The sequence below is a fragment of the Mercurialis annua genome, linkage group LG4 (genome assembly GCF_937616625.2).
Source record: "Mercurialis annua linkage group LG4, ddMerAnnu1.2, whole genome shotgun sequence".
Classification (NCBI taxonomy): Eukaryota; Viridiplantae; Streptophyta; class Magnoliopsida; order Malpighiales; family Euphorbiaceae; genus Mercurialis; species Mercurialis annua.
Window position 1 is genome coordinate 26,892,774 of NC_065573.1, and position 274,463 is coordinate 27,167,236.

The following is a 274,463-nucleotide window of genomic DNA, read 5'->3' on the forward strand; positions in this document are numbered from 1 at the left end:
TCGGAATTTAAAATATATGATTTTATTCCGCGAAAAATTTATAGTGAATTTCGAAACAAATTTATATGAGAAAACTTTTTAAAGAAAAGTTAAATTGTTTTAATGAAAAAAATGGATTTTATTTTAAGGCTTGCTACGGGTTTCGGAGCAACCACTCCCATTCCCTAGCGCCGGTCTCGATCCGGGAATCGGGTCGTGACAAAGGTGGTATCAGAGCAATGGTTGATTAATTGGGCCATTGCGTGAAAAAGTGATTTTATTTTCGAGACGAGAATCGAAAATTTTTGTAAAACGAAAAGATTGTGATTTTATTTTCGATGTGCGAATCGAAATTTTTAATGATGTGGTGTGATATGAAAAGTTGAGTTGTTTATCGAGTTCCTAGGAAGGAATGAGTATCCCTAGGAAATCTACTACAGCAAAATAGGAAATCGATGTCATGTCTTGACTAAGTTATCGTTTTTCAAAATTCCATTCCGTAGTGTTCCCTAGGAATTGAATTTGTGATGTTGTGATTAAATGATAATGTGATTTTGTGATTGATTGCAATTATGTGATTTAATACTTGAGAATGTGATTTGGTGATTAATTGCAATTGTTTGATGTGATAATTGGGAATGTGATTTTGTGAATATTTGCAATTACGTGATTGATAATTGAGATTTGATTGGGTTATTGAAACCGAAAATTTGTGGTGTAATTGCTATGTGAAAAATGTGCAAAGTGAGTATGTGATTTAATTTTTGCATGGTATGTTGGTTGAACCGAAATGTGTTCGGTGATGATGTGAAAATTGTGATAATTGTGATTATTGTGTGTTTAAATGTGCACGGGATTCACATGGATTTTATTTTGTGACAGTATGTCTAGATTTTCGGATAACATGTCACAAGGGAATCGGTATGTTGCGGATGCCGGATCGGTCAACGTGAATGTAGAGCAGTTTTTAAGAAGTGTGACCCCGGAAACCGCAAATGCTGAAAATGGTAGTAATGCTATTGGAAATGGCTTTCAATCGGAATCGGTTGGGTTGCAACCACCGAACCCTAGCTTTAGAGCCGATTGGTTCACCAAGGGAATGGACAAGTTTAAGGAGGCTAAGATGAATGCTATTGAGGCTAAGGAAAGGGTTGCCGAAGCTTTAGATGATGTGGCTAGAACCGAGAGCCGTGAGAGGTATAGGTATGTGTTGTTGGGAGGTTATCTCGATACTTTGACTAGGGGAAGCAAATCGGTTCGAGAGTATATGGAGGAATTTATGAGGTTTAATTCGGCGGTACCGGATTTGATGATGAATACGGAGGATGTTCATTCCCGTTTCATTTACGGATTAGGTGATGAGTTTTACGGATTGTTGAATGAGAGGGCGAGGCCACTTCCGTACTTATACGGACGTGAGTTAGCATTAGAGGAGTATATGTTAGCCCGAGGAACACCACCGCAAGCTTATTTTTATCCCTATACCGAGAATCCTATTTTTGGAGCGATGATACCCGATGATGAGGAGCAAGAGGAGGATCCGGAAGAAGACCCGGAGGAGGATCCCGAGGAGTATGTTCCGTTGGATTAGGAGAGAGATTTAGATCTCGGGAGTAGCGACAGGTATTCTTTAAGATTAAGTTACGTTTTAAGTTTTAAGTTAGATAATTGGTAAATAGAATTAATAGTATGATAAAATGAGTAGAAAAAAAATGAAGCATGAATGAAAAGGTAAAATGGAATTAGTAAAATAAATTCACTCAATGAATTGGTAATTGGAGTAATATAGCGTAAAAAAAAAATAATATAATTCGGTTGTAGAGTGGAATGTGAATTTTACGGTAAATAAATAAAATAATGGAATAAGATAAAAAGAAAAGGGCAATAGAAATCATAAGAGAAATTTAGGATTAAGAAAATCTTAATCATTCTCGGAGTACAAATCCAAAAGTAACTTACGAAAAAATTTTAAAGTTGGTATTTTAAAACGGTATAGCAAGCTCGGACCCAACATAAAATATTTGGCATGCATGAAATTTTTTTGAAAATGCATAAAGATAATATTTACATTCATCATGAAAATAAATTTAAAAGGAGAAATGCAACTCTTTGATAGTGAGAGCCGTCATTATCCCGAGCTACGGTTATATTAGAAGTAATGAACGAAATTTTATGTTTTCAAGAAAAAGTTGTGTCGGCCAAAATTTTATAAAAAAATTTTTGTAAAATTTTAAAGTGAGTAAAAATGGGCAAGTACTCCCGAAGATAATGAAAATTTTGTATAGATAAAATTTTTATTTTGGTTAAGTATGTCAAATTCTAAAATCTTTAGAATAACGAGATTGGGTTATTCTAAAAGAGAAAAATATATGTATGATTTGGAAAGTCTATAGAAAAATTTAAATTAAATGAGAAAGTAATAGAAGATAAAGTGGTATAGACATTATGTGGTTATCCTAAGTGAATATAGGATAATTGTGTAGTTAAGTGATAACTAGAAGTTAGTTAAACTTGACCATAGAAATCCCATGAAAATATTAAGTTATGGAGTAGATTTATTTGGTGGCATGCTTAAGTTAAGATTAAGTATAGCCTTAGCAAGTGCGTTATAGTATGTGAGAATTTCCGTTAAGAAAATGTTGTGGTATGGAAGGTAGAATTACCTTTGAGTCGGAAAAAGTTCCGAGTTACGGAAATGGAAAGGAAAGGTATAAAGTTGAAAGGAAAAAAAAAAAGATTATGAAAATTCGAGGACGAATTTTTATAAGGGGGAGTGAATGTAATACCCCTAATTTTCAAAATATGGAATTTTTGAAAATGCGGTGAATCGGAAATTAGCGGCGGTAGAGTACCGGCTTAGAAATTAATTTTCGGTGTTTAAATGCATGTGATTGATTTATTTGCGATATGTGATTAATTATTTAAATGTTTACGTGTGCATGGCTACGAAAATTGATTTATTGTGCATGGGTGGCATTTTTGTAATTTTCGGCCATTAATTGATAAAACCGATTTAAATAATTAAAACGTTAAAAAAAATAAGTTATAAATATATTTGCTCAAGATTTGATCATGTAAGAGATTAATTTAGTTCGGAAACGTTTTTCGAGAAAGATTTTACGGAACTTCGAAAACCGTAAAAATAATTAAATAAGCTAAGATTATAACTTGGGGAGAAAGCAAGTGAGTAAGAAATGACACATATTGTACACTTGTCAACATGCATGTAGCCTAAGATATGACTAAGAGTGGAGCTAATGATTGAGATGAAAAAGGGCAACTTAGACCCCACAGTTTTTCAATGAAAAATGCTATAAGTGGAAATCTTTGTCTTTTCTCCATTTTCTTAGGAGCAAATAAGATTGTAGAGAAACCAAAAGTCACTCTCTTCTTTTTCTTGTCTTGGCCAAACCAAACCCTAGGAAAATAACAAACCCCATTAACTTTTTAACTCAAGCTTTTGAAAAGGTAAGATTAAAAGCTTTTAAATGGGTGTTATGTGATTATTTTTGTGGGTGACCATTCTTCTTCTTCTTCTTGGGTTTTATGCTTTAATGGAAGGTTTACTTAAAGTTTTAAAAATGTGATCTTTCTTTCAAAATGTGTTTTCTTAAGAGGATTAAATATTTGAGTGTTGTTTGTTTTTGAAAAATTTCGGTTTTAATAAAATTTTAGTTCAAGAGTTTAAAACCTACATGCAATCATGGATTGTGGTTTTTAAGAGTGAAATAAAACATGGGTAAAGATTGGTTTTAAAAGATTCAAAATTTTTAAGGTAGTTATGTGTTAAAATTTTATTTTCAACTTGAACAAGTGTTTTGAACTAAGCTTAAAAGCTGGAAATTTATATTTCTATTGTTAAAGCTTGATTCTTGAGGAAACTTAAAGGTTTTTAAAAGAAAAATTTAAAGGGTTAAGATTATGGTATAATGAGCCGAATATTTTCAAGATTTTTCATGAAATAGGGTTTGAAATCTTATGATCTAAAATGTTTTAAATTATTTAAGAAAATTTGGTGGTTTCAAAGTTCAAAGTGTAAAAATGTAACAATTTTTCCTTGAAACCGAAAACAATGAGATAAAAAAGAAATATTTATGAGATAAATTGTTTTGGGTTAAAAATTGTTAAATGGGTGAATGTGTGTGTTATATATTTAAGATTTTAAAATAAAGATTTGTGGGTAATTTATTTGTGATTGCCGAATAGTACTATGATTTTCTATTCATTGATAATTTGTTGTGTTTATTATGATTTTGCATGATTATTTAGATTGTTTAAAAGATCAATTTAAATGTGATGCATGATATAATTTTTGATAAAATGTGTAATGGAAAATTTATAAGGACCGAATAATATTTTTAAAATATGGGAATTTTTCCGAAAGGATAAAATGGTAAAATTTACCTAAGGTTTAGATGGACCAAATTATGAATTTAATTGGATTCCTAAGATTGAACCCGATACGTAGTGTATGTACGGGCCACGATGTCGATCGTGATGATTAGTGGGAAACGTTTTGATTAACAAACGTTTAGAGAATTGACGAAAGGTCAATCTCGGAATGCGAGACATTCACGGGGCAATGATTGAGTAATTGCCGAGGAGCTAATTGTGGATTAGCATGCGTATATAATTGTGGAACGACAGTCTGTGAGTTTGCATTATTACATGCATACATTAAAGTAATAAAATTACTATTATTACTTTAATGTGAAAAAAATTAATATCGTAAAGCATTTTAAATATATCGTATATTTATTTTGAGTAAATAAAATTATTATGGAATGAGTCTATGAAACGTGCCATCCTATTTGGGCTATAATAGGACTATGTGATCACTAGTTATTGCATGCATATTTATTTTTACGTTAAGTGGATGTGGAAATCTAGACGACGGTCTAGAAGTCTGAGACGACGATCCAGACATTGCGGGAGAGCTTCTAAGACGACGGTCTAGAACCCCGAACAAGTTAACGGTGACAGAACGATAGAGTTCGGCCGATTGATTTAAGAACTAACGGCGTCATGGAACACTTAATGTTATCGGTCGTTGAGTTCATGAGAAAAGTTGGGAACAGTCTAAAGAAAGGTTTAGAACTGTAAAGGATAGTGGAAAATAAACTAGAGTCGAGTGAATCTACGGGTTCAGCCGACTAGTTTATTAATCTAAGTCTGAAAGGAGACTTAGAGGAATATGGATTAGAAACTGCATTTCATTTCAAAAGCTTTACGTTTCAGTGATTGAACCGGTAGTAAATATTTAAATATATCTATTTTATGACGAGTTAAATTATTTAATGTGTGTTTGTAAGATGTCAACTCACCAGTAAATCTGACCCCGTTGTTGTACCAATTTTTCAGGTACGTAGACTGTCATTTTGGTGAGGCTTCATATTCTTGTTTCGTGAAGTCTCTATTTTGGGCGATGTGGTATTTTGTAAATATTTTTCCTATCTTAGCGCTGCAGTAGTAATGTCTAGATAGACGGAACTCTTTAGCATGCTTTAATTTATGATGAACTGCCACGATAATACTCTGTTTAATTATCATCGCTTTGTTATTATTATATTTATATATGCATGCTTATTATAATTATTTTGTGATGCCTCTCGGGTATTTGAGATACCGAGATAAATGTGGAAACAGTAATGAAACTGTTGGCATCGAGACAAAATGTATATGTGGGCCCGACGTGGCATAAATGAGATTTGCATGTCTCACCCTAAAAACGTTTTGAAAAAGGGTTATAAAAGTTGACATGTTGTGAAAATGGAAAAGAGGTCCCGTGTAATGGTTGACCTAGTATTTATGTTTCGGAATTTAAAATATATGATTTTATTCCGCGAAAAATTTATAGTGAATTTCGAAACAAATTTATATGAGAAAACTTTTTAAAGAAAAGTTAAATTGTTTTAATGAAAAAAATGGATTTTATTTTAAGGCTTGCTACGGGTTTCGGAGCAACCACTCCCATTCCCTAGCGCCGGTCTCGATCCGGGAATCGGGTCGTGACAAAGGTGGTATCAGAGCAATGGTTGATTAATTGGGCCATTGCGTGAAAAAGTGATTTTATTTTCGAGACGAGAATCGAAAATTTTTGTAAAACGAAAAGATTGTGATTTTATTTTCGATGTGCGAATCGAAATTTTTAATGATGTGGTGTGATATGAAAAGTTGAGTTGTTTATCGAGTTCCTAGGAAGGAATGAGTATCCCTAGGAAATCTACTGCAGCAAAATAGGAAATTGATGTCATGTCTTGACTAAGTTATCGTTTTTCAAAATTCCATTCCGTAGTGTTCCCTAGGAATTGAATTTGTGATGTTGTGATTAAACGATAATGTGATTTTGTGATTGATTGCAATTATGTGATTTAATACTTGAGAATGTGATTTGGTGATTAATTGCAATTGTTTGATGTGATAATTGGGAATGTGATTTTGTGAATATTTGCAATTACGTGATTGATAATTGAGATTTGATTGGGTTATTGAAACCGAAAATTTGTGGTGTAATTGCTATGTGAAAAATGTGCAAAGTGAGTATGTGATTTAATTTTTGCATGGTATGTTGGTTGAACCGAAATGTGTTCGGTGATGATGTGAAAATTGTGATAATTGTGATTATTGTGTGTTTAAATGTGCACGGGATTCACATGGATTTTATTTTGTGACAGTATGTCTATTCGGATAACATGTCACAAGGGAATCGGTATGTTGCGGATGCCGGATCGGTCAACGTGAATGTAGAGCAGTTTTTAAGAAGTGTGACCCCGGAAACCGCAAATGCTGAAAATGGTAGTAATGCTATTAGAAATGGCTTTCAATCGGAATAGGTTGGGTTGCAACCACCGAACCCTAGCTTTAGAGCCGATTGGTTCACCAAGGGAGTGGACAAGTTTAAGGAGGCTAAGATGAATGCTATTGAGGCTAAGGAAAGGGTTGCCGAAGCTTTAGATGATGTGGCTAGAACCGAGAGCCGTGAGAGGTATAGGTATGTGTTGTTGGGAGGTTATCTCGATACTTTGACTAGGGGAAGCAAATCGGTTCGAGAGTATATGGAGGAATTTATGAGGTTTAATTCGGCGGTACCGGATTTGATGATGAATACGGAGGATGTTCATTCCCGTTTCATTTACGGATTAGGTGATGAGTTTTACGGATTGTTGAATGAGAGGGCGAGGCCACTTCCGTACTTATACGGACGTGAGTTAGCATTAGAGGAGTATATGTTAGCCCGAGGAACACCACCGCAAGCTTATTTTTATCCCTATACCGAGAATCCTATTTTTGGAGCGATGATACCCGATGATGAGGAGCAAGAGGAGGATCCGGAAGAAGACCCGGAGGAGGATCCCGAGGAGTATGTTCCGTTGGATTAGGAGAGAGATTTAGATCTCGGGAGTAGCGACAGGTATTCTTTAAGATTAAGTTACGTTTTAAGTTTTAAGTTAGATAATTGGTAAATAGAATTAATAGTATGATAAAATGAGTAGAAAAAAAAAATGAAGCATGAATGAAAAGGTAAAATGGAATTAGTAAAATAAATTCACTCAATGAATTGGTAATTGGAGTAATATAGCGTAAAAAAAATAATATAATTCGGTTGTAGAGTGGAATGTGAATTTTACGGTAAATAAATAAAATAATGGAATAAGATAAAAAGAAAAGGGCAATAGAAATCATAAGAGAAATTTAGAATTAAGAAAATCTTAATCATTCTCGGAGTACAAATCCAAAAGTAACTTACGAAAAAATTTTAAAGTTGGTATTTTAAAACGGTATAGCAAGCTCGGACCCAACATAAAATATTTGGCATGCATGAAATTTTTTTGAAAATGCATAAAGATAATATTTACATTCATCATGAAAATAAATTTAAAAGGAGAAATGCAACTCTTTGATAGTGAGAGCCGTCATTATCCCGAGCTACGGTTATATTAGAAGTAATGAACGAAATTTTATGTTTTCAAGAAAAAGTTGTGTCGGCCAAAATTTTATAAAAAAAATTTTGTAAAATTTTAAAGTGAGTAAAAATGGGCAAGTACTCCCGAAGATAATGAAAATTTTGTATAGATAAAATTTTTATTTTGGTTAAGTATGTCAAATTCTAAAATCTTTAGAATAACGAGATTGGGTTATTCTAAAAGAGAAAAATATATGTATGATTTGGAAAGTCTATAGAAAAATTTAAATTAAATGAGAAAGTAATAGAAGATAAAGTGGTATAGACATTATGTGGTTATCCTAAGTGAATATAGGATAATTGTGTAGTTAAGTGATAACTAGAAGTTAGTTAAACTTGACCATAGAAATCCCATGAAAATATTAAGTTATGGAGTAGATTTATTTGGTGGCATGCTTAAGTTAAGATTAAGTATAGCCTTAGCAAGTGCGTTATAGTATGTGAGAATTTCCGTTAAGAAAATGTTGTGGTATGGAAGGTAGAATTACCTTTGAGTCGGAAAAAGTTCCGAGTTACGGAAATGGAAAGGAAAGGTATAAAGTTGAAAGGAAAAAAAAAAGATTATGAAAATTCGAGGACGAATTTTTATAAGGGGGAGTGAATGTAATACCCCTAATTTTCAAAATATGGAATTTTTGAAAATGCGGTGAATCGGAAATTAGCGGCGGTAGAGTACCGGCTTAGAAATTAATTTTCGGTGTTTAAATGCATGTGATTGATTTATTTGCGATATGTGATTAATTATTTAAATGTTTACGTGTGCATGGCTACGAAAATTGATTTATTGTGCATGGGTGGCATTTTTGTAATTTTCGGCCATTAATTGATAAAACCGATTTAAATAATTAAAACGTTAAAAAAAATAAGTTATAAATATATTTGCTCAAGATTTGATCATGTAAGAGATTAATTTAGTTCGGAAACGTTTTTCGAGAAAGATTTTACGGAACTTCGAAAACCGTAAAAATAATTAAATAAGCTAAGATTATAACTTGGGGAGAAAGCAAGTGAGTAAGAAATGACACATATTGGACACTTGTCAACATGCATGTAGCCTAAGATATGACTAAGAGTGGAGCTAATGATTGACATGAAAAAGGGCAACTTAGACCCCACAGTTTTTCAATGAAAAATGCTATAAGTGGAAATCTTTGTCTTTTCTCCATTTTCTTAGGAGCAAATAAGATTGTAGAGAAACCAAAAGTCACTCTCTTCTTTTTCTTGTCTTGGCCGAACCAAACCCTAGGAAAATAACAAACCCCATTAACTTTTTAACTCAAGCTTTTGAAAAGGTAAGATTAAAAGCTTTTAAATGGGTGTTATGTGATTATTTTTGTGGGTGACCATTCTTCTTCTTCTTCTTGGGTTTTATGCTTTAATGGAAGGTTTACTTAAAGTTTTAAAAATGTGATCTTTCTTTCAAAATGTGTTTTCTTAAGAGGATTAAATATTTGAGTGTTGTTTGTTTTTGAAAAATTTCGGTTTTAATAAAATTTTAGTTCAAGAGTTTAAAACCTACATGCAATCATGGATTGTGGTTTTTAAGAGTGAAATAAAACATGGGTAAAGATTGGTTTTAAAAGATTCAAAATTTTTAAGGTAGTTATGTGTTAAAATTTTATTTTCAACTTGAACAAGTGTTTTGAACTAAGCTTAAAAGCTGGAAATTTATATTTCTAGTGTTAAAGCTTGATTCTTGAGGAAACTTAAAGGTTTTTAAAAGAAAAATTTAAAGGGTTAAGATTATGGTATAATTAGCCGAATATTTTCAAGATTTTTCATGAAATAGGGTTTGAAATCTTATGATCTAAAATGTTTTAAATTATTTAAGAAAATTTGGTGGTTTCAAAGTTCAAAGTGTAAAAATGTAACAATTTTTCCTTGAAACCGAAAACAATGAGATAAAAAAGAAATATTTATGAGATAAATTGTTTTGGGTTAAAAATTGTTAAATGGGTGAATGTGTGTGTTATATATTTAAGATTTTAAAATAAAGATTTGTGGGTAATTTATTTGTGATTGCCGAATAGTACTATGATTTTCTATTCATTGATAATTTGTTGTGTTTATTATGATTTTGCATGATTATTTAGATTGTTTAAAAGATCAATTTAAATGTGATGCATGATATAATTTTTGATAAAATGTGTAATGGAAAATTTATAAGGACCGAATAATATTTTTAAAATATGGGAATTTTTCCGAAAGGATAAAATGGTAAAATTTACCTAAGGTTTAGATGGACCAAATTATGAATTTAATTGGATTCCTAAGATTGAACCCGATACGTAGTGTATGTACGGGCCACGATGTCGATCGTGATGATTAGTGGGAAACGTTTTGATTAACAAACATTTAGAGAATTGACGAAAGGTCAATCTCGGAATGCGAGACATTCACGGGGCAATGATTGAGTAATTGCCGAGGAGCTAATTGTGGATTAGCATGCGTATATAATTGTGGAACGACAGTCTGTGAGTTTGCATTATTACATGCATACATTAAAGTAATAAAATTACTATTATTACTTTAATGTGAAAAAAATTAATATCGTAAAGCATTTTAAATATATCGTATATTTATTTTGAGTAAATAAAATTATTATGGAATGAGTCTATGAAACGTGCCATCCTATTTGGGCTATAATAGGACTATGTGATCACTAGTTATTGCATGCATATTTATTTTTACGTTAAGTGGATGTGGAAATCTAGACGACGGTCTAGAAGTCTGAGACGACGATCCAGACATTGCGGGAGAGCTTCTAAGACGACGGTCTAGAACCCCGAACAAGTTAACGGTGACAGAACGATAGAGTTCGGCCGATTGATTTAAGAACTAACGGCGTCATGGAACACTTAATGTTATCGGTCGTTGAGTTCATGAGAAAAGTTGGGAACAGTCTAAAGAAAGGTTTAGAACTGTAAAGGATAGTGGAAAATAAACTAGAGTCGAGTGAATCTACGGGTTCAGCCGACTAGTTTATTAATCTAAGTCTGAAAGGAGACTTAGAGGAATATGGATTAGAAACTGCATTTCATTTCAAAAGCTTTACGTTTCTGTGATTGAACCGGTAGTAAATATTTAAATATATCTATTTTATGACGAGTTAAATTATTTAATGTGTGTTTGTAAGATGTCAACTCACCAGTAAATCTGACCCCGTTGTTGTACCAATTTTTCAGGTACGTAGACTGTCATTTTGGTGAGGCTTCATATTCTTGTTTCGTGAAGTCTCTATTTTGGGCGATGTGGTATTTTGTAAATATTTTTCCTATCTTAGCGCTGCAGTAGTAATGTCTAGATAGACGGAACTCTTTCGCATGCTTTAATTTACGATGAACTGCCACGATAATACTCTGTTTAATTATCATCGCTTTGTTATTATTATATTTATATATGCATGCTTATTATAATTATTTTGTGATGCCTCTCGGGTATTTGAGATACCGAGATAAATGTGGAAACAGTAATGAAACTGTTGGCATCGAGACAAAATGTATATGTGGGCCCGACGTGGCATAAATGAGATTTGCATGTCTCACCCTAAAAACGTTTTGAAAAAGGGTTATAAAAGTTGACATGTTGTGAAAATGGAAAAGAGGTCCCGTGTAATGGTTGACCTAGTATTTATGTTTCGGAATTTAAAATATATGATTTTATTCCGCGAAAAATTTATAGTGAATTTCGAAACAAATTTATATGAGAAAACTTTTTAAAGAAAAGTTAAATTGTTTTAATGAAAAAAATGGATTTTATTTTAAGGCTTGCTACGGGTTTCGGAGCAACCACTCCCATTCCCTAGCGCCGGTCTCGATCCGGGAATCGGGTCGTGACAGGTTTGGACTTGGTCTTTTCTCTGGATTTCTCTTTTGACTCTTTTCCTTTTGCTTCCTTTCCACGGATCGCCCTTCGCCCTTCGTCTAGCTCGAAGTATTTCTGGGCTATGCCCATTAAGTTCGAGAAAGTCGTGGGCTTATTGACTAGTAGCTTGTCCACCAATTTTTCGAATCGCGTCCCTTCTCGCAATGCTTCTGTCGCCATGTCGACGTTCAGGTTGTCAATCTTCATAGATTGCTTGTTGAATCGTTCGATGTAGCTTCGTAGGGTTTCTCCTTCTTCTTGGATGCAGGATCTTAGGATGCTAGTAGTGGTTTTTGCTGGGATGTTTGTGAGATATCTATTGAGGAACTCTGTTGAGAGCGAAGCGAAACTTTTGATTGAGCCTGGTTTTAATTTATCATACCATCTCTGGGCCGTGCCCGTGAGTGTGGTAGGGAAAACCCTGCAGAGAATGGCGTCTGACACGCTGAGTAGCCCCATGGTCGCTGTGAATCTAGACGTATGGTCTCGGGGGTCTCCTTCCCCATTGAAAGTTGGCAGGATCGGTAGCTTCATGCTGTGTGGGATGGTTTCCTCCATGATCTCGGGCGAGAGGGGGGATCCTTTCAACCTGAGATCGTCTATGTCCAACTCTTCAGATTTTAGTTTTTTGAGTGCTTTGACGATCTTTTCTTCCAAATCTTCTTCTACTACATACGTGGCCTTGCTTTTTTGGGGTGTTTCTGACGATTCACCCTCTCCTTCTTGGTGTTTTTTCTTAGTTTGCTCTTTCCCTGCATCTCTTTCCTGTCGCTTGCTCTTTGGCGGGGCGTTTTCTTTTTCCTTCTCTCTCCGTTCGTCTCTTTTTGAATTCAAACCACTCCGGGCGTCCTCCTGGTTGTGCTCGTTTCTGGGTGTCTCTGGTGATTCCTCGTTAGATTTGTCTCTATTCGGACTTTCCTCGTCGCTTGTTCTATTTTCTCATTGGTTTCTTGCTTCGTTTCTTTCTCCTTTCCCTCTGGTTCGGGGTTCCTTGCTCTTATTGTTTTCTGCTCTTGTCTCTCGACGGCTTGGGTTTGCGTTTTCTGTTCTTCCTCTTCTTCTGGGAGCTGTAGGGCTGAAATTTTCCCTTAGGATTTTCATGGTTTCTTCGTGCCTATCGTTCGTTCTTTTGGCTTCGCTGGCCAATCTGTCTAGATTTGCCTGTACTGATTCTAGTACCTTTTTCAGCATTTCGTTGTACGAATCTTGTGCTGCTACGCTTGGTGCTTGTTGTTCTTCAGTGCCCAGATTGAAAGCAATTGGGTTGCTTCCCCTCATCGGATTAGTTTGGTATTGAGGTGTTGAAAAAGAGGGCCCTCCAGTATTGCTTTTTTCCCCGGAGTTGTGAAGCCCGTCTTCCGTCACGTTGATTATCTCCGGAGTGTTTTTTGGGTCCATTGGTTGTTTGTCTTTCAGGTTCACTCTTTCAGAAGTCATCTTCTTCAATGAGATTTGTTTTTGAGTTCAGAAAAGCTCCTTCTTTTTGAAGTTTAGTTAAGTTTTTCCCACAGACGGCGCCAATTGATGGAGTCTGCTTTCTGAACCGGTGAGTAGACCTGCAAAACAAGGTAGAAGCTAACCGGACGGTGGTTGTCCGATTAACTCTCCGATGCTAAAGTCAGTTTAGAGCTTTGAGCAGCGTTTTGTGTATATGAATGTAATCGTGATTCTAGGCATACCTCGTGCTCCTTTTATAGTAGTCGAATATACCTAGTAGAGTCGTATTAGGCAGGTGAATCCTACTTTGTAGGGATTCGGCGATATCGTAGGGATTCTCCTGATTAGTCGTGATCTACCTTAATCTGATAAGAATCCTATTTAGGAACGTCTTCCTAAATAGTCTTATCTTCTTAAAGTAGAGCTTATCCTTCCATATATAGTGTTTGTGTCCGAATAGGACAATACTTCCATTCTTAGTCGATTAGCCGAATCCCGGACCTGACGCGCTTTGGGCAGGTCATTTGGGATTCGGTCTTTATTGGCATATCTCCGAATCTCTAAGGATTCGGTCTTTATTAGCATATCACCGAATCTTAAGGGATTCGGCGTATCCTTCATATCTTCGGATCTTTAGGGGGAGTCCGGTATCACCTGAGAGTGAATCTCCTGTGACTCGGCTCCATTATATTTAATATGGGATTCAGTATCCATCAATTATCGTTATCCTTCTAACTAGATTTAAAAAAAATGAAAAAATTTTAAACTTGAAGGGAACCAGCTCCAAATAATCGTGGCCCCGCGTGCTTTGACCGCTAATAACCAAAAAAATAAAAATCTTTCATCTTCCTTATTCGCTAATTCATTTCCTTTTATTGGTAATCAAACTTCACACACAAATCGCATTCGAAACCCCAACCAAACCATTCTCTCCCTGCTCTGCTCAACTCTCTCTCTAATCAGATAATGACAACTGACATGCAGAATCTCGACTCCACCACCGTCACTGGCGTCCCAGACACCAAACCCGCGCCTCCTTCTCCTGCTAAGCCGGATCCGCCGGAGGTCACCTCACCTACCTCCACTTCCGAGAACAAGGATGCCACTGATTCCAAGGCCTCCACTCAGGTCGTCAGCGCCGTCTCTGCTGTCTCCGATACGGAGAAAAAGATCCGCCGTGCTGAGCGCTTTGGAATTAATGTCCAGTTATCGGAGCAAGAGAAACGATCTTCTCGTGCTGAAAGGTATTTTTTTAGATTTCTTCCTCTCTTTTTTTCACTGCAAGAAATGCTGCGAATTAGAAGTTAGGGTTTTCAGGTTCTGTCTTACCACAGTATCTTTTGGTCTTATCCTATTGTACTTTGGTTAGATTGATTTATTTTTAGCGGCTGCAGTTAATATAGTGGCTTCCAATTAGGGTTCACAATTGCATTTAATTATTTATTTCTATTTTGTAATGAGGTGTTCATATTTGTTGAATATTACTGTTCTGGAATCATTACGCATTCACACAACTCAGCTTCTTGATTCACCATGAGTTTACTGTTAATTTTGTTAATTCTGTTCTAATAGAGCCTTAATTCATGTTCTTACTCACTGTCTAAACTTTTCTTTTATGCTAATGTCACCTATTGCAGGTTTGGAACTGCTTCTGCTGGAACTGCTTCTACTGGAGCTGCTTCTACCGGAACTGGTTCTTCTGGAAATGGTTCTGCTGTAAAGAGCGCAGAGGAGCTGAAGAGGAAGGCTCGAGCTGAGCGGTATTTTATATCATTTTAATGCTTTTCAAATTTAATTGCTGCATATGTACTTTATTAGTACAAAGGTGGATTGTTACTTGACTTTTTGCTGCTATATAGGTTCGGAATGCCTGTGACCACTGATGATGAGGCAAAGAAAAAAGCTCGACTTCAAAGATTTGCTTCAACTCCAAAAAAGGATGCAACAGAAGAAAAAACTGCAGGAATCGATATGAGGTGTCTTTGAACTTCTTACCCTGTTTCGCATTACTTTTTGATAGGTCTTATATAACTTATGCTTTGTTTATTTGTTTACTATCCAAAATGGTTGAGTCAGAGGTAATGTATCATTATTTGTACTGCAGGCCTTCACAGCCTTCATCGGACTCTCTATTGATGAATAGCAAAGGAAATATTGAACCAGTGAGGCTCTCTTTAAGCGATTACAATTCATTATCATATACATTACACCTTGCAGCCTGTTGACTATACTAATTTTACTTTTTGTTTCAATATCAGAAGGCAGCAATTGCGGGCAAAGCTGGTGGAGGTACCTAAAAACAGTTTGCTTTGAAATAAATTTTAGGTACAGTCAGTGATTTATTTTCCATTTTCAGTTGTAGAACCAACCATCTTTAGTTGTTATATTTTAACAATGGTTAGTCTAGATTGGAAAAAAGAATGTGGAAATGCTTTATCCAGTTATTTATTATTTAATTCTTTTGGTGTTTTTTTGGCAGGTCTAGGGTTCTAACTTTTGACAAGTCTGCGGCTTCTATCCATGTGTCTTGTTTACACCTTGACTTTCCAGATGCGTCTCAGGTAGATGGTAGTCTAAAGCCATTAAACAAGATTCTAGCAGTATTAAGAGGATCTCTTGGTTTTCTGTATGACTTCTAATATCAGTTTACTTTGTGAGGCCTAAAGGAATCAACAACTCCCATAGTTTGTTAACTCATTATATAATCTAGTAGAAATCAGATATTTTGTATTTGAAATCTAGGGTTTAGTGCTGTGCAGAAACTCTGTAATGATTGGCTCTTATTTGGTGAATTTTCTGTCACAAGGATGTGGTCTGTGCCTCACTATCTTGGCTGTACAGCTTTTCTCTCATGATCCTCCACAAAACAGCAATATTAAGTAGACATTCTGATTAGCATTATCTGATTCAAGAACTCGTTATTTCATTCCATCAGAAAATGGAAAAGCTTATAGTTAAGTTGCTGAAGGGGTAAAAATACAAATTGCTTTAAAAATAATATTTTGTTCTGATTGATAGAAGCATGCATCTAGGGCCATTTGTCGAAGGCATTATGTAAAATAGCGATGGTCATGCTTGAAGCCTACAACTGAAGCAAGTAGTATTTATAGTAGGAAGGTTTGTCACATTTACACTGGATGTTTGTTTATTTTAGCTGCAGCCTTTAAGGTCAACTTAACTATAGCTTTTCAATTTTTTTTCTTGTTTTCGTTTTGGTCTCGAACTGCATGTCATTTCTTTTAAGTCTTAGGTTCTCATGTTGATTTGGAAACTCGTAGTGTAGAAATGTTGTTTTAGATTGGGATTCGACAAAAGAATGTCTCGCTTAATGCTGCTGTTTTGAGTTTGATCATGAGGTGCTTGTCTGGAGTTAGCTTGGTCAAGATACATACATCTAAGGTAAGGTTGTCAGTATGCTTTTTTAATAGTAATCGATCATCAAAAGTGGAATTTAAAAAATAGTTTTAGTTTATTGCTTCAGAACTTCTAATAAGTCTTTCTGATTCGGAGTAGTTAACAATGCAAAAGGCGGTGTTGATTTCTTTTTGGCCTCACAGTAAATTGCTGGGCTGCAAGGTAGGGTTATGGGGATAGTACTATTTTGATAAATCTGGATATCAGTTTTTGTAATTTTGTTTGAATTGATTTTGGCTACCATTAAGAAACGCAAGATCTGGGAATCTCGATGTAATGTTTATCAAACTCCCTTTTACTATTTTTATATGGAATGAAGAACAGTGCTTTTATTTTGTGAAGATGCGTTTATTTTCATGGTTATTTATGCTGTGTGGCCTAGTCCACGTTGCCTGGTAATAACATTTGGAGGCTTGACATGTTTTTGCAAAATTAAACCTCTTTGTTTGTGTAGTTTAGAATTTATAATTAAATGTAGCAATCTGGACTGTCATGCAGCCTGTTGAATTAAATGCAGTTTAGCAGAGGTTTTATTGAATTTAGACAGTGCTGCCTGATAAACAATGCCAGGCAATGCTACTACATGTTGGTTGCAGGCGGCGTCAACCAAGACCAGTGGTACTATCACTGTCGTTGTAGTCGTCAATTTCACTTCATCTTTGACATTAAGTGGAGGAGTACATTAATCAGTTATGTGGATTGAATTAAACTTGCATAGCATTAATAATAATGTTGAAGGGCATTTGTAATAATAATGTTGAAGGGCATTTGTAATAATAATGTATACATAATTTTATGTGGGGTTTTGATTTGTACTGGAGTTTTAGAGCTTTAGCATCTCCCCATACATTAAACCCTTGTTGATACTTCACTGGTACAGTAGAATGTCTGAAAATGTTCATCATCTTGTATTGAGGCAACTGGTGCTTGATTTTTTGTCTAAATATGATGGATGAAAGCAGGATTTTACAATCCATAAACTGGGAATAATAGAAGTAATAAAGGGTTTAAATTACTGCTCCCTGCACGGAACTGGAAAGCTGAATGACAAGATATAGCAGGCAAACCATTTGACAGTGTACGGATATGTTCATGAGCAGCACAGATTCGGAATTAATGAAGATTTAAATTGTGTCAAGACAAAGATAAAATGTGATGGATGATTAGCTGTTTGAGCTGGAATAAGAGAAAAAGAAAATTGAATTACCTATCAACATTTGAGTAGATAATATTATACATGATGTTGTTGGGGACATCCTAACAACTCTGATACTGCTTCCGAATAAAACATCTTTCAATGAAATGATAATTCCTATCTCTTAACAACAAACTACACAGAATTATGTAGATGATAAACAATAAATTCTGCAAAACTATGAATTAGTTCTTCCTCGAATTGAAACCGGAAAACTACCGAATGGCCTTCCACTGATCACATGGGAATCAATGAACACAACCACTGCTGTGATATCATCATGAAAATGTCTTCTCACCCCTTGATCAATTTTTTGTAAATCAGCATACCTCATTTCTCGCTTTCGCGCTGCTTCCATAAGAGCAGCTTTAACAAGCCTCTTGGCGATTCCCTGCATTATGAGAGACGAAACACATGTAAGTTAATGACTTCAATTGTTTTCTAATATGGCAGAGAAAAAACTGAAGCTGTTTCAACTATTACAACAGTACAAGTCATAGCTTACATTGCGAGGGAAGTTCTGTACAATGTCGACGGCCTCTTGGTTACTAAGCTGCTCCCATAGACCATCAGAAGCAAATATGAGGAACTGATCTTCTGGTTGGAGTTTGTGTACCGAGACTGATGGTTCTGAACTGAGGATTGGCTTGTCGAAAGGCTCCTGCACCCTAAATTTAGACTGTAGAGGCTCTTTGTTGAACTGTGCCTTTTTAAGGTATGCATCCCCAATAGATCTCGAAACCTGAAATATTGTAACAGAACACATTTACAAGATTAATATGATCATTTTGGTACAAATACATCGATAAACAGTGTATATATGATATATCCATACCTGTATGATGCCTTTGACACGCCAAACTTTGTGCTTCATGACAACAATCTGAGGATCATCCGGATGCAAAGACCAGAGTTCATTTCTCACAATTTCTAGATTAGCATTATGCTCCTGAGACAACTGTATTGCTGTAACTCCTCGTCCGCCTCTTACTGTTCTTCCTAAGACTGCTCGTGAGTCGCCAGCATTTGCAACATACAACATGCCATCACATATAACTCCAACTAAACAGCAAGACCCTACTGATGCCATCTGTGGCTTACTGAGCCACTGTTTTTTCACAAGACACAAAAAGTCCTCGTCCGTCGCTGCAAATGCCTTCTTTATAACAGTTTCGGATACCTCTTGATGCTCAGACACAATTGCTGCATTACAATGGAGAATAATGACAATAAGTAAAGTAATCAGCCAACAGGTTTTGAGCATTATGATCTATCTGTTCCAACACGAGTTATGGAAACTTTTCGAGCTCTACGCTTTGGAGTTTACTTTTCAAACTTAAAAACTGAATATTTATAATCACTTCCTATAACATATATCATAGTTTTTTTTCCGTTTGAGCATTTCTGTTTCCATGCTACATAAGTGCATGAGGTGAATTTTCTCAGCAAGCATTATTATATTGGCTAAAGAAACAAATGCATCAAAAGCTGAAATAAATTGCAGTATACATACCCTTGAAATTTTGAAGAAGATTGTGATTGATGAACTTTGAAGCCTCATTTCCTCCATGTCCATCATAAACCCCAACAAAAGTTCCCAGAGGACCAGAATTGGTGGAACTCAAAGACCCTGATTCAAGCTGAGTTTGATCCTCTAATGAAGAATTAGCTTGAATCACAGCCATAGAAAACTCTCCATGAACATGGTGTCCCAACTCCTTATACCACAACAACCCATCAACTTTCCCACTACCATCATCATCAACACGGGCTCTCCAACAAGGCTTCACCATTTTCAACAATAACTGAACATATTCCACCACTAGGATATTAAAGAGAGAATTATAAGGAGAAATGAGAAGGAAGAGACCAAAAGGGTATGGGCAGAATGAAGTGAAAAGAGACAAGGAAGCACAAGTTATAAAGGAAGTAGAGAGAACATGGTGAGATGTACCTTGAATCTGGGTAGAGACTCAGTTTGCTTGAGCTGGAAAATGACACATGGATTCGGTCATGGCAGAGTTTGGTCTGAGATGAGACAGATGAAGAGGATAAGAGAAGAGTTTGGAGTTTATTGACACAAGATCTTCAGTTTTGTTGTCAGATGAGATCGGAGCATGGGAAATTTAACAAAGTTTTGAATTTACAATGACTGACATTGTTGTTCTCTTGTTGGTTTTTGTCTTTTTTTTCAACATTCATTTTTTCTATATATGGCTCATCTATTTCAGCAATAACTCCAGATTTTCAGCCTAATTTTCCTCATCTCATGCTCTTAATCTTCATCATTTTTTCACATCCTAATTCTGCACATAAAGCCAAGAACAGAAAGCTATTGCTAGCTAAGATTGAGATGGCCCTGTAATAGCTAGCCATTCTCAATAATCTCGCTATTAATGTTATAATAAAATTGTAAACAATTCAATCATAATAATTCATTTGTGACATGAGTTTCCTAGAACAAGGAACCGTTGCCCCCACAAATTTGTAGGGGTTGCATGGAGCAAATATGGGTACATTTTTTTTCTTCTGTAACATCATTATTACGGGGGAAGAAATAAAAAGTAAATAGAAGTGACATTGCTGGGTCCGGTAAGCTATAAATTGAGGAATTAGGTAAAAGTGGTACATGCATGCACTTTCAACATTTCTAATGAATATCCAAGTGCTCACTTACCACCTTGGTCTGCAACTTGATCCTTTAAATTTATAATATTCTTCAAAGATGCCCTTTAATATTACATAATCTTTCCCAGCTAAATAATAATATGGATTTCATTTGGAAATTATGCACAGTTATTCATGAATAAATTTGTAAAATTAAATTGGTTAGTTGCAGATCAAGTGGGTAAGCATTTGATGAATGTTCAATAACAATGTTTTGGATGTCGTATATATTCATTTCATTCAAAATGGGGTGTGTACACACACCACGGGCATGGTTCAGCCCGTGATGCGCGTCGTAAGCAGTAGGGATGACAATGAAAAGAAAACTTTCCGTTCTCTGTGGAGATCCACTTCTAGTGAGATGAATTTTTTTCATTATTTAGCTCCATGATACGGAAATGAAAAATTAAATGTACCATCGACGGAGATGGAGAGGGGACGGGCATTGTAGTCCCTACCTCATGGGATTTTTCATCCATGTTCCCATGAGGACCCAATATGTATATATGTATTGTTATTAATTTATATATCTACAATATGGCAAAGTTTTTTTCTGACCGATTTTTTTAGAAATAACTCTTTTTGGTATTTCGGGCCAACTTGAGAAGGTGAATTGATCCTTTATTCTAATAATAAGAATATTACAATTAATAATTAATAACATCAACTAATTAATGTTACATGCTTGGCCATATATTATGACTATTGTATAGCTTTTCTAGTAATTCATATGCAAGAAAACATTATTGATACAAAATGCCAATTATGTGCACAAGCAAGAGCAAGTAGTGTTCAAACCATACCCATTGGCTATAAGGGAGAAACTGTGAGTGTTATATAATCATTTGCTTGTTGATTGAACTCTTTGGCCAATAGTCTAAATTTGCAACATTCTGAAGTTCCACCTGACTTGTATTTGAGTTTATAAACTCATTTGCAACCAATTGGATGCTTTCTAACTGATAAGTTTATAATGATTCATGTTTTGTTCTGATCAAGGACATGCAACTCAGCCTGGATAACATCTTTCCAATATGATGTTTTCAATTAGTAATTAATTTTCAGCAATATTTTCTCTTGGTTCTTTTAGTGCATGAAACATAATATTCATCACATTGGTGAAGTTTACATTCTATTGCAGTCTGATTTCTATTAAAAAATAAAATTATCACCTCATTGTTCACCGTAATGAATGAGAAACGTACAGTTTTTATTCATGCATCTTTCAAAAAATTAATGATATATTTATGTATACAATTTTTTTTTTAAAAGATAAAACTTGTGTAACAGTAATACACGAACTACGGTATATATTTTTATTTCTGTAATGTGTTTATACTTGAAGAATGTTCAAAATATACCGCTTCTATTAAAAACAAATCAATTAACAAAAATATCTATTGGATACACACGGTTTAAATTTTTTATCAATAGTATTACCGTAAATATTACTACTGAAAACATAATTTTCGTCGCTATAATGATTTAAACAGGATTTCCGTCGCGAAAATCCTATTTTTATTGATGATTTATTATCTAAATTTCTTGTCTTCAAATAGAGAAAAATATTTTCATGATTACAATAGATAATTTAAAAAAGCTTTAATTAGGATAAATATCTAAAATAATCATATTCTAATTATAAAAAAATATACTATCACTAAATAAGAAATAAAAAACTACTTTATAAATAAGTCTGAGATTTATAATTATTTGTTAATTAGTAAGATAACAAAACATATGCCTTTATAATTATTTGCTAATTAGTAAGATAGACATTTATTACTGCACCTTATAGCTATCATAACATATGCCTTTAAAAAAACTACAAAACATTTAATTCTCTATAAGAAGTAAACCAAAATAGGTAACATTAATTTATATTTCTCATATCACACACATCCTCATTTCCGCTTATGCATATCAATGTTTGATCTACATTGTATATTTTGTTATTTTATTTCAATTTTAAAAGATGAATAAAGTAGGGTAATTACAGGGATAAATTCTCCTTTTAATATTAGGAGTACTAATTTTAATTGAATAATACTTCCTAATTGCCTAATAATAATAAAATTATTTTTCACCCAATTTTTTTTTTGATGAATACACCCAAATTCTTTACTGATAAAGTTCTAATACAAATAAATAGATTATTCCAACAACAAATTTAATTTGGAAATCTAATAAGTTTTATTTATACTTTAAAGCATCCATCTAAGTTATAAGATTTAAATTTTTCTTGTAGAGGAAAAAGAAAAAGGACAGACAATAGGCGAAAGAATAAGTTCATCGATCATTTCTCTTAGACAGTCAATTAGGGGCAAGTCTTCCGGATTGATCCTTTCTTGAAAAGTACTTGGGAATGACTAAATTAATCCGCAAAGCCATTGTAAAAACTGTGGAGTAAGTTGGTGGGGGGTGGGGGGTTCTGGCAAGTGTTCCGCGAACGAAGAGTAAACATGAGTGGTTTCGCTAATTACCTCAACTATAACTAAAAGAAAATGACCGACTAAAACAGTGAAAGATGGCCCTCTCTTAACCACTCCATGGAGACGGTCTACGAGATTCAGGAATCTTATTATTGAACATTTACCTAAACAACATTTAAATCCGCCTTTCTAAGCTTTTCTAATTAAACCGCAAATCACTAATTATCCTTAATTATTATAAAGAAACAAACCGCTCGTAAATTTGAAAGACTAATGCTTATTAAATTTTTGATAATTTGACACGAAACCGGTTAATGGTTTGATTGATTAATTTACTTAAGAAGATTGGCATATGAATACACTTTAAAAACTTAACTTGAGCTACCAATATAAATGCACAACAAAGTGTATTCAATATTGTGATGAGTTGGGGAAGGAAGCATACAAACAAAACAAACCAACTTCATAATAATACAAACGGTCCACCCGAGACTCCGTGACCACACAGATACATATGCACTGTAACATTATGACGATGATAAAGATTACACATCAAAATTACTATAATAACCCCGTAAACAATTTAGCAACGACTCCGCAGATTTCACACAGACCTTGCAAATCCTTATTCCGGCGGCCCAAAGGAAGAGGGGGCCGGAATCCTCTGAAAGCAGCTTCACAATCATAAGCAGCAGCGGAAGCATTGCCAGCCAAATCAGAAATCTCAAAGAACGTCTCCGAGTTCAAGTCGTTGTCGGCCATTCCGAGTAGTGTAATCGCATCCTTGTAGTTGCGCGCGCATCTCTCCAGTGGCTGCTTGTAATTACCGTTGTTCTTCCGAAGCAGCTGCGAGATGCGGCTTCGAGTGGAGGAGGCGTTCGCGTACGCTAATCCTACTGCAACATAGGCGAGGGTGTACTCATCGGCTTCTGAAGTGCGGGAGTCTGAGTAGAGAGAATGCACGCACGAGCTGTAACTCCGAGTTTGCTTGCAAACTTTGTTTACTAGATCTGTCGGTCTGCTGTAACTGTTCGGATCGGATGCCGATGAGCCGCTGTTACTGATTAGGATTAATGTGGTGAGAAGGGAGATTGAGATGGTGAAGATGGAGAAATTAGGATGAGTCGGGGACATTTTTTTGTCTGATTTTGACCATGAAGGAGCTATGTTTTTGTTTACTAGTAGTATTTTGTTGGGACCTGACACGTCACGTGCTGTCTTCTAATGATTAACTGTGGATGATGATTAGTCTTAATTTGATGATTATGAAATTTTCTTTTGGAGTCCACCACATAATTATGAAGTATTCTTAAACTATGTGTAGTAATATTTAATTTTAATTAGTGAGTATTTACTTTATATTTTATTGATTAATGTATTTGTTCATTGAATTATTTAATGTAAATCATGTCAAGTGATACATAATACATGCATAATCTTACATGATGAGAGAAGATCACTTTTCTAGTGAATATAGAATCTTTTAATGACCAATTAAATTAATTGTCTAAAATTAAGACAAATTGAATCAGCGTTGAGTCAAATAAAAATAAATATTTCTCTTTCTCTCTATTGAAATATTAATGAATCAAAAAATAGTAAACAACTCATTGTTTAAATCGTAAACTATTAATCCTATAGTTTATATAGTTCGATCAATGCGATTATATTAAATCTTTACTCATTTTTCCTATTTATGAAGCTTAAATTGCATTTTTAGCTTTTAATGAAGGATCAAATCAAACTAACTTTCAATTTATAATCAAACTAATTAATTAGTCAATTTGGTTCCATTCTTAAAACACTAAAATAGACTTGAACATGTTCTTTGTTCCATCTAAAGGTGTGTATTGACCGAACTAAATGAACCAAAATTAAATTTTTCTAATTTTTTTTATTGAACCGAAACTAAATTTCTCTAAATTTCTTAATTGAACCAGAACTAAATTCCTCTATTAATTGAACTCTAACTGAAATATATTAGAACTACATTATAACCTATTCAAAATAATTGTTTAGTTTAATCGATTATTTCAATTAACCAAAAAACTAAATTTCATCAACATTGTTTAAAAAGCAAAAACAAATCCAAATACTAATCTCTTATTAAATACAAATTCAGAAGAAAATATAATATTAGTTTATAAAAAATTGTAAAAATATATAAAATTTTAAAAGATTGGTATATACACACACACTTATAATTTGGTTGGTGTGGTTAATTCATTAATTTCACACCGAAATCAAATCAAATTGAATAAACCAAGCTATTCAAAATTCTTAACCAACCAAATTAAATTAACTAAAGATTAAATCAAATTGCAATTTCAGCTTAATTTGGTCAGTTAATTCATGTCATATCTAAATACTTTACATGCTAGTTTACCTATCCCCACCATCAAATAGCCGATGAATAAACATTCAACAAAGATTCATTTGGCCTTTTTAATTTCGCACAAAAGGTCAACTAAGTTCAAGCTTGTAACTTTTTAAAAAAATATCTTCAGATTTGACATTTTAATTTGTTTTACTTCTTCAAACGAGATGTCAAAAAACGATTGGAGTATTATTTATAAATTGAAGTTAAGGTAATAAAATATTATGGAATAATTTAAAACTAAAGGAATAAAACAAGATACAATACCATTTTTTGGGTTTTTGTTTTCTTCTAAAATCATAAATTTAACTTTAATTGATTTTTTGTACCAAATTGAGGGGGCAAAATGAACCTATACAAACTTAGTATAAAGATATGAGAACAAAGGATCAATTCATCCCCTCAACTTGGCACGAAATATCAAAAGAGTCCTTTTGGAGGTTTTGGGTCAAACAGGCCCGCAACTAATGTTAACGTATATCAAGTCAGTCCCTCCCTCATCCTCGCGCATTCTCAATACGCGTTTGAAACATACTCTCCTAACAAAAATCTAAAATAGTCCTTACCATTTAAAAAAAATACAAATTAATACCTAAAATTCGAAAAATATTTTTTTTAAATTTTGGAGGAGTAGCTCCTCAGGCAAGGAGCACTACTCCTCCAACAAAGATGTGCCTGCTCTTCAACTTGAAGATCTATCTGGACCTGCTCGATGAAGAAGAAGACCCATTTGGGTCTGCTCTAACGAGAGCAGACCTAAATGAGTCTGCTCTTCAACCGGAAATAGGATTGTTGTAGAAAAAAATTCCAATGTTTTTCAGTGGATGCGGCAATAGCTATGGAAAGGAGCGGTTTACGGTGAAAACAGAGGGGTGAATTGATCCCCTTTTACATAGTTTAGGGGAACGATACCCCCATTCTCTTTTGGTGTTTTTGATACGAAAACAAAAATTGTGAATTAATTTGTCTCAAAAGTTTTTAAAATAATTATTTTGATATTTCGTGCCAAGTTGAGGGGGTGAATTGATCCTTTGTTCAACAAATAATTAAAATGTGGATGTGGGTAACCCAAATTGTGGACGGGGATTTCTTGGTGGGACCAAAAAAGAAGATAATGCTAATAAATAATGATAGCACCACGTCCACGTGAAAGACAGAACTAAAGATAGAAAGAAAGCTTTAACGTAAACCTAACAGCAGCTGGTTTATATTAATACAACAGGCTGTCACCCAGCCAGGCCAACGCAAGACTAATAATCTAAATCAAAACGAAAGGACCACAACACACTCGTCGGCAGCTACATCTCGTATTCTCAAGTTTACCATAACATATGCAAAAAATACAGTAACCGCTGCAGATAGCAGTCATTTTATCTATAATTTTCATTCCAGAACAGACACCAACATGATGAGTATACTGAACTCCAGACTAGACAAGAATTAAGAATATAGACAGTGTGTTGACCAACTACAACTACAGATCAAAACAGATAAATGCTCGCATTCATTTACATATACAACTGCCATTTTGCTGACATGTTCCAAGAAGTGCCAAAATTAACTACATGCCGGCATGGGAGAAAGAATGGTATACATAAACAAGTAATCTAAGAAAGCTTCTAGCTAAACAGAGAGATGTGGACCTGGAAAAGTTTTTTCGGCCAAGTAGGATATGAGAAGGAGCTTAAATGACTGCAGATGCCCCTTCTATGGGTTAATGTTGCACTCTCGTAAATACACATGCTCGTAATCCACATATTTTGCCCAGTAGGTTCGGTACTTGGGTATCCCTATCTCAAGCCATGGTTTCATGTTGCCATTGAAGTGTATAACAGCTGCTCGTTCAATGTCTCTTTGGTTGACGTTAGGGTTATAGCCAAGACCCAACACATGCCAGGAGCGGTTTAGGGCATAAGTTCGCTTCCAAAAAGTAATGAGACCAGGTGGTAAGGTCCCTAACTTCCACAGCGACCTGTCATGATTCTGCACACAAAGTAAGCTAATTTCAGAATCACAACTGACCCAGAAAAACTAAGCTTGTATGAATTCCATTTTACGAATAACAAGTGCAAATCGATATGAACTGAAATTCTTAGTAAGTTGTAATGATAGTTAATAAGATTTTGGATTGCTCTCCGCCCAAAAGATAGACATGTTCAAGCACAATACTTACCAGCTTCTGCCATGAATGATAAACCTCAGTAATGTTTTGCCTCTTCCATTGATCCAAATCAAAAACGTTCATTCCATAAGCCCACCCACAAGCATGAGGATCAAAATTCTTCGAGATAAGGGGATTTGCGAAGTTGAGATATCTATCAAAACGATGAAAGTTTTCTCCACAAGTCTCAACAGCCCCATTAACATTACCCTTCAAATCAATGGACCAAAGGTCTGCAAGATCCTTCTGTACCACTATATCATCATCCAAGAACAATACTTTGTTGAGCTTTGGAAAGATCTCAGGCAGGTAAAAGCGTAGATGGTTCAAGATGGATAAGTACTTTGGGTTTCGATACTTCAAACTAGAATCAGAACCACCATGATGTGCCCTAAAGTAATAATCAATCATTGACGGAGAACCCAACTGCTTGAGAACGGGGCTGTAACTTGAATTCAACCAGGTAAAGTCCTCGATATTCTGAACCTGAATGGTAGCTTTGCTAGGTGGATTTGCTAGAAACCACATTCTCATTGCCGCATAGTTGAGTTTATCAGTAACAATGTGAAAAACATGTTTCGAAGGATCCTACAAATAATCAAAATCATCACATAAGTTTGGCAGCTTTGGCAACTAAAGGGAACATAAATAAGTCTTTAGAAGGATCCATCATGTACCTTAGCATGGGTGATGGTGGAGTTCACAACAACTGCTGCTGCCAGAACATTATCTGAGAACAATGCATAGTGATACAGCTGAGGGTCTTCCAATTTCGCTTGATTTGGAAATTCCTGTGCAGAAGAATTCAAGCTGTAGTACTCATTGGTCAAGCGTAACGGAAGACAATGCAGACCTTTAGGAAGTGTTTTGGCTGTTAACTGTGTCAGGAACATGGTTTGTTTCTTATGCACTCGGAGCTGCTCTTCACTTGAGTGGAGCATAGCCCGAAGCTTCTTTACCACAGTAGCACAATCATCCTGTATCTGCTTGCCTTTAACCAATGCTTGGTCCATTGCCTTCAATTTGTCATTGGCACTGCATTATTAACAGATAACATAATCATACATCAAAGAGATGCAAGATAGAAAGTCTAATAAGACACGAAACATTTAAGTAGTCGAATACCAATAAGAAACTCTGAAAGAAAATGAAATAACATTCAGAGAAAAGGGGAATATAACATTAGAAAATAAGCAAGTTGTGGAAGCTAGCAAATGTCTATTATTTAAATAGATAAGTACTTCTTTGGCAGATCAGAATCCTTAGCTGCATCTCCAAGTACACGTTGAACTTCCTTTATCCGCGACCGAAGCTCCCTTGTTAAATGGGGATTGTTTTTCGTAGATGGAAGAGACAGGTAAACCTTTGCCCTAATGAGTTGATCTCTAAGTTGCCGTACTCGAGCATCTGGCACAGGCGTTTGGGCTATCTGTTTGTCAGTTTTAAGAATGACTGGTTCTTCCACACTGACCTTTTCAGAAAATAGAGTAGATTGCTGCACATGATAGTAGAAAGAAAATTTCTTTTAAGATCAGCAATATATTTACATAAGTCTTCATTTTGAATGCAAAGAACATGGATGCCATCAATTGAGAAAGCATAACACTGTCAAAAGGTAATATGAGTGACCAAATAATCAGAAGGAGCTGCAGCACCACTTGATAGTAAAAATGAATTTTAAACACTCTCCATCGAAAAGCTCAATCCAAAATTTAAAATGGCTTCTTAAGCAAGAAAAAGTAAAAGATGTGTCATTCTAAGGGAAATGTTCAAACAGCATCTTCTAGCACAAGGAATGTGACCGAGGAAAGTACTAATAATATGTAATTATCTATTAGAGTTGAAAGGGTTACATCTGATGATGCACAAGAAGTATGACTATTGACTATTTCCAACAGCAGAGAGATACATGGTAGGTATACATGAAAATAAAATACTGAATATTCCTAGCAAACATCAAAATCAGAGGGGCGGGCTACGTCACATAACATTTTAGAAGCGTGAATTAAACTCTTAAATACTTTTCAAACCAAAAAACAGCCAATGGCTTCTGATGAGGATTCAAATTAAATTTAAGAAAGATAAAAATGTATTACCCTTTGAGAGGCAGTATCATCAGAGCCCAGATTGGTGGATGCAATTTTTTTGCGACGTTCAATGCCAGCATCAACATCAGTACGAAGCGGAGTGACTTGTCTTATGACAGGATGATCAGTTTGGGAGTGATCTTGATCATTGGTGGTGGCTGATAATACTCTTGCAGATTTATGCTCTTTAATTATATCTAGTCATCAATTGGAAAATTCAGTTTACATTACTAATAAATCAGTATAAAGACAGGGAAAATTGAGAAAACCTTGAGAGGAAGAATCTTGGACTTGAAGTTGAGGAGGAGAATCGACAGAGTTATCGGAGAATACGATTCCGACGGGTTCTTTAACAACAATGTCAGATGATTCCTGCAGACAACAAAAATCAAGCAAGTGAAGAGTGAGAGATCTACAACTAATATGTAAATATAAAGAAGGGGAAGAAGAAAATGACCTGCGGCAACACATTGAGATGGAGCCGGGATTCGCCCGAAAGAGTCTGCAAAATACATAAAAAAATTGCAAGGATCTGTTAAGCTAAGAAATTATAGAGGACAGTGACCGAAAATATAGTGAGAAAAAGAAGTTACCAGAGAGGCAACATCTTCCAGAAATTCAGTTGTAGCTGTTGAAACAAGAAAATTAGAACACATAAAACCAAAAATAACACAGAAAAAATAAAAGGAAACGGAGGTAAACGCACGAGAATAAGAAGCGGACTTGAAAGCGGAGAATCGATCGGTGTAGAGAAGAATTGGAGCAATTACAGTCACAAATAGCATGCCCGCCACCAAATTCCGGATCCTCATTCTTTAAGCGATTAGGATTAGGTATGCGAAAAAGATAGACAGTTACCGTTGAAGAAATACAGCAGCACCGACACCGACACCACCGCCGCCGCCGCGGCCTTTCATTCAACAAAGTGTATACACAGCAAAGCAATTTGCGTAGGAAAGAAGACAGCGCTCAAAAAGAAGAGAGAAAGAGGAGTGTGCGGCGGTGATGAATGAGCGACAGATAAGCCTTCGTCTCTGTTTTTATTTTTTATATTTTACAGTAATCTGTTGATTATAACAAAAAAAAATCAATCAAAAACTGTATTTATTTTAGTAAGCATAATAAATTATGTTTGTTTTCTGTTTCTGATTATATTAATAGAAAAGGAAATGGTAAAAGGACGAGATATGCTTCCTTATTATTTTTGTTTGTTACTATTATGGACAAAAAATTGACCTACGGAATAAGTATCACTCCCTCACTCATTTTAGGCGAAAGAAAAAAAAATATTAAAATTAGTAGTGATTAAAATATCGGACCGGACCGACCAGTTTGACCAGTTGAACTGAAATCGGCTTGGATTCAACTAATCCGACAATTGGACCGATAATTAAATCAGAAACCAGATCTTAAATTGATGTTTTTTATATAGTTTTATTTAACCGGTTCAGTTGGTGATTGAACCGAATGAATCTGAAACCGGCGGTCTAATCAATTTTGGGACTGATTTTTTAACAGATGAACAATTTATAAATTTATGACAAGTAATCTATAATTAAAGCATGTAAATCACTCCCCTAAACTATCAATCTCTATAATTTATAGAGAATCTAGGTTTTGTAATTTAACGATGTTGGGTTGTAACTAGACCTAATCATAGATCGAAATTGAGCTGGTTTGATTGACTCCAATGAATTTGATTTTTATTTGTAAATTCAAATTAAATCTACGTCTGACTTATGTATCTGCATGGGGTTGTATTTTCATGAATATGCATAATTTTTTTAACAATAAATAAATATTCAAATAATGTCGTAAACAAACAAATTTAATACAGATTTAGAGGCGAATCGAATTTTGACAGTAATATTAAGTCTCCAGGTAATACAAAAGAAATGGAATTGAAAGAAGAAAAAAAACTAGTAGAATTATATTACATAATGGCAGAATTGTTAAATCACCCAATAAATTATTATTTTCTTCAATTAATGAATGCTGCTATTATTATTTGTGATACGAAGCAAGTATCACTATCAATTCAAACCAGATTATTCTGTATTTCGTCGGCACAAGGGCCAAGAGCCAAGGGCCAAACCTATTATATTTAATTTCAATATATGCTTTTAAATAATAATTTGAATATCTTTTTCAATAATTAGAAAGAAAGAGTGTTTCTAAAAAGAAAAAAAAATCCATAATCTTAGCAGTTTTCTGTCCCGTGATTACACCGAATGAGTTATACCTCGTTGATTAAATATCATTTTCTAAATATATACATAACCAACAATACATATATCATTGAGCTAGATCAAATATATAAGCGTTTGGCAAAATTTTATCAAAATTATGGGTTCAGTTTCTCGGTTTCTCCCACAAACCAATACACAAAAAAAGTATCTTTAAAAATATCATAGTTAGATGAACAAATAAATATATTTTTATCCTAATTAATAATTATTATTTGAAATTATAAATATTTTATTATCGTTTATGTAACTAAATATTTTTCCATTCCATAACTATATAAAATATTTTTAATTTGAGTTGTCACAATATATAGAAAATTTATATTTTTAACTACTTCCTCCGTCCCAATAGAGTTGTCCACTTTGAGAAATCTTTTTGTCCCAAAATTCTTGTGCACTTTTAAAAATAACAATTTTAAAATTTAATCTTTCTATTCTACCCCTATTTAAATTCTACTAATAAAGTAAACTGAAATACATTAAACAAGATTTTACTAAAAATGAAGAATTTTTTATAAAATTCATGTATTTTTAAACTATGTGATAAAGGTAAAATGGAGAATTCTATTGCGACGGAGGGAGTATATTTTATATGCTCTTATTTATTTTTTTGGTAAAAGTTTATTTTTGAAAGGTATTTATAATTATTAAATAATATTGATAGTTCCAATTGATATCTTTATTATAGCCGATTAGAAATTACACTAAGTATTGGAGTTATTTTAAAAACTTTATAAAAATAGAATATTTCTTAATCTATATACAACTAATAAGTGTCAACAAAAATTCATAATTATAAAACGTGGGAATATCATATGTACATTTATTAATCATTAGACAAGTATAAAAAAATTATTTGAAGATACAAAATTATAATCGGAAATGAAAAGACCCAAGCCGTGAATCTCGCTAAGGTTTCCATCTTGGGACACAAACGATGAATAAAGTCCCATCGTATGCAAGGATATTCGAGTACGAAGCACTTCCAATTTACACCTTGAAACCGATAGATCCGTTGAAATTTAGTATTTCCGTTCATCTTTATCCATGGGATTTGACGAGATTATATAGAAAACTCTTCAAAATCTTAGATCTACAAGAAATTGACTATAAAACCTGAACAATCGCTATAGAATATTGATAGATCTAAGAAGACCAACCATAAATAACTATAAAACCAAACAAATTTCAATAAGAAAACATAAAATCCATGTTGAAGAACTACATAGCGAAAAGCTTTTATTAGAATAGAGAGTAAAATTATAAAATATTTAATATTTGTGAGGGGGGAGTAGGTGATTTCCGTTCGAAACCGGATAATCACCTTCTCCACTCTTCAAATGGTGAAGATAAGATGAAGTTTTTTGAAGAGAAGGAGGAGAGAATAGCTTTGACATTATATTTAAAAGCACACGATTACAATTAATTTATCAAAATCTAGTTTTCAAAGTTAAAACTAGATGGAAAGTATTTTCTAGTTCTAGTAACATTTCTAGGGCCATATTCTCATTATGAGCTTTTATTAGTTGATCTTTACGTCTTGTTTATCTATTCTTGATTATCTTCAGTCTCATTTTCTCATTATCATCTACTCCACCATCAATCTTTTCTTCAAATCCATCCCTCAATCATCTATTTTTTTTCAATTACATGAGGTGTTTTGGTATCAACTACTATGAGACGACACTTTTAAACCTTTCACATTTCAACTAATTTTCACTGGAGCCGGATAGGTCTCTTGCGGAAAGAAAAACTCTGGCTCCACTTCTTTTTGTCATTTTTGAAAGTTGAGAGAAGAATGCGATAAAAACGATCAGAATATGCTAAAACATCTACAAATAGAACAAAAAACATCATACTTGAAATTCGAAATAAACCACTTCTTCTATAATTGATTTTTTAATCAATATATAATTAAATAACTGCAATTCAAATTATTGTTATGCGTTTTCGTAAAACTACCTAGCTAATCAGGATTCGAGGTAAATGATCCTCACATGCTTTTATTCAAAATTAAGGATCATAATTTAATTATAGCTAAGTAAGAGATGGATCATAACAACAAAAATAATGGTACGTAAGAGTGAATATAATTTGATGTATGAGAAATGAAAGAAGAATTAAAAATGGGAGAGTCATTAATTGTGTTGAGCAAGCAACTCCGGCCACGCGTCGCAATCCACTTCCAGCGTCCATAGACTCTCCTCAAGCTTTTCGAGAGGCTGATGAAGATCGATGCACGACTGTGGAGTTTGAGGCAGGCAAAACTCGAAGGCTGACGAGGAGTCATGGAGGAGAGAAATGGAAAAGGAATCCTCGAAAACGCAGTCGTCTTGTGATTTGGAGAAGATCAAACTTTCTTTAAGCCAGGGGAAATCGAATACGCCGAAATACTTATGATTATCTGACGATGATGAAGAAGATGATGATTCAGCGGCATCCTGATGTTGCTTTTTACCAGATGAGTCGTCGTGATCATCTTCTTCTCCTAATTCTCTTCCCCGCTTACAATTATTGTTCTTCTCCATTTGGATGGTTGTTAATGGCGATTTGTGTGTGTAGTAAAGAAGAATGTGAGATTGAGGAGAGTAAGAGAAATGAAATGAAATGGGGATTTTGGAGGTAAATGAGGCGTTTCAACCACATACATTAGTGTTTCTTTTTTCTGCGACGTTGGAGTTTGTTTCCTATTTTTCCGTTGAGTTCATCCTTCCTTTTCATTTTCCTCTATTTTTACTTTCCTCTCTCTCATCTCTTTTTCTTAATTGGCATTACAGAGTATCTTTCCAAGAAATAATAAAAAATGGAGAGCTCCATTTGGTAGGGTATAAATGAGTTGGTCTACTTGTGAGTTATTTGATACTTGTTCGAAAAGTTGAACGGAGCTCGAGCTACGCCAATTTCAAATCGAACTGAATTTGAATACCAATTAAAAAGAGACTCCTAAGGCCCTTTTAACCTGAACAACAAGCAATGTTATTTATTGAACCTAAATAGAGTTTAGATGTCTGTTTCAGTTCGAATTTTAACTCACATTTAAAAAATTATGCTCATTCGAGTTTAGTATAATTTGAACTAAATCATCTCGTTCATACTCCTATTAGTTACTATTGTTTAATAATATAGGCCAGTTTCTACCAAAAATCCCTAGCTGTTTTGGCAGAACTAACATTAGGTCATAAAAAAGAAAACTATAAATAGTACACAATAATAGGCAAGTAAAATACAGTGTTTTCATGACTAAATAAACGATAAATGATGACAAAAAGAGAAGTAACAACAGCAATATCCTGAAGCTTCCTACATTAATTCCTCCTATACAAGCCAAAAGTCTATCTTACATATTTGCACAAACAAATAAAGAGGCTCATTTACAGCTCATTAGTACAGAGTTTATGACATGCATAAGAAGACGTATACTGGCCGCTTCTGCAGCGGACGTAGCAGGTAGATTTCTTTGATGGCTCAATATCTGATACACCTGATCAAATATCGGTCTCACGTGCACTGCGATCATTGGATCTGCCGGGTTTATAGCAACAGCCACGTCCGTCATCCATGCCAGCTTCTTAGATGTTTCCTTACTGATATCGCAAGCTAACTGCTGGAGAAGCGCTAGCACCACGCCTTGACTTAATGCTAGTGGCACCGTCGACAAAATCCCTTGTAGATCAACCTAGTCACAGAAAACAGTGAATTAGTCAACTTTGAGGCCAACAAATTTAACTTGATCCTCCATTATTTCATATTGATACATAACTTGGTACAATTTTAGCCTCCTAGTGGAACTGGTCAACTGATCTCTAGTTATAATTAGTAATAAATCGTTTGGTTCAAACAGACAAATGAGGATAGATATGGTCATACGAGCACAGATGAAAGGGCAAGGAAATAGCTCAACACTAGCAAGAGAACAAGGGACGTGTTTGAACAAAGTTAGATAGATGCGACTTGGTTTTATTCATCTGTCTAGCTTCCGCAGTAATTTATTTAGAACACATTAGACGCACATGTCAGTGTGGATATGTGGCTTTTAATTCAAAACGAAAAGGTTAACACTTCCCAGGAAGCAGCAATTTCATAAGAAATGACGCGCGGGAATAATTTTTTCACTTCAGCGGACTCCAGAATGGTGTAAATATTTCTTAAATTGTACATATTATCCACAAGTAATGGCAAATTTTACCTGACCACATAACCAGGAAACTATTGAGACATCACTTCTCTGCAGGGCTGCTGTGAATGCTTCCTCAAATTTGCGTTCGGATATCATTCTAGATAACTCTTTTGTTGGATCTAAAGGTGCCTCAGCCTGCCAATAACACAGCTGTACATGTTAGAAGCAATAAAAAAAATTCATTAAGTTGGGAAGCAAGAAAATTATCGCTGTTTGCAGGAATATAGCTACTCTTTACATCCTTAACATTTGATGATAAACAAAAGTGACATTATACCTCGTGTAAATTAGCTAATGGTCCATTACTTAAAGAGGGATTTCCCACTTTGGAGTTTGAACCAGCAGCTGCAAGAGCTAAGAGCTTGCGTTGTCCCTCAGCTAATTCTCCACTTAGGGTCTGAGCAACTGATGTTGCTGAATTTATAGCATCCTGCACTTGTCAAAAAATGGCAAGTTAAATTCAATAAGATAGATTGAAAAGGCAACATCGCAAAGCAACCTGCCGGGCTCATTTACAAAATACAGAAAATGTTCCAGAACTACAGAAAATATGAAAGCTACTTGGGTTGCATTGTTTGAAGACCATAAGACAATCTCATGGGAAACAAAGAATGTATTATTCATTGCAGTCTTAAGTCCGCAAAGGCAAAGAAAAAGTATATAAAGCAGCTTGTATAGAGTCAAGTTAAAGAGAATAGGCTAGAGCAAATAAAAAAGATAACAAAAATATACTCAACTGCTACCAACAGTAGGTATCATAATTTCACTTACCCTCAGAGCAATGGCCAAGTGAGAATTTGCTGAGTCAAACTGCTGCTGAGTGGAATTTAGATGATTAATGAGCCCCTTTTGGAATGTGGCATCAATTTGTTCAAACATAGACTTGCATGACATTTCGAATGCAGGAATAATTGCAGCTTCAAGGGTAGATCTTAGAGCATCCTGCATATAAATAACATAGGTTATTAGTGACAGATGTGCTAGTCTTATGCTTCTTAAAGAAAGCTTTTCGATGCAAGTAAAGAACAAAACCACAGTTCAGCAAGGGAAAACAAAATATCCATTTGTCTATACAACTTCCAAATCTAAACAAAAAAGTAATATAGACGAGTCGCAAAGAGTTCAGCTGAAATTTCAACAAGTAAAATAGCCGTTAAAGCCAATTAATTTCAGCATCTTTTTTAGAGAGCTCATAGACAACTCAAATAACCTGAAGAGCTTGCTTCCCAGAAGTTTGGAATTGTGACTGAATTTGCCTGGCCACTGTGCCTTCAAGTTTTGAGCTGACAGACTTTTCTAGTTGATTAACTGCCTTCTCCCCCACCCCTTTCTGCAATATAAACATAAAAAAGTCTCCATTATTCAAAGCGCGAGAAAAGGGAAATGTTGCAATATGGCATGGGACTTGAAACGGTTAAGTCTCATATCTTAAGCATGAAATGGATCAAGTCCTCAATGCAAACAACACAGCCATTGGTTGGAAACTTAAACAGCACTAAACATGCTGGACCCATCACTGATTATGACTAATGAAAATGTTAATAAATGGAGCATAGTTATCACCACAACCCAAAATATGAAGCATTTTGATTCATAAGGTAATTAAAAACAAACAAGGTCATAGATGTTGACAGATGAAAAAAATTAACAATAAACCTGGAATGACTCTGTAATAGCAGATGATATGCTTTTCTCGAGGATGGGAGTTACTGCACGAGCTACAGCAGGTCCAACTGCAGCTATCTCCTTCTTTAAAATTTTCTCTAAAGTGCTTGGCAAATCCTTGTTTAGAAAGTTTGTAATCAAATTTGTTAACTGCTGCATACGATCTCGCTCTAATTTCTCATGCTTAGCATTTTCTTCTTGAAAACGGGCCCATAGAGCATCAGTGTTAGCTTTAACAACTTTCTCGACACTACGACCTAAGGATGCTTCCAACCTTTTACCTTCTTTAGAAACTGGAACAGAGATCATCATGTTCATCTGCTTTTGCATCTCTTTCTGCATGTTAAATAACTAGAGAACAAGAAGAAATAGTTAGTCATTTTCAGGTTAACATGCGACAATGAATGTACAAGTCAAGCTAGTTTACACATGCAAAAGATAATCATGACATATTCAAGCAAATTTGGGCTTAATTGACTGGATTTGTCTGTTTAGTTATTTTTGCATGGCTAAGCAATATTCTCAAGTCCAACACATACTGAAATTAACGCAAAGCAAAAGTTTTAAAAGAAAAAAGAAATTGATGTACCAGACAAGTTACAAGTTGGATCATGACAATAAAAAGATGTTTGATAATGCTTATTAGAACTATTAAAAAGTATCCGCATGGTTGCATTTAGGATAATTCAAAATTAAAATATTAATCACCTGATCAAGTGTATCTTGCATAGCTGATAATTGAGATAAAGCAGCATCAGACTGAGCACCAGAGCTGCTACTCGGTTCATTGGACGAATCTGTTGAGTCGAAAGGACTTTGAGAAGGGGAAGATAGACCAGACAGTTGCGAACCTTTCCCCTTCTGTTTTTTTCCTTTTGTAGATGGGACCGCTGACTGTGAGACTACCATGGGAGTTTCTGATTCACCAACTGTTGCATGCATGTCTCTTGTCATATCTTGTTCTTCATATCCACCAGCATTAAGAGGCCTATCTGGTGCTTCAGCGACACTACTACATTCAGGAGACTTCCGAGTTCCTCCAACATTATAATCTTCTACACAACTATCTCTAGTCATCTGGATACTGAGATCTGAGGCCTGAGAGTAGAAGGATTTTTCCTTTTTCTCAGGCACAGTGATATGGGATTCTCTAGGCAAGTCAAAGTTGTTACTTTGATTGTTTCCTGCCTCTCCAACAACCTTAACCTCTACTTCACCATCTTCCATATCATTGTTGACAACCACATCCTGAGCCTTTGCCTCCCCTGCATTCATGCCCTGATTAATCTGATGATTCTCAGAGGATGAGGGAGACCTGGACAGTATCTCTGAAGGGGTTATAAGATGTGTCGGATGTTTAAACATCACATGAGGTTCAGGAACCACTGAGATGTCAGTTTGTGCTATGTTTTTCTCACTGTTCCCCAAGGCCTCAATCGAGGAAGTGGCAACAGCTATGTTTTTTTCTTCTATAGTGTCCTTTCTGTGTTCTACCAAATAATCTGGAACAGGCTGGTCAGCACCATGATCATTGAGTTGCATATTAGGCTCCATGCTATTTGGTGAACCTTGAAAACCTGATAACTTTCGAGATAACTGAGGACTCAAAAGAAGTGGAGGAGACACATTTTTTATAGATTCACTACCATGTACAGTAACCTTCAATTCTACAACGGAAGTTGCACTATCTGGTAATGTAGTAACCTCATAAGAACCCAATCTTTCAGGACGGCTTGTTGTGAGAGCAAAAGCATTTTCAGAACTGCTTGAAACCATAGATGGTGTCTTTGCCTCTTTACCTATGGGCCCCTCAGTTGTTCTATTTCCATTAGATGATTCCAGGGTAGTCAAATTGTCAGAAGTAGAAGCATCAAGAGCACGAGAAACATTGGTTTCTGTTTTCTCCAACTCCATGTTCTCCAAAGGTGGTGGTAGGCACTGTGACAAATCCAGTGCATACTGCTGAATAGCTTGAGTTTGAACACAATAAACCTGAACAATATGTTCTCCGCTTGGTAAAGTATCACTAGTTCCAGTAAGACTCAAAATAGGCATTGTAACTGTAAATCCAGCTATGTAATCCATGCGTGTTGCAGCTGGATAAGGTCCATATTCTATGTGTATTGCATAGATAGCGTTCTTCTTGGCATTTGCTAGCAAAAATAAACCAGCACGGGGCAGTGCTACAACTTGATTGAAGAATGCACCCTCAACACTAGATTCAGCAGAGCTCTTTAAGGTCAAAGTCTGACTACATTGCCATAATTCAGCATCACTAGGCAACAGCCAGCCTTCCTCGCTTGTGGAGACCCATATCTTCACTTCCTGATTTAATGAGCCCTATGAATAAGACAAATTTCACCGAGGTTTAGTCTGAAGTGCAAGATGAAATGTACTTAATGAAAGCTCTGATTAACGTCCAAATGCAAGCAGTATGGTCAGGAGAGGAGACCATGTTATCATACTATTTCAATAATTCAAAGGAAAAAAGATTGAAGACTTGCACATAGAACTAATCTGTGTGCTCACTGAAGGGGAAAAAGAATAGGATTTACCCCAGTTATAAGAACGATATGATTAGGGCGTTCAGGTGCAGTCAAGAATGCCACACAATTCACCGGGTTACCATCATGTGGTCTTAAAATTGCAAGTGGTGCTGCCTTACGATCTTCCCAAATCTTGACCTGAAGAGGATAATGGGTGATCGTGAATATCAGACAAAAAAAGGGAAAAATAAATAGACTATGTAATGAGCACACAACAAACTCATGCCTGCCAAATAATAAATGTGAGTTATGCACACAATTGCAACAAAATTCCAATTTCTATTACTTTTGTTGTATTTGCATTTGATGGGAAGGAGGGGGAATCTGGGATTGAAAACTATAAAATCCTTAACTATAACATAAGGATAAACTGGAACATTACCAAGCAAACAAGGTAAAGAAAAAGAAATAAAAAAAGGAAGAAAAACCAAACAAACCGTGCCATCTGCTGAGGCTGAAGCCAAACGCGTGGTCATCCATTGACACATAGATAACTCGGTTACTTCACCATCATGCTTACCAACAAGTTGGACGCCATCAATCAGCTTATCAATAGGACAATTAAGAGGCTTCTCCGCAGAAAACACTTCACCTTTTCCAACTTTAATGGTATCTATTTTTAAGATATGTTTTCCAATTGCAACCATCAAAATTTCCTGTAATGCGATAAAGAAGTGGAATATTAACAACAGGTGCTTTAACCAAGAAATCAGTGAAGAGAAGAAAATAAAAAAGTGCTAAGAAATATTGTTACGATAACATTATCATTACTTGTTTGTGAGGATGCCAACACACTCGTGGATGGACCGACTCTTCGTTTGATATAACCTGAAGAGCAAGAACAACCCTTTCAAAGATTTGAGGTTTTTCTTCTTCATCTGGCCCCTCATTGATCTTCCGTACGAAGACACGCCCATCAATACACGTACTACAGATAATTAAAGTTAGCATATTTTACTTATTTTATGTGCTTATGTGTTGCAATCCAGAAAGGTTACCTGGCAAGAAGGTGAACATCCTCAGCAAAGAATGCCATATCTGCTACTTTCTACAAATAGAAAAGAAAATTGAAAAGGGTACATGTAAATGACTAAAAAAGTGACATAGAAGGTTTGAGTACGCCTTATAATATTAGTGAGACGAGAAGAGAAAAACATTTTTAGGGGAAGCATGGTTATAGAAGTAAAGTGTAGTTATTGAAGAGGTAACCAACAAACTTTCAGAAAATAAAGATAATATGTTCCATGCAAGATTAAAAGCAAATATAGCTTAAAGAAACAACCTATCAGTTATTTTTATAAAAAGTACTCAATGATGACAACCTCTGCAAGTCTTTCCAACAGCTATGTACATCATCCATAAGTTGAACTATAATGCCAACTAAAATCCTATCTATGCACACAGAATTAATCTATCTAGAGTTGAAAGGTACCTGATCGACTAGAATTGCATGTTAAATTGAATCTAAAAGCAAAAAAATACATTAATGCATTAAAAAGATTGTGTAGCTCTGTAGACTGAGCATATGTGGCATTAGCTTTAGCTATTATGTGAGAACTTAAAAATATCATTTCCAATGAGTTAAACTGAATGCCGGACCCAAATTGTTTTTTGAGGCAGCTAGCACGCCAAGATTAGGACTATCTTTGCAATTATGAGTTAAAAGGTGATCGAAATGAATTGAAAAATCATTAACAGCATTAGAAAATGATAAATATAAATATAAAGTGGCGGATGAAAGAAAGAGAGAGGAACAAACTTGGTTATGGCCACGGAGCAAGGATCGCAAAGCAGTATTAATATTAAGGATGCGGATAGCACCAGGCTTGAGACCATAGCAAATGTAACTACGATTGACAGCAATCTGACGGCCGAGAAGAAGACCAGGGTCAGAGACATACTTGGTGATGGGAGTCACTTCGAGCTGGGGTTGGACCTCGCCTTGCAATTGAACATCAATATCATAAACAAGATGGTTGCCAATCAAATGACGACCCTTGGGGAGCTTGGTGCTGAGCATCCTGATGGGAGAAGGGATGTAGGAGTGAGTCGGGGAGGCCACACTAACAGGAGGAGCAGACGGGACCGGAGAAGCTGGACCTCCGTTAGGTTGTTGGTGGTACTGCTGATTTTGATTGGTGAGCATATCCATTATAACACCGCTGCTACCGGAACCCGGAATAGGATTAGGATTAGGATTGGGGAGTTGTTGCTGAGGAGGTCTAATGTTATTATGGAGCTGTTGGTGCTGATGAAGATTAGGGAGGAACTGATGAGGATGGGGATGGAATTGCTGAGGCGGAGGATAAGGGGAGAGATAGTGAGGAGGCGGCGGAGGATGGTAAGGATGGTGGTGATAAGGACCGGAGGGTGGCGGATAAGAGGAAGACGGCGTTAAATAAGGCGGAGAAGATGAAGAAGGGAGTGTAGACGGCAGTGGGAAGGAGGGTGAAGTAGCGAGAGGGTGGGCGGCGGTGGGACTCATAGGAGGAGGTTGAAGTTGGGAAGGTGGTGCTGATGGTTGAATTAAATTATTCATAACATTAGGGCTTGACGACGGCGGCGGTGGTTTGAAGAGTTTATTCATATCAAAACCCCCGCTTCCGCCTCCTTGGTTACTACCGCCACCAGCAGCTGACGATGCCATTCGATTCTGTTAACTGGCACCACCACCACGACTGATCTAATATCAGTCCTTTTATTGTAATTGAGAGATTGGGTATAGAGAGAAGCGAAGTGGATCCGATTGGGTTTCCCAGATCAGAAAATCGAAATGGATTTGATTATTGTATTCTAGAAATGAACGAATCGATCTTGCTCACTTTAATATTATTATTATTTTCCATGTATGTCTGTGTCTGCGAAGAGTGAAAAAGATTATAGAATTATGGTTCTCGTAAATTCATTTGACACTTAGCCAGTCGCCGTAGGTCCAAAATAGTATAATTAGGCCAAATGTACAATTTTATATTAATATTTTTCTTATTTAAACGATATCAATTTTAATAAAAAATTAAAATAGATCCTTTTTAATTTCTTTTTATGAATGATTATTTTTAATTTTATGGATATAGACCGTATATGAAAAATACACGAGTATATAATATAATTTAAACATGATACATTATTTTAATTTGGAAAATATATATTGAAAATATAAATTGAATACCAACGATTGAAATGGTCTAAGCATGTCAACTTCCGGCTGCCACCTAAGTATTTTTGGCCGGAAATACCAAAATAAAAAAAATGAAAGTTTAATGATCAACAAGAAAAAAAATAGTTTAATAACTTAAATAAAAAAAACTGGAAAGTTTATTGATTGATACCCCTAAAAAATGATTTTCATAAAGTTTCGCGGTCTTTATTTTTTTAATTTTACAAAAAAAAAGTTAATATTTCACGAAGCTATTTGATGAGAACTTTTTAAATTTTAATTTCAGCTAGTTCTCCAATATTTTACAAAATTAAAAAAAAAATAAGAAAAAGAGCCCAAAAATTCAAATTTTACATGATTTCACAAAATTTCATAAAAGTCTCCAAATGTTGACTTTATTTTCAAATTTCAGCTGATTTTATAAAGTTTCAGCAAGTTTTATTCCATAAAACCCCACTTCTTTCTGAAAAACACAAATCAAAAATCATAGTTTTAAGGAGGTAGTTTGGTCTTCTGACCGGAAAACCTCCTCCTCCATCATTTAAAATTTACTCTTTTTTTAATAAATCCTATCTAATTTTTATTCAGTAAAATTTCTTTTCTTCAAATAGTGATTTGGTGGCTGAAAGACCCTTTGGGTTATAAGGTAAACCGGTTTTTGATTTGTAAATCGGAAATTTAAATTCTTTAAAGCGGAAAAGAAAATTTAAAGACACAAGAGATTTAGAGTGGTTCGGATCAACTCACGATCCTACTCCACTACTCAATCTAAGATTGAGATTTTAGAATCCACTAAATGGGATTGTGCTTTATAGATAAGCACCAACTTTACAAAGAGATTTCTTAGAGATAATCTCAAACTCACAATTGATTTTTTAAGGATAATCAAGAACCTACAAGGGTTGAGTTTTTCCAAAGCTAAACTCTAACTCACAATGATTAGGAGTTTCCAAGATTACTCCAAAACTACAACAAAACTAAGTGATTTAAAAATGTATGTTTGTTGTTTCAAGGTGTGTAAATCATTAACCTTGAAACATTGCAAATGGGTTTATATTTATACCCAAAGCAATCTCCAAACAAAGCACTAACAAACAAGGCGAGATATTTGAATGAGACAAAAACCTTCAACGGCTAGAGCCACGTGTCAATGCTTCATTGGGTCTTCAAAAATGTATCCGTTGGATCTTCAACGGTCTCATTTATCGCGCCCGAGATGTGTTCGTCGCGCCCGTGATTCGTTCCAACGGTCGACTAGGGTTTTGTCAGCTCGAATATCGCCCCCGTGATACTTGCGTCGCCCCCGTGATATATATCGCCCCCGAGATGGAAATCCATCACGGGCGAGATATGCTACTGGACAGCTTTCTACTCAAAAACACGATTTTTGCTAGAGAGCTCCGAATTGACTTCCGATTGTTCCTATGAGTTCCTATACACTAATAAACATGATTAGATCACTCATAGTTGATTGTCAAAGTCAAAACAAAAGGAGTTTGAAAGGACAAAGGTCCAACAGTAGCCATAAAACAACCTTTTAGCTTTAAATAACGAATTTCTTCAAAAATCTATTTGTGAAGTTTTTTTCTTCTTTTTTTGAGTCGGTTTGATGGATATTTACTCCGATCAGGAAAGTTGAAAGCTCTTTTGATCAGATCCAGACATTCAATTTAGAAAAATTGAGTTTTTAAAGATATATGTGATTTTTTTCATGTCATTTCATAAATATTGTGCTTGTTTTTTATTATATCTAACTCTTGAATTCACGTTGAAGATGAAATTTGGAAAGTTCAAAGTATCAAGAATAAAGCAATTTTAAAATCGTATTTTTAATATTCAAACCATAAAAATATTGAATGACCTATTGATGATTAGATAAGTGTAAACTCTAATCAATGAATGTCTTGCAGTTCTCGTCATCTTTTGACTTTTATAGAATAGTTCACTCTAATCTATTGAGTAGCCGTTCATTTATATTCGTTTATCAATTTAGTGGAAAGTTTAACATGTGAAAAAGATTTTATATATTTTTTAAAAATGAGTCACAATATCAAATTTCAACTGAATCGCAATTTCAGATTTCAGCTAGTTATATTAAATTTTACGAAAATTTAATTTTTTTTATTGAAGGCGTCATACTTGCATATTTCAACTGATTAAAAAATTATTTTTTTATTGAAAATTTCAATTAGTTTCACAAATTTATTCTTGTTAAGAAAAAACAATTCAGATTGAAGTTAGTCTTATAATGTAGGTCAAACCCTTAAAAAATACCAAACTTTTGTGATTTTTGTCAGTTATGACCAACCTTTCAAAATTTGCAAATATAACCCGTTTTTATATAGTATGTTTCTTTTTATAGCCATTTTTGAACCGATTTGTTTTTTTTATTGTGATTAACACAAAATGCAAAAATTTGATATTTTGATGTGATTAAATCTTTTTTAATCTTATATACATGGTTATCATGTTGGCAAAAAAATTGGTTTGATTCTAATTTGTCTATAAAAGGAACATAATTTGGCAAAATGAGTTATATTTGCAAATTTTAAAAGGTTTGTTTATAACTGACAAAAATCACAAAAGTTAGGTATATGTTTTGAGAATTTGGCCTATAATGTATCATAAAATTTGAGCTAGAAATTTTAATTTTTTAAAAGGGAGAATATAAATACAAGAAAGAAGTGCGAATTGAAATCCGATTAGAAAAAAGAGAAATGGATATAATGAAGAAACACATGGAGAAAAAATAAACTATAATTAAAAGGAATATATAAATCAAATGAAAAATGATAAAAATAAAAAATATAAAAATGAAAAAGGTTATCCAATGAGTAAAAACTATAAATCAAATTATTAGGGTTTTATTTTTGTAATTATTATTTTGGCACACCATCAAAATTTTACCTTTATATTTTGTATATATACATTTTTAAAGTAGACCATTGTTTATATCATTACTTTATTTAAAAAAGAAAAGAGAAAAACTGACAGCCACGCGCTTTCCTTCAATGCAGCACATCAGGATCTACAAAATTTTAATTAAATAATTTAAGCAATTAGTAAATACTAGTAATATTTTTCCACATCTTCTATTGTTTATTGTCACCATGAGGGGCAGACAATCATCGCCACTCCAAGCTGTAATATTAAATATTAAAGTAATAATAATAGAGCTGCCTCTGCTGCTCCTCTTCCTCCGTCACCAATTACTAAACATTATAACATAATGGATTAGGTCAGGTGGCTGTGATAATTCAGCACACCACTCATTCACAATATTGAAAGGGAAAATTAATAAATAAAAATTGAAACATCAGATGCTAAACACAACCCACTTTTTGGCATTTCACAATTCACAATTCACAATTCAACCAGCAGCACCAAAAACAAATAGAAACTACAAAAGCAACTGACCAATTTACAATCAAATACCACAATCACGATTTTACATGTATGTATCCCATGCTTTATATCCGAATATATTCAAGACTAGTCACAATTTCCAGACCCACAAGACAAACAAATATAAAATCCACATATCAAGTATAACAAATGAGAATGCATTCAACTGCAGCACCCTCCTGCTTGAGAAGATGACCCGTCTCTGCCTCCCGATGGCCCTGGGATACCGCCGTATCCTACTTTTATTCCATAAGACTGCACGCAACAAAAATATAATAATATCAGCCACACCACCATCTTCGATTCTCATCCAACTATTAAGACACAAAATAATTATACAAAATAATTATATTCATTAAAGCTAGCTGATGTACTCACAACTTTTCACAAGAATACCAGCTAGATAGCTAATTATAGGTCGAAAATAAGTGAACTCGTGACAATACAGTTACCAGACAACATGAAGATTAATCACTAGACCTAATTAATTGAACATCTTCTGGTAGGCAACCAAACTAAACTCAAACAAACAAGAAAATCAAACAACCCTCAACACATTCTATCTTCTTAAAATCTTCAAGCCTTTCTATTCATCAATAATCATTTTGGTAGTCTCCAATCTGTGAATCACTATGCACATATGTTCATTCTGTTCTTTCTCTTACGATATACAGTTCTTCAGAACTTGCCAATTTTTCTACATTTTCTATTAATATTTCTCATGTAACCAAAAAGTTTACTGTGTCAAGAAATTAAGAATGGAGTTTGCAGGGATTTGAACATATAAGAGATCAACTACTTTATAAAAAATTTAAGTAGTTGATCATTTATTTATGTGAATCACTTTCTACCATGAAAATGTCCTGTGGAAATTATCAAAATATTGGCAAAATTTGAAACCAAGGAACCAACTACCAAAACCTTCTACTTCACTAAACTGGAACAAGCAATTTTTGACTAGCGTCGTCTTAGTGGGAAGAATTTTCAAACCAAACACTTTGGCTGTAAAAGGAACTTAGATAACTCTAACAAAGCCTATAAACACCCTCAGCAGTAACAAAAGTCGCCCAAATTTTTTCAAGAGAAGAACATATTGAATCCAAAACTGAAATAACTTTCTTTATGTGCTACTATGTAAATAAGATCTAAAACTGGAACCCCATAAATAAAATTTTGGATTACCGCCGTGCCAATTTTGATAGTGATACTTAGTAGCTATTAACTAACCTTCAACAAAAAAAATCAAAATTTTCCAAGAATTCACATGACATATATGATAATACGATAAAGATAACTGACCTCGTTTGATACATCAAAAACTCCATCCTGAATCTTCTTATATATTGTTGCAGCTGTTTTTATAAATGCCTGCATAGAGATTCTTTCCATTTATAACAGCTAAGAGCATCTCCACTCTAGTGCTAAAATACCTCACAATGCTATAATTTAGCATTTAGTATAAAAAGCACATCTCCATTGCACTTCTATTTCATGTGCTAAATTTAGCATATGCTAAACTTTGTGCCAAATTTGTTAGAAAGTTTAGCATATGCTAAATTTTATTATATCTAAATTATTTACAGATTTGCCATCAATAATGATAATCACTTATAAAACTATAAATTTAGCATTTAGTTTAGCATTTTGCAATGGAGCAAATTTTAATAATATGTGCTATATGTAGCATTTTATCTTATTTTATGCTAAAAATAGCATAAAAAATACAACATGCAATGGAGATGCTCTAATAAAAGAAAAATATGAGAAGTTTCCACTTTAAGTAGTATGTTATGTCACCTCCTCAACATTCTGAGCAGTTTTTGCTGAGGCCTCCATAAAAATTAATCCATGCTCCTTGGCAAACTGCTCCCCCTCCTCTGTGCTGACAGCCCTTCTATGAGCAAGATCACACTTATTACCAATGAGCATAATTGTCATGTTTGCATTGGCATGCTGTCTGGCATCCTCCAACCAGCTGGCTAAGTGATTGAATGTTTCCCTCCTGCAAAGTCAGTAACCAAACATCAATACTAAGTCAGAATAACAAAATAAGAAGTTTTCAAGAAATAAAAGCAAAAGTATAATTAATAAAACAATATGAAAAGGCCGTCTTTATTTCACGAAAGTATCTTCAAATTAATCAATAGCAGTAATCAGTTTAGACTGCCTAAACAACAAAAACCTATGATAGATGGCGGGTGTTGCTTACACTAACTTGAAGAGAAAATGACAAGAACCAATAAAGATTTCAGTTTCAGATGATCCAAGGGGCCAAAAGCACCACATTTTAATAGTTTTCCACAGAACGAAGGTCTTAACTTAATTTAAATCATCGAGTAACAAGCACTTTTACATCCCGGGCAAGGAGTAGATAAATAAATTAAACTGAAAACAAACAAGTGAATATGCAAGTAATATAATAAGTTCTAGCACATCAACAGCAGATCATAACAACAATTTACCTAGTAATATCATAGACAAGCAAAGCACCAGCAGCACCTCTATAGTAGGACCTGGTAATGGATCTGAAGGACTCTTGACCAGCCTATAATACAACAAACAACGTAAACATATAAGCAAATAAAAACACAACTAATTAAGTGAATACAAGCAGCGAAAATCTTTGTAATAAGAATTGACAATTCTGACCGTGTCCCAAATTTGGAGCTTGATGGGCTTGTTATCGATGGTGATCATACGAGCCCCAAATTCGACACCTATGGTAAGGTCGTGCACCGGTTGAAACCTTTTATCAGTGAATTGTAGCAGCAGACACGATTTCCCCACTCCTGCACACAAAAATTATTCAAAAACATTAATAATGTTACAAAACCCATCGGGATCAACTAATAAAAGAAGGAAAAAGATGAAGAGATTATTACCAGTGTCGCCGATGATGATGTACTTGAAAAGATACGCGTATGACATTTTTCTAAAAATTAGTTAGTGTTACAGTTACAATACTTGCGTGTTATAACGAAGAGATTGTGAGATAGGTATCAAATTTTGCAGGAAAAACAATTCTATGGACAGAATTGGTGAGTATGTGCAGAGATGGAAGAAGAGAACAATCAATCAAAGTATAACAGAATAAGAGAATTAATAGAATTGAAAAAACTGAAATTCAGAATTGGAAAACTAGAGATCAGAGAGGTGTTTGATCCAGCGAAGCCAAGTAAATAAGAAACGTTTCTCTATCACTTTGCTGTCATTCGCCGATTTCTTTTCTTTTGCTAATATCGCCTAATTGTTCACCCACAGTCCTTGACTTTTCTTCTTTTTACCTTTACAGTCCTTTTATTTTAGTTTATAACTAAAAGATCCCTGACTCTTTAATGGGTATAACCCAAAAGTTCTAATCATATATACCGTCGTTTTTTAGCTACCAAACTTTTTTTTTTCAGCGGACGATTTTCCGAACAAAAATATTTAGGTGGAAGTTTTCACCTAAAAACTTATCATTTATGCATAATTTGATTTAAAATTTTCTCTAAAAATAATTTTGTATATGTGACAAGTTTTTAAGATAAAATTAACAAAACTCAATTGTCGTGTGTTAAAATTTGGCTACCATGTATGCACTTTGACAAAAAAAAAACTCATTAAAAAATTAAAATTTAGTAATCAAAATGAAAAGAAACAAAGTTAAATCATCAAAATGAAAAAAAGGATAAGTTCCAGTGCGCTCATATCAATCATCCTATTTAGTATTTACCACATTCTATTTCTTTGTAAAACATTTGATTACAAGGCCACTGATATATCTATACTATTCTATAATTCTGAGCTCCACAAAATCTTTTAACATGATTCTGCCAAGTGTCTTTTTTAAATAATGACACGTGGACTATCAACCCATTAACTCTGCCAAAACAAACGTTGCAAATCTGCAATCAAACGTTGCAACACAGTGTCCTTCCGCCTTCTTCAACAACTTCAGCTTTCAGGCACTTGAACTTCCATCGCCCTCCACACCGTTACAAGACAGTGCAGGCGGCACCACTTAAATGGGATCAGCACTATATATATTCGAAAAAAACAAAGGCAATCGTCTTCATCACCCAGCAAAGCAAAACCTTTTCAATCGTCTTCGTCCCCCAGTAAAGCAAAACGTTTTCCTCCTCCATCTTCCAAATAACTCAGCTGCGCAGGCCGCAATTCGGGAGCCCAACAGTCTTTCGTTCTTTCTACATTTTTATCGATTACACAGGCATTAATCTTTACCCAGGTAATTTTTCGTTATTTGTACATTTTTATCGTTTACACAAGCATTAATCTTTGCCGAATATTGAAAAGCTGTTTATCTGCAAAGTACAATACAGTCACAACAACAAAGACAAACAATCAGCTGGACAATTGAGTGAGTAAAATCAACTATACATCTATCCTTTCAAACATATCAACGTCTGTTGCTGCAGAATTTAAGAAGCTGCAGTTATTCCCGCTTGAATAGATATATTCAGGTCAGATTACTTAATATTGAATCTCCAACACTTTGAATGTTTCATGTTTTGCACATAAGGTGTTTGATTAAATGAGGTTGAGAGGAATATCTTTTCCGACTCTTTCAATTCCAACCTCGCAAATATTTTTTATAGCATATGGATCGAAGATAAAAAAATCACTATTAGTGTTGTATTTGGTCCTTGAAGACATTCAAACCTCTATTCATATCTAAAGATCATTTTTTAACCATAGAGAAATTTTATTATTTGCTTAATAATAATTCCTGGCTTGGAAGTTCTGAAAGCATTATTTACAATTGTTTAAATTTGTTTACCAATGTGGTGTTTGCCAAAAGAGTATGTTGATATTGTAAATATGCATTTCCGGCTATAATGAATTAGACTTCGGTTTGTGTTGTATAAGAATTATTGAATTACAGTTGTTTAAATTTATTTAAAGACTAATTTTGTTTATGCTTGTATTCATTTCCTTCGAAGCTTTTTTATTTCCATATAACATAAAGCAACAACATTCATGTGCAATCAGTTGTTATTCTGATTTTAGAATTATGAAATTTATTTTCTGCTGATACATACTTAAGCTAGAAAATATTAATGTTCATAATCCACCATATATGTCCAGCAATTGACCAGGATTCTGTGTATTTTATCTTGTAATGCATTTAGTTACATTTGTCAAAGCATTATAATTTTGTTAAATCATAATCGTTGTTATGGACAAGCAGGTGACAAATATATTAGGTTTACATTCATTTTGAATTGAAAGGATAGACGTATAGTTGAGTGACCCTTTGGCAAAGGACACTACAAATAGTTTATGTTATATGTAGAGACAATAGAAGAAATATAATCTTTTCAAAAATATAACCCGTCTTGATACTGTTTTTTGGTATTCTTACTATCATGAAGTTTGTTACTCTTATATGTGATGTGTACTAGAAAGGTATTGGTTTTTTTTGGGTCTGTGATGATTGCTGCAACTCCAAAGGTATTAGGTGTAATCATCAAACATGCTATGTTATAGGCTTCATCTTATAAACTCATTTCAATTTAGAACCCCTTTTGAAGAGTATTGTGTTTAGTTAGTCTTTGATACATTTGATTTTTTAAAATGGATTTGAATTTGAACAACTATAAAGGAATATAAATCCCTCAAATTATTGATTCTTATAAGAATTTGAGGTATTAAAATCTCTCTCATTCTTTATTTACTGGTTTAATACTTTCTAATCTTGGAAATCAATATCTTGATGTTAATGGATATTTAAATAATAATTTGAATATTACTGGGTGGTTGTATAGTGGAACTTGTAATGGATTTTTAATTATCTTTTTTGAAGCATATTGATATGGATTTTATATAAATTAATAATAGCATGAATAGGTCTTGATTATATAAAACTATATGATGTGTGTGCAACAGAGCTCACTTTCTTCCTCTTATTGTTTCCAGAGTCTCGCCTCATAATGCAAATTGCAAACCTCTGCTCTGTCCATATAGTACTTAGTCCTAATTGTAAATTCATTTCTCCAAAGTTTTTAACTAACTATACAAATAGAACAATGTGATGTTCCTAATTAGCTACATAGCATATTCACTTCATCAATAATAAACAAACATAATATAATTTTCTTATATTAGGAAATTGGAAGAGTATATCAATGTTTGTAAGTCGTGAAGTGAAGAGTTCTGTTATTCTTATTTTTACAATTTAGAAAAGAAAATATTGTTTAAAATTAAATATATACAATAATGATTTAAAGTGTAAAAACTAATACTAAAATGTTAAAAGTTTTATGATTATTAAATTTGAAGAGTTTTAATTTAATAGTAATGTTAATAATTATTGAATATGAATTTTTTATACTAATAACTAATATTCCAAATAATCATTAAGTTGACATCTTATGGTTTTAATTTAATAAAGGTCATAAAAATAAAGTCATTTTCAAAACAACTTAAAAAAATTCATTTAATTTTATGTGTAATTTAATTAAAATCCATCTTATATTAACTATTAATAATTGAATAAAGGTTTCAAGGAAAAATTACTATAATTTTAAATAAACTGATTTTTTTAATAAAAATAAAAATTAAAAAATATTTTTTTTCTTAATTTCACCGCGCAACGCGCGGGCATCGACCTAGTTAATGATAATAAAAAAGAGTTACACAATCAGCATCAACTGCCACATCATCATCCTAACTTTTATTGTGTTACAACTTGCACTTTTACTGGAACTATATACTAAAATCAATCACTTACATACAATTGTATGATGACAAATCCTCAATAACAAATTTGAACATCCCAATTGATGGTTGTAGAGACAACTTTAACTGTGAGAAGATTGTCCTCTTGCCTGAATACAAAGGACTCTTCTTTTGAGTTTACAAAGCAGCATTTTGGCTTCCTACTGGAGTATGCTCCAAAGCTTCCTTCTCCTCTCCCTTTGATGCTTATAATTGTTGTGCCACCACTGCCCTCACACTCACATGCTACAGATTCTACAGCTCCCCCAGAGTTATACATGTTCACTAATCCAATGGCTCCGAACTCAATCTTCTCATCATAAACCTGCACATTCATTCCAGTTATATACATTTGTATCATCACCACAATTTAAACTATACATATGAAATAGAGACTAAGATACCTTGATAGGTGATATTGTGTAGACATCACATTCCAGAGTCTTTAATCTTACATCAAATGATTCATCCTTGTTTAGTCGACGCATTGATCCTGAAAAGTTTTATCCAACGTCAACCCGAATTGCATATATTTTTCCAGTGGTGAGGCTGATTGTGGGTTAGTAGTTAGTACCTTGATTGAAAGAATAAACTGCACAATCTCCGGTCCACAGGTTTTTAGTGCCGGAAACTTCTTCGAAATACTCGACATCAGCAGGAGAGACCTGTCCACTTACTGTCATTTCTGCACTTACCTGTTTCTGTTGTGTGCAAGGCCAGCTACCTGCTCCTTGGCAATTGAACACCCCAACTACTCCGGTACATTTGTTTAAGTTCCATATCTTCATCAGACTGAATGAAACCTCAACAGATTCACATTACATATGTACAACTTAAATTAAACAAAGGAGAAGGTGTCGAAGGAGATGGATAGATCAATACCTCTTCCCGTCCATTACTGGGTCGCTGAATAAGCAATCTCGCGATGGTCTTCCTGGATACTTAGCTCTAAGGATCGATCCATCACGAAGAACGAGCCTTTTTAGTACAGTAAAGTCATGATGCCCAGGTTTATCACTGTCTACATAATCTCTACTTAGTACTCACATCACATTATACCATACATTAAATAGGCCTTCTTGGTACTAATTTCATACCTAACATACACTCCGCACCCTCCTACAGCTCTAGCTATAGCATGGAATTCAGCTGCATCATGAAGGCTCTGCATGTTGCTCAATAAGAAACTTCACTACCTCTTATCTAGTACTAGTATATCTGCATTAAAGGAACAAATAAGATAAAGAGAGTGACCTACATAGAACATGTCCCAGTCAGGGACTACTACTTCCCCAAGGAATATGCTGTTATAAGCCAAAGCAGCTATATGCAGTGTCTGTGTCGCTGGATCTTTTGGATAGTAGTCGTCTGATGCTCGCGTTATAGCACTTTGCTTTGAACTGCGGCAGACGAGGAAAAAGATTATCAACTACTTATGGCAATCTTTCAAACAAGTGTATATATGTGTGTAGTGATGTTCAAGTTATTACTCAAAAGGCACAACTGAAAACTAAAAAAAAGAGTAAGAAACTGACTGGTAAATGGAGTCTGTGCTCTGACCCATGCAGCAGATGATGCTGTTGTCTTTGAAGTTAGCAGCAATGGAGTCCTCAAGAGCCTGTTGGAAGTGCCTGGTAAGAGAGACTCGACCTCCCAAACCGGCTGCAACGGTTTCGAGTATGTTCTGAACATCAACCTTAACCCCATCCACACCTTGAGAAACAAGATAACTGTGAAGATCATCATAAAATTGAGATATTCTTTCAGGGTCAATTGCTCCAACACCATACTTCTCCATGCAATCCAGAGAAATGTCCCTCATGTTTGCCAAATTCCCTGGTGACTGCACTGGATATATCAGTTTCGGATTGTATTTTTTAGTTCCATCTGCATTTGGAACAAGCCCTCCCCAATATCCCATTAAGGCATGCCATACATACACATACCTGAATGTTCAACAACAATCATAACATGAACACATTAAGATCATTTGCAGCAAATGAAGAGAGACCTACTTCAGGCCAAAACTGCTCTTAATATCCGAAACAAATTGCTTCAGATCCTTTGGAGCATCAGTACTCCGAGATTCTTTTGTTTTCCGAAATTTATGGTTTTCTTTAATGCTGACTAGTCTTCCACCAAACCTGTAAGTGAAAGGGAATTAGGAGTTCTTCTGTTCACTGGGGTATAAGAAACAAAATCAAAATGAACCAGACAGTCTGGTCCAGACTTACTGTGATCCTTCAATAAATGGCTCCCCTTCCTTTTGGAACTCATTACTTGTATCTTGCCAACCATCATCTATTATCAGAAATTTTGCTGGAGTGCCTCCGTCTGATAAACTATCAGAATAACACAGAAAGATAATTTAGAGCAGAATAAGCTCTAAGAATCACTCACGCACACAGAAATTGCAAACAACTGTATTCACCTTTTGAGACCGTCTTTTATTCCTTGAGGATTGACACCATGGTAGAAAGCATCCCAAGTGCACCAGCCAAAACAATCTAACATTCCAGGCATCTGCATCAGGGAGCATAAGAAGTCGCGTTAATGATTTTACTTTCTTTTCATAATTTATAAAGGTAAATGCAATCGCTTCAGTACAAGTAATTGATAGATAACTTGCTTGTTTTGATTCCCGAACTGCGAAGGTTCCAGTCTGCTCTTCCAATATCCTATACATGGTGCAGTTTAAGCTTATGTGAGAAAGGACCAAGAAATTAAGCACAAGCCTAGGTTGCTTAACTACAACTGGAAAAATGATAACTCAAGCAGCTACCTACGGTTCAAATGAATTCTATATTATTTTGCGGAATTCATCAATGAACGTAATTGTGTTTGGATTACTTAAAATTTCATCTGTAATATTCTTTATAGAATTGGTCAATGTCTATATCAATTTTCAAATAAATTACTAAAGAATTCTAGAGTAGAATTTGAACCAACAGAAGTATACAAGTGGTGATCTCATAAATTCATTAGAATGCATAAATTCTTACCAGCGACATGCTTGAATGACATCAGGACACTCCTTAATTATTTCTCTAAGATTAAAATTGAAATTTCTTTCTCAGAAAGCTGACCTACTTCATGGATTTCTTCATCAGATCAAATGGATGGTTTCCATAATTCACAAAAACAGCTTTTAGACATTCTGAAGTAACCACAGCAGGATCACCTATCAAAATACACAAGATTTGTTTTATATATATAGAATTGGCCATGTTGATGTTGAACAAATTACTATAAGAATACATCTGTAAATGGCATAATTCTAGAGTAGAATTGGACCATTCTTTTCTTAAGAAACAGGGTTTTGAAAGAACATGAATTTTTACCACTTTCGACACAGATTTCAAGTTCATCGGACGAATTTCCCTGCAAGCTTGTCCTGAAATCACCATCTAGCACAGGCAAGAACACAACATATGAAGGAGAAGCATCAGGTGATTCATCAGCCACTTCCATAAGCAGCATCTGAGTTTCAACAGGAATATCGCTTCCTGAATCACCTACTCTAGGTATCATCCACCACATTTTGAATCTAAACAGACATAACAACCTCAAATTCCTGCATTGGAAACAATCCTCATAAGTTCAGGGAAATTAGAAAGGAAAACAAAAGGAAGACATGTGTTATTACCTAACAAGTCCAAGCTTCAAAACATGTCGAGAACTGGTCTCTAAGGAAGAAACCCCAAGATAACAAGCAGATGAATCAGGCAATGGTGTGACAAGGACATTGTCAGGAACTTGAGTCAATATAGGTTTTCCATTAAAAGCAAGAGCCTCATTTTGGAGGACAGGTTTTGTGCTGACAAACATGGAATGCCTCCATGTATCGGCATTACGTTTACTCAGACGCAGCTGAGAGTTATACGAGAAAAAACTACAACTGCTGGTATTAAAAGAAAGGGAAGATGAAGATGAGGAGGGAACTGGAGGAGCAGGCCTAGAGAAGAGACCTGTATTCAAGTGGATAATGGTGAAGGCTGTGGCATGATGAGCCATGCTTGCTACTGGTTAAGAATTAAATGGCAACACAGAGTAATACATGAAATGGAAATAGCAAAAAGCTTGCTTATTATTGACCGCAATTTTACTTACTACCCATATCTGATTTTTTGCTCTGTACTGTCATTTTCAATCTACTTTGCTTTTTAAATATCCTCTCATTTTTTACAGGACATAACTGCCCTCTGCAACTATTATATAATTTTCTTTCATCCAAAACACAAATGAAACCAAGTAAAAAAAATCAAATATAGAACTGAACAAAGCTTCAGCTTTCAATCGAGTAGATTGAGAACTGATTTCCAATAGTTATAAAAAACAAAAACAAACAAAACTACCGGCTAAACTAAGATTTGTTTTTTAAGCACATCTAATATAATTTAAACTAAAAACAAAAAATGAAATTAAGCAGAACGAATGACAATTGGACTCCTCACATAATGGGAACCATCAGTCCATGTGAGACCTCCAAATTCATAATCTTTAGCAGCACCGTCCCACTTAGCTTTGAAGCTAACCTTGAAGCTTTTCTCTTCTCCGACCTTATCAAACACCAGAGCACTTGGTTCAACCGAAACCCAAACTCCATAGGGCGCCTTAATAACAACTTGATACTTCCCTGGTGAACCCACATTCTTCAACTTCCTAGTGGCGGTAACTGTACCGGACAACTTAGGAATGGTTATAGAAGGGTAGTTGAAATCAAGAAGACTGGCTGATTCTGGGCATTTGTAAGAATCATCATTCAAGGCCTTGATCAAGGTTTCGTTGTAGCCTTGGGCGCAGAGAAAGTCCAAGTAATCAGACTCCGTTAAGTCGTACACCAACCCTGGATCCATGGCACGGTTTGGCCTGATATGTCCTGAACCATGAGCGAACGGTGTTGCTGTTTTAAAGGTGGATCCGTCAAGCATTGGGTGCACTGTGTTGTCTCTTGTTCTCGCTGCAAAAGGTCATACATTTATCAAATGATTAGAAACTTTTAATTTCACAACATCAGAATTAGGTATAATAAGTAATGTTGATTAATTACCGGAAGTAGAGATTGCTGATCTGATTGCTGCAGGACTCCAATCAGGATAAAGCTTTCGGAGAAGACCCACAACTCCACCAACATGAGGGCAAGACATGGAAGTACCGGACATAATGTTGTAAGAAACATTACGCTTGTCGAAATCTAGACCAGTCGGGCTAACTGCTCCAGTGAAGCCGGCTAGGATATTTACTCCGGGGGCAGTAATATCAGGCTGAAACATAAACATAAACATACAATAAGTATCCAAATTTGGATATTTACTCCAGGGGCAGTAATATCAGGCTGGAAACATAAACATACAATAGGTATCCAAATTTGCAATCAAACCTTGAATTTAACATATATACTGTAATATGTGTTTTAAGCAAATAGCCGGCTAGGATATTTACTCTAGAAGTAGTAATATTAGGCTGAAACATAAACATACAATAAATATCCAAATTTGCAATGCAACCAAAAATTGCAATCAAAACTTGAATTTGACATATATACTGTAATATGTGTTTTAAGCAAATAACCGGATAGGATATTTACTCTAGGGGAAGTTAATACCAGGCTGAAACATAAACATACAATAAGTATCCAATTTGCAATGAAATTTGTACTATGTGTTTTAAGCAAATAAGTATCCAAATTTGCAATCAAACCTAATTTGAGGTATATGTAATATGTGTTTTAAGCAAATAAGTATCCAAATTTGCAATCAAACCTTGAATTTAACACATATGTAATATGTGTTTTAAGAAAATAACTATCCAAATTTGCAACAAACCTTGAGGATCTCGGGGGTGACGGTATTGGGACCAACAGAGGAAAATGCAGCCATGAATGGAGCAGGCACTACGTCAAACACTTGATTGGAAGCAGAAATAGATCCGGTGGGATTGCTATAAAAAATATACGAAGTAAAATTGAGATATGTATGTCTGATATATACAAGATAAAGAAAAACTAAAATTTGTTTTATATGTATAGACCTGGAATTGTTAATGTAGGAGACAACAGCAAGGCCATCAGTATAGCTGATATGTGTAGCTGGAAGAACATGAGGATCGGCAACAATATCATTCCCATTCATTTTATCATTGCAAAGGATCATCCCAACTGCACCAGCCTCAGCAGCATTTCTACCCTTATCAACTCTAGCATTTTCCCCTCTCAAGCAAGCCACTATCTTACCCTTCACCTTAGTCGGATCCAACGAACCCGGTTCGCATAGCTCACTGCATTATTCAAAACCATGTTAAACTCCAATAACACCTTCCACCAAATTGAATATGTTTATGTTTAGTTCTTCTTACGCATTGAGAGAAGATGCATTGGCAGCCTTAGCCATCAATCCAGTGATGAGTGGAAAAAGTTTGTTCTTAGGTGTACCCTCGGCAAGACTTGCACCCTGAAATGCAATTTGAAATCATATTATATATCCGAATGTAAATAAGTACATACATAATAGAACTTGTGACTGATGAAATTTTACCAATAGGCGCCGTCCATCTCCAAGATGAGCGAATGATTCAAAATTTCTATCCATGGTACTTGCTCCAACAGTTATAATCCAAGGGGCAATATTGGAGACAGATCCAGGTAATGGTCCAGAATTTCCTGCAGAGCAAACAACAACAATACCCTCCTTGACAGCATGAAACGAACCAATTGCAATACTATCGTAGAAATAATCAGTAGCAGGACCCCCGACAGACATGGAGATCACATCGACCCCATCGTGAATAGCTTGGTCGAAAGCTTCCAGCATATCAGAATCAAAGCACCCTCCTTCCCAGCACACCTTGTAAGAAGCCACTCTAGCCTTAGGGGAACCGCCTTTTAAAGTTACATTCGCCAATCCAAACACAGTGGCTCCACGAACAAAATCACCACCGGCTGTTGATAGCGTGTGACTTCCATGTCCTTCATAGTCACGACCATTGTATATAGACGCATTCACCACACCACCAACCGACAAGTAACCTTTGCCGTGGTATGTTGAACCAATAAGCTTCCTACAAAAGCACATCAATTAACATAGATTTACATATACATAAAAAGTTATCAACAAAATAACGTAAGTAGTGCCAACCTGTTGCAAGTTACTCCTTTCGTGCACAATCCTCTCCATCTTGCTGGCACAGGTCCATAACCTTCGTCGCTAAAGCTTTTCAATTCCGGCCATACACCTAATTCAATTATACACATGTGAATTTCACCACCAAATCTAATTTAAAAGATGTTGAGGTCTAAAACAGTCTATTAAAGGAATACCTGTGTCGAGGTTCGCAATAATGACATCTTTACCGAAATCGGCTTTCTCCCATAAGGATTCAGCCTTGACGATATCATTCTTTTCCTGCATCATAAACTCCCATGAATGTGTTGTGTGCAACTTTTTCGCCCCGTTGACGAAAACTGACACAACTTTTGGATTCTCTGCAGCATAAAGTTGGAAGTAATTAATATCAAATTGTAAAAAGCTCGAGGAATTAATTAATTAGTGTAACAATATATACTTACTTGCAATTTCAGCTGCCTCTTCCTCATCAAGGAATGCAGAAAACCCATTGATATTCTTTTGATACGAGTTAATGAGTGAACCTCTGGCCTTTTCATCACTGCATCAAATCAAATAAGTAAATCATCATAATCAAATATATATAATATAAATTAAGGTTTCAGATTATACCTTCCCAAAAAGGAGGCAAGAAACTCATAATGAGAATCGGTAACAGCACGAAAATCAGCTTCAGTAGCTTCGGGGCCATGATTATGGGAGCCCAGGTAAACTACATACGGCTGTTTAATAGCAGAAGTTGACACTGCATGAAACAAACACCATATGCTGCAAAACAAAAGTACTGACGAAAACTTTGAAAGCAACATTCTGATTGCTGCAGACGGAAGTAATTATTATTATCACGAGCGTGTTTATATGATTTGATTTGATCTGAGCTGAATATATATATATATATATATGTATGGAAGTTTTTGAAGTCAATTACATGAAAGAGTACGAGGAACAGAATACTACAAGGGTAAGAGTTCTAAACAACGTAAGATTGTTTCGTGTTATTTAAAGAAATTCCAGAATAGCAGAGATTGTGTTTCTATATGATACTGATAGCGTATCATTCTAAAATATAAGGAATCTTATCTTAGCCTGAAGATCAGACCAGATCATATCGGAGTATTATTAATTTCCATTTATGTATATGGAAACAAACTCCTGCTTTAACTGTCTGACTTAATTTGTTTATATATTTATTAGTTGTAGCGTTTTTTTGGATCTAATTTCACTCTCTGTGTTCGTTTATCATAGTGATTCATTGAACATAGAATTCCAAGGCACGTAAATTTCTTTTTTTTCCTCCGACAGGTTTGCATTCCTGTTTTCTTTATGTGTAAAAAAACGCTTACGTGGTCTCAAAATTATGAGTTCTATGCAGAATGTTAAAAATACATATTCCATGAGAACTAACAGATCAACGCGCAAATTGAAAGGACCTGCCATGGTGATTATTCGGAATTATAAGCGGGGTTTAGCATGAATCCATGTATTTATAAATAAATATAATTCTGATCCGTATAAACCACTGTCGACACAGATTTAAAGTTCATCAGATGAATTTCCCTGCAAGCTTGTCCTAAAATTAGATGTGGCCATGGGCCGGGTTGAACCAGCCCGGTCAAACCCGGCCTGAAACCGGTCAAAATCTGGACTATGTCAAAACTGCCTGGAAACGGAGGGAGGGCGGGTTAGGGCCGGTTCAACATTTGTTGAAACCGGATCCGTCAATTACAATTTCAAACCAACGGTTCCGGTTCTGAATCGTGTATTTTTTAAAATATATATTTTACATTTATATATATATATATATATATATATATATATATATATACATACAATTAATTATTAACATATCATGCTATATTTATGTATAACTAGTTTCGCATTACGTGCTATGCACGTGGCTCGTAACGTAACTCGTCAATGAACATATTAGTAAATTTATTAAAATTATATCAATTTTTTATTTATAATTAATATTAAATTAGTTATTAATTTTTGTAAAAGTAAATATAATATATTCGGTTATTAAATTTTTTTCCATACTGAATTTATTTTTCTTTTGATTTTATAATAAACATAATTAACTTAATTTTATTAATAATATCTTTAAAATAATAAGATAGAAATTTAAATAACAATATATTGACCAAATACAATATTTTAATTTTATAGTTCAATCAAACTAAAAGATAGGTATTCTTACTAATTTGGAGACAATTTAGTTATTTTTTACATACTAAAAACTAAATTGGAGATAATTTAGCTACCTATTCTAATTGGAACTTTAATTACAATAGTGATTAATTAAATAACTAATTAGTTAATGACTATAAAACCTTTATTTAGTAGTAAACTGAAAATGATTATTCAGTAAATTTGTCTGTCCCCCCCCCCCCTCCATCCGTGCTTTTATATATAGTATAGATGAATCAAACTAAAAGATAGGCATTCTTACTAATTTGGAGACAATTTAGTTATTTTTTACATACTAAAAACTAAATTGGAGATAATTTAGCTACCTATTCTAATTGGAACTTTAATTACAATATTGATTAATTACATAACTAATTAGTTAATGACTATAAAACCTTTATTTAGTAGTAAACTGAAAACGATTATTCAGTAAATTTGCATGTCCCCCCCCCCATCCGTGCTTTTATATATAGTATAGATATAGATATATACCGCTATAAATATATAAATATTATAAAAAAATTTAATATATTTTAATTTATTATTCCTTTTAAATACTAACTATTTATTTGATTTTATTTTTATAACAATATATAAATATATGGACCATATATAAATTAATAATTAATTATGAAATTTATGTTAAATTAAAATGGATTATTTTATTATAAGTACAATTAATCATTTAAATTAAGTTTAATTTCAACTCTAAATTAATTTAAAATATCTAAATTTGATTTTCAAGATATTTCTAGGGTAATAGATTATGGAGATTACTGAACTTTGCCCGAATTGTAATTTGATAACTCAACTTTAATTCGTTACAAAATGGTTACTGTACAATAAAAACTTGACTTCCTGCGATTTTTACATGAATTCCGGACAATTTCGGTCAATTTCTTAATGACTTCTGGCCATAAAAAGCCAAAATCCCAATGATTTTTTAATGACTTGCAAAATGACATGGTGAAAGAGGGAGGGATGGTTCGGATTCCGGCCGCCATATAGGAACAAATTGGTCGGAATTCATTTCGGAACCGCCGGAAATTGGTTTTTTATTATACAGTAACCATTTTGTAACGGATTAAAGTTGGGTCATCAATTTGCAACTAGGGCAAAGTTTAATAACCCTCAAAATCTGTTACTCGATATTTCTTTCTAAACTTTCCAATCCTGAACCGTGAACCATGAACATGTCAACCGGCCGGCTCCGAACTGACATAAAACCGCCTAAAGGGCGATTCAAAGCTAATTCAAGTGTTCTCTTGAACCGTAGTTAAAAACCGCCGGTTTATGGACCAGACCATTTAGTATAGGCAAGAACACAACATAATACATATGAAGGAGAATGTCAAAGTCTCAACGGGAATATCCACCACATTATGAATCTCAACAAGTAAACAGACATAAGAATTTCCTGCAATAATCATATTTACATCAATAGAGAAAGAAAAAAAACAATCCTCCTAAATTTAGAAAAGGCAAAAGATATAAAAAAATCCTTCAAGTTTCTTCAAAAGGACAATACAACCTTTTTACTTCTTTGGAGCACAAAAAAAACACTCTTATTATTTTTAAATCGAACAAAAAACCCTTCTGTCCATGACTTTGACTAAGGACGTTAAGTTGCTGATGTGGTGATAGGAAAAAGATTCAAACACACCCTTAATCTTAAAATACTTACCAATTTAATATTTATAATTTTTTTAGCATTATTTCGCACTCTTCTTCTTAATTAATTATAATTATTTTTTTATTAAAATAAAATTAAACAAATCAACCAATTAAACCTAATCATCAAAATCATATCAATATTATCAAAACTTTATTGACTCTTCTTTCAATTTAATTAAAAAAATTAAAAAAAAAAAACATTTTCACCTTTTTCATCTGTTTGCAACCCCTCTAACTCAGATACTCCACTTTCCCTGCTCCACGGTGTCCTTTCTCGGTCCCACAACAGTGGCTTTCTCAGATTCAAGAAACATACACCGTCTGATCGACAAACAAATTCACTCGGAAAATTCAGCGGCAATGTCCATCGTTTAGATTCAAAACGAGTTAAGTGGCAATATGCCCCCTCAACTTGTAAGCAATGGGCAGTTAACACATAAATAATTTTTGTGGACAAATTAATACACGAACTTGGTGATTATGGGCAATTTATCCCATTTCGACAATTTGCTCCTTTAATTTGTAAGTTAATTGTATCCTAAATTGGCTATTTGCTCCCTTAACTTGTAAATTAATTTGACAAAATGGGCTAATTGCCCATAATTACTAAGTTCGTGTATTGATTGTCAACAAATTTAATTTATATGTTAATTGCCCATTGCTTATAAGTTTAAAGGGACAAATTGCTAATTAAGTCTATTCAAAACCTTGGTGGTCTACTATGTGGGTAAAAAATTCAGGTTCTGATTTGCAAATGGAAACTTAATGGGTTCTCTTTAATGTTCCTGGAACAATTAAACCTTAATAATTCCAATCATAGAAGGCAAATTTAGGTATGTTTTAAACCTTGGGATTATTAGACATTGATGACAGACCGCTATTGCCGTCAGTGATGAACAGACCAACGAAGGGAAGAGCAGACAGACAAAGAGTGGTTGAGAGGAGGCGTTGGAGGCAGCAAATCTGACGTGTGGGTTGCATGAGATTGGGGGCGGAAGACTTCTTATACATTTAGGGATGTTAATTATCTTTTTTAGGGCTTTAGGAATATAGGAGAAATTCTTAGGTGAACCAAGTCCACCACGTAGGATTATGAACCATCCATTTAATACGTGACACGTGGCGTGATTAATTACATGAGCCAATTAATGAAAGGCACAATTATTAATGATTATTTAATGTGTTTTATTTAGAATTAATGTGTCTTTCATTAATTGGCTCATGTAATTAATCACGCAACGTGTCACGTATTAAATGGATGGTTCATAATCCTACGTGGTGGACTTGGTTCACCTAAGAATTTCTCGGAATATAGGGATTTTAATTTTTAATTTGCTTAATTATATTTTAATAAAAAAATTAATTATAGTTAATTAGAAAGAAGAGGATAAAATAACACATAAAAATTTATAAATATAAAATTGGTAAGTATTCAAACATTAAGGGTGTGTTTGATTCTTTTTTCTATCACCATGTTATTAATTTAATGTCCATTAGTTAAAGTCAGGGACATAAGGGTTTATTTTTCGATTTAAAAATAATAAGGGCTTTTTTATGTTAAAAGAAATAAAAGGGTTGTATTGTTCTTTTGGAAAAATTTGAAGAGTTTTTTTATACTTTTTACCTTTTGCGAAATTAAAAAGGAAAACAAAAGGAAAAAATTATTAGGCAAAACGCATTATTGGGTTTCTGTACTTTCAGTTTCTGTTCTAACATCCTTGTACATCATTTAGTATGTAAGCAGTTCCTGCACTAATAATTCTGTCCTCATCAGATCCTTGTATGGACAGAAGTTAACTAAAACATACTGGTTTGCCAAAAGAAAACCTTTGTGCCTCTCAACTTTTGAAGAAAACCTTCGTTTCTTTCTATACTTTGTCGGGGTAGGGACGGTGATCTCCGGTTTAACCGGCCAATCATCGTTTCTTCACCCATATATTTATGTTTTATCCGTTTTTTTGAATAAAATACTCGAGTTTCGAGGGTTTGGGTGTTTTGTGGTATGTTTTATCATTTCAATGTTTCTCTTTTTATTGAGAACTAGTTAGTTGTTTTTCGGGTTCGATCAAAATTTCATCGTTTTAGGCGATCACTTGTCTTGATACTTTTATTTTATACCGTTTTCTTGATTCATTCAATATTTTTGTTATGGTATACACTTGTTTGTTGCAGATCTATGCTGGTTTCAACAGTTTTTATGACGTTTCAAATTTACCAGATACGTATTTCTTAAAAATCAAGTTTGTATTTGACTCCAGCGCGGTTATTTGATTTCACCTTATAGGCTTGTAAGGCAGATCTGCGACTAAATCACGACTAAATCGTTTATGTATAAGCACCCTGCATCTTACACTGGCTTTTGTTCCGAGTTAATACAAAGATCCCTATGTTGATTAAAAAAAACCGGAGTGGCTCCCCTCAAGTTCAAAATCCCTTCATTTTCCTCAAGTCCATTTAGATGAATGACACATAAGCAAATTGATAAAGAAATTATCACATTAAATCAAAATATACTTATGTGTCATTCATCTAAGTGGACTTGAGAAAAATGGAGGGGATTTTGAACTTGAGGGGAAACCTTCCCAAAAAAAACATATTGGTTTGATTCTTTATATTGACAATTGTGTGAGTTATTAGCTAAAATGGTGCTCAACCTTTATACCCTGTACCAAAATGGTACCCAAATTTTAATTTGTATCTTTTTGATATCACAACTTCTATTATTTGTTTCATATCAGTTTTTTACAAAATCCGGCAAGTTTTAACGATGTGGCAGCCGGAAAAGTTTTTTTTTTTCATATCAAATTGACACATTAAATTGACCATAGCTTGCATCATTGGATTTGTACTTATTAGTTTATTTAATTTGTCATTAGATGTGAAAATGAATAAAAATAAATTTTTTATTCTGGATACCACGTCATTAAAAGTGGCCGGATTTTAGAAAAAAATTGGTCTGAAATAAATAATATAAGTTACGGTACCAAAAAAAAAATACAAATTAAAGGTTGGATAGCATTTTGATATAAGGTACAAATGTTGGGTGGCTAATTAATAACGGCTTAATACATAGTTTAACCCCTGAACTTGTACCATTTTACCCATCTAACCTCCAAACTTAACGTCTCACCTATCGAACCCTTGAACTTGTTAAATAACCCGATTTGACCCCCGAATTTGATAAATACGTAAACATTGAACCCCTCCGTACACAATTTCTTCTAGAATGTTTCATGTGACAGGTGGACACGAAGGGTTCAATATTTACATATTTATCAAATTCAGGGGTCAAATCGGATTATTTAACAAGTTCAGAGGTTCGATAGGTGAGATATTAAGTTTAGAGGTTAGATGGGTAAAAGGGTACAAGTTCAGGGGTCAAAACTATATATTAAGCCAATTAATAACCCCAATTGTGTTGTACAGTTGGCTTCTTTTCTTGTAATTCTCTCTGCATTTGAGATTGAATTATATGATGACTTTTTTTTTTTTCAACTTTAATATCTTTTCTAATGGAATACAAAGCTTTAACACTTATAATTTATAGAATGAACAAAAAAATTTTAAAAATGAGTTTGGTTAGTAGTTGATCAATTGAACAGAAAAATGGCAAAATGAATTTTTTTCTGAACATTTACATCATCAAGTGCATTCTACAGATTACAACTTCTACTGATCATCTATATAATAACAATCAAACATATATCATGATGAGCAAGGATTACGCAACTCCGATTTCATTATGCAGCTGTAATTTCTGAATGCAGCTACAATTTTCATTACGCAGCTTACGCAACTGCAATTTTTAGGGTTTCTGATTCAATAACCTCCAAATATCACTTGAAACTAATTTTCCGGTGAGCAGAATCAGTTCATTGCCTCTCCGGTATAGAAACCTCTTCTTTTTATCACTATGTATGCATTTCTTTAGGGTTCTGTCATTGAATTAATGTTTAAAACGGCTCCAATTTTGGCTTGCGAGGTGCTTTTTTTTTTTAATTGATTTGGATGGCTCTTGAGATGTTTTTTTTAAGCCATTTCACGATATTCGTTCAATTGTTTCAATAGATTTGCATGAATTGAAGATTATTATCTCTGAAATGATTTTGAAGGGTACAAAAGTTGCGCCATTCACAATTTCTATTGTGAAGCATTTCTTTGTTATTTAAATTATATTATATATGAATGTGCTGAACTTGATTTTTCTTTCTGCAGATACTTTCTGTGATTAAGTTAATGATTTAGAGCTTTCTTGGTTACTTGTTGTGATTCTTATTTCTTTTAAAACTAATTTGAGCAGAAAACGCTACAGGCTTTACTAGAATTGGACTTTTTTCTCATCAGACAACAAAAGCTTAAGTAGACTAGAGAGAGACTGAACTTTTGAAGGAATACATGAAGAACATGGACAACTAGAAAATACTTTGGATTGTAACGTTTGTAAGTGTTATTCTATAGAGATTTTGATGTTGATTGCAGTCTTTGGATGCTAATATCATGTCTATTAATGTCAGGTGCCAAACCAAATCGAATCTGTTGGTTCATTTCGGCTATTCGATTTTTATTGACTGTGTTTATACACTTTTTCAATATGGCTCAGCTGCTGTTACTTTTACTAGAATCTAACTAATATAGCAATCACTGTTTTTTTGTATTCAATGTTTTTGTTGTGTGCAGCCTAAAACATTATATTGATCTATTCAATCAAGTGAGTTGGATCTATATTGATGATTGATGTGAGAGTGGATCTTTTAGTTTGCATTTTAGATACTGAAAGTCTTCAACTTTGAGCTAAAATTAGTTTTAGCTCTCCCTTAAGTTCTAAATTTGTTTATTACAGTTGTATTTGAGATTTTTTTATTGGAAGGCTAAGCTTAGATACAGTTATTTGTTGTTTTCAGGACTTCAAGAATTGGAAGCCTGTAAGAGTTGGTGTGTTGTTTCTCTATATTTTTGTTACGAAGTTTTCTTTGTCAAAGAATTTATGTTGATGTTTGAGCTCCGTACCATAATCGGGAAAGAAGAGAGTTGACAGAGGCTTATATGGAGGCACTGATTCCTGAGCCCATCTTCTATCAATGTTAGAAAGTATTGAATATCTCATTTTCTTGCAAATAAACTTCATTTTAGATGATAATTATCAGGACTTAGTGATATCTATGTCTAATGTGGTTGCAGAAGTCAATTCTTCTTGTTTTTTGCTAATAAAGTGGCTGTTTTTTTTGGCTGATGTTTGCTATAACATAAACAATGGAAAAACTAAATGCCCTGTATATTAATTGGATTAGTATGACTTGCTTTTCTTAGAATAGCTTCTGAGTTAGTACTATTTAAGAAGAGATTTCTCGTAGTGAAGTTACTATTTCTTTTGTTTGTTTGCTTTAATTTTTGAGTGATTTGCTGATATGCAAAGCTGCTAAGATGATAGTGGTTAGAATTTAGAACTCAGAACGACACAACAATCGAAATAAAATTTATGTTACATTTCCTTTTTTGTATATTTTTCCTTTATTTAATTTAAAAGAGATCAAACCTGATATTCGATTGTCTTTTCTTCTGATAGAGGAAACAAGTAATTCGCATCACAACAAGAAGTTGATCACTCGATGAACTTTTAGGAGGTATCTTTTCTTATACTATTAAAATGCTCTCAAACTAGTCTCTGTTATTGTTAATGTGAGTGGAATTATTGTTGCTAGTTTCGATGAAATTGATATTTTCTTTTCTGATTACTTTAAAAGGGTGGTTTCGAAACTTGCTGTATTACAGAAGCTTTTGGGGAATTCTGGTGAGATATATTTGTTTCTCTTATGATTGTTAATTGTGTTGTTCGGTTCAATCTAATTTTAAATCTTGAAACTTCTGCCTGTCATTTCATTCTTTGTATACTTCAGATATGGGAAAACACAGCTTGCTCATACTCTCCGTCTCTACACATGTTCCTCTCTCACCCTCCTTAGAAGCCTGTTCAATATAGCATTACTTTGTATGTACCAATTCAGCATGGACCCAGGAGCTGTCATGTATAGTGCGAGGGTCAACTTCTGTTTTCATATTTTTAATACTGAAGGGACCAATTCTGACTTGCTTTGTTTTGGATGCGGAAGATCATTTTTGCTCGTGCTTATACATATCAGCATCAGTTCAACCTGCTTCTTGATCTAGCTGCCAAAATGTCTGAAGAGCCGTTCAGACTTCTGCTGAGTGTTTTGCTTACATTACATGTTATCCTCTCAACACCAGTCTTAGGAGTCCTAGGGAGATTGATGGATTTGTGTGCCTGTGGTTCAGATTGTGGATTCAGTGATTGCCCTGAATAGATTTCACAGGAAGAGAACTTGCAGACCGCCATCTTATACACGTTTTCACAGACTTATCTTTCTACATTACTAAAATCTTTTGCTGTCTTGTCATTGCAATAACGCGATCCATTCCCCTCTCTCAGCAAAAGTTACGACAGATGGTGTCCTGAATGACACAGATAACTGAGGAGCTCAATGTAGCAGTCTACATGGCTAGTTTTGTGGAACATGCAGAATCTGAAATTGCATTTATTTCAGAAGAAGAAAAGCGGATAATGATTATGGTACAGATTACAACATATTATTTTCAGGGGAATGCTGAAAAGAATGAAGGCTTACGCTTGTTCACAACTGTACGAGATTTTTTGATAAGGGTAGAGAGGGCATGCAGAGATGTTAGACAGAGCAGCAAGGCCGAAGAGGACATCTAAGAAGGAGGCTCCAGATCCTTGCCAAAACTCAGACCATCGGCGGCATCAATTATTTCCTGCCATCGCAGGAAGACGCATTGATCCTTCAAGTTCAGATGATGAGAGCGTATCCCCTTAGCTTGTATTTAATAGGTATGACAACTTTTTTAGACATTGTTGCTACCTTTACATTTCTCTATGAACTTTTTACAAATCTTAAGATTGCAATTGAATAGAACTGTAAGGAGTTTATTTGAATCTATAAATTATTTATGTATCTATGATATGGTTTTGTATCATAGTGTTTCTGCTTTTCTATTGTATTATTGTTGTCCTGATTTGGTTTTAAAAGTTTAGGATAGAAAGATTTGATATTTACTACAATCTGCTATGTGTTTATGCTAGAAAATGGTTGGTACACCGTTGAATATAAGGAAACTGCCCCATTTGTTTTAAAAAAGTTCAACTGTAAACTGCCCCTATTTGGCCGCCCCTACAAAACTACATACCCCGGCTGTTGCTAAAACCGCCCCTTTAATGTAGTGGCACCGCCGTAGACGGCGGTTTTAGGGTGGGTGTAAAAACACAGGAGGCATTTGTAGGAACTTCAGATTAATAGCAACTAAATTAATCAAGAGACTTTTGTATAGCAACTAAAGTAATCAAGAAACTTTTTTATTTCTTTAATTAGTGATCATTCATTTGCAAATTTAACCTTTATTGTATGTGTGGTTCGAATGAAATCCATAAACTTTTGAGAACTTTATTAGTAAATAAATATAGTTGTATTTAGTTTACTTAAAAAATTATTTCGTAACTCTATTTGTCTATAGGATTGGTCATGTTGATGTTAAATAAATTACTATAACAATTTTCTTTGATCCAAAAGACAGAATCAGTCAGTAATTCAAAATACTAAATGAAACCATAGTAAAAGAAAAAAAAATCAAACATAGAATAGAACTAAACAAAGCTTCAGCTTTCAATCGAGTAGATTGAGAACTGATTTCCAATAGTTATAAAAAACAAAAACAAACAAAACTACCGGCTAAACTAAGATTTGTTTTTTAACCACATCTAATATAATTTAAACTAAAAACAAAAAACAAAATTAAGCAGAACGAATGACAATTGGACTCCTCACATAATGGGAACCATCAGTCCATGTGAGACCTCCAAATTCATAATCTTTAGCAGCACCGTCCCACTTAGCCTTGAAGCTAACCTTAAAGCTTTTCTCTTCTCCGACCTTATCAAACACCAGAGCACTTGGTTCAACCGAAACCCAAACTCCATAGGGCGCCTTAATAACAACTTGATACTTCCCTGGTGAACCCACATTCTTCAACTTCCTAGTGGCGGTAACTGTACCGGACAACTTAGGAATGGTTATAGAAGGGTAGTTGAAATCAAGAAGACTGGCTGATTCTGGGCATTTGTAAGAATCATTATTCAAGACCTTGATCAAGGTTTCGTTGTAGCCTTGGGCGCAGAGAAAGTCCAAGTAATCAGACTCCATTAAGTCGTAGACCAACCCTGGATCCATGGCACGGTTTGGCCTGATATGTCCTGAACCATGAGCAAACGGTGTTGCTGTTTTAAAGGTGGATCCGTCAAGCATTGGGTGCACTGTGTTGTCTCTTGTTCTCGCTGCAAAAGGTCATACATTAATCAAATGATTAGAAACGTTTAATTTCACAACATCGGAATTAGGTATAATAAGTAATGTTGATTAATTACCGGAAGTAGAGATTGCTGATCTGATTGCTGCAGGACTCCAATCAGGATAAAGCTTTCGGAGAAGACCCACAACTCCACCAACATGAGGGCAAGACATGGAAGTACCAGACATAATGTTGTAAGAAACATTACGCTTGTCGAAATCTAGACCAGTCGGACTAACTGCTCCAGTGAAGCCGGCTAGGATATTTACTCCAGGGGCAGTAATATCAGGCTGAAACATAAACATAAACATACAATAAGTATCCAAATTTGCAATCAAACCTTGAATTTAACATTTATACTGTAATATGTGTTTTAAGCAAATAGCCGGCTAGGATATTTACTCTAGAAGTAGTAATATCAGGCTGAAACATAAACATACAATAAGTATCCAAATTTGCAATGCAACCTAAAATTTGCAATCAAAACTTGAATTTAACATATATACTGTAATATGTGTTTTAAGCAAATAACCGGCTAGGATATTTACTCTAGGGGAAGTTAATATCAGGCTGAAACATAAACATACAATAAGTATCCAATTTGCAATAAAACCTTGAATTTAAGGTATATGTACTATGTGTTTTAAGCAAATAAGAATCCAAATTGGCAATCAAACCTTGAATTTAACACATATGTAATATGTGTTTTAAGAAAATAACTATCCAAATTTGCAACAAACCTTGAGGATCTCGGGGGTGACGGTATTGGGACCAACAGAGGAAAATGCAGCCATGAATGGAGCAGGCACTACGTCAAACACTTGATTGGAAGCAGAAATAGATCCGGTGGGATTGCTATAAAAAATATACGAAGTAAAATTGAGATATGTATGTCTGATATATACAAGATAAAGAAAAACTAAAATTTGTTTTATATGTATAGACCTGGAATTGTTAATGTAGGAGACAACAGCAAGGCCATCAGTATAGCTGATATGTGTAGCTGGAAGAACATGAGGATCGGCAACAATATCATTCCCATTCATTTTATCATTGCAAAGGATCATCCCAACTGCACCAGCCTCAGCAGCATTTCTACCCTTATCAACTCTAGCATTTTCCCCTCTCAAGCAAGCCACAATCTTACCCTTCACCTTAGTCGGATCCAACGAACCCGGTTCGCATAGCTCACTGCATTATTCAAAACCATGTTAAACTCCAATAACACCTTCCACCAAATTAAATATGTTTATGTTTAGTTCTTCTTACGCATTGAGAGAAGATGCATTGGCAGCCTTAGCCATCAATCCAGTGATGAGTGGAAAAAGTTTGTTCTTAGGTGTACCCTCGGCAAGACTTGCACCCTGAAATGCAATTTGAAATCATATTATATATCCGAATGTAAATAAGTACATACATAATAGAACTTGTGACTGATGAAATTTTACCAATAGGCGCCGTCCATCTCCAAGATGAGCGAATGATTCAAAATTTCTATCCATGGTACTTGCTCCAACAGTTATAATCCAAGGGGCAATATTGGAGACAGATCCAGGTAATGGTCCAGAATTTCCTGCAGAGCAAACAACAACAATACCCTCCTTGACAGCATGAAACGAACCAATTGCAATACTATCGTAGAAATAGTCAGTAGCAGGACCCCCGACAGACATGGAGATCACATCGACCCCATCGTGAATAGCTTGGTCGAAAGCTTCCAGCATATCAGAATCAAAGCACCCTCCTTCCCAGCACACCTTGTAAGAAGCCACTCTAGCCTTAGGGGAACCGCCTTTTAAAGTTACATTCGCCAATCCAAACACAGTGGCTCCACGAACAAAATCACCACCGGCTGTTGATAGCGTGTGACTTCCATGTCCTTCATAGTCACGACCATTGTATATAGACGCATTCACCACACCACCAACCGACAAGTAACCTTTGCCGTGGTATGTTGAACCAATAAGCTTCCTACAAAAGTACATCAATTAACATAGATTTACATATACATAAAAAGTTATCAACAAAATAACGTAAGTAGTGCCAACCTGTTGCAAGTTACTCCTTTCGTGCACAATCCTCTCCATCTTGCTGGCACAGGTCCATAACCTTCGTCGCTAAAGCTTTTCAATTCCGGCCATACACCTAATTCAATTATACACATGTGAATTTCACCGCCAAATCTAATTTAAAAGATGTTGAGGTCTAAAACAGTCTATTAAAGGAATACCTGTGTCGAGGTTCGCAATAATGACATCTTTACCGAAATCGGCTTTCTCCCATAAGGATTCAGCCTTGACGATATCATTCTTTTCCTGCATCATAAACTCCCATGAATGTGTTGTGTGCAACTTTTTCGCCCCGTTGACGAAAACTGACACAACTTTTGGATTCTCTGCAGCATAAAGTTGGAAGTAATTAATATCAAATTGTAAAAAGCTCGAGGAATTAAATTAATTAGTGTAACAATATATACTTACTTGCAATTTCAGCTGCCTCTTCCTCATCAAGGAATGCAGAAAACCCATTGATATTCTTTTGATACGAGTTAATGAGTGAACCTCTGGCCTTTTCATCACTGCATCAAATCAAATAAGTAAATCATCATAATTCAATATATATATCCATATTCATAATGTAAATTAAGGTTTCAGATTATATTGTACCTTCCCAAAAAGGAGGCAAGAAACTCATAATGAGAATCGGTAACAGCACGAAAATCAGCTTCAGTAGCTTCGGGGCCATGATTATGGGAGCCCAGGTAAACTACATACGGCTGTTTAATAGCAGAAGTTGACACTGCATGAAACAAACACCATATGCTGCAAAACAAAAGTACTGACGAAAACTTTGAAAGCAACATTCTGATTGCTGCAGACGGAAGTAATTATTATTATCACGAGCGTGTTTATATGATTTGATTTGATCTGAGCTGAATATATATATATATATGTATGGAAGTTTTTGAAGTCAATTACATGAAAGAGTACGAGGAACAGAATACTACAAGGGTAAGAGTTCTAAACAATGTAAGATTGTTTCGTGTTATTTAAAGAAATTCCAGAATAGCAGAGATTGTGTTTCTATATGATACTGATAGCGTATCATTCTAAAATATAAGGAGTCTTATCTTAGCCTGAAGATCAGACCAGATCATATCGGAGTATTATTAATTTCCATTTATGTATATGGAAACAGACTCCTGCTTTAACTGTCTGACTTAATTTGTGTATATATTTATTAGTTGTAGCGTTTTTTTTCGATCTAATTTCACTCTCCATGTTCGTTTATCATAGTGATTCATTGAACATAGAATTCCAAGGCACGCAAATTTCTTTTTTTTTCCTCCGACAGGTTTGCATTCCTGTTTTCTTTATATGTCAATGGTCTTAAAATTTAAAATTATGAGTTCCATGCAGAATGTTTAACAGATCAACGTGCAAATTGAAAGGACCTGCTATGGTAACCATTTGGAAATATAAACGGGATTTAGCATGAATCCATGCATATATAAAATTATAAATAGATGTATTTCTGATCCTTATACACCACTTTCGATACAGATTAAAAGTTCATCCCTGCAAGCTTGTCCTAAAATAGAGGTGGCCTTGGCCGGATTGAACCGGCCCGAAACCGGTCAAACCCTGAACTATGTCAAAACCGGTCCAGAACCAGAGGGAGGGCGGGTTCGGGCCGGTTCAACATTTGGAATCGGAACCGTCGTTTACGGTTTTGAAACCAACGGTTTCGGTTCTGAAACGTATATTTTCTAAAATATATATTTTAAATTATTTATTATATATACATATAATCAATTATTTATATATCATGATATATTTATTTATACTATATACCACTATAAATATATAAATGTTATTTATTTATTTTTTATATATTCTAATTTATTATTCCATTTAAATACTATATTTATATTTTATTTTATTTTTATAGCAATATATAACTATATCAACTATATATAAATAATTAATTATCAAATTTATGTTAAATTAAAGACTTATCCCCTTAAAAACCCCCCACCTTTTCCCCCCAATTCGTTTGCACCCTCACGTTGTAAAACCACCAAATATACCCAAATTACGACCTTTCACTTTCAATTGTACCCTAAAGCATCAAATTGACCTCTTTTCACTTGAAAAATGTTCAAATCAATACTTTAAATTTTAGCATATATTTTAAAATAGGACTTAATATTTTATTTAAAACAAAAATAAACCTATTTTTTCAAGTGAAAAGAGATCAATTTAATGCTTGAGGGTGCAATTGAAAGTGAAAGGTCGTAATTTGGGTATATTTGGTGGTTTTGCAACGTGAGGGTGCAAATGAATTGGGGATAAAAGGTGAGGGGTTTTTAAGGGGATAAGCCTAAATTAAATGGATTTTAAAAAAACAATTAAGTATAATTAATCATTTAAATTAAGTTTAATTTCAATTCTAACTTAATTTAAAATATTTAAATTTAACTTTCATAAGATATATCTTTTTAATTTTTCGAACCGTCTGTGAACCGGAAGAGGCCAGTTCCAAAACCGGCATGGAACCGCCTAAAGGGCTGTTGAGTGTTCCATGAACGGTAGTTCGGAACCGCCGGTTCACCCCTACCTAAAAGCACCATTGGTACAGGCAAAAACACAACATATGAAGGAGAAGCATCAGAGTCTCAACAGGAATATCGCTTCCTGAATTACCTACTCTAGGTATATATCATCCACCATAACATTCCTGCATTGATCATATTTACATCAGTTTCTGTTCTAAAACTTCCTTGTACATCATTTCGTCAGTAAGCAGTCCCTGCACTAATAATTCCGTCCTTATCAGATCCTTGTATGTATAGAAGTTAACTAAAAAATATTGGTTTGGTTCATTATATTGACAATTGTGTTGTACATTTGGCTCCTTTTCTTGTAATTCTCCCTGCAATTGAGATTGAATTATATGATGACTTTTTTTTTCAACTTTAATATCTTTTCTAATGGAATACAAAGCTTTAACACTTATAATTTATAGAATGAACTTTTTTCACTTGTTGTCAGGTCATGCACTAGATTAGCAAAAATTAGAAAAACAAAGTGAGTTTGGTTAGTAGCAGTCTAGCAGATCAATTGAACAGAACAATGCCAAAATTCATTTTTTTCTTTCTAAACATTTACATAATCAAGTGCATTATATAGATTAGAACTTCTACTAATCATCTATATAACGACAATCAAACATGTAACGAGCAAGGATTAAGACGCTTTTCTGAACGCAACTGTGATTTCATTATGCAGCTGTAATTTCTGAATGCAATTACAATTTCTAAATGCAGCTGGAATTCATTACACGGCTGCAATTTCTGAATACAGCTGCAATTTTCATTCCGCTGCTTATGCAACTGCAATTTTTGAATGCAATTGCAATCTCTAAATGCAGCTGGCATCTCATTTCTCAAATGCAATTTCATTTGTAGCTACTTCCTGAAGCTACTGATAGGAAAATAAACTGAATATTTAACGTGCCTGCATATATCCAACCTTCTTGCAATTACAATACAACAAATGCTCTCAACTGATAACAAGAAAATGCATATCAAATCAAATTTCTTATTTCAATTACTAAAAAGTTGTCGACAATAACATCGTCACCGTTTCATCAAAAGAAGTGGTTAAAGTGCAAACGCCAATCGTATATTAAAGCAAAAGACGTCAAAGATACAATAGATACATATCAATACAAAGTTTCAATTCTTCAATTACTGTGTTGTTCCAGCTTGTATTGCATTAGCTTGTGCTTGGAGTTGTCTTCTGGAGATTACTTTATTTCCTTTCCATTGTAAACCACTTGGTGGAAATCCAAGATTTTCAGCTAAACTTTTGCCTTGCTGAAAGCTAGCACACTCTTGAAACAGGGGCGTCGCACTCCTTATCACATGCTGTTTCACTAATGCAATAACCATATCAAAAACCAAATAACATGTCAATCGAGAATGGCAAAACAAGAACACTGTCAGGAACTTGAGTCACAATTGGTTTTTCAATGAAAGCGAGAGCCTCATTTTGGAGGACAATTTTTGTGCTGACAAACATGGAATGTCTCCATGTATGGGCATTACGTTTATTCAGACGCAGCAGACAGTTATGCGAGCAAAAACTCCAACTGTTGGGATTAAAAGAAAGAGAAGACGGGGAAGATGAAAATGAGGAGGTAACTGCACTACAACAAAACAGCTTTATGGGGGCGGTTTTGTTTGCTTGTAGGTAACTGCACTACAACTGTTGGGATTAATATCTTTTAGATCTGAGGTGGACAATAAGACATACAAATCTCCAAAATGGTTTGCTCCATTTATGGGGGCGGTTTTTTATATCTGATAATCAAATGAGAAAAAATGGGACAAAAAGACGAGTCACTGAAAACAAGTCATTCAAAAAAGTTTTCTGATAGAGAAAATGATATAAAAACTTTGATTATTGTACTTATTATACTTGTGCACACCGAATCATCTTGCCATCTTTGCAGTGTCATTTTATTTTGCAATTACACGCACTCTGTATGCTTATGGCTTCATGATGTTCATATTAAATGATATTTTATGATTGTAATTCTCTGAGTTTTGAAATTTGATTACTGCTGTAGGCTACACTCTCCAGTTTTGCCATGAGAAAACAAGAGCCTATTTTACTAACTAAGATTCATTTTGTCTGTTCCTACTTACTTTTGGCTACCTAAATCAGAGTTTTAGTACAGATTTCATATCTAAAGCAATTTGTTTATTTTAACAGCAGAAACATATCATTTGCTATTGTCATCAACATATCATTTGAAATAACAGACTAATTTCAAAAATAACGAAGCAATAGAAAGAAGTATGTACCATAAGCTCTTTGCTATTATCATCAACATATGTGCCATCCTTCTTTCTATGGGTCGTTTCAAAAAAAGTAAGTCGATCAGGGGCCACTCCACTTTGTATTTCCTAAAAATACAAAAAAATTGTTAGAGAATTAAATTAAAATTTTATCGGTGTAAATACATAATTACCATTTCTTTTCTAAGTCTTGCATAACTTTTTCTTCCAGTAGTTTGTTTGTTTTTCTTCTTATTTGCATTGGCAGTATTTATCCGGCTCAATCTCTACAAAAAGAAAAAAAAGTTATACAAATTATTATTTAGAATAAACAATCACATCACATATGGCTAAATACAAACCTGACTTCTCTCAGTGTACCATCCATTGACCAAAATACGCCATTGAGTTATTTCAACCCCTTTCGGAACATTTGTTTTGACTTGTTCCTTAGGTTTATCTCGGCTATAATACTGTAACTTCAGATCAGATTTGTAATCCCTCCATTTTTTACCCACTGATTCAAGAACCCAACCTTTTGTCTCGGGAGAAATCAAGAATTTCTCCTATCGCATCAAATAATATTCAGTTCAAAAGGAGGTCTGAACTACAAATCGTCATTGTTTACATCAACCCTAACCCAATCAGGTTGCATTTGTTCACATAAAATCTGCCTACTAACAGAAGTAAAAGAATGATCATCTCCTTCTTCGTGGCCCATATCAAATGCATCTCTGAGTTTAATTTTAATAACCACATGCCAATTCAGATTACTTGGATCTTCCACATAGAACACTTGATCAGCTTGAGAGGAAAAAATATACGGATCATCAGCTACATTGTCACCCGTATGAATTAACCGAGAGAAGTTAACTAATGTATACCCATATTCATCTTTTTTCATTCCAGCACTATGATGAACATCAATCCAACCACATATTAATAACACCACCTTGAAACTCCCATAGTAATTTAGTTCAATAATATCTCTTAGTTTTCCGAAGTACTCCACACCCCCTCCTTCAAATTTGTTAACTACACCGCTATTTTGGGTCAATCTTTGCTCTTCACGGGTCTTCGAGATATTCAAGTCACGCGCTAGACCTATAACCTATAAAATTGTGAAAAATATTGAGTGTAAACACTAAGAGTTAAAACTACAAACACAATGAACTATTATACCAACCTTGCTTTGGAGCCAGACATGAAATTTTTCATTTATCAATACTTCCAAGTCATTTGGATTTAGGCGAGTTTGTCAACGCCGTTTTCTTTTCTCGATATCAATAAACTCTCTACATTTATAAAAAAACAAATTGACGATATTAAGACTGAATTCATCAAACTGTAAATGCTTGAATCATAAGATAAAGAGAGAACAAAGAAAAGCTAGTATAGTACATAGAAAATGAATTAGTGAAGGAGAAATGAACAGTAATTTTGACGAAATATTAGGGGGTGATAGAAGCTATACTTTATTTAATTAAAAGCGTAAATATAAAATGTTGCATATATGTAAATTATGCAGCAAAACTCAAGCACTAAATTCAGCATCAAACAAAACTACATTCAGGAAAGACCACCTGAAATGCCGACAAAGATTGGATCAAATGAAATCAAATCGTGGAGGATTCATCGAAAAGTGAGTTAATTGTGGACCCGAATAACCCTTTGATCTAAAAACTTATATTAAGAATTAGAAACTGATATGAAAAATGGAAATCAGAAAATTTGTGTGGGAATGCAACTAAAACATAACTATCGAACATTATAAAGAGTTCTAGTCGAATTGAAACAATTTTTCAAATAAGAAATGAAAATTAGTTTTGATAAAGAAGAGAAGTTGATAAGCAACAATCCTTACAGTAGTAGCTGAGTATTTGTTTTGCAAAGTTGGAAATAGCTGCAAGAAGCAAAAACTGTTAAGGAAATGTAGGAGTCAGCAGCTCCAACCCAATGCTAACAGATGCCGAGAACCTAACTCTCTGTAGAGATAAAATAAAATAAATAAAGAAATGACTACAGCAAGCTATACATCAGCTTTAGAAAAGAACCATAACTCAACAAAATTAATTAATAAATTTAATCAGATTAAAACTAGCAAATCAACATATAATGATAATTCAACAAATTATTAGGACTAATTAGCAATCAAAACATGATGATACTTCTATCTGTAACTTGAAAATAGAAGAATGGACACACATTTACAAAGCACATATTCAAATAGAACTAAGATCAAGATAGAACCAATTACTTGTGAAATTAGTGGAAGAATGGTTCCTCCTGTAAATTAGTGGAAGAATATAACTAGTTGAAAACAATCTATGAACTAAAAATAAGTTTATGGACAATCTATGAACTGATCCTCACAATCTATGGGCAGTATACTAATTAACAGAGAACCAAACAAGTCCTAATTACAACTATATATGAACACATTCAACAAATTTGCATAACAATGCATAACAGAGAACTAAACAAGTCCTAATTAACAGAGAACCAAACAAGTTCTAATTACAACTATATATGAACAAACAAAATGTACAATTACAAGGTTGAAGAGAAGAAATCAAATCACATATCTGTTTTCATGAAAACTTATATCAAATCACCAAATTCACAATTTCATCTCTTAAATCATAATGTACCATGTGATTAATCTTAAATTGAATCAACGAAACTGAATCAGCACAAAAATAAAAAACAATTGCATTTAGTGATTAATCTTCTTCAACATTCTGTAAGAGTTCTTAAAACCCTCAATCACATTGACAACCTTATTTTTCTTAACCCTCTAATGGAAACAACAACAACAATTAACATACCCAAATCAGAAATGCACTAACCGGCGTAAAGAGAAGATAACAAAACCCTAGCAAAAACAAACACCGGTCACCTTCTTCACAGCAAATATTGCAGTGATAATAAACCAGCAATTAGCAACCAAACAGCAACAAACATCGATAATCAAGGTTCGCGAAGATGAGAGGCCGACGATTCCTAAGAGAGCGATTCAGCTGCTCGAGTGAAGTGAAATAATCAAAAATCTAAAAACCTAAGTGAAGTGAGAGATTCAGCTACTAGTTCTCAAAAATAAAGGATTATGAGATCATCGATAATCCAGGATCGCCATTGGAGTCAAGTGAATCAGCTTCTAGGTCACCCCATTGCTACTGTGTTTGAGTTGAGAGAATGAGAGGCCGACGAAAAAGAAGAGAGAGAAGAATTAAAATAAATTGTTTCTATTAGGGTTAGGTCTTTTTTTTAAATATCCGCCCCTATACTTATTCAACCGCCCCTACAACACAAAACAATGAACGGCTTAGTTTTTAAATGATAAAATATAGGGGCTTTTTATGGAACCGCGCCTACAAAACCGCCCTCATATATCTGTTATGTTGTAGTGTGGAGGAGCAGGCCTAGGGAAGACAGCGGCATGATGAGCCATGCTTGCTTCTTCTGGTTAAGAATTGAATGACAACACAAGGAGTACAAGAAAGGCCAAACGCATATATAGATCCCTGCATTATCACTTTTTTCAGAATGGGTCCCTGTACTAAAAAAGTGTAAAATTCTTCCCTGCACTTTCGAAAAGGTTATAAGTTAGTCCCTATTTAACAGCGAGTTAACAGACAACAAACAGCGTATAATTTTTGACGAATTTATATTTACACGTCATTTAAAAAAATAAAAAAAATAATATATATTAGCTTATGTGGCATCAGACCTATAATTCATCCACGTCATTAAGGGGAATTTTCTTCCTTATAGTCCTTATTCATTGTCGAGGCAAATTTCTGGGAAGATAATTCCTAACCACCATCACCACCAACCACCTGCACGTCCCTCTCGGACTATTCTCCGCCACTTCATCCTCCAACTACCAATCATTCACTTCAAAGCTAATTCTCCTCATTTGAAATCAGTTCCTTTTGTTACTAATTAACGACGACGATGGCCATGAATTATTGATACACCGCCGCCACTGCCATTACAGTTGCCTCTCATAACTTTCACTTACTTGCTATTCTTCTCTTCCTCATCTGCAACTATTTCTAAAAATTAGTAAAATTCTTTGATGATAACCCATTAGTTTGTTTGCTTCATATAATCATAAACCATTAGTAAGAAAAAAACCCAGTTCTTGAAATTTAAAAATTAAAATTGTTCATAACATGTAAGCTGAATCTGAAGAAGAAGAAGATGTGCGGTCCGTCGCTGATGGTGGATTACATAAATAAGAAGAAAACAACAGGTGGCTTTCTAATTTACACCAAGAAATGAGGCAAAAAAGTCTATGTGTAGACCCAATATCTTTATCTTTTGTTATTGAGTGTTGTTAGCATTAGCTCTTTAATGGGTGGTATACCAGTTTACGCTAGGATTTTAAGAAATGGGTTCCAATCATATAGTTCGTTACTTGCTAAATTGATGGATTGATAATCACTTTGCGAAAACCGTAATGAAGCATGTAAGGTGTTTGAGGAAATGCCTCATAGAGATACAGTTGCTTGGAATGTGTTGATTTCGTGTTTTATCTGAAATCATGGGACTAAAGATGTCTGGGTATATTTGATGGTGAGTTTGGGTGCAAACCTGATGATGTTACCTGCTTGCTTCTACTTCAGGATTACACCAACTTGGGTCCCCTTTAATTTGGTGAAAAGGTTAATCTTTATATTCAAGAACATATATATGAATTGATAAAATGAATTTGTGCAATCTCTTGGTACTCACGGTGATGTGATTTCTGATTTTTCAATGAATGGTTACGGGAAAAAACAGAGAAAAAAGGAGGAAGAAGATGAAATGACCTAATACTTGGATGATAAATAGAAAAAAGTAGTGTTTTGTCCTTAAAGTTATTTTTAATATTGTCCCAAATGCTGCTCAAGTGGCATGCTTTTAATAATTCACTAGACAATTAAAGGCCAGTCTCATAAGTAACTGCGTGTATTCCATTCTCCAACGGACATTAACAAAAGGACTTAAAATAAACGTTTCTGATAGTGCAGGGAAGAATTTTACAGTTTTTTAGTGCAGGGACCTATTTTGAAAAAAAGATATAGTGCAGGGACCCAAATATGGGTTTAGCCTACAAGAAATGGAAAAAGGGGGCTATTAGCCAAAATGGTACCTAACTTTTGCATTTTGTATTAAAATGGTATCCAACCTTTAATTTATATCAAAATGGTACCTAACCTTCTAATGTTTGTATCGAAATGGTTTTTTTAACATTTTCCGGTCACTTTTGATGAAGTGGCAACCGGAAAAATAATTTTTTTATTGATGTAAAATAAGAGTTCGTTTTAATTTTTAAAATTATATAAAATCTTATTTGTCATGGGATGTGGCAAAAATATAAAAAATTAATTTTTCGGTTGCCACGTCATCAAGAGTGACCGGAATTTGTTTAAAAGACCATTTTGATACAAATATTAAAAGGTTGAGTACCATTTTGATGGTTGGGTACCATTTTGATACAAGGTGTGAAGGTTGGGTATCATTTTAGCTAATAACCCGGAAAAAGGATTAAGCTTCGCTTATTATTGACCGTATTACTTATTGCACATATCTTCTTTTTCGCAATGTAATGTCATTTTCAATCTACTTTGCTTTTGAAATACCCTCTCATATCACATTTTTTTGAATAAGTCAAGCATGATATTAATGAAACTAAGTAGAACAAGCAAATATAGAAGCTGAACAAAACATAGCTTTCAATCGAGTTGATTGAGAAGTAAGAACTGATTTCCAATAATTATGAAAAAATAAAAAAGATAAATTAAGATAGATTTTTAACCATCTAGAACTAATCATTAGGTTTTTTGACTACCATCTAATCTAAACTAAACTAAAAAAACAAACTAAATTAAGCAGCACGGACTACAATCGGACTCCTGACATAATGGGAACCATCGGTCCATGTGAGACCTCCAAATGCATAGTCTTTAGCAGCACCGTCCCACTTAGCCTTGAAGCTAACCTTAAAACTCTTCTCTTCTCCGACATTCTCAAACACCAAAGCACTTGGTTCAACCGAAACCCAGATTCCATATGGCGCTTTAATAATAACTTGATACTTCCCTGGTGAACCCACATTCTTCAACTTCCTTGTGGTAGTAACGGTACCTGACAGCTTAGGAATGGTTATAGAAGGGTAGTTGAAATCAAGAAAACTAGCTGATTTTGGGCATTTGTAAGAATCATTGTTCAAGGCTTTGATGGAGGTTTCGTTGTAGCCCTGGGCACAGAGGAAGTCCAAGTAATCAGACTCCGTCAAGTCGTAGACCAACCCTGGATCCATGGCACGGTTTGGTCTGATATGTCCTGAACCATGACCCAACGGTGTTGATTTTTCTAAAGTGTATCCGATAAGCATTGGATGCATTGTGTTATCTCTTGTTCTCGCTGCCAAAGATCATACATTTATCAAAAACTTAGAAACATTTCATTTCAGCATTAGAATTAGTTGTAGTAAGCAATGTTGGTTAATTACCGGAAGTAGAGATTGCGGATCTGATTGCTGCAGGACTCCAGTCAGGGTGAAGCTTTCGAAGAAGACCAACAACTCCAGCAACATGAGGGCAAGCCATGGATGTTCCAGACATAATGGTGTAAGGAACCCTACGCTTGTCGTAATCTATACGACTCGGGCTAATTGCTCCGGTGTAGCCAGCTAGGATATACTCTCCAGGGGCAGTTATATCAGGCTGAAACATAAACATTCATTTTCTAATGTTAATATATATGTAATTCATAATTCAATCAACCAAGTATCCATTTGCAATGAGACCTTGAGGATCTCGGGGGTGATGGTATTAGGACCAATAGAGGAAAATCCAGCCACGTATGGAGCAGGCTCCACGCCAAATACTTGATTCGGAGCAGAAATAGATCCAGTGGGATTGCTACAAAAAAATGTACAAAATAAGCTTGAGATATGTATATATGATAAGATAAAAAAAGTTGTCTATATATTGTTGGTCCAAAGAGCAGAATGTATATGGAGAGTACATTCATAAGACTCATACAAGAATGGGAACCACATAACCGTGGGCCGAACACGGTATTCAATCCAAAATTCTAAGGCAATGAATTAGTCGGTCCATTTCCACTTATATGTTCCACAATATATATTTATATATACCTGGAATTGTTAATGTAGGAGAGGAGAGCAAGGCCATCAGTATAGTTGATATGTGTAGCTGGAAGAACATGAGGATCAACATAAGTAGCATTCCCAGCTATTATATCATTGTAAAGGATCATCCCAACTGCACCAGCCTCAGCAGCATATACACTCTTATATAGTCTAACATAGTCCACTATCTTGCAAGCCACGATCTTGCCCTTCGCTTTCATCGGATCTAATGAACCCTGTTTGCATTGCTCACTGCATTATTAAAAACCATGTCAAACTCCAATAATACCATACACCTAATTGAATATGTTTACATTTAGTTGTTCTTACGCGTCGACAGAAGATGCATTTGCAGCCTTAGCCATCGATCCAGAGATGAGTGGTAAAAGTTTGTTCTTAGGCGTACCCTCAGAAACACTTGCACCCTGATATGCAATTTGAAATATTATCATCCGAATGCAAATTAGTATATACAAAATAGCATTTGTGACTGATGAAATATTACCAGAAGGCGTCGTCCATCTCCGAGATAAACAAATGATTCGAAATTTCGATCCAAGGTACTTGCTCCGACAGTTATAATCCAAGGGGCAAGATTGGAAACGGATCCAGGAAATGGTCCATCATTTCCTGCAGAGCAAACAACAACAATACCCTTCTTGACAGCATGAAACGAACCAATTGCAATACTATCCGATAAATAATCGGAAGGAAGACCCCCAACAGACATGGAGATCACATCGACCCCATCGTGAATAGCATGGTCGAAAGCTTCCACCATATCACTATCATAGCACCCTCCTACCCAGCACACCTTGTAAGAAGCTACTCTAGATTTAGGAGAACCGCCTTTTAAAGTTAAATTCACCAATCCAAACACAGTGGCTCCATGAACAAAATCACCACCGGCTGTTGATAGCGTGTGAGTTCCATGTCCTTCATAGTCACGGGGATTGTTTATAGAAGAATTCAGCGCACCAGCACCAAAAGCCGCCATGTAACCTTTGCTGAAGTGTTTTCCTCCAATAAGTTTCCTACAAAAGTACATCAATTAACATAGATTTACATATATATAAAAACTTATCAACAAAAAAAATTAAGTAGTTCCAACTTGTTGCAAGATACTCCTTTCTCGCATAAGCCTTTCCATCTTGCTGGCACAGGTCCATAACCTTCCTCGCTGAAGCTTTTCAGTTCCGGCCATACACCTAATTCAATTATACACATGTGAATTTCACTACCAAATCTAATTTTAAAAATGTTGAGGTCTAAAACAGTCTATTAAAGGAATACCTGTGTCGAGGTTAGCAATAATGACATCTTTACCGAAATCGGCTTTCTCCCATAAGGAATCGGCCTTGACGATATCATTCTTTTCCTGCATCATAAACTCCCATGAATGTGATGTGTGCAATTTTTTCGCCTGGCTGACGAAAACTGACACAACTTTTGGATTCTCTGCAACATAAACAAGTGTAAGTAATATATATCAAATTGTAAAAAGCTCTATGAATTAATTAGATTAGTGTAGAATATATATTAACTTGCAATTTCAGCTGCCTCTTCCTCATCAAGCAATGCAGAAAATCCATTGATATTCCTTTGATACGAGTTAATGAGTGAATCTCTGGCTTTTTCATCACTGATTCAAAACAAATAATTAAATCATATAATCAAACACATATACATATTTATAACAAAATTTAATGAACCTAATTATCCATAATTTAGTGTTTTTGCCAATATACCATGATTTTTAAATTTTGTAAGCTCTCGGTCCATATCTTTTTTATTTTCACTAGATATGTTATTCGTCTGCATTTACAATATTTATCCTACTGGCGCATACAACCTTAAGGAACATATAGGTCCAAATGAGCCTGGCAAGATCATGGTATATTTGACAAAAATGTTGAAGTTGTGGATAGTAATGTGCATTTTGTCTATAAATTAAGGTTTCGGATTATACCTTCCCAAAAAGGAGGCAAGAAACTCATAATGAGAATCGGTAGCAGCATGAAAATCAGCCTCAGAAGCTTCAGGGCCATGATTATGGGATCCCAAGTAAACTACGTACGGCTGTTTAATAGCAGAAGCTGACAATGCATGAAACAAACACCATAAGCTGCAAAACAGAAGTACTGACGAAACCTTTGAAAGCAACATTGTGATTGTTGCAGAGAGAAATAATTATCACGAGAGTGTTTATATGATTTGAAGTGATCCGAGTTAATTTATTTATGGAGAAGTTTTTGAAGTCAACGTGAAATAACACAAATGTACGAGTAATAGAATACTGCAAGGGTAAGAGTTCTAAACAACGTAAAGATTGTTTCGTGGTGCGTGAGTATAAAGAAACTCCAAAGTAGCAGAGATCGTGTTTCTATATGATACCTACTGATATATAGCGTATTAGTAGACTTATCTTAGCCTGAAAATCAGATCAGATCATGTCGTAGTATTATTAATTTCAAATCTTAGCTAGTCCGACAATTTTTTTCAATCTTATTTCATCTAGGTAAGAATTTCCTATGGAAATAGTCTCATGTAGCGATTTTTTCAATCTTATTTCATCTTTTTGAGTTCGTTTACGATAGTGATTCATTGAATATAGAATTCCAAGGCACATCAATTTCTTTCTTTTCTCCGACAGTTTCATTCCGAGTCCTGTTTTCTTTATACGTGAAAAAACGCTGGTTTCAATTTTAGGGTTTTTGACATATTTGTGTCTGAAAGACACAAATATTCCGAATTTGTGCCTCCCACCCCCAGCCCGCTATCTGAGATAGCGGGCTGCTCATTTTTAGCACCAGCCCGCCATATGAGATGGCGGGCTGGTAGCTAATTAGGGTGATTAGCTTAATCACCCTAATTAGCACCAGCCCGCCATCTCATATGGCGGGCTGGTTCCTGATCCCCAATCATTGGGGATCAACTCAATGATTGGGGAGAGAGTAATTAACTCTCTCCCCAATCATTTAAAGCAAATAATGATTGGGCATTTTTTTTTAAAAAAAAATCTTATTTAACCAATGAATTTTAATTTACGTTAACTATTTTTGGGTTATTTTCGGACAATTCCGAGCTTTATTATTAGGAAAAAGGGTCATATATGATCCTAACGTTTGAGCTAGATCACCTATACCATTATGGTTATTCGGATAGGTACAAACATGCCATTAATATTTTAAAACGGACCCGTTTAGGCCCTTACACTTATTATCGTTTGGTGCATATATGACCCTTGAAAAAACGTTAGTGACCTAAAAAAAACCCTTTTAAAAATGTTAATGACAATGTTTGCACCTTTCCATACCATAAGGGTATAGGTGATCCTCGGCCCACACGTTTATGACAATTTTCCCTTATTAATATTAATAAATTGATTATATCCATTTATTTTTAATTGATAATTATAATATCCAATAAAATATTCTCAAATCCAAATTAGCCTGTATCTTGACTTTGTCTTGCACTGAAGGTTCATTCTTTATTAATGCAAATAGTGGTCTGGATTGGATTTCTAAATCCATTAGTTTAACTTTATTTTTTTATGCTTTGCAGATTTGATGTGGATCCCCTTTCCACTCAGTATCGCATGCATATCCTCATCAGGAAAAATAATAAAAATAAGAGTTAAAAGATAATTTGCTCCAAATCACATTAAAAGGTTTGATAAAGATATGCATATTGGCAAGTTGGCAACCCAAGTTGAATAGAATTGCCTCAAAAAGAATTCTCTTGTAAGGTATCACTCGTCCAATTGTGAGCACTTTCTACACCATATACCAAAAAGTTTACATATCTAATCTCTGTCGAAATTGTAGTTCTATATCATATTCCTATCGAGATTATCAGCACACTTTACCATAATCCGATAAACTTCCACCAAACTCCTCCAACTCCAAGCCAGATTAAAAGGTTGACAATAGATATGAGGAACCCGTAACCCCACCACTGGGCGAGAGGTACGTAGTTGGCACCGTAAAATACGGGTGCAGATCCAATGCCGTAGTGTGTTAGACCACTCATGAGGTTTGAAAGAAATGCCAGTACCATGGCACCAAAATATGGAGGAGTACCTAGAGCACTGGCGACAGACAAAAATGCTGTAAACATAGCACCTATGTGATAACTATTGCGTGAACTAAAGTAAATAATAATCATTTTATATATAATAATTATTTTATTATGCACCTATTATATATACCAAACATAACCGATATGTTTAAGCGTAAATTTTTTTAATTTGCTTTATTTAACCTAATTTATCATATTTTCTATTTTTCAAAAGTTGAGCTTCTATTATATTCTGCTGTTTTTGCTATTGCATCCTTGTGGTTGTGCTTATATGTCAAATACACCGCTTTAAAAAGTATTTATCATTTTTACATCATTTCTTTTACAATTTCTCACTTTATACTAATAACAAACATTTTTATAAAAATACCTTTAAATATTAAAAGTTTGAAAGGTTAACTACAATATTCTTTAAATTTTTTTTATAAAATAACGCTCGGAAGTGTTCGAAAATAACCCGAAAATAGTTAACGTAAATTAAAATTCATTGGTTAAATCAGATTTTTTTAAAAAAAAAAAAAAAAAACTGATTGGGCAGTTATTGCCCAATCATTATTTGCTTTAAATGATTGGGGAGAGAGTTAATTACTCTCTCCCCAATCATTGAGCTGATCCCCAATGATTGGGGATCAGGAACCAGCCCGCCATATGAGATGGCGGGCTGGTGCTAATTAGGGTGATTAAGCTAATCACCCTAATTAGCTACCAGCCCGCCATCTCATATGGCGGGCTGGTGCTAAAAACGAGCAGCCCGCTATCTCAGATAGCGGGCTGGGGGTGGGAGGCACAAATCCGGACAAAAACCCTCAATTTTAAGAGTTCCATTACAGAATGTTTAAAATACATGTTTCAGGAGAAACAACAGATCAACGTGCAATTCAAAAGGTCCGTTCATGGTAACCATCTGGAAATATAAACGGGATTGAGTTGTGTGTAATGGATCCATAATCACCATATAATAATATATAAATATTTCTGATCCTTATAAAGCCAGAATTTATGTTATGAATATGTTGCTCCTCATATAATCATATTCTTAGGAAAATTAATAAATACCAGCAAGATTATATATATTGCTGCTGCAACAAAAGGATTCACTTTAAGTTCCTTAAATTCCTTGTGTACCAAGGAATCAATTATGAAACTAATTGATTGAATGGTGAAGCTGGACTGAATCCTGAGGCTGTCATATGCAACTTAGCAGATGAGCAATTCTGGCAGGGTCCAATATTATTGTTTCTTGGAGGGTCAAATCAACTTTGTAATTGTGTTAAACGGAGCCAACATGATGAAGCAATTGCAGGAAAATTTGAGTGAGCCTTAAATTTTAATTTAGAAAGTGGTTCCCAGTGAAAGATTAGCGACATTTAAATTAAACAGAGGCGCATTTATTAGTACCATAATCAGAATTTGGCATGTTATATCCTCTTTTCATCCCATATTCTGCAAGTAGAAATCCCACCTACTTTCTTTTTACTAAAATGTAATGTGAAATGTGAAACAGTTTTGGTAAATTGAAAAGGAGAAGTGATTAAAAAACCGGACTAGCTGGTTGAGCCGAAAATTAGTCATTCCAATCTGGAAGAACTGAACTGAACCAGTGATTGAACCGGCGGTTAACGGTGTAACTGGCGGTTCTTATAAAATGAATAAAAAACCTGAACCGAACCGGCATGTTGTCTAGTCCAAATGAGCCTAAAAACCAAAAATATGGTCCGATCAGGTTGATCAGGATTGAACCGAATGACTCAGACTGGACTACCCATTGAAGCGGTCATTGAACCAGTTGAAACAAACCATGTCTAAAATCTTATTTTTTACAATATAATTTACTCATCCAGTTGAACCGGCGGTTAAACCGATTAAACCGGGAATTGGTGGCCTCACCGACTTGGCGACCAGTTCAGTCTTTTAAACACTGATCATGCACCATATCCAAAAACTAATATTTTTTATAAGTTTATTCAGCCAGTTAAGCTGAACTGTGAACCGGTGGCCTCCCGGTTTGGCCGATTCGGTTTTTTAAACACTGCTCTCAAGGACAACATGGCTGACCAAATCTACATTATCTGTATTTCATCATCAGTTTGACCAGGCCCTATTTCCTTATGAGTAAGAGTTTGATCTTAACTGGAAAGCTGAGGAGTCAATTAAGAATTACTAGGTTTTGCATTAAGAATTTTGGTGAGGAATAATTGATTTTGGATTATTCCAGTTGTACAGTGAAAATGAGGAATTTAGACATGGGAGTTGCATCATTTTGTAAGTGTGTTTGTCCTACTTAGGAACATTGTAACAACCATCATCAGCTAATGCTAATTTGTTTTTAATCTCTGTGCGTTAGATGCGTGTTAAAAGTGTTCAATTTAGAGTCTTATGTATTAGAAGAAAGGTTTAATCATCCAAAAACACTTCAATTTTTTATTTTTTATTTTTGTATCCTAAACTTTAAAAATTATTAATTTTATCCTTTTCTTAAATTTTAAATGTACCCATTTGTTTAAATTGAAATTTTTCACTTTAAAAAAATTCATATATATCCTCCAAATGAAACAAGAGATTTTTATTTGTAGGTTCATTAGAGACTAATTATTTATAGTTTTGTTAATCCCAACACTCTTTCACTTCATTACTAGGAACTTTTATCTTTCTTGTGGGGTTTAGCATAATTCATTAGTCTACAGCAGATGAACATCCTGAGACTTGAGTCCACAACTTCCATACCTACCACTGTTATTATATTATAGTTCTAAAATTATGGCTAATAATCACCCATGGCCCCTCAACTTTAGGGGTACGGGCGCTAAATCCCCTGATGTTTAAAAACGGGCGCTAAACCCCCTAAGCTTTGTGTCGGCGCTCACAAAACCCCTTTTGGACGAAATATGACCAAAATACCCCTGGCGCCGTTTTTTCAGTCAACTGACATTTTAAAAAAAAATTCTGACACTGTCATATCATCTGACACGTCAGAAATATATCTTAAAAATTTGAAAAACCCAAAATACCCCTAATTTAATTTAAAAAAAAATCAAACCAACCCAATTTAATATAAACCAATCTATCAACCCAAAAACCGACCCAACCACCACCCCACCCGCCACCCGACCACCGCCGGAAAATTTTCCGGTCATCTTCTCCGAGATGACCGGAAAATTTTCCGGTCATCGTGGAAGAACGACGGATCTGTTCTTCCACGAAGAACAGACCCATCTGGGTCTGTTCTTCGTGGAAGAACAGACCGGATCTGTTCTTCCACGAAGAACAGATCCAAGGTCTGTTCTTCGTGGAAGAACAGGCCTGGGATCTGTTCTTCCACGAAGAACAGACCGGCCGGAAAATGTTTCGTCCATGGCGGTGGTCGGACGTGGTGGCCGGAGAGCGGTGGGGTGGTGGTTCGGGTGAAAGTGGTTTGGTTGGATGTTATTGGGTTGATTTGATTGGGTTGGGTGTTTTAGGGGTATTTTAGGTGTTTTAATTTTTTAGGGTAGTTTGGTGACGTGGCAGCTGACGTGGCAGCACTATTTATTTATTTTTTTTTGAAAAAAAAAGTCAGTTGACCAGGAAGAACGGCGTCAGGGGTATTTTGGTCATATTTCGTCCAAAAGGGGTTTAGTGAGCGCCGCCACAAAGATCAGGGGGTTTAGCGCCCGTTTTTAAACATCAGGGGGTTTAGCGCCCGTACCCTTAAAGTTGAGGTGCCATGGGTGATTATTAGCCTAAAATTCTATTATAAAGTTCAACCAACAAAGAGTAGTTGCGGTCCTTATATTTGTATATCAATATCGATTAAGTCACATATGATTAGGGGTGAGCAACGGTCGGTTCGGTCATCGAACCGTCCAAAAATTCAAAACCGTTCGGTTTTTTAAAAATTTCGGTCACCGAACCGTATTAACCAAATTATATCAAAACCGTATTGACCAAACCGAAATATTACGGTTCGGTTCGGTTCGGTTCGGTCGAAAACCGTAATATTTTTTGTATGGTTTTTAGAAAGAAAAAAAAAACAGTTTTTTAAAAAATAAATAAAAAAATGGAAAAATTTAACCTAGAGAGTACATGTGCTTTAAATTAAATCTATATTTATCGTTTTTTATTATAAAATTATAAAATTAAACAAATTTAATATATAAATGTGTGTATATGAAAGTTTAAAACAACGTAATTTTTAAATACGGTCGGTTCGGTTATTACGGTTATTTTTTTGTAAAAACCGTAAACCGAACCGAATAGTCAAAATTTTAAAAATACGGACCGTAATCGAACCATATTTTCAAATTATATTTCGGTTTGATTAATTTGGTTCGGTTATTCGGTTTTGACCGTTTAATGCTCACCCCTACATATGATCATTTTAGTTAATGAAAGACAATACTCTATAATTTTAATTTTAGATCAATTAATTCTCAAATTGGATCATTGTTGCGCCGAAACGCGTTCACTTTATGTAATCATGGAATCAATTTACTTAAAACTATAGAATAATATCTCTAATAAATTATCATAACTAAATGTGAGTTAATTTATCTTGACGTGAGAGATACTAATCCTTATAAGTAGGGGTATAATTGATTCTAGTCAATTCAAAATACGTTCAAACTTGAACTCGATTCAATTCTAAAATATGAAACTCAAAACCCAGTTCAAACTAATTAATCGAGTTTCATTAAATGCGATCGATCTCAAACTCGGTAAAATAATTAAGATTTGAGTTTGACTCGACTCGATTATCTGTATAAATATCTTTAATTAAACCAATTTAAAAATAAAGGAATTTTATAAATATATATAATTATATAGTGTAAAGAAGTACATTACCTAAAACTAAAAAAAAATTAATGCTCGAACTCGACTCAATAATTAACTCGAGTAGCTCAAATTCGGACTCAGATTCGATATTAATTGAATCAATTTCAAAAATTTATCGACTTAATTTCTTTTTTTTAGTCAATCTCTAATTTGTGAGTTGGCTAGATTCGTTTATGCCCTTGCTTATAACCATATGGGAAAATGAGGGGTTTCGTAAGGAAAAGAAGGCGTGTGATGAAGAAAAGTTGGTTCACCACCGCTAAGAACGGGGCCTTAAAGTCCAACCATAGTATAACAAATGCATTTGCAAACATCACACGAAACAATTCCACATTAACTAGCTCTTCCTCTTTCAGACTATAATATTTTACAAGCCACAATAAAATCCTATTAAAAACTAAAACATGGGAGATTAACGTGAAGCACTAATGACTCAATAATTAAGAAGAGAGTGTAATTTATCCTTAATTTGATCCTGACAGCTCACCATAATCTTCAAGCTAAACGAGGATTTTATTCTATAAACATAACAGCCTTTTAAAGACTTGGTATTGCCAATACCAAAATGTGTAGAGCTAATTTATTACAACTTGTTTCACCTACTGCCCACATTACATGATATCACACAGTGGTTGAATGCTCAAAAATTTATAGATTTACCAAACTTACTTACTCTCTTTCTATAAATTGTTTGCAAACCAAAGTTCCAACTAAACATCAACCATAACGTTTGAGCATGTCACAGGAAAATACCTTCGGCGGTGGCAACCACCTGCCTCTCTTTAACTCTGCCCATCAAATGGAGCTCCAAAACTATCAGAGAACGTCCAAATCCACCCTTGCCGACCTGCTTAAACGCGTCGAAGATGCTCGGATCGACACGTCTCTTAGTCCCATCCATCATCAACCCTTGGAATTCGGCTATGCGTGCAGCTCCATGCCTCCATCACCGTACCCTTTTGTGCTCTCTTTTAGTAACTTATCTTACAGTGTCAAAGTTGGCCAGAAACTGTCGTTAAATAAGTCCTCTGATGACAATGGGATGAAACTTTTATTGAATGATATCTGCGGAGAAGCCAGAGAAGGGGAAATTATGGCTGTTCTTGGAGCAAGTGGATCAGGGAAATCCACATTGATTGATGCGCTTGCCGACCGCATTTCGAAAGACAGCTTGAAAGGGTCTGTCACTTTGAATGGCGAGGTTTTGGAGTCGAGGCTGTTGAAAGTGATATCTGCCTATGTGATGCAAGATGACCTCTTGTTCCCCATGTTGACTGTCGAAGAGACTCTCATGTTCTCTGCTGAATTCAGGCTTCCTCGATCCCTCTCCAAGTCGAAAAAAAAGGCTAGAGTTCAAGCCTTGATCGATCAATTAGGCCTACGCAGCGCGGCCAACACTGTGATCGGTGATGAAGGGCATAGAGGGGTTTCCGGAGGCGAAAGGAGGAGGGTTTCGATTGGAACTGACATAGTTCACGACCCGATTCTTCTGTTTCTCGATGAGCCAACCTCAGGACTCGATTCCACTAGCGCTTTTATGGTTGTTAAGGTTTTACAGAGAATTGCCCAAAGCGGAAGCATTGTCATCATGTCTGTGCATCAGCCTAGTTACAGAATCCTCGGCTTGCTGGACCGCTTGATCTTCCTTTCGCACGGTCAAACAGTCTACGGCGGCCATCCAAGTAGTCTCCCTGAATTCTTTGAACAATTCGGGCATCCAATTCCGGAGAATGAAAACCGAACAGAGTTTGCTCTGGATTTGATCCGAGAGCTAGAAGAAATTCCAGGCGGAACAAGAACGTTAGTCGAATTCAACAAGGCATGGCAAGCCATGAAAAATCCAACAAAACTCATCTGCGAATCGTCCAAGCTTTCCCTGAAAGACGCAATAAGTGCAAGCATCTCCAAGGGCAAACTGGTCTCCGGCGCCACAAATGATTCCAATTTCTCATCTTCAGTTCCAACATTTGCCAATCCATTTTGGGCTGAAATGTTAGTGATAGCCAAAAGATCACTCACAAACTCCAGAAGAACGCCTGAGTTGTTCGGAATTCGATTTGGTGCTGTTTTTGTTACCGGTGCGATCTTGGCTACCATGTTCTGGCATGTCGACAACTCTCCGAGAGGTGCGCAAGAGAGACTCGGCTTTTTCGCATTTGCCATGTCCACAACATACTACACATGTGCAGAATCAATCCCTGCGTTTCTCCAAGAACGTTACATATTTATGAGAGAAACTGCCTATAACGCTTATCGAAGATCGTCTTACGTTCTGGCTCACTCTCTAATCGACATCCCCTCTCTCATAATTCTGTCAATAGCCTTTGCCGCTACAACATACTGGACAGTAGGGCTGGCCGGCGGGGCATCAGGTTTCGTTTTCTACTTGCTAACAATCCTATCAGCATTCTGGGCCGGAAGCTCATTCGTGACATTCCTGTCAGGAATTGTATCCCATGTTATGCTAGGTTTCACAGTTGTAGTAGCCATCCTCGCTTACTTCCTTCTATTCAGCGGCTTCTTCATAACACGGGACAGAATTCCAGCCTACTGGATATGGTTTCACTATCTGTCGCTGGTGAAGTATCCGTTTGAAGGAGCATTACAGAATGAATTTGAGGATCCGACGAAATGCTTCGTCAGAGGAGTGCAGATGTTTGATAACACGCCGTTGAGTGCTGTTCCGGTGGCAATTAAACTGCGACTGCTGCAGAGCATAAGCGGAACTTTAGGAAGGAACATTACGAGTAGCACATGTATAGTGACCGGGCCTGACCTATTGAGGGAACATGGGATTACAGATTTGAGCAAATGGAGTTGCTTGTGGATCACCATTGCTTGGGGATTTTTCTTCAGAGTGTTGTTTTATTTTACTTTATTGTTGGGTAGCAAAAACAAAAGGACTTAAAATAATCCCCATGCTTAGGCTAGCTAGCTGTACCACTTTTATTATTGCTTCGAATTTCATATAGTGTACTATATTTTTTCAATTTGTTGGCAACAACAAGTGTTTTATGGATATCAAATCAAATAAATTCATCAAAAAATTCTAGTTTCAAATATGTAGATGCAATTTTTAAACCCTATTTTATATATTGTGTAATTTTGATGGAGTAGAAATTTATGGAAAATTTAGCCTACACAATGAAACAGGCAAAATCTGAATAGCTAATTCACTTCTGAAAAATTTGGATTACAGTTCTTTTTTGAAAAGGGGACGATTTTGAAAATTTTGGATTACAGTTTCCTTTTAATAATATGACAATTGACCATTGACTATTTTCAGTTAATAAAAAAGGATTTAAAACATTGTAGCACACATTTTATTATTTTGTAAATTAATTGTTGGGCTGTGAGCAATGAGTAGAACCAGAGCCCAAGTAGAGGGCGAACTAAACCGTTGGATTAAGAAAAAGGGATCCTAGCCGTACGAAGGGTATTTGATATGCAATAAAGTGCTGTCGGTTCCTTAGGTTTCTACTGTAACCCAATATCAGGAATTCAAATTTATTTCGTCTGTCGAAGAAAACCTAATAATCCAGCCATTCAATTTGGGGGATTTCACTTCTCTTCTTCTCAGGTTGGTGATTATTACTACATACGTCTCATTGCTTGCTCTTCCTCTTTCAATTTTAGTCTCAATTTCTAATTTTGTTTTGTATCAGATTTTTAGGGTTTAGCTATCTATCGCTTATTGGAAAAGCTTATCTTTTTTCTTGCTTTCAAATTGATTATTTGATAAGTAAAAGCCGCGCTTCTTTTACATGTTCTTGAACCCTCAGTTTTACAGATCTGCGTTTCCACCTCTGTAATTGTTCATTATTGGGGTTTGTTAGCTCCTCATTGGAATCTTATGATTGTAGTTTTTGTTTTCTTCAATTCATGTTGTCTAATTTACTACCTTTTGGGTATCCTTGAGGAATTTTATTCAAAGTCATTGTGGGTCATGTATATTTTGAAGTCATTTGAATTTTTAAATTGCTTGTATTAGAGACCTTATGTCTTGTATTATCTAATGGTAATGTTTTGTTCTTGCAGTTTGAAAATGCCGCGTTATGATGATCGATATGCTAATACACGTCTCTATGTGGGTCACTTGGCTTCTCGCACCCGATCACGAGACCTTGAATACTTATTCAGCAAATATGGAAGGTAATGTTTTGTACGTCTTTTATACTTTTTGGGACATTTGGTCTAAGGTAGTGTTTATTGTCTGTGCTTTGTTCTGACAGTTAGTTGATATTGTTCTTTTGGGTTAGAGTAGATTTTATTGTTTATTACTCTGTTGCAAGAATTAGTTGTAAGTGATATTTTTTTCTCCCGCCAATTACAAAAGTTTCTCAAGAAACACGTTTTTATTACTGTTCTCATCCCTTTGAATGACCTTGTTCAGTGGCATTTGATAGCAGACCGGTCATAATCACCGTGCTTATTTTGTCTAACTGGTATTTCCTGAGATTGTCACCTACTCGTAATAGCAATGCAGTTATCCTGCTGCAAATACTTTTAGGAAGAAATAAGCCTTTGGCAGCTTGATTTCTGTTAACTGTCAGTTATCTATATGGGAATCATGTCGCCCTAGGTGTCCATTTTTTAACTTGAATGATCTTGTTGAAGGTTTCTGGGCTTATTGCCTAACCTGGAGGCCTATGGTGAGAGGGTTGCCATGGTGGAATTGGTGGAAATTCTTGCCGGGTTATAGGAGACTTTGGCGATACTTTCTATTATGTTAATGCGTGTTTTTATGGATTTGGCAACAATCTCAAACTGGTGTTTAGTTCGTCTATGAGGGGTGAAGTATCATACACTTGCAGTTCTTAAGTAATGATGGCCTTACTGTTTGTGGCAACCGTTTCGCAGAGTGCGGGATGTGGATATGAAGCGTGACTATGCATTTGTTGTAAGTGACCTCTTTCTTCTCATATCATGGCATTAATTGTTGCAAAAGTTTGATTTAGACTTGTTTATTTCTGTATAGATAACCTTATGCTATACAAATTGTGGTTTCCTTTGTTTGGTTCTTTCTTATTCCTTTGACAGGAATTTAGCGATCCTCGAGATGCCGACGATGCTAGATATCATTTAGATGGCAAGGATTGTGATGGAAGCCGTATCATTGTGGAATTTGCAAAGGGAGTAAGTTTTCTGGCCTGATCTTTAAAGTAAAAGATTGTACCACAAAATGCTTGTTGTGAAATCATCGAACTCTGATCAACCAAAAATTTCTGTACTGCAACATTAAATTCACGTTGATATCTTATGGTCTCAATTTATATCTTCATTAGCACTCGTGGATTTGGAAAATTTGCCACCTTAAAAGTTTATAATTTAATTTAGCTGTTGATACTCATTGACCAATTGTTTTTTTATGTTGTCTTTTTGCTGGCCAGGTTCCACGTGGTTCCCGGGAGTATGTGGGAAGAGGTCCTCCTCCGGGTTCTGGGCGTTGCTTTAACTGTGGAATAGATGGCCATTGGGCTCGAGATTGCAAAGCTGGAGACTGGAAGAATAAGTGTTACCGTTGTGGCGAAAGAGGACATATAGAGAGAAACTGCAAGAACAGTCCCAAGAAACTGAAGTATTCCTCAGCTTTTTTCCTTTGTTACTGGATGCTGTAGCTTATTTTTATTATTTATGGTGAATTATTTGAAAGTTAGAAGTGGCCTTGATTTGTCATTTTTTATATCTTTTTTCTCAGACGAAGCCGTTACTCTCAGTCACCATCTCCTCGCAGAGGTAGAAGTCGTAGCCCAAGTTACAGCAGAGGTCGGAGCTACAGGTTTGTCTTGTTTTAGTAACTCATTACAACCATGGGTTCAATTATATTGCTTTCCACCTTATTTGATTTGTTAATCTTAGTTAACTGGATGTTACTGCTTTGTCAGTCGATCTAGGTCGCCGAAGAGAGAGCGAAGTATTGAGAATGAGAATAGGTCTCTCAGCCGTGAGCCAAAGAATGGTGTGCCCTCTAAGGGTAGAAAGCGCAGTCTAACACCTAATGGAGACAGCCCACGCCCATCTCCTAAATCCAGGAAAGTAGATGACCAACAAGATAGATCTGACTATAGTGGTAGCCCAAGGAGGAGTAGCCCAAGGAGGAGTAGGAGTAGGAGCCCCGACAGAAAGAGCCCTGGAGATGGGAGGTATGGCAGCCCAGCTCAGACAAATGGTCGTAGCCGCAGTCCTCCCAGTCCTAGGAATGACAGGAGCCCTGTTGATGACGACTATGAGGACAACCGCCGTTCCCGCTCTCGCTCCCGTTCCCGTCCGCACTCCCGCTCACGCACCCCAAGAGGCAGCGAATCACCGTAATTCCCGGAGGAATTAGAAGTGTTGCTGGATTGTGCATCCGTGCCCATGCAGGAGACCTTTAGTTTTTAATGCTGTTATTGAAACAATAACTTTTTATGCGATCTGGTAGTAGTAAAGTATAGTGGAGACTGGACTTTTGGATTGAGTAATCTTATTTTCAATTTTCTGCTACTTTGTGAATTGTTATTTAATTTGATAATGTTTTCTGTTGATGTATACTCTTAGTGCCGCCTTTAAAAAATGATGAATGAGATGGTATGCATATTTTCATGCTTGTGAGTACACTGCGTCAACATGTATTTAAGGATTGAAATGGTTCAACAATCTAATTAAATTAAAATATTCTCATATAAATTAAATGATAGTATAGGTTAAATAATTTAATGTAAAAATATTCACCCTTGGGCATCTTGCAAGTTGCAACTCATTTTTTTAAATTTTTGTTATTTAATTAAATTAGAACGGAAAACTTCACTTAGGGATGGAATAAGGGTGGTGTGGTTGTAGTGGCTGTGGCTTGATGAACCCCCAGCGGCTCATTATCCTCCAATTGGTGAATCAGAAATAAGCAGGATTAGATGTCCTCCCATATTTCTGCCATCCCTCTGCCCACCATATCGGCGGCCCACCGCCCACGTCACGGGGGAAGGAACACCAACTCCAAAATATCTCCTCCTCCTCAGCTTAAACTGAAGCAGACCAACGCTAAAAGATCTCCTCCTTCTGAGCGCTCCTCCGGGTTTGGCTCGAAGCGGCCGGAGCAGCTATGGCGGTGCGTGGAAGGCTGCGGTGCTTGTTGCAAGTTGGCCAAGGGCCCTTCCTTCGCCACTCCTGAAGAAATATTTACCGACCCTGCCGACATTGAGGTGCTTTGTATTTCTTTCTTTTCAGAAAACAGAATTGTTTTCTTCAATCTTGACTACTGACATAAGTACGCGGCAGCTGTACAAAAGCTTAATTGGAACAGATGGATGGTGTATACACTACGACAAAGGCACCCGCAAATGTTCTATTTACAATGGTGTGCTGCTTTATCTATCTAATTAGTTCCTGTTTTGTTTTAGTTAACAGTAGTTTAACAATTTTCTTTTCTGTGAAAGACCGGCCTTACTTCTGCCGAGTGGAGGAACAAGTATTTCTGTCGCTTTATGCCATTGCTAAGAAGAAATTCAACAATGTGGCTTGCAAGTATAACTAACTTTTTTAATCCTTAAACCTCCTTTGTATTGTTATTTTGTTTCAGACCCTTAATTGTATTTGTGTGCTGCAGTTCTTGCAGGGACACCATTAAGTCTGTCTACGGTCCTCATTCCAAGGAGTTGGATACTTTCAATGCTAACTCTACTTAGTTCAATGACGGGGTTGTCATATGAACTGCCAGCATTCTAAACTAACTCAAATGTAAGCTTGCTACTTTTGGTTGTATAATCACCATTTTTATCCTTGTTTTGATAATTAGAGAACAAAACGATAATTTGGTCCCAATAGAAATGTATGAAATGGTAAGTGCTCCAACATTTATGTATCTTCTGACACATGGAATATTACAGTAGAATAATAAAAAGGGAGGAACCAAATTGGAGCTGCCTTTTGGTGATCCTAAATGAAAAAGATGCTCTCTTTGGATTAAGTTGCCCCCGTCCTTTTTTATGTTCCTCTTTTTCTCCCAAAAGGGGTGCTGCAAAAGTTCCTCTATGCACCGAAAGAATTGATAGGTTAGAATGGAATCTCATCGAGCAAATGGGCGGTGCTACATTGAGAAACATCCAGATACAACTCCTAGACACCCAGTTCTTTTCTCTACTCCTTGACCTCTATTATATAATACTCATCTCCTCTCAATTCTGTCCTTGTAAGTGTCTGGCGATGACTTGTACCGCTATGTTTTCTCATAATCTTGATCTTGATGACACCAATGAAGACTTTCATCCATTTCTGGAGGCCATAGGTTACTTTTGTGATGCATCAGATGCTTTTTCTCTTAATCAAGAGAGTGCCATTCAGGACTCGCTGTATGCAAAATATGAAATCTGCTCTCTAGATAGCCCCTACCATCATGGCCATCACGGATTTAACAGCTGGAGGAATTGGGATGGGGAGTACGATTCTTGCTTTGCATTCACTCCCTACATGGACGATAGCTCTTTTTCCAGTCACACCGGAGGCCATGTTGATGAATCGCAGAAGACAGAAGATTGGTTCAAAAATGAAGAACATACAAACAACTATTATAGTGCAGAGAGCTCGGTCTCTACGGATGATTGCCTTTGGTCTGGCTATGAATCTTGGTTTAAATATGAGATGGAGGACGATTCCTATTACTGTGCCAGGCAAAGGCCCTCTACTAGCTGCAATATGGATGAACTGGGAGTTTGCGAAGGTATTTTGGGTTACTGGCCATGTTTGACCAGAAACTCAATGACTTGTGGTGAACAAAATGTCTGAAATCAGATATGCTAAAAAGGTGAAGAGATGATAAAGGCGGTCAGGCAGGCAATGCTTTAAGAGCCTTTTTCCTGCCTATAACCAGAAGCCTGAGAATTTAGTTAGCTTGTTTGAGTGCAAAATGTGTTCTAGACTCTTGTTCTGCAATGTACTGATTGTTATACTACTTGAGAAGTTAGTTTTACATATTTTCCTTTTGTTTTGCATATTTCTAGGAAGGTAGCCCACCATTTGCATAAAAAAGACCAAAATTTCCATGTAAAATATCAAGAAAGAAGGATATGGTTTGTTTTCCTGAAAACCTTTTACAAATATAGGCAGGTATTGTCACAAAAAAAATTCTTAGAACATTTGAATGCCCTGTGTAGAATTATGAAACTTTAGTCAATTCGCCAAACAGTGGATATTAGAGGACCAAAACACGAGTAAAAGCAAAAACCAAAAGGACAATTTATTTAAAAAGCTTAAACAAAACTCTCTGTTATAACCCCCATTTTGCATAGATATGTGCTCTGTTTCTTACAAAAAAAATCATCATTCTAATGGAAAGACATCTAGTATACGCGTTTATATTTAATTCTTTTTGTAAAAGCAAAATTTATGTAAAATTAGCATACTGTACAGACAATTTTAATACCATTTGTTATTATAACACATTGCCAAGTCCTAGTTCATCCTCCATTTCATCGCCATCTTCAAATAGCTTTAAAAACCGAGCTTGATCTTGCTCTCTTTTCTTCTTTTGCCAGTACTTGAAGGCTGCTAGTAGCCCGAATATGATTACAATTGACACGAAACCACCAATCAATATTGCCAAAACAACATGCATTCCTTTCCCTTTGGTATGTGAGCCTGAGGAAGAGTTGAAATCTACAAAAACATGAAACTGATCATGACTGTTCCACACCTTTGAAGAGAAATAATGGATACTATATACAAGTTTAAATAAAAGAAGACAGAATCCTCATACAAATAACTCTTATATGATTGACATGCATATGTAATGCTAAATACTGAGTGCTAAGAACTTCAAGGTGCTGTTCCAAGTCCAAGGGGCATGCAATAAGTTGTAAACCATAAACAACAGCCTGCTCACAGTAAGAATTCTGCAAAACTATCTAGCACACAGTTTGAAATGAAATATTTTTTGCTTCAGCATCAAGGAAAGCTGTGAAATTTTCAAGACCATGTGAGTTGAATCTCATGGCATCTTAGCTCTAAACCAGAGTAATCCTGGTCCTGATTCTCCTGAACCAGAGTGAGTTTTTATTTTCTATTTATCTTGGAATACCTAATCATTGTCCTTAAGAGTTACACACTTTGATTTAGATACTGTCAAAACAGTAGAAATATTTCAATATTGATTCTTAAATGGCAGGCATCATAATTAAACTTGAAGAGAACAGCCACTATGTATAACAGTTTGATGTGTAGTAGGCCAGAAATACCATGGCACTAAGATAAAATTTGAAGCTTAACTTTATGCCCTATTGAACAAAGAGATAATAAGAGCAAAAACAAAAGGAAATTATTAGTGACAATAACATGTCTTAGAAATAAGGACAAAACCTCTTTAAGAACATAAGGTTATTGTTACTGATAATATCACATCCTAGTAGTAAGGACAAAATCTCTTAAAGTCTATAAGGTCAAGCAGAACGTTATGTTCGAATGCCATTATCCGAATAATGTAGGTCTTGAACCAAGCTATAATTGCCTAAACCTTAGCGATAAATAACTACTTAAAGGAATAAGAGACTCACCAGCAACTAGAGATACACACTGGGGACACAAGAAGGTAGCATCAAACTGATTAAGCTTGGAACGGGTGTATCTACCGTCAGTGTCGAAATCAGAAGGACAAAATTCCCATTCTTCAAACACATCATCCGACTTGAATTCGTCCTTCTCATAAAATCCACACCTCTTGCATTTCTCAGTTGTGAGCTCCGTTAGCGGCTGAATTCAAGAAATTTCAAAGCTAAAAAAAACAATGCCGCCACACTAATAATAAAACAGTAAATTAGGGGGAAAATTAGAGGATTTAAGAGTACCTGCCAAGATTCCAGACCATTGAAAGTATAGGAGAGATTTAGAAGCTTGACATCAGGAAATTCAATCTTCTTCTCTCCTTTACACGAGAAATAAACAATCGGCTTAACGGTCTTAATCCATTCATGCGAATCGTATATTTTTATTGATTCAAGCGTCACTACGCCGCCTCCGATCACAATTCCTGCTAAACAACCGACTTTTAAAATTAAATTATCAAGGCTTAATCAACTACAAGAGAACAAATTAATTTATTACCTGAAAAACAGCTGGTGAATAATAGCAGAAACCAAACCGACATCTCCAGGTTTTCGATTGGATCAGCAGGGATTTGATATGAAGAATGAAGAAGAAGAAGTATGGCGAGGAGGTTAGGCTAATGGCGGTTTCGGTTCCGGTTTCGGTTTGGTTTCGATTTGCGTGTGAAGAAGGTAGCTGACCGGTTCTTGCTAGGTGCTTGTGGAGTTGCACTACAAGTCTTGTCCGCTATCCTGCGCACAATTGCGCACTTGCCCCCCCAAAGGCTCAAATGGGTGCCACGTCTGAAGCGGTGGTTGATGCTCCAGCCTGCAACACATATATTTCAAGGTCAAATGTCGTAAAAAGGCCAAACTTTTCATAAAAATTTCACAAAAGTCCTAACCTTTCAATTTTGTCGATTTTGGCCAAAAACAAATTATTTGGTTTCAGTTGTGGTCAACTCTCAATTTGATTTCAATTTGCCTATATAACGCCTATGTGACGCCTATGTGGCATGCCAAATATTGAAAGGTCAGGACTTTTGTGAAACCAAATAATCCATTTTTGGCCAAAATTGACAAAATTGAAAAGTCCGGACTTTTGTGAAACCAAATAATCAGTTTTCGGCCAAAATCGACAAAATTGAAAGGTCAGGACTTTTGTGAAATTTTTGTGAAAGGTTTGGCCTTTTTATAACATTTGGCCTATATTTCAACGCTGCATTTACAAGCTAAATAATTTGTTTAATTAGGAAAAAATTTACTAGTGCTATACATGTTTATTTTATTTTTTGAATATTGATTTTTTGTATTGGTATTATTTTATGTTTTAGCTCGGAATGTAATCGAGTCAATCTCGCTCGCGAAATGCTCGAAACTCGAATTTTCAAGGCTCGTTTAGTAAACAAGTCAATTTTAATTTTAGTGATACTCAACGATCAAAAGCCCGCGAGTAAATTCTTTTATATATCTATATATTAATCTGATACATTTTTATTTTAACTCTTACATATTTAATTCATATTTTTTTGTTTAAAATAAATAAAATGTAGATAATTTCAATTTATTTATATGTATAGAAAAGGTCTAAATGTACCAAAATCACCGATTTTTAGATATTTGCATATTTAATATAAATTTTTAATTTTGACAAACAAAACACATGAACTTGAACTTTACAATTTTTGCAATTAAGACACCGGCACATTTTGGATATAAAATGACACCATCTTTCAAAGGAAACATAAACCATGGTCTTAATTGCAAAATTTGGAAAATTTGTGTATTTTTTTGCCAAAATTAAAAATTTATGTTAAATACGCAAAACATGTGAAAGATGAAAATTTTTGATGCATTTAAACTTATAAAAAATTATAGTATTTAAACTTTTATAAAATTATTTAAAGTCACCATATAGCACAACCATTCATATTTTTTTTATTTAAACATATACTACAAACGTATCATCTAATAGCGCAACCTTTTCTTACATGACATATATAACCTGTTTAAAATGACGTTGTTTTGATCATCTACACTAGTAATGTAGCCATAAATCAAAATTAAAGGGGGCAAAATAGAATTTTTTTTCTATATAATTACAAAATTTGAAAATTTATTAAAATTAAGGGGGCCAATATGTAGTAATTGTCTGAATAACATGATAATTTTTAAAAAATTACTTAGAAAATCTGTCTTTTTGGAAAAATTAGAGGGGCAAATGCCCCTCTTACTCTCTATGTGGCTCCGCCACTGATCTACACTGTAAAAAACAAAGTCGTTTTTACAAAATAATAAAATATAAAATACATATTGTGTAATATAATGAAAAGTTTGAAAAAGTTATATTGAATGATGTAACATATTGTAGTTTGTTCTTAAAATAAAAAAAAATATGAAACGTTGTATTATATAGTAACATTAATCTTATTTTCTTATATTTTTTATTTTTATTTTTGAAAATAGCTATAGACAAATATGTAATTAATTTTACTCTGTTAATTCATATATCACACTCATTAATATTGAGGATAAAAGTAAACATGTGTTAATAATATAAAAATGATATTTATTTTTGGAATATCAAAAGTATAACAAAAGCTAAGATTAAATGGAGTGACTATTGTTTATGTTTGTTTTTTCAAGTAAAGTAGTTCCCTTTAGTTCTTTTATAATTACTTCCTTCATTTTAGAATAGAAGACAATAGAATATAGTGTTTTTCTCCGATGAAACAATAGAAATATAGTTAATTTCTGACAAATTGAAAAAAATTACTAATTTTACATTTAAAATGATGCTTTTTCCCGATAGCTCTAATCAACATTAAATGACTTATTTAAGAATCAAAACTATTAAATATTTAATAATGAAAATTAAATAATACGATAATGGACAACGAATAAATAAAGTATAGCATTACAAAATGATTTATATATAGAATCGAATAGAAAAAGTACATTTATTATTACTTTTGCAAGTTAAATATGGAATGATGGTTGTTTATTTTAGTATTGGTAAAATTAACAACCATAAATTCATGAATGGCTGACATAATGAGGGACACTAATTAATGGAAGTTAATTAAAAGATGAATTGTGAAGCTAATTTTAATTGTGATCCATCCAAAATGAACAAACATTTGAGAAAACAAACCATTACACTAAAGCAATTTATATGCACAAAATTCATATACTAGTAAGCATTCAGTTGAAAATTGACAGGGATTAATGCACCGAACATGATTATGAATCTAATTAATGTATGAGTCCAATTATAGAACTATAACAGAAGAAAACTATATTACATCTAATAATAGCTTCCTTTGATGCATGGTAGAAAACTCGCATCATATACAAATTGCATTCCATTCCCCACTCTCCATTCATAGCTCTCCCTTTCCGGGAGCTACACCCTACCCTCTAACCATTCATTCAATCATTCCAAATTCACCAGCAATGCCGACCGCTACATCGCAATGTCGAATCCTAATCGCAACCATCATTGTCTCCTCGGTTCTCGTGCTCTCGGCCTCCGCCACCTCGTTGGCGGAGCTCACGGCTACGCTCGACAGAATTCGCCCAAGAGTTTCTTCGGCTTACGGACACAGGCAGTATCATCATCATCGCGCGAAGAAGTTTTCTAGAGCGAAAATGGCGCGTCAATTCGTGACGGGCCACAACGCTGTCAGGTCAGTCTTCGGAGTGCAGCCCCTGAAATGGAATAAAAAGCTGGCTAGATATGCGCGGAGGTGGGCGAATCAGCGGGCAAACGACTGCGCATTGCAGCATTCTCCCGACAGCCCGTACGGGGAGAATTTGTTCTGGAGTTTGAAAGGGAACTGGGGACCTAAGGCAGTAGTGAAGATTTGGGCAGATGAATACATATTTTATGACCCGAAACAAAATGTATGCATCAACGGGGAAATGTGCGGACATTACACCCAGGTGGTGTGGAAGCAGACAACAGAGGTCGGGTGCGGAAGAGTTAAATGTCGGAACAACAAAGGGTTCCTGTATGTTTGCTCGTATGATCCTCCTGGTAATATTTACTTTCAGGGTCCTTTCGGGGGTCGTTTTAGCAAATGTATAGTCAATCCTCCTTCTGGGCCATAGCTTTTCTCAACTCTAATTCTTAGATTCTGATATATGTATGTAATCATCAATTATTGGCTTGGCTAGGCAACTTATATAATTCTGAGTCTTGAGTAAATAATTACGCAGAGTTCCAAATACATATATATACATACACTATATGATCTATTGCAGCATGTGATATATATAAATTCACTTTTCATTTATATTTACATTTGCAATGCTTTCATTATAAGACAATAGAAAATGCAAACATTTTGGATCGTTTGCAATTCTATTAAAACTTTGTAATTTTAGCTTAATTTCAAACGTTCATGACGCTTTTAGTCAATTTGTGAGATCAATTTAATAATTTGTGTCAAATCTCATATAGTCTCCATATCGCCTAAAAATCATATAACAATCTGGAATTCATTAGTTTGACCTTTTGGAATTCTAATTATTACTAATAATTTTCTTTCAATTAGAATGAATTGGCGAAACCAATGTGAATGTTTGAAATTGAACTAAACATGAAATTGAACTAAACATATAAAGTTCTAAAGTTTTGATACCAACCTCTCAATTCCGGATCTTCCAAGCGAGCTAGACGACCGAATCCCTAGCTCGTCATTCACCCAAAGTAAATGATCGCCTACGGAGACCATAATATCCATCGAGTTAACCCCAAGACGTAGGATCGATCATGGGTCACTCGCTCCGAGAAACACCTTGAATATATATAACCTACGATTAGACCTTTTACCTCACCTGAATGCTATAAATATCAAATAACTTCAACGGTGAAAGGTCAATTATTTTTTAAATACTAAATACTTTGTAGCTTTTAATCGAATTTACTTATATCTAGTAAATAATTACTGGGCAGAAATCTGCTAGATCGTAGGATCTATTTCTCCTACAAGCGCTCTATCTTTCCCTAATCAAAAACAAAATTTCATTTTATTATGGGTTGGTTTTCAGACAACACCAGTTTGGTTCCTTTTGAAGTTCCCGGTCAATATATCGTGTCTGCCACTATTTCTTCTTACATTAGGGCTACTCAAGAAGGATCATAGTGCCAAAATGACTCATTCATTGTGCAAAAACATAGTTGGTGAATTAGTATACATATATATCTATACAATTACAAAATCACAGAAACTATATATTTAATTTCAGTGAGCGAAGACGTTAGTTTGTAACTGAAAAGCAGGGGTGAAGAATGAAGGCCAAGAAAGGTAAGTGGACATAATGCTGCTAACGGTGGATGCACCAATAAGCATGTTCATCACCACTATTTGCAGCTGAACCGCCTCCAATGGCGACGCTCCTCCCATTATAAGTCCGGTCATTGCTCCGGGGAGCGATATCAGACCTACTGTTTTCGCATTGTCAAGAACAGGGGATAGAGCTATTACCAGAGCTCTCTTCACTTGCTCCGCCGTCGCTTGCCTTGGACTCGCCCCGAGAGCCAATGCTGTCTCCACCTGCACAAAACTAAAAGTTAAAACCACAAAATAATCAATATCAATGAATCGAATCTAAAATTCTAAACTTTTCATACCAGGCTAGTCTGGAGTTTGATATCGTCACGGAGGCGTTTCATGGTGACTCCGGTGACAGTCATCGCATTGCCGACCATCATTCCTGCAACGGGGATAATGTACCGTGGGGTGAAAGGAAAAACATTCAGCAAGACGAGCAGGAACATGGTCACTGATGTTCCGGCGAGAATGGAAGCGCCGGCCACGTACTTTCCTCGAGGAACATGCTTTGCTCTTTCACCGGCTGTATAACCCGCAACAGACACCTGTAAACAATTCAATTCAGTTCACGAGCTTCTATTCCGACACTAATGGGAAAAAAAACAAGACACGAACCATGAAAAGGTAAGCCAGAAGGATCCAAATTACACGGTCTTGACTGAAAATGAATTGCAGAACAAATCCAATTACAGAAAGCTGAAGAAAAGCTCTGAAAATGGAGTAAAGAATCTCAGCCTCGAGACCTAACTTCTGCATGAAGCAAAGAAGAACAGCCATGAGAACAACTGTTAGGGCAGCTACAGGCTTAATCATCCCTCTCAGAAACTCAAAAAACCACTCTGAATCCATTGTTGTCTGCAAATTTTAGTCACTGCACCAAAGCAATAAATATAGAAGAGAAGTAGTTGATGAAATGAATAAGACCTTCCCCTAATAGGACCTCTCTCTTTTTATTTTCCATAACCGGTTTAATACCTAAAGAATGAAAAGAAATAAATTCTAAAGTGAACCAAATCTTAAAATTCTAAAAATAAATAATTATAAAGTACTTCGTATTGTACTTTAAATGGACAAATCCTATACGGTGTAAATTTCAGAATTTCTCAGAAAGTAAAGCATGAACATATTATAATATCATATAATAATAAAGTATGTGTGCTGATAATGGTATTTACACAGTGGACACGTTATTGCCCACTAGCTACAAAAATAATATTTAAATTTATCTTACACGAAACTATGTCTTATTTGCATCATCTCCGACTTTCTATCTATCTATCTATAATCTATGCCAACGTGGGCCTAGCTTGAATGGCTAAGGCACCTCTAAGTGCATCAAGAGGTTGTGGGTTCGAACCACGCCTCGGTAACTAACAACTAACAAATGAGACTCGAAAGAGTCGATTCCCACCTTTGATAAAAAAAAAAAAAAAAAAAAAAAAAATCTATAATCTATAACTATTCTATAAGTGTGAAGGGGGGGACAGGCAAATTTACAGTATTAACCTTCAATAATTAAAAAATTTACGAAGTATTTAAAATAAGCATTATTTAATTTTTGAATAGGAGAATAACAACATATAAAACACTAGAGTTTAGTTTAGAATAAAAGAATAACACGGATATCAAATGACAATTGGACGAAATCTAGATAAGAAATTTAGATGTTAAAGGACTCAAACAATAACTTTCAAATATAGATATTGAGTAGGACTCTAACAAAGAGATTTTAATTTTCGTTAAATGCATTGATCGTATTACCGTTATAAAGGAGGTTTATTGCTTTATATTTTGTCTATGTAGAAGCACATTAGTTTGCATATGAAGTTTACATGCTCATATAGTTATAGATTAATTTCTTCATCGATATACCTAATTTTAGAGATTTTAATTTTATTTCTTCATGTTTCTAATCACTTTACAATTTTTGTAATCTTATTTAAATTTTTCTTGCTAAATAATTAGGAGGGGGGAGTGAGACTCAAACATAAAATCTCTTACCAAAATACTTGTGGCTATTACTATTATGCTATAAGAGCACTGACTATGATTTACTTTAAGATGAGGAGAGTGAGCAAATTGAAGACCATGCAATTGCTAATTGTCCATCTGCCAAAATTCTTGATCTTATTATAAAGATTGGTAGCAATAACATGAAGTTTCCAAGGGTACGCTACCTTGTGTTTGATAATTGGTAATTATATCCTAAAATTATTATATCGTGTATCTTTGTTATATTTTTTTACTAACTTCACCAGTTATAATTAGGCCATTGTTTACTCTGCATTTAGTTATAAGTAAGAAACATTCTATTTTTTTTTGTTAAAAAAAATTGTACTAAATTTCTTTCTACAATGGTGGAGTTTTCAAATTTCATCATAGTTATATTTTAATTTTATCATGTTATTATAATAAAAATAAATTTAAATATAATTTTAAAAAAGCTACCAATTATTTAATTAATTGGTAGTTGAACAAAACATGTCAGATAATGCATTCGAAGCAATATAAATTGAACATGGCAAGATAATTTGTATAATCCAAATTTATACATTAATTACAGAATTTAAAAACTAAAAAATATTCTATGCAATACTTTAATTATTATTAAACATAAGTATTACTAAAAGAATTTATAAATAATTAGATGATGATTTAAATTTTAATAGAAGGAAGTTTAATTTTAGATAATATATAATTAAATTAAAAATAATCATAAAAATTTAGTTTCGATAGAAATTTTAGTTTAAATAGAATTTTAACTTTAATAGAAGTAGTCAAATGAAAGAACAAAAAAAAAGATTACAGAATGAAGAAGTAAAAAAATGGAGGTAACAGATAAATAATGACAACAATTTATGGCTGTGCGGGGCACACGAAAAAAAGATTATAAAAGCTTTTACCCTATATAAACAAGTTGATATAGTCTATTAAGAAAACTGACCTTAATATAAATAATCCTGTATAAAATTTTAAATTAAATAATAAACACTTCATAATAGTTTATCAAAAATAAAATAAAATATTAAATAATTTTATAAGTGTGAAGGAGGATATGCAAAATTAAAATATCGGTCTTCAATTATTTAAAAAATTATAAAATTAAATACAAATCTAATTTTAAAAATAAGAAAAACAAATTGTTTATTATTTTAATTAGACTACGTATTATCTAATTGTATTATAATTAGAGTTTCAAATGGACACTGAATAAAAGTTTAATAAGGTAAAATAAAGATAATTCCAGATAATAATTTTAACTTTGAAGAGTTTGAGCTAAGCTTCAATTTCTAAGTGGATAGACTCTATAGGGACAATTGTAGTTTAGTTTAAACTCACATTCGAAAATACAAACTTAACTTTTACAAGTGGAAAAAGTCTAAACTCATATTTTCTTGCTTCTGTATAAAAAATTACTAAAACAACGGGTCATATTAAAATAACATAAAAATTAATAAAATAATTAAACTAAATCAATTAAAAAAATGTACTTTGAAAAATTAAAAATAATAATATATTACTAATATCAAAAAATCTAAAAATACAATTATCATTTTTAATAACGGGTCATATTAATACCGCTCACGTGCGTAGCACGTGGCGAAAACCTAGTATTATTATATATAAAAGCACGGATGGGGGGGACAAGCACTTTGACCTAATAACCCTTCCTAATTCATTAATCAAGTAGTGGTTTTATAGTAATTACTTAATTAGTTATATTATAAAGTTAAAATATAAATTTAAATGATACAAGTAGACTGTAATTAGGAAACGGAATTATGACTTTGATTTTAACGAGAAGTTTAAATTGAGTAAAATAAGTAACAAAAGTTTACTTTTCATAACACAAAATCCGATTATCAAACAAGAGTTTAATTAATAAGAGTTTATTTTTGATATGGAATAACAAATGTAAAAGTAGAATGTTGATGGAGGTGGTTCAAACTCAAACATGTATAGTACACAAGTACTAATTCGTGTGGATAAGTATTATTTTTACTAATTTATAGAAGAATTTGTAACATTCACCCCTTAACACATTAGATTTAATTTTACAAATTCACTATTATCAAATTAATTATAATTAATATTCATATATTAAAATATTAGTAATTGTTAGCTATATTAAAATTTTATATAAGGATAGCTCTACAATTTGTATTATATTTTTCAAAATTGAATTTATTTTAATTGAAGAAGACAAGTTAAATTGACCAGTCATATTACGAATCACGTGTGAAGCACGTAAAATGATATTAATATTTTTTTTAGTTATTAAATATTAAACTATTGCTACTAAACTACTATTACTATAATATAGATTAAATATAAATAAAATTTAGTTATTTTACTAATTTAGATAATGATTAGGCAATCAATCAATAATACATACTAAGATAAACTACATATAATAAACTATAAATTATAATTATAAACAAATCTCAATTTTTATGTTCCATATAAGAAGGCCAAATCATATTGTTTGTGCCATTTTATAAAAAATTATCTCTTATACCTCCTTTTCTCTTTGTATAATTAATGTCTATTACTCTACAAACAAACTAAAAGACTATAATAAATAAGAGTAAAGTAAAAAAAACCAATAGTAACTATTGACTTCTTAATCCATGTGTAAAAGGGATACGTCAATTAACTTTAAAAATTTACAAATCGAATGCTATATGTATTTTAATAAAAGTTTTAATTAATTTAGTATTAATTAGAAATAGAACAAATTAATAGTATAATTAAAATAGATTTAATTAATATTATTGAAGAGTCACATTACGAGCCACGTGCATAGCACGTAATGCGAAACTAGTATTTTAAAATAACCATACATGAAAAACAGAGTAAATTTTTATTCAACTACAAACTCTTTTTCTAGCTTTATAATAAAATAATAAAAAGAAAAACACATATACTTTACTATATAACTATAAAAATTTGAATATATTATTTAATTATAGAATGTAACTGTATAAATTAATATTAATGGACTAAATACATAATTTACAAACTTAAAAAAATACAAATCAGTCTTTATAAAAACGTAAACGATGAAATTCGCTATATAATTTTTTTTTTAAAATAGAATAAATTATAGAATTGGATTGAAGTTGATTTATTTTATACAATAAAGCCACATTGTATTTTAAAGTTAGTTTGAAGATGATATTATATATTATTAATCTTTCCTTTTAGTATTTCATATGAAATTTATTTATTTTTATAAAAAAATTCTTCGAGTAGAACTTTTTTCTTAGAGGACCTTTTCATCCATAATATTCTCTTCTCTGGTCTATCTCTTTGTATATATAAAATTATTAACAAGTCTAGTTTTACATATGAGTAAAAATCAAGATCTAATAATGAAAAAAATTTAAATTTTTACAACTTGTTATAATTTAAATTAAATTTTTAATTTTTATAATGATAGCCAAATTATATTTTTTTTGTTGCAAGGCAGAACTTGGTGGCCAAACTTGTAAAAAAATAATAATACAATTTTGGCTATTATTGCAACAAAAAAGTATAATTTAACTATTATTATAAAAATTAAAAAATTTAATTTAAATTATAATAAGTCATAATGATTGGTTTTTTTTATCATTAAGTCAAATATCAAACTGTTAGGCCATTTGATCCGTAAATCATATATAAATTTCATAGACAAATTGATAAAGCCAGCAACAAGAAAATAATAGAAATTAATTTTGACAAAATTAATTAATTTTATAATCGATTACTTATAAATTACTTAACTTAATTAACTCATCAATCTCTAATTATAAACTGCTTAACTTTTTTTAATTGACAGCCAACAAATCATTAACAAGATATGAAGTTAATGGCCTAGTAAAGGAAGAAGTTAAAAGTTAGATAATCATTGGTAGTAAAAATAATTATTAAAAACAATGTAATTTACAATTCAAATATACAATGAATTAATTAATTAAAATCAAGAGCATCAATAATGCTCATAACATCATCACAAATATGCTTCAAACTTTGTTATTTAAGTGCAATCACATGGGAAAAAGTCAAGGATGTCTTTTAAAAGAATTATGACAAGTATTGAAATAATCAACATGTATAATTTTAAATTAAACTATAAAAATACTTGTTGTGCATTTTATTCATTTTAATAAAATTTTAAATAACAGAAAGACTAAATGTAATTTTAAAATACGTGCTTTGTTTATTTGATTATAAAAAAAAGTAAAAAATGAGCAGAGCGCAAAAAAATAAAAGTCAAAGGACTAAAAAAAATTAAAATGAAAACACATGGATATTAAACTCCGTAAATCACTAAATCTTTTTAAATTATAAAAAGGTCATTAAATAAATTTGTCTTACGGTCACTACGCTATACCTTTTATTAAAAAAAAAATTGTAGCTACAAAAAGATCACTAAATTTTTTGTGAATTATAAAAAGGTCATTGGATTATACTTTTTATTACAAAAAGGTCATTGAACTATGTACCTTTTTGTAATTTTAACTTGCCACAGAAGTAAAAATATTGTACTTTTGTGTGAAAACAGTCTGTTTTTTTATGGATATACCCTTTTGTAATAAAAGCTATAGTGACTATTTTATAAAAAAAATTTGTTTAGTAACCTTTCTGTAATTTGAGAAAAATTTGATGACCTACAGAGTTTAATATCCGAAAACAGATATAGCACAAGAAGAATCCGAAGCCCGTCTTTTTGGGCCTTACGAATCTGGAACTTAGTACCCATTTTCCCGAAAAGAAACGACGTCGTTTAGAACCACTCGCCGTCGAGTTGATACAGTACAGTCTGCTTGTTGAGTTGCGCAGTTCAGGTGTTGTAAAGAAGAAGAAGAAGAGTAACAGGAGAAAGAATAATTAGTTGAACATCTAATTCAAATATGAGTTTTCTTCTTCAAAGAGTAAGATCTAACTCAACTACCTTACGTGTCCCATTTTCATGTCTCCGATCTCAGTCACCGTCGGTCAAATATTTCTCGGTCCAACCCGACCAACCTCTCCCTTCGTCAACAATCGATCCTTTTCTCCGAACTACCGGCGAAGGTACATTTATTTTCTTTGTTAATCAACTTACTGAGTTTAGGGTTTAATTAGGATTTTATGATTTTCGTTTGTAATTGATAGTGGGATTGGTGTTGCAGGTGTGGCGTATGGGAAGTTATTTGGCATCAACAAACACACATTGAAGACGGACATTGTTAATTTGCTTGAAGGCTGTAATTTACACACTGATGACATTAAAATCAGCTACAACAACAATTATAATCCTCTTGCTATGTATGTCTCACTCTCCTCTTCCTCATGATTCTTCAGTTTAGTACTAATGTTTTTGGTTTAGTTTAATTAGTGTGTTTTCTGGGCAGGACGATACAATTCTCTTCCGCTCAGTCGTTTGAAAATGCAATTAAGGTTATTGGGAGGAAGGGTCGTCTTTACAGACTCGAGAAGGTTTATGCTTTACCCCGTTAACTCTTCATCTAATTATTTTTGGGTTATTTGCATATTAAATCCCAATTTCACTTTTGTAGCGATTGAATCCCATTCTTTAAACCCAACCTTTCAAAAAAAATTGCATCGTGAAGCCTATAGGCGTTTTTCACCAAATATAAAGGTACAAAATGTGTACAAACAACGTCAAAAAATGGAAATATGCTACACAATGCTAAAAATTGAAAGGTTGGAGTGTGCAATGTAAATTTTGAAGATGGAGATTAAATCGCTACAAAAGTGAAACATGGAGATTTAATATGCAAAAATCCCTTATTTTTTTTCTTTTTATTTCTTACTAAATTTTATCTTGTTTGCATGTATATTACAGTCTGATCGTTCTCAGTGGGATCCTATTATGCCTTATGACGGAAAAACTGTGAGTTTTACTTCTTCCATACATTTACATACCTGCCAATCTTATCCACACATTTTATTGTTTACATCTTTTGCTTCTATTTCCCTTGTTATCACTCAACCAACTTAAAGCTTCATTCAGGCAATCAGTTAATACTGTAATAGACTTTACTTATTTTGCATTTAACATTATCTGCCTATTTGAAATCTTCATCTTCTGTTTATATGAAGGACGACTTGCATATATATATGATGACACCATTATTTAAGTTATTCTGAACTCACATTCACACATTGATTTGTAATATGCATTTCTATATTTTATGATTATCTTACCAGTAAATCTTGTGACAGTCCTACTTTTTCTAATATTTATTCCTAATGAGATGTTACGGAATCAGATGCGATTTACAACTTTTCTTACTACTTTTAGTAAACTGTAGAGCATAATGTTTGTGGTCCCATTTAGCTGTTATTTGCCCCTTCATAGGCAAATTGGGATGAATCCTTTTGGTTTGGATTTTATTATAGAGTATATCTAGTTCAGTTGTCCTTTATACAGGTGTGAAAATCAAAATATAATTGCAACTTGTTGTGTGTCGATTGATACTGTTAGGTCTACATGGTGCACAAGTAGAGATATGGTTTTGCTTCTATTCTATTTTAGAACTATCAAAATAAAGAAATTATATGAGATACTGTTAGCATACATTATTGTGAGCGATTTTGAAGACTTCTATTTGACTTATTCTATCTCTATCAGAATTAGTAGATTCTAATATTCTATATACTCAGTGAATGAGTAGTTTCTGTTTTATTGGTTTAAAATCCTCGTTAAGAACCTTGTCTTTCTCGAAGGTGGCTTGTGATATTTTGATGTCATCGGCCCAGTATAAGTAGAATCTTAGTCTGGGCCCTGTGTCTGTTTTGTTAATTGAAGACTGAGCGCGTGCACCCAAACTTACTTATCAAATGCACTTTGCTGTATCATTCTAAACTAATAGATTATGGTACTCGAATACGTTTGTCAGGCTGTACTTCATGGAATCCCTATTAATGCATTCCCAGAAGATGTTGAGCGCTTCCTGTCTGGCTGTGAATTCGATTCTTCTTCTATTCGGATGCTTATGAGGTTGGTGCCATGCAGGTTACACTTACTTTTAAGCTGCTATGCAGTTGTTTGTTGATGACTAGGGTTTTTACTTGAATTTGTATTGCAGGCCAGGACTAGGATTTACTAAACTGGCATCGGTACGTTTTCTTTCGAGGGGTGAGGCAATGAATGCATTAATCACAAAGAACCGAGGCTTCTGTTTAAATAATCAAATTTCAGTGCAAGTTCTCCAATGAAGCTTCTTTCGGTCCTACTGGCTATAATACAGTGTTTGGGACTGTCTTGCTTCAAAACCATGCTCCCATTAGGAATTTTATGCAAGGGTTGGACTATATTAGTATTTGCCTTGGTATAGTAAAAAAATATGAAGTACTTTGCTTTGTTGAGAACATGTTAAAGCTTCATGTTTTCATTAGAGTAGAAACTTTGTTGATGTTTTGACAATTACATGCAAATTTTAGCATTGCCACAAGATACACACGCAAGAGTTGAATTTCTAAGCAAATAAAAAACTGATATCTTAGATGGGGATGGCCATGAAATTAACCGAAGGAGTTTGTTGCTTCCTTCAAATGATATCAGAATGTTGCTGTTATTCCATTCAAGTTGAATTCAATAGTTTTATCTCTTGTAGAGCTAAGTAATCTCAAGGGACAAAAGAGAGCTATAATATAAGGTTCAATTCCAACTGAATTGATGCTAAGGTGGAGAGTTCATCGTAAAAATTACTACTACTCACATTGTGTTTTGAAGATGTAGAAAGAAAATAAAAATATGAAATCATTGTGCTGTTCAGCTCTGCACCACCATGCATTTCTAAAACAGACATCATGACAGTACAACAAAGTTTCTCTCTGAATCATTTAATCAAACAGCTTCTTAGCTAAATTCACATTCCCACATTGTACATACATATAAATTTTACCTGCTATTAAATGGATACTGCAAGTAATCTTAGCATTTCCATTAAATTTTGAACCCAAATCCCAGTATCCAAACCACCTAATTGAGCACATGCACAAAATATGCTTATTAAAATCCTTCATCAGGTACTAAATCATTCAATTGCATCACATTAAAAATGTTTAAACCCTCCTAAATACAATAATTTTACAGACACCCAGAAATCATTAGCACCCCATACACCTCTATCTTTCCTTGGAGCTCTATCAAAGAACAATCTTGCAAACTCAACATCACCCACTTTAGCAAACCCATAAATCATTGATGTCCATGACACAACACATGGACTTGGTTCACTTGGAGTTTCATCAAATTACATATCTTACAGCTCTCATGTTACTATCCCAGTATAAAATCATACATTAAAATCAAAAATCAATCACCATAGTATTAACAAACCCCAGTTTTAAACAATACTCATTCACCAAGAGAAACAAGATTCAAACTTGGCACAGGCTTTTAACACATGAGGCAATGAATAAGCATCTTCGTACATGCCAATTTGTAACATAGTAATGTATATATTAAAAGCATCAAAGATTTGATTTCTTAGAAGTAAAGCTTTCATCGTGGCGTTGTAAATGCAAATGGTAGGTGGTTGAATATGTTGAAAGAGTTTCCAAGCATCGTAAAAAATGCCGCAATTTGGGTCGCAGCAAAAAGCTAAGATTCTGCTTAAAGAGTAGGAATTGTTGCTTAGGCCACAAATGAGTGCTTGTGCATGAGCTTGCTTTAGCTGCTTCATGCTCTTGCATTGCTCCAAAAGATGGAGGCGTCTTATGCCATCTGCTTGTTCAGTCATTGTGAAAGTTAGAATGACATTGTCCAAGTGTAAAGCAAGAAACTTCAATTCTCAATGATAATTACATAATTTTCACTAACTGGAGTAATGAATTCAGGACAAGAAAACTAAGTATTTGGAGTATACAGAAGGTTATCTAAACCCAGAACCCATATCCAATTCACTATCCAATTCTATGTCAATTGCTCATGTTTTTACATTTATTTTAGTTGCTTATGAGTTCATTTTTAACGATTCGGTTAACCTCCATCCATGCAAGGATCTCAACTCAACAAAAATAAATAGTATAAGGACTATTAACTAACTAAATAACGTAGAAGGACATTTTGAAATAAAAGTTGATAGTACAGGGATCTCATAATGCGATTACCAAAATGGAATTGACAAAAAAGAGATGTATATTCACAAGCAGCAAAATAAATGCATGAATACATTAAGAATGAAGATACTAAGAAAAATAGGTATCTGAAACCACTGGCTTCATAAATCCTCAGATTCATAATAATAATAATAATCCAAATGGTAGATAGTCTAAAAGGAAATTACTCCTAACAACTCCATGTAGCTGTAAATGAAATTTGAGCCTTTGAGGGATGTGAGATGTTTATGAGTTTACCTTTCGTCTAGTCTCCTATACATATACGAAGACATCATATAATTTAAGATTTATGCATCTTCACGCTTCCACACCAACAACCCAAACGTGTATACACAGATCATAAAGGAAAACGAAGCAGAGAAGCGATACCTATAAATTCTATAACCAGAACATGAAGTCTCAAAAGATATGGAGTGGGCAGCTAATTCCCCCTGCTTTACTTCTGCAGCACAAAATACAAAAAAATTACTTCATATTGCAGCATCAAAAGGCTATGTAAAGCTGCAGGGAAAATTCCGGTTTGATGCAAATTCATCAACTTATATTTACATAGCAGATCATAAGACGAAATTACAAGAAAATGATTCCATTTAAAATAAAATGCTCACCTTAGCTCAAAAGATTTCTCATCTCGGATTCTCCTTTTCAGGCTACAGCCCATGTCTTTACCTTGGATTGTGCTCCCAGCCTCCCACGAAATCACTAGGGAATCAGTCAACTGAATCTGAGTGATCTTGATCCATAGCAAATAAGAAAACTGAATAGTTCTTATACAGCATCATAGTCCCTTCAAAAAGACTAAGAAGACATTAAGCGCAGAGGTGCCAAGCATTTAGGAGATGCATTCAAATTATCTCAGCGGCCACTTGATGGATAAATCACACTATTTCATATGCAACTTGATTAATATTTTCCTCCGGCGCATTTCCTAAAGCCATATGGTCTACCAAACAATCCAGAACATTTAGAATTTCACCAACTCTTGTGTTAGACCTGTCTTCTGCTCTAAATATGTAAATCTTGTTCTTCATCTCAATCCAGCTATAGCCAGGAACCGTTTTAAGTCCACTATCTTTCATCAATTTCCTCACTCTTGCTGCCTGATCCCAGTACCTCACACTTGCATACAGATTTGCCAATTGTACATGAGTAGCAGCACAACCCGGTTCCAGCAGCAGCCTTTGCTCTGCTGCTTCAATGCCAATCCAGACACTTCCATGAACCCTGCATGAGGATAACAGCGATCCCCAGATTACAGCATTGGGGCACAATGGCATCCTTAAGATAACATCTCGAGCCTCTTCTATCAATGCAGCACGGCCAAGAAGATCAATTAGACATGAATAGTGGTCCAGCTCTGGCCTCAGTCCATATCCAATCATCGAATTAAAGTAACTCCTGCCTCCTTCAACAAAACCTGCATGTCGACAAGCAGATAAAACCCCAAGAAATGTTATCGAGTCAGGTTTTACACCCAGGTTTTTCATGCGTTCGAAAAGCTCAATGGCCTGCATTGCCAACCCATGCTGAGCATATCCACTAATCATAGAATTCCAAGACACAACATCTTTACAAACAATGTTATCAAATATATAAACCGCATCCTGAACGCTCCCACATTTGCAATACATAGATATAAGAGCATTGGCAACATGCAAGTAGGAATCAAAAGCCATAAGAATGATTTGACAATGAGCACTCATCCCTTGGCGAAGAGCTCCACTTCCTGTGCAGGCACTCAAAAGACTGGTGAACGTAAGATCATTGGGTTTTAAAGTTGATTGTCTCATGGCAGAGAGCAGCTCCAAACAAACATCAACTTGCCAATCCTGAGCAAACCCAGAAATGACACCAGTCCACGTGACTACATTTCTCACAGGCATTTCATTGAACACTCTGACAGCATTATCCATTTCCCCGCATTTGCTGTATAGATTAATCAAAGAACTTCCCACATAGGCATACGAAACAAACCCACTAATCATAGCAAAGCAATGGTACTGAACCCCTTCTTTAAGATTACAAGAATAAGCACAAGAACTCACTGCACTGCATAAAGAACCGGCATCGAATCTCGAAGAACGCACGGACTCGAACCGTTGATTGTTTACAGTAACAAAAGAAGAGTCCAGTAACTCATCAAGCACGTCAGAAGTGACACGGGCGCTTCTGGTCAAGAATTGTTCAGTGGGTTGAGAGGAATTTGTCCCTAAGACATCCTCAAGGAGGCGAAGATGGGTTTGACGAAGCGTAGCAGTGGAGCGAGATTTTGGGGATGCGATTATGTCTAGAATTCGGAGCGCTTTGTTGGATTGTATTGGGCGCTTCAATTTGAAATGGGCGGCGGTAGGATTTGATTGAAGACGGAGAAGCTGCACAATGGAAAGGTTGAGTTTATTATTCATACCTCAACTCACCTCACCAAAATGCTCTTTTGGCTCGTTGCTTGATTTGCAAGTTTCATGCTGCTGTTTTCAAAGACAGTGATCAACCAAAAAACCAAAGACAAGAAATAAAAATTAGGAGGAGAATGAAAAACTATGTCGTTGAACTCGCAATTAAAAGCCCTTCGCGCGCCAATTAACTGAAGAAACCGTCTATAAACTCCGGCGACCGTGGCTTTTATGGCTGCCTCCTCCATAACTTGACCGAATGCCGTCTCCTTCTTCAAGCTAAGCACCTCTAGGCTCGCCTCATCATGTCCTTAGTTACTCCCGATAACTACCTTGCTTCCGAATTATTCGCTCTCTGCTCTGAGACTTATGATCGCAAGGTGTTCGATCTAATTCCCCACAAGAACACCTTCTCTTTTTATGCCATGTTCTTCATAGCATGTTAATTATACTCAATGTGATGATTTGGTTTTAGCTAGAAAGGGGTTTCATAGAACGATCAAGAGAGGTGTGTCTCTTAGAATTCCATGATTTTCTGGGTATTCTCGGGAAGGCCTTTAAGAAGACTGCAAAATTTTGTATAGTGAAATGGTTAATTTTTGGGGTTTTATATTGGGTTACTTTCATTTGTATATTTTGCAATTGTCTGGGGAAAGCCAAGACCTTGTTTTTGGAATAAAAGTCCATAAATTTATGATTGATTGAAATGGACATCTCTCTTTGCAATTCTTTAATTGGATATTACTTCAATTGTGGGCGTTTGGAATATGCCAAGGAATTGTTTCACGCGATGAGCGAAAATCATGAAGTTACATCTGGGTTCATACTTCGTGGTTATATGTTGATCAAAGCTTGGAACTTTCTAGACGAATAAAGACTCAAGTACTAAGCATGCAATGCAGTATTTCAGGTTTAATACAAGACAACAGGCATGACATGATTTTAGATTTAGTTAGAGAAATGCAGGGTCTTGGGGTTTAGGCCTAATGCTGTGACGCTTTCATCTACACTTCCAACATTGGCATATTTGTCAAATTTGAAAGGAGGGAAAGAAATACATTCTTATGCTCTGAAAAATGGGTATGACAGGAATATCAATGTCGCCACTGCAATCATTGACATGTATGCAAAATCTGGATATATTTGCAGCGCACAGAGATTTTTTGTCAATCAAAATATAGGAACTTGGTTATTTGGACCGCAATAATCTCAGCAAATGCTGTCCGACGGATGCTAATTTGTCTCTCTGTCTTTTATTATGAGATGTTGAATAGTGGGATTAAGCCAGATCATTCCAGTGCTGACAGATTGTGCTCATTGTGGAGAGTTTCTTGCGTTGATGAGAGGTGAGGGGAAGGTTTTGCATGACAAGCTTGACGAGGAGAGTGTTTATGGCTAGAATTCTTGTAGAATTAAAAAAAAAAGTCCCAGCAGTTCAATGTTCTTGATGACCTGCAAGTTGCATTTTTTATTTTTCTAAAACGAAAATTGTATCATTATCAGAATACTGATAGCTAGAAGAATACTAACCAACATTCTGGTCGTATTACAAAGTTAATGGATTTACTTTGATTAGAAGTGACCTCTGCAATACGGGCGGACACCTTCTTCCATATGATAAAATACTTTGGTATGGCTTCTACCAAGGGTAAGCCTTGTCAGGTTCTCCACTATGAAGCTTACAGAACCCTCTCACAAGTAAGAGACTCGAAATTTTCCAGCTACATTTATCAAATTATATACTATTTCTTTCAGATAGGTGAGTTCGTTAGCGTGAAAGGGCCTTACTTTCAATTTTTTAGGAAGCAAATTCAGTTGCAAATGAGGGTCTTGACATAATGTACTTAAGCTACACTTTTTGCAGTTCGTTTTCTTGGGGATTCATTTAATTATAAAAACTTGAAGTTGCAGTTGAAGTGTCCAATCTTTTCTATTGTTCAGTTGCTAATGTTAAAGGATCAGCGTATATAGCAGCTCCTAACCTAGCTAAAGCGGTTAGTTCTATGCGTGTTCGTCGAGGGCCGGCATGTCCACCTCCATTTTTCATTGATGTTCTTCATTTTGATTCAGTTTAATAATCTCTTCTTAATTTCAAAAAAAAAATCAAGTTGTGATTAACTTTATGTAAATATCCTAGAAGAAATGATGTTTTTGACTTTTACAGGTCTCCACCTCCTCGGCCAACTTTTTCCTCTCGCCGCAATTTTTTTCTCTGAACTGAGTGATGCTCACAATTGGGAAGCTGGCGAGAATTTCCATCCCCACCTTCATGAAACTTTGGCCAAGTAGTGAGTAAAAATAATTCTAAAAAGTAAATATAAATAGTTTCTTTGAGTATAATTCAAGTTACTTAATTATAACTAATGATGATTTATATATGTTGTTATGTTTGTCCAAAGACACCTCTATAATAATCATTTCCAACTTCTCACCAAAGCATACTATGCATCACTTTAATCTGGGAATTGAGTACCCCATTTTTCTTTTAATTTAAGTTTTTCCCAGTTAAGAGAAATTGAGGACGAAAACGTGTTATATATAATGTTGGGTCATGTTATATCTTTCAAATTTTAAATCATATACAGATAACAGCAGCTGTATACTGTTCTAGACATTAGTTTGAAACCAAAAAGAGTTATTAGTTGAGGTATATATTGGTAGAGCTATCTTCTATCTGTCAAAGTAAAATGGGAGCTACTGCCAAGGCAGACAAGAAGAAAATGGAAGGAGACAATAGTACTAGCTTCATGACTCTTGAGTGTTTAAGAGGAAGGTTGCTTGCTGAGAGGCAAGCTTCTAAGCTTGCTAAACATGAGGCTCAGCTCATGGGTGCCAAGGTATGCTTCTGTTTGCTTCAATCACAATGTACTAATTTAATGATCCTGATTGCATTTTTATTTTGCACAGTTGATAGAGATAGAGACCAAATTAAGAGAAGAGACCAAACTAAGGCAAAAGGCAGAGAAGAAGCTTAAACTCTTGATGAAGAAGCTCGAGCCCCTGAAGATCTCGCCCGTATTCGAGAGACTAGAGCAAGAGGTGCATTCCTCAAATTCATCTGAGATTTGTGGATTTTCTTCCACTTCTTCATTCAAATCTCAACTCTCACATGGCAGCAATAAGGAAGAGGATTCAAGTACTCAACACAAGTCAGACTGCACTTCTCTATCAGACAAATCTACCTACCACTTCACTCTAACTTGTCAAGATTCAAAAACAGATTCTCAAAGGTAATAACAATCAACTCAATTCAACCTCAATTGAGATCAGAGTTGATGTGTGTTAATTAACAATAATGATGTCAGTTTATGAGCTATTAGGACAGGATGGTTCTTTATGTAACTTGTTTTTGCTTTGAACCAAACTGAAGCATTGATCAGACAGTTAAACTGTAATAAAGCTATGTGAATGTTATCATTAAAGAGTCATGTCAATTATTTGGAAGTATATTGTCCAGATGAAGCTTTCACTTGGGTCCCAACTCTTTTTTTTGTTTTTGATAGTAATTAAGTGTGCTGGTCGGTTGATGCCTGTGACTTCACATGATTTTTTAGTGTTAGGTAATGAAACTTACCCACAAGTTTTTATTGAGAAGGGTGACTGAATCTCATGCATTGTGCTCACCTCAAAACTGCCAAATCAACCATTTTAAATTTGTACCTCCAAAGTTTTAAAAACAAACAAACAAATTTTACTAGGCAATGAATAAGTTTTTTGTTTTGTAGTGGTGATCACCCCAAAACTAAATGCTAAGCTCCCTCACATGTTTGAGTATTACATAATAGAAAATCTATAGGATGTTGTCACATCTAAAAATATATAAAACCACTTCTTCATGCGTATTTTTACTTTATAGATTTTAATAGTTTTTGAGTATTATTAGAACTTGTTGAAATTATATTAAAGGGTTCTAAAATTATTAAATTTAGAGATATCGTTCTATAAATGAAGCTCTACTTATCTAGGTTTATTTAGAGAAGTCACTTTTTTAATTAAAGGGAAGTTAGACTCTTAATTTTCCAAAAAGTAAAACACATTGAACTAAAAAAAAAAAATTGCTATTTTTTGGAAAGCAAAATTTTCTTTGTCTTTTTACCCTTAACCAAGCAAGATCTAATTATAGAAGTAGTTTGACTTCTCTTTCCAAAGGAATTTGCATTAACCTATGTTGCATGCATAGACGCCAAAAGCATAAAAAAAGATGCGTTATTACACAATTAGAAAGATAACCTCCAAGAGGTTTAGTTTTTCAATTGTTAGTGGTGAACATGATTTAAAATTTGGGAATTTTCACTCCCGCAAGGAATCTATCTGGTTCGAGTGGGAATTAATATGAATATAGAAGATTCAAAGGTGCCATTTCATAATTGGAATCCGTTTAGGACACCTCATGGTCTTACCCAAAAAAAAACAACATCAAATATTTAAATAAAATTTCGGTTCGATTAACTAAAATTTACTACTAATTTTAGTTTGGTTCGATTCGCTTTGATTAGTATAAATTTAGATAAAAATTATACATAATAGTTAAACTAATATTTCTTAGGCTAAGTTCTCTTTTTAGTTGGCATTTTTTCATTGAACTTCTTTAGTTCCTTGAGTTTTAGCTTAGGCGTTTTAAGCTTTGTTTCCCTTTTCTGGGCTTACCCATGTTGGTTTGTAACTGAATTTTATTTTTTATATATTTTATGGATTGGTAGCGAGAAAAATGATGCATACGCTAAGAGGGTGTCAACCTAGTTGAGATGCTCAGGTGTGTTTCCTGATTTCTCGACTCCAAATTTTTACTAAAAAAAAAGTTAAACTAATATTTAAATAAAATTTCGGTTGGATTAACTAAAATTTACTGTTTGATTCGCTTTGATTAGTATAAATTTAGATAAAAATTATACATAATAGTTAAATTAATATAGTTTATAATTAAAATATGTGTATACACATGTGTGTGTGTGTGTGTTGACAAAAATAATATTATTTTTAAGCTCAATTTATCGGTCGGTTTGGTCAATTAATAGTAAAAATTAAACCAAAATCAAAAACCATATATTTTAAAATATATTTACATCCAAACCTATTCAGTTTAACCAAATCAAAATAAATTTCGATTTGATTAGATTGGATTAGTGGTTTTTTTATTTTTTACTCCACCCTTCTTTTGCAAATATTACACAACTACTAAAAGAAAATGATTGCGTTTCACAGATTATGCTCTAGAGCCAAAGCTCTGGGCAGACAATAATTATCACTCTTAACACCACTGATCATCACAATGAAGGAAAATCTGTTTAACATAATATAAAACCCTGATGGTCCTACGTCTTGAACTGATTGTAAAAGTAAGTGCAGCTTCATGTTAAGGAACAAACCACCCATCTTAATGAATCATACCATAACTAGATAAGCTTTTCAGGAGGTATCATTAACATTGCAAATGTTCAACACCCACTTCTGGACTGCTATTACAATTCGCAAGCCGCAATAAAGAAAAATCTACGTTTTACACAACATAAAAGTTGGGCTGTACAAGTTTGTTGTTGACATTTCAGTACAAATGCGGAATAAAACCAAACTTGATCTGTTAACAGAATGGCATTCTTTATTGTGATTTCTCTTTGCAACTTGGTTTAACCAATTCAGCACCCTCTTTGGAATGGAGTGGAGGTTCATGTACGCCTTCTACAACCGACTCTTTAATCTCCTTATTTCTTAGGCTTTTAGCTTTGCCAACTTTTGTGCATGTAGCACTTTTCCCAGGTTTCTGAGTGGTTTTCTGACGACTCTTCGTCATTTTCAGAGCCAATGATTTCACTGGAATTGTAATATCCAAAGGCACAAGAATATTTTCCAGTTCAGGCCACTCGAGATCTTCAAAATCGCCATCTGCATAGACCACTTTGTACCAGCCAGTTTCTTTGTCGAACTCCGTCACTGTACCAGGATATAGCTGGTCTCCAAACAACTTTTGAACTTCCCGTCCTTCCATCCATTCAGCGAAATTAGTATTTCCAAGTCCTGCATCAGGGCCTGTATTTTCTTGAGATCCAGTGTCATTTCCACTACTATTGACAGCAAGAGAGCTGCCACTCAGACTGATGTCTGGCACCCCATTAATAACAATAGCAGGTTCCCCTGATATCTCTGTAACACCAGTCGGCAAAGACACCGAATCCGGCTTTTGGGCTTTGTCAATCATTTTCATCTCTCTCTCTCTTTGTGGCAACCAGCTTCTAAAAAAGTTAATAATCTGCAAATGTGAGGCATATCTCAGTGATCCTTAAACAAAGCAAAATTAAACCACTGGAACTGAAAGCATAATGCTCTAACCAATAACTACAAATAGTCAAAAGTGCCTATAAGCTGAAAATGTCTTTCTAAAGTTTTTACCATCATATCAATAAATAAGGAAGCTTTACTTTTACGTAAAAAAAATCCTACCCAAGTTCCGCGTAAGAAATGGGAATTACGAGGTTAATAGCTGAAAGATTTGACCATTGGTAGCCTGTATCAGTTGAAAGAATTTTAAAAAATGAGGCTAGAATGTCAAGCCAGTGGCACTCATTGACTATTAACACAGCACGATGCATGAGCCACCTGCCTAAGTGCCATTACAAATTATAACCATCCTCTTTACAGTAACTTGAACTCTAAAATCATGTTTAAGATTTCAATAATTAGTGCAATAACCTGCTTAACTAAATGACAGATTGCTTGAATCTCATAGAACATCAAGCACAGGCATGTACACAGTATAATAAACAAACATATCAGTACGAAAATTATCTATATGAAACTTCAAGTTTCTGTGGTCAACAGAGTATAAACTACCCTAGTTGTATGAGTTGGACTCAACTGAAACTAAAACAAGCAAATGGGGAAGAAAACACAACATTATTCAGCATATTTGCCCATGAAAAAACCCTAATCCGATCTGACCGCAAACACAAAGCATAAGCAAAATATCTATCAGGGCAAAAACAAAAAATAATTTATAGACACAAAGGAACAGAGAAAAAAAAGCATAGCTGCTTACGAGTAAGAAGTTGAAAGATGATGAAATTGAAGGAGGGGAATGATTTAGCTTCCGCTAATTGTAACTCCCAAACATCTCATGTGATGCCATTTTTTTTCCTTCCGATCCAAAATAATTGAATTAAAGTTTCCATAAGCTTTATTATACACATGTTAAAAACGATGCCGTTCCACTCGCTACAGAAATCCCTTTTGCTAATCGCGCGCCAAATAACGGATACAAACCCCGAAGTAAAATCCAAAGAGGCGGCAAATAAATGAATGAACCGTCTCCTAAACTCCGGCGACTGTGGCTTTTACGGCCGCCTCCTCCACCACTTGACCGAACGCTGTCTCCCTCTTCAAGCCAAGCAGCTCCACGCTCGCCTCATCCTCTCCTCGATTACTCCCGGTAACTACCTAGCTTCCAAATTAATCGCTCTCTACTCAAAAACTAACCACCTAACCTATGCCCGTCACGTGTTCGATCTAATTCCCCAGAAGAACACCTTCTCTTATAATGCCATGATCGTAGCTTACTCCCTCCACAGCCTCCATTTACAAGCACTCAACCTTTTCTCCTCGTTAACCTCTTCCCTGAGTGCCTCTCCGGACAATGTATCCGTTACCTGTCTGTTAAAGTCACTGTCCAGTCATTCTATGTTAAGTGATGTTAATTTGGGTAAGGAGGTTCATGCTTATGCTCTTACACGTGGGTTTCATGCTGATGTCTTCGTGGAGAATGCTTTGATCACTTTTTATTCGAAATGTGATGATTTGGTTTTAGCTAGGAAGGTGTTTGATGGAATGATTAACAGAGATGTGGTCTCTTGGAATTCCATGATTTCTGGGTATTCTCAGGGGGGGCTTTATGAAGACTGTAAAATCTTGTATAGGGAAATGGTTGATTTTTCGGGTTTTACGCCTAATGGGGTTACTTTCCTTAGTGTTTTGCAAGCGTGTGGGCATAGTCAAGACCTTGTTTTTGGAATAGAAGTTCATAAATTTATGGTTGATAATGAGATGGAAATGGATGTTTCTGTTTGTAATGCTTTGATTGCAGTGTACTCCAAATGTGGGAGTTTGGAATATGCCAAAGAATTGTTTCACGAGATGAGCGAAAAGGATGAAGTTACTTATGGTGCTATCATATCCGGCTTCATGCTTCATGGTTATGTAGATCAAAGTTTGGAGCTTTTTAGAGGATCAAAGACTCAAGTGCTAAGCACATGGAATGCTGTGATTTCGGGTTTGGTACAAAACAACAGGCATGACGGGGTTTTAGATTTGGTTAGAGAAATGCAGGGTCTTGGCTTTAGGCCTAATGCTGTGACGCTTTCATCTATACTTCCTACATTGGCGTATTTCTCAAGTTTGAAAGGAGGGAAGGAAATACATTCTTATGCTTTGAAAAATGGTTATGACAGGAATATCTATGTTGCCACTGCAATCATTGACATGTATGCAAAATCTGGATATTTTTGTGGGGCACAAAGAGTATTTGATCAATCGAAGGATAGAAGTGTGGTTATCTGGACCGCAATAATATCAGCAAATGCTTTCCATGGGGATGCTAATTTGGCTCTCCGTCTTTTTTATGAGATGTTGAACAGTGGGATCAAGCCAGATCCAGTCACATTCATTGCAGTGCTGACAGCTTGTGCTCATTGTGGAATGGTGGATAAAGCTTGCGAGATATTTGATGCCATGTTGAACAAATACGGCGTTCAACCCTTGGCCGAGCATTATGCTTGTGTGGTTGGCGCTCTGAGCAAGGCAGGGAGGGTGTATGAAGCTAAACAGTTTGTCTCTAAAATGCCATTTGAACCAACTGCAAAAGTTTGGGGTGCGCTGCTCCATGGAGCTTCTATTTCGGGAGACGTTGAGCTTAGCAAGTTGATATGTGATCATTTATTTAAAATAGAACCTGAAAATACTGGGAATTATGTAATAATGGCTAATTTATATTCCCAGGCAGGGAGATGGAAAGAAGCTGATGAGATCAGAGAAAGGATGATCAAAGATGGATTACAGAAGCTCCCAGGCAGTAGCTGGATAGAAACTAAAGAAGGACTGAGGAGCTTTATTGCAACAGACACATCTAGAGAAAATGCTGAAGAGATATATGTCTTGTTGGAAGAGTTGCTTGGGTTGATGAGAGGTGAGGGGAAGATTTTGCATGACAAGGTTGATGAGGAGAGTGTTTATGGCTAGAAGAATCACAAAAAGGCCCTGGCAGTTCAATGTTCTTGATGCCGCAAGTTGCAACTTTTATTTCTCCAAAGAAGATTGCATTATGATCAGATACTGATCAATATTCGGGTCATACCACAAAGTAATTGGCATTACATTGAATAGAAGTGAGCTATACAATGTGGAACACCTTCTTCCATATGATAAAATACTTTGGTTTGGCTGCTATCAAGGGTAAAGCATTATCAGGTTTTCCCATATGAAGCTTACGGAACCCTCACACGGGTAAGAGACTCCAAACTTTTCAGCTAAAAAATTATCAAATTATTTACTATTGCTTTCATATACGTTTGTTTAAGTGTAAGGGCTTACTTTCAATCCCTTAGGCAGTAAAGTTCCTAAGTCGGTTGCAAAAGAGGGTTTTGGAATATTGTTCTTAGCTATACTTTTCGGGGTTCGTTTTCTTTGGATTCCATTAATTGTAATTACTTGAAATTGCAATTAAAGGGTGCAACCTTTAATGAACTAGCACTTTTTCCTTGAGCCGGTGCTTGTTATACCTGCCATAACTTATCATTGTGTCTCCATTAGAATGAAAGATGCTCTGCCATGCTAAATGTGTTTATTTTAATGACTACCGCCCAAAGTTGCCCCTCTTTCGACTGGTAACTTTGAAGGCATGAGATCTTCTTGCCAACTGATCAATAATCAACATTTACTTAATTTACTTGCGCAAGTCTGTTTTTATTAGCTCAAAAATGGTAGCCTCAGTGTGAAAATCTCTTCACCATCCATTGTCAGGATATATTATAACAAGTTTGCGGTGTGGCCTAAAATTGTCCATAAAATTCCTTACAGGAATTGGAGAACGGCAATTTATTCTCATTTATTATGCAAATTTGCACTATATTTTATTGGAGATAAAAGCGGTGGATGCAATAGTCAAGAACTCAAGGGTGATAATATGCTGTGGTAACTGGGCAGGGGCAAAGCTAACTTTTTACACGGTCGATTGCTAACTTTCATGATTTTTGTTTGTTTTCTGATCATCAATAATGGAATTGGAGGAGACAAAGAGAAAGGAGTCAAAGATGGGTGAATTATTATTATTTTTTTCTCTTGGATCTGCTTATTTGGTTAAGCCAAGAACAGTAGTTAAGAGATAATTAAAAGAGAGATGGACAAACACATAAGAACAAAAGTTCTACATCCACTCGATGTTTTTCCACGTTGCCTTGCCAACCCAATCCACATTGTGCTACACTGTCCCTTTCTTCCTTTTAGTTAGCAGAGCAGATACTGATGACATAAAAAACCACACATTCCCTCAAACTGAAGAAATTCATTGAGAGGTAATAGGCTCAAGATCCCATAAATAATGGCAGAAGAGACAGTGATCATGTCTGCACTCTCCACCCTCACTCCTTCCCAACTTTCTGATCTAACCCACTCCATTCTTTCGCAAACTCTCCACCATCACCACTGCCTCTCCTCCCTTCTCTCTCGTCCCGCCTCCTTCTCCCTCGCCCTCCACCACCTCCACACTCTTTCCCTTTCTAATAAAACCCTTCTCATTGCCAAGCATCTCCTCTCGTCTCTCCACCATCTCACCCGCCACTTCCACTCACACGCCCCCACCTCCATCGCCATCACACACCGTGATCTCGATGCAGCATTGCTTCTCCTTCTCCTTTGCGACGTCCATCAACAAAACCCCGAGATTCTTAAAGCCCCGCACGACGAATGGCGCCATATTTTGAGCAAACGTTGCTCTCATACCATTTTAATGCAGTCCAGTATTGGAGTGTATTATGGTGGCGTGCTTTTACCTTATGTTGAGATGATAATAAGGTGTCGGAAGTTCGTGACCGCAACAGGGTGTTGCGGAGAGAAGGAGGTGGCGGCTGCACCATCAGCGGTGGTGTCCCTTCCGACAGTAGAGGTGAAAGTTAGTGAGGAATGCGCCATATGCAAGGAGGAGATGAAGGAAGGGAGAGATGTGTGTAAGTTGCCGTGCAACCACTTGTTTCATTGGATATGCATATTGCCGTGGCTAAACAAGAGGAACACTTGCCCGTGCTGCCGGTTTCAGCTTCCGACACAAGATTTGTTGGGAGAGATCGAAAGGCTGTGGGGTGTTCTGGTCAAGGCTGGGGGTGGTAGTGGAACCCTTACTTGACCGACCTCTTGTAATAGTAATCTTTACGTGGCAGAATCAGAATGGCCTAACAAAGAAGATGACTGGGATGATTAGACGTAAACGTGGACTATATGTAGAGGAGAATACTATGAATGGTGGTCATGAGTAGAGATAATGGAGGATCACTTGTTTGCTAATAGAGACGCATGTGGTTTGAGAGTATAGATGATTAATTAAATTAAATAGATTTTTTTTTCTTGTTAGAAGCATTAATTAAGATTGAGGTATATGGAATGAATTTAGGTCCTTCGTATCTAAAATAATTAGATTCTTAGTTTTTTTTAGTGATAAATCCTAAGAAGCACATAAACTTTGATGAACTTGCGTGTCCCGTTTCGGAAACCGGAAATTCATAAGAAAACGTTTCGGGCCGTTTCCATAAATAAAAAATATTATATAGTTAGAAAAAAACCTAAAAAAATTTCAACTAATAATCTTTTTGAATCAATTACCCATAAATTTTATTGTTTACTTTATCTACAATAAAACTTATCTTTTTATTTTTATTGGATTTAATTATGTTTGATTTATTTTATTAATTGGCATAAATGTATAAATAAAATTTAATATATATAATATTTTATAATTGTTAAAATTATAAATATATCCCTATATTTTTTATTATTTACACGTTACCCCACGTTTCGTGTCCTTCATTTTAAATATTTGTCGTTTCCCCGTGTCTGTTTCGTGTCGTTTCCGTTTCCCGTTTTCGCTTGTGCCAATTTCCCTAAATACATGTTTCGCCAAAATAATTACAACTTTACATTGCAAGTTTTGAGTTTTATTTTTTGACTTTTTGCCCTAACTTTATTTACCTGTTTTGTTTTTTATTTACCAAAATACCTTTTTCGGTTTTTCAATTTCGGTTTTCGGTTTTTTCGGTTCGGTCGACGGAACCGATCGAACCGACCGACAGTTTTTTTATATAGTGTAAGATTAGTGTATATATAGTGTTAATTTTTATTTTTTATAGATTTTTTTTTGGAATTTTTTATTTTATTTTTTATAGTGTAACAGTAGTGTATATATAGTGTTTTTATGGTGTTTATATAGTGTAAAATTAGTGTCTATATAGTGTATAAGTAGTGTATTTATAGCATTTTGTAGTGTTTTTGTGGTTTAACCATGAAACACTGCAAATACACCATAAACACTGTAAATGTACCATAAATACTGTAAATGCACCATAAATATACTAAAAACGGCAGAAATACACCAAAAATACACTAAAACGTAAAGATATTATAAAATTATTACAAATGCACCATAAATCAATATTTTCTTTACAAAATCAGTAGCAATAAACAAATCTATAAATAAGAGAAGACAAAATAAATAATTATATGAACAATAGAACAATTTTATAAACAAAAAATTATAGATCTATAATAATTTATTTACAAAATATTTAAATCATTAAAAAAACCTAAAAAATTACAAAAATCTAAAAACGAGTCGAGAAATCCATAGCGCGAACAGAAAAGACGAACGGACTAGCGCGAACGGAAAAGACGAACGGAAAAACGACCGGAAACGACGAGAAATCCATCGGAAGTAGACGGACGGAAGCGCGACCGGAAAGACAAACGGAAAAAACGAACGGAAAAGTAATCAGAAGAGATAAACTGAAAATCAAATGCAAAAGAAGAAGAAAGGAAGAGAAAAGAAGAGAGAAAAGAGAGAAAAAAAAGGTAGTTATGTAAAAATTTAACCTAAAATGAGATAAGACTTCTTTATATAGTGGGTATTTTTGGTAAATAAGTTAGCTTATTAGGTAATGTAAAATAAGAGGAAAAAATGGATCAAAATAGTGTAAATACTTTACTCAAAACAGGTATTTGAAAAATAATCCTTTTTCGTTTTCGTGCTACCTTGATGATAATCGGAGAGACGAGAGGATTTATGAAATGAATTAAACTTGCAACCAAGTAGAATATTGCTCAGAGTATGTACTATTTATGTTATACCTCATTGGTTGGAATTAATTATTTGTGTCATTAGTCCTCACCATTTCAAATTTATTATACTCTCTTTATTTAGGAATAGCTTGTATTTTTTGGATCATCGACCCTCTAATAATTAATAGGCCTAATATTTTTTTTAAAAAAAAAACTGACCTTTTAAGCCCTTTTCGATCCTATTCTGACGTTGAAAAATCACCAATTTTATCCTATTTTGCATATTTTGTGTTTCAATTGTATCCTAAAATATTAAATTGACGTTTTTTTCTTTTAGAAAACATTCAAAAACGTTCTCAATTTCTAGTATATATAAATTGTATGTTTTTAAAATTTATTTAGATTTAGTTAAATTAATTAAAAATTTAAATTAGTTTTAATTTGATTATGGTTTTTAGTTAGTTTTTAAAAATAAATGATTTATTTTTATTTTTTGTAATGAAAGTGAATTTAATTTTATATTTAGACTTAGCTAATTGAATGATTTTATCATTCAAGCAAAACAATTGATGAAAATTGAAAAATTAGAGTACAATTGAAATGATAAAATGTAAAATAGGGTAAAATTGATCAATTTTCAACGTCATGATAGGATTAAAAAGGGGTTAAAAGATTGGAATTTTGTAAGGCATTAGGCCTAATTAATATACATGTTGGATCAAAAATTTATTAATTATTATAATTATTAATTTATTGAATTTGTGTAGAAAAAATATATAAAATATATTTTCAAGCATTTACACTCTTAGACCTAATATTAAAATATTATATTATGAGAAACTAACTAAATACACGTTACAATTATTCAATATACAAAATATCAATTTGATATCGAACCAAATAAAAATTATCAAAAAGTAGTATTCATGAAGTAAAATAATTTTTAATATTTTTTCAATTCAGTTACAGCAATTGTGTCATTAATTCGCGACTCAGCCTCATCGTGTTCCAGTCAATACATACTAATGTATTACTTTAATCTTTGATTGAGTAGCTCTTAATTTTAAAAAAAAAAAATCTCAACTAAGAGAAATGGAGGAAGAAGACATGTTATATAATGTTGGGTTCATATCTTCAAGTTTTAAAATATATTTGGATAGTAGCAACTGTATAGACTGTTGCAGACATAAGGTACTTGTAAGCAAGAACAGTTAGTAATTGAGGTATATAAATAGCATATAGGTAGTAGAGCTATTTTGTTCTGTGTGCTGAGAATTAAACAAAGTAAAATGAGAGCCACTGCCTAGGAAGACAGGATGAAAATGGAAGCTTAAGAGGAAGATTGGTTGCTGAGAGACAGGCTTCTAAGCCTGCTAAACATGAAAGCTCAGCTCATGGGCTATGAAGCACGGAAATTTCGACGAAGTTGCGTGTCCCGTTTCGAAAACATTTCGGAAACCGGAAATTCTCAGAAACTCTCGAAAACTCATAAGAAAACGTTTCGGGCCGTTTTCGTAAATTAAAAAAATTATATAATTATAAAAAAACCTAAAAAGTTCTCAATAAATAATTTTTATGAATCAATTACCCACAACTTTTATTATTTACTTTATTTATAATAAAACTTATTTTTTTATTTTTGTTGGATTTAATTATATTTGATTTATTTTATTAATTGACATAAATTTACAAATAAAATTTAATACATATAGCATTATATAATTTCAAATATTATAAAAATATCCTTATATTTTTATTATTTATACGTTTCCCCCACGTTTCGTGTCCTTCATTTTAAAAATTTGTTGTTTTCCCGTGTCGTTTCCGTTTCCCGTTTCCGTTTCCGTGCTACCTAGCTCATGGGCACTAAGGTATGCTTCTGTTTGCTTCATAGTACTCAATGAACTAATTTCAAGATCCTCATTGCATTTTGTTTTGCACAGTTGATAGAGAGAGAGAGACCAAATTAAGGCAAAAGGCAGAGAAGAAGCTTAAACTCTTGATCATGAACAAGCTCGAGACTAACTCTTTTTTTTTTTTGAGATGCAGTAAGTTATGTGTTGGTCAGTTGATGCCTGTGATCACATGATATTTACCCACAAATTTTTATTGACAAGGGTGACAATCTGATGTCTTGTGCTCACCTCAAAACTGCCGAAACGACCATTTGAATTTGAACCTCTAAAATTAAAACAAACTATTTTTACTGGGCACTGAATAAGGATTTTGTTTTGTAGTGGTAGTGGTAATTTCCCCAAAACTAATGCTAAGCCCCCCTCACATGTTTGACTACTACAGAATAGAAAATTTAGACAAGGTTTTTATTCCAATAAATATATATTTTTTAATCTAGAAATGTTCATTTTATCCTACGAATTTAGTAAAAAAAGAGCAATTAAAATCAAGCTCATAACTTAAAAAAACATCATATTTATATTTTAGCTTGTTTTACTCTCCAAAATGACAAAAAATAATTGGAGCTTTGTATACGAACTAGACGGTAGAAAACTATTAAACAGTTTGCAAATAAGGGAGTAAAATGAGTCAAAATGACAAAGTCATATGATGTTTTTTCTTCAAAGTCATGAACTTAACTTTAATTAATATTTTGTGCCATATTCATTAAACAAAATGAACCTAAACCGTTGTTGGTTTTTATTCTTAAAACAAATTTTCTTTTTGATAAATGGAAAGAAAAAGCATTTGTAGACAGATTTGAATCCACGACTTAGTAATTTGTTGTTCAGCGCCTATACTTATTAGAGCTATAGCTCATTGGTTCTTAAGATAAATTTTTAAAATATATCTATAAATAATTTCCGTATAGAAATTTTTTGATAAAAAAAGTTAGTTTTATTTCACACTGTAAAAGAAGTTTCATTTTACTATACAATTTTTTAATACTTTTTCACATACTAATACTTACTAAATTATATCGAAATATTACTGAAACTGTTGAAAATGAATTAAAAAGTACTAAAAGTGTAGTTGGGTATACTAAAAATATATTGCATATAAAGAAAACACACAAAAAAACACAGTAAAATCCGAAAAATACTTGTGTAAACCAAGTTCGCTATGTAGGATTATAACCATTAACTTGTCGTGTGACACATGAAAATAATAAATGTGATAATCAATTATTAAATATCTCATTAATTATAGTTAAAATATAATCAATTAATGTGGTATTTAATGATTGGTTATCATATTTATTATTATCATATATTACGTTATGATTGGATGGTTCATAATCACACGTGTCAAAATTGTTTCACACAACAATTTCTCAACCACACCCTATTAAAATTATATAGAAACTACATAACTACATGAAAAAAAAAATCTATTAAAACCATGCCTAAATTACAACAAAAATTGAGGAAAATCTTTAAAAATTATTAAAATATATTGAAGCATACTGAATTAACATTCAAACTTATGTAGTGAAAACATTCTAAACAATATGAAACTGAAAAAGGAAACATGCTAAAAACACATTTAAACCTATTTGAACCATATGGAAGCTACTTTAAAATTATTGACTCTTGTACCTACGGGGGTTGGTTCAAGTGTTAAGCGGTTTGATGTCGCTTAACCAAGGTCTCGGGTTCAAGTCTTGTGATTTTTGAATGCAGAAAATCCACGGTGGTAGATTCACTCACCATGCCAAATGCACGACGCAGGTCGGATCCGGATTAGTCAGAGAGAAGTCCTGAAAATCGGATGGGCAACTAAAAAAAATATTGACTCGTATCTTTATAAATTATTTAGATATTGAAAACTATTAAATAAATTAACAATGAAGACTTTCAATGGATATTCTTAAAAAAAAAAAAAGACATTCAATGAATAACTATTTTATTTTATATTATTTTATCGATCTATTCTATAAATCAAATATAGTCTATAAGCTAGTTTAGTTGTGTTTATAATGTAACGAATAACTTGAGGAAAATCAAAAAACTCTGAATTTGAGGGAGCCGGACCATTCATTGTTTTACCTTAACTGTGTTCATAATAGGTCCCCTGTGAATTAAATAATTGATACTTTTAATAATTATTTAATATTAATAAATTATTAATAAATAAAATATAATATTTCAATTTTATTCTTACACTTTTTATTATCTGCTAATATTTAAAAATTATTTAAACATTATAAACAAATAAATTTAAATTATTTTTTATAAAAAAATTAACTCTTACTAAATAATTTGTATTATATTAATTATAGTCCCGTAACTCCTACTTAACTTTATATTTTATAGAAATTAAACTCTCAGTTAATTCATTTCAAAAAAAACTCTTAGTTAATTGTGCTATTTTATTAAAATTAAACTGCAGTTTAATTTTATACTTATTTATAAGAATTAGATTTTTAATTTTTTAATGAAAACTATATCGTGTTTATGTTTGTCCATCACATTAGATCTTATAGATAGATACATATATCGGACCAAACCGAACCCAGCCAATTTCTTTTTATTATTTCAGTTGGGTTTTGATTTGATATTTCAGAAGAGAAAAACCGATAGATTTCTGAACCGAGCATGCACACCATTAGTGATAACCAGTTGTATGAAGGTGGATTTATTGGGTTTTTGGTTAAACACCATGAAGTGCGCCGTTGTGTATTTAAAATTCAAAACACTGCCTCATAATAAACACCAAAAGCAAAATACTTGGCCCTGTACAGAGGGGGGGACACTTTTAATATATGTCACTATGTGAGTCCACTACAAGATGGTCAACAAAATGTTGTTTTGTATTTTTATGTTCAAAATATGAATGATGGAAAAATAAAATAGTAAAGAAAAAGCAAAAGAGAAAGAAAGTAAAAGTAGTTTGGGGCCATTATTGTAATGACAAAATCACTGCTTACAAGTTACAAATACAGCCCAGGCTTCTTTTTCTTTTTCCCCTTTTGAACTGAGGTATAAAATAGTGTGAGAATTTGAAAGAAACAAAGAAACAGAAAACAAATGTGGAAACATTTGCAGAAACATTACCTGCACTTGTTTGAAGCACATTTGCAAATATTATTAATTCTACTTGCTATTACTGTCGGTGTCATCTCGTAATTATCAGTTGGAATAGGATAGGAGTTGAGGAGAAGGATTTGAGTAATGGGAGTGTCTTCAAAGCTGAGAAAGGCAGCAAGAACAGTGGCGGTGGCTGCTTGCTCCTCTTTCTCTTGCACAAAGCCGTCACCTGCTGCTCTTGCCGATGTAGATCATCCTCATTCCTATCACTTCTCCATCACTGTAATTCTCTTTCTTTCTTCTCATATTTCCTCAATTTCTTTCTCATTTTACAATTGTGACCAAATCAACTCATCGTTTTTCTTTTCTTGAGTACGGAGTAAACCATTAATGACTAGCAGTATTCGATAAACTCAAAATCTTCTCTTTTTTCATTAAACTATGCATTTCCTCATTATGTTAGACCATTTGAAATGCTAACATCTGATGATGATGATACAAACAGGGTTCGGATTCCAGTGCATTGTCTCTCGCGAAGCCAGAGGAAGCAGCACATTGTTCCACTCTCGACAACCACAATGACAGAAACGTGAATTGTAAGGTGGGCTACCTTTTGCTTTTTCCATTACCAACTAACTGATGCATTTACTCATGGAATCCAATGTTCTCATCTCTAATTCTTCTGAAACCTCTACTTTATTCATAACTAGTTTCTAGAGAATTTTCTAATTTCAATTTTTCATTCATCATGTGTTGCAGCAGAAGTTGTGCGCAATATGCCTCGAAGCTCTGAGTTACAGCAAGGGAAACACCCCAGGCCAGGCTATATTCACAGCTCAGTGCTCTCATTCATTTCACTTTGCTTGCATCTCATCCAATGTCCGCCATGGCAGTGTTACTTGCCCCATCTGCCGTGCCCACTGGACCCAACTTCCCCGCAACCTAAACCCACCGTGTTCCCTTTCTTGCACCCAATCTGATCCCGTTTTTCAAATCCTTGATGATTCTATTGCCACTTTCCGGGTCCACAGGCGCTCTTTCCTGCGCTCTGCCCGTTACAATGATGATGACCCCATTGAGCCTGATGACACCTCAACTCATTCACGCCTTCACTTCTCCCTTGTGCCCATACCGCTAACACTCTTTCACCATCCATTCACACAACCCTCTGGATGGCTCTCACACTGCCAATATCCCCACCACCCTTCTTCATTGTTTTCACACCCACCATCTCCGCACTCATACACCTCAAATGTGAGACTCACTCCTGCCTATCTATCTGTACAGTCAACACAGCAAAGAGCTATAGACATGGTTCTGATAACAAGCCCCAACGGACCGCATCTGAGGCTTGTCAAGCAGTCCATGGCATTAGTGGTGTTCTCTCTCCGTCCAATTGATCGTTTAGCCATCGTCACTTATTCCTCACTTGCAGCCCGAGTGTTCCCCTTGAGACGCATGACATCCTACGGTAAGCGAACAGCACTGCAAGTAATCGACCGTCTTTTCTTCACGGGACAAGCAGATCCAACGGAAGGCCTGAAGAAAGGGATAAAGATACTCGACGATCGTGCGTACAAGAATCCGCGGTCATGTATCCTGCATCTGTCAGACAGCCCAGTAAGACCCTACCACACAATCAACAACATACAAGTCAACATTCCAATTCATCGGTTTCATCTAGGATTTGGCTTAAGTACTTCAAATGGATTTGTGATGCATGAATTTGAAGAGTTCTTGGTTAGGATAGTGGGAGGTGTGGTCAGAGATGTCCAGTTACGAATCGGGGAAGAAGGCAGGATAGTAAGGGTGGGAGAGCTAAGAGGGAATGACGAAAGGAGAGTGGTATTAGAGATTGGGGAAGATGAAGATGTTTGTGTAGGGTATAGCTACGTTGAAGGGGAGAATGATGAATGCACCAAAACAGGAGAAATTATAGTGAGTTTAGAGGATAGAAGGGAAGCAGACCATGACAATAGCAGAGGAAGTTCTGCTGCAGGGAGCATAATTGGGGGAAGGAGCAGCAATGCAGAGAGCTGGGATTACCATGATCCTCATATGGCTAGAAGATGGGCTAAACATTTGCATGGTTGTAGACTTTGAATTAAGCAATTTCGCCATACAAATATGAAAGAATCCATCACAATTTTCAATTTGATTATCATTTATTATCTTCCTCGTAGATTGTACTTAGCAGCCAATCAAACCGCTAGAAAAATAGGTTTTTCTTCACAAGTGTATCATTAAAATGCTTCCCACCTTCAATTGTTCCAATCTATATCATCTGACTATGAATCATTATCATTTCAATTACTGTTATGATAAAATGAAAACAAATAATACACACGTATAAATTTAAAATAGGAAAAACAAATTGGAAAACTTACGAAGATCAACATCATGGTGCGTTATCATAGCGAACTGCAGAAGAAAAAGAATCAAAACCTGGACCTCACGAAGAAGAGTTAACTCGTTGTTAAAAGAATTGGAATGTAAATAGATCCTCCAACTGCAACAGAAATTGATTCATTGATAATCCTCTGTATTGATGATGTTTCCTTGGCCTCCGATCCTCTTTCTTGTTGGATTCAAAGAGACGGTATTAGGTTAAATGCGAATCAACACGCTAGAACCATTAGATTAAAAGTCGGTAATTATGAAATAGGATCAACTGTAGCATGCAGCTGCATTTCTAATGTTGCTCTCAGTAGAACTCCTTAACATAGTGTGTTTATTTCCCTCAAGTTCAAAATTTTCCAAGTCCGGATGACACATTAACAAAATCATATTTAATACTATAATATTTTTTGTATCATTTTACTTATGTCAGTTATCTAAAGGCTACCCATCTAGAGCCCCTTGTACTATGTCATTTTGTTCAAAAAGCTCCTGTACTAGTTTTTTATTTTTCAAGTCCCTCTATTTATATAGTAATTTTTAATTTTTATGTCCTTTTTTAATTTTCTCCCGTTCCTCTATTTATAATCTCTTTGTTCCTCTAATCCTTTAAAAGGATCTGAAAATTGGAATTTTGCCAAATACAGGGATCTGAAGAATAAAAAAATAGTATACGAACTTTTTGAACAAAAATGATATAGTATAAGGGCCTCTAAATGGGTTTAGCCTTATCTAAATGTAATTTAGAAAAATAGAAAAATTTAAATTTGAAGGAATCATTCCTATATTAATATGTCATGCCATATTTAATATAAACTAGTATTTATGATAGAATTTTTTTTAATTTTTATTAATAATTGAATTTTTTTTTATAATTTAGAGAGGGAAAGTGTTTATGGGAGGAAATGAACCCACGATCTATCAGTTTACTATTCCGTATTTATACTTAAATTAAATTAAAACATTTTAAATGAATTTTAAATGACTCATTTTTGAAAAAATAATTAAAAATGCAGGTCACGGTGAGTTGACATGACCTGCCATGACTCTATAATAAAATTGAAAAAACAAATCCATTTTTCTTCGGTATTACTGCATCAGATATTTTGTGCACCGCCATATTCGCCACCGGCAACCACCACATTAGTGGTTATCTTCCTAATCAATACTTGTGACAAAAAAACACAAAAAAATTATGTGCAAATCAGAAATTATCCCAAATGTAACCCAATTGAAACCCTAGGGGAGCAGTTAGTTGGATTGTACTGGAGAGTATTTCGTTTTTCTTTGTTTAAAAAGGCGAAATTGGGATTTTGATTACGAAACAAAGATCCGCCATCGCTTCACTTACTTACTCCCTGTTTGGTAGCGAGTGGTGGGGTTTGTGTTTTTCACTTTTCATATTTGAAGACAAAACAAAAGATTAAATGTACCGGAGAGGGATTCAGCCCTACGACCACCAGGAAGGCGGCGGTGGGATAAATATAATGGGTGGTCCGCAGCAGGAAGATAGGGAAGCACACAATGGGAGATTTGCAGCCGGAGAGCCGTGCCTTGTGTTGACTTCCGATCCCAAACCTCGCCTCCGTTGGACTGCTGATCTTCACGACCGCTTTATTGATGCCATTTCTCAGCTCGGCGGTCCCAGTAGTCTGTTTGCTCTTCCCTTTTCATGTGCCTTCTTTTAATTGCTTTTCATTTTTAACATCTCTTATGAACTACTGCCATTGTTGCTTGTATGCTAAATATGTTCTTGTAATTATTCTCCTTATACAATATTTTCTTGATGAAGTCACAAGCTCACCCATGTTTCCTCAACTGTTTAGCTCATACTTGTTCACTTACCAGATGGAGCTAGTTTAGATTTTTATACGAGTCCTGCTAATGTTACGTGTTACATGCAATCTGTTTGTTACAGCAGCAAAAAGAGTCACTTTCACATTTGATTATAATCCATGAACTTTTAAACTGCTTGCTAAATCAACACATGAACAATGTTTGCAGAAGCTACGCCAAAGGCCATTATGCGGACAATGAATGTGAAGGGACTAACACTTTTCCATTTGAAGAGTCACCTCCAGGTTTCCATTGAACACTCATTTGTCTAATGTCTTGTTATTTGATTTTTCGAATTTGTGGGGGAACTAGTGATCTTGTTTCTTGTGATATTACAGAAATACAGGCTGGGTAAGCAATCAGGGAAAGATATGGGTGAAGTTTCCAAGGATGGTAGGTCATCCTATTATTTCTATCTTCCTACATAATGCATGATATTTTTGTTACCGATATAATTTTGTGGAGGTGATATGGATTTCAGTATAGTTATTATTTCTTAAGAACTATCTAGGTGTTTTTCCTTCATATATGTATGTGTATAATCCCCTAGAAGCCCACGTATCCAATAGAAAAAAGGCTATTATACCTTGGCAACCATTATTTTTAATACGGTTTTATGTTAGTTGTACAATGAGAAACCTAAAAATCGAGCTGAATGTTTCTTTTTTTCCTTATTTTTTATGGAAGGGTTATCTAGCTCATACCTGTTAGAAAACCCTGGTGCCGGTAATTCTTCACCAACTGTTACAACTTCTGACAAGAATGAGTAAGATGAATTTTTTTTGTTGCTGAAAGAATCAAAATTGTCTTGTAAGTGTTTGGAATTACTGAATTTTTAAATTTTGTGCATAGGGGTTATGAAGTCAAGGAGGCATTAAGAATTCAAATGGAAGTGCAAAGCAAATTATATCTGCAAGTTGAGGTGAATCTTCTGCCATCCCTAGTAGTTAATGCTTTTTATTTGTGCCTTTATTTTTGGACTGTTGCTATGGAAGAACGGTGGCCGTTGGATATATTTTTGGTTTGGCTGATGAGATTGATTTGCCAACTCCGTGCCCCAAATAGTTGATCTTCCTGCTGATCATATCATGCAGGCTGAGAAGCATTTGCAAATTCGCCAGGATGCAGAAAGGAGATACTTGGCTATGCTTGATAGGGCTTGTAAAATGCTTGCTGATCAATTTCTTGGCTGTACAGTAATTGACACCGACAGCCATAAGGGTTCAAGGACTAAGCTGGCAAGAAATGTGTTGTTTGATCCACTTGGCTTTTACCCCTTGCAAAGTGAAGCAGTTGCCGAATTGCAAGCGCCATCTAGCCTGCTTCAGCAAGGGGCTGATTGTTCTACTGAAAGCTGCCTAACATCAAACGAGAGTCCTGGAGGGCTCACTCTGGAAGGATCTCCAGCCGGAGTTAAGAAACAAATGTCAAGCTTAGACTCAACAACAGCATCTCTGATTTGGGGCGAAGCAAAAATGAGGAGTTCAGAGGTTAACATGAACCAAGTTAATCCTCATGGCGCGACGGAGTATGGTATATGGAGCTGAAAATTTCAGACTGATGATCCCTTGTTTGATCTAGGGAGATATTAAATTTCAAGTGTACAAATGCTAATGTGTTCTCATGTCAGTCAACAGCGTTGGCAACAGTAGTAGAAATGCTGTGTCTCTAATTTGTAAAGTTTAATTGCTGAAAATGAATGCTAGACATTTTGCATGTGGGGATTTGTGGCATTGAAATAGTAGTTTCTTTGTTATCTTCTTTCACCCATTTTTATTTTTTTTATAATTAGACGGTAAACTTTTAACGTTTGTGGAAAAAATTGAATCTACTATTTTAGCATAATGTTGTAGCATTAGCATAGCGTAATATTTGGGCCAGTACGTGGAATTAAAAGATAGCAGCTTCAACTTCCTTGTATTATGCAGTGATAATATTAATATCAATATGATTGGAGAGTGTTTAGATAGAAAAAGGAAAGAAACAACAAATTTTGTACAAAATCCAAACACATACCTATCAGGCTATCACAAACATTACATAACGTTGTAAGATTTTTCATTGTAAAATTTGGGACGGAATACTACTAAAGTAGATTCCATTCAAAGGCTACTTGTCATCATCTCTCACAACTATCTTTATTTATGTTTTATTTTTTATTCATTAATCATATAGATTATTTATCAAAATTAAATTATAATTGGAATTCAATTTGAACTAGTTTATTGTGCACGTGGTCTATAAATTGAAAATAGAAATTGTTTTGAAAAGAAACTGTGATAGAAATTGTGTTTTCTTTTTAATCCTCATTCAAAAATGACATAGTATATAAATAAAAAAATAGAAATTGTAGTGAAGAGAATTGATTTCCTTGATACCAACAATAATTTTTGAAAAAAAAATTGATTAACTAATTTTTAGTGTTCAGTAATGATGACCAAGAAAAAAATAATATGAATAGTTGAAATTTATGAAGTGTAAAATACACATTGCAACTTAACTAATTAAACTAAAATATGTATTTTGCTTGTACTTTAGGATGCCAAACTAAAAAAATTACTAATTTTTATCATATAGAATAAATATCATAAATAAACTAAAATCGGAGAGCATTGAGATTAAAAAATGAAGTATTTATCCTAAATTTCTTACTTCCATTTAACACAAACATATCAGGATTTTCTCATTTATGCAGGAAAACACGACATGCTATTTTTTACATTAAGTGCAACTACTGTTAAAAAAAGAATAATTTAATTAAAAAAAGTTTAATTGATTATGATCAATTGAACTTTTTAATTTTTTTATTTCAGTGACTAATTTTTTTCTTTTTTTTATCATTGAACTTGATTTTTTTTATTTTGCACTTTGATATTTTCGATCAAATATGCTTAAGTGGCTGCCAAAATTTATTTACTTTTACCTGAAAACTTATCATGTATGCATAATTTGACCAAAAAGCTTCTTTTTAAAATAAAATTATGTACATATTATAAATTTTTAAAGTAAAATTAGTAAAATCCTGCCACCTAAGTATTTTTAACCGGAAAATACCAAAATAAATAAAAAAGGATCAAAAAAGAAAAAACAATTAGTTACTGAAATGGTAAATTTTGAAAGTTCGATGGTCAGGGGATCAATTACCCAAAAAAATGGAAAGGAAAAAGTAATAAGCTTATGCAAAACTCTAATTCAATAATTTTTGGATCGAAAGGGAAAAAAATCGCGGCCTTTCTCCTCCTTATTTCATCATCTTTCAACTTCTCACTCGTAAGCAGCTAATTTTTGTTTTTGTTTTTGCCTGATAAAATTGTTGCTTATGCTTTGTGTTCAACCAAATTAATGCGGTCAGATCGGATTAGGGTTTTTTGACGGGCGAGGTTGTTTATGTACTGTTAATGATTGAACAGTTATGCAGGGTGTTTGTTCTTGCTTCTTCTGCTCATTGTACACTGGGATTATTAGTTTACTTTATTTACTTTGCTTATTGCATTCTCTTTAACTGGATTGGTTTGATGCTTTCTAATATGTCTTTCTTCTGCTGACTGTACACTGGGATTAGCTTATTTCTTTTTAATAAGCTTCACTACTTCTATTTAGTATATTAGGCTTGATAAAGTTTCTGTCTTTACTTATGGGTTTCGTTTAATTTGTCTCCCAAAAATGATTAAATAATAAGAGAGGGGTATGTTTTGGTTGACACTGGTAATTCACTGTCCTGTCAATTTAATACTCTGGTTTGCTAAAATTGGATTAAGAGATGCACAATTCATTGAAAAGTTGCAATCTTTAATTTGAAATTATAATTTTGCATCTGATGCGAGAATGGTATGTTTAATTTTGCATATTTCATTTTTTAATTTCAAACTATAATTTTGCACCTAATAGGATTGGTTTCCACTTGAATTTTCTCTGGTGTCTACTCTTTTGTCCGCCCAGCTGTATTCTTTTGTCTGCAAAGCTATGGACGATGATGTATCCAAATTAAATCGGCGAATGTCAAGCCGAACTCGTAAAGTTGCTTCCAAAATGGCGGCTGCTTTGGCTAGCACTGATAATCGAACTCAGGTGTGTATGTTGTGTACTTTTCATCCTATGAAATACCAGCAGCTCTTAGTAATCTCTCTTCTTTTAATCAATTTTCTGCTAAATACTTTTTAGGCAGCTCTTGCTCGGCTTGAGGCATTAGAAAACGATTATGTGGGAATGGAGATGGTGGAAACTAATGACGATGACGAGGCTTCTCATGACGACGACGACGACGAAGGTCTTGCTGTCTTTTTTACTTTTACTTTTTCTAAATTTCCTTTCAATGCTGGAATTGAAGTTTTCAGTTGTTACATATGTTACTTGATCTGTAAAAGTTGTACATTTTTAACAGTCACTTACCTTGCTAATCATTAAAAGAACAACAAATAACAACCACTTTGATCTTTTCAAGTATGCTTTGCTTGGAAAAGTATTGTATATTTTTTTTTCGTCCTCTCCACATGGTTGTTACTGCAACAATAACTTGATCTATTGAAATCGCCTTGGCTATTTTTATGCTTTAAATGGAGAAAGTAACATATTTATTGATTTTCAGATGTTCTTGTTAGTCTTTTATGTACTTGTCTTGAAGCATTTTTTTGATAGTTCCGTCTCAGGTTATTTACAAAAAAAGCAGTCAAAGAGCACAAAAAGGAAAACTCGGCAAGCAAAAGCACTCGAGAATGCTAGGAAAGCTCCAAGAAACTTTCTTGAGCTCTTACATGAGGTTATCTAATATCTTTAAATTTCCTTGTGCATTCGGTTTAAAGTTTTTGTTCTTGTCTAAATATCCATTTCGATAAATAGGCAAGTTTGGAATCCTTACCTCCGCATGTTCCATCTTATTTGAGGGCAGCAGTTGGTCCTCCGAGCTCTTCTTGCCGCCGACATTTCTGCACTGTTTGTGGATTTGCTTCCAACTATACATGCGTTAGATGTGGAATGCGCTTTTGTTCAATACGTTGCCAGAATATTCATGATGATACTCGTTGTTTAAAGTTTGTTGCTTGACAACTGAAACTTGACTCTGCAAATTTCCGTAGGTACAACTCAACCCTTGAATTTCTGTATAGGGATGGATCAGTTGCTTAAATTTATAATATTTGAAGCAATGTTTTAAGTTTAGAATCTAACCCATTCTTTTCCTCTCTTATGTGGAAGTCTACTATCTGGTTAGCTTGTTTGAGTTTATTAGAGACTAACGATAGAGAAGAGTGATACAAAACCCATAACTGGTACGTGGGCGTTGTTTCAGTTTTTGTTTCTCGACTTTATTTTCGTTCTTTGACAACTAGGATGCTAGGAAATGTTGCAGGCTTCTCCATTTTAAGAGTTTGGGAAAGCTCTAAAAGATATACACCATAAATACACCTTAATAAGCTTCACTACTTTTATTTTGTATATTAGGCTTTATAAAGTTTCTGTCTTTACTTACGGGTTTTGTTTAATTTGTCTCCCAAAAATGATCAAATAATAAGAGAAGGGTATGTTTTAGTTGACAAGGATGATTCACTGTCCTGTCAATTTAATGCTCTGGTTTGCTAAAATTGGATTTAGAGATGCATAATTCATTGAAAAGTTGCAATCTTTAATTTGAAATTATAATTTTGCATCTGATGGGAGAAGGGTATGTTTAATTTTGCATATAATTTTGCATCTAATTGGATTGGTTTCCACTTGAATTTTCTCTGGTGTCTACTCTGGTGTCTGCCCAGCTGAATTCTTTTGTCTGCAAAGCTATGGACGATGATGTATCCAAATTAAATGGGCGAATGTTCGAGCATATCTTTGTACCATGTACCAGACCTTAATCAACCCTGATAACAGTCAGACTATTGAGATGTCATTTTCTTGCATACCCCAATTGATAAATGGCAACAAACAGCAGATTCAAGATTATGGAACTTGAAGAAATTATCAACAGTCTTAGGAGTGATTTTGATTTCTAGATTTTTCAATTTCCATAATTGCTGATTTTTTTATGCATTATGTTTTTATTTATTTATTGTTATTTGTATGTTTTTTTAAATTAATATAATTAAGAGTTTTCTAATATTTGTTTTTTCTAATTGATACACTTAGAATACACATACAAAATATGTATAACCCACCACAATTTGGTTGAAATTGGTCAGAGAGGTGGACAGTAAGTATAGGATTTAAAGAACCTAACTTCCAATCTCATATTTCATAAAATGAGACTTATTGAAAATATTTGTGGATGAGTTGTTAAAAAAAAGGCCTGTATTAAGTGAGAGGTACGAGCGGTAGGATGTCGAGACTAGTCTTCTTGAAAATTTAACCAGGTGGTCGGGCTCTGAAGAGTGGTTGGATTCTGCCGGAGATTTTCTTGTTATTAAAAAAAATATGCATAATGAATTGAGAGAACACATACACCAATAAAAATAAATTGCAGATTTATTATTTATTCGAATCAAGTCTTAATTAAAAGATAATATTGTCTAGAGAATTATACAATCTAAATGGATTTTGTTAAAAAATTACAATAGGATTCTTATATGTTTTTTTTTTGTTTGAATAATATTATCAATGCAACAAGGTTATGGCAATTCTTTTTAGTTATTTATGATTATTAAATATGTTTAATTAATAATAATAATAGTATTTATGCTCGAACATCAAAAAATAAATTTTCCTCGACAAAAAACTCTTAATTTTGCTATCATGACTAGGACTATAGAATTTATATTTTTATTCTTTTATACATATGTTATATAAATGTTATTTATGATTTTAAAATATTGAATTTAAGTCAAATGCAATTTAGTTTCACCCTATTAAATTTTAAATATTTACATAAACTACTACTATTAAATAAAATTGTAATTTGAGCTAATTATAAATAATATTCTAATTTTAGAATATAATTAAAATACTACTAAATAAACTATTAATAAAAGATATAAGAAACATATCTCATTTAGTGTTATTTTTTTAAAAAAATAGTTTATAATAAAAAAAAATCTGATATGGTTTTAATTCTGGCACATGGAGATAATTTTTATAATTGATTTAATTTTATTTATAGAAAAAGGAAAAGTGAAAACGGAAATACCTGGCCAACTGGATTCGTAGGATGACCAATTGGATTTAGTGCACTTCCACAAATATTTTCAGGCATATAATTTCTTTTCTTTTATTTATGTACAAAAAAACACACATACTGTTTCTTTTTTTTTTTGTATTATTAAATAAGTGAAGCTACTAATTAAAAGAAAAAAAAGTAGAATAGAAGAAGAAGAAACAAAAAGAAAAGGGTTGAATTTGGTAGAGGAAGAAGAAGGTAAGGGAAGGTGTGGTGCTGCTTCATTTTGTTTGCGTCAAAATCACCTGAAACACAGAGAGAGGGATAAATTAACTGTTACTAAATCATTGATTGGTTCAACTGGGGACAATTTTTTAATTATATTTTAAGTGATCAATTGAAGAATCAATTCCTACTCTATTGGAATCTTCTCCACTTTTAGATCTGTGGGTATGTCTTCTTGTTTTTATCATCCTCCTCCTCCTCTTGCTCCTCTTGCTCATTCATGCTTTATGGGTTTCTCTTCTCCTCTCTCAATCATTGCTTCCTTTTCCATATCTATATATGCTTTACTTTTATCGTCCTTTTTTTTTTTAATTTTGTTAGAACCCTAATTACTTTTACAGAAATTCTCTGCATTTCATTTCTTTTGCTATTTTTTTGTATACAATAACCTAATCCTGAGAGAGAGAGAGAGTTGATGAACCTTAGATTATAGCTCAAATCTCCACTTTTTGATTTTTTAAGGAAAATTTAACCTTTTTGTAATTTGTTCAAAACATGCTTTGTATATAACGGGGATTACTATGCTGCCCTTGTGAATTGTTTGCTCTTGCTTATGTAGCTCTGGTTTTGCAATTCATAGCATTTTCAATGTATATTCCCACCAATTTTTCCCTGATTTAAGATTTTCTGCTCGACAGTTTTGACGAGCTTGCTTGTTTTGTTAACTGTATTGCAACATCTTAGGCTTATAGGATATGGTTCATGGCTAATGGAAAAAAATGCAATTTGCTAAATCTCTTGGAAACCTCATGATTCCTATGCAAAAGATTTAATTTAGTAATTCTCTGAGCCATTTGGTCCAAAAATGTCCAGGGAACTGAAATGTTTCACCTTATTTATTTATCATCATAGTCAATGATGTCCTCATTCATCCCTGTTCTGTCACTTCATGTTTGTGTTTTTACATTTGTTATAAATTGTTGAAAGGTGTCTTGATCAGTTATATATGCTGTTAAATGTTCGATAAATGACTAGAATGTGGATGGAAAAGATCGACACGTGTGACATGACTAATCTGGCACTATGATCTGGCTGAGTTGAGTTAATTACTCTGTGAGCCAACACATATTGGATTTGGTGTTGGCTATTTTTGAACGTATATGCATTTTCAGTTGAAAACTGTAATTAGCAGTATGGAATGTCCTTTATCTTATCTTTATTTTCTTTTGTCAAGGAACTTGTGTTAATTGCTACTACTATTTCCTCTGTCTCACTAGTTAGTTTAGCATGTGAACCATTCCACTACAAAATGCATGCTTTGTTGATGCAAGAAATTATATTCTTGTTTTTGCCCATTTTGAGTGGTTTTGCTGAATTTTCTCTTTAATGGTTGCAGATGAATGACATATGTATCAGCCCAGAAGTGTTCCTAGTTCAAGTTTGGTCAATAAAAGTTCATTAGTTCATGATCAGCATTTAGATTGTGGAGCTAGTACAATGGACCCCATCAATGGAGTGAATAATCTTAACAACAACCCGAGTCTTGCTTCAAAGCAACGACTGCGTTGGACTCATGAGCTTCATGAACGCTTTGTTGATGCTGTGGCACAACTTGGTGGACCAGATCGTGAGTTTTCCGCTTGTCTGTGTTTTTGTTTTGAATGTGAATCTTTGCAGTTATCAGCTTCTGCCAATTGTTAGACATAATTTTTTTTTCGTATTTAATACAATAGCATAAACTCCTCTTTATTGTAGTCTAAAAGTGCGAATACTCCCATGCACACATTATCAAAGTCCTCTTTTTTTGTTTTCAAGTACAAAGCTCTTTAATTGAATTTGTTGGAGTGGTCCATTAAGAGGTATAACTTGGTCAATACCACACAGCTGTTCTGATATCCATACTTGTCTTGGGCATGGGATTTTGAAGAGTTTTTCCTAGTATGCGAGTTTATATTACGAGTGGATGCATTGATTTCTCTTTTCCTCTCTAGGGGCTACACCAAAAGGTGTTCTCAGAGTCATGGGTGTGCAAGGTTTAACAATATACCATGTCAAAAGTCATTTGCAGGTATGTTAGAGTTGATAATATCCAGCTTCTAGTTTTTCATCTTCAAACTTCCTTCTTTTGGCCTGACTTCTTTAATCTATATTCCCTGGGTTCATCTCTCACTTCTTATTTTCTGCTTTCATGACTCATCCAGAAATATCGACTTGCAAAGTATCTACCTGACTCTTCATCTGATGGTAAATATTTGATTTCTATTGCTGTTTATGTTTGAGTGTGAACATATGCATGCATTTTGGCTTGCTATCTTTAAATTTATCCTCAGTGTGCAAACTGATTCTCTGATACTAATCCAAATGACAATGCAAGGGATAAAAGCTGACAAGAAAGAGACTGGAGATATGCTATCCAATTTGGATGGTTCATCGTAAGTGGCACTCTATTTGTCCTGTTGCTTTCTTTCCCAATTACAATTTGCTTAAATGTCTTGATCAGTATCAAAATGTTTGTGGTTATTACAATTTTAGCAAATGTATAGCTGTCACACTTCTTATAGAGTCTAGTGCTTTTAAAACTGGACCAGAAGGCGGACTGGGTTGTTGACCTGTTCTTGGTTCAACCGGTCCAATCAATCCGACCATTGGTTCAACAATAAATGACAATATTAGTACATAACTACTAACTAATAGAAAAATTCTTATTTTATATAAATGACATCCATTAATCTCTACTAAACAGTTTCATACATTATCATTTTAAACAGTTTTACAGAATAATACATCTTACTAAAAAGTAAAAGAAGGATAATCTTATTCTTACCACAAGTTGAAAAACGTGCAACATTCAAGACCATAAAATGAATAATATATGTTTTTGATCTAACTTACAAATTAGGTATAGTGATATACTTTGTCACGATGTTGATGTTTCGTAATTTTTGTGACATTGATGAATGATTAGAATAAGAAATATATTATGATTGAAAATCATCAACAATAGTATCATATTAAAAGTTCAATTTTATCTTTTTGATATTTTTATTTGCTGAATTTTACTTTTAAATAATTATTTATACATAATTGGGGTTAACGGGATAATCCGGCTCCACCAATTTTAATTGGTTTTTAAGTCGTTGGGTTATACTTCCCGGTTTAACCGGTCTGACCAGGCAGTCTGGTTCAATTTTAAAATTGCTGTATGGAATTGCTTAGTGGAGCTTGTCAGCCATTGGGAAGTTCAACACCAAGATCAAAATGAAAATTTGAAATAGCAATTTGAAACCTTTTGTCTTAATGTTTACAGTGGAATGCAAATTACAGAAGCACTCAAGCTGCAGATGGAAGTTCAAAAGCGATTACATGAGCAATTAGAGGCATGTGTTTTCTTTGCATTTTAGCTTCTAATGAATTAATATTCCTTTTTTAGTTCCACCTTTTACTACTATGATCTTTATATATCACTTTAATTGGTAGAACGAGATTAGCAACTGTGAGTTGAGATTGGGGGATTTGAGATAACATATGAGAGCAAATCTTGCCTTGCGTTTTTGCTTTTCTCATTTTATTTTATTTTCTGTGCTTCTTTGTTTGGTATATTACGTACTATGTTGCACGGAAAGAGAAATGGGAAAATTATAAGAAACAGGAACGCGGGAAAAATGTGTAAATCGTAAAAATATAGAAATATATTTATTAATATTAAAAAAAAAATTATATGTATCAAATTTTTATAAATAAAAAAATATTTTTTATGCAAACAAATTATTATGTATTTTTGAAATTTATTTAATAAATTATTTGAATAGTGAAAATTTAAATACTTAGCAAATAATAATGTGAATTGTATAGATTATATTTGTAAAAAGAAGAAGAGTTCTGCTTGTGGATTGTGGTAAACGTGAATATCAAGATTTGTGGGTAACTAAATAGTTTTTTTTATTATTATTATTTGCAAGTAACTCTTTAGTTTTTTTTTAGAAACAGAGTTCCTATTAGAAAACAGGTATACATTTTTATTTTTTACGGAAACGATTCCGAATTTTTCTTACGAGTTTCTGAGAGTTACATAACGTAAATGTTTCTGAAACGGGAAATTGCAGCTTCCTAAAGTTTCCGTGCATCATACCTCGCTTTACTTCTGTGTTTAGAGATTCCTTTCCTTCATTTTTTGCCCTCTCAAGTTGAGTTTGCTGGAGAACTTGTAAATCATTTTTTACTGTTTGGGCAATACCTGATGACATTCTTGTCAACACGCTTGGGGTAAAAAGAGATACCTGGTCTGCTTTTTTCTTTTTTCATTTAATTGTCCGAAAGAGGGATAATGTCAGCTGGGAAATGCATAAATTTTTCCACCCTTATTGTCCCGTATTGATGTTATCTGTATAATACCTAGCATGATCAGCAATATATACATTATCAAGCCATCAAGTCAGAAAGCATTCTTTACTATACCATCCTGCTCCTTTGTCTGAAACTTGCCTGTATATCTTTGTTAATTGGTAACTTTAATCTGTTTAATTATGATGCAATATTTTGACTTATAAAAAATAATTATAAATTGTAAAACAAAATTTTGATGCAATATGTCCATTTTGGCTCAGAAAATTGTTGAAAATGAAAAATGTATGCAAATGTTAATCAGGATTTTTGATTAAATTGTGGGCTTACATTGATGTTTTTTCCCCTTCAGAATAACCCTTACTGAGCATGGTTTATTTTGACTGTATCAGGTGCAAAGACAGTTACAGTTACGCATCGAAGCCCAGGGGAAATACTTGAAGAAGATAATTGAGGAGCAACAGCGACTCAGTGGCGTTCTTGGAGAGGTGCCTGGTGATAATGGCCCAGAATCCGACAAGACTGATCCAGCAACCCCGGCACCAACTTCTGAGTTACCCATTAAGGACAAGGCTGCCGAGGAGCGTGCCCCAGCTATAAGCCTTTCTATTGATGATTCTTTCTCGCCTCGCCATGAACCATCGACTCCAGATTCACGTTGTAACGCTGGTTCCCCAGCTGAAAGCCCTAGAGGTGAGAGGTCAACAAAGAAGCAGCGACTGGGCATGAGCGCATCATATAGTAAATCAGAGATGGTCCTTACACATCAGATACTGGAGTCGAGCCTAAACTCTTATTCCCAGCCGCTATCTGTCCTTTTGACTCGAGATCAATATGACCCATCAACTGGAATGTCTATCGGAAATGATGAACAAATAGAAAAGGTTTCTGATGGCGATGCTTAGTTTTGCCTCAAGACCTGCCTCGTCACTATTTTTATTTAGATTTGCCCATGTAATTTCTAAGAATATATTGTCAAGCAGGTTAAACCCATCAGTGTTAGATATATCAGATAATTAGGCCGAGGAAAGTTTAGACTGTCATAAGCTTCAGTTTGTTCATCTGATAATAGACTGGCATTGTGAATGGAGATGGGTCATTCAGTTGAAATGTGATAATACATCTATCAATGCTTGAAATATATTTCAGGCATTAAAATTATAAGCCACTCATAACGATTTTGTGTTTGAATTGTAATTTATCAAAAATAAATCTTAGCCAGCTTTTGCGCGATGTAGGGTGGCGTATAACTATTTTGGGGTATAGGGCGAGTTCTATTACTGGGAAGTTAGGCCATTATGCACTCGGGAATTTAGAAGAGAATCAATAACTATTAACTAAAAGCGAGGGTGAAGAGATACTTTGAGATAATCTCAATCAGTTGACAATAAACTTGTTACTATGGTACAGCTGAAGTTATGAAGAGCCATGTCTCTGATGGTTCACTCGCCTTAAAATGCAATAACGCAGCCGCTTACTAAGGGCTTCAAGCTTTTCAAGTTTATCGCCCTTGAGCTTCTTTGGAACTGCTATGGCTATCTTCTTCTTTCTCTTTTCTTCTTTTCCGGCATTAGGGGATTTATGTCGTGTGCTTCTTAGAGGTGTTGCAAAAGCCTCTATGGATATCTGGATTCAATAAGAATAGAGGATCAGCTGCTTAAACACAAATGAATGAATAGAGGATCAGCTGCTTAAACACAAATGAATGTAACAAACTCCGGCGATCAATGTGATGTAAAATTAACAGATTAGCGAGAGATGAGAAGTGGATCCAATTTTCTTAGGCAGATGAATGAAATTAAAGGCACAAGTCAAATGAAGACATGACATCATAATATGCTAGAGAGACCTCATGGCTGTTGTCAGTAGCTCTGCATTCAGCAGAAGATTCTTCATCGCTGCCTCCAAGGGAAGAGCATCTTCCCCAACTCTCTCTATTTGAGCTGGTGTATGAACAACAATCCTCGCCCTGGACATTTGGCTTATCCTGTGGAATCATATATACAATGTTTCATCAAATATCAGTAGTAGAAAACTAGAATGCACTAACTGGATTATGATCCTTGTGACATAAGATTAGCTTTACATGAACTTAATTAAAGCAACAGCTGATCTCCTGAAGAGAGCATCCTGTATATGCTGGATTTCACTTGCAAAAGCATGGGTAATATTTTAAGCAAAGATCAACTTGGAATTCTAGTTTTCAGTTGAAACTATTTTTGGCAAAGCTTTGAGCTTGGTAGCTTTGATCTACTTCCAACATCAAAAGACAAGCCTAATAGGCATTATATTGCTTTAAAAATTGTTACGAAAAGCCCTAGCATTAGCATGAAGCTGCATTGAGCTAAGTATAGGTTGAAAAATAGAACTGATATAGAGCATAAAGAACAAAGAAAAAGGATCATACTTATAGCAGCCTCTCTACACTAGTCTTATTCATGATTAGAAGTTTAGATAAGGAAGATGAATTGAAAAAACAAGTAGATTTAACTAAAGAATCCCGCCCCAGCAATATTTCCATCTATGTCATAGCTAGAGGTAAAGTATCTTCCCTCCATCCCAAATTGATAGGCATTGTTTAAAGTATCTTCGTCCCACATTATAGACACTTAATTATTACTTATAAAATTAATTGTCATATATTGTATTCGTCCTAAATTGCTTGTCAATTTGAGACGAAGAGGGTAATTTATTTCTCTTATCTCAGTTCCAGTTGTTTAAAAAGAAAGGAGTGCACCCATTACAAATTAAATTCCTGTCTTCTTCACATTAACCAAGAAGTTCCCAAGACTTCTTAAATTTAGATCCTTCTTTTTGAGTGTTTATCCATTTTTATGCTCCATTTGGATATCAGATGTTTTTGGCCACCACTTGCAAGATTAAATTCATGATAATGCCATCACCAGCAGGAATTTATTGTCAAATTATTGGAAATAAATTTAACTTTTTAGGGTACAAATGGGATTTTGTTTTTTGGGAGGCTGAGCTTATGCGGTATACTAGTTATCTTTCAATCAAGGGACGAGCTATACGAGGTTCAGATGAAATTCTTGTTTTTCCTTTATCCACAAGTACTAAACAATAAAAAAGGGAGGCTAAGCAACTCTCTTGATGTGAGGTGAATTTTCCACATAGGCTAGTCATAAGCAATGAAATGGTATAAAATGCAAAAGCGCAAAGCCACTGACTTGACTTGAGTTGAGACATGGTCATTGTTAGGTCCAAATATATTTAGTTGATTCGTTAATTACCTGTTCACACTCCTGTTCTTTCTAACTTTGGGCTTTGTGTTTTCAATCTCTTGTTTTAATTACATGATAATGACTGAAAAAGTTTTTTTCTTGTTCGAGTAGATAAAATAAAACAAAAGTAATGAACATCACCTGCAACTTTAATGGATCATCTTTGCTGATCCTATCATTCTCACTGACCAAGGAATCCTGCATTATAAAATTATAAATATTTATATCGAAGAGGTTCAAAATGTAAATAGGAAAGGCACTTAAGGGGGATGGATTAACATACCACTGCTATACTAGTAACTGGCGGTACTTCAGAAAGAAGTTCATCAACAGGTTTTATGATTGGAATGCTAGGAGGGGCTGCAGATGAACTTGCAGCATCAGTACAGGCAGATCGGAGGCCTGTGATTAACTCGCATAAGAGGCTCTATGAAAAAGAGGGAATAAATGTCAGTCCTAAGGTATAAGAGGCATAGTGCACTGTCCGATCATGATAGTGTATAGAAACAAAATAATATCAATCCCTTCGCTCTGCAAATGCATTGACCACACACATTTAGCGGTTTATTTTTGGCTCCGACTTAAAGGACTTGAAGTTGGGTCATTATTTCACAGTTCACACGAAGGAATGGCACCAAATATAGCCAGTGACTCTTATTTTGATATAATTATGACCTCAAAATGCACCGATACTTTTAGATTAAAAGTTATCAGTTTACCACAAAGTATGTAAACGCATCAATGCCAGAAACTAGTTCCTTCATTTAGCATTTATAAATGTGATCAAATTTTTGTTCACTTATGCACTGTATCCTACTTTCTACCCACAAAAACCATAGTCTTCTCAAGCTTACACTGTTTTGGGGAATATGCCAAATGCCCTCGACTGGTTAAGCATCAAGACACCGAGAGAATAATAACAAAGATTTTGAATTCAAAGAACCAAAATGGCATTTTTTAACAATAAATATCTATAAAAAAACAACTCTATTAATATGGAAATCACCTCATCTATGCCAGCACCAACATTCAAATCGCCCAAATTGTAATATTTCTCAAGATTACTTGAAGGAGCAGTACTTTGAGGAGGGTGAAGAACATTAAAAAAGAAAATGGAAACTGAGTCATAGTAAAACTGTGGCCGAGAGGAGTTATGATCACCATCAAACTTAATCATATTTTTATCCCCCTGCACAATATCAGATCGATTAACTTTTCCAGGAAATCAGCATACACTTTAGTAGGAAAATTGAAGATCTTTGGAGTGGCATATTACTGCATAAGACTTAAAAATGAGGTCCGAGTGGTGAGACTGAATGAATTTGTCCTCACTAGCATGCCCAAATAAGGCAGGGATGAATGTTTGGGGTGCAACCTGAAAGCCACGAGGAGCATTAAAATGTTTGCTCGAATAAAAACGATTATTAAGATATTCACAAATAAAAATAAAAGGCAAGATAAGGTCATTATGAACTCAATAGCATAAAATTATACAAATAAACAGTACCAATTCTCAAACAAAAGGATTCTTTTAATAATCTGAAGGAAGAGGATAGACCTTTAGGCAAGTAAGATCCATTATATCAAATTTTGCCTTCTTTTGAATTACGCGCCGCATGTACTGTACTGCCATTTTAACCTGATTGCAAGTAAAGATTAAAGACTTCTAATTATGTAAAGGATACATTAAAAACATAAAAATTCAAAGCTCAACTCCAATTTCCTACCACACTAACTTACGTTGCATCCAAATTAACTACTTATTAAGGACATGTATATCAATTTCCCCCCTAAACTTATATGTAATGAGCAATTAACTTTTTTATTAATTAGACATTACACTTATTAATTTTTATCAATTAGCCCAAATTATGATCAATTAATCCAAATATTTGGTCAATTGGCCCTTCACATTTGTTTTCAAAATTGATACTCTCTCGGACTTTTCTATTTTTATCAATTAAACAGAATATATCAATTTTGTTTCATAAAATAGAAAAGTCTGACAGACTAAACTAATTGACAAAAAAGTTTTTTTGGTACTAATTGCTCATCTGGTGCAAGTTCATGATACAAATGATGCTTAACTCATATTTAAGCACAATGAAATTACTGGCACACAAACTCAACAATACTACCAAGACAGCATCACAGAAATACTAAAAAGATGCACTTGCACATAAGGATTCAGTGACTGATCAATGTAAAACAGCGCTAAAGCATAATGTATAAGATAATTTTATCTCTAAAAATTGAGATATATTAAGAATGTGAGTCGTACTAAAAGGAAATATACACATAGTAAAAGGCTTCAATAAATTGCAAAAGCATCTGAATGTTCTACTTCTACCACCAATACCAAACACAGAAATAATAAAGCAAATAATACATGGAGATGTACCAAATGGCACTCAAAATTTTATATTAGTGAGCTAAAGAGAGAGACTGTAAATACGGGAAGACTACACCTCTTCTGAAAATGAATTCAATTATTATAGCCTATTAGTTTGTCTATATTCATTGGGAGGTTACAAATTAAATTGGATAGCCTAATTTGATTTAAGCTTCTTTAGTTTGTCTATAACCAATATATGGTTAAAATTCACTTTTCACAGGAATATTTATTACGAGATTACAAATTAAATAAGATAGCCTAAGTTGATTTAAGCTTCTTTATTAAGCAAGTCCTTCATAACGCCAATTTTATTTATCGAGCCTTTATTTAGTCAATATTCATGTGAAAAGTTAATTATAACCATACATTTACATAATAAACATTTAAAAACGTGGTAAAGTCAAATTATTACAAGACTTTGGGTCCTATGAGTTTACATTTTAATCAAAAATTACAATGCACATAGGAGAAAGCTTAAATAAATAGGAAAAGGAGTCCGAGTGTTCAACCACTAATAGAATGTGAAAACAGAAATAATAAAGCAAATGGTATGGAAATATACTACTGTATGGCACTCAAAAGTATTTATTAGTGAACTAATGAGAGAGAGACATACTGTAAATTTTGGAAGCCTAATTTTATATACATCTACAAGTTCCATCATCAGGTCAAACAAATTTGAGAAGGCACTATCCAACACCATTCCAGCTATCGATGGGTCTTCTGCTCCATAAAGAAGGCTGCATTAATTATAGAAATTCTATATATTATAAGCTATCTACAAGGATTAAAGCTCAGATAAGTGAGGCAGAATATGACAGGGAAACATAAAACAAGTAAGACAGCAATGAGAAAGTACCTAGTGACGGCTCCCATTGATCGCCCCCAAAGGCCTATACGGGAAATGTGTTTGCTGCTTCTTAGATGTGAAACCACAACCTTGAGATCATCTTTCTATTATAGGAGAAACAGACAGAGTTGAGAAATTAAAGGGCAGTAGTCCTTAGAAAAGAGAAAAGAGGGAGCATACCTCATGCCAACCAAGGCTGACAAAGTCACCATCGGATAAGCCAGAACCGGAAAAATCAAGAGTAAAAACAGTTATATTTGATGGAAGAAGAATGACTGCAGCTTCATTTGTGTCTGCCCTGCACCCACTGCATGATTATGCATGATGAAAATAGAGTCATTTTCAGCTGTTTTCTTATTTGTACAATACACTTTATGACAACAATAAAGCAGTACTGGTAAGAAGTTGAAATGAAATTCATGCTATTGACAGATACTGTAAAATAAATGAAAAATATGTTCGGCGGAAGCAATGAAGAACACCGTTTAAATAGTAGACAGATGGCATGCATTAATTATGGGTCTAGATCATATCTGCATCTAACAAAAAGCAGGAAAGGAATGGGATAGCTACAGTGAATGTAGTTTTCTGCACGGTGATTGCCTACCTGTTTCCATGGCAGTAAATAACACATGGAAGAGGAGTATCTTCAGGAAAAGGCGAAGGCACGTAGTGACTGCAGCGCAAAGTATGACCCCTTGCATTGGTGAGCTGCAAAAAAGCGAAGGGAAAAATCAGCATGAGTGTAAATCAGCACAAACACAGCAAGATAAGTAGTGTGAAATTGAAGTCCATACTTGCCTCCAAGTCTTGTCTCTTGTATGCTCTGCCAGCAAGAGTGAAATCCTTCTCCCACAAATACAGATCTGGGTTATAATCAGCCCTATATTTCAAGAGCAGCAATACATATATGAGTATCAAATAGCAGCAGCAATTTGTACAGAAAACAAAAAAAAAGAAGAGTGAAGTGAAACCTGGGAGGGCGAATGACGAAATTGATGAATTGATCAATCATATCCGATGTTTGTAGGGCATCTGAAGGATTTATCTCTCAACAGAAACCAAAAATCGAGCTATCGAGAGAAAAGAATCACACAATTCACTTCACGACTCTTCTCATTTCCTAGCGCTGGTGAATTACACGAGAACAAGAAATGCAGGTCATGAAAATGTCCCAGTAGGGTTACTGTTTCTGGCTCTAGCTTTGAGTTGGCAGTTCTAATACTCAATAAAAGCCACCTAATTCAGCACATTTCTATCCTAAATCCAAAACTAAAGAAAGCATTACTTGTTTGATTAATTAACAGCTTCTTATGGGAAAACTAGAAAGGCAACAAAAATTCAGATCTCAAAAATTAAGTCTTGAAAAACATGCCCACACGCATAACATTTAGAGCTCCAAAATATTTGCTTACTCCAAACATTTTGCTCAAAATCACAAACCCAAAAGGAAAAAAAGAAGTACTATTAAAGAAATACTCGCACTTTGAAAACCTTAGAAAAATGAATTAACAGCAACAAATGGAGATTATAATAATAGTAATAATAAGTGTGATCAATGATTCACCTGAGAGTAGAAGTGGTCAACGAGAGAGAGTAGAAGAAGGAAAAAAGTGAGTGAAATGGGTCTACTCGATAAACTTTCTACTTTGGAGCTGAGTTAACTCGGTTGCAGAGCTTGCCTGCCTGGCAATTGCTGCGATTCACCTTTTCTTGCTTTTAGCTATTAATATTTCCATTTTTGCTTTTCCTTTACATATTTTTTCTCTTAATCTTAATAACATAAAAGATTATCACACTTTGTGTGTTCAAATTTAAAAAATAAGTAGAGCAAATTACTCTCAGTCGTCTCACATCTGTCATAATTCACAGTTTGATACCTCTTATTTACAAATCGAACGGTTTGAGATACCTCAGTTTTGATTTTGTAAGCTATAAGGTCTTTTTGTTAAATATAAATATCAAATCGTTAACGGAATGAAACGTGAGGTACCAAAATCGTTTGAGTAAATGCTGAGTAAAATAAGGTATTTTTGTAAAAAAATATTTTGAAACTGGATACCGAATGTAATTAGCAGTTTATGACCCAAATTTTTGTAATTACATTCTGAAAATATGGTAGTTTGAGAGTAATCACATTAAATATGCTAGAGTGAATGACTCTTTCCAAAAATATATTTTTACCATAAAATAATTGATGTCTAACTACTTTAAAAAATTACAAATTTTAGAGTGTTTTTTAGTTTTAACACGAATTTTGGCAAATTTAAGACTCAAACTATCACTTTTTTTTTAATTTGAAACACCAAACAATTTTCCGTCAATAAATGCTAACATGAACACCGAAATAAACACTATTTCGCCATTCACATCGGTATTTTTTTACCCATAAAATTTTGCCAAATCAGTTGTTGAAGGAATTAATATTATTTACGATAAGCAATAAATAATATTTTAAAAATTAGAATAATAATTTATTTTAAAACATTTGATATTATCTTTAAATTTGTTCCAAAATTAAATATTTAAAAATTAACAATTAAAAACATAATAACTACTTATTTTCAATTATAAAAATTACTAATGTTAATAATTAAAAATATTAATATTCTTTATTTTAAAAAATATTCGAGTGATTTGAATATTATAATATTTGGAAGACGACATAGATATTAAAAAATGGAAAATGATTTTTTGCGGGTGGTATTTATAAAAAAATGTAAATTACTGAAGTATGGATTTCAAGTCTCTCATATTCATATATCATCCATCTATATGTGATGTCATGCTTCCATAAAATAAAAATGGAAATATTCACCAACAAAAAAAAACCATTAAATACCCCAAGGCCATGTTTGGTTAAGCATGAAATAAAGCTCATAAACTACAGTAATCCAATTCTATTCTGCAGTCTATTCATTTCATAAAGAAGAAAAGCTTATTGGCATCTGTAAAAGTACCCCCAATTACAAAAGAAATGCAGACCAACCAGATCATTGAGCTGCAGGAGGTGATACCTTCTGTACAGGATCAAGAAGCATTTCATTTCATCTTTACACATATGGTCCAATATTTTTTGAGAGGTTTGCCCCCTAACTATATCAAAGGCCTCGACGATCAAGTTGGAGCACAATCCCGTTCAGGCTTTGGCTAGTGATTTGTACAATTAGAAATTTAGAACATCTAATTGTACAGTAAAGGAATAAGGTAAGATCGAGATGGCAATTTTTCGCTTTTAAATTTGGGAAAGAGTGTACAGGGGTGTTGATTTTGCTCAAAATGTTTGGTAAAGGCTACATGCTGTTACTTGGTTTAACAATGCCCTCAAGCTTCCAACCTCCAAGTCCTGCTAAAGCAAATGCCTGAGAGTGGAACATACTGGGTCAGATAAAGTTCCATGAATATCAGAAACAACAATTATCTGTCAATAATTATCAAACTACACCTAACATCTCGTTGAGAATAACTACTTGAACTCATTATTATCTGATAATTTTTTTCATTCAGCTTTCTTCTGCTGTGGAATTCTCAATTTAGAACAATGTCAGAAATAAAACTTGTATTGGTACCATCTCGAACAAAAAAATACCATCAATCAATTCAGAAGAACTTAGCATTTCATATGGGACACTGCCACCTCCCTGCCCGCAACCAACAATTTATGGTCTCTAGTGAACCTATCAGTAGGATTCCAAATTTCCAAAGAAGGAAATTCATTAGCTCTTGTTTAGTCTGAATTGGCTTACATAAATAGACTTTAACATTTAAGTTAAAAAATTCATCCAACAATTTCTTTTGCTGTATTTGTAGATCTCCTACACTAAGTTTGTCTTCTAATATAGCTGTGACATAGCTTTAGAATAAGAAGCTAGAGTATGCAATTCTTGGTAAATTATCTGTGTTCACTTTGCTTGCTTCCAATTAATTTCATTTTACGCTAAATGCTCAAAAGTATGAATATGATACCAGGTCTTTAACGCTAAGCCTCAAAGCTCTCAAAGTTCCATAGGCATGCATGAGTGTGTTTTTAAGTACCTCTTGATATGCTTTTGTGAACTGAATTATAAGTCATTTTTCAGAATCTGTCTTCTTCTTCTATTTATGAACCTAATAACCTCAGGAAACTTAGCTTATGGAAATGCCAAATACTAATCCGTATGATGAGGATGCTACTGAGAAACTGGAACAATAGCACTCATAAGTCTATGCTCATTATACTTTTCTCATATTAGATTCCCAGACAATTAGCAGCATATCTGAAAAATAACAGTGAGAGAAACAGGGAAGAACCACAATTAATTTTCTCTCCAGTTCGGGGATAAAGTTAATGAGAAAGAGAAAATGAAGAGGACAATTGTGATAGAAAAATGCTCTCCACTATCTTCTTCCATATCGGAACTAGAGAACAGGGAAAACATACATTTTCTTGAATTGAATTTATGTTTTCTTGACCCCAGTTTTGCTCCCAATCCAAAAAAAATTGACGGCAGTAGCATAATTTTCAAATCAAGACGAGCATTAAATAATAGCATCTAAAAACCAATTTTACACTCTTAATCATTATCAGTTAGAAACATAGAGAGTACCGAGTAAACCACTCAAATTTATTCATAAAAGAGAAAACGGTCTCTAACCTCTTCCCATGAACTGCCAGTAGCTTGGAGCAAAGCAGCATTGCACGTCTTCAATTCCACAAAAGCATCAGTAAACATTGAGGCAGCCTCCTCCCACCCTCTATTATGTCCCATACACCTGCACAAATTAGCCAAGCATGATTGCAGCATTTCACACGAAATCCGTTGCTAAGATGATTGAAATAAAAGAAACCGCAGAACTGAACTAAAAACGCTCTAGTGGTCACAAGAAACACATAAGAAACGCGAGACGGTAAAATGAACCAACTCACATAACAGTATGGATGTCATCAGTGCAATACTTGCAGATAGCTTGCTGAAGATGGTAAGCAGTCTGTCCATCCATTGCAGCAATGGAATAGAAGCTAGAAATAAAATGAACCTGGGCATTCAAAAAAGCGGGCACTCGCTGCTGCATAAGTTGAAGCGTTTCCCTCGTACGTTTAGCATCACTGAATTAATTCACAGCACATAGTTAGAAACTAAGGCATATTGTTTGGAAGTTGTTAATAACATAACACAGAGTAGTACCTAGAGAGAATAAGCTGAGGAATCCAACCGAGCTGTTGGAGCTTGAGAGAGAGAGTGGTAGCATCAGCTCTTCCAGCTTGGCTCAGAGGTCGATCATGATCTATAAATTCTCATCTAATCACTAATGTGTAGTTAAAAATTATGAGCATAAGAAAAAAAAATTACACAAATAAAACAAAAACCTCGCAGAGAAGGGTTATCCCAAGAGCTCTTAGCATGGCGGAGGAGAATAAGACGACGGCCCGCTGATTTAGCTTCTTCTTCTTCGTCATCTTTTTGTTGCAGTATCTCTGTTGTTGTGGCCAATGACTTGCACCGATGATGATGATGAACGGATAAACTCAGGCGGAAGCTGGTAGAGATAATCGGGTTCCTCTTCCTCCTCAAACCATACGGCGGTGGCGGCGGCCGCATCATCAGCGGCGGAGTACTACTTAGAATGCTACTGTTAATCTCCATTTGTCTCTTGTCCGGTCACTTCTCAAGATGACATCATATGTTGTACTGTAATTTGCTTTGAGAGAGAGGGGTAAGAGAGTTGGTTAGTTTTATCCATTAATTTAGTTATTAGGCAGTAAAAAAAATTCTTATGAAAAGTTTGTGAGGGGCATAAACGTAAAATGGGTTTCTGTTTATATCTATGCCTGTCCTTTTATGCTGTGGGCTTCCTCTTTTTAGGAGATGATGATGATACTGGATTTTACACTGAATTAGATTCGATATACAGATTATGATGATGATTTTAATCATATGATCTGCCCTTTGTATAGTTTTAGGTCTCTGTAATCTACCACGGCAGCATACGACGACGTGTTGGTCGCATCCGCTGCACCGCCACCGTCATCAGCATAGCCTCCTCCGATTCTTCTGGTTGGTTGGTTCCTATATCTGAAAATTAAATTTGTCATTTCTTTCATTTGTTTTTCGCAAATTTTTGTTCGTTAATTTTTTAGATGCAGATCTAATTCGGTTATGCCAATTAGCATATAAATTGTTCTAAATTGATTAAAATTGAAAGGGGATTTTTTAATTTCCATATAATTTAATTACTTCCGCTGTTTGCCTTTCATAGTCATGCATCGTCTCTTTTGTGCTGATTTAATTATTGTTCATAATTGGATGTCGCCATTTTAGCCTTCAGCTTTCTGGTTCCATGTTCTGTGCTCTTTTTTTTCCCGTTGCTATGCGAGTTTGTTGTTTATTCATTCTGATTTTGCATGCGCTCTCAACTGCTGAATGAAGGGCTCCCAAACACCTGTGTCTTTATCCACAACACAAAATCTCTATACGTGTTACATCGTGAACATCTGTAAACTCGAACTTTAGTCTTGAAGCCTAAAAGCAACTTATCCGCAAAATGGTTTCTTACAACTATCTCATCCAATTACATTATAACAACAAGCATTGCAGCCCTCATGCTTGTCGAATAAACTTATCACATTTTTTCGCTAATCAATAATTGTCTATGACAGGAGGCCATCTGATTGTTCCATTTAAGGACGTGCCACACTAATTATCGTGCTGAATTTTTTTACAATTAGCACACGTTACCATAGTTTTTATTCCCCTTTCTTATGTTCTTCCACCCTTCTTCATGCATCATCTTATTCGCTACTTACCTTTGTAGTTCATATACATATGGCTGTTTTTAAAATAGTGAATAACCATTCATAATTGGTCTGTTCCAAGTGCCAATTGTAAATTAATATATCCACTTAATACATAGCTTTCCACACCTATTGTATTGCTTCAAAGTATTATCATCTGAACATCCTTTAATCACCTTTGTTAGGAATATTAGAATAAGACTTGGGGGAAGGACAAATGAAATAAATTTGAAGGCTAATGAGGGCACCCAGTTAAAAAAAAATTGTGCTTATTGAACTACATGCATTTTACATACCGGTTACCATTATTATTGTGGTTAATTTTTTTGGTATTTGAACTTTCATCTTTAGGTTAACAGGAGGTTACTAGAACAATTTAGATCAAAAATTGCTTATGTGGCAACAGACACGTTGGATAACCACACAAATTTGTGTTGACATCTAAGGAATTTTTGACATGAATTGCTATTGTAACCTCCTGTTGATTTGAAAATGAAAGTTTAGTTACCAAAATGTAATGTAACAAATAAAAAGATGGCAATCATTCTGTAAAAGGCATATAGTTCGGTAACTACAAATTATTTTAACCCGAGGGCACTCTTTATAACGGTAAACCTCTAGGAACCTTCTTTTAATGAGCTCCATCATGAAATGATGAACTATTTTTCTTCGAAGTTTAGAATTAAAGGGATGTAGAAATAAGGTGGGAATTTTTCCCGTCACCTTAAGAGACAGTTATCTATCTATTATCTCAAAATATTTATAGAGAGCTAAAAAGAATGTTTGCAGCCTTAGAGTTAGCTGCCAAAATAAAACTCAAATAAGATACTGGAAGAAGGTAAGAGTAAATCTTTACTCTTTGAGATAGTTGTCTTCAATGTAACTTTCACTAGATGGTTTCCAAAACCCATTTTAAAGAGAAGGATCTTAAATTGAGATTTATTACATGTAAAGTAAAATGATTATGTCGAGAAGGAAAGGGGGAATACAGTAATGCTCTCTTCATTTTTTTCATGATAGAAAAATCTTCTCAAGCATTCAAGATCATATACTTTTACTATGGGTTAATAATGATTTTTGTCACCTAGCATGGATAAAAAGCAGATATAAAGTTGTACTTGTCAAAACTACTAGAAGTGTAGAAGAAGTTGAAACTTTATATGGAAGTCAATGATGAAAATGTAGTACATGTACATGGAAATTAAACTATGAATATGCACAACTTAGTTAGCAATTTATGCTTTTTGCAGGAGAACAGAACTAATTGATTGCCTTTTTTATATCATTGCCAAGACCTAACAAATAATTTTGTTGGATAAACACTACTCATGATCATACTTTGTTGCAAGTCTTTAAATATCACTTTGTTGGATAAACACTGCCCATGATGCTACACTGTCCTAAGTCATTAACATTGATGACTCCATTCTACTTAGGGATACGTTATATAATTAGTCTCAAATTTTCATCGCAGTATTCCTGACTTCATTTTCAGGTGTATTTTCTCTACAAACATGTCCCAGTATCAAGGGGATGAAATGGATTACATGGCAGACGATTATGAGATGGCAGAAGTAGATGATGATATGTATTTCCGTGAGAGAATCATGGGTGATTCAGAGTCCGATGATGATGATGATGAATATGATCATTTGGTTTGTTATTCTCTATTCTTAGCTTTTAAATTTTTCCTAATTTCTGTTAGGAAGAATGCTGATTTTCACTGTTTTTGCTACATTATTCACGTCTTATGTCTTTTCCTGGTGTGAGATATTTGTTTTATAATTTTAGTGACACCAACCTTGTGTGTCCCACTTTTTTTCTTGGGATTGGGTTGGTTTGGGTGGTTGATTGTGCAGGACAATAAGATTACAGATACATCTGCTGCAGATGCCAGGAGAGGAAAGGACATCCAGGGGATTCCTTGGGAGAGACTTAGCATTTCCCGGGAGAAGTACAGACAAACAAGGCTAGAGCAGTATAAGAACTATGAAAACATCCCTCAGTCGGGAGAAGGTTCAGAAAAGGTAGATTAAAAGTATTTTTTCCAATATGGTGTAATGGTAAATGTCGACCAAACTTTGGTGAACAACTTTGCTTTGTGCTTCTTTTATTCTTGGCTGGCTTTAGGAATGCAAGCCTACAAAGAAAGGGGGGACGTTCTATGAGTTTTGGCGGAATACAAGATCAGTCACATCCACTATCCTTCATTTTCAAGTATGTTGATGTCCGAACTCATCCAATATTTGTGAAAATGAATTGGTTAGCAAATCAACTTTTGGTGTTAAAGATTATAGATAAAAGCTTTAGTAATTTAGTGTTGAGACACTACACAACATCTATGATTAAACTTAATTTTAATAAATATCTCAATCTGGCCACTTATTACAACTCCATTATCTAGGAAGCAATTTTGCACTTTCCCACATGAAGCTAAACCTTAAACATGGAGCAAGTGAGCAACTAATTGATCCAGGATTGGAGCTAACATGTGAATGCTTCTTATATCTAAAATCGTGTGCTTTGAACATTAACAATATTTTCAGCACCTGCACATTAAGTTGATGGTGTTAAGTGGCTTAGCGTTCGTTTCTGATATTTTGAATTTATAGAATTGCAAAGATGACGCTTAATATCGTTTTATTCTTGTTTTGTGCATTTCAGTTGCGTAACTTGGTTTGGTCAACCTCAAAACATGATGTCTACCTTATGTCACATTTTTCCATTGTTCACTGGTCCTCATTAAATTGCAAGAAGACTGAGGTTCTCAATGTTTCTGGTCATGTGGCCCCTTGCGAGGTAAATCAGCCTCTTGGAATTTTAGCCTATTAGATCTTATTACTTGAAATGTAACTCAAATTTCTGACTGTGTTGCATTACTAGAAATGTTATTGTTGATTCTCAAATTTTTCACTCTGTTGCGCTGCTGATATCTTGTTTTTTATTCTCTGATAGAAACATGCTGGGAGCCTCTTAGAAGGATTTACTCATACCCAAGTTAGTACACTGGCAGTACGGGATAAGTTGTTGATTGCTGGAGGGTTCCAGGGAGAACTTATTTGTAAGGTAATCTTGTTGTTTTATTGGTGCTTTTTCTCACTGTTTTGTGATGTGGTTTATTGCAATCATATAAAAATGCAACATTTATGCATCGATAACTTGGATGCAGTTTACTTATTTTCTTTATACTTGATAAATATCCAGTTTTGATTCTGCTAGATATTGTGCTGATAGTTAATGTGGACAGTTTGATTTCAACAAGTCATTTATTTGATTTTATGTAGCCATTTCTTTTCTTTTGATTGTACATTACATTTGATTACAACAAGTAATTACACATTTCAAGTCCGTAGAGTAAAATTTGATTGGTTTTATTGGAATTTTATAAATAATGAACAATGAGGGGCAATTTTTTCTATTGTGAGCAGCATTTAGATCGACCAGGAGTTAGCTTCTGTTACAGGACAACTTATGATGACAATGCTATCACAAATGCAGTTGAGATATATGATGGTGTCAGGTTGTTTCCCTAACTTTGATTCCTTTCTCCACTATGATTCCTGATGATTAGAGTAATAAGGGGTTTTATTTACGTTCAATGACTTTTTTTAAAATTGTTGTAGTGGTGCAATTCATTTTATGGCTTCAAATAATGATTGCGGGATTAGAGATTTTGATATGGAGAAATTTCAAATTACTAAGCATTTCTGCTTTCCTTGGCCAGTGAATGTGAGTATCCTTTCTGTATCTACATGTTTTTTAGGTTCTGATCCTGTTTGATGGCATCTTTACAGTTGCAGAACTGTGTATTATATGCAATATTTTGTTAAAATGAGATTTTGATGGAAGCCTTGCTTGGTAGTTGTAATTGCATCTGGTTGTTGTTGGATATTTTCCTTGCTATCATCTTTTTAATTGCACCTCATGGCAGTACCTGTTTTTTTTTTAATAATTTTTTTTACCAAAGCAGTACACAGTTCATCTGGGCATAGTCTATCCTCTTTCTTATCATCATCAATGTCTTCCACATAGAATATTACTTTCATATTGTGGCCAGGACAAGGAGAATTGGGCATAGTCTATCCTCTTTCTTATCATCATCAATGTCTTCCACATAGAATATTACTTTCATAATGTGGCCAGGACAAGGAGAGTAAATTTGAATATGTAATTTTGTGATTTTTTATTACTATGTTGCTCAAGAACCTTTACTTTTCTTCTTTAAGTTTGATTCTATAATTAGAGGCTTTGTTGGATATTAAATAAAAAAAATTCTAGAGGTATCTCTGTTATGCCTTCCTGTGCTTCCACCTGATGTAATCTTATTCGTAACTGGTAGTTTGTATGACTTCCATGCTGGTGAGGTCATCCATTGATTATGAATTCCTTATTTGATTTATCAATGGTTTGAGACTTTGAGTTATCCATCAATATGCAAAAAATGATAATTTTTTGATGTGTGATTTTGATATGTTCAACAGCCAGATCCATTATTTTTTAATATAAGGGGAAAGGGTATATCTTGTATACTTCTGAATTTTTTATTTTAATAACTTCTGTTTGCAGCACACCTCTCTGAGTCCTGATGGTAAACTTCTTACAATTGTTGGTGACAACCCAGAGGGGTTACTAGTGGATTCTCAAACGGGGAAGGTATTTCACTTCTTTATTTCTCTTCGGCTTAATCTTTGTTTATCAACTTTATATAATACATTTATTTATTTTTAAGTTTGAACTTAGAGTTCCATCCGATCTTAAATATTTGATGTTTCAGACTATTGCATCCTTATCTGGACATTTGGATTTCTCATTTGCATCTTCGTGGCATCCTGATGGGCGCATCTTTGCCACTGGGAATCAAGACAAGACTTGTCGTATTTGGGATGCTAGAAACTTATCAAAATCTGTTGCTGTGCTCAAGGGAAACTTGGGAGCCATTAGATCGATACGATTTACATCAGATGGGCAGTTCATGGCAATGGCAGAGCCAGCAGATTTCGTGCATGTGTATGATGTGAAGAATGGATTTGAGAAAGAACAAGAGATTGATTTTTTTGGAGAGATCTCTGGTCTATCTTTCAGCCCAGATACAGAATCCCTCTTCATAGGAGTTTGGGATCGCACCTACGGAAGCCTCCTTCAATACAATAGATGCAGGAGCTATACATATCTCGACTCATTTCTGTGATGTTTCTCTTTCCCTGTATATCTAGTTGTGAGTTTGTGCCAGCAATTTGTTTACATATCCAATGAAGCTGAGGATGTTAAGGATCCCAACATTAGTCTTAGTGAACAACAAAGGTTGCATACATCATGTTACATGCAGTTGTTGAGGAGGGACGGAGAGCGAAAAAGATGCTCCTGTTGTAATTGCTTCTTGTAGTAAATGGGTTTGAAAATAAATACTGAACCAAATATATGTGACGGAGGGATAGAGATTGGGAGGGTGGTGGAAGGCATTAGCTAAAACTTTGTAAAAATAACTTAAAACTATTTACTTGGAGTGTAATTTGGTTACAACTGATCACACTATAACTAAGACACGATATCACTCATCGGCCTTTTGTTTTTCTTTTTATTTCTATTAAATGATATAGTCGTCGGAAATATGCTTGAGGATGTTCTCTGCCTCTGCTTCAAGTTGCTGCATAGGTTTTTCAAAAGCATCCACCAATTCAGGAGTGAAAACCGCAGTCACATTGCATTCATTTGGTAAATAGAAGTTGCCCATCTTTGGAGTGACATAAGCTCCGGGAGAGTTGACTTGTCCGCCAGAGTTGAACCACTCCTTAAGGCTTCCAACAGCCGAGAATTCAATGGTGTGTGGAATTTCAATTGAGTCTAACCTTTTTGCAATTGATTTCCTTTTGAGACCCTTTTCTAAGAGCTCCCTTTCTTCAAAAGAGTCTTCACCATTTGCATTATGTTCTTTACTTTCTAGCTCTGTAGTTGCTTCAATCTTGTATTTGTCTTGTAGAATTTCTTCTTGCAGATTGATTCTTAAACTGCCCCCGGATTCTGACCGGAGCTCACCAGACAATCTGAGCTCTTTTATCAGCGCATCATACTCTTCTACCGTGTGGAAACTGTTAGCTCGTTTCGCGCCTGTATGGTCCTTCTTGTCTTGCTCATGCTCCGAAAACCAACCCTCTCCTCCTTGCTCGCATCTGTTATCGGTAAGAGCATGGTCAACAACTTGTTGGTTGTTGTTTGAAAAACTCCCAGACCGGAGTTCTCTGGCAACCTTGCTCGAAGTACAAGTTTGGAGGAAAGAAATTGATCGACTATCGTACTGTTCCTTTAAACTCATCGATCTAGGCATGAGTTTGGAGGAAATGCAACCCATTTTCAAAACTTGGAAGTGAGCTGAAAACAAACCATTTGAGCTATATATGCAAGTAGTGTATAATAAAATAGGAGAATTGTTGAAGGGTCTCAAAACAGCAGCTTATTCTCGGTCAACAAAAAAAGCTGTGTAGGACCCTGCAGCTGATTTATTTAGTGTTGTTCATCTAATCATTCAGTTTTGTGCACCTAATCCATGCAACTCATTTTTATATATTACTCCCTCTTCCGTCACACAAACAATGATAAAATTGGCTTTAAACAAGATTAAGAAATAATAATAACACTAATTATTTTTCATCAAATTCCTATTGTATCTTTTATTTAATTGTTTAGATATTTTATAGAACATTAATTATATATTTTAAAAATATCAATTGCTACTTGGAATTTAAATTAAATTTTAATAAATTAAATTTATTACTGATCCCTATATCAAATTTATCTATTTTTATGAGCCGATGTAATTATTTATTTTCGCCCATGCTATTTACAAATTTGATTGCTGTAGCTTAATATCGTTGACTAGCTACAGTGGAACTTTCATAACAGGATCTACCTGGTGGGGATATAAGCTGCTGCCCCTGTGCCTGTCATGAATATTGGTTGTAAAAATGGCACTCATGTTTACCTAGTTTCTCACCTAACTCCTTCGTATTTTTTAAATTTCAATTATTGACCCTCAATGTATTAAAAGTACAAAATAAACACCACAGAAAGAAAACATTCACTCTCATTAATTGATGATTTTACTTCTTTTTAAATTCAAACATTTGCATCTTTTAATTAATTACAAGCAAAACTTTTATTTTTTACAATTATATCCAATTTCAAAGATTTTTTTGTCAATTTTGTCCAAAATTTTAAGTTATCCTTTTTAACTCCAAACCTTTGCATTCTTTACTAATTACTGCCAAATTTTAAAATATTATCTAATTTCTAAAAGAGTTGAAATTGAATTTAATAAATAAAATTTGAAATTTTGGTCTTAATTGCAAAAATAAAAAAAACCCGACTATAATTGTAATTAACAAAAAAACATAAAAGTTTGAATTCAGAAAGTAATTTAGCCTTAATTAATCATACATGGCTGCCCATTACTAGCCTCCTTTGTGACACTCCCTCCAAGTTCTGTCGGTTTGTCTGTTTTTTAAATTAAGAATTGAATCGAATTGTAATTTTTTAAATAATAGTAATTCATAAACCAAACAGATCATTTCCAATTTAGTTCAAATTGTTTTTTCAGTTAATTTGATTCAGCACACACTCCTAGTTGTAGTATCTAAATTCCATTGGCTGCTGCCAGGATTAATATTATTAGATATAAATCAAATTCAAAATAGACATGGAGCAAATTCACCTGCAAGGGATGCTGATATATAATAGGTTTTCCCCCAAATAGATTTGAGCTGAAGAAAGTATCTTATTTACAAATTGCTGCAACCCACGAGAAAATATCTGCAATACTACGCATACCAACACTGATTTACACCAATTATATATATAAAAGCACTAATTTACACCAACTCCCTCCCATATTTAACACAATCAATAGGTATATAATTTTTTGGCGGAAAAACTAGGCGATTTTTAGTGTTTTCTTTATTGATTCGAGTCATTAAACAAGGGTAGCAGAACCAGACTATCGGCAGCCACCGGGAGCGAACCCAATCGTCGAAGCGGAGACATCATAAGCAATGTTATATGTTTGTTGTTGATGATTTCCAATAATAGCAATTCGGTTGCTGCTTGTAAAAGCCAGACAAGTTACACCATTATCAACTTCTATCAGGATGTTAGGGCCCTCTAGAGAGAGGTCAGCACCACCTTGAAAAACGAGTCGAATCGCAGGTGTAGCAGCAGACATACTCTTTAAACTTCCCTTGAAGCAAGCGTCCAGTATGGAATACGCAGGGGCTTGTGCGTGTGTCCTGGACATGATCTTCACAAAAGCCTGTTTCAACGGAGTATAAATGGATATCGGAAGTCGCGTTATAACAGTACCGGAGTCAATGATGGTGGGAGCTTGGTACCCACCAGCAGCCACTCCCAGAGGCCTTCCGGCCACAGTAATAGCGGCCAGCCTCAAAAGGTACAAGCTGGGATTCTGAGGATTTTTAATCATGGGAGTGAACTTATAGGAGGATGGTGAAATCTTTCCGATTGATAAAAATCCTCCAGATGAGGTAGAAGTAGCAGTAGGAAGGCAATAAGAGAAGGCATATTCATATTTTAGGGACAATTGGCCTAACATTGATAACTTGTCACGGGCTAGCCCTATGATACCGGCTGCTCGTCCAAATAAACCTTCATTGTCTTGCCCGCAACCGTATGTGAAACGGGGCAACGTCTGTGATGGTGTTAAGCTCAGAACATCTTGACTCAGGTAGCCCATTGAGTAAGATGAATCGCCGTAGCTGGCTGTGTACACACATGCACCAGAAGCAGTACACAGAGGGTCATTCAAAGTAGCCGCCTTAACCAAAGAGCACTCGGAGGTGCTACATGATAGGGTTTTGTAGGTCTTAGATGCTGAGGGTTCAAACAGAGGGTCGACCTGTGTATGACAGTATACAAAGCAAGGCTTGCACTGAAGCCAGGAGAGAGAGCTACCTGTATCAATTATCATAGAATAGTACTTGGGAGGAGAGCCGAGGCCTAGCTTCACGTAGTAGTTGCCCGATCCAATAGACAAACCAGGGGTCAGGGGGATGTTGGCCAAATTCGGTTCCAGGAGATGTCCCGATTTGTGGCGGGAGACAGATGCACCTTCTACACCTTTCTTCTCCAGTCTGCTTCTTATAGACTTCACATGAATTTCATCACGTGACAGTATATCATAGAGAGAAACGGATGAGTTCGTACTGAGAGGAGAGCCAGCCCCGTGTACATGAAATAAGCTAAGCTGTATGCTGGACTGATTGACAGATAACTTGTGTTCTGCAAAATGATAACTGTTATATGATAGAAGTTTATTGAATAAATATCTCAACTAACAACTAATATTTTTACCAAATATTCACATATTAATTGAACAAGTTCATTAAGTAGAGAAAACACGTGCCTTCGAGTTTTGCAAATGAAGATGCTGCAAGTATTATGAAGAAATTAAGAAACCACACCAATTCCATATGTTGGGGGCTTTTGCAGTTCTTGATCTCCTTGTTCTATAAAGAAAAGCAGCATACAACAGAAAATGCAAAATCGTATGTTGCAAAGATAATTTGAGAAAAGCTGTTGCAATGTTAACAATAATATATTGACTAATTAGTTGGAAAATTATAAATGCTGTCGCATTCTGCCAACCAAGAAAGTCCTTGATTAAGTTGGGGAGATGGGAGGTAGAATTTATAACTATCGTGCGATCGTAGATCTTTTTATTTCCTAGAAAGCTTGATTATCCTATTATTTCTGAACAGTGAATGATAATGTATACTTGGGTGTTCCAAGCACACACGATGGTGGCAAATATCACCTGGAATCTCACAAATGAAAACATCTTGGATTCCATTTGTGTGGCTCCACTACTTTGGTTTTTACTTCAGAGGTTCCGAAATCAACTTGCGCTCCAACATACCCATATACTACATGAGCAAAGGGTCATCGTGGTCCCTAAACATATACTCACACTTCCAATCAATGTAGTACAATACTCACTAACTTTTAGGCCAATTAACCCCTAATTTGGGTAATCATGGCCCTTGAATATGTTTATTTTGTACAATTTGGGGGTTAAATGACCTAAAATTAGAGAATATAGTCCTCAATTTAAAACTGTTAAGTATGAGTTAATTGACCCTAGCGCATAAGTTCAGGGACCGCAATGACCTTTTGATCAATAATATATATACATCTTGCTCATATAATATCAGAAGCAGTGAGTGGGCCATATGATTTGGAAGGAGGGAAAACTAGTCATAAATGTTTTATGGTAGAGGGTCCTCATCCAATGAAGACAAAGAAGATATCATTTCAACAAAAACAAAATAAGAAGATTCTTTGGCAGAGAATGCTCTAGCTTTGATTGCTAATAAAGATACATACAACAATAAGCACACAATAATGCAAGGTTACGAACTGCTATGACCAGATACGCTACAAAGTTACCTAAAAAAAAAAAACTCAAACAAGAGTGAAAATAGACTGCATCAATGATGTCAATCCATAGGTAATAAACTGCACGTAAGAGAAAATGAAGAATCCTAAAAGAAAGTAGAAATGCAGCTACAAAAAATCCAGAAGCAAACAATTAGTTTTTAAAACGAGAAACAACTTTTAATATTCATAATAGGCACTCAGAACTCAGGACCTTGAAAGAGTTTAACAAGAGAAGCAAACTATTAGTTGCATGTCAGCAGCTTTAAAAATCTATCTCCATTTTTACATATATTGCCAGTGACTCCCAACTAATAAGGAAGCTTCAATAGATTTACCATCATAATTAGGATTTCCCACCAAAGCAGTAATGCGTTAAATGAACTTAAGCCACACTGACAAATGACCAGTTTTCAAGGAAGGCAACAATCAATTTCATTGTCCCTATGGAGGTTAAATGCCATGGTCAGTCTGGGACCACAATTATAGAGCTGAATAGTGAATACACAGTAGCCAAACCACCCGTCTTTTATCAAAAAAGTGGTTAAATTCTCATTTTCAATGGCCCCTGTCATTTAGGGAAGCAAGCAAGGGAGAAAAGATTCCTTATGACAACAGAATCCTCAAATCTATCAAGCCTGCATTCACCAATCAATCTAGAACATAAATTTATTTGCTTAACCATCTAAACTTGCTAGAAGACTATCGCGGAAAAAAAAATCATGGCCATGAAAGTTTATCACCACAAGTAAAAGTTGGACTGAAAGAGCAATTAACGAAACAAAAGTCATTATCAGTACTCAATACTTTACTCAACACTGAATGTTACATTACATATTTTGAATTCCAGCAACAAGGGAACTGAAAAGAAGGTGAGACGAGAGAATTGGTAGAGTAAAGAGAGTAGAATGATGATAATGATGATAGAAATTTGTATTAATTCAACAACTGATTCTCCATAGTTGATAGACATGAATGCTGTGACTTCAAAAAAAATGCTGAAACTATAGCATAATATTTCTAGAAAGCTGTATTGGCTAGCAATACAGCTGTATAACATAAAGAAAATAGACGAAAAAAAGCAAAAGGACAATTAGCAACTTTCTCCGACGGAAAACATTATTCCTGCCACAAGCATTTATAATTACCAGGCTGGTCATTCTTAGGTCCATTCCCAATCGTTGGCTTGTGTATAACAACATAAAACAATCAGATTTACCCTCTTTATATTTATAATCATCTATTTTCCACATTTCTCCTTCAACTCCTAATTGATTAATTTCTCCTTCCTTTCCACAATACAACTTTGATAGTAAATATTTTTCGTCAGCATTAATCTTTTCACCATTTGGTAAGGACTGTACTAGGGTAAAGTCGGGTGTAGCTCCGATTGATATGGTTTGGTCATGTGAGTAATAGACTTGGCGATGCCAAGCCCTGGTTAGAAAAAGCTTACCATAGTAAGCTCGATGTAGGAGAGAAATGTAGATGTATATTGTAGAGCTAATTAACACAAAAGAGTGATTCAAAATGATTTAATGGCTCTAAAGCTATCCGAAAATTATGCCCAAAATCACTTATATTAGAAAAATAGGATCCATTTACCTGATTGCACCTAACTTAGGGCTCAGTTCAGTTGGTTCGTGAGAGCATATTGAAAAAAGAAATGCAGATTCAAGGACCTGCTTGCTCCCTGCCCCCAACAAAAACAGTTAAGGGAAAAAAATTAAATCAAGCAGTATGAGACGTGTGGACTATCCCAGTGATGGTGAAGATGTTGCAGTTGCTTTGATAGCACGCAGACAAAAAACAAAAACAAAAAGAAGAGATGATAGTAGCGTAATTCCTGGCGAACATCTAGCTTATGGATAAGTCATCATAAAAAATGGGCCAAATGTTAAGCCAATGGTATGAATCATGGAACTATAATATTTCCCAAATCATTGAATATATTTTTTTAGAGAAGTAGAGCTTATAAGTAGTTATACAAGCAACAAACTATGAAGGAGAGAAAAATCAGCGAAAATTGTAAATATAAAGTACAATTTTCTGTAATTGGATTTGTTAACTAAGAAGGAAAGAACACACCTGGAAATTTTATAACACGCAACAAACTAAATGTGAAATTGGGTAAATCACCGCCGAAAAGCATTTCCATGACCCGTTTCAGTCCTTCCTTGTGAATAATGTGCTCGACGACGGACATTTTTCTCAATGGTTGAGCTTCCCTCCTTCTCAGTGCCATACATACTTCTCTGAGCTGCATCCAGGAAGTTACTACCACCAGATATGCTACCACGGATAGCTTCCTGTGCATCCTCCTCCTCAGCCTTCTTTAAACGGTTCCACCTTTGTTCTTCATGCAACTCAGCATCCACTTGCATTTCTCGCAGCTTAGCAGCTCGTTCTTCTTCTGATAATTTAGGAGTTACAGTCCGGTGCTTATGATGTGAATCACGACTAGCTGCAGCAGGAAAATTATAAGATCTTGTTTCACTATAACTTCTAGTTTCCTTTTCGTTTTTATGAGAAGAATTTCTGGGTTCCCTTTCCCTTCTATGACCATTATGATGTGAATCGTGACTAACTGCAGCAGAAGAATTATAAGATCTTGCTTCACTTAAACTTCTAGTTTCCTTTTCGTTTTTATGAGTAGAACTTCTGGGTTCCCTTTCCCTTCTACGACCATCTGGATCTGTCTGGTAATCCATCAAATGTTTCTCACTCTTAAACTTGTCATGGTTCTTCTTAACAACATCTTGATCATCATGTTTTGCAGCTTTGAAGTCTGAGAACCCATTAGGAGTTAGATCCCTGTCGTTGGAACCCTTGTACCGATGTTTTCTTGTTTCACTTTCCCTTTTACTTGATTTTTCATCAGAAACTACTCGTGCTTTATAGCACTCATCATCATATTTAGGCCTCTTAGAGTTGCTAGTATTTCTAGTCTTGTCCCTTTCAACACGAAAATCTTCTGAATCTGGTCGCTCTTCAGATGATGAATGCTTGTGATGCTTTTTACTGCGATGACTGTTCTTTTTTTGGTGGTGCTTCTTATTTTGAGCCTTCTCCTCTTTACTTGCTTCAACCTACAAAAAGAAAAATGATTAGTATGCTTAAGAAATGGTTATTCAACTATTTAAACGTTTCGGCTCTTGCATACTGACTCTAAAAATGTTTTTAAGACTAAGGTCCTTGCATCACATTACTTCAATAAAATCCATGTTAGTGCAAAGAGAGATGAAGCTTCAAAATATTGGAAATAAGCTTCCAATTCACCAATGCATAGAAATGCTTTCATGTGTTCATCTTGCTTAAAAAATACAAGGACTCAATTCAATTCATTTGAATTAAATTTCATTAATTAACTTCACCGTTGCTAGAATTCAGTTCTTTCAAGTTAAATAAAGAAAGGCAATTTGGAGAGAAATAAACTTATGGAGAAAGTGACATGATTGTGAGAGAAATCATGCAATTGAACTCTAGGACACGATTACTTCTTGGAGCTCATTCTCTAAGTTATGATTAATAAATCATACTTCTAATATAATTTACTTTCTAAGAATAAATAAATGCTGTTGCCCAGGACAAGAAAACAACGTGTTTGTAAATATGCATAGTAACAATAATAAAAAGGAGGGAAAAAAAGATTACTGATTTCTGAATAATGGCCATTTGGACGGGGTTATTTTTGATGCGAGCAAGCGCCTCTTGCTCGCGCTGGCGAATCAAAAGCAGGGGATCAGAATGAAGTTTCCTCCAAGCATCGTTGGCAGAATGCGGCTTATCCTCGAATAAGGCTCCTAAAACAGTGGAAGAGGCTGCCGCCGACGCTGACGCATTCTCGGTGGTGGGAGGAACGACTTCTTCAAGGGCCTTGAAGGCAACCCCGGACGACCCTCCAGCTGCGGAACTAGAGGAGCCTTTTCCTACAGCTAATCCCGAATCGTAAAGAAAGTCCAACCTCTCCTGCCTCCTAAAACACAATAAAATTGATTTTTATCAAAAAATCGAAACCCTAATCATATGAATTCAAAAACGAAAAGAAAATCAAAATTGAAGAGTAAGTAAAGAAGAAACGTACGGAACGAGACCGGCTTGCTCTTGCAGTTGACGAAACTCGGACCGCTCACGTTCTTCTTGAATCTGCTTGCGGAGCTCTTCCAATTTCTTCTGCTCGGCGTCATTCTTCTGCTCCGCCTTCCATACGTTTTCTATGTTTCTCAAGCTCCCCGTGTGCCATCCCTTCTTGTTCAGAAACTTCAACGCCATTGCGATCGAATTTTATCTCCTTAACCTTCTCTGCTCAATGTAAATCTAATATGCAGTGCTGTGGTTTTGATTTTTGAGGGACAATGGGGACTTTAAAGATTAAACCATAAACGGATTTACTTGCGGGTTAAGTATCAATTTGCCCCCTACAATTCGCAAACTTTGGACAATTAATACAAATCGTAATTGTTTTATCAATTCATTCCTTTGACCTATCATTTTTATCAATCACATCATACAAATGTCAAAATAAATATAATTGGAAGAAATAAAATATATTGTGACCCTTCTATTTTTCATATATAAGTTAATCTAAGATAATTTAAAATCTATAAATAAATAATTATTTTTATTAGTTTAACACATTTAAAAATAATACTGATATTTTTTGATAATAACATAATTAATAAAAAAATTGGTGATTAATAAATTATATCATTAAAAATAATTTTTTTTTGTATAAATTAGTCAAATATTTAATAAGAAAATTACACAAAGTGTTTATAATTTTTAAACAATCCAATGGATTAAAGTAACTCTAAATAAATAAATAAATTTTATGTCTAATTAAAAAGATGAACTTTCTTTTTTATTTTATCTTTAAATACTTGTACAACAATAAAAAAATCATTCAGTTATTTCATATTGTAATCTATGATTTTATTAAAAACAATTCTATGATTAATAGGTGAATCAATAAATTTTAAATTTTATAATAACTGACAGAGACTTTTATGATTGAATATAGGTTTTTTGAGGTTTGATTTCTTCTCGTGATTGAATATTCATATAATTATTTACACAATATGTAAAATAATTAAATAGTAGAATATAAATAGTTTCATTAATACTTATCTATACTATCTATATCTATACTATATATAAAAGCACGGATGGATGGGGAGGATGCAAATTTATTGAATAATCATTTTCAGTTTACTACTAAATAAAGGTTTTATAGTCATTAACTAATTAGTTATTTAATTAATCATTATTGTAATCAAAGTCCTAATTAGAATAGGTAGCTAAATTATCTCCAATTTAGTTTTAGTATGTAAAAAATAACTAAATTGTCTATAAATTAGCAGGAATACTTATATTTTAGTTTGATTGAACTACAAAATTAAAATAATGTATTTGATCAATATATTAGTATTTAAATTTTTATCTTATTATTTTTAAAATTAGAAATTAAAAAAATTAAGTTAATTATTTAATTATGGTTATTATAAAATCAAATGAAGAATAAATTCAGTATGGAAATTTTTTTTATCACTGAATATGTTATATTTACTTTTACAAAAATTCTTAACTAATTTAATATCAATTATAAATAAAAAATTGATATAATTATACTAAATTTACTAATATATTTATTAACGAGTTACGTTACGAGCCACGTGCATAGCACGTAATGCGAAACTAGTTAAGATAAATGTACATAACTATATATAATTGAGATTGAAAATTAAATCATTTTTTATTAAAATGTCTAAAAAGTAAAAAATGTTTACAAAATTAATGGGGTCCTCCATTTACAAGGCAAATCTTTCATCTTAAACCCAAACCCAAAGCCATAGACATGAGGATTAGAGGTCTTAAAATAGAGCAAAATTCAACAGTCAACACTCAACAGCTCTTTTATGATGCTTAGAAAACCATCAGCAAATTATAAGCTCATCTGGACTCCGTTGACTCAACAGCTCTTTTATGATCCTTAGCAAACCGTCAGCAAATTGTAAGCTCATCTAGACTCTGTTGACTGTGAGTCTGTGACTGACTTATCATTTGGTTCAACTGTATAAGCTGGCCACGTAAGCTGCACTCCTCAACCTGAAAGCACAAACAATCTCTATGAAAAAACACTAAATTGGGTGGATTAGTACAGTAGATGTATATGATACTTCAATTTCAAACCTGTGATTTATATGTCATAAACAGCAAATCCCCGCATTCTTCAATTATAGCTCTTTCCCCTCCCGTCACTCGCGCTAATTCTGAAACCAAACTATCCATTTCTTCAGCCTGCACTAGTCAATTATATCATTAGCGCTATTGATTTTGTCTACGGATGACGTTTACGTAACTACGGAAACTCTGTAGTCGTCACAAGACTCACAACCCACCTTAGGCATAAAACTTTGAACATGAAAAGCTATTAATTCCATTAACTGCATTGCAGAATTCAATGCCTCCCCTACTTCCCTTACATCAACCTGCAATTAACATAGTTTCATTAAATATAAGATACAAATTGGCTTAAATATGCATTTGAAACAACTTCAGAAACATACTCTAACACTGCCACTGATGGGAAGTCGAAGTGAGATGTTTTGGAAAGCTTGAATTGCTTCTAAAAAAGATGCTGAATATTCCTCTTCAAGTATCGACCATTCTTCTAAGTGAGGCATCTAATAAAAGAACATCAATCAATATCAACATAAAAATTACAGACAACAATATAATTCCTGAATCGATCTCATCTTACTTGAGCTTCAAGAATTGTTGTTAGAGCTTTACTCCGTCGCAAAAGATTAAGTTCAATTCTTTTCGGTCGCACAGATTCGTATAGTTCCGATATATTGCGAGAGAGGGAGTATAATGTTCTCTACAAAGAAATATAAAAGAAAAAAAACTAAGAAAAACAAATGTATTTTACTTGAATCAATTCTAAGAGGGAAAAACAAACCTCGGTTTCTCTTCGTTGAGCTCGAATAGAGAGTTCAGCTTTCGCATTGGCGTATCGCCATTGGAGATAATGATTATGGAGCAGTCTCAAAGAATGCACATCATCTTGATGATTGTGAGCTTTCTTTGATGGCTTTCTAGTGAAATTTGCACAGGGAGGGACAGGAGGCAGAGGATGCCCTGCCATCTTCTTCATAGCTGCTTTATCGGCACTAGTTATAAAATCAAGGGAGCGAGAGCAGGGGGAGGCATTGGGTTTACACAAATTGGAACTGCTTATATTAATATTTCTTTCCACCAATAATCCGCTGGGCGCCTCAGGCATCGAAGAGCGAAGATCGGGAGGAGACTGTGTGGTGGAGCAGCTACGGGATGACGGCGATGACGACGGCGATGATGTTTCGCTTAGATTTGAAAGATCCAAATTGGAAAAAGAAGAAGATATCCCGGAGCTGCGCAAGAGTCTTGTTGCAGATGAGGAATTGGGGTTAGAGCGGTGGTGCATCAGTCGCAATTTAGATGAAGTGGTGACATTGGGGGTGTCCGGCCTGTGTGATCTTGTCGACGGTGGCGGTGGGCCTCCGCCGTGTTCTTTGAAAAGCTTCACAACAGAGCGTTTTTTTGTTGTTGGGCTGCGAATATTGATATCTCTGTTCTCGTCGCTACCGGAGTGTGACTCCGTTTGTCTCTGCTCATGGACAGAGCTGGAACGGTGCTTACTGTTGGGAAGAGGGGAGGTGGAGAAGGAGGAGGAAGGAGGCGGCGGCGGAGGAGTCATGAATCTAGAGCTCACCTCCCTAACCCTTGGCCGTCTCTGAGTAGGAGGCGGTTGCGCAGGTGGCGGCAAGGGAGGACATACCTTCGACCTCTCCGTTTCCACCATTGATTCACTCATTTTCTTTTTTCCGGTGACCAAATTTGGCAAATCAGAACTCCAATTCTCTCATATGAAATCGGTTCAGCGCACTGTGTCGGTTTGATGAGGAAAACTGAAAGGAGGAAACTAGCCGTTGCTGGAATAATTTCCTAACGGTTATATTTTCAAAATGGGAAACGATCCTAATCTCAGCTTGTTGACAAAAGCATATTTTGGTCCTTCAACTTCCGAATAAAGGCTAGTTTTAGGATTTTGTTTATAAATATGTAAAGTTTGGTTTGCTTAAGAACTAAAAAAATACTATTTTTTTAGAATAAAAAATACTAGTTAAATTGGTTATTTTATCTTCACTTTTTGTCATACGTTTAATTTAATTATTTAGATCTTCTCGACATGACTAATTGTATATTTTGAAAACATCAATTATTTTTATAAATTATGTATTTTAAAAGAAAATTAAAATTTATTTTATCATAATTTATTTAATAAAGTGATAGTATTAATGATGATTTAGAACATGTAATAGAAGCTGTTGTAATTAGCTACCGATAAATTTGGATTTCTGTTTAACTATTTGTTTCTATATTTTGGGAATAATTATATAACGCAACGATTGTGCCACGTCACTCGTGCAATATCCATGAGACGTTTACCATGTGTGAATATTTAATGATAAAAAAATAGTAAGTAATAAATAAAAATTCTTTATTATAAATTTTTATTGGCTTGTTGTAAAAATGACGTGACACATCCGTTGTATGGGATAAACACTCATATTTTGGACGCCAAAAAGATATCTAATTATTTTTAACATGTATTACATCTTAGAATATGAAAAAGAAGATACAAATTTAATCATATTTAGGCAAATTAACACTTTCACCACTATTCTTTTCACTCTCCATTCTGTCTTCTCCTTTTGTTTTCTTATAGCACCGCCATCTTCTCCTTCAATCTGCTTCAAGCCTTTATATATAATAACTCACAACTCCCCACAATTTTAACTACACTTTTTTTTTTGTTTCATTCATATGATTCCATCATTATTTTTCCACCTTACAATAGTTGTACAATAAACATTAACAAATAATTCACTTTTATTCGCAAATATTTTTCTTAATTTAATTTTGTAAATTATGTCTGAGAATGTAGAAAATGAACAACATGATTTATTTTTCTTCCTAATACAATCTGTCTCATTGCTGAGCAATTAAGCATCTCCTCTCCTACCTCCACCAATTCTCATGCCGCTTCGACCCACATTGCCAATCTATCACCATCACCACGAACTTGTCGACATATTTGAAGCAATGGAGGACGACCTTCTGATATGATAATGTCATTATCATTTCATCGTTTATTGTTTTCAATGGTGACCTGTGATGCTTAGACTATTTCAAATATACCATATGAAACCATATTTTTGCAAACACAGAACTTATTAGTCTTTTTTTCCAAAGGCGAAAATCTAGTTTTACAAACTCAAAAGAATAAACATACTTTTGTAAATATTTTCAAAAGTTTACAATTAATAGTGTAATATCCTCTAAAAGAACACAAGAAGATTATATTTCATATCATGCAAAAGATGTATATAAAATTAAAAATAAAACCTTGAAGTAACATGACTCGAGATATAAATAAGAGTTCATTCATTGAATAAAGAAAAGGTATTGGCATTTTCCGATAATAAACTAAATAATATGAACAGTACTAAAAAGAAAGAATTTGTTCATTAAAGGTGTAGTTATTTTAACTACATTAACCCTTAAACACATGATTATAATTTGGATTTACCGTCTTTTCTTCCAGGAATCTGTAATGCATCATAATGTCCAAAACCATGATAGAGAACTCTAATTGGATTGTCCTTTCCATACTCTTGGCCATACTCAGCAATAGATATGATGCCTCCAGCATCTTGGTCATACATGTAAACACTGATTGGCATCCTGCATAATGAAAAAAATTCAAAATAGCGATCTAAAATCATGTGGATTTAACTCCAATTAACTCGGATTATGTTGCATGGAAAAGAAAATGCTGAAACAAAAAATGGCGAAACACTAATTTTTATAAGAATAAGTTATAATATATAGTTTGGGAGTTTCTAATTTCGTTTTCGGAAATGGAAATGAAATGCCGAAATGTAAAACTCGACAAGTTTTCCTGCAGGCCAAAAGAACACGCTAAGACTTAAGAGACAGAAAGCAATACTTACTTTAGAACATGGGAAGCCATGAACAACTCAGGCTCGCCCCCCCATACATGTGGCTTCCTCATATTCGCCACATAGGTGCCAAATTCACCTTCAACAAACCTGTTAGAATAGTGAAGTCACCAAAAAGCATATTTGTAAGACAACTTCCATTGTATTTTCCCTTCAATGTAATGCCCTATACTCGGAAAAACCAATATGAACTCAGGGAAGTTCTTGCCAAGCCTGGTCCATGAAAAATTCATGGACCTAACCAATCAAATGTTCTAAATTCTAACATATTTTCTCTCACTTTCACATTTTACTAGCATTTGATAGGGTTAGGTCCATGAATTTTACATAGACCGGGTCTAGGTAAGAATCAAATTCTACTTGCATTGTATGACATGTATAAAAATCTGATGCAAAATTGATGGATGTGACCAACACTATTTATATCGACTGTAGTAACAACAACAGATTTTACGACACCAATTTCCATGTTATGTCAAAGATCTTCTTATACTTTCCCTTTGCTATCTTAGATGTAAGTCATTAATTCCATTTTCTATTATCCATGAAACTCTTATCATATTTCAGAAGAGGATATGAAATAAGAGTAACAGCCTGCCTTTGTCAAACCAGCATTATATAATTATCCAGAGGAGAATCAGTAAATTAGAGGAAGAGCTCATTGAACAAAAAAAAGAAAAAGAGGCAAACCAATCTTCATTTATTTCATCGTGATATATAGACTAGCTTTCCTGGATAAAGAAATACAAGCAGATGAATGACTCTACTGACAAGTTATGGGATACGAGTCACATCCATACCCCCTTCAACTACAGAAGCAGATTTCTGAAAGTGTTATATGCATGATAAATTTGGAATGGAATGATATCACTACTACTCAAATAAAGCTCTAACAGTGGTTTGGAATTCAAAAATGTTACAAGAGTAAAATAGAACTCTTTACCATTCTGACTCTTGCCTCCTCTTTATAAACTCATCAGCAACCTGACAAATTTAACAACCAATAGAAATTAGAGGCCCTTATAATGTAAAACATAAATTAAGCAACCAGAGTCTACATTTTTATGAAAATCATTAGGTAAATATTTGCAACTACATTAAATTTCTGTCCTTAAAGATTATACCCAAAGGAAACATTCTGACGAAAGGAATGGGAAAGAGAGGGCATTTCATAATCAAAATTGCGAGAGAAGTGTTAGAGTGATACTCTAGCTCTCAAGTCATCTGCTATTTCTCTCTGAAGACTTTCACTTGGAGCTGGCTTCCCAGCTCTTAAACAGGCCCCATGTGCCACCGAGCGGAACAAACACCTTCCATCTCCAGGTATTCCTGCAGAGCATGGATGCTGACATGTCAAAACACATGTAACAGGCTTGCAATACCGAAACAAGAAATAGATTTATGTACCAATAACTGCATATAGCCCAGATAGCATGGTTCTCACAACTCACCAGTAATGGAATAGTCTGTGTACACTTTCTTCCCATGTGACAATTTAACATATGGTAAATCAGAATCGTCATCTTTATCCTTCTTTGCAGCTGCTTCAGCATGTGTTGGCTCAGGGCTTGAATAACAAACCAATAGACCAAAAAGTAAGCCAGTCGAGGCACATTCCTGAGACCAAGACATAGATCCCACATTACCCTTTATTTTGGAGAAGATTCCTCGTTTCGACAGTGAAAGCCTCATGTTTAGATTTTGAGATACCAGTGAAATATTGAACTTCCTCTTCAAAGGACCTCTGGAGTCAGATAATCCTTTTATAGTAACCGATTGGCAGCTGCCACTCTGCTTGGAAAAACTAGACCGAAAAAAGTTTCTATGCAATGTGTGAAAATTAATAACAGATGGATTTGTCTTTGAGATAGACAATTGAGTGTAGTTTTTTCCGGACTGTGTAGGGTATAAACAGAAACAACATGAAGTAGATTGTCCTCTGGACACCATATTCAAAATAGTGCTTCCCATAAGTTGAACGCGTCCACTCAAGTAAACAACATTTCTCGCACAGGTGCTGGTAGGAGAGAACACCACCATACTGGCATAGCCTAAGGCAGAAGCGCAAAGCAAAACATTTTCATTGTCTGGATAATCATTGCTAATTTATTAGATTAAACAATTAAGTACAGCTAACCATATGAAGAGCTTGTAAGCAATATATTTGCTTAAGAAAAATGCATAAATAAAGATCAGTATATGTTTTCTTTCCTATGGAGATTTAGAATTGTGTGGGCATTAACTTCTGCACATTACATTGAATTGTAATGATCAAACATTTGATGTTCACATTTCTTATATCCATAAAACTATCTTATCTTCCTGATGGAAACATTATCTTGAAACTGTGCTAATTACTAGGTTGTTCCTTCTTTTGTTATCAGTACCCGAGAAACAAATTCATTTACTTTAATCCCCCACAATTCTCCAGGAAAATTCCATGATGTTGTTTGATATACAAGAGATATGAAACTTCTTTATAACACGTGTATTTCACCCTTCTTAGTTTAGAGGATATCTCCAAACTTACCAACAGGCTATAGTATACATCTCAAAAAGGAGAATTGAAAGCCAGTTCTGGCTACCAACCACTTATGCTTGTAAGCTAATAACAGTTTAATCTGACCAGTGTTTTGCACTAGAACAGTGCTCAATTTGAAGTCTCTTTACCTAAGGTTAATGTATTTAATAGAATGGATTCTCCTAATTTGTATAATTTGATGTCAGCAACATAGAACACGGGTGCAATGCCACCAAAAGCTAAGAGAATGTCACAAGATAAGCCTTAAATAATACGTATATAGATACTAACCTAGAATTCATCCTTAGACAACTGCACTTATTAGAAACTAGATCTCTAGTTAACATAAATTAAATAGCAATGAAGAAACGTATCAAATTCAATGCTTTAGAGAATCAGTAAAACATTAGGCTACAAACTCACTAAAACATCACTATTACCATATCACACATCACATGTTACTTAGTCGCACTTCCTCAGAATAATCTCACTTTAGATAAACAATTTTGCATCATATAAAAATGCACACAAGTTTAGACAAATCATTTCGAGTTATAGCCAGTCAAAACAGAGCCTTGTCACAAAGTATAAATTATGAACTCTGTAACTGAGTGTCATGGAAGCCATTTAGCTAACCTCACAGCTGAGAGATCTAGTTATAGTAGAAAAAAAATAGGCAAAAATCTGTTCATTCATCCTATTATGATAAATAAATTCACCCAAACATAACTCAACAGTGCAAGTGGCATAAAACACCATTATAATGAAGTAACTTAAAAGCATTGCCTAAACAGACTAAAAAATAAATTATAGCATTCTCTTATATAGTAAGTAATTCAACATTTTAGCATTTTCTATCTATAAAATATTTTTAAGGGTTAATTACTATTACACCCATGAGTTTATGTCCGAATTACTGTTTCCCCCATAAATTTTAAAACATTACTTTTTCTCCCTCACATTTTAGTTTTCGTTAACTAAAAACCCCTCTATAGGGGGTGTTCAGTTATATAAAACATTAAAGTCACGAGGAAAATAGTGATTTTTCAAAATTAAGGGGGGAAACATTAGTTCGGAGCTAAACTTATGGGATCATAGTAATTAACCCTACGTATTTGGAATCATAGAAAAATAAACATATGCACATTTAAGATCATAAATCCAATTTGTTTATAAGATGAAAATCTAACAAAACAATTGGTTAAGCAGCTAACAATAACGTCACACAATATATATCAATTCAAAACAGAAAGAATAAAAACTACTCCTGACGTGAATGCAATAAAATTGTCTCGAAAAATCTAAATTAAAAAGCTAACCACAAAGTTAAAAAGAAAGAATTAAACCTATAAAATTGAGACAATCTCAACAAAAACAATAAAGAATCAGCTGGATCCTATATGTAATAGATTAATTTTTTTACAGAAAAGGAATGAAGGAGTCCGTAAGCAAAGAATTATACCTGCTTTGAATTGGACCCAATAAGAAAAAGGGTAATTAATTATATCACAGAAGCAACGATTGTTCTAAGATTCAGTAATTATGAGTTGGGAGTTAGATTGTTAAGCGAACTAGCAGCTTCCTGCTTACTGTGCTTGTGTTCTATCTCCGTCACTGACACAAAACACCGTTTTATGAGATTTCTGAATACCAACTGACCGTTGGTAATGGTAACTGGTAAACCATAGGCGTTACAGCAGCGGATTATATTCATTCTTTCATTTATTTATTTTCTAAGCAGAAGGTCGATAATAAACCCTTGAAGTTTCTACAAGAGGGCATTTCAGCCCTTCTATAATTATTTTTATTATTCAAGCTCTCAACATTCTAAAATAGTGCAAATAAGCCAACGTTAAATACCTTCGGTGACTAAATGCTAAGGACTTGAGGTGTTTAGATGAAAATCACTAATTATTTATAATTTTTAAATAATTAAGATGTTGACATGTCATATTTAATCTATTTATTGTTTAACACATAATAAGAAGATGTAGTGTATTTTTTTATTAATTGATTGTAAAATTATATATATTATTAATTATCATACAAATCCTTTTATTAAAGTTTGTAAATCTATCCCTATTTGATAATTCCGCTGGAAATTTATTCAATTTTACACTATCATTTGATTGGCGATAGTATGAATATCTGATAATCAATTACACAAGGCAATGTCGTTTACGGAAGTTAAGGCAGTGCTAGTTGCATAGCCATATTTTTCTTTTTAGGGGGCCGAACTGTTAGAGAGAAATTATAATCAACAGTTTCTTCATACCAACCAGGGCAGATAATCCACCGTCGGTTTTATTTTGGCAGTGCCGGATCTGCACAAATCTGGTTAGTACTTTTGGCCAACTACAATTTATAGTAATTTTTACCAATTTTATTTTACACTTATATTTCAAAATTTTATAAAAATTGGTGAACAAAGTGGATTCTTTTGGAAGTTCACACTTGTCATTCTACTTATCCTTGCATGTTGAATTGATCGATGGTATTCTTATTTTAATTGCCCAATATGGTTTATGATCATTAATCATTTTTGCGATTAACTATACTTTCGAATTTGGAATTGCTTTCAACACCATCTCTGTATATATGATCATCAAATGGGGTGAGAAGTTGAGGATATTGATATTTTTTAAAGATGAACAATTTTTATTAATTAGATTGATTCCATGGTATTCTGAAATTCTAATTTGTATATTGGTTTTGGGTGGTTGAACTTTTAACTGATTTTCAGTTTTGTTTTTCTATTTTTCCGGTTTAATGTAGGATTTAAATTTTCAAACTTTAATCTATAAAAATTGTTCACCAACAATATTTCTCTAAACCATAAATTGAATTATTATTAGTTATTTAATTTAACAAAATTTTGTAATTGTTAAGATAATAGCAACATATTTAGAAATCAGGACTTCATTTTTATTTTTATAATTCTCGTTTTGCAAAATAGTAGTTATCTTACAAAGTTTAAATATTACTATTTTGGCGTGATTTAATATCACGATTTTGGCCTAGGAAGCACGGACACTTTGATAAAATTGTGTTTTTCATATTCTATTTTTGTTGAAATATATAATATTTTTATATCATTTATAAAATTTTAATTATATTTATAAAACTTGTAAAATAATTTATTATTAACTATGAACTTTATTTTCGAGTATATCTAAATAATATATTTTAATATTTTCGTTTTCGTATTTGTGTTACCTAGAATTTGGCGTGATTATATATCACAATTATTGGCGTGATGTTATATCATAACTGTTGGCGTGATTTTATATCACAAATTTTGGCGTGATCTTGTATCACAAATCTTGGCGTGATCTTAACTCACAAATTTTGGCGTTTCTTATCAATATGATATATTTAAGTATTATATTTTATATTTCTTTATAAATGCTAAAACTTTTGAACTAATGATAATAAATTTGAACTTTAATTAAAATAACTAGTTCGAGTATTTTTGTCTTACAATATATAGATTACCATGTTTAATCTGTATGGATAATTTAAATTCTTTCTCAAATGGCATTTTTAATATTGTTAAGATGTTTAAATAAAAATCAATATCTTTATTAATTATAACAGTGGAAATGTTGGTTGATGTCTTATTAATAGAGATAATGATCCGTTTGTAATAATGGAATGTGTTATTAAATAGTTGAACGTAAATTATTGAGATAATAAGATAGGACTAAGTAATATGTGCCAATATTAATTGTCTTGCAAATTCTATGCAAATTAGTACATCTATTATTATCTTCTCAAAAAAATAGTACATCTATTATTATTATTTTGTAGTATAATTATGTTAACCGCTAAAAGTAGTTATTATGTTTTTCTAATATAAAATTTTATTTATTAATTTGGCTATAATTAATTTTTTTATAGTTACTTTATTGTTAAATTATTTTATCTATTTTTACCATTAGATGAATTTATTTCATCTAATGGTGAGTAATGGATAAAATAAATATATTTTGTTAAAATTAATAAAGTAACTATAGAAAATATACACATGTGATGGCAGCATATATATTAAATGGTTAAAATTTGGCGTTCTTTTAAATGTGATTATTGTACTATGGCGTTAGCGATGATGGAAGAGTTGTTACTCACAAGACTATCATCATTTCACAATGCAGAAAATCATTCTCCTAGTGATGACAGAATTGTTTGTAACAATAATTTTATTTACATTGTTAACATATTTGGGTGGCCCACTGGTGGTCGAAAAAGCCCTTTTGGATGACTGCTTTATGCGGTATCATCATTTACATTTAGACTGGCTCACTCAGATTTGTTGAGGAGTCACTTATTTTTGTACATTTGATTATTCTATTAATGAATATTAGCCTTTGGTAAAAAAAAAAAAAAAAAAAAAAAAAAAAAACCATTAAAATGAAAATTACTCTAATGCATGGAACTTTTAAAGAGAAACAAAAGGATTTGAAAATGGAGTAGAGAGAAGGTTTTTGAATAAAATTACTTTTTTAAAATGTTGATAAATTTACATAGTTTGTTCTTTTATAATTTACCAATTTTTTAAAAACCTAACCAATTGCTTAAAAAAATTATAATACCAGACCGATCAACTTTTTTAGTTTGATTTAGGTTCATGGTTAATTCGATTCTTTGCACAGCGGATCCCTACTCCCACACCGCATGCATTTTCTGTTTCCGTTAAAAAAATCTGAAAAATCAAAAATCAAAAATCAAAACTCGCGCTTTTTTTTTTTTATATATAGTTAATCCCAATTCCCTCTCATCACTACCTCACGCATTTGCGTGTGTGATAAAAATGGTGTGGGATTTGATTTTCTCTCTTCTCCTTTTACTCCTTCACTTCGGCCTTGTCGCTATGATCTTTTATGCGGTACGTATTACTTTTCTCTTTGATGAATTTGAAACCCTATATCACTTGTTAACTTAAATTACTTGTTGTGAGCATCATAGTTATGCTGTAATTTCTTTAGCAAACCATGCTTGTCTCTAATTTGTGTTTCTGCTAGTGAAATTTCAAATTCAAAATATTGCGCTAGTGATGCCGTTTGATAACATCTGTGATTCTTGTTTTCGTGCTTTGAATTTGATGTGTTATTAGTGCTGCTATGACATTAATTGTGGTATGTTTTGCAGTTGAACTTATGTTATGAACTTTCAATTCATGCTTTCATTATCTGATATTTTGGAAATTGTTAACATTAGTATCTAATTGATTGTTTACTCGTTTCTTGTTTATGCGTAACAATGCCACAGGGTCATTAGTTGTTTGCTGTTAATTGCGGTAAATAGTGTTTCATAAGCAGAAAATAATGAGGAGTTGTTTTTCTTTGGCAGCTTTTGTGCCTAACTGACTTGGAGGTTGACCACATGAATCCTTTTGAAGCAACAGCTGCTGTTAATGCATGGATTCTGCCTGAGTTTGTTTTGCAAGGGGTAGTTTGCATTCTTTTCCTCCTGACACGACACTGGTTCCTGTTTCTCTTTGTTCTTCCACTTACTTGTTACCATTTGATGAAGTAAGTTCAGTTTAAATCCTTATCATTTAAGAACTTTACTTATGTATGTATACTTCTTTAATAAGTTGGATATAACAATAATTAGAACTCAGAATGTGAAAATCTTACTTTCAACAATGAGGTACTGACTTCCAATACCTAGTTCATGGTTGTTTATTTATTTCAAAATGGAAATTGCTTTTGTTATGAGATATTTTCTCATTGATCTTTCAATGACCTTCAGTTGGTGGGAGGAAGTGTGGAAGTGACTTACTATGGCACAGTTCATGGATGATTATTTTCTTTCAAAATGGAAATTGCTGTTGTCATGAGCTATTTTCTCATTAATCAATCACTTAACAACGACCTTCAGTTGGTGGGAAGAAGTGTAGAAGTGGATTGCTATGTATATGTCTTAGTTTATAATGACTATGGTTGTTTTTTGTCTGAGCTTTTCTCTATCGCACAAAATTTTATCTGAAATATAGCTGCTATATTTTGAAAATTCAGGTTCTGGAAACGGGAACATCTTATTGATGTCACTGAAGTTTTCCGAAGTCTAAACTATGAGAAGAAGTGTAGGTTGTTCAAGCTTGGTGTCTATTTGATTTCCTTCTCCATTTTGATGTTCAGGTTTGTTCACCGTTGATAAATAAATATGTTTGTTCTCCTTTTGAGAACTTCTATTTCCGTATTTTGGTATAAGAGTATCTTTAGTTTGTTAATCTGGTCTAATCAAGGTTTTTTCGTTATGTTTGGATATAGAACCATTTCAGGCGCCATATCAATATACAGATCTGAAAGCCTAGACTACCGTTCTTCTTTTCTCATATTCTAGAAACTTCTTTTCTGGATATGGAACTTTTTTTGCCGCTTTAAATAGGTTAGTGTTAGATTATGTGAAGTTTTCCCAAATTTATGCCTTTTAGGTTTCAAAATCTTCCAAAGAAAAGGAAAAATTCTGTTGGTTTAAACTTGAATTATTCGGCAATGTCTTTGTAGTACTACTAATATATTTTCTATGTAAATAAACAGTGCTATATATATACTTGATAATTTTCCGATATTGAATTCCACCATTTTTTATATTGATCATCTACATATGATAGACAAGTGCATTTTGCTAGTATTTGATGGTTGAAATTGGGAGTTATGTATAAGCCTAAACATTCAACTAGTAATATCGAAGTCATGGCACCGCAGTAGGAAATTGTGCACATTTTGTTGACAGTTGTGTGGTAAAAAGGCAGCCACAAAAAGTAATGTTTTTAGCAAATAAAAGAAAGCGATAAAATATTATACAGTATTTAGGTCAACCGCAATGGCTGGCATTGTAATAGCAGCTGTGAGTAGCATTCCTAAATATAAGCTACCACGATTAATTATGATGGTGTCCCTTACAGACCTTGCTAGCTTTTAATGGTTAATTAGGTGTTGGAGAGATTCGAAGAGCCTTTTACAATTTCCAAGTATGATAATCGTGAGGTACTCGGTTCTTGGTCTTTTGGTATAACGCTGATGTAGGTTTTAAGTAGATGTGTGCATGCATGTGACCAATCTGATCTAAAGACCGTCATGTAGAAACATTTGTATATCTAAGTTGTCCTTGAGTTTTAAATTAAGAGTATATATAATTCTAGTTCTGAACTTGTTACGGGTGAATGCATATCTATTTGTATGTTAGCATAATATGATGTGAATATCGTTTCTGTTGGGGTGAAAAACTCGGTCTTTTATCTTTCTCTGTTTTCTAATATTAAAATCCTAATTTGCAGGGTTGTGTTGGCTGCTTTCAACATTATAAAGACTGCAGATGACTAGCGATGACATTCATGTATTTTGCTTTTTGCTGATTTTACTCTGCTGATTTTCATCTCAAGATAAGCTAAATGAAGGTTCTTACTAATGTGGTTAGTTTTGATTTCTATTTGATAGAGAAGAGAATGCTTGGAGTCTCAGTTTATGATTAGGTAGATAAACAATTATGGTTTACTAAAGAAAAAAAATCAGTTTATTGTATATGATTGACATGCTCTTATCTGTTTCAAAGTACTTATTCTTGATACCTTACATTTCATATCACTGGGCGATAGAGGGGTATGCAAAAATCAAATTAAACAACAAATTTGATTCTATTTGGTTCAGTTTGTATATTATAATTTGTTTTTTCAGTTTTTCTTGTAGTTTAATTTGGTACAAACAGAACCGGACAATTTGAACCGAACTGAAAAATCAATCAATAGGTTTGATTTTATATAATTCGGTTCAGTTTGGTTTAAAAAAATGGTTCAAACAGGTCACTAAGAGTAAGGGCTATTATGGTAGACCTTAGTTCTTAACATTTGCTCAATTATATTGTTGGGCTTTTTCTGTGAAGCAATTATTGGCTCTCGAGCCTAAGATGTGATCGAGTTGGGTATGCAAGGAGTGTGAAGTGTGAACTGGATGGATGTTGATGGGCTTAGCAGGCCGTACCACAAAAGAGCAACACCAATCAAGTTAACTCGGAGGCCAATCACGACAGCTTGGCAGACCCGACACACTGTAGGCAGCTTGACAACAGCTTCGCCTTTCTCTGTTGTACAATCAAAAAATACTGCTAATAATAGAACGCTTATGGGCCCTATAAGCATCATCAAAGGGCCCATGGAGCCTGCCTTTCTCAGCTTTCTAGTTGATGGGTCCAATTGTTAGTATGATGAGAAATTTTTCACCACTGGGCCTTTTTTTTGACCCTACAATCGGGTCACTGGGACAATGTTGGGTCATTTTCGGGTCCTGGATTGACTGCAGTTGTCTTGTGTACTGTATTTCCTTTTCTGGACCCATCGTCATCAAGGGATCTGTGGGTTTTGTTGGGCAACAAACAAGTGGGTCTGTTGTTGTTGATGGGGTTACCATCAAAGGGCTGGTGGACATGCATAATGGAATAATATCTGGCTGTTTGATGTATACTATAATTTTAGAGAAAAATTCTAATCTATATCAGATCTTTATGGATCAGGCTCACATAAAATCCACTATTCTATAATTCTTGAATAGGTGGAATCAAGGTTTTTATCATTTAACTTTGGTACCGGTTCAGGTTCCAAAGAAAAATAAAATCAGCCTGTAACTGCCGGATGTGCTTTACGGTCCCCATAGTACGCTCGCTCGGAGAATTTTTATGCTGGCAGACCAGAGGGGCCGTGAGCGCGGTTGGAACGGACTTTCTAGAATGCTGGCTTTATTTGATAATGCGAACATATTACATAACCTCTCTAAATTAGTTAGCTCTTTTCTTAAAACTCATAACTTAGTCTTATAGTATCTCAAGAACAAAACTTATTTTGATATTTTGTGATTTCGTGAACTATTATGAAGAGAAAACAATTTTGAGGATCAAATTAAATTTTATTTTTAATTTCACCTTTTGACTAAGTTAACTGACTAAGAAAGAATATTAGTTAACTGAAGTTGATTAAACATAACAAAAATATAGTATAGGAAGATATTATTATTATTTTTTGACATTGCATCGGAAAGTTTTTAATAATTTTTCTTTTCAATAATTGGAAAAATACTTTCATGGAAAACTGAAAATTATCATTGGAGAAAAAAAGATAAATTTCAAGTGCTTTGGGAGAAATCGAAAAACCATTACTTGTTTAACAATTCCTCAGTTTTTCGCCGATTAAAGGTAAAAGGTACTCATAAGATATTGTGCTAAGAGATAAAAAAAATTATGATTACTGTTGTTTCACTTAATCTTCTATAGTTTTTGAGAAGAATACAAATTAACCTTTGTGTTAATTTTTATAAATCAATTTGTTATTATAGAGACCCCTTAAATTACATGATCTGTACCCCAGGCCAGCTAATTGTCTATACAATTTTTCGCACGTTATAGAAGCTATCGTCCCAAACCTTTTCAAAACACTCTCGGATCTCATATTCCGAAATTCTCCGAAACGTTCTAGAAACCTTATATTCTGAAATTCTCCAGAATACTCTAAAATCCTCTAAAACATTTTAGAACACTCTAGAATCATCTAAAACATTCTAAAAAATTTCGGAACACTCTAGAATTTATCGGAATATTCTATAAATAGGCAAACCTCCTTATTTATAAACATACATGAATAATTGTAAAGTCATCTACTTACCATCAATACAAATTTATATTATTTAAACTCTTATTGTCCCCATTTGCTATTAAGTTATTTTTGTATTAAAATTCAAGACTTACTTAGCATCTTCACTTTCACAAGTAAGATCGCCTAGGTGCCGCTTGGGTTAGGATGTGAAATTTTTAATTCGGTGACATAATAGACTCATAATCCCTTTATAGCTCCCCTATACCATATGTTTGTCAGTTCTTATTATCCGATGTTAATTTGTGAGCAAAAGGACTTCAAATTTCCGATACCTTTAAATATTATGTCCTTCAAAATTATATTTCTCATATTAATATTTAAATTGCTTCAATATTTCTCGAGCGGCTGACTTAAGTATCCGAATGCTTTTTGAGCAAAATTTTATCTAAATCCTCCATATCTTATTGTTTTATATGTAATAAAGTGTTGAACATATTAACAAGCAGTAACTCTTCTCTCAAACTCTCTCAACTTAAAAACCCTAGCAGCATACCTTCAAGGGAGGTGATTTTGGCCATTTTTTGGTCTAAAATCACCTCCCTCACTCTCAAATCTCTTCTATTGTAGTGTTTGCTTTCAATAATTTTAAATTTTATTTTTATTTTGTGCTTCTTCTCTTCCTTTATGGAGTTTTTGTCTTCCTTTGTGGAGTTATTTTTACCCTTTGTGGATTTTCTTATTTCCTTCATGGAAATTATCTTGGGGTGTAGATCTAAAGTATTATCAAGAGAATTTTTATTTCTATTATTCTATCAATCGGACTCATACAAAGACCAAAGAGTCGATTTGTGGTTCAAAATAATCACCGAGCGGAGCGGGCGGATCGCCGAGTTGCACATCCAAAGAGCTCCGTCAACGCGTTTGAAGAATTTAGATATAAATTTCTGCTATTTTACTGATATCCTACTCTCTATGTACTTCTTGAATGTATTGTTTAGCTTACATTTAGATCAAGTTGTACGTTTATTTACTTATTAATGAAATATTATTATTATTATCAAAAAAAAAAAATGAATGGTTTTTTTTTTCAATTCTTATAAAAAAATATTCATTTTATGAATTTATTTTTTCAAATAATATTATTAATTTTTATAATATTACTGTATTTCTTTTAAATCTTTATTTATCCACATGTACTGAATTATAATAAATATTTAATATTTTATTTTATTTTATTTTAAAAATATATACATCAGCTACAGCTATAAGCTTAATAATAATTACTAGAAGAATGTACATATAGTACAAATATTAAAATTGTATATACAATTCAAATAGAATTAAATCAAATTAAAAAAACCAGACTCATTTTTAAAGATTTGAATTTTCATCTATGCAAATCGCATGAAATTAGTCTGATCATCTAATTTTTTTGGTTTAATTTTAATTTAAATAGTACCTTAAAAAATTAAATAAATTTTACTTACCATCAAAATTTGAATAAAACCAGAAAAAAACTATTTCATAATTTCAATAGAATCCAGGCATACTCCTATCCACCATGACTAGCACACGTTGGAATAGCTTATTGAAGGTTTCATGACCAAAAATCACTTACCTTTTAACCTTTTTTTTAATTTCATCTTAACGTTGTAATTTCGTCAATTAAACTTAAATTTATATCTTTAGGCTTCAATTTCACACTATCGAATTGGATTTTTTTTTCTTCATTAAGAATCACTCGAAACAATTACATGCATAATCTTTTTTTTAAAAAGTTTAAAAATCAATCCCTGACAAAGAACGGGCATTATACACTAACAAATGTGTTATCTGATCCGCAGATCGTCTTACAAAAATAAAAGATAAATTAAAAAACTGTTTCACTAACAATGCACAATCTTCAACCAAAAAAATCACCAACTACCACCTCCGGATGCCTAATATTCAAAATAACTTCCTTCACATTTGATTTGATAGTAAAATAATTTCCCCCATTCAACCAACTAACAACCTCCCGGATTCCAATCAACCCGGCTATTCTTGGATCATAAGCTCCACCTAAAACATCGATATAACTGGCACAAAAACTGATTACTGTAACATCAGAAAAGTCGTTCCACATCAAGGCAAGTCCCCCTTTGTGACCCACACTACCAATTGAAAAACCACCTCCAATCTCCAACGGTTCCGCACAATACAGAAAACTCAGCTTCCATATCTTAACCAATCTTTTAAGAAATTCGTGGGTTGAACAAACCGCATCAGTTTCAAACTAAAACATTCATTGATTTTGGCGGGTCTAGAAACCAGAGCCCACTAGACTAAAATTTGTTGGGTCGGTAATCATCCAATAAACATCTTATTCTCTAATAATATAAAAATTCAATGCACTTTTATTTTAATCATTGAAAAATATTGCTTGCAACCGCTGTGTCATGTTATTTATGCAACAAATAAATAAGGGTTAATTGCAAATTAATACACAAACTTTATCCCAATTTGCAATTACAACACGAACTTTAAAACTTGGCAAATTAGTACACCGATTTTCTTTTTTTGGCGAATTGATACACCAAACTGGAAAAACACTAACGTGGACACTGTCATATACATCCACGTGTTGTTGTATGATTGGTCGGTGTACTAATTTGCCAAAAAAATGAAAGTTGGTGTACTAAATTGCCAAGTTTCAAAGTTCGTGTTGTAATTGCAAATTAGGGTAAAGTTCGTGTATTAATTTGCAATTAACCCAATAAATAATGTGTTACCTATATGAACATATTAATAAAAAAAATTGAAAAAAAATAAAAAAATTATCTATAACAAATGCTTAAGGATAAACACTCTTAATTATTTCATTTGAAAACTCAACAACATAAGCATTGGGGATCACCATTATCGATGTGTATGTATTATGAAGGAAGATGATGCAATACAATATAATTTTTTTATTGATTGATGGTCTTATTCTTTTTTCAAAATTATCTAAATGAAATCCATTTTATTTCGATTACATTTTCTTATAACCATCCTTTTTGCATTTACGACGATGGGTGTTTACATAGTAACGACAACTGAAGCAGCCATTATTTTGTTTTCTATTATTTGGACAATGTACTATATTGATAATACTATATCTCCTCATTGCATATTTCATTTTCAAAACTTTGTTTTGGTCTCAAAATAAACAATTTATAAAAATAAGGCTTATTCTATAAATTCTTTTCACTTGTATATTTTATTTTGTTTTTAAATTTATTATTCAATAAATTTTTGTATTATTCATTTTTTATTAATTAGATCTTTTTATGGACATAAATTATAAACATGTGACTTAGTTGTCGTTCAGTAATCAATAAATTTCATATTATAAATGACAAAAATTCTCTATATTCTTAATTTTTTTGTGTATTTTGTTTTTTTTTTTCATTTTTTTATCTAATAGATTCTTGTATTTATAATTTTTTATCTGATCTGACCTCTTAAAATTTAATGATGTGGTTCAATTTTGTACCAATTTTAACGTTATTTATATTTTATGGCTAGCGTAATGCACACTTTTTTAATTAAAAAAACTGAAACTCTAAAGTAGATCGACATAAAAACGAGGCAGAAATAAAAAAAACTGAAAAATAACCACACAAATGAAATTTTGAGAATAAAGAGGTCCTAAAATAGGTTTAGCCAAAATAATATTTCAATGGTCATATTGATGATGAGATTGTAAACCATACACTGCTAAACATATCATAACCATTGTATTTTTTTGGAGATGAAAAAATAGTAGCAGATAAATTCTATAAATCTTTCTATTGCTTGCTTCCAAATATGGCTTTTGGAATGTGTTGTTCACTTCCATTGCCAACTTGAAGATGGTAGAAATTGACCACTTTGTATGGACCCTCAACCATGAATAGCACACTTATCCCTACCTAAATAATTTTATGTAAATAAATGAGTGACATTAAATTCAAAAGAAAGAAAGCAATCATTCCATCACATTTAGAAAATTTTATTTTGATTTACACACAATTTGATTAAGGCTTAATTACTTAAAAAACCATATCCTTTAATTTTGTTTTCGCTTATACCCTAAACTAGGAAAATTGTCACATATACTCATGAACTTGTCTTTATGTTTCACCTCTACCATAAATTTTTTTAAAAATGATTTATTGAAAACAACTAAATATAAAGATTATTTTATACCTTTTTCTAATAAAAAAATTACAAACAAATACTTCATCTTTAAAAACGTTCAAATAAGTCTTAAAGTTAATTAATTTTTTTAATTAAAATAAAATAAAATGAATAAAATGAATAAAATATTTTTTATTAATTACAATCTTCAATTATACTCCAATTTAAAAAACCGCTAATATTATTATTTAAAAAAAATCAATTTTCAAAACCGACGCCGGGAAAGAGTTTTTTTACGGTTTTTAATTTTGATAGCGGATTCTACAATTGGAGTACAGTTATAGGTCGGGAATAATTAAATAATTATGATTAATTGATTTTATTAAAGAAGAAGGTGTATTTATATAATTAATAACATTGACGTGTAATTAGAATATATACTAAAAATGAAGGACTATTTTAAACTTTTTTTCAAATGAAAAGAGGTGAATTTAATACCTCGAGGGTAGAGGTGAAACATAAAGACAAAGTCATGAGTATATGTGACAATTTTCCTAAGTCAGGGTGTAAACGAAAAAAAAGTTAAAGGTGAAGGTTTTTTAAGTAATTAAACCTTTGATTAATTAATAGTGAAATTAGTTTTGTCATTAATTTACTAATAAATCTATCTATTATTTTTAACGGTTTAATATTATTGTCTTTTGAAACTAGACCGAAATTACTACTTTTTCAATTTCAAAAATTATTATTTTTCGTCTAATTTTTAGTCATTATATTATCAAAACTCTTTAAAAAGAAAATATCAGTTAAAGAGCACAGAAATATTAAAAATTAATTTTTAAAATTTAAGAAAAAAAATAATCTACAAACCGGTAGAATTAGTAGTTTTCAAATAATCAATTCTACTTATTTCAAGCTATTAATAACACACTTCCATACAAATGCAACTGTATTTGAAGCGTCAAGCATAATTATTTATTTTTAATTAGTTAAATAGAAATTGACAATAATTGAATTTTAAATTTCTGATCATAACAATTCAGATAACATTTCAAATAAATAATTTTTCCAAAAAATTAAAATATTGGTTGGATCAAACATTAGTATTATCTATATTAGTAATTAACTTTACTATTAATTTGGTTAGAAATATTTTTTTAGTATTTGGTTAGAAATATTTTTTTTTATCACAAAGAAAAAGGCTAAGCTTACACTAAACTGAGAATTAATGTTTTTATTATAAGACATTTCATGTAGATTATGCAAGATCCAAAGAATCAGATAATTAGAAGGTGAAATGTTATGAAATGAGCATCCAATTAAATAATCATCGCCGAGCGGCGTAAAATGATCCGCAATGAAATTCGCTTCCCTATTAACATGGCACATCTTGACTTTCCGCTCCCTGTTAATCAAAATGTAAACAACAACATAGTACAATATCGAAGAAATGAGTCGCATCAATTCTATTAACAATCTTCTCTATCGCTAATTTGCTGTTTGTTTCAAAAACTAGTCTATTTATTATCCAAGCAACCGGTAAGTGAATTTAATTAATCTAATAAAATAGAATCTAAAGTAAAAACAATCAATATAAAAATTATAGAACATTGATTTCATATGAAATTTTTATAAATTTGGTTCTTAATCTCTACCAATCGATTCTCAAATTATTTCATACAATGGAAGGTAGACCTAACGCACTAACACTCTCTTCTGAATCGTCATTATTCTTTTTAAAACTCAAGACTCCTAAAATGAACTAATCAACTATTTATAATTCATTGAGATTAATCATTCCCCACATTTCACATAGCAACTTACATTGCTCTTTTCTCGAATTATTTACTTAGCACCTCTTGCGAGCAATTAAATTTATTCATCGATAGCGGCCAAATAGTTATTGATATTAAATTCAAAAATAAAATTTGCATAAATAAAACAAAATATCCAATTAAACATTACTTCAAGCAGCACAATGAAATTAAGCATAAATAAATGAATTACATAAATAAAGAGAATGAAAGAGAATAACAATTTGATTGTACTAGAAAAATCCTTTTGCATAATGATGCTTGAAGAATCTACAAATTGTTTTTGATAAAGAAGATACGACTAAAACTAAACTGAAAACTGAATTTGAGATAACAATAATGAAAATCAAAATTAAATAAGCAAACACTAAGCTAAAAAAAATAAAAACTATAACTGATGAAAAATCTACATAATAAATTATTTTCAATTGCTTTGGTTTTGATCATATTTATAGAAATCTTTGAACCTTCAGTTTTGCTCTAAATGTTTCGTAAAAATTAAGTTGCAATATGCCTCCTCAGCTTGTAAATAATGGAAAATTAATATATAAATTAACTTTATAGGCAACTCAATATATAAATTTACTAATTATGGGCGATTAGTCTCATTTTGGCTATTTTTCTTTTCAATTTGTAAGCTAATTGTTCTCTCAACTGGTAATTTATCCAAGCTAATTTGTCTAACTGGGGCTAATTACCCATAATCATCAAGTTCGTATATTAATTTGCCCATAAAATAAATTTATATATTAATTGTTCAATGTTTACAAGTTAAAGGGATAAATTGCTACTTAATTATATTTCGTATCATAATACAAATATTTGAGTTTGAGTAGGATTGGACTTCTTTGAATTGTGCATCTATTAACTGATATTTATAGGGTAATTGCTCTTGAAGATCACTGAACTTTTGAGTTTTTTTATTTCAGTTACTAAATTATTATTTTTTTATTTTAATCACTGAACTTTTATTTTTTTCTATTTTGGTATTTTCCGGCCAAAAATACTTAGGTGGCAAACTTACCATATACGCATTATTTGAACTAAAAACTCATTTTCACAGTGAAATTATGTATATGTGATAAATTTTCAAAGTAAAACTTGTAAAACTCGGTTGCCACATGTCAACTTTCGGCTGCCATCTAAATATTTTTGGTCTGAAATATCAAAATGAAAAAAAATGAAAGTTCTAATGATTGAAAAGAAAAGGCCAAATAATAAAAAAAAAAGGACAAATCTTTCATGGAAGTTTCACAAAAGTGCAAACCTTTTAATTTTATCCAATTTGTCTTGAAATGCATGATTTTATTTTAATTTTGTCCAACTACACAATTTTGCCTATATGGAGCTGATGTGTGACATTGCCACATCAGCGTTATGTAGGAGCCATATAAGAAAAATTATATAATTGGATAAAATTGAAACGAAATCATGCGTTCCTGGATAAAATTGAAAGGTTTCGACTTTTGGAAATTTTTTATGAAAGGTTTGGCCTTTTCTGAACATTTGGTCAAAAGAAAAAAAAATAGGATAGTGACTGAAATAAAAAAAAAAATCAAAAATTTAGTGATGGTTAGAATGAATTATTAGGATTAAGGGTTCAACTCAACCCAACGAGCTGACCTTGTCCATAAAGTAGACATTATATAGACGAGTTGAGCCTTATTTACCTCAACCTGATGCTAATTTTTGCCTTAGCTCAGTTCACTTTCTCCATAAACAAAACGATTTGTAGTAGACATCATATTAATTTGGGGTCCAATTGGTTAAATCGAACGAACTAAAATTTTTGCTTTTTTTGAAAATCGAACCAAAGTTTTGGAAAAAAAAATTCAAACCAAACCGAATTGAACATGTCGGTTTGGTCGATTTTTTTAGTTCAGTTTAAGTCTAAAATTGACTAATTTTTTATGTTTTAAACCAAACCGAACCGAACAACCGAACCTGATTTACCTCAAGCTGATGTAATTTTTGCCTTAGCTCGAGAAGCTAAGTATCGTTTAGAGAGGGGAAATGGCTCGATGATCTAATTTGGCTTGAGTTGACCTCGAACTGTCCTGAAACTCCTATCTTGCACCGTTTTTCTATCAGTTGTCGTTCCTTTTTTTTGACATAAATGTAAATCGACTGCTAGAGTTTCAGTTGTTAGTAGTTAGAAATTTAATATCATCATATTATCATTGGGACTCTATGTGTGTCCCTTAAGAGATTTAAGGAGGCTTGAACCCAAGACCTCCACTTCATAGGAGGGAGCCACCGCCACTAGGTCACACCATCTATCCGACGCACTTTACACGTGATTTATTTGTAAAATCCAGATATTCAGGTATAATCTCTCAATAATATTAAAACTAAATGACAATTAAATTCGAATAAGTCTATTTAAGATTGAGCACATCAGAATTTGATTTTTAGTCTAGTTAACCCATATTCTGTTGCCAGGAAGACCAAGACACCTGAGTTGCAAGGGGGGAAATGCATGCTACATTAGTCCAAAAATGTTAGAATGGCTTATTTGATCCACTGCAATAAGTTGAGTGGTTCAAATTGCACTTGTTCTGAATTTATTTCAATAAATATTTTGGGGCATGGTCACGTGAAAGGCACGTTGATGGAGGCCCACACAAGTGGATATTCTCATAGTCCACATCATGTCTGATTTTTGGGTTTGGAGAAAATCTTTAGTGGTCCGAATATGTAATAACTGGGGTTCTGCTATTCTAGTTTCTTAATGGCGAAAATGACTATCAGTGGTTGTAATTCTTAGGCCATGTTTGGTTCATGGAATGGAATAGTATGGAATGGAATAACTATTCCATGAGGAATGAAATAACTATTCTTTACTTTTTGAGAGAAGTAGTTATTCCACAAAATCATGGAATAGCAATTCCATGAAGTTACTATTCCATGAACCAAAGTGAGGAATAACTATTCAATACGGAATATCTATTCTATTCCGGCCTATTCCATGAACCAAACATGGCCTTAATTTTGCACAGATTCTATTTCATTGAGAAATGCTCCAATTTAACCAATGAAGTGTAGTTCAAATGGTATAAATGTTAACCAGCAAATTGCCAAGGTCGTGAGTTCAACTCCTATCAGAAACACTCTTCCTCCCTAATTATTAAAAAAAAAAATTCAATTTATCACTGTAATATCAATTTTAAAATCAAATGTAGAATATTGAAAATAATCAGGAAATTACTTTTTTAATTTGATGAAAGCACTTTTAGAATTGTTAATGATTAGAAAATCGAAATAATTAGAAAAATACTGAAATAATTAATTCGATCAAATACTCTTAAAATTTGATCGATGGATTAATTCACACCCCATTCATATGAGAGTTTGGTTCTCCTTAGGTTTGCTTTATAGCTATAATTAAAAGGATAATTTTATATAAACAACTTCAAATTAATTTCTTCAACTAATGTACAAATGAATTTTTTTCTCTCAAATTCTTACTTTAAAATGTGAGCTTTTGAATATCATTCTCATTCATCTTTTGACAATTTTGAGTGTAAAAATTGTAATATGCTCATGGTAAAAAGATATAAAATCACCAAAATCCGGCACATTTGGAGTAACATTTTACATTCATACTTAACATTTTTCAAGAACGATTTAATTCAATTGCTTCTCTAGGGTACCACTCCATTAAATTGTGATGAAATCATTGTTAGTACGTTGTCTATGGTTAAAGTAGTGAAGTAGGTAGTGGAGAAGAATGGTCCCTCTAATTCCAAAAAAGCATGGAAGACTCTCAAGAATGATTTAATCTCCCTTTTTGGTGTTTTTGCCGATTCTGCAACCTTTCCAATTGGTCTGAATACAGCTTTTCTGGTGTTGATTCCTAAATTTCAGGGAGCTACTGATATTAAAGACTTTCGACCGATCAACTTGATCAATGGAGTCTTTAAGCTTATCTCCAAGGCTTTGGCAAACAGATTATCTCCGGTTCTTCCTCTGGTTATCTCCGAGAATCAGTTTGGTTTTATTAAAGGGAGGAGCATTCATGACTGCCATATGATTGCTTCTGAGTTAATTCATCTTGTTAAACGGCGCAAGGAACAAGTTTTTCTCATAAAGCTTGATTTCAAGAAGGCTTTTGATTCTATCTCTTGGCAATTTATTTTGCAAACGCTTCGGAGAATGAATTTTGATAGTAAATGGATTAGTTGGATTTCGGCGTGTTTTGAATCTGCTCAGTTATCTGTTCTTCTTAATGGCTGTCCTACAGATAATTTTTTCATGCAGAAAGGTGTTCGCCAAGGAGATCCTATTTCTCCTATGCTATTCGTCTTAGCTGTGGAGTGTCTGCGCGCAATTTTTTCTAAGGCCTGCGCCTTGGGCCTTCTTTCAGGCATCCACGTGGATGGTCTTCTGGAGGACATTTCCATCTTGCAATTTGCTGATGATACTCTTTTATTCGTTCCTTGTGATCTGGAAATGGTGGAGACTCTCCTTCGAGTCCTGTGCTGCTTTGAGTTGATTTCTGGGCTCAAAATTAATTATCAAAAATCTTCTATAATTGGTATTAATGTTGACTCGGATTCCCTTTCAAAAGCTTCTGCAATCCTGAACTGCAAAGTGGAAGAATTGCCAATCACTTATCTCGGGCTTCCGCTTTCGGACAGAGCGATAGGCACTAAGCTGTGGGATCCTGTTATCTCAAATTTCTCGGTTCAATTGTCTACTTGGAGAGGTAATCTCTTGTCGCCGGCTGGAAGATTAACTCTTATTAAATCTGTCCTGTGTAGCCTGCCTGTCTACTTTCTATGCTCTTTTCGTATTCCACAGTCTGTGGTTGTTTATCTTGAGCGGATTATGAGAAGGTTCTTGTGGAGTGGTAATATTCACTGCAAAGGTTTTAGCAAAGTTGCTTGGGCGGACGTTTGTGTTCCTTTTTCCTCTGGAGGTCTTAGTATTACCCCCTTGCGTTCTAAGAATCATTGTCTTTTATTAAAGTGGATTTGGAAATTAATGGTGTCGGATAGGAACTCGATTTGGTTTGCTGTGATCTCAAATAGTTCGTCCATCATCTCTTGGTACGATCTTGAATCAGCCAATGTCTTGCATCTCTCCCACATTTGGAAAGGTATCTTTTATTCTTGTGTTAATAATAAAGATATTTGGTCGTGTTTTAAAAATTCGGCAACAATGGTCTTGGGTAATGGCAATGATATTCGGTTCTGGAAAGATAATTGGACGACAGGCCCTCTTAATCTTTCATACCCAGATCTCTTTCATCTTTGCCGCAACAAAGATGCTTCTGTTTCTGATATTTTTAATTCAGACCTTCAGCATTTCATGAGGTTTTGTTGGGCGCGTCGTCTTCGTATTGGCGAGCAGCAACGGTTGAGGAACCTAGTTCAGCAGCTTCCGGTTATCTCAGAACTGCAGTCCACGCAAGACAAACCTGCATGGCTGAGGGATAGGCAATACAGCTCGGCTTCCATGTCCAAGCTGCTTCACGCCAATACTTCTTACCGGCCTTCTTCTTTCCTCCTGCAGCGAATATGGAAGGAGGTTCTCCCGCCTAGGATTCAATTTTTCGGTTGGTTATTAGCTAGAGATCGTATCTCTTCTAAAGCTACTTTGGTAAGGAGAGGGATTTTGCATCATGATTTATCTTCTTGTTCTATTTGTTCAGAGGTAGAATCGAGCATTCATATTGTTTTGCATTGCCATTTTGCTTGGCAATTTTGGTCTACTTTATTATCGAGGTGCAACGTTAGCTGGGTATCTCCGGGGTCTTTGGATGAATTCTTTACTCAATGGATCTCATTGTCAGACGGAAGACATCGCAAGCTTTGGAAGCTTTTTTGGTTTTATGGTATTTGGCATTTATGGAAGGCTAGAAACAAACGGGTTTTTGAGGATGAACCATCAGATGCGATATCTTTGGTTTTTTGGACCGTTTGTAAGGCAGTTGATTTTCACAGATCGCATAATCGAGGATTTTCATACACGAGCAGTGATGTTTTTAGAAGCATAGAGTTATTCTGTAATTTTTATTAACATTGTCCTATTTTGCCTCTCTTTTGCCATCCATCATTTTGGATGAGCTAATTCATTGATCATTTATCCAAAAAAAAATTAAAATTGCTTGAGAAACGGGTTTTGTAGAGTCCACATATATAAGGTACAAAAATTTGTCTATATATGGTGTATTAAAGCTTGGTTTAGTTGAATTTGGACCAAACCAACTATACTTATTTAGATGTTAATTGACAAATCAAATTTCCCCTTTTCACAAAATTTGCTAGGTATTATTTAATTGTGGCTCTTAATGATTACCTATATGCCAATTCATTTTATGTCCTTTAGGTACTTTTTGGTTAATTACAAGTAAGGCAACATGAGATTAAAAGCTAATTACTTTTGGCCAACATGATATAATATGATAAGGTTTTTATAATTTTAAGATAGAAATTACGAGTGTTTTATGTTATAAATGTTTCAATTTCAATTGTTTTGTGTTGTAATTATAAAATATATATTCTTTACAATAATACTATGAACCAATTGAAAGAAATTATGCAACCTGATAATATATTTATTTTAAAAATTTAAGGATTCTCTTCTAAGCTCATCTGACCCGTGAAGACAAACAGAACATGAAGAATCCAGATAGGTTTGCCTGAATACAAACGGTTTCCTTCCTTCTTAGGTTTTTGGATTTCAACTGGCAGCGGAAATGGATTCAGGTAGGTTGACGATTGCGGTGGTCGGAGTGGAGGTGGGCGGTGGTTGTTGGGATCAAGGGTGGCGGCGGCGAGGTAATGAGTATCAGAGTTTTATTTTTTGGATTTTTTTATTTTGGGAGAATTGTTGGTATTTTGTATGTGTATAATAGTTTGATGGTATGTCAAATGATGTGGAATGAGTTTTAATTTTAATTTTATTTTTTTAAAACGCCACGTATTAACGACGTTAGTCAAAATTTAGACGAAAGGAGTTTACTGGCTGTGAAATCGAAAACTCAAGAAATTTACTGGCTAAATATGAAAATTAGAGACGTCAGTGATAAAACGCTAAAAAATCAAGGATGACATTTGAAAATAAGCCAAATTAAAGCCCAATCCATAATATAAATAGTTAAATATTAAGCAAGGGGACTAAATATTGTGCAATTAGCTCATGTATGACTAAATGTTATGGTATATTGGGGTATTAAAATTGAGTACATATAAACTTTGATTTGGTTCAATTTTAACATTTAATATGTTTGTGGTTATTTGATTTGAAATCAATTGTTTTTTAGAATTTAAAGCCAAATATAAATATGTTGAATTTTATATTATTAATAAATCAAAATATATTAAGTTTTATTTTGTTTTATTTTGTTTATTTTAAAGAAAAATGAAATAGTTATTAATATATCATACTTTAATAATTTTTATATAGTAATTTTATAGATTTGTTTTTTGTAAAAACAATAAATTTAAAAGTTGAACTTAACTAAATGTAGAGAAGCCGAGGTGTTCTGATCATGAGGTGTTCTAAACGGGTTCCAACAATTTTTTTTTAATAAGCGTACCGTTTGACCAAGTTAAACAACTTAATTGATGGAACCTTAATCCCTGCCTTCTTCAATTTCAGATGCAATATTGTTATTCTTTTGAATCTGATACCAAGTTATTACAGTCATTGTTCATTGATCATAATGAAAAACAGAAAAAGAAGTAAATGATTAGAGAAAGAAGAAAGAAAATTTTAGAGCTGAGGGTTAATTCAGCTTTCGAACTTCTATATCGAAATTAAATAAGTTATCAACATTGATTTTTGGCAAGTGGAACTAATATGATATTTTTGTTTTTCCTAGTTACAATTAGATTTTATAATTTATATTTAAAAAAAGAATAAGTTATAACTTTTTGAGTTAGTTAGCTCACTTAATTTAAATCATATAGCCCCATAATTTGTATATCTTAAACGAATGATTTGTTTAACTTAAAACACAAATATTGGAATCTAATTAACTAAAAAATGATCCTGAAATACAAGTTCAAAAACCGGATAAACCTTTTCTAAAAATAAAATATACAAAATAAAAATGTTAATTAGTATGTTACACATAACATAACAGTTGCGTTTTAAAATTATTCTCTATCCATAAACAATCACATTAATTACAATAATAACCATATAATTTAGTTAGAATCATTGTAACTTCCTTCAAAATCGGCTAATAATCACCCATGACCCCTCAACTTTAGGAGTACGGGCGCTAAATTTCCTGATGTTTAAAAATGGGCGCTAAACCCCCTGATCTTTGTGGCGACGCTCACCATGGCCCTTATGAACGAAAATACCTCTGACGCCGTCTTTTATTTGGCGGCTGTCTGTAAAAAGAAACAAAAAATTGACAGCAAAATGTGTCAGTTGACACGTCATCAAAAGACAAAAAAATAAAAACACCTAAAATACCCTTAAATATAATATCTGATTAAAAAAAAACTCAACCCAAAATTCAACCACCCGTACAAATCCAAACCACCCCCACCCAACCACCTCACCGCCGGAAAAAAATTTCCGGTCATCTTCTCCTAGCGGAAGATGACCGGAAAATTTTTCCGGCGGTGGTTGGATGGGTGTGCTGGTTGGGTTGGTTGTTATGGTTAATCAAATGGTTTAGATTAGATTGGGTTGATTTGTTTTTTTTTTTTTTTGTTTTTTTTTTAAATTAAAGTAGGGGTATTTTGGGTGTTTGTAATTTTTAAGGTATATTTCTGACATGTCAGATGATATGGCAGTGTCCGATTTTTTTAAGAATGACAATTGACTGAAAAACGGCGCCAGGGGTATTTTCGTATATTTGGAGCTTAAGGGGTTTTGTGAGCGCCGCCACAAAGATCAACGGATTTAGCGCCCGTTTTTAAATATCAGGGGATTTAGCGCCCGTACCCCTAAAGTTGAGGGGCCATGGGTGATTATTAGCCTCCAAAATCAATGAACTCAATGGCGTGAATTTATCAATTTTTTAGGCCAAATGTCGTAAAAAGGCCAAACTTTTTATAAAAGTTTCACAAAAGTCCCAACCTTTCAATTTTGTCGATTTTGCCAAACACAGATTATTTGGTTTCAATTGTGGCCAACTCTCAATTTGATTTCAATTTGCCTATGTGACGCCTACGTGGCATGCACATATATATATTAAAAGGTCAGGACTTTTGTGAAATCAAATAATCTATTGTGGACAAAATAGACAAAATTGAAAGTTCAGAACTTTTGTGAAACCACTTAATCAGTTTTTGGCCAAAATCGACAAAACTGAAAGGTCATGACTTTTGGGAAACTTTAATAAAAGGTTTGGCCTTTTTACGATATTTGTCCATTTTTTTACTTTCCAACAGTCGTTTGTAAGCTTCTTGAATATTTTGATCATCAGTTCCTCCTACTGATATTACAACCAGTGTTTTAAAAACCGGACCGGACCGGCCGGACCGGTTGAACCGCAAACTGGTCAGTGGTCCGGTCTGAAAAGACAAAAAACCAGATCTTTTGGTTGGACCGGGTTGAACCGAATTGGACCGATATGAACCGATAAAAAACCGGGTGTTGAACCGAATTGGATCTGTAAAAAACCGATAAACCAGAATTTTTTTAATTTTTTTAAATTTATTAAACCGGTTATTGAACCGGTTAAACCGGTTGAACTGGAAACCGGTAACCTTACTGGTTCAGCCACCGATTCGATTTTTAAAACACTGATTACAACAGAAACACACATATATTGACATATAAAAGTCTTTATTTGTGTTTTATTTATTCAAATTTAATTCCTTGATAATTTGGATAAACATATTTAAATTTTATATTCAGCTGATATTATAATATAGATATAATAAATTTTAAAAGTTGAAAAGTAATAAAAGTTAAAGAAATTAATTGTAATTAGTATTAATAATATATTAACTTTCAAATAGTTTTTTTTGGTAGCCCATCCGGTTTCTATTCGTCCTGACTAATCCGGATCCGACCCGCGTCACGCACCTAACATGATGGGTGATTTGCCTGTAGGACGTTTCTGCATTCATAAGATTCGAACCCGAAATTTTGCTTAAACAGTATCAAACCGCTTACCATTTGGACCATTTCCATTAGTAACTTTCAAATAGTTTTTACACCTATGATAAATTGTTAATATAATGAATATATATTATTACCTTTTCAGTTTTTTTGACTTTGAGTTGAGTCTCAAATAGAAATTTTTAATGGCGGAACCTATTTTATTTTCTTGCTTTTCTATTGTACAAAAAAGAAAAAAAAACATATATAACAAGCAAATTCAATAATAATAGAGAAAATTACACCAAATCACCCAAAATATCAAAAGTTTATGTCAGTGATCCAACTTTTTTTTTTGGCAAAAATCCCTCAATTTTAAAACATTCTTTTCATCCCTACCTCTTTATATTTATCATTCCTATTTTATCCCTACCTAAGGTATATATGTCTTACTATGTTTCTATTGCATTGTATAATTATCCCCACTTTCTTCTTGATAGGAGTAGAATTACTCCTATATTACCGTTGTTTTACGAGTTATTTACGTGTGTTTAGTGATCATTTTTATGCATATTGGGTCTCATTTCTTATTTGAGCGTTTCAGGTACTACCACGTAGATTTCACGGAGTTTCGGACCTAATCGGAGCAATACGGTGAAGTTTAAGCAAGACCGGAGTTGGATAAGCATTTCGAGTTAGTTTCAGAGCTGTTTCTGAAATTTTGCCTGAGGGAAGATGGAAGGCACGATGGAAGAAACGTGCCTCGCATCGTGCCCCTAGTTTTATTCATGTTTGGTGGAAGGCGAGATGGAAGACACGATGGTGGCATCGTGCCTCGAATCGTGCCTCTGCTTGTTTTCTTACTTGAAGAGGAGGCGAGATGGAAGGCACGATGGTAGCATCGTGCCTCGCATCGTGCCTTAGGGAAATTTATGCTGAGATTTTAAGGCACGATGGAATCAACGCGCCTCGCAACGCGCCTCCCATCGTGCCTAGCTGCTGAGTTGTCTAAAATTAAGTTTTGACCCTGATCTTTCATTCCGATTCTAAAATTATGAAGGGGCGACTTCGGGACTTCACAAAATTACGAATCTAAGGCTGACAACGGGTATATATAGTGGTGTTTACAACCAAATTAGGGTTGGCTTAGTTCGACCATCATTGTATTAGACTAAAAACAATAGATTAGCTTTATTCATCGTTCTTTGATTTGATTACTTTTTGAGCTGGATTTTATTCTTCGATATTATATTGGGATTTTTATTCGATTAAGGTACGATAATTCAGAGAGATCTTTTTCATTGTTTATCTTATCAATTATGAATTCTATATATTATATTGTTGGTTTATCTTTGATCATGAGTAACTAAACCCTTCGTCGGGGATTATTGATTGAATTTAAGTTTTGTTAATTAATTGATTTATTGGGTTTTTGTTATAATTGCGTATTAATTACTGTTCTTAATGCTTAGTTTAATTTGATCACTTAAACTATTGGCTTGTGTTTTAATTGTAACTTGAGAGAGTTGAATTGAAATAGACCGTGTAATCAATAACATAGGAGTTAACAACACGAGAGTGAATTAGCGAATGTGTGTTCTTTAGGTTTGCTTAACAAACATCAATCAATTAATTATTTAGGTTAATTATAACACGAGAGTGAGTAGTTGCCTATTAATTATTTAATTGACTGTTTTTGCCTGTAGCGGCCTGAGAGAGAGCTATAGGTGCCTTAGACTAGCCTGAACCGCAATTTGATAACGAAATCCATAAACCATGAGATTAATGGCATAAAGTAGATTAATAATCCCTGATCTTTCTCATTATTGTTTAAATCCTATTTAATTTACAGCCTTAGTTTACTTTATTCTTTAATTGTTTAATCTAGCTTTTAAATTTACATACTTCAATCCAAATTATCCTTTTAACTATCCGAATCGAGTCTCCTAATTGGTTGTCTTTAGAAGTTTTCTCTGTGGGTACGATATCCGGACTTTACAGTCTATATTACGAGTTGACACTGTACGCTTGCAGTATTTTGCCAACAAATTTTTGGCGCCGTTGCCGGGGAAAACATATCTTTAACAACTAAGTTAGGATAGCTTGGCTTGTTTTAGTTTTTATTTTTTCTTGTTTTACGCCGTGGGTATTTGTTGATTTATCTCCAGGTACTTTTTCTATGGTGTACTTATTTAAAAAAGCATAATGGCTTGGGACCAGAATTGTGTGGTTTGTGGGAGTTTCTATCACACTGAGGCTGAATGTCCAATACTTTATCCAACTTCAAATGAACATGTCAACTTTGTGGGTGGTCAATGTCAAGCTAGTGATCCCTGCTCCAACACATACAATATGGGGTGGGACAACCATCAAAATTATGGGTGGAACAACAATTGGGGTAACATCCAAACATATCAAGACCAATGGAACTCTGATTTCAACTTTGGGGATGAACTGCAGTATTCATATGAGACTGAACAGCAGAGAGAGCAGGAAGAGTCTCTCCATACCAAGTTTGATAAAATGATGGAGATGATGATGAAGAATGATGCTGAGACGCAGCAAACATTAAGGAATCATGCTACCACTATCCACAATCTTGAGTTGCAGAATCATCAGATGGCCCAAGCACTGCAGACTCGAAATCAAGGGGGTTTACCATCCACTACTGAGGTAAATCCAAAAGAACAAGCCATGGACATGGAGTTGGAGTTGGAAAGTGACAAGGCATTAGTGGAACGTCATTCCATAAAAGTATCTGCAGAGGACGAAAAAGAACAGTGTGAGGGTAGTAAACTTGAAGCTTCAGTTCCTGACCCACTTACTTTTTCCATGAGCTTCAATGAGGAAAGCAGGGAGGAGTTTGGTATTACAGTACTCTATGAGGAAATCAACAAAACCTTTGACTACAGGGATCCATTCTTGGAAGGGTTTGATTCCGAGTATGACGGAAATAATATCAAACATATGAATATGCTTAACACTCCTCTTGTTCTTTATTACAAGGATAATGAATACTCTGTATTATCTGATTTATATTTGAAGGAGCCAACAAAGGAAAAGAGGGAAAAGATGTTACCAAGACGGCTTCCTCATGTTAGGTTGTATTATTAGCAACCTTACGCGAAGAGTCTAGCTTTAGACTCTAACTAAAGCGCGCTTGGGAGGCAATCCCAATGGTATCTTTCTCTTCACCCTTTACACTTTTATGTTTCATTCATGTTTTTATTTTTATTTCATTGCATTGGGGACAATGCATGAACTAGTGTGAGGGTGGGTAAAACATTTTGTTTTTCTGTTGTGTCTTATTTTGTGTTTTGTTTTTATTTTACGTCTATATTAGTCTATGGTTGTGAACCCTTGTTTTTGGTTTATCTACTCATGTTTGATGTTTGTTTAGTCCTAAATAGCCTAAGGATAATTGTTATGTCATGATTTCAGAATTATTAGCATGTTTCTTTCCTCTATGTGATGAATGAGTTAAATGTGATTTTAATTGTTGACAATAATTGGAGAATGTAGTTAAGCGTTTCTTACTTGATTTTGATGACATGTGAATAAATCAACCTAGTCTATTATAAAAATTAAATAATTTTTTTAATTAAAATGTATTGGATAATCTATAAAATCGAAAATCAACCTGACGTGAACCTATATCAACCGAATAATTTTGGTTTTAGTACACTGTTAGTAAACGTTGGGTTAACCGTTGCTAAATTTGTAATAATTTTTATTTTTAATATATGGTTAATAAATCGTTAGTAAAACCGTTTGTCTTGAATTGTGTATTTTTAAAAAACTGTACTTTTTAAATAATAAATAAATATATTTTTAGTACACCGTTAGTAAACATTTGGTTAACAGTTGGTAGACTTATAGTTAATTTAATTTTAGTATATCGATGTACTAAAATGACATTTTATATAGACAAAATTTTAAAATTTAGTGTGTACAAATTGAATAACTCTTTTAAAAATGTATTTGACATATTATAAATCCGAAAATCAACTTGATGTGAACTTTTATGTGAACCAGATGTGAACCTATATCAACTGAACTATTTTAATTCAATTTGTAATAAAATTTGTATTGGTTCTCTTTATAATCTAAAATGACATTTTATATAGAGAAAATTTTAAAATTTAGTGTAATGTACAAATTGAATAACTCTTTTAAAAATGTATTTGACACATTTTAAAACCAAAAATCAACTTGATGTGAACCTGATGTGAACCTATATCAACTGAACTATCATAATTCAATTTTTAATATAGAGAGAATCTATTGTAAAAGTTGAAGTTCGAGATATAGTTTATTATAAAAATTGAATAATTGTTTTTAAGTGAAATGTAATTGACAGTCTATAAAATTGAAAAGGAACCTGATGTGAACCGTATGTGAACCTGAAATAATCAAACTATCTTAATTGAGTTTCTAATAAAATTTGTCTTGTTGCTTTTTATAATTTCCAGATCTCCTTCTTTGCAATCATTTTAATTTCAATTATTTGTTTCACAAATTGAATATTTTATTCTTATTAAAATAAAGAAAAATATGCTATTTGATAATTATAAACTTGAAATCAATTTGAAGTAAAATACATCAAGAAATAATTGGACACATTCTTGATAAGAAGACACATATAACATCTTTACATGCTATAGTCTTATCTGCCATAAGAGCTTCCAAAGTAGTACACAAGATTTTGATTCATATAACTTGAAATTTCCTATTAATACCTTTCCAGATTATGTTACTTTTGGCAAGACATGTTATTCAAATGTATGATTAATGTAGTATAAGAAGGTCTTATAATATCGGAAAATTCCTTGAACCATTAAGCCTGACAATACAAATTATCTTCCTTTTAATGTTCTTCTAATTTCCAATACAACCAGAGAACGTTGCTATTTCTTGAATTGTTCTTTTCAATTATAACATGAGACAGAACCAATTCTTTATCTTAATCATCACAATCCTCCTCAAACAACAAATCATCATCTTAATCATCCCAATCCTCCCTCAAACAACAAATCATTGCCGTCTAAGAATTGGAACACATTGCTTAGAATATTAGCCGAAACAGATTATAATAATGAAGAATTAGATTTCTTCTGCCTCCTCTTTTTTCCCCTTTTGGAATAATTATAGCAGCTACTGCTGTGGTAACCGGAAAAGATAACATCTTATTCTTAAAACTCCTCCACCATATAACAATAAATTGGAAGAAAGAGCAAATTTGAAGTAATGGCAGAATATCGATATCAGCTGAAGCAGTGTCGGCAATGGTCAAAGTCCGGCAACCATTCGATGGCGGATACAGATCTAGTTGGAGTAGGTGAAACTATCCAAAAATTGAAAAACGGACCTTCATAAAATCGTCAACGGATCTCCGCCGGACTGCTGTTATAATTATGCTTCAGTCTACCACCATTCTTGCCGTGTGTCTCCTCCGTTTTGTCGGCAACTTTGCTTGTGGTGCTTTGACAGCTGCAGTATAGGCCATTTTTAAGGGTTCAAAAGCAAAAGTGGGGGCACATATGTCCTATTCAATATAACATAAATATGTTTTTGGGTTATGAGGGAATTATGAAAACTTTTCTAATTTTTTTGAGTGATTACTGCTAAAATAGAAAATCTGAGGTAAAAATATTAGGGGTCGTTCTACAGTACCACTTAAGTTTAGGTACCACTGGCTTGCACAACCGTTAGATCATTCTCTGATTAATGTCCTTCGTTGATTATTTGACCATTTATTTATTCAGCCGGTGACGAATTTAAATCACAGTTAGAATTCGGTGACAATGGTACTATGAATAATAATAACAGTGAGACTATGAATAATAAGAGTGAAGGAGGTGAGAATGGTAACGGCGGCGGCAGCGTTGGTGGTGGAGATGGGATAATGAATTGGCAAAATGCCCCTTACATGTAGCTTGTTTAAGGATCGCTACTCCGATTGATCAGTTGCCGAGAATTGATGCTGAGCTTGCTCAATCTCAGCATGATGTAACTAAATATTCAGCTCTTGGTCAGGGTTTGGTCGGTGATGATAAGGAGCTCGATCAATTCATGGTATGTTATGTTGTTATTATGTTATTTACTCTGTTCTTAAAAAGATTGGAGCTTTTATCAATTTTTTAACCAAAGTTTGCAAAGGTAGGATTTTTGTTCGATTTGATGGAGAAATTCTTGTGTGAACCTACTTCGCCACGTAGGATTATGAACCATCCATTAAATACATGACACGTGGCGTAATTAAATATCATAATCAATCAATAAATATAACATTAATTAGTGATCTTTTAATAAGAATTAAATGCTATTTATTGATTGGTTATAGTATTTAATTACGCCACGTGCCATGTATTTAATGGAGAGTTCATAATCCTACGTGGCGAAGTAGGTTCACACAAGTATTTCTCGATTTGATGACATGGGTTGTCAAGTTTCATGACAATTTGGAGTGAATTGGCCGAAAATTTTAGAATTTGATTTGGTATACTTGAAATGGCTTTTGGGATTTTATGAGATAGGATTTGGAAGTGTTTTATTGACTTTTAATTTATATAGTCTTTGTTTGGAAAATTTTGGGTGGAGATGAATGCACAGACAGCTGATTTCCGAAAAAATTGAAGTTGGAAAGTTTGATAGTCTCTCATTTTGATTGCTCAGTGAACTTATTCTTTCTCATTTTGATTGCTTAGTAAACTTATTATTTCTCATTTTGATTGCTTAATGGATCAGTAGGTTTTAGATGTTATTGGTTAGTATTACATGTATGCAAACATGATGAAAGTGTGTACATCCTTCTTGAGAATCTTAAATTTTGTGATTGTTTGCAGTAGTTCTCTGATTTTAGCTATCATTGGCAATTATGAAATACATTACAAGTCTTATTATCTGATTTTGATGAGATTCATTTGTTAGAACTTAAAGCTAGGACTGGTAGGTATCTCTATTCTCCATGTTGGTTAATTAATGGTAGAAACTCTCAGATTAAGTTGTAAGTGTTTTTTGTTTGATAGGATTTTGTTTTACTGTATTTATCACATGACAGGTATGCTGCTTGCACATGTTGCTGAAACAGGGTTTTTAACATGTATGTTATTGGAAAATTTACACATTCAACCTTCTTTTCCTCGGTTCTTATTACTTTTGTCGTTGAATCATCTAATGGTGGGGCTTAAGGGCAGCGGTGCATCCAACAATGTCACCATTGCCCAAAATCAGCAACAACAGCTTAAGAACTTGCAGGCAGATGGCTTGTTTAATCTTTTTGCAGCAACTCCCCTTAACAGGTAACAAAAAATGAAGTTAAATGCTAGTTTTCCATTTCAAATTCGCAATAATATGGCGCTCTGATCATCATTTCTGCCTCGTTTGAACTTGGTCAGCATTCTAAGTGCTTCGAGAGAAATTGATTAATCTGCTTATATACTAATTGTAGTTGTATTTAGTCTAAACTGTTAATTTCCATGTTCCTGATGATTTGTGTACATTGTAGTCCCTCTTGCAAAATGTTCTTTAGTAAAGACAATTTGGGTGAAAGACTGCAAGATTCATCCATTGAGTCCATAATATCATCCAATACTGATTTGAAATCTAAAGAAAACTCTTTTTTTCTTCAAAACAACATAGCTCATATCAGGAGTCTTCACAAATTGAGTTTGGACACATCAACTCCGGTATACGGTCATGCTAGGAATTATATATTTCTTTTCTTTTTAGAGAACTTCTTTAAAGTATGAGTTCCCAGAAAATTTATTGCCGATGAAAAACATTTGTACAATTTTTCACCTATTTTGTGTTACTCGTGATATAGTCATTTGCAGTAGATATATCATTTATCCTATTGTCGTTCAAAAGGTTCCTCCGAGAATTCATGTTCTCTCAAATGCAAAGCTCGACTCGCCCTTGTGGAAGGTTGCCAAAAGTTTTTCATTTTGTAAACTTTGGTAAACATAGAAAAAGACTAACTGCTTATGTTTTTAATTTCCAATCAGGTGCAACAATTGAAACTGAATTTCAAGCGGCAGTTCAAAAAATATGGTGACGGTGAAACATCCATTGGAGAGTTGCTTGAAAAACTGATGAGAGACGCGGATAGAACTGAGATAAACTGGTTGCCTGAAATTTGTTATCGCAACGGGCAGCATCAAGGTTTCTTTCTTGATGAAATTGTAACCTTCACCATGGTGTCCTTATTTTTGGCTTTAAATGCTGAATTAGATAATTTTTTGGCTGCTAGGATCTTCATATCATGTAATTCGAAGAGAATACAGGGTTCTTGTTAATAAAAATATTTCAGAGATCCAATTGCACAATTCTTATTTCAAATTTGTCAAATCTCAATTTGGAATTCAACAAGTTCAACAGCTTTGTGATTTTTTTTATCTGTGTGTAATGCCTTTGCAGATTTGAACATTATAATCAACACATGTCAAATAAATATAACAGGTTTATAAATTTAACTATGATAATTTGAACCTTGTACACCATAAAAAATCTGAATTTAGCTACTAAGTGAAATGTTGATTCATACATATGATCAAATAATTTTCTCCAAAGGGTAATTTTAGAAACAAAAAACTGCACATAAAACCAAAATAACATAAAGATAAACTGTTGCCCATCAATTAACATTATTTTCTAATCTGCAATCAAACAAAAGGGTAACTGTCTGAACTACAAAATTACATAATCTAATACAATGAAAAGATGCAATCAAATATAAACAAAAAAAGTTAACTTTTTCAGGAAACCAAACCAAAGATCCATACACAGACATATAGAATGAGACAATTCTAACAGAAACATCAGGAACCAAACCAAAGACACATATGCAGACATTAGGAATGAGTCAATTTTATGAGCAAAAGAATACCTTCAGCTGTTGAAAGAAGAAGACTCTACCAAAGAAAGGTCATATTTCTCGAGAGCATAAGGAAAAGCTCCACACCAACGTATTTCAGGGACACCCTGAAATTTAGCATCCTAGGCCATTTGCTTGCAAAATAGAAGTGATGGACAAAAGAAAAGAGGAATCAATTCACTCTGGCTTTTGATTGACTTGAATTTCAATGAAACCAAAATCGTGCATTAATCAATTAAGAAGCTATCTGTGGAACAAAACCAAACCGATATGGATCAGAATCAACCAAGCAGCAGACAGGCAGACACAAATCCTCATTCAGAATCTGCAAGAACGTGCTAATCATTTCACTGAATAATGACTAATGACTAACATTATAAGCTACACATCTGAACAATACTTAACCAAATTATTAACATAAAATGCAATTATATTAAATTCAAAAAACTCTATAATAAATAACCTAACTCACCTATTCTAAAAGCATTGCATTATTATCTTAATGTGAGAATTTCATGTCTTTTTGGTAAATCAGATGAGCAAAAATCGAATTACAAAAAGCAGCAGATATTGGAAATATTCAACTATTTACACGTCCAAAACCCTAAGAAATTATTAACAATAATAATTATAACAAATTACTGGAAGCGAAACTAACCAGTTAGTCTGCTATAAGCACACTTGAACAACGTTATAACCAAAATTGGCATACATTATATAGTTCTCTCCTTTACCATATAGACGAGTGAATCAAAGAACATGAGGACAACAAGTCGTTGTCTTGATCCTTCTTGGTTGAACAAAAATATCACAGCTGCCAGTTACTATCAATTACAAACACTATCATCAATTATTAACTAAGCATACAAACTTCTACTCCACATACAAACGAGTTCAACAAAATGAGTTGTGATTGGTTTGCTTAAAAATTCAATGTAACATTATTTACGTCTCTTACCTGTTGAACAGTTCAGTTTGGCTAAAGTACATAATGCCATGGCAGTTCTTCCATCATTCGCCCCATATAACTTCTTATAAATGCTCAAAATTCTAAACAAAAAGACAGTAATTAATGAAGTGAATAATCATACATGAACTTTCTGTAATCCACTGAAGACAGCATTAAAGTAAATTAACCTCATAAGCCCCCGTTTCTTCTGAGTCGTCAAATTGCAGACCACAATTGTCGCAATTGCTGCAAATGTATAAGCCTCTGTTTTCTGCTTCATCACCGGCAGCAACAACTTTAGCACCGCCTTCACCCTCTACTTCCAGCTTTGTCTTCTTCAAAGGTAATTGGCTACCGTCAAATAACCGCTCATCGATGCTTTTGGAAGCCATCCTCGATCTATTCCTTTAAACAAAACAGAAAAATGTAAAGGATAAATAATTTTTTCGATTAGTTTAAGTTTAGGAAAGAAAATTAAAAGAAAAGAACAAAAAAAAAAAAACTTAAATGACAAAAAGCTAAACTTACCTGCTATAACAGGTTATATTTGGTGAATGACACATGTGGTATCCAAACTTCAGTGGTACCGTATATGAAGCCAAATATTAGATATGGTCATTTTTAGGGGATTTATGTAGATTATCCATAATAATACTTCCAACAAAAGTGCATTTTGTACTAAAGAAGGTTAAGTTTGAGATTTTCAGAAAAGTCGCCCTCAAATTTAATATTCTATTGCTCAACAATTTACTTCCACCTAAACTTTAATTTGTATACATCGCTCCGATCATTCTTTTTTCACCTCATTTAAAAAATAAACTGATTAAAATGTTAACTTGAAGTGTTTTTTTTTAAACTATAAATTTGACATTATTTAATTTATATAACATGTTTAAAAGATAAAATTAGGGGTGTATATTTGAGTTATGTAAATTATAAATTTTAAATACCTCATTTATATAATGAGTCAAAATTTTAAAAATATATTTCGAACGATTAATAAACTTCAGAAATAATATTTCCTTCCTTTATCATCTCTCTCTACATATGCTTGTTATGCATGGTTTTTTTTTCAAAGGATAAAATTAACATTTATTGGAATTTGTTTTGCTTACAAGTAAATCTGCTAATCGAACATACTATATATTAGTGTATAAAGTCTCTTTCACGAAAGGTTATCATTTTTTTAGAAATAACTCATTTCAAGTCTCTAAATAATATCATTTTTTATTATTTGGTTTTTAAATTAAATTTTGTCTTTTTCCGATTTTTCAACTTAACGAAAAAGAATTCTCAAGGCACCGAATGACAAAAATTACGTTGTTTAAGATAAAAATTTGCATTTTCTAATATAATGATACAACGATGTTCTTAATAATCCTTGATATTTTTTTACATAGAAAACAAATATAATAGTCCTTGATATTTTTTTCATTTTATAAATTGATACTTGATATAGTTTAAATCTGAATTAGATCTTTATAAATTTTAAAGTGCAAATATTATATTAATTTTAAATACAATTTTATGATTTTTTTTTGCCCTTTTCATAACTTTTTACCATTTTTGCGGAAACTGCCATCACCGGAAACCACCACCACTAGAGGAAGACGATCGTCTTCCTCGATTTGCTATGAGACGGGAAAGACGAAGCCTCCTCCATCTCAGAGCATATCTGAGATGAGAAAGCTTTGTTTTTCTCGTTTCAACATGACTACTCTGAGACAAGATCTGCACTGAGGCGAGCTCCTCGTCTCGTCTCATAGTAGATATCCGAGACGATGAGTTTGTCTTATTCTGAGATTAACCCATCTGGTTGGAGAAGAAGGAGTGATCAGTCGTTGTTATCGGAGATAGTGGCAGTTGTAACATAGAAAAAAAAGAAAAGAACTAATAATATATTTAACTAAAAAAAGTTTAAAAGATCTCTAATTTAATTTGGTTTAATTATAACCAACTATAATTAATTAGAATTGATTAGAGTAAATTATGAACTCACTCTTTTATTTGTGAGAGGGAATTTTTGATCCGAATTTTCATATTTGTAGATTATTTTTGCTTTTTGCCATACTCGTGTTTTTTGTGTTTTTTTTTTATAATTTTAACGGTTTTTATATTTTGTGCCAACATTAAATCATAAAATAACTTTTTTTTGTCATTCATATTCGATTTAATGAAATTCAATAAGTTTAAAAAAATCCCTCTCTACAAATGCTAACTTTCTGTGTAACCAAATTCTTAAAAACAATTTTGCCATTAAATTGAACACAACAACAGCTACCTTCCCTTTCCCTCCCCACCACACACAAATACATATATACAAGCAATTGCTTTCTCCATACTCGAAATGCCTCATACTAGCTAACTCTCTTTTATACACTCCAAACCAAACTTAATCAACCAAATCCTCATTGCAACCAACCAACACCACCAACACCAACACAAACACCAGAACCAGAGCTTTCAACCTTTTTCAAAACCTCTGCTTACTCACTTCACCCATTTTACTTCAATCATTGCCCACTTCATATCTCACCATTTTAACAACTGGGTTCTACTCAAACTCTCAAATTGATCACTCATGGAGCCACTCATTGGACCTAGACTTAGATCCAGTCCTACTGTACCCGTACCCGTTGATAATGCTCTTGATTCTCTTCAACTCAGTGAAGACATTCATCACTTAATCTCTGTGCCACCGGAAAATGCAAGTTCCTTTACTGCCCTTCTCGAATTACCTCGTAATCAAGCTATGGAGCTACTTCACTCGCCTGATTTCTCTCTCAAAACCCGACCCGTTGTCAATTCAAGCCCGAATCATAGCCCGCCTCATTTCAATGCTGCTAATTTGACTTTTCCTACTAACACTGGCTTAATAGAACGAGCAGCCAAATTTTCTGTGTTTGCCGGCGAGAATTTGAACAATAGTAACTCGCCGGAGACAACAAGCTCAGTACCGTCAAATTCAAGTGCGAATCTCGAGAAAGCTGTGAAAAATGAACCGGCAGAGGCGGAATCATATCTTAATCAATCTCATCCGTTAGTTTCTGATCATCCGACGATGGAGAATGGAGCACAGAGACCTGTCAAGAGGAAGGAAAGAGAAAAGAAGGTATCAATTAATAAATTAGAATCAAATTAGGGTTTTTATTGACTTAATTAAGGTTTCGTTTTGATGTTTGTTTAATTAATAATTAATTACGCTAACAGGGTAAAGGGTCAACAAAGAAAAGTAAAAATAGCGAGAATTGTGAAGAAGATGGAGAAAAGCTTCCGTACGTTCATGTTCGAGCACGTCGCGGTCAAGCCACTGATAGCCATAGCTTGGCAGAGAGAGTAATTTGATTAATTATTTTTAATCTCAGTTAACAGTTTAATTATTGGCTACTTAATTAACTTTTTAATCTGACATTAATTTGTTTTTATATATATTTAGGCTAGGAGAGAGAAGATTAATGCAAGGATGAAGCTACTTCAGGAACTGGTCCCAGGCTGCAATAAGGTTAGTTAGTTGTCATTTAGGTTTAAAATGTTATGATTGATTAATTAATCATTGGATTTAGATTATCTTTTTTCAATTTTATATTATTACATATGAGGGCCTAAATTATGGAGATTGGAGGGTATCTATCTATCTGTATAAATTATATTATTGTACTAATTCTCACTAAAAAGTAGTGGGTATATGTTTGGATTATGTGGGTTAATTAACAACTAACAAGTCTGTCACTTTCACCTTTTTTCACTAATAAAAAAAGTGGGTCTTGCTTTTGTACCAAGAAAAGTTATGAGCGGGGTTGTGTATAGGTGGCACTCCTGTAATTTCATTGTCTCCCTGCAGTATTTCTTATCCTTCTCATAGGAAAACTTTGTTTATGTTTAGGTCCTTTTTGAGGTTATCTTTGTCAATTGAAGTTTATCAGAGATGTTGCACATGCATATCTCCCTTTCAGTCCTATTTTACCCTGGTCATTTGATTGGAATCTACTGAACTTCTCTTTGTAAAGCCCAGAAAAATATGAAAAATGGTAATTGATATGCCTTGAAAGTTTTAAAGTACAGTTTAAATTATGGAGTAACCGTGTGTCCGCTGGCAATATAAACTTTTGTTTTACATCAAGTTGATTAACTTGGACTTGTAATTGTTTGAAAGAATAAAGCATTGGAAGCTTGATATTCAGGCTAGTTTCTGTAAGATGACGATACTACCCTTGATTGAATGATCCCATGAAGTTTATTTGGTTGGAAATGCTAGCTGGATGTGCCTTGAAGCACTAGTTATCCTGTCTGTGTTAAGATCAAATGTTTTGGGTCCCATTCAAAGACAGGAAAAGTTTTGATCTCTGCTGGAAAGCTGAGTGGTACCAACTTCTCTTGCAAGTTTGGTATCCATCTTTGATGATGATAAAAAAAAGTTTGAGAATACTTAGACTTAACTGCAAAGGGGCAATATATGATAGTTGATTAGCCGATTATTAGAATCCGGTGGAAACACAAATCTGATGCTTGCCTCCGTAGTGTCCTTATATCTCCTTATAGCTAGGCATTTTACATACAAGTAGTTTCCTGCATAAAAACTTGTATACTATTGGATAATGATCTTCTGTATGAAGTGATCCTAGCCAAGACTTAAAATTAGACATCATTTATTACTGGTTTTCCTTTTAGGGACCACTATGTATAATTTTTATGAAAGTTTAGAAGCATGACAGAGGTGTAATGTCTTGTGCGATATTGATTTGAATTTGGGTCTAGTTTAATGTGTGGCGCTATGCACTTACTTGATGGATAAACATGTACAAGGTGGCAATCTACTAACTGAAGATGAGAATTTAAATTAGTCCAGTGGCCACCTGGAGTTATTTAAATTGCAGTGCATCCTTTCTAAGGATTAATTTAAGCCAGTAAAGACATGCTCTTTTCTATATTCTTACTAAGGAGTTTCCCCTTTAATCAGAGATATTTTCTGCTTTATTCTTCCTTCATTTATAAAGTTTACAAGTGGGCCCGAGTGTGAACTCTTTTGAAGTTTTGAATATGAAAAAAATGAGGACCTGCATTTTCGACCTTCAACTTTCATCAGAGTTCTCTCTTTTCTTTCTGTTATTCATGGTGTCAAATTTAAGCAAACTTATACCATGAAAGTTGCATAGAGTGTTTGAATTTTTTTTTTCTGTTGATAAAATCCAAGCTCACTATTTCATTTTGAAATTTATTTCAACCGTTTGATCAGCTCCTAACAATAGCGACAACTAATCCAAACAAGGGCTAAGGCTGTGGGCCTTTTATTTCAAATATACATATATAGGCCTCTCTCTGGCTGTATATAACATTAATTACCATCAAATATTAGAGCCCAAAACCGGATCCTATGTCATATTAAGAACTGCTTCATGGCATCATCTTCAATTGGGGTACCTCTATACCCGCAAAATCTATCTTATATAATAATTTTGTTAAATGGTTTAAAAATCTCACATTTCTGTTGCTGAGAAATCTTCAATTTTGAATAGAGTGTAATTTATGCTCCCAAATCTATAGTAGTAGCAATTAACCGAGTAAGGATCATCTTTCTATGCAGATCTCTGGGACGGCTTTGGTGCTGGATGAGATCATCAATCATGTACAATCATTACAACGGCAAGTGGAGGTTAGACTAGAATTCGTGAAACTTCTGTTATGGGAGTTTAAGATTGTTTTCTCTTTAATTAGGAAGGGGTGGGAGTCTTAGGGATATGATAATAACAGATGATGATTCTGAACTATTTTATTTGTCGATTTTTTGAATCTCTTGATTTATTTCTCTGCAAGGAGAAAAAGAGCATCATTTGCTTCCTCTGTCAATTTCCATATTAAGAAATGAAGTGCAGAACACGATTTTATCTTAAATGAAGCAGCGCATCATGAAAAGCAATCTTATTCTGGTCATTTGTTTGCTGGTTTCAGTTCTTATCGATGAGACTTGCAGCAGTTAATCCCAGAATTGATATCAATCTTGACAGTATATTGGCAGCAGAAGTAAGTATTTCCATTCTTTATATTTGCTGCATGATAGGCGAAAATCGCTCACTTTCATTTTTCTTGTTCATGTAAAGTTTAGTGCTCAAGCTGTGAGCTGTTTGTCTTTAATTTTTGGGAGGTTTGTGCATTCTGTACAAATCCAAATTCAATCTTATAGCTGTTGCTTCCACATTGTCCTTCAAAACTTGCAGAGTGGATCTCTTATGGACAGTAATTTCTCCGGCATGGTTATGCCATTAGCATGGCCAGAAATCCAAGTTAATGAGAGCAGACAACAATATCAGCAACAGCAATGGCACACCGACGCAGTTCATCAGCCGGTTTGGGAAAGAGAAGAAAACAGTTATAACTTCATTACTCCAGAGAACTCTCTTTTGAGTTATGATTCCTCAGCAAATTCAGGTAGAGAGCAATTAACTTGATTCCTCCCAAATTTCACCCTGTTATTCATACGATTCAATAAATCTAGTAATTGCAGCATAATCATATGACTGTTATGATTCATAGGTAATTTGGTCTTTCCAGCTTCCTTCTTTCTCCTATAGTAGTCCCCTTTGATTTATAACAATAAAATTTCTCAACTTTGATTTTATAACAAAATCTTTATTTAATCATCTCACTCTGCCTCCACTTCCCAACTCACCATCCGTTTTTCTTCTCTAGCGCCCTTTCCCTCATTTTCTGGTTCCGTTACCGTATCTTGATTCTCGGTACTACATATGAAACCGAACTATAAATAATGACTTCTCAAATGTTGAAATTAGTTTTCTTGAAATTGTGTGCGAAAAATGCAGTAATAATGATTGTGATCTCTGCAGCATCTCTGCACTCAAGTCAATTGAAAATGGAGCTATGAAGCAAGAAATGGAGAAGCTGCAGCAATAGCATGTATATAGTCAAATATTTAGCAAGTAGAGGGGAGTCACTTCATCATTCATATCGGGTTGAAGACTCGATCGTCGAATTCTCTCAGCTAGAGATGAGAAAATTTCATACATGTTATTCTTCTATAATTTACTACATATCATTTATATAATATATCTTATATACTAACTTTTGAGAGTCAGTTCAATTGATGTAGATGATTGATTGATTCATATTTGTAGAAGAAACCAACTAAGAATGATTTATGATCTTCCTTAACTAGCTACTATATATGTTCTCAAGAGGCTCCTTGTATATGTCTCATGCCCCAAAATAATGAGCAACATAAATAATCATTTCATCCAATATTAGTTCTTTTAGGAGCTATCTTTTTCTCCTTAAATCTATAGGCGCATTTATATAAAGTGTATGATATTATAAATTTTAATTATTAAATAATATCACCAATTTAGAAAATTAATAGATTTTTTAAAAATAATTTATCCATCTTCAGTTGTATAGAATCTAATAAAATAAAAAATTATAGTAAAATTATATATGTTTATCCATATTATTAAAAAAATTTGGTTGGTCTCTGAAATAAATTTAGTAATGAAAATGACTCTTTATTTATTCTTAACCTTTATTCAAAAAGGCTAATTGTAAAGACAATAAAGGTTCATTTTACCCTTTCAATTTAATACAAAGTCAATTAAGGATAAATTTATAATTTTGGAGAATTTTATTGCTTTAGCTGAGGTGGTACAAAATAATTTGAGCAATTGGATAATCAATACACCAAAGCAATAAGCCACCCAATAGCAACTCTTCCCTGTAATGACACCATTAATAGCAGCTTCATTCATCACTCTTCTCATCCTCCCTCTAATCCAATCCCAACCCCACGCCACCATTCAACAATTCCCACTCCAAACCACCACCACCCTCTCCGTCACCGACTTCGGCGCCACCGGAAACGGCCATGACTACGACACAATACCCATCCAGACCACAATCAACGCCTGCCCTCCATCAACAACCTGCCACGTCACTTTCCCGCCGGGAAAGTACCTGACAGCCACCGTCCACCTCAAGTCCAAAGTCATTCTACACATTCAAGAAGGAGCTACCTTACTGGGCGGCACAAAGATCGGAGACTATGATCCTAGAGAGTTCAGCAGATGGTACGTTGTGTTGGCAGAGAATGCGAGTGATGTTGGGATAACTGGAGGCGGTGTAGTGGACGGTCAAGGGTTGAGGTTTGTTAGGAGATTTGATGAGATTAAGAATGTTATGGTGAGTTGGAATCGGACCGGAGCTTGTCTGGGTGATGAGTGTAGACCTAGGCTTGTTGGGTTCATTGGTTGTAATAATGTTCGTATTTGGAATGTTAGGTTTCAGCAACCTGCGTATTGGTGGTAAGTTTATCATCTATTAATTTGTAGTTCAATTTCTTTATTTCATGCTCTCCAAATACTTGGTTAGAACCGATTAGGCTTAGTTCAATTGATAACATAGTGTTGTTTTTAGGACTGTAAGATTTTAAGTTGGAACACTAATTAGAATCAATGGCAATTTGCTACAGCTTCTACTGCCAGCCTAGCTAGGTAGCACTAACACGGCGAATTAGTAGTATTTTAAGGTTTCCTATGTTAGAAATGAAGTTTCGTGTCCGAAATGCCAAGTGTCCTACACGTTTCCGAAACGAGAAATGTTATTGAATGGAGTGTCTGTACTGCCTCGCCAGCTTAAGAATGGAAGGGGGCATCATGTAATAATTGTAAGGATGGTTTTATATTACTCTTTCAATTCCTTTTTCTCTCTTTAATATTCCTATTTTTATCATTTGTGTTGTTTCTTAAATTCCAAGAGAGAGTTATATTTGCTTAGACTTGCTAGGAACTTTGGAGTGTCTATCTACTTGGAATGTTCATATATTCCTTAGGGTCATGGGAATAAGAGGAAACAGATGGATCTCTCAACACTTTGATTTTGTCGAAAATTCTGTCTATACATAGTAGATTATGAACATCCTGTAAATGGTGAAGCTTGAATATTTCCCACGTTTCTGCACCTATTTAAGCAATCACATGGCACATATGATTGAATCTTCTAAGAAAACGAAATGATTGAGCTGATTTTCTCTACTTGATTATTTGTCGGTTGTTGTCTTCCGATTCTCAGTTTTTAAGATATTATATTCTGTTTCCTGTTGGATTCAGTCTGATGAACATATTGCATTTTGTAGCTTGCACATAGTCAGATGCCGTAACACATCTATTCATGATGTTTCCATATACGGCGACTTCAATACGCCAAACAATGATGGTATAGATATAGAGGATTCAAATAATACAGTGATTACAAGATGCCACATTGATACTGGAGATGATGCCATATGCCCGAAGACATATACTGGCCCCCTATATAACTTGACTGCAACCAACTCTTGGATTCGAACTAAATCTTCTGCAATCAAGTTTGGAAGTGCCAGTTGGTTCAATCTTAAGAATCTGTTGTTTGACAATATCACTATAGTTGATTCTCATAGAGGGCTTGCACTGCAGATGCGCGATGGAGGTAACTGCTTCTTTCTTCCAGTGAAAGTTGACTTTTCTAAAATAGTACATTTTGTTCTTATAGATCTGTCTGAATACTACTCTGTCTATATTGCACAAAACTTGTTGTGTCTTACGTTTTAGTTTTTTGTTTTCATTTCCATTTCCATAAAAACTTTTTAAATACTTTTATATTATATATAAATATAATTAACCTAAGCTGGTTTTTTTTTGGCATTTTCCATTTCAGCATTTTCCTTTTAGAGTTCCCATGCAATATTTCTTCTCATTCATTCAACCAACTGTGCAGGAAATGTTAGAGATGTGACATTCTCAAACATAAACATTACAACGAGATACTATCATCCATCATGGTGGGGAAGAGCAGAGCCTATCTACGTGACAACCTGCCCACGTGACTCGAATGCAAAAGAGGGCTCAATTTCGAATATCCTTTTCGTCAATATATCAGCAACTTCAGAAAATGGTGTTTTCTTATCAGGTTCTAAAGGCGGTCTGTTAAGCAACTTGAGGTTCACTAATGTCAATCTCACATACCGAAGATGGACCGAATACGAAGGTGGATTGATAGACTACAGACCCGGCTGCCAGGGTTTAGTGAATCATAGTGCAGCTGGGATTATCATGGAACACATTGAAGGGTTTGAGATTGAGAATGTAAATATGAGATGGTCCGACACTGAGAATCGGACTGAACAATGGGATAATCCTCTTGATTTCAGGCCTTGGACTGTTAATAACATTTCTTTCTCTAATTTCCATTCTGGTTTGTACAAACAGTGAATCAGTCAGGACCCACTACAGGGAAAGCCTTCGCTTGGTGGTTTCGAGTTTTTCGACAAATTATGGGATACATATTGGTGCATGATTATTTGAAGATTGGAATATACATTTCTAGCAGATTAGTTGAAAATTTGTTGTATGAAAACGGGATGTGATGTGTGCAATAAATAATTTTTCTTCGTCATATAAACTTAGTAGGTCGATGCCCGCGATTGCGGGTTTGATAATAAAGTCTACAACAAATAATTTAATTTTTATAATATCTTATTTGATACATGAAAAATTTGAATAGTAAAAAAGTTAAATAATTCTTTCATTACATGATCATATACAGTTGTAAAACTAAGAACACACGTAGAATATGATTTATGCACATCACCACCAAGCAAATAAAGAAAAATAATATCATTCGGATATACTTTCTAACTATAAATTAACATGCGTGCTTTTTTTCTCTTTTATAATTAAAACACATCAATTGAGCATAATAATAAAAAATTAACTATAAGTAATTTTATTTTTTCTGAAATATAAATATATTTTGTCATTTGAAAAGATAACAAATACATACCTTTTTTTTAGTATCCAAGTGCATACATGTATATAAGATAAGATATTATGTATATGAAATGTGGTTGATGTTTCTCATTTATATATAAAAAATAGTCTTTTCATATTCATAACTTACAAATATTAATAATATAAAAGACTTTTAAGATTTCATAATAAATGACTTTAAAAACTTACAATTAATTAAATTAACTAATAAAAAATAATAATTGATTTCATAGTTTGTAACATTAATGATGTATAAAAAAACTCTTTAAATGTAATTTTTTTATATCACAATGGATTAAAACCTTCATTTTTTTTAATTATCTTTTTAATAAAATTTCTTTCTTTAAATTTTAATTTCATAATTTTAATTTTTTAAAAAAACAATGGATTTAAACCTTCATTTTTTATATTTAAAATATTTTAATCAAATTTCTTTTTTAAAATATATTTTATGTCATAATTTAAAAAAGTAAATAATTAAACAAAACTCTTCAAATTTTATAATTTATATTAAACTCTTTAAATTTCATAACTATAAATTTATTGTGTGTTTAAGAAATAGTTAATTAAATTATATAAATAAAAATTAAAATAAATTAAAATATAATTATATACGTGGATGAAATATAGAAAAAACACTTGGCGAAATTGTGTGAAAACTCTTTTGGAGTTCAAGATTATACTATATATAAATATATATAGATTATACTTTGTATCCTTTGGCTTCACAAATAAGTCGCAACCATGAATCACACTATAAATATTGATGTTTTAAGAATGTGTAATAATTACAAAATATTAATTTAAGTTTTAAATAGCATGTTAGTTTAAATTTAAAATAAATTAATTATTAAATAATTCGAGCCGTAATTATTTTTATAATGTTTATAAGTCGAATCAGTTCAATAAAGGCAAAACCCATCCTAAGACCCCTCTATTTTACCATTTTGACTCGATAAGGCCCTACCCTAAAGTTCGTCACGGCCGAATCTTTTTACCTTCAAAAATCGCATTTTTAAACCCTTACAAGGATGGAAATTGGCAAGTGAAACTCACTCTCCGTTAATGAGAGAGTGAAAAAGAAAACTACTCTGACATTTTTACTTTTAATCCTCATAAATATACATAAAATTTTGGACAAATATCATAAAAAAGCCAAACCTTTTATAAAAGTTCCACAAAAGTCCTGATCTTTTAATTTTGTCAATTTTGGCCAAAAACAAATTATTTGGTTTCAATTGTGGCCAACTCTCAATTTGATTTCAATTTGCCTATGTGACGCCTATGTGGCATGCCAAATATTGAAAGGTCAGGATTTTTGTGAAACCAAATAATTTATTTTTGGCCAAAATCGATAAAATTGAAAGGTAAGGACTTTTGTGAAATCAAATAATCAGTTTTTGGCCAAAATCGACAAAATTGAAAGATCATGACTTTTGTGAAACTTTTATGAAAGGTTTGGCCTTTTTACAACATTTTGCCTAAAATTTTAGGGACTCTAAATATATGTTTTCTTTTCTTCACTTCATCTTCTTTATCAAATTGCCGTGAAAATGATATTTTTTTCTTCCATATCCAAAACGAAATTAAGACTAAAATACCTTCTTAGAATACATTAGCACTGATCAATACAAACAACACAACCATATTATTCATAACTTTCTGAAATGAAGTGACCAATAACAAGCTTTTTGAACATAACACAGACTAAAATTGAGGATTCAGACTCAGAAATTAGATTGCTACAGCAAATAAATGGGAAATTAATAAAACCCATGTTAAGTTATTGAACATACAAGTCAAAAGTCTTCTTCTTCTTGGGTTTACTCTGCTTCTTCTTTGAACACAACACAACCTTATCATTTTTCATTGTTGCCGTGAAAAATGATATCTTTTTCTTACTTTCAAAACAAAATTAGCTTTATCCATTTCGATTTCTAATCGTTTCCATCGATCTAGCCATATGGGTTATCTTCAAATTCAATTTTAGCAAGTGTGTTGATCTCAGATTTTCAAAATAATAATGCCAAAGTTTTGTCCTCTAGCATGCGACGGCGTAGAGAAATCGACAATTGTTGTTGAGGACGTTGTGCTGCTGATGTTTGACGAGAAGTCTATCTATTTATTAAAGAATCCACATCATATTACTTCAATTGCTATTTATAAATTTGTCGCTTGAAGTTTGAACTTTCGGTTTTTGTTATAATGGGAGAAGATAAAATATGAAAAATATATGTAATGAGGGAAGAAGATGATGACAAAATAATAACTTTGCCATCAAATTTATTTTATTTTGCACTTTTTATTTAAAGTGTGATTTTATATGAAACAAGTCCTCAAAATTAATGCCACATCATTTTTTTCTGTTAATTAATGGGGAGTGAGACGCACTTCCCATTTTCCATCCACGTAAGGGTCTGAAAATATCAATAATAAAAATAAAGGGACTCATCAGTGACGAACTTTAAAGTAGGGGTTTATTGAGTCAAAATGGCAAAATAGAAGAGCCTTAGGATGGATTTTGCCTTCAACAAATTAAATTGAATACTACGATCAAACCATGACATGAACTTACTATACAAAGTAAACTTTATTTTTTCTCCTGCAACTTTCGAAGCTGTTACACTCATACCCTCTCATTCATTAGTCATTACCCATTAACCCACCAGCTCTGCTGATTATTGCCTGTATCAATTGTAAGACACTTGTTTGATGAAATGTCTGAAAGAAATGCGGTGTCTTGGACTGCCATGATTTCTGGGTATTCTCAAAGAGGGCTTTCTGTTGATGCATTGCGTCTTTTTATACAGATGCTCAGATCAGGTATATTGTTTAGTTACTATAAAGCTGAGATAGAATTTAGTTACTATACAGACACTTGTTTGATGAAATGTCTGAAAGAAATGAGTTCATGTTACTTATGCTAGTGTATTTACCTCATTCTCTGGGCTTTGCTGCATTAATTCAATGTGAATTACCTGTAGCTCCTCAAAATTCTATGATTGATATGCACTTAAAGTCTGGATAACTTAATTATGCAACAAGGAATTTTGATAGCATGCCTGAGCTAACTCTTATTTCATGGAATGTAATGCCTGTGGGGTATGGTATGCACGGAATTGGAACACATGCTGCTGACCTGATGAGAGATGAAAATAAAGTAAAATTTGACAGTAAGGTTTTGGCTATTCTATCCTGCAGCAGTCATGGATGTTGAGTCATGGATGATTTGTAAATAAAGGACCGTAAATCTTTGATGAGATGCTGAAAGAAAGTAGTGGGATCAATGCAGAGATGGATCATTATGGATGTGTTGTCGACTTGCTTGGCCGTGCTGGTCCTATAAAAGAGGCATTTAAATTCATCAAAATGATGCCTTCTAAACCAACTGGTGCCATTTGGGATTCACTTTTAGGTGCTTGTACAGTTCATTCAAATATTGATATTGGATGATTTGTAGGTCATCAACTTCTGCAGATGGAACCTGAAAATGCTGGAAACTACGTAATCCTTTCCAATTTATATGCTTCTGCAGGAGAAAGAACCAGGAAGAAGTTGGATTGAACTTGACCAAATCCTGCATACTTATCATGCAAGTGACACTCCCATCCAAGGAGAAGAAGTATTTGGGAGGGTGACCTGGGTGAGGGCATAATCAATCAAGTTTAAGGAATCCTTATATGTCCCTTCCCCGAGTTGTGTTTTATACGATGTGGATGCGGAGCAAAAAAAGAAAATACTTCTAGGCCACAGTGAAAAACTAGCTTTGGCTTTCAGACTCATTGCTGCTTCTAATCAGAGTGATAAAAAACCTCTGCACCTGTGTTGATTGCCACAGTTTTGCCAAATCTGTATCAAAGGTTCATGGAAGAGAAGCGTCTTTGAGGTATAAGAACCAGTTCCATCATAATGTCGAGGGAATCTGTTCTTGTGGTGACTATTGGTAATTCTTTGAACTTTTTACTCAGATTATGTTTTCATATGCTTGTAAAGAATGTGAGAGGGCTATAGCAATTTAAGTACTAGTTGGAGAACAAAGTTGCATCTGAAATGGAGGGTGATAAGATCATCCATGACATGAATTAATTGGAGAAATTAACAGCGTACTCGAATTCAATTTAGTTTATTGAAGAAAGAAGAAAATGTTTCCAGCTAACTTTAGCAAGGTAAATGTCAAGCAACGATGTCCACCTTCCCTTGTATCTACATCAATACATTTATTCAAACACAACATCTTATATTCTTGTGAATTTTAAAGGATTCAACAAAGGTCGTTTATCAGGCACTGCATCTTTTGTTCATATTGAATGTTAAGCATTATATTGATCTCAAGTTTTGCACAAGCTTTTATCCTAGATAAGTTATCGACCCAAATTGCCTTCTATTATCAGTATATCACGTAAAAAGTGTTTTTCTGGAACAGAATCTGGTGTCTGTTACTGTAAGCTTAAAAGTATATTAGTCGTTTCTCTTAAACTTACTATCATAACAATTGATAAAACCTATCCCATATAAATGCACTCATCTTACCATGTCCCGACCTATCTTTTCCTTGGTTGTTTGACTAATTTTTTTGCAGGTGATCTAATATGTAATTGGCACATTCTGACACTTCCATTAAATGCTAGTGGTTCAGTTGCAGAAATTGTGTTTCCTCTTTGCCCTTGCAATAAAACAAGGTATTGCAACTTTTCTCGTTCTCCTGTTACTAAGCCTGAAATATCTTTTGGGTAGGCAGGTATCTGAATCGATGACTGAGTCTAAAATGGGTTAACGTTAGCTTTAGGATAATTACATTGCAATATTAATGATGGATATAAGATTTGAATTCGAGAAATATTTATTCCTCTCATAATTTAAACTTGCTTCCAATATCCCCTCAAAAGGTTAATTACACGTTAAAGCGTCGATGTTATGAATTCATAAAAACAATAATATTAAAAACTTAAAATGTAGTCCCTTAATATTGCGTAACAACCTAATGTATGCATGCAACTGTTGATATCATTTTATGCAACTTTATCAACTGCTGCATGAGCTTGCATGTAATGATGTTTATATATAGTATGTGTGTTGGAGAGAGTTGGCTGTAAGGGTTGAAGAAAAATGTGAGTTTAATACAAAATCTAAGCTAGGCTTACCCTGAAATCCTTCACATGGAAAAAGTAGCATGAAGAATTTAATGCTAATAGAACAAATATGGCAGTATAGTCCAACTACCTTTATAATCGTAATCTATTAACAGTAACTTTTATTGATATATGGAAAGTCACGATTTTGCTAATGCAAAATGTCCAAAGATGCCTCTGGTGCCTGGCACAAATTTAAAATTACAACTATTAATTAGTTTTATTTGTCAACAAATTCACTAAATTTTACAGAAGAAAAAGGCAAGGTAGTTGCACAAGCACTACTATGAGAAAGAATTTTGTGTGAGTTTCATGTCTAGTAGATAAAGATGACAAACTGATATACTAAAATCCTTCTTCAAATTAGGTTTTATTTTTTTTAATTAATTTCTACCTATTTTTATTTCTTTCATTATCACCAACTTTATTTTTTTTTCATTTCTCTCAATGAATAGTTTCTTATTCTTGTTTTATTGCATATCTCGATCATTTAAAACTTCGTTTTAGAGATTTGGAATAGTTGGAATTTGAGGGTTATTACTTGTTGAATTAGGTGCAACTCAAAAGGATCTGGCAAGAAACTTACTCATCAATAATAGGTAAGAGTCATGTTTGCTTCAAACTAATGTTCATAAGGCAAGACATCAAGGCTATGTTAAAATGAATTTCAATTTACTGGAAGAAGGTTTTCTGTTTAAGTTGTTTGTGTAAACATTTTGTTTTCAGTTTTGCATGTAGGACTTTTAGGGAAATAACAAAGATAATTGCTAACATTGTACAAAGGGTATAATTTTGTCATTGTGATCAACTTTTTTTCTTTTGAAGAAATTATTAACTGCTTATTGATTGAGAAAATTGTTCAAGCCTATTTATCTTATAGCCATTTTCAGTCACTCGGGATTGAAATTTTAGTATTATGAATTTTCTTGGTCTAGTGTTTCTTGAAACTAATTGAACATTGCTTAAATTTTTAATAGATTGTGCCAATTATGTTTTGGTACATTTTCAAACCTTTTTGAAGCTGGCTAACTGGTTATCATGATCTATCTTTTGTCATAAAATTGCGAAAATGTTTTCTTCAACTTCATTCGTAGATATATATTATGACAATTGATTTTAGATATTTATACTTGTTACAAAAACCATATCATTAATTACACAATTTCGTTAGTTATCATAGGATATGCTAATTTGGCATGCACACGAGATACTTGAGAAAAAGATAATTAATTATCACACGTGGCCAATTAAGTATCTATTGAATGGTTCATAATGGATTATGTTTATTTAAATATTTAGGAGGATATAGTAATAAAAAAACAGAGCACGTGGTCGGTTATGTTATAAGATTTTTTACTGATGGAAATTGTTAAATAGTAATACCAAGTAGTAGGAAGGAAATAACTTTTATTTTACATTCGAGAATTACTTATATATTTATCTCATTCTTGTTCCGATACATTTGTTTTATGTTGAATATCATTTTTATGAATGAATTTGTTTCTAAGATTAAGGATGTTGAGATATCTAATGGTACAAGTAATAATATTTTTCTAGACAAAAAACCATAGGTGATGGAAACATATAATTATACACCGATCTAGGTGAATATCGATATGCTTATCTGTGCTGTGATAACAATGGATACTGAAAATAAACAAATAGATGAAATTAATATCTTTTTTTTTAATTCTCATTGTGCTTTTTGATTTATGGTTTACAACTTTAGGTTAAACGATTCTTCTATTTAGTAAGCTATACATTGAGAACATGCACGATGACAGTTTGTGTGTAGGTGCATTCTAACCTGTGTTTATTACTGGATTGTATTTTATATAGGCATTAGAATCTATATTGATATTAAGGGTTATGAATAAATTGAAGGGTGCAAAGTAACGAGAAAATGGAATATGTTTCAACTATAATCAATAATTGGTTGAGTGGTTATTATTGTTATTATGAAGTGCGCTAATACCAAAATGGACAGTATTTTTCTTTTCTTAAATCACATTTAAATTTGTTCCGTGCTTGATTTTTTTATCTTTTTCGTAATATGTCGAGTTTTATTTGTTCAAACGGATTAGTCTTTACCAATTAAGGACACTGAGATTGCTAACTGTAGCGAGATAAGTAGCGAATGCTACTTTAAACCATCTAGCTTCATGCTAAAAACAAAGGTGTTAATGGAGTTTTTCATAGATCTTTTGTACGTCCAAAAATGCTTTATGATACATTGTTTAATGAAATCATTTATTTGTGCGACATCTGAGTCATTCTGGATTAGTGGTGGATCAAACTTTAGTCTTAATTTTAGCTGATTAATTATCATTTCAGGGCATTGAAAAAGATATCACAAATGACTGGCCAAGATCAAGCAGCCTATGTTAGAAGGTAAATGCTGAATAAATTCTTAAAAAAATATGCAGCAGTAATGTAGCCTCTTCTTTGACTCGTATGTACTCAACTATTTAATTGCAAAACTGATATGGAAAGACAATGTACATAGTTCCTTAAGTGGTTTATTATTATGTAGGTCAAGCGATAGCTTAGCAAGAGGCAAATCTAAATCTAAGTTTCGCGGAGTTGTAAGGTACTTTGAATTGTTAATCTAACTTCCCTGATCCTTAATTCTCTGTGTTTCATGTATTATTATGTATATCCGAAACAGGAATGAAGTCACGGGGAAATGGCTAGCAAGGAAAGGAACTAGCAAAGATTGTTTCTTGGGATTGTATGGTCAGTCTACGGGCATCATTTCAAGATTACATTATTTACGTGCTCTTTGTAAATAAGTTCATCTTTCTCTTATTTTTTTCGCATGTTGTAACTATGAATATAGATACTGAAGAGGGAGCCGCAATTGCATTTGATGTACAATGTATAAGAGAAAAGGGATACCGAGCCATCACCAACTATAGCTTGAGGTGTTATGATGTTGAATCTATCATCAAGAGCCAGCTAGCTTTCCTACAGCAGCAACAAGCGAAGTTGGATTTGCAAACAATAAGGCATTGTCAGCAGCAGCAGCAGTCTCCCAGAAAGCCTGCAGCTTTTCACCTTAATGTGGTACCGAAAAGCGTGGTCTCAGAAGTGGACAGAAAGCAGTATATGGTTTGGACACTTGCAGCTGCAAGAAGGGAGCTTGCTGCAAAAGCATCAACCTCTCGTTTCGAGCATGGAGTTTTGAGCCCATTCAGCCCCTACCATCAAGTGTTACAGTCAAAAGAAGATCAGGGCCGGTATGACAGCAGGCATGATCGGGCTTCTTATGCGACACGGGTTGTTCCATACAGCTGGTTTGGTCCCTACCAGACTAGCTCAGCCACAGAAGCCTCCCTAAGAGCTCAGGGATTGGGATTTCAACATGCAAGCTCGAGTTATTTCGAGGCTTATGACAGCAACAATCAGAACAAAGGGAAAGAAAGGGTTATTGATATCTGAATTTAGAAGTTTATAACTGCAGCCTGTATGCAGTAAAGACTAAATATACAAAGCAGTATATGTAATAAAGAGCAATAGCAATGTGTTTCTATTGTTATTAGAACTGATAAGTCCAATGAGTGCTTGAGAAGTGGAAACTTATTGGATTATGAATGTTAAATGACAGTTGTAATGTGTTTTTTTGGTAAAATCATTTGATATCCTAATAGTTATGTTATTAATGAATTGTTTGAATTTCAAGATTTGTAGTTCTCTACCTAATTTATCAAAACATAATTACCAAGATATAAGTGTTGCCACTTAAAGAGAATTATCAGTACCAAAATTTGGCAGTGCTCATCATAAGATAAATAGAGTCATAGTCTGTCCATCATTCTTGAAAACTGAATATCAGTATCAAAATTTGATAGTAATCATAAGATAAATATACCAACATACTTGTCTATATAGTAGCAAAAGTGTACGGAAACATTGAAAAGAATTGCCGCAAAAAAAATGAATCATTCAGTTTGCATAAAAAAATGTTTTGACAAATAGTTGCATAAAACCATATAGCACAATACCAACATTTGAAACTGAGTGCACTAAAACCATATAGCACAATACCAACATTTCTTGATGCTCTTGAACTGAATCATCATATAAGCATACCAAGCAAAAAGGGCAGACCTGAAAAAACAAACAGAACATAAAATCCTACTCTGTTCTTGTCTATGAACCACAAGCCTATTCATTAATCATATGCATAAATTCACATCTTAACATTCAAGTTCCTGCTAGTTTACATCCTAATCACAACTATTAACCAATAGTCTTATATTTTCCTGCTAATGTTTTGGCTGAAACAACATTAGTTAGTACCTTATGCATTACATCATATTTCAACACCCACATCATAAGTTGCACTTAAACTAAAATGCTGAAACACGGCTCTATGTGAAAAATGCATTTTTCATTCATATAGATACTTAACAAACATACAATCCAAAAAATCAGATCTAAATATATTCATGCACTGTTTCTACATCAGAGTTAGGAAGGAAAAATTACAAGTAATTATAGTAATCCAAGCATTGCATTGGACATCAGAAACTAATCTACGTCTAATTTACTGCAGTTGGTGGATTTCCTTGCAAGGATGACTTGGTTCTCACGTTTCCTGTCATCACTGGCCATCTCTTGTGCGCTCATACGCTGCAAGAAACTGTCTCATTTGTAATGTGAGCCATTAAAGTTTGCAAAACTTTACGAGGGTCTGTTGCAATGGGCAGAGTTGAATCAGCAGAGAGAAAAGTATGTAGCTGGTTTCTCAATTCAATCCAGCTGCAGCCAGGTTGGTTTCCCGAGCTGCTCTCTTTCATTAACGCCCTTACTTCATGAACTTCACTCCATCTTGCTGCCTGAGCATGCATGTTTGACAACAGTACAAAACGTGATGTCCTGTCAGGCTCGATTTCTAGAAGCTTGTGAGCTGCTAGTTTTCCAAGTTCCAAATTTCCATGAGTTCTGCAAGCCCCGAGCACCGCACCCCACACACCAGCATTGCCCTTAATTTTCATTCTCTTCACCAATTCAAAGGCCTCATCTAACTTCCCTACCCGGCCAAGCATGTCAACAACACAAGCATAGTGCTCGGCCAGTGATTCAATTGCATAAAACTGAATCATACACTGAAACAATTCCAAACCCTGATCAACAAGGCCAGCGTGACTACATGCAGACAAGACTCCAATGAAAGTGACTTGGTCAGGCGCCACTCCTGCTAACTTCATCTCCTGAAACAGCTTAACTGCCTCTTCTCCGTAACCATTTATTGCATACCCACCAATCAAAGAGTTCCAAGACACCACATCAGCATGATCAATGCCCTTGAATACAAGCTCAGCATCCAAGATTCTTCCACATTTAGCATACATGGTGATTAAAGCATTGCAGATGCATAAGTCATTCACATAACCTTTCTTAACCAGGAGATGGTGTAGCTGCCGGCCAACTTGCAGAGCTGCAACAGCAGCGCAAGAACTTAGTCCACAAGCAAAAGTAAATTGATCAGGTTTCTCTCCTTCAGATTGCATCAAAACAAAACACCATAGAGCATCCAAATATGACCCATTTGTCATGAAACCCGAAATTAAGGAATTCCAGGAAACTAAATTCCTCTCTTCCATCTCTTCAAAGATCCTCAGAGCTCTATCAATTTGTCCTACTTGAGCATACGCAATAATCATATTATTCCATGTAACTATGTCCTTTTTGACCATTTTTTCGAATAGACGGATAGCTTCATCGACTCTTCCACATTGTGTATAGCCTACAATCATAGTGTTCATGCAAATCAAATCAGGGTTACTTATCTCCCTGAAGATTTGACAAGCTTCATCTATTTTATTACATTGAATATAACCAGATATCATTGCTGTTTGGGCAGCAATGTCGCTGTAAGGCATTTCATTTAGTGTTTTCCTTGCCTCATCAAGCTTACCAGCCCGAACATATCCATTAATCATCGTGGTCCATGAAACAGGATCTCTCCTCGGCATCTCTTCAAATAGCTTAGCAGCCTCGTCAATTTTGTGGTTCTGAACATATGCTGAAATCATTGCGTTCCAGGATGCCACATTTCTACTAGGCATTTGGTCAAAAATCCTCCTAGCCTCCAAAACATTTCCTTTTCTTGCAAACCCACATAATATTGTAACCCAAGAAATGATGTTTGGCTCCGGAATTTTCACGAAAAAATCCCAAGCAGAATCCAAATCATCAAGTTGAACGAATCCGTCCACCATCAAATTCCACGAAACAACATCGCGATGGACCATTTCTTGAAAAAACTTCAAAGCCGAACACATGTGTCCATTTTTCGTGTACCCCGCTAGCATCGAGTTCCAAGAAACTAAATTTTTAACAGGCATAGAATCAAACAGCCTCTTGGCTTCATCATATCTCCCTTCCTTGGAGTAGCCAGCAATCACTGCATTCCAACAAGCCGTATCTCTCTTATAGCAACAAGGAAGTGAATCCAAAAGTTGCCTGGCATTCTCGAGCTTCCCGTTACGGGTATAGCAAGTGATCATCAAAGTCCACGAGAAAATATCCCTGTGAGGCATTTTAACAAATATACCATAGGCGTGATCAACCTTATTACTGTGTAAATAAGCAGCAATCATAGTATTCCAAGACACTAAATTTCTGCTAGGCATTTTATCAAACAGATTGCGTGCATCTACAACCCTGCCATTTTTTGCATAGGCAGATATCATTGAGTTGTACGTGACAGTGTTCTTTTTGGACATTCCAAGGAAAATTTTGATGGCATCATCGATCCGACCGCATCTTCCCAACTGGGTGATTTTTAGATTTTGGTGGAAGATACAACTACTTTGCAGTAGCCTCCTTTTCATGGTCAAATTTGAGCAATCTGTTTTTCAAGTTTGAAAAGAATTGCTGCAAAAAATGAATCATTCAGTTTGCAAACAAAATAAGGCCATCAGATGTAAAATATAAAAGCTTTTCGACAAAAAAAAACTATAAAAGCTCAGAATTTCCCTTTTCTTGCTGCTCAAGTTTTCATTTCTGCCTTCCACGTCTGCTTAAGAAAGTGCTTCTTAACATTTGAAAGAGCGTACCAGACTCAAAATCCCATATATTCATCATCAAAATTCACTTCAATTACATCATAATCACTTCAATTACATCATAATCACTATATATTCATCATCAAAATTCTAAACTCAACAATTAACCAATTGTCTTATTTTTTGTGCTAATGGTTTGGCTGAAACAACATTAGTTAGCACCATATGCATTAAATGCTGAATAATACGTTGCACGTAAATTAAATGCTGAATAATTATATGTGAAAAATGTATTTTTCATTCATTTAGCTACTTAACAACAATAAACAATCAGTAGAGATTATAACAATCTAAGAAATCGGATTCTAAATATATTCATCCACTAACTGTTTCTACATCAGAGTTAGGAAGAAGAAATTACAATCCTAGCATTGGAAATCAGAAACTAATCTACTTCTAATTTACTGCATTTTTGGTGGATTTCCTTGCAAGGATGACTTGGTTCTCACGCTTCCTGTCATCACTGGCCATCTCTTGCGGGCTCATATCTGCCACTTCCTCTGGTTTGATTGTTCCGAGAAGAAGCTTTCTTCTAAAGTCAGGGTTTTTAGGATCCTTGATGTTGAACAGAAGCGATCTGTACTTGGGGCGGCAGCCTGTGTTGGAGAATCCCCATTTAGCAAACAGTAGGGATTCAATAGAAGAGGCAATCTGGGCTGCATTGCGCCTGTTTAGTTCACTGTCATCCTGAACTTCCTGAAACACCATCGATAAACCTTGAAGAATCTGTTCCTTTACGTTGTCCCTCAAGTGCGGCTGATTGTCTTGAAGCTGGCGATCAGGCATGGGAATCCCTTGTCTCTTGGGTTTCGTAATCTGCCGCTTGGGCATCAATTTTTGAACGCCAAGATTCTCTTGTTTCTTCTTGGGCGGTGTCTGAATCTGTGGTTTGTTGGAGGTTTCAATCTTGTCGGGTTTCTGGAGAGGCATGGGAAGATTCTGTTGTCTCTTCATGGGTGGTTTCTGAATCTCTGGTTTGGGTATCAGTTGCTTGGAGGTTTCAGCATTCTGTTGTCTCTTCATGGGTGGTTTCTGAATCTGTTGTTTGGGTATCAGTTGCTTGGAGGTTTCAATATTCTGTTGTCTCTTCATGGGAGGTTTCTGAATCTCTGGTTCGGGTATCAATTGCTTGGAGGTTTCAGTCGTGTCAGGTTTGTGATGAGGCATGGCAAGATTCTTTTGTCTCTTGAGTTCTGGCGGTGGCGGCGGAGTCTCTGGTTTGATGGAGGGTTGACTGTCAAGAATGTTGGTCATGGCAATTTCAGAATAATGTCGTTTCTTGATGATCAACTTAACGCGCTTTCCGTTAACGTTGATATATCTGAAGGGGTTTATAATGGGAGGTGGATCATCAGACATGGGCTCTTCTTCTCTGACAAATTCATTGAGCATTCTGTGGTTCCAAGCGGCATAAACAGAAGAAGAGAGATTCTTAATGGTGAGGCGTGGGTGTCCGGTGAGACTGTGAAGACGTTTAAGCACATCAGTTTGGGCGGAAGCAAGTGCAAGAACCTGGGAGCTCACCGGAAAATGAAGAAGATCATTCAGCGCCTCCAGACATTCAGATTCTTGAGAGCCGTAGTGTGCCGACTTCCATGCGACGTTGAACAAATCGGCAAGCTCCATATTAATTATGTGAAGAAGAAAGCAAAGAGAGTTAAGAAGTGAGATTAACTGAGGTTTATATCGAAAGAATGATAAACCCTACTACTAGTGGCAAGAAAGCAAGTGGGTTTATATAGTAAATTGAAATTAATTATTTAGGAAGTTTTAAAACACTCCTACTTCCATTCCGATTAGGAAACCCAATACCTTTGGGAACACTTAATTACTTCCTCTTTAATTAATTAACTCACTCCTCACTCACACTAAAATTTACTGTGGCGGTAAATAACTTAAAAAAACACTACTCTCAACTCATTTACAACAAATATAAAAAGTTAATTATTTAATTTCTTTTTTTACTTTTAATCGTAAAATTAACCAAGCTCTAGAATGATAGAGAATAAATGTAGAGTAATTAATGTCTAATTTTTTTAATTTTATATCAGATAAAATATTACTAATAAACATATATTTAAATTACGAGTCACATATCTATCACATAAAAATATTAATTAATTACTACTTCCTCTTTAATTAGTTAACTCACATCTTACACTAAAATTTACTGCAGCCGTAAATAACTTAAAAAACTAGGGGTGAGCACGGTTCGGGGGAATCCGGGAATTGACAAATCTCCGGAACCAAACTAAAAGTCGGGGATATCGAAAATTGGATCCGTAACAATAATCGGTTCGGTTCAGAGATTTTATTTTTCGGTACGGTTTGGTACGGAAATTCGGTTCTAATGGTTTGGTACGGAAATTACTAGAACCACAGATATTATTTTATTTAAAATATGATCTCTACTATATTATAATATATTATTTTGACTTTTAAAATTAATTAGCTACCCATTCATTTTTTATATATTTTCAACTATCATAAATAAATAATCATCAATAAATAAAAGTGCATAAAATGTATATTATCGTTCGATTTAATATTAAATTTTTGATTATTTGATAAGGATACTTGTATCTATTCTCAAATCTAAACTATATCATTTTTGTTAAAACTACACAATTTGGTCAATAATAGAAATTAATAATGAATATGTAAATTGTTCATATCGATTCTTTAAAAATACTTTTAATAATTATTGTATATTTGACAAATTCATATAAATTTATAAAACAATTTTAATGTTTACTAATTCAAAATTAATATGAATATAATAATCAAATTACAAGTATAATATATATATATATATATATATATATATATATATATATATATATAATTTTGGTTTTTCGGGTATAAATTCGGTAATTCGGTTCGGTACGGTTATTTATAAAAGATCTAGAACCGTACCAATAAAATTTTCGGTAAGATTCCGTTCGGGGAAAATCAATGGTCAACGGATATTTTTTGATCCTGAATATTTTTTGTTCGGTTTTGGAGATATCCAGGATCCGTGCACATCTGTAAAAAAAACTTCCCAATGCATAGTATTATCGAAAAAACTTCCTATTTGACATAAACAAAACAAAAACTTCCTACTACGTATCTTATTCTACTTTACTTCATCTTATCATTCTATTAGAATTTTATTTCTAGGTTTACTACTGAGATAGAAAATCTCAAAATATATGACTTGAGAGTCAAGAAAATAGAGGAGTCGTAAAAAAGACCCTGTAATGTCAACCAATTACTAAATCCTGGGGACAATTAATTTGTCAAGCCTATCCCTCTAATTAATATCAATTCGAATCCTAAACCTTATATCTTTGTGCCGCGGTAAAAACACTACTTTCAACTCTCCGGACTGGCAGTTACATTAAAATCTAGTGCCACGGTAGAAACACTACTTTCAACTCATTTTAATGCAAGAAGAGATACAAAAACATGTCTCAAATAAATAAATATTATATATATATATATATATATATATATATATATATATATATATATTAATAAATTAATAAATAGAATATTACCAAATGAAAGCATTGTTTAATTATTAGTATTTTTTATGAATTGTTTAATTTAAATTAAAATTGTAGTAAGTAAGTGATATTTACGAAAATTCCTGCGCACATAATCCAACTTTTTTTTTTTTTTTTTTGATAAAATAATCCAACTTATATTTCATACTTTAGGAGCATATTTCTTTTGCCTACAACGTCTAGATGTTTTTTTATTGTTGTTGGCATAGTGGCTTTACAATGATAAGGAAATTAATTAAGCTATATAATTGGCCAATAAGAAAAAAGATAATAAATATATCAACATGAGGTTTTTCTACCAAAAATACATATATGACAATCAAATTTTATTTTATTTATTTAAGAATTTATAATTTGATCTAAAAACTCTTTTTTATAAAAAAATTAAGCATTTTTTGGTCTTTTTCATACTTTAGTAGCATATTAGTGCCTCATTATAAACATTAGGAGCAATTTTGCCCTTTTTTCTGCAGGAATTGAATAAATATATGAAATAAGTGTTATCCCTAATTGCTTTAATATATAATCTAATTTTACTTCTTAAATTCATCTAATTTTACTCTTTAAGTTTATTCTACATAGTTAATTAATTACTGGTTTTATATTATTCAATTAAAAAAGTTATATGGCTAAACAAACATAAAGTAACAAAATAGGTGGATAATGATCTAGGCCAAATTACTTAGAAATCACCGACTTTTGATTTTTTTTTTCAAATAGCATTCCGACATTGAAAAAGGCTAATTATACCCTATTTTATATGTTCGACTTTCAATTATATCCTAAATTGAGGAGAAGACGAAGGGTTCATCTAAAATCTCAAAATAATTTTATAAATATGACGGTTTTGATTTATTCAATTTTTTAACAAAATTTAAAATTAATTATATATCTATCAAATATATTTAAAATATATTATTAAATTTATGATTAATTAAATTAATTAGGATTTTAAATTAGTTAAACTTAATATTAATTAAGAAATATTAATATTTTTTTAAATATATATAAATTTATTATTACATAATTAGTTAATTTGATTTAAAAATTGAGTTTGAATTTGATTGAGTTATTATGTGGTTCGTCATGTGATTTGGTTGGATTAAAAGTTTTTCCACGTTAGCTATTCGCTAAGTTAGTAGTGACGTGACGAACATATTGACAAAAAAGTCAGTTAGATTTAAAAAAATAGTTACAAAAGATATTTAAAACGGGCTAATCTTGTTGATTTTTAAGTTTTGATATAATTGACATAACTAGTAAAAATTTGGTATTTTACCGCTTGTAACGTATAGTTTTTAAAAAATAGCCCAGATACAAATAGAAAAGTAACTGAACAAAAGAAAAATTAATGATATGAATCTTGCTGAAGATGTCGCTTTTACTCGCAACAATAAATAAAAGAGTTAATTAGACAAATTACTACAATTTATAAACTTAATTAGATAAATACGGTGATATCTTTCTCTTTTGAAAAATACAATTTGTTCTTTTTTTTTTTGATTTTTATACTTTTGATTTTACACAAATATCAAATGCTCCTCTAATCTTTTTATAACCAAATTTCATATTTATTACCCTAAAAGCTATGATCAGCTCCTCCGCCGCCTCTCACAAGGTAAAATAGATGCTTTGATTTTCATTCAATTGGGTCAATTTAAATTTGAGTTTGTTGTTTGATGAAGGCAATCAACCCTCCTTCTTGTTTCAAAACATAAATTCACTGATAATCTTCAAATGTTTTTTCTTTTTTCTTTCATTCTATTCAGTTTACCAATTAAACCAACAAATCTGGTTGGAGAGGGAACAATTCCGATTCGGCGGAGTCCTATTCTAAACACCATCATCGACGTTAAATTGAAACTAACGGAAATCGTACTTTTCTGGTTGTGGGTGTTGGAGATGGGAGGATGATGTTGATGTTGATGTTGATGTTGATGTTAATGTATCAAGTGTCAGCCAGATCTAGTTTTAATTTTGTTGCGTATGTTTGGATTTTTGAATTTTAGTGAAAATAAGAGAAATTTTGGTCAAGAACAGAGCAATACTTATTTATGCGAGACTGCGAGAAGCGAAATTGATGATCAGCCTGCACTCTAGGTGTTTGAAGAAATGCTTATGAGAATTGTAATATTTTTAGGTGTTGGGTAGCTAATGGTTACTATTGAGTAACCAGTTGGATAACTTTATAATAAATTTTATTTTGAATATATTACTCATAGTTATGCGAGACTGCGAGAAGCGAAATTGATGATCAGCCCGCACTCTAGGTGTTTGAAGAAACGCTTATGAGAATTGTAATGTTTTTAGGTGTTGGATAACTAATGGTTACTATTGGGTAAATCATTGGGTAACTTTGTAATAAATTTTATTTTGAATATATTATTCATAAAATCGTTAGTTAACTGGTTGTCATCGTCGGAGGTGGCGGATCTGTTGTGATAAAATTTATTTTGTTGCTATTTTACCAATCGTTAGTTAACTAATTTTTCTTTTATGAACGATTGTGGTGATGTGGTGGTGGTTTGATTTTTGCTGTTGCACTGCCTGCACTTTAACTGTTTGAAAAAATGCTTATGAGAATTGTACTGTTTTTGGGTGTTAGGTAACTAATGGTTAACATTAGGTACACCGTTGAGTAACATGTAATCAATGTTATCTTGAATATATTATTAATAAAAACGTTAGTTAACTGTTCTTGAATTTTATTTTGTTGCTATTTAACTAATGGTGTACTAAAAGTACATCAATGACCTTGTTTTTAGTACAATGTTGGTTAACAAATGGTTAATCAATAATTTTAAATTTTAAAAAAGACGATTTAGATTTTATTTGATGGTTGATGTTGCGGTGATGAAGATGGAGGGATTTGTAATAGGATTTTCAACTAGTTTAATGAAAATGGAGATTTGAATTTGTAATAGTTTTGTTTGTTGGTTAACCAACAGTGTTAGTATACCGTTGGGTAACCAAAATCGTATTTTTGAGATTAAAAAAAATATTTTTGAGAATAACAAAAGTCGTTTTTGCAAAAAAAAAGTTCAGATTGTATTTTTCAAAAAAAACCTTTGAGGTAGTATTCTTGAGAATATTTTATCCTTTTTTGGTATTTATCTAAAAAACCCTAAATAAAACTCCACCAAATCCAACGATGACATGAACATGGTTTACAATGTTAAGTACTTTCTGCAACTTCCCAAACTGTCATACCCTCCCAATCCCATTCATTATCCATTGGCCCGCCCCCTGCAAGTGCAACAGCCTCCCCTGGAAATGGCTTGTCAAGCTCTTGCACTCAAATTTAATGCCTATAACTCTCTGCTAAATGCTTGTATTAATAATAAGGCTATTCGAGAAGGCCAAAGGGTCCATGCCCACATCATCAAAACTTGTTATCACCCTCCCGTTTATCTTTGGACAAGGTTCATTGTTTTCTATACAAAGTGTGGCTTGTTAACGGATGCAAGAAACGTGTTTGATGAAATGCCTGAGAGAAATGTGGTTTCTTGGACTGCCATGATTTCTGCCTATTCTCAAAGACAGCTCTCTTTTGAAGCATTGCATCTTTTTGTTCAGATGCTCAGATCAGGTATATTTTTATTTAGTGAACATTCTTCAATTTTACATTTTGAAACTAATATAAAGGGATATGTTTGTATTCGAATTTTATCTGTGCAGGTGTGGAACCAAATGAGTTCACATTTGCTACTGTGCTAACCTCTTGTACTGCTGCTTCTGGATTTGAACTCGGAAGGCAGATTCATTCTCTCTTATTTAAGCGTGATTATAACTCCCATATATTTGTGGGTAGCTCACTTCTTGACATGTATGCTAAAGCTGGCAGAATTCTTGAAGCTCGAGCAATTTTTGAGGGCTTACCGAAACGGGACGTTGTTTCTTGCACTGCAATCATTTCAGGCTATGCTCAATTAGGTCTTGATGAAGAGGCGTTAGAACTATTCCGGAGGTTGCAAAGAGAAGGAATGAGTTCAAATTATGTTACTTATGCTAGTGTGCTGACCTCATTGTCCGGCCTTGCTGCATTAGATCATGGAAAACAAGTTCATGGCCATGTTCTTCGCTGTGAATTACCTTTTTATGTGGTTCTTCAGAACTCTATGATTGATATGTACTCAAAGTGTGGAAGCCTTAATTATGCAAGAAGGATTTTTGATAGCATGCCCGAGCAAACTGTTATTTCATGGAATGCAATGCTTGTGGGGTATGGTAAGCATGGAATGGGAAGACAGGTGGTTGAACTCTTTAAACTGATGAGAGATCAAAATAAAGTCAAACCTGACAGTGTAACGTTTTTAGCTGTTCTTTCTGGCTGCAGTCATGGAGGATTTGAAAATAAAGGACTGGAAATCTTTGATGAGATGTTGAAACAAAGTAGTGGGATTAAGGCAGAGATGGAGCATTATGGATGTGTTGTTGACTTGCTTGGCCGTGCTGGTCGAGTAAAAGAGGCCTTCGAATTCATCAAAAAAATGCCTTTTGAACCAACTGCTGCCATTTGGGGTTCACTTCTAGGTGCTTGTCGAGTTCATTCAAATGTTGACATTGGAGGATTTGTTGGACATAAACTTCTGCAAATGGAACCTGAAAATGCTGGAAACTACGTAATCCTTTCCAATTTATATGCTTCCGCCGGGAGATGGGATGACGTGAGAAAAGTAAGGGAACTGATGGTGGATAAAGCAGTGACAAAAGAACCAGGAAGAAGTTGGATTGAACTAAACCAAACCTTACATACTTTTCATGCAACTGATCGCTCCCATCCAAGAAGGCAGGAAGTATTTGGCAGAGTGAGGGAATTATTAATCAAGTTTAAGGAATCTGGATATGTCCCTGATCTGAGTTGTGTTCTATACGATGTGGATGCGGAGCAAAAGGAGAAAATACTTCTAAGCCACAGTGAGAAGCTAGCTTTGGCTTTCGGACTCATTTCTACTCCTGATAAAGCCCCAATCCGTGTGATAAAAAACCTCCGAATCTGTGTTGATTGTCACAATTTTGCCAAATTTGTGTCGAAAGTTTATGGAAGAGAAGTGTCTTTGAGGGATAAGAGCCGGTTCCATCATATTGTTGAGGGAATCTGTTCTTGTGGTGACTACTGGTAATTCTTTGAGCTTTTTAGTCAGTCCATGTTTGCTTATGTTTCTGAAGAATGTGAGAGGGCTACGATGATATGAGATCTAGTAGGAGAACAAAGTTGCATCTGAAATGGAGGGTGATGAGATGAAAGTGTATCCTTGTTTCGAAAACAACAACTTCTTTTCTTCCAACACTTTGCATAAATTGATTCACTTTTTGGTATAACTTGTAGAAGATCTGTTATACTCATGTGACACATTGAAACTTGAAGAAGTGTACAAGAGAAATTATTCGTCTGTTTGCACATCAGCTTGTTTCTTGGTAGTTTCCTGGTTCAAGGAAACAGCTTTAAAAGATAAAGTAAAGAAGAAGACTCTGTTTGTACCTCTCTGGACACAGCTCAGATCATCCATGACATGAATTAATTGGAGAAAAAAGGGATTTGTTGGGCTCATCAGGTGTAAGAATGTCTATATTTGGAATGTTATGTTTCAACAACCTGCATACTGGTGGTAAGTTTTATGTTCCTCTTCCTTTATCATCATCTTTTACTTTATAGTTCAGTCTTTCGTTTCATGCTCTTCAAATACTTGGTTAGAACCGATTAGGCGTAGTTCAATTGATAACAGAGTGTTGTTTTTCAGACTGTAACACTTTGAGTTTGAACACTAATTAGAATCAATATACCAAAAATACTGTTAGAATTGCAGCACAAAAATGTAACAGGATATAGCTGTGTTAAACATTGCACGGAAACTTGTGAAGTCTGCTTTGGCGTTTGATTTCCGTTTCTGAAAGTGGTGTGTAATAAATAAATGTTTATATTCCATCCTTATAAAAAATATTGTTTTCGTGTTTCCTCTTTTCAGCATTTTTGAATTTAAACATTTCCATGCAACATAGGTAGTGTTTGAATCAAAGCGGAAAATAATTTCAATTTTGAACTTTGATGCTGGTAGACTTCTTTGGGAACTAAATTTTTAGAGTTTGGCTTTATCACCTAACAGAAATTAGAGAGAGTGATGAAATGATTGTAATTCTTTAGTGAAATTACACCTTCTTACATCTGCAAAACACCTTTATGTTTCCTGCAGTCATCAGTAGTCGGTGAAAATCTTCTATAGTTTCATAATCTTCCAAATCCTAGACAACAAAAAGAAAAAAAACAAATAGCTACCTTTTAACTCTTAAACCTTATTGTAGAGCTCCTTTCTCTCCTTGGCCCCTTCAATGAATTTCATCTTTAGATCCCCATGCAAATCTACTTGCTACTTCACTATCAGAACATGAACAAATAAGGGCAAAAGCTTACATGTTTATGCAAATAATTTAAGTAAAATCGATCGTGTTACCCTACTTGTAGCCTGAATAAGTGAACCATATTTCCTCCATATCTACGAGGCATTTCTTATATGGCTATATGCCTGTGCCTTCTCTGATAGCTTTATGTGCTCTATCTTCATAATTTGCAAAAAGAATAAACGGATATTTAGAACACTAATAGAGTAGCATATGAATTTCATCTCCAGTTATTTCATATTTGCTATGTAGCATGGAAATGAAAACGACTGAAAGCGAAAAGGCAGAAATGGGAAACGCGAAACAATATCTTTTAAAAGAATATGCTATAAATATAGAGTTTCAAAGTGTTTTTAGAAATGGAAACGAAACCACCAAAATTGTTGGACTCCTGAAGCTTTTGTGCAACATAGGTGATATTGCATTGCTTCAGTATTCTTGTGATGTCCCTCAATGATGAAAACCACTCGTTCTTGTCTTTCAAAGGAAAATGCTACAACAAACAGTAAGGTATATATGGTAATCTAGGTAAGTGTCTGAACTAGTTACTGCAGCAATAGATTGAAATTCTTTACCCAAGGATCCAACATGCATAGATTTGCGCATAACCGTATTCTGGAATTCGTTTGAGAAATTAATGGACCCGGAAGAGATATATATGGCTGGTTTTTCTTGTTGGAATGACCATCTTATCTTGATATAGAAAGCAATGGCAACTTGCTACTGCCAACTTAAGAATGGAAGGGTCTATTATGTGAAGACATGTAGGAAAATAATAATTAAAATGATGGTTTTTCTATTTTTTTTTTCTTTTCTGGTGTTTCTTAAATTCCTAGAAATAATATTTTTGCCAAGACTTGCAAGAAACTATACAATATTCATTTACTTGGTATGTATATATTCCTTAATGTCAAGGAACTAAGAGGATAGCAACGTTATGTTTCTATGCAGGTTTGACCTAGTGATAGGATTGTTATGTTCAAACCTAAGAGTGACTCGGATTTGAACTTCCGGTTTCATGTAAATGGTGCAGCTTGAACATTTTCCATGTTTGTGCACCTGGTTAAGCAGCTGCATGGTAAATATGTTTGAATCTACTTGTTGTCAATTACCTTCTAAGAAGAGGTAATCATTGAGCTTATTTTCTCTAGCCGGTTGTTTGTCGGTTGTTGTTTTCCAATTCTCAATTTTTTAAGATATCATTTTTTTTTCTTTCCGGTTCGATCGGTAGTCTGATGAACATATTGCATATTTGCAGCTTGCACATAGTCAGACGCCGTAACACATCTATTCATGACGTTTCCATATTCCGCGACTTCAATATGCTAACAATGATGGTATAGATATAGTACTGTGATTACAAGATGCTACATTGATACAGGAGATGATGCCATAATACCCAAAGACATATAATGGCCCCCTTTATAACTTGACTGCAATCAACTCTTGGATTCGAACTAAATCTTTCTCTATCAAGTTCAGAAGTGCCAGTTAGTTTGATTTTAAGAATCTGACGTTCAACAATGTCACTGTAGTTGATTCTCATAAGAGGTCTGGCACTGCAAATACGCAAGCTTTGCCATTGTTTATTCCAAATTTTGAATTTTATCGACAAATTATAAAATACACATCGGTTAATGATTATTTGAAGATTTGTTGTATGAAATCAGGGTTTTGATATGTGCAATAAACAACTTTTCTTCTTCATTTGAAAACAAAGTATCATTACCAACATTTGATGTGTTCTCATAAGGCTTGACTAGTAGCTAAATTGCAGGAAAAGGAAATGCCAAGACACGGAATAGGTTTATAATGGAATGGTAATTATAAAAACTTTTCCAGTTAATAATGCCACCTGCAAATATTTGCATACTAAAATTTGAACTGAGTGCACTAAAACATCAGACGTGACTCGTACTTAACAATAATAAAATAAATAAGCTCAGATTATTCCCTTTCTTGCTGCTCAAGTTTTCATTTCTGTCTTCCACATCTGCTTAAGAAAGGGATTCTAGCCTTCTCTCTAATCATATGCACATTTGAAATAGCGTCACCAGAATCAAAACCCCACATAAATTCACATCTTAACATTCGAGTCCCTGTTAGTTTACATCCTAATCGCTATAATTCATCATCAGAACTCAACAATTAACCAATTGTCTTATATTTTCCTGCTAATGTTTTTGGCTGAAACAACATTAGTTAGTACCATGTGCATTACATCATATTTCAACATAGCCTGAAGCCACATCATAAGTTGCACGTAAACTAAAATGCTGAAACACGTAATGGCTCTATGTGAAAAAGGCATTTTTCATTCATTTAGATACTTAACAACAAAACCATCTAAATAATCAGATCTAAATATATTTATGCACTGTTTCTACATCAGAGCTGGGAAGAAAAAATTACAAGTAATAATAGTAATCCAAGCATTGCATTGGACATCAGAAACTAATCTACTTCTAATTTACTGCATTTTTGGTGGATTTCCTGGCAAGGATGACTTGGTTCTCACGTTTCCTGTCATCACTGGCCATCTCTTGTGCGCTCATATCTGCCACTTCCTCTGGTTTGATTGTTCCGAGAAGAAGCTTTCTTCTAAAGTCAGGGTTTTTAGGATCCTTAATGTTGAACAGAAGCGATCGGTACTTGGGGCGGCAGCCTGTGTTGGAGAATCCCCACTTAGCAAACAGTAGGGATTCTATAGAAGAGGCAATCTGGGCTGGATTGCACCTGTTTAGTTCACTGTCATCCTGAACTTCCTGAAACACCATCGATAAACCTTGAAGAATCTGTTCCTTTACGTTGTCCCTCAAGTGCGGCTGATTTTCTTGTAGGTGATTAGGCATGGCAATCCCTGGTCTCTTGGGCTTCTGAATCTGTCGTTTGGGCATCAATTTTTGAACGCCAAGATTCTCTTGTTTCTTCTTGGGTGGTGTCTCAATCTGTGGTTTGTTGGAGGTTTCAATCTTGTCTGGTTTCTGGTGAGCTATGCCAAGATTATCTTGTCTCTTCATGGGTGGTTTCTGAATCTCTGGTTTGGATATCAATTGCTTGGAGGTTTCAAGATTCTGTTGTCTCTTCATGGGTGGTTTCTGAATCTCTGGTTTGGGTATCAATTGCTTGGAGGTTTCAACCGTGTCAGGTTTCTGATGAGGCATGGCAAGATTCTCTTGTCTCCTGAGTTTTGGCGGTGGTGTCGGAATCTCTGGTTTGTTGGAGGCTTCATCGTCAAGAATGTTGGGCATAGCAATTTCAGAACAGTGACGTTTCTTGACGATCAACTTAACGCGCTTGCCGTTAACATCGATATATCTGTATGGGTTTATAATTGGAGGTGGATCGTCAGGCATGGGTTGTTCTGTGACAAATTCTTTGAGAATCCTGTCATTCCAAGCGGCAGCAACAGAAGAAGAAAGATTCTTGATTTGGAGCCTGGGGTGTCCGGTGAGACTCTGAAGACGTCTAAGCACATCGGTGTCGGTTTGGGCGGAAGCGAGTGCAAGAAGATGGGAACTGACTGGAAAATGCAGAAGATCATTCAACGCCTGCAGACATTCAGATTCCTGGGAGCTGCGTTGTGCTGATTTCCATGCGACGTTGAACAATTCTACAAGCTCCATAGTGGGTAGTTTTGAAGTGTAAGAGTGCAAGAACTGAGGTTTCTTTCTAGGTTTACAAGTGAAGTGTATATATAGGACTAGCTAGGAGGATGACATTAAACAGGAAATCTCCAGATATATATGACTTCATTAGGAGATAGGAGTCCTGATTCTGAAACAATCCTAATACCAATCCGAATAGTAAACCCAATACCTTTGGGAACAATTAATTACTCCTTCCTCTTTAATTAATTACTAACTTAGAGCTCACTCATGTTAATAGCCACTTACTGTAAAATTTACTGCAGCAGTAAATAACAATATTTTTGTTTAAAATTATACATAAGGAAGTCAATTAAACCACATTACCTTTAAATTGATTTGAGAATACTATGAGTATATTTTTATTGACATCATAGTAATAAAAAAAATATTTTAATAATGATTAAAAATAAAATATTTCTAATTTTTGAAAACTTATGTAAAATAAAAATAAATTAATAATAACCTCTTTTCATTTAAAAAAAAGTTTAAAATAGTCCTTCATTTAGAGAAAAATTCATTTCTAATTAAACTCTAATTAGCTTAGGTTGAAAATGAAGAACTATTTTAATTTTTTTTTAATAAAAAGAGGTTAATTTAGTGCCTCGGGGTAGAGGTGAAACATAAATGCATACGTCAAGGTATAAATGAATATTTTCCTAGGTCATGGTATAAACGAAAAAAAAGTTCAAGGTGAGTAGTTTTTAAGTAATTAAGCCATAAATAATTTATCATATAAAATAATTTACTAAAGCTAAAATATTTTATATTTTATTAGTAATTGCGTCTGGATTACTACTTCTAGATAAACCTCAGCTATTCATAATGAGAAATTATTACGTAGATTTTGTCCATTTTGTTCCTAACTTGTCATTCTAATTCTTTCTTAGAGTTTTGTTAAATTAAATCATTGAAATTAAACTCCAACTAGAAAATTAAACTTAATTGTTATATTTTATTAAGTTTAACTTTATTTGGAGTTTAATTTCAATAGCAATTAAAAGTTTATAAATACAATACAAAATAATATGAGTTTAATCAGTTGTACTTTTATCTTAGAATATGTTGCATATATAGGGTAAAATTTTGTTCGGTGTACGGACAAGGTGTTTTATTGAGTTATGTGATGGGTGTATTTATTTAATTTTGACACTAGAAATAAATTATTTTAAATATGGACCCAACTATTATAACTATAATAAATTTAAATATGTAATAAAACATTTTAAATTTCTAGATCAAAATTTTTAAATTTCAAAGTTATTAATTTAAAATGTAATTTATTAAAAGTAAAAATGTTATCTTTAATAATAATATAATTAATATATATGAGTCATATAATATCGTATTTTTTTATATTTTTTGTATACTTCTAATATAATATGTATACTTTTTGTTATATTTTTTATTTTTAGTTAATAGTGTCATAGTACACTTAAAATAAATTATTTTTGAATACAATATGTATACTTTTGTTATAATTTTTTTTATTTTTAGTATATAGTGTCTTTTTTTTGTACATTTTAATATACAGTATGTACACTTGTGCTAATTTTACTTATTTTTTATATACATTTTAATATAAAAAATGTACACCTTTTGTGTAATTTATTTATGCTTTTAGTATATAGATTTATCTAATATAATCTTAATATAAAGTACTTTTAGTATATATTTTTTTTTTGATACACGTATAAAGTAATACTACAATTTTTAATTTTTTTTCAAATGCAAGATGAAAGTATAAAAAAGTATACAAACAATGTATTAAAAGTATTTTCAAAATACACGAATAATTTATATTAAAAATATATGAATAATGTATAAAAAATATAAATGAAATATATATTTTTTCCTAGCATGCTTTTGTTTTTAATTGTTTTTGTAGTATTTTGTGCTCAGGAGGTTATACCGTTACAGAGACACCAACTGATATATATATATATAGATGTCGTTGGAGTATATATGTGAAGTCCGGGGAGCTATTTGATTATATAGTGGAGAAGGGTAGCCTGCAATGAGGCACGCAATTTCTTCCAGCAGGTAGGAATTACAAATAGTATGCCCCCATGGACTTCTCAATTCTGTTTCTGAGCAACTATTTTATGTCATGCATATAATCTGTGGTCTGAAATTTTGCCATATATCTATCTATAATCTATACTATAAGTGGGAAGGGATGGACAGGCAAAATAACGATAATAGTCTTCATTAAGGGTAGAATTTATAATTAAAAAGACAAAATTAATAAAAAGTTAATTAAATAGGAATAAGGTACTACTAAATAGGAGAATGTATATTGTATTGTACTCCAAATCAAATAGGAATAAGGAAAATAAAAAAGAAAGGATTGGGATTCCCTCAAGTTCATTTTGAACTTGATGGGGTCATGTTCATGATCCACGCCGTTCATTATAAAATGAATGGTGTAGATTAATTTAATTAAAATTATGCTTTTTGATCTACACCGTTCATTTTGTAATGAACGGTGTAAATCGTAAACATGACCCTTCAAATTCAAATGAAATTGAGGGAATCCCAATTCAAAAAGAAATTGTTATTCTCGCACTATAAAAATAAAAGATAAAATGGTTTTTATTTTTTTTTTAATAAATTGTTGTATTACTTGCAGTGAAAAAATTACCCTATACGTTGTCAAAATTACAATTGCCTAAGATAAGGAAAAAGGGTGTTTATACTTTATACATCCTTCAACCTTTTATGGATGGTTATTCATATTTCTAAAGTTTATATTGATTCAATCCGATCTCTAAAAATATAAAATAGGTACAAATAAGCCTTTTCTAACAAAAATAGATTGACTTAATATGAAGGGTTTGTTTGTCCACCGACTTGCCCCTAGTCAAAATTTAAAGACGTATTTGAACATTTAATTTACAACTTTTAAAAAAATGGTAGTTAATACTAGAATATTTTGTATTTTAAAAAAAAATTAAAATAAAATCAATAAAGATAAACTTAATTATAAAATATTAAATAACAAATAAAATATTTCATTTTATATTTTACTTATTATCAAGTATATAACGGGTCATGTTCATATTATAATAATGGTATAGTAAAACTTGGACACGTCACAGTGATTCGAAATTAAAAAAATTATTTGTTATAATCTATTTAAAACTTAAGTAGTATATTTAATAATTTAATTAATATTTAATATACACAACGGGTCATGTAAATATCGCTCACGTGCGTAGCACGTGGCGAAACGCTAGTACTATATATAAAAGCACGGATGGGGGAGGGGGGAGACAGGCAAATTTACTGAATAATCTTTTCAGTTTACTACTAAATAAAAGTTTTATAGTCATTAACTAATTAATTATTTAATTAATCACTATTGTAATTAAAGTCCTAATTAGAATAGGTAGCTAAATTATCTCCAATTTAATTTTTAGTATGTAAAATTTAACTAAATAGTCTTCAAGTTAGTAGGAATATCTATCTTTTAGTTTGATTAAACTACAAAATTAAAATACTGAATTTAGTAAATATATTATTATTTAAATTTCTATCTTATTATTTTTAAAGATATTATTAATAAAATTAAATTAATTATTTAATTATGATTATTATAAAATCAAAAGAAGAATAAATTATGTATGGAAAAAAAAAATTAATAACAGAATATATTATATTTACTTTTACAAATTTTTTTAATTAATTTAATATTAATTATAAATAAAAAAATTGATATAATAATAATAAATTTACTTATATGTTCATTGACGAGTTACGTTACGAGCCACGTGCATTGCACGTAATGCGAAACTAGTATATATAAGAATATGGTTGTTCATAGAGACCTTAAGCCAGAGAATTTGCTTCTGCAATAAGATGAGTGGTTTGAGCAATTCCATCAATAAGACTGAATTACTACTCGCATAATAGCTATAGGAATTGGAAAATTAAATTACTCCGGCCTGTCAAATTAATTAACTCACAGTCAGCTCACTGAAGTTGATCGACAGCTTTCTTTTTTTGTCGAAATATTGATTGGCAGTTATACTAAAATTTAGTGCAACAGTAAATAACTAAAATATTTAAATAAAGAATATGGTTAAAGAAGTCAGTTCCCCCTTCACCATTTTCTTAATGAAATTTAAACCCCTTTTCCACATTTGCACAGCTTATTGTCTGTTTCTTCTTCATATTTACTTGGGCGTTAAACAAATACCCAAACATATACAATACTGTCAATACAAACAACAGTACAGGATCACTCTTACATTCCGCCAGACCAGACCTCGCAAAGAAGTTCATACCTCGAATTTCCTTTAATTTCGAAGTGCTTTCCCTTCCCATTTGCGTTGAGTAGAGCAGTTGGAGATGAGAGCGGAGTTTCGATAATGGAAGTCAGAGGAGAATCCAGTTGTTCCAACTCTTCATCACTGGTATATCCTTTCCTTTGTACGGTAGATACATTTCTTGATAGTTCTGATTTGGCTCCTACCTCTGCTACTTTTTCAGATACATCAACAGCGGAAGGTGGGGTGTACACTACTGGAGCAGCTGTGTAAGGGAAGTTTCTTGCCGATTCTCCTGACAATCGCCGCTCCACGATACTCTGAGAGAAAGGAAACAGAAGGTTCTGTAAACATTTCCGACAGAGATTCAAGTCAAAAACAAGCAAAACCATAGATAATACCTCGGCGTTGAGGGCCTCCAGTACTTCTCCTGGGACGGCATCCGGGCAGAACTCGTCAGGAGTGAAGTTGCAAAGAATCCGCTTCACTAATGGAAGACAAATCGATGGGCATACCTAGGAAAGATGAAGGAAGGGAGAAACAATCAAATCAGAATTTCATCAACTTAGAAAAGAATGGAAGAGACTTTTTCTGTAAAGAAAATTGTATATAAACCTCATGTCTGATCGATCTGTCCATAAGCATGTCTTTCGGAAGCATCAAAAGATCACTTAATTCATTTAGAAGATTAAAGACTTTGGGTTTTCCATCCTTCTCCTCATCATCTTCGCTGCTGTGCTGATCTTCTTTGGGAGGATCGTCAGAATCAATGCCAAACATATCAGTAAGCCATCTAGACCAAGTACCAACCTACATGGAGAGTAGGTAGACTTGTCAAAGTAGATTTGCTCAGACATAAAATTATTTTCATTGTTATAATTTTCAACTTCATTAGCACCACAAAATTTGACACTCTTATATGTTTATTCAGGACAAAACAAATAATAATACCAGTCAAATTGTAAAGCAATATAAAAACATACAGAATTTTTAAGTTGTGCACCAGAACCAAAGCTCAGGTCCCCAGCTGGAATAGGTAGAACCTTTGAGTCTAAAATAGGATCTGATACAGGATCGGTTGGAATTTCATGAGCTGACTCACGCAGAATTGCATTGAACATCGCCACATCTAACCTAGAAACACATTGTTCCATAACCTGAAAGTAAAATCCCATCCAATTATAAAGCTGACAAATTTGTTGAGCTAATAATGCCAGATAAGATGGACCACAAACATAGAAATTAAAGAACAAGACGAATACTGAAGTAATACAAAATATTATATGTACCATTCTGGCTATAATGGGCAAGCAACCACACTCATGTCCTCCTGCTCTGACAGGACAAAGCCGTTGAAAAGCATCACGAAAAGCATTTGTCCACAGATTAATAGAAAAGCTGCCTTGCTGTTGATCACCAAGAGCCGGTCCCAACAATCTTCCAAAAGATTTATTAGACGACAATTTCCCACCCGGTGATTGCATATGTGGTGTCAAAGCCTGAAAATTGTACCAAGTTACATTAACGTTGTTCATAAGGATTATTTTCAAACAGAAATCTTGATCAACTTTTCATGATACTGAATAGGGAAGTATATATAATATTTGGTGGAAAATGTGGTCTATACGGACAAAGGACATCGACAATTAGCACTTGCCGCTCCTCAAAACTATTAACCAAACAGAACTTGAAGAAAAAGGATATCTCATAACTAGATATATTTCAGTATAATGTTCACATCATAAGCATCAACTCAAAGCAGAAAATGATAACAGAATTATTACCTGCCACCATACTGACTCAACTATTCGAGAAAATATCCATGATTCAACTTTTTCTAGGGCAGCTGTGAAGGTTCCTGTCTCCTGCCAATCGTCCACTAGCTGCATAGAACCATTAACTTGTTTAATACCAGAACCACCCTTCCACTTCAGGGTCATATGCTTTCCTTCACTTTTCTTGCTACCCCCATTGGATGCAGAAAACCTTGCAAGCGGGCTTGAGTTACGCGAACCGCCAAATGCCTGAGAAATGATCTCCCTCAGCACAATGGCATTGCACAGCCAGTACGTTAACCTTAACATTTAGAAGGAATCGTTTTAGTCTACATATTGAAGCAAAAGATTTAGAAATAGTTTTGACATAATGACAAGAAAGTTTACTTGCCTTGGAACATCATTACCGCATGACTTGGCAATCAAAACAAGTCCTGATACAGTATTTTTAGCAGTTGTAGCTCGCTTGTCTTGGGTCCAATGCTTACAAGCATGGATATAGAGTCTAGAAAGGCGTCGTGCAGGTGTGTGCACCTTATGTGCTGAGCTCCCATGTTCTGGTACTACAGAATATAGTGAAATTTCAAGAGCGGCAACTTCCCTGAGTTCCTCCTCTAGTCTCCCGATTTTCATTTCCATCTCTTCAACTCTCTGATTTAAAGCTGCCTCATTCGCATGTTGACCACTTTCTTCAGCATCAACAGTTTCACTGTCACTGGCAATACTCTGAGCACCATTCGAGGTATCGTCCAAAGCACCTACTACTTTCGCATCGTCAATGGACTTATCATCAGCTCCTTCAGAAGACTCTGATGGAGACTTGCTAGGAAATTTCATGTCTT

At 34.0% G+C, this 274,463-nt stretch overlaps 43 protein-coding genes, 4 long non-coding RNA genes and 1 pseudogene across 98 annotated transcripts in view; 20 read left to right on the forward strand and 28 right to left on the reverse strand.

The window, feature by feature from the left end:
- Positions 1-14,065: 14,065 nt before the first annotated feature.
- LOC126677016 (protein MODIFIER OF SNC1 11) lies at positions 14,066-16,998 on the forward strand. Of its 2 annotated transcripts, none has more exons than XM_050371434.2 (6): positions 14,066-14,487; positions 14,881-15,003; positions 15,103-15,219; positions 15,348-15,405; positions 15,505-15,568; positions 15,723-16,998. In XM_050371434.2, the coding sequence occupies exons 1-5, from the start codon at positions 14,210-14,212 to the stop codon at positions 15,538-15,540; spliced, it is 612 nt and encodes a 203-aa protein (XP_050227391.1). In that variant the 5' UTR covers positions 14,066-14,209; the 3' UTR covers positions 15,541-15,568; positions 15,723-16,998. The 2 variants fall into 2 exon arrangements, with proteins under 2 accessions (XP_050227391.1, XP_050227390.1); XM_050371433.2 differs by having other exon boundaries at positions 14,069-14,487; positions 15,502-15,568.
- Positions 16,999-17,839: 841 nt separating this feature from the next.
- Positions 17,840-20,359, reverse strand: LOC126677015 (probable protein phosphatase 2C 38). Of its 3 annotated transcripts, none has more exons than XM_050371430.2 (5): positions 19,807-20,359; positions 19,366-19,657; positions 18,688-19,055; positions 18,358-18,594; positions 17,840-18,243 (listed from the first exon to the last, which is right to left on the reverse strand). In XM_050371430.2, the coding sequence occupies exons 2-5, from the start codon at positions 19,643-19,645 to the stop codon at positions 18,031-18,033; spliced, it is 1,098 nt and encodes a 365-aa protein (XP_050227387.1). In that variant the 5' UTR covers positions 19,646-19,657; positions 19,807-20,359; the 3' UTR covers positions 17,840-18,030. The 3 variants fall into 3 exon arrangements, with proteins under 3 accessions (XP_050227387.1, XP_050227388.1, XP_050227386.1); XM_050371431.2 differs by having other exon boundaries at positions 19,366-19,674; positions 19,807-20,358; XM_050371429.2 differs by having other exon boundaries at positions 19,366-20,358.
- Positions 20,360-23,341: 2,982 nt separating this feature from the next.
- On the reverse strand, positions 23,342-24,193 carry LOC126676745 (uncharacterized). Its single transcript, XM_050371016.2, has one exon. It carries the CDS (start codon positions 24,083-24,085, stop codon positions 23,513-23,515), a length of 573 nt encoding a protein of 190 aa, XP_050226973.1. The 5' UTR covers positions 24,086-24,193; the 3' UTR covers positions 23,342-23,512.
- Positions 24,194-26,669: 2,476 nt separating this feature from the next.
- Positions 26,670-30,674, reverse strand: LOC126676744 (probable galacturonosyltransferase 4). Its single transcript, XM_050371014.2, has 9 exons — positions 30,283-30,674; positions 30,170-30,204; positions 30,034-30,078; positions 29,846-29,948; positions 29,586-29,773; positions 28,731-28,984; positions 28,167-28,524; positions 27,502-28,077; positions 26,670-27,311 (listed from the first exon to the last, which is right to left on the reverse strand). Exons 1-9 carry the CDS (start codon positions 30,386-30,388, stop codon positions 27,036-27,038), a joined length of 1,941 nt encoding a protein of 646 aa, XP_050226971.1. The 5' UTR covers positions 30,389-30,674; the 3' UTR covers positions 26,670-27,035.
- A 4,327-nt stretch (positions 30,675-35,001) lies between these two features.
- LOC126676378 (enhancer of mRNA-decapping protein 4-like) lies at positions 35,002-43,083 on the reverse strand. The gene is made up of 12 exons (XM_050370569.2): positions 41,970-43,083; positions 41,209-41,258; positions 40,982-41,138; positions 40,648-40,866; positions 40,220-40,348; positions 38,373-40,004; positions 37,656-38,015; positions 37,210-37,329; positions 36,771-36,941; positions 36,277-36,429; positions 36,009-36,134; positions 35,002-35,498 (listed from the first exon to the last, which is right to left on the reverse strand). The coding sequence occupies exons 1-12, from the start codon at positions 42,855-42,857 to the stop codon at positions 35,190-35,192; spliced, it is 4,314 nt and encodes a 1,437-aa protein (XP_050226526.1). The 5' UTR covers positions 42,858-43,083; the 3' UTR covers positions 35,002-35,189.
- Positions 43,084-46,688: 3,605 nt separating this feature from the next.
- LOC126679067 (ras-related protein RABB1c) lies at positions 46,689-49,978 on the reverse strand. The gene is made up of 6 exons (XM_050374003.2): positions 49,655-49,978; positions 49,422-49,561; positions 49,235-49,317; positions 48,570-48,774; positions 48,072-48,140; positions 46,689-47,027 (listed from the first exon to the last, which is right to left on the reverse strand). The coding sequence occupies exons 1-6, from the start codon at positions 49,698-49,700 to the stop codon at positions 46,935-46,937; spliced, it is 636 nt and encodes a 211-aa protein (XP_050229960.1). The 5' UTR covers positions 49,701-49,978; the 3' UTR covers positions 46,689-46,934.
- A 3,429-nt stretch (positions 49,979-53,407) lies between these two features.
- LOC126677580 (probable galactinol--sucrose galactosyltransferase 2) lies at positions 53,408-57,595 on the reverse strand. The gene is made up of 14 exons (XM_050372269.2): positions 57,139-57,595; positions 56,834-57,066; positions 56,583-56,673; positions 56,122-56,170; positions 55,924-56,015; positions 55,727-55,834; positions 55,508-55,636; positions 55,028-55,438; positions 54,751-54,892; positions 54,590-54,657; positions 54,375-54,509; positions 54,067-54,284; positions 53,897-53,985; positions 53,408-53,817 (listed from the first exon to the last, which is right to left on the reverse strand). Exons 1-14 carry the CDS (start codon positions 57,504-57,506, stop codon positions 53,530-53,532), a joined length of 2,421 nt encoding a protein of 806 aa, XP_050228226.1. The 5' UTR covers positions 57,507-57,595; the 3' UTR covers positions 53,408-53,529.
- Positions 57,596-57,699: 104 nt separating this feature from the next.
- LOC126677578 (subtilisin-like protease SBT5.4) lies at positions 57,700-61,487 on the reverse strand. Its single transcript, XM_050372268.2, has 10 exons — positions 61,226-61,487; positions 61,057-61,154; positions 60,808-60,972; positions 60,626-60,722; positions 60,026-60,548; positions 59,847-59,941; positions 59,523-59,768; positions 59,318-59,432; positions 58,543-58,756; positions 57,700-58,452 (listed from the first exon to the last, which is right to left on the reverse strand). Exons 1-10 carry the CDS (start codon positions 61,420-61,422, stop codon positions 57,914-57,916), a joined length of 2,289 nt encoding a protein of 762 aa, XP_050228225.1. The 5' UTR covers positions 61,423-61,487; the 3' UTR covers positions 57,700-57,913.
- A 6,450-nt stretch (positions 61,488-67,937) lies between these two features.
- On the forward strand, positions 67,938-71,470 carry LOC126677582 (uncharacterized). Of its 8 annotated transcripts, none has more exons than XR_007640556.2 (7): positions 67,938-68,363; positions 68,778-68,917; positions 68,992-69,213; positions 69,379-69,557; positions 70,041-70,098; positions 70,219-70,265; positions 70,372-71,470. It is a non-coding gene; the product is annotated as an uncharacterized LOC126677582 (long non-coding RNA). The 8 variants fall into 8 exon arrangements; XR_008790597.1 differs by having other exon boundaries at positions 68,992-69,185; XR_007640558.2 differs by having other exon boundaries at positions 67,941-68,363; positions 69,155-69,213.
- A 683-nt stretch (positions 71,471-72,153) lies between these two features.
- Positions 72,154-75,795, reverse strand: LOC130014531 (subtilisin-like protease SBT5.4). Its single transcript, XM_050372266.2, has 10 exons — positions 75,520-75,795; positions 75,334-75,431; positions 75,084-75,248; positions 74,902-74,998; positions 74,302-74,824; positions 74,123-74,217; positions 73,799-74,044; positions 73,594-73,708; positions 72,930-73,143; positions 72,154-72,839 (listed from the first exon to the last, which is right to left on the reverse strand). The coding sequence occupies exons 1-10, from the start codon at positions 75,714-75,716 to the stop codon at positions 72,301-72,303; spliced, it is 2,289 nt and encodes a 762-aa protein (XP_050228223.1). The 5' UTR covers positions 75,717-75,795; the 3' UTR covers positions 72,154-72,300.
- A 2,641-nt stretch (positions 75,796-78,436) lies between these two features.
- On the reverse strand, positions 78,437-84,314 carry LOC126677581 (uncharacterized). 6 transcript variants are annotated; one of them, XR_008790570.1, is made up of 8 exons: positions 84,300-84,314; positions 82,550-83,746; positions 81,565-81,685; positions 80,887-80,995; positions 80,063-80,811; positions 79,895-79,987; positions 79,728-79,829; positions 78,437-78,793 (listed from the first exon to the last, which is right to left on the reverse strand). It is a non-coding gene; the product is annotated as an uncharacterized LOC126677581 (long non-coding RNA). The 6 variants fall into 6 exon arrangements; XR_008790571.1 differs by having other exon boundaries at positions 78,437-79,220; XR_008790573.1 differs by adding an exon at positions 81,958-81,986 and having other exon boundaries at positions 78,437-79,829.
- A 1,103-nt stretch (positions 84,315-85,417) lies between these two features.
- LOC126677577 (subtilisin-like protease SBT5.4) lies at positions 85,418-89,133 on the reverse strand. The gene is made up of 10 exons (XM_050372265.2): positions 88,817-89,133; positions 88,392-88,489; positions 88,141-88,305; positions 87,959-88,055; positions 87,353-87,881; positions 87,178-87,272; positions 86,854-87,099; positions 86,500-86,614; positions 86,203-86,416; positions 85,418-86,114 (listed from the first exon to the last, which is right to left on the reverse strand). The coding sequence occupies exons 1-10, from the start codon at positions 89,011-89,013 to the stop codon at positions 85,576-85,578; spliced, it is 2,295 nt and encodes a 764-aa protein (XP_050228222.1). The 5' UTR covers positions 89,014-89,133; the 3' UTR covers positions 85,418-85,575.
- Positions 89,134-96,267: 7,134 nt separating this feature from the next.
- Positions 96,268-98,801, forward strand: LOC126679267 (ABC transporter G family member 20). The gene has a single exon (XM_050374260.2). The coding sequence runs from the start codon at positions 96,476-96,478 to the stop codon at positions 98,645-98,647; it is 2,172 nt and encodes a 723-aa protein (XP_050230217.1). The 5' UTR covers positions 96,268-96,475; the 3' UTR covers positions 98,648-98,801.
- A 399-nt stretch (positions 98,802-99,200) lies between these two features.
- On the forward strand, positions 99,201-102,267 carry LOC126679268 (serine/arginine-rich splicing factor RS2Z33). 2 transcript variants are annotated; one of them, XM_050374261.2, is made up of 7 exons: positions 99,201-99,319; positions 99,778-99,891; positions 100,600-100,639; positions 100,780-100,875; positions 101,130-101,317; positions 101,438-101,518; positions 101,625-102,267. In XM_050374261.2, the coding sequence occupies exons 2-7, from the start codon at positions 99,785-99,787 to the stop codon at positions 102,049-102,051; spliced, it is 939 nt and encodes a 312-aa protein (XP_050230218.1). In that variant the 5' UTR covers positions 99,201-99,319; positions 99,778-99,784; the 3' UTR covers positions 102,052-102,267. The 2 variants fall into 2 exon arrangements, with proteins under 2 accessions (XP_050230218.1, XP_050230219.1); XM_050374262.2 differs by lacking the exon at positions 99,201-99,319 and having other exon boundaries at positions 99,775-99,891; positions 100,357-100,639.
- A 278-nt stretch (positions 102,268-102,545) lies between these two features.
- On the forward strand, positions 102,546-104,684 carry LOC126679269 (uncharacterized). The gene is made up of 4 exons (XM_050374263.2): positions 102,546-102,917; positions 102,994-103,072; positions 103,152-103,239; positions 103,322-104,684. Exons 1-4 carry the CDS (start codon positions 102,630-102,632, stop codon positions 103,398-103,400), a joined length of 534 nt encoding a protein of 177 aa, XP_050230220.1. The 5' UTR covers positions 102,546-102,629; the 3' UTR covers positions 103,401-104,684.
- A 377-nt stretch (positions 104,685-105,061) lies between these two features.
- LOC126676547 (uncharacterized) lies at positions 105,062-107,102 on the reverse strand. Of its 2 annotated transcripts, none has more exons than XM_050370767.2 (4): positions 106,807-107,102; positions 106,551-106,735; positions 106,260-106,455; positions 105,062-105,366 (listed from the first exon to the last, which is right to left on the reverse strand). In XM_050370767.2, exons 1-4 carry the CDS (start codon positions 106,847-106,849, stop codon positions 105,143-105,145), a joined length of 648 nt encoding a protein of 215 aa, XP_050226724.1. In that variant the 5' UTR covers positions 106,850-107,102; the 3' UTR covers positions 105,062-105,142. The 2 variants fall into 2 exon arrangements, with proteins under 2 accessions (XP_050226724.1, XP_050226725.1); XM_050370768.2 differs by having other exon boundaries at positions 106,551-106,732; positions 106,807-107,101.
- A 2,404-nt stretch (positions 107,103-109,506) lies between these two features.
- Positions 109,507-110,584, forward strand: LOC126676752 (pathogenesis-related protein PR-1). The gene has a single exon (XM_050371028.2). The coding sequence runs from the start codon at positions 109,617-109,619 to the stop codon at positions 110,397-110,399; it is 783 nt and encodes a 260-aa protein (XP_050226985.1). The 5' UTR covers positions 109,507-109,616; the 3' UTR covers positions 110,400-110,584.
- Positions 110,585-111,433: 849 nt separating this feature from the next.
- LOC126677925 (protein ALUMINUM SENSITIVE 3) lies at positions 111,434-112,540 on the reverse strand. Its single transcript, XM_050372739.2, has 3 exons — positions 112,241-112,540; positions 111,925-112,170; positions 111,434-111,847 (listed from the first exon to the last, which is right to left on the reverse strand). The coding sequence occupies exons 1-3, from the start codon at positions 112,472-112,474 to the stop codon at positions 111,536-111,538; spliced, it is 792 nt and encodes a 263-aa protein (XP_050228696.1). The 5' UTR covers positions 112,475-112,540; the 3' UTR covers positions 111,434-111,535.
- A 5,827-nt stretch (positions 112,541-118,367) lies between these two features.
- LOC126677430 (uncharacterized) lies at positions 118,368-121,078 on the forward strand. Its single transcript, XM_050372039.2, has 6 exons — positions 118,368-118,687; positions 118,786-118,921; positions 119,008-119,092; positions 119,463-119,510; positions 120,520-120,620; positions 120,709-121,078. The coding sequence occupies exons 1-6, from the start codon at positions 118,525-118,527 to the stop codon at positions 120,836-120,838; spliced, it is 663 nt and encodes a 220-aa protein (XP_050227996.1). The 5' UTR covers positions 118,368-118,524; the 3' UTR covers positions 120,839-121,078.
- Positions 121,079-121,266: 188 nt separating this feature from the next.
- On the reverse strand, positions 121,267-123,578 carry LOC126678515 (pentatricopeptide repeat-containing protein At1g08070, chloroplastic-like; annotated as a pseudogene).
- LOC126677429 (pentatricopeptide repeat-containing protein At2g37320) lies at positions 121,928-125,651 on the reverse strand. 4 transcript variants are annotated; one of them, XM_050372037.2, is made up of 3 exons: positions 123,355-125,651; positions 123,116-123,188; positions 121,928-122,351 (listed from the first exon to the last, which is right to left on the reverse strand). In XM_050372037.2, exon 1 carries the CDS (start codon positions 125,149-125,151, stop codon positions 123,625-123,627), a length of 1,527 nt encoding a protein of 508 aa, XP_050227994.1. In that variant the 5' UTR covers positions 125,152-125,651; the 3' UTR covers positions 121,928-122,351; positions 123,116-123,188; positions 123,355-123,624. The 4 variants fall into 4 exon arrangements, with proteins under 4 accessions (XP_050227994.1, XP_050227992.1, XP_050227995.1 ...); XM_050372035.2 differs by having other exon boundaries at positions 122,984-123,188; XM_050372038.2 differs by lacking the exon at positions 121,928-122,351 and adding an exon at positions 122,748-122,998.
- Positions 125,652-125,779: 128 nt separating this feature from the next.
- On the forward strand, positions 125,780-128,583 carry LOC126677431 (uncharacterized). Of its 2 annotated transcripts, none has more exons than XM_050372040.2 (3): positions 125,780-127,133; positions 127,304-127,976; positions 128,047-128,583. In XM_050372040.2, the coding sequence occupies exons 2-3, from the start codon at positions 127,827-127,829 to the stop codon at positions 128,371-128,373; spliced, it is 477 nt and encodes a 158-aa protein (XP_050227997.1). In that variant the 5' UTR covers positions 125,780-127,133; positions 127,304-127,826; the 3' UTR covers positions 128,374-128,583. The 2 variants fall into 2 exon arrangements, with proteins under 2 accessions (XP_050227997.1, XP_050227998.1); XM_050372041.2 differs by having other exon boundaries at positions 125,780-126,837.
- Positions 128,584-130,513: 1,930 nt separating this feature from the next.
- LOC126677133 (dirigent protein 17-like) lies at positions 130,514-132,284 on the reverse strand. 2 transcript variants are annotated; one of them, XM_050371603.2, is made up of 2 exons: positions 132,170-132,284; positions 130,514-131,383 (listed from the first exon to the last, which is right to left on the reverse strand). In XM_050371603.2, the coding sequence occupies exon 2, from the start codon at positions 131,336-131,338 to the stop codon at positions 130,736-130,738; it is 603 nt and encodes a 200-aa protein (XP_050227560.1). In that variant the 5' UTR covers positions 131,339-131,383; positions 132,170-132,284; the 3' UTR covers positions 130,514-130,735. The 2 variants fall into 2 exon arrangements, with proteins under 2 accessions (XP_050227560.1, XP_055961358.1); XM_056105383.1 differs by lacking the exon at positions 132,170-132,284 and adding an exon at positions 131,575-131,828.
- A 47-nt stretch (positions 132,285-132,331) lies between these two features.
- LOC126677131 (pentatricopeptide repeat-containing protein At2g37310) lies at positions 132,332-135,449 on the forward strand. Its single transcript, XM_050371602.2, has 2 exons — positions 132,332-134,625; positions 135,199-135,449. Exon 1 carries the CDS (start codon positions 132,430-132,432, stop codon positions 134,359-134,361), a length of 1,932 nt encoding a protein of 643 aa, XP_050227559.1. The 5' UTR covers positions 132,332-132,429; the 3' UTR covers positions 134,362-134,625; positions 135,199-135,449.
- A 269-nt stretch (positions 135,450-135,718) lies between these two features.
- LOC126678517 (E3 ubiquitin-protein ligase SGR9, amyloplastic) lies at positions 135,719-136,519 on the forward strand. Its single transcript, XM_050373411.1, has one exon. The coding sequence runs from the start codon at positions 135,719-135,721 to the stop codon at positions 136,517-136,519; it is 801 nt and encodes a 266-aa protein (XP_050229368.1).
- Positions 136,520-143,270: 6,751 nt separating this feature from the next.
- Positions 143,271-146,416, reverse strand: LOC126678091 (uncharacterized). The gene is made up of 2 exons (XR_007640669.2): positions 145,814-146,416; positions 143,271-145,031 (listed from the first exon to the last, which is right to left on the reverse strand). It is a non-coding gene; the product is annotated as an uncharacterized LOC126678091 (long non-coding RNA).
- On the forward strand, positions 143,571-145,739 carry LOC126678090 (probable E3 ubiquitin-protein ligase EDA40). 2 transcript variants are annotated; one of them, XM_050372963.1, is made up of 3 exons: positions 143,571-143,708; positions 143,932-144,027; positions 144,186-145,739. In XM_050372963.1, exons 1-3 carry the CDS (start codon positions 143,571-143,573, stop codon positions 145,527-145,529), a joined length of 1,578 nt encoding a protein of 525 aa, XP_050228920.1. In that variant the 3' UTR covers positions 145,530-145,739. The 2 variants fall into 2 exon arrangements, with proteins under 2 accessions (XP_050228920.1, XP_050228921.1); XM_050372964.1 differs by having other exon boundaries at positions 144,189-145,739.
- A 460-nt stretch (positions 146,417-146,876) lies between the features above and the next one.
- On the forward strand, positions 146,877-149,415 carry LOC126678827 (protein PHR1-LIKE 2-like). The gene is made up of 6 exons (XM_050373734.2): positions 146,877-147,473; positions 147,828-147,904; positions 147,998-148,052; positions 148,347-148,425; positions 148,512-148,581; positions 148,754-149,415. The coding sequence occupies exons 1-6, from the start codon at positions 147,251-147,253 to the stop codon at positions 149,204-149,206; spliced, it is 957 nt and encodes a 318-aa protein (XP_050229691.1). The 5' UTR covers positions 146,877-147,250; the 3' UTR covers positions 149,207-149,415.
- Positions 149,416-150,784: 1,369 nt separating this feature from the next.
- Positions 150,785-153,743, forward strand: LOC126679154 (SWR1 complex subunit 6). Of its 13 annotated transcripts, none has more exons than XR_008790608.1 (7): positions 150,789-150,929; positions 151,548-151,727; positions 151,821-151,926; positions 152,306-152,415; positions 152,548-152,731; positions 152,850-152,923; positions 153,404-153,743. XR_008790608.1 is itself a non-coding variant. In XM_050374099.2 (6 exons), exons 1-5 carry the CDS (start codon positions 150,837-150,839, stop codon positions 152,683-152,685), a joined length of 627 nt encoding a protein of 208 aa, XP_050230056.1. In that variant the 5' UTR covers positions 150,789-150,836; the 3' UTR covers positions 152,686-152,731; positions 152,850-153,743. The 13 variants fall into 13 exon arrangements, 9 of the variants coding, with proteins under 9 accessions (XP_050230060.1, XP_050230056.1, XP_050230059.1 ...); XR_007640826.2 differs by having other exon boundaries at positions 150,791-150,929; positions 152,496-152,727; XR_007640825.2 differs by having other exon boundaries at positions 150,792-150,929; positions 152,496-152,731.
- A 1,171-nt stretch (positions 153,744-154,914) lies between these two features.
- On the forward strand, positions 154,915-160,533 carry LOC126676762 (myb family transcription factor PHL7). Of its 3 annotated transcripts, none has more exons than XM_050371041.2 (7): positions 154,915-155,184; positions 156,356-156,586; positions 156,951-157,027; positions 157,161-157,203; positions 157,334-157,391; positions 158,267-158,336; positions 159,693-160,533. In XM_050371041.2, the coding sequence occupies exons 2-7, from the start codon at positions 156,367-156,369 to the stop codon at positions 160,203-160,205; spliced, it is 981 nt and encodes a 326-aa protein (XP_050226998.1). In that variant the 5' UTR covers positions 154,915-155,184; positions 156,356-156,366; the 3' UTR covers positions 160,206-160,533. The 3 variants fall into 3 exon arrangements, with proteins under 3 accessions (XP_050226998.1, XP_050227000.1, XP_050226999.1); XM_050371043.2 differs by having other exon boundaries at positions 157,343-157,391; XM_050371042.2 differs by lacking the exon at positions 154,915-155,184 and adding an exon at positions 155,230-155,250.
- A 78-nt stretch (positions 160,534-160,611) lies between these two features.
- Positions 160,612-167,545, reverse strand: LOC126676761 (uncharacterized). Its single transcript, XM_050371040.2, has 14 exons — positions 167,355-167,545; positions 166,762-166,916; positions 166,589-166,670; positions 166,395-166,498; positions 165,968-166,094; positions 165,797-165,891; positions 165,554-165,677; positions 164,101-164,181; positions 163,819-163,917; positions 163,549-163,731; positions 162,826-162,969; positions 162,684-162,740; positions 161,150-161,287; positions 160,612-160,926 (listed from the first exon to the last, which is right to left on the reverse strand). The coding sequence occupies exons 2-14, from the start codon at positions 166,800-166,802 to the stop codon at positions 160,717-160,719; spliced, it is 1,485 nt and encodes a 494-aa protein (XP_050226997.1). The 5' UTR covers positions 166,803-166,916; positions 167,355-167,545; the 3' UTR covers positions 160,612-160,716.
- Positions 167,546-168,600: 1,055 nt separating this feature from the next.
- LOC126676758 (uncharacterized protein At3g52155, chloroplastic) lies at positions 168,601-171,517 on the reverse strand. The gene is made up of 5 exons (XM_050371035.2): positions 171,135-171,517; positions 170,953-171,052; positions 170,694-170,873; positions 170,422-170,539; positions 168,601-169,149 (listed from the first exon to the last, which is right to left on the reverse strand). Exons 1-5 carry the CDS (start codon positions 171,409-171,411, stop codon positions 169,081-169,083), a joined length of 744 nt encoding a protein of 247 aa, XP_050226992.1. The 5' UTR covers positions 171,412-171,517; the 3' UTR covers positions 168,601-169,080.
- A 96-nt stretch (positions 171,518-171,613) lies between these two features.
- LOC126676757 (uncharacterized WD repeat-containing protein C2A9.03-like) lies at positions 171,614-178,114 on the forward strand. Of its 2 annotated transcripts, none has more exons than XM_050371034.2 (10): positions 171,614-171,826; positions 174,055-174,214; positions 174,419-174,586; positions 174,690-174,776; positions 175,224-175,358; positions 175,515-175,625; positions 175,988-176,079; positions 176,183-176,288; positions 177,126-177,212; positions 177,334-178,114. In XM_050371034.2, exons 2-10 carry the CDS (start codon positions 174,074-174,076, stop codon positions 177,745-177,747), a joined length of 1,341 nt encoding a protein of 446 aa, XP_050226991.1. In that variant the 5' UTR covers positions 171,614-171,826; positions 174,055-174,073; the 3' UTR covers positions 177,748-178,114. The 2 variants fall into 2 exon arrangements, with proteins under 2 accessions (XP_050226991.1, XP_050226990.1); XM_050371033.2 differs by having other exon boundaries at positions 171,614-171,822.
- Positions 178,115-178,143: 29 nt separating this feature from the next.
- On the reverse strand, positions 178,144-178,905 carry LOC126678518 (uncharacterized). Its single transcript, XM_050373412.1, has one exon. It carries the CDS (start codon positions 178,903-178,905, stop codon positions 178,144-178,146), a length of 762 nt encoding a protein of 253 aa, XP_050229369.1.
- A 1,354-nt stretch (positions 178,906-180,259) lies between these two features.
- On the reverse strand, positions 180,260-182,927 carry LOC126676876 (aspartyl protease family protein At5g10770-like). The gene is made up of 2 exons (XM_050371199.2): positions 181,969-182,927; positions 180,260-181,844 (listed from the first exon to the last, which is right to left on the reverse strand). The coding sequence occupies exons 1-2, from the start codon at positions 182,033-182,035 to the stop codon at positions 180,547-180,549; spliced, it is 1,365 nt and encodes a 454-aa protein (XP_050227156.1). The 5' UTR covers positions 182,036-182,927; the 3' UTR covers positions 180,260-180,546.
- A 1,981-nt stretch (positions 182,928-184,908) lies between these two features.
- Positions 184,909-187,353, reverse strand: LOC126676877 (uncharacterized). Its single transcript, XM_050371200.2, has 3 exons — positions 187,084-187,353; positions 186,654-186,975; positions 184,909-186,088 (listed from the first exon to the last, which is right to left on the reverse strand). The coding sequence occupies exons 1-3, from the start codon at positions 187,269-187,271 to the stop codon at positions 185,135-185,137; spliced, it is 1,464 nt and encodes a 487-aa protein (XP_050227157.1). The 5' UTR covers positions 187,272-187,353; the 3' UTR covers positions 184,909-185,134.
- A 1,379-nt stretch (positions 187,354-188,732) lies between these two features.
- LOC126676380 (protein ENDOSPERM DEFECTIVE 1-like) lies at positions 188,733-190,990 on the reverse strand. Its single transcript, XM_050370572.2, has 6 exons — positions 189,961-190,990; positions 189,760-189,879; positions 189,566-189,682; positions 189,398-189,487; positions 189,189-189,296; positions 188,733-189,104 (listed from the first exon to the last, which is right to left on the reverse strand). The coding sequence occupies exons 1-6, from the start codon at positions 190,852-190,854 to the stop codon at positions 189,000-189,002; spliced, it is 1,434 nt and encodes a 477-aa protein (XP_050226529.1). The 5' UTR covers positions 190,855-190,990; the 3' UTR covers positions 188,733-188,999.
- A 622-nt stretch (positions 190,991-191,612) lies between these two features.
- On the reverse strand, positions 191,613-197,280 carry LOC126678727 (OVARIAN TUMOR DOMAIN-containing deubiquitinating enzyme 4). 3 transcript variants are annotated; one of them, XM_050373625.2, is made up of 7 exons: positions 197,050-197,279; positions 194,518-195,117; positions 194,274-194,395; positions 194,010-194,050; positions 193,058-193,156; positions 192,634-192,788; positions 191,613-192,213 (listed from the first exon to the last, which is right to left on the reverse strand). In XM_050373625.2, the coding sequence occupies exons 2-7, from the start codon at positions 195,104-195,106 to the stop codon at positions 192,203-192,205; spliced, it is 1,017 nt and encodes a 338-aa protein (XP_050229582.1). In that variant the 5' UTR covers positions 195,107-195,117; positions 197,050-197,279; the 3' UTR covers positions 191,613-192,202. The 3 variants fall into 3 exon arrangements, with proteins under 3 accessions (XP_050229582.1, XP_050229580.1, XP_050229581.1); XM_050373623.2 differs by lacking the exon at positions 191,613-192,213 and having other exon boundaries at positions 192,474-192,788; positions 197,050-197,280; XM_050373624.2 differs by lacking the exon at positions 191,613-192,213 and having other exon boundaries at positions 192,474-192,788; positions 194,518-195,153; positions 197,050-197,280.
- Positions 197,281-200,093: 2,813 nt separating this feature from the next.
- Positions 200,094-204,070, forward strand: LOC126676366 (protein cornichon homolog 1-like). Of its 3 annotated transcripts, XR_007640272.2 has the most exons (6): positions 200,094-200,472; positions 200,937-201,118; positions 201,608-201,730; positions 201,863-201,980; positions 202,873-203,007; positions 203,475-204,070. XR_007640272.2 is itself a non-coding variant. In XM_050370556.2 (5 exons), the coding sequence occupies exons 1-4, from the start codon at positions 200,398-200,400 to the stop codon at positions 201,933-201,935; spliced, it is 453 nt and encodes a 150-aa protein (XP_050226513.1). In that variant the 5' UTR covers positions 200,094-200,397; the 3' UTR covers positions 201,936-201,980; positions 202,873-203,268. The 3 variants fall into 3 exon arrangements, 2 of the variants coding, with proteins under 2 accessions (XP_050226513.1, XP_050226514.1); XM_050370556.2 differs by lacking the exon at positions 203,475-204,070 and having other exon boundaries at positions 202,873-203,268; XM_050370557.2 differs by lacking the exons at positions 201,863-201,980; positions 203,475-204,070 and having other exon boundaries at positions 200,095-200,472; positions 202,873-203,268.
- A 25,653-nt stretch (positions 204,071-229,723) lies between these two features.
- Positions 229,724-231,437, reverse strand: LOC130015448 (uncharacterized). The gene is made up of 3 exons (XR_008790623.1): positions 231,160-231,437; positions 230,981-231,072; positions 229,724-230,347 (listed from the first exon to the last, which is right to left on the reverse strand). It is a non-coding gene; the product is annotated as an uncharacterized LOC130015448 (long non-coding RNA).
- Positions 231,438-233,208: 1,771 nt separating this feature from the next.
- On the forward strand, positions 233,209-238,173 carry LOC126677772 (transcription factor bHLH48-like). The gene is made up of 7 exons (XM_050372549.2): positions 233,209-234,083; positions 234,182-234,307; positions 234,408-234,473; positions 236,553-236,621; positions 236,918-236,989; positions 237,184-237,394; positions 237,811-238,173. The coding sequence occupies exons 1-7, from the start codon at positions 233,553-233,555 to the stop codon at positions 237,846-237,848; spliced, it is 1,113 nt and encodes a 370-aa protein (XP_050228506.1). The 5' UTR covers positions 233,209-233,552; the 3' UTR covers positions 237,849-238,173.
- Positions 238,174-238,592: 419 nt separating this feature from the next.
- Positions 238,593-241,408, forward strand: LOC126679173 (uncharacterized). Its single transcript, XM_050374130.2, has 3 exons — positions 238,593-239,274; positions 240,105-240,436; positions 240,725-241,408. Exons 1-3 carry the CDS (start codon positions 238,694-238,696, stop codon positions 241,216-241,218), a joined length of 1,407 nt encoding a protein of 468 aa, XP_050230087.1. The 5' UTR covers positions 238,593-238,693; the 3' UTR covers positions 241,219-241,408.
- A 2,885-nt stretch (positions 241,409-244,293) lies between these two features.
- Positions 244,294-250,571, forward strand: LOC126679176 (AP2-like ethylene-responsive transcription factor AIL7). 5 transcript variants are annotated; one of them, XM_050374139.2, is made up of 8 exons: positions 244,294-245,662; positions 245,745-245,942; positions 246,356-246,455; positions 247,459-247,504; positions 249,240-249,296; positions 249,439-249,495; positions 249,574-249,641; positions 249,745-250,571. In XM_050374139.2, exons 3-8 carry the CDS (start codon positions 246,398-246,400, stop codon positions 250,344-250,346), a joined length of 888 nt encoding a protein of 295 aa, XP_050230096.1. In that variant the 5' UTR covers positions 244,294-245,662; positions 245,745-245,942; positions 246,356-246,397; the 3' UTR covers positions 250,347-250,571. The 5 variants fall into 5 exon arrangements, with proteins under 5 accessions (XP_050230096.1, XP_050230095.1, XP_050230093.1 ...); XM_050374138.2 differs by lacking the exon at positions 245,745-245,942 and having other exon boundaries at positions 244,294-245,719; XM_050374136.2 differs by lacking the exons at positions 245,745-245,942; positions 247,459-247,504 and having other exon boundaries at positions 244,295-245,191; positions 245,312-245,719.
- Positions 250,572-251,281: 710 nt separating this feature from the next.
- On the reverse strand, positions 251,282-254,120 carry LOC126679171 (pentatricopeptide repeat-containing protein At4g02750-like). Its single transcript, XM_050374125.2, has one exon. It carries the CDS (start codon positions 253,745-253,747, stop codon positions 251,534-251,536), a length of 2,214 nt encoding a protein of 737 aa, XP_050230082.1. The 5' UTR covers positions 253,748-254,120; the 3' UTR covers positions 251,282-251,533.
- Positions 254,121-254,234: 114 nt separating this feature from the next.
- Positions 254,235-255,661, reverse strand: LOC126679174 (transcription elongation factor TFIIS-like). Its single transcript, XM_050374131.2, has one exon. It carries the CDS (start codon positions 255,605-255,607, stop codon positions 254,378-254,380), a length of 1,230 nt encoding a protein of 409 aa, XP_050230088.1. The 5' UTR covers positions 255,608-255,661; the 3' UTR covers positions 254,235-254,377.
- A 4,988-nt stretch (positions 255,662-260,649) lies between these two features.
- On the forward strand, positions 260,650-265,594 carry LOC126679172 (putative pentatricopeptide repeat-containing protein At3g13770, mitochondrial). Of its 4 annotated transcripts, none has more exons than XM_050374126.1 (4): positions 260,650-261,121; positions 261,211-263,141; positions 264,880-265,053; positions 265,187-265,594. In XM_050374126.1, the coding sequence occupies exons 1-2, from the start codon at positions 260,689-260,691 to the stop codon at positions 262,653-262,655; spliced, it is 1,878 nt and encodes a 625-aa protein (XP_050230083.1). In that variant the 5' UTR covers positions 260,650-260,688; the 3' UTR covers positions 262,656-263,141; positions 264,880-265,053; positions 265,187-265,594. The 4 variants fall into 4 exon arrangements, with proteins under 4 accessions (XP_050230083.1, XP_050230084.1, XP_050230085.1 ...); XM_050374127.2 differs by having other exon boundaries at positions 264,880-265,006; positions 265,187-265,275; XM_050374128.2 differs by lacking the exon at positions 264,880-265,053 and having other exon boundaries at positions 265,187-265,310.
- A 646-nt stretch (positions 265,595-266,240) lies between these two features.
- On the reverse strand, positions 266,241-267,826 carry LOC126679175 (transcription elongation factor TFIIS-like). Its single transcript, XM_050374134.2, has one exon. The coding sequence runs from the start codon at positions 267,552-267,554 to the stop codon at positions 266,394-266,396; it is 1,161 nt and encodes a 386-aa protein (XP_050230091.1). The 5' UTR covers positions 267,555-267,826; the 3' UTR covers positions 266,241-266,393.
- A 3,860-nt stretch (positions 267,827-271,686) lies between these two features.
- Positions 271,687-274,463, reverse strand: part of LOC126677446 (uncharacterized) — a 4,517-nt gene continuing 1,740 nt past the window's right edge. For all 3 annotated transcript variants that reach the window (XM_050372063.2, XM_050372062.2, XM_050372064.2), the window contains 7 exons: positions 274,013-274,463; positions 273,631-273,922; positions 273,136-273,345; positions 272,830-273,003; positions 272,462-272,656; positions 272,248-272,361; positions 271,687-272,166 (listed from right to left, as the gene is read on the reverse strand). The exon at positions 274,013-274,463 is cut by the window's right edge. In XM_050372063.2, coding sequence (XP_050228020.1) covers positions 271,825-272,166; positions 272,248-272,361; positions 272,462-272,656; positions 272,830-273,003; positions 273,136-273,345; positions 273,631-273,922; positions 274,013-274,463 — 1,778 coding nt within the window. In that variant the 3' untranslated portion in view covers positions 271,687-271,824. The remainder of the gene's footprint in view (positions 272,167-272,247; positions 272,362-272,461; positions 272,657-272,829; positions 273,004-273,135; positions 273,346-273,630; positions 273,923-274,012) is intronic.

What these genes read in the sequence shown, in the direction of transcription:
- LOC126679173 (XM_050374130.2), top strand. Translation starts at nt 238,694, where the DNA reads ATGACACCATTAATAGCAGCTTCATTCATCACTCTTCTCATCCTCCCT. An exon ending in CAGCAACCTGCGTATTGGTG is followed by an intron (nt 239,275 to 240,104) that starts GTAAGTTTATCA and finishes TGCATTTTGTAG; the next exon opens with CTTGCACATAGTCAGATGCC. An exon ending in ACTGCAGATGCGCGATGGAG is followed by an intron (nt 240,437 to 240,724) that starts GTAACTGCTTCT and finishes CCAACTGTGCAG; the next exon opens with GAAATGTTAGAGATGTGACA.
- LOC126676762 (XM_050371041.2), top strand. Translation starts at nt 156,367, where the DNA reads ATGTATCAGCCCAGAAGTGTTCCTAGTTCAAGTTTGGTCAATAAAAGT. An exon ending in ACAACTTGGTGGACCAGATC is followed by an intron (nt 156,587 to 156,950) that starts GTGAGTTTTCCG and finishes TTTCCTCTCTAG; the next exon opens with GGGCTACACCAAAAGGTGTT. An exon ending in ACCTGACTCTTCATCTGATG is followed by an intron (nt 157,204 to 157,333) that starts GTAAATATTTGA and finishes TGACAATGCAAG; the next exon opens with GGATAAAAGCTGACAAGAAA.
- LOC126676761 (XM_050371040.2), bottom strand. Translation starts at nt 166,802, where the DNA reads ATGATTGATCAATTCATCAATTTCGTCATTCGCCCTCCCAG. An exon ending in TTCGTCATTCGCCCTCCCAG is followed by an intron (nt 166,671 to 166,761) that starts GTTTCACTTCAC and finishes CTTGAAATATAG; the next exon opens with GGCTGATTATAACCCAGATC. An exon ending in TGGATCTTACTTGCCTAAAG is followed by an intron (nt 163,918 to 164,100) that starts GTCTATCCTCTT and finishes CGTGGCTTTCAG; the next exon opens with GTTGCACCCCAAACATTCAT.
- LOC126679154 (XM_050374097.2), top strand. Translation starts at nt 150,837, where the DNA reads ATGCAAAACTCTAATTCAATAATTTTTGGATCGAAAGGGAAAAAAATC. An exon ending in GCACTGATAATCGAACTCAG is followed by an intron (nt 151,728 to 151,820) that starts GTGTGTATGTTG and finishes AATACTTTTTAG; the next exon opens with GCAGCTCTTGCTCGGCTTGA. An exon ending in TGACGACGACGACGACGAAG is followed by an intron (nt 151,927 to 152,305) that starts GTCTTGCTGTCT and finishes GTTCCGTCTCAG; the next exon opens with GTTATTTACAAAAAAAGCAG.
- LOC126677133 (XM_050371603.2), bottom strand. Translation starts at nt 131,338, where the DNA reads ATGAAAATGATTGACAAAGCCCAAAAGCCGGATTCGGTGTCTTTGCCG.
- LOC126679174 (XM_050374131.2), bottom strand. Translation starts at nt 255,607, where the DNA reads ATGGAGCTTGCCGATTTGTTCAACGTCGCATGGAAGTCGGCACACTAC.
- LOC126676752 (XM_050371028.2), top strand. Translation starts at nt 109,617, where the DNA reads ATGGTAGAAAACTCGCATCATATACAAATTGCATTCCATTCCCCACTC.
- LOC126679267 (XM_050374260.2), top strand. Translation starts at nt 96,476, where the DNA reads ATGTCACAGGAAAATACCTTCGGCGGTGGCAACCACCTGCCTCTCTTT.
- LOC126679172 (XM_050374126.1), top strand. Translation starts at nt 260,689, where the DNA reads ATGAACATGGTTTACAATGTTAAGTACTTTCTGCAACTTCCCAAACTG. An exon ending in TGTTCAGATGCTCAGATCAG is followed by an intron (nt 261,122 to 261,210) that starts GTATATTTTTAT and finishes TTATCTGTGCAG; the next exon opens with GTGTGGAACCAAATGAGTTC.
- LOC126676378 (XM_050370569.2), bottom strand. Translation starts at nt 42,857, where the DNA reads ATGGCATCGTCAGCTGCTGGTGGCGGTAGTAACCAAGGAGGCGGAAGC. An exon ending in CTATTACAGAGTCATTCCAG is followed by an intron (nt 37,330 to 37,655) that starts GTTTATTGTTAA and finishes TTTATATTGCAG; the next exon opens with AAAGGGGTGGGGGAGAAGGC. An exon ending in TTTCCTGGTTATGTGGTCAG is followed by an intron (nt 35,499 to 36,008) that starts GTAAAATTTGCC and finishes TTCTGTGACTAG; the next exon opens with GTTGATCTACAAGGGATTTT.
- LOC126676877 (XM_050371200.2), bottom strand. Translation starts at nt 187,271, where the DNA reads ATGGCGTTGAAGTTTCTGAACAAGAAGGGATGGCACACGGGGAGCTTG. An exon ending in GAGCAAGCCGGTCTCGTTCC is followed by an intron (nt 186,976 to 187,083) that starts GTACGTTTCTTC and finishes ATTGTGTTTTAG; the next exon opens with GAGGCAGGAGAGGTTGGACT. An exon ending in TGGCCATTATTCAGAAATCA is followed by an intron (nt 186,089 to 186,653) that starts GTAATCTTTTTT and finishes TTCTTTTTGTAG; the next exon opens with GTTGAAGCAAGTAAAGAGGA.
- LOC126676366 (XM_050370556.2), top strand. Translation starts at nt 200,398, where the DNA reads ATGGTGTGGGATTTGATTTTCTCTCTTCTCCTTTTACTCCTTCACTTC. An exon ending in TCGCTATGATCTTTTATGCG is followed by an intron (nt 200,473 to 200,936) that starts GTACGTATTACT and finishes TTTCTTTGGCAG; the next exon opens with CTTTTGTGCCTAACTGACTT. An exon ending in ACTTGTTACCATTTGATGAA is followed by an intron (nt 201,119 to 201,607) that starts GTAAGTTCAGTT and finishes TTGAAAATTCAG; the next exon opens with GTTCTGGAAACGGGAACATC.
- LOC126677430 (XM_050372039.2), top strand. Translation starts at nt 118,525, where the DNA reads ATGAGTTTTCTTCTTCAAAGAGTAAGATCTAACTCAACTACCTTACGT. An exon ending in TCTCCGAACTACCGGCGAAG is followed by an intron (nt 118,688 to 118,785) that starts GTACATTTATTT and finishes TTGGTGTTGCAG; the next exon opens with GTGTGGCGTATGGGAAGTTA. An exon ending in AATTATAATCCTCTTGCTAT is followed by an intron (nt 118,922 to 119,007) that starts GTATGTCTCACT and finishes TTTTCTGGGCAG; the next exon opens with GACGATACAATTCTCTTCCG.
- LOC126677925 (XM_050372739.2), bottom strand. Translation starts at nt 112,474, where the DNA reads ATGGATTCAGAGTGGTTTTTTGAGTTTCTGAGAGGGATGATTAAGCCT. An exon ending in TTCTGGCTTACCTTTTCATG is followed by an intron (nt 112,171 to 112,240) that starts GTTCGTGTCTTG and finishes AATTGTTTACAG; the next exon opens with GTGTCTGTTGCGGGTTATAC. An exon ending in TCAAACTCCAGACTAGCCTG is followed by an intron (nt 111,848 to 111,924) that starts GTATGAAAAGTT and finishes AGTTTTGTGCAG; the next exon opens with GTGGAGACAGCATTGGCTCT.
- LOC126677431 (XM_050372040.2), top strand. Translation starts at nt 127,827, where the DNA reads ATGGGAGCTACTGCCAAGGCAGACAAGAAGAAAATGGAAGGAGACAAT. An exon ending in CTCAGCTCATGGGTGCCAAG is followed by an intron (nt 127,977 to 128,046) that starts GTATGCTTCTGT and finishes TATTTTGCACAG; the next exon opens with TTGATAGAGATAGAGACCAA.
- LOC130014531 (XM_050372266.2), bottom strand. Translation starts at nt 75,716, where the DNA reads ATGTTGCTTTCAAAGTTTTCGTCAGTACTTTTGTTTTGCAGCATATGG. An exon ending in GAGATGGACGGCGCCTATTG is followed by an intron (nt 74,218 to 74,301) that starts GTAAAATTTCAT and finishes ATTGCATTTCAG; the next exon opens with GGTGCAAGTCTTGCCGAGGG. An exon ending in TCCTACATTAACAATTCCAG is followed by an intron (nt 73,709 to 73,798) that starts GTCTATACATAT and finishes TATTTTTTATAG; the next exon opens with CAATCCCACCGGATCTATTT.
- LOC126676758 (XM_050371035.2), bottom strand. Translation starts at nt 171,411, where the DNA reads ATGGAGATTAACAGTAGCATTCTAAGTAGTACTCCGCCGCTGATGATG. An exon ending in GGATAACCCTTCTCTGCGAG is followed by an intron (nt 171,053 to 171,134) that starts GTTTTTGTTTTA and finishes GAGAATTTATAG; the next exon opens with ATCATGATCGACCTCTGAGC. An exon ending in CTGGCAGTTCATGGGAAGAG is followed by an intron (nt 169,150 to 170,421) that starts GTTAGAGACCGT and finishes TTCCACTCTCAG; the next exon opens with GCATTTGCTTTAGCAGGACT.
- LOC126677578 (XM_050372268.2), bottom strand. Translation starts at nt 61,422, where the DNA reads ATGTTGCTTTCAAAGTTTTCGTCAGTACTTTTGTTTTGCAGCATATGG. An exon ending in AGAGGCAGCTGAAATTGCAA is followed by an intron (nt 60,973 to 61,056) that starts GTAAGTATATAT and finishes TTTATGCTGCAG; the next exon opens with AGAATCCAAAAGTTGTGTCA. An exon ending in TCCTACATTAACAATTCCAG is followed by an intron (nt 59,433 to 59,522) that starts GTCTATACATAT and finishes TATTTTTTATAG; the next exon opens with CAATCCCACCGGATCTATTT.
- LOC126677016 (XM_050371433.2), top strand. Translation starts at nt 14,210, where the DNA reads ATGACAACTGACATGCAGAATCTCGACTCCACCACCGTCACTGGCGTC. An exon ending in ACTGCAGGAATCGATATGAG is followed by an intron (nt 15,220 to 15,347) that starts GTGTCTTTGAAC and finishes TTTGTACTGCAG; the next exon opens with GCCTTCACAGCCTTCATCGG. An exon ending in GCAAAGGAAATATTGAACCA is followed by an intron (nt 15,406 to 15,501) that starts GTGAGGCTCTCT and finishes TTTCAATATCAG; the next exon opens with AAGGCAGCAATTGCGGGCAA.
- LOC126678827 (XM_050373734.2), top strand. Translation starts at nt 147,251, where the DNA reads ATGTACCGGAGAGGGATTCAGCCCTACGACCACCAGGAAGGCGGCGGT. An exon ending in ATTTGAAGAGTCACCTCCAG is followed by an intron (nt 147,905 to 147,997) that starts GTTTCCATTGAA and finishes GTGATATTACAG; the next exon opens with AAATACAGGCTGGGTAAGCA. An exon ending in AATTATATCTGCAAGTTGAG is followed by an intron (nt 148,582 to 148,753) that starts GTGAATCTTCTG and finishes CATATCATGCAG; the next exon opens with GCTGAGAAGCATTTGCAAAT.
- LOC126679176 (XM_050374136.2), top strand. Translation starts at nt 245,686, where the DNA reads ATGTCGAGGGAATCTGTTCTTGTGGTGACTATTG. An exon ending in TGTTCTTGTGGTGACTATTG is followed by an intron (nt 245,720 to 246,355) that starts GTAATTCTTTGA and finishes ATTTTTTTGCAG; the next exon opens with GTGATCTAATATGTAATTGG. An exon ending in CAAGCAGCCTATGTTAGAAG is followed by an intron (nt 249,297 to 249,438) that starts GTAAATGCTGAA and finishes ATTATTATGTAG; the next exon opens with GTCAAGCGATAGCTTAGCAA.
- LOC126679171 (XM_050374125.2), bottom strand. Translation starts at nt 253,747, where the DNA reads ATGAAAAGGAGGCTACTGCAAAGTAGTTGTATCTTCCACCAAAATCTA.
- LOC126676744 (XM_050371014.2), bottom strand. Translation starts at nt 30,388, where the DNA reads ATGAGGATCCGGAATTTGGTGGCGGGCATGCTATTTGTGACTGTAATT. An exon ending in GATTCTGATCTGCCAAAGAA is followed by an intron (nt 28,525 to 28,730) that starts GTACTTATCTAT and finishes TTAATAATGCAG; the next exon opens with TGCCAATGACAAATTGAAGG. An exon ending in ATCATTCATGGCAGAAGCTG is followed by an intron (nt 27,312 to 27,501) that starts GTAAGTATTGTG and finishes CTTTGTGTGCAG; the next exon opens with AATCATGACAGGTCGCTGTG.
- LOC126679268 (XM_050374261.2), top strand. Translation starts at nt 99,785, where the DNA reads ATGCCGCGTTATGATGATCGATATGCTAATACACGTCTCTATGTGGGT. An exon ending in TTGTGGAATTTGCAAAGGGA is followed by an intron (nt 100,876 to 101,129) that starts GTAAGTTTTCTG and finishes TTTGCTGGCCAG; the next exon opens with GTTCCACGTGGTTCCCGGGA. An exon ending in AGCAGAGGTCGGAGCTACAG is followed by an intron (nt 101,519 to 101,624) that starts GTTTGTCTTGTT and finishes CTGCTTTGTCAG; the next exon opens with TCGATCTAGGTCGCCGAAGA.
- LOC126677015 (XM_050371430.2), bottom strand. Translation starts at nt 19,645, where the DNA reads ATGGTGAAGCCTTGTTGGAGAGCCCGTGTTGATGATGATGGTAGTGGG. An exon ending in TCTTCTTCAAAATTTCAAGG is followed by an intron (nt 19,056 to 19,365) that starts GTATGTATACTG and finishes ATTGTAATGCAG; the next exon opens with CAATTGTGTCTGAGCATCAA. An exon ending in GTGTCAAAGGCATCATACAG is followed by an intron (nt 18,595 to 18,687) that starts GTATGGATATAT and finishes ACAATATTTCAG; the next exon opens with GTTTCGAGATCTATTGGGGA.
- LOC126676757 (XM_050371034.2), top strand. Translation starts at nt 174,074, where the DNA reads ATGTCCCAGTATCAAGGGGATGAAATGGATTACATGGCAGACGATTAT. An exon ending in GTCATGTGGCCCCTTGCGAG is followed by an intron (nt 175,359 to 175,514) that starts GTAAATCAGCCT and finishes ATTCTCTGATAG; the next exon opens with AAACATGCTGGGAGCCTCTT. An exon ending in GCTTTCCTTGGCCAGTGAAT is followed by an intron (nt 176,289 to 177,125) that starts GTGAGTATCCTT and finishes TTCTGTTTGCAG; the next exon opens with CACACCTCTCTGAGTCCTGA.
- LOC126676876 (XM_050371199.2), bottom strand. Translation starts at nt 182,035, where the DNA reads ATGGAATTGGTGTGGTTTCTTAATTTCTTCATAATACTTGCAGCATCT. An exon ending in TTCATTTGCAAAACTCGAAG is followed by an intron (nt 181,845 to 181,968) that starts GCACGTGTTTTC and finishes ATCATTTTGCAG; the next exon opens with AACACAAGTTATCTGTCAAT.
- LOC126677131 (XM_050371602.2), top strand. Translation starts at nt 132,430, where the DNA reads ATGAACCGTCTCCTAAACTCCGGCGACTGTGGCTTTTACGGCCGCCTC.
- LOC126676745 (XM_050371016.2), bottom strand. Translation starts at nt 24,085, where the DNA reads ATGTCCCCGACTCATCCTAATTTCTCCATCTTCACCATCTCAATCTCC.
- LOC126678517 (XM_050373411.1), top strand. Translation starts at nt 135,719, where the DNA reads ATGGCAGAAGAGACAGTGATCATGTCTGCACTCTCCACCCTCACTCCT.
- LOC126678727 (XM_050373623.2), bottom strand. Translation starts at nt 195,106, where the DNA reads ATGGTGGTGTTCTCTCCTACCAGCACCTGTGCGAGAAATGTTGTTTAC. An exon ending in CACAGACTATTCCATTACTG is followed by an intron (nt 194,396 to 194,517) that starts GTGAGTTGTGAG and finishes CATGCTCTGCAG; the next exon opens with GAATACCTGGAGATGGAAGG. An exon ending in CAGATGACTTGAGAGCTAGA is followed by an intron (nt 194,051 to 194,273) that starts GTATCACTCTAA and finishes TAAATTTGTCAG; the next exon opens with GTTGCTGATGAGTTTATAAA.
- LOC126679269 (XM_050374263.2), top strand. Translation starts at nt 102,630, where the DNA reads ATGTCCTCCCATATTTCTGCCATCCCTCTGCCCACCATATCGGCGGCC. An exon ending in CAAATGTTCTATTTACAATG is followed by an intron (nt 103,073 to 103,151) that starts GTGTGCTGCTTT and finishes TTTCTGTGAAAG; the next exon opens with ACCGGCCTTACTTCTGCCGA. An exon ending in TTCAACAATGTGGCTTGCAA is followed by an intron (nt 103,240 to 103,321) that starts GTATAACTAACT and finishes TGTGTGCTGCAG; the next exon opens with TTCTTGCAGGGACACCATTA.
- LOC126676547 (XM_050370767.2), bottom strand. Translation starts at nt 106,849, where the DNA reads ATGTCGGTTTGGTTTCTGCTATTATTCACCAGCTGTTTTTCAG. An exon ending in ATTCACCAGCTGTTTTTCAG is followed by an intron (nt 106,736 to 106,806) that starts GTAATAAATTAA and finishes TCGGTTGTTTAG; the next exon opens with CAGGAATTGTGATCGGAGGC. An exon ending in GTGTGTATCTCTAGTTGCTG is followed by an intron (nt 105,367 to 106,259) that starts GTGAGTCTCTTA and finishes ATGTTTTTGTAG; the next exon opens with ATTTCAACTCTTCCTCAGGC.
- LOC126678518 (XM_050373412.1), bottom strand. Translation starts at nt 178,905, where the DNA reads ATGGGTTGCATTTCCTCCAAACTCATGCCTAGATCGATGAGTTTAAAG.
- LOC126677429 (XM_050372037.2), bottom strand. Translation starts at nt 125,151, where the DNA reads ATGAATAATAAACTCAACCTTTCCATTGTGCAGCTTCTCCGTCTTCAA.
- LOC126677772 (XM_050372549.2), top strand. Translation starts at nt 233,553, where the DNA reads ATGGAGCCACTCATTGGACCTAGACTTAGATCCAGTCCTACTGTACCC. An exon ending in GGAAGGAAAGAGAAAAGAAG is followed by an intron (nt 234,084 to 234,181) that starts GTATCAATTAAT and finishes TTACGCTAACAG; the next exon opens with GGTAAAGGGTCAACAAAGAA. An exon ending in TGATTCCTCAGCAAATTCAG is followed by an intron (nt 237,395 to 237,810) that starts GTAGAGAGCAAT and finishes TGATCTCTGCAG; the next exon opens with CATCTCTGCACTCAAGTCAA.
- LOC126676380 (XM_050370572.2), bottom strand. Translation starts at nt 190,854, where the DNA reads ATGAGTGAATCAATGGTGGAAACGGAGAGGTCGAAGGTATGTCCTCCC. An exon ending in CAACAATTCTTGAAGCTCAA is followed by an intron (nt 189,683 to 189,759) that starts GTAAGATGAGAT and finishes TTCTTTTATTAG; the next exon opens with ATGCCTCACTTAGAAGAATG. An exon ending in CCATCAGTGGCAGTGTTAGA is followed by an intron (nt 189,488 to 189,565) that starts GTATGTTTCTGA and finishes TGTTAATTGCAG; the next exon opens with GTTGATGTAAGGGAAGTAGG.
- LOC126677577 (XM_050372265.2), bottom strand. Translation starts at nt 89,013, where the DNA reads ATGTTGCTTTCAAAGGTTTCGTCAGTACTTCTGTTTTGCAGCTTATGG. An exon ending in CTTGCCTCCTTTTTGGGAAG is followed by an intron (nt 88,490 to 88,816) that starts GTATAATCCGAA and finishes GTTTTGAATCAG; the next exon opens with TGATGAAAAAGCCAGAGATT. An exon ending in AAAGGAGTATCTTGCAACAA is followed by an intron (nt 87,882 to 87,958) that starts GTTGGAACTACT and finishes GTACTTTTGTAG; the next exon opens with GAAACTTATTGGAGGAAAAC.
- LOC126677580 (XM_050372269.2), bottom strand. Translation starts at nt 57,506, where the DNA reads ATGGCTCATCATGCCACAGCCTTCACCATTATCCACTTGAATACAGGT. An exon ending in TGAAATCTGTGTCGAAAGTG is followed by an intron (nt 56,674 to 56,833) that starts GTAAAAATTCAT and finishes GTATTTTGATAG; the next exon opens with GTGATCCTGCTGTGGTTACT. An exon ending in GGGTGCGGAGTGTATGTTAG is followed by an intron (nt 54,510 to 54,589) that starts GTATGAAATTAG and finishes TTATGTAGACAG; the next exon opens with TGATAAACCTGGGCATCATG.
- LOC126678090 (XM_050372963.1), top strand. Translation starts at nt 143,571, where the DNA reads ATGGGAGTGTCTTCAAAGCTGAGAAAGGCAGCAAGAACAGTGGCGGTG. An exon ending in CCTATCACTTCTCCATCACT is followed by an intron (nt 143,709 to 143,931) that starts GTAATTCTCTTT and finishes TGATACAAACAG; the next exon opens with GGTTCGGATTCCAGTGCATT. An exon ending in ACAGAAACGTGAATTGTAAG is followed by an intron (nt 144,028 to 144,185) that starts GTGGGCTACCTT and finishes CATGTGTTGCAG; the next exon opens with CAGAAGTTGTGCGCAATATG.
- LOC126679067 (XM_050374003.2), bottom strand. Translation starts at nt 49,700, where the DNA reads ATGTCATACGCGTATCTTTTCAAGTACATCATCATCGGCGACACTG. An exon ending in AGCTCCAAATTTGGGACACG is followed by an intron (nt 49,318 to 49,421) that starts GTCAGAATTGTC and finishes GTTGTATTATAG; the next exon opens with GCTGGTCAAGAGTCCTTCAG. An exon ending in TTTTTGATGTATCAAACGAG is followed by an intron (nt 47,028 to 48,071) that starts GTCAGTTATCTT and finishes TGTTGCGTGCAG; the next exon opens with TCTTATGGAATAAAAGTAGG.
- LOC126679175 (XM_050374134.2), bottom strand. Translation starts at nt 267,554, where the DNA reads ATGGAGCTTGTAGAATTGTTCAACGTCGCATGGAAATCAGCACAACGC.